At 47.9% G+C, this 288358-nt stretch overlaps 1 protein-coding gene across 1 annotated transcript; it reads right to left on the bottom strand.

Annotated features, from left to right (window-relative positions):
- Positions 1–82736: 82736 nt before the first annotated feature.
- LOC138249320 (uncharacterized) lies at positions 82737–85538 on the bottom strand. The gene has a single exon (XM_069203279.1). The coding sequence runs from the start codon at positions 85536–85538 to the stop codon at positions 84444–84446; it is 1095 nt and encodes a 364-aa protein (XP_069059380.1). The 3' UTR covers positions 82737–84443.
- Positions 85539–288358: the final 202820 nt, after the last annotated feature.

Raw genomic sequence — 288358 nt, 5'->3', positions numbered from 1 at the left:
ATGCATTTTTGGACTGTTGGTGCACGGACATTGTTGTGTACATATCTGCACTACTTCTCGTACTGTATATAATTATGACAGATTTTCATATATATCTGTATATTTTTGTATGACATGTATATTGCCACATTACAAGGTTTGACCGAATTTCGCTTTGTCTTTTCATTCTTCCGGGGGGATTGTAGGTTGTTACTGTAGTTTTTGTGGATGCATTGGTGTGTATGTTGTATAATGCGAGGTTGGGGGTGGGGGTGGGGGTGTTTGGTGGGTGTCCCCCTAACTTTTGCCTCCCCCCACCCCCCTGTCGTAGGTGCAGTACTCACCGTTGTCTTCGGCGCCTACGTAGATGATGGTCGTAGAGGAGCAGAAACACAAGGGCAGGGAGTATTTGGAGTCCCGGGTCCATGGAGTCCTCGTTCCTCGTGGGATGTGTTCAGGTGAGCGTTTTCCCATTGCCAAAGCTGTTTCCGCCGTGTTTTTATCCACGGTGAATCCGCCCCGGAAAAGGTGGCGGATTGGCGGGTTGTGATACTATGGGCGGTACATTGTCTTCCGCCTGTCTGTTGGCAGTGACCGCCGCGCTGCTTGTCTGTACCGCCGTGGCGGGCGGTGTGTTAAAGTGGCTGTCTTTGTTGGCGGCTCCCGCCAAGGTCATAATTCTCTTTTTTTGGCAGCCGGCCTGTTGGCGGTCTTACCGCCGCTTTAACATCGTCCGCCAGTGTTGTAATGACCCCCAAAGTCTTTTTGGGCCTGAGACTTCAGAAAACAGGAGGCAAGCTCAATCCAAGCCCTTGGATAGCACTTTTGGGGAAGGCAGAGTCCTTCTCAGCAAAGTCAGAGACCAGCAGGGCAGCAGGGCAACAGCAGGGCAGTAGTCCTTCTCAGCAAAGCAGTTCACATGAGTCCTTTGGACAGCCTGGCAGTTCCTCTTGTGCAGATGTAGGTCCAGAAGTGTCTGAGTTGGTGAGGTCAGAGACCCAGTTTATGTACCCAAAATGCCTTTGAAGTGGGGAGACTTCAAAGAGTGGTTTGAAAGTGCACAAGTTCCTCTTTCAGTACAGTCCTGTCTGCCAGGGTCCCAGTAGGGGGTTTGGAAGTCCATTGTGTGAGGGCAGGCCACTAGACTTTGAAATATGTCAGGCCCTCTACCCTTCCAGCCCAAGAAGACCCATTCAATATGCAGATGAGTGCAGGTATGACTGAGTGTCCTGTGTTTGTGGTTGTCTGGGTGAAATGCACAAGGAAGCTGTCAACCAGCTCAGCCAAGACATTGATTGGAGACAGACTGTAAGGCACAGATGTTTTTTAAGTGCAGGCAAGTGCTCACTTTCTGAAAGTGCCATTTCTAAAATAGTAATATAAAGTCCAACCTCACCAATAAGCAGGCGTTTCTATTACCATTCTGGCCATACTAAATATGACCTGGTTACCCCTTTCAGATCAGAATCTACCACTCAAAAAGTATATGAGGGAAGACCTAAGACTAGTCTATGAAAGGAGCAGGCCTCACAGTAGTGGAAAACTAATTTAGTAGTTTTTCACTACCAGGACATATAAAATACACAGGTATATGTCCTGCCTTTTACCTACAGAGCACCCTGCCCTATGGGTTACCTAGGGGCTACCTTAGGGGTGACTTAAATGTAGAAAAAGGGGAGTTTAGGGCTTGGCAAATACTTTTAAATTTAAATGCCAAGTCAAAGTGGCAGTGAAACTGCACTCACAGGCCTTACAGTGACAGGCCTGAGACATGGTTAAGGGTCTACTTATGTGGGCGGCACAATCAGTGTTGCAGACCCACTACTAGCATTTAATTTATAGGCCCTGGGCACATGTAGTGCACTCTACTAGGGACTTATAGGTAAACATAATATGCCAATTGGGTATGAACAAATGTTACCATGTTTAAGGGAGAGAGTATATGCACTTTAGCACTGGTTAGCAGTGGTAAAATGCGCAGAGTCCTAAAACCAGCAAAAACAGTGCCAGAAAAGTGGAGGGAGGTGGGCAAAAAGTTGGGGGATAACCACCCTAAGGCTGTCAGGTCTAACAGGATGACTTACCTAATCATTAAAAGTAGGTTTCTTACCTGTCAAAGTTGGTTATTTGACTGGTTTGCCTGCAGGTTTAAAATCAACCAGGCTACACGTGTAGGCCTAAAGTCATGTTTTCCCGTGCAGCCAAGTAAATGTCTCAATATGTTCTGCTGTCCGCAGGTGACATTCAACTTCCATTCCATTTATGTATTTTCTGCACTTTTGGTAAGTTTAATATGCCTGTTGGAAATGGCCCTTTCTGCAGGGTTAGCCCCAAACCTTTTGCTTTTCTCCTATTTTTCTGGCCCTCTTTTTGCTGGCTTTAGGACTATGGGCACTTTACCACTGTTAATCAGTGCTAAAGTACATGTGCTCTCTCCCCTAACACTTGGTGTGATGAGCTTACACCTGTTTGGCATACTTAATTTACCTGGAAGCCTCTTGTAGTGTGGTTTACCATGTACCCAGGGCCTGTAGATTAATTGCTACTTATGGTCCTAAAGCGCTGATTGCACCACCCACAGAAGTAGCCTTTCAAACTTGTCTCAGGCCTGCCACTGCCGTGCCTGCTTGCGCAGTTTACTGCCACATTGACTTGGCATTTCACACTACTTGCCAAGGCCTGAACTCCCCTTTTACTATACCCCTAAGGTAGGCCCTTGATAGCCCTATTGGCAGGGTGCTGTGTATGTAAAAGGAAGGACATGTACTTTTATGCTTTGCATGTCCTAGTATTGACAAACAGTCTATTTCGTTTTTCACTGCAGGTTTGCACTGGGAATTCCCTTATATAATTTTAAGTGGTAGTTTCTGATCTAGAAGGAGTAGTGTCAGAAATGGGATGACTGGTTGGCAGTCAGTTTGCACTCTGTCCAAGCAGGGACCCTCAATCTAGTCAGGGCAATGGAGATACACACTTAGATAACCCCTGCTCACCCCCTTGGTAGCTTGGCACAGTCAGTCAGGCTTATCTTAAAGGCAACGTGTAAAGTATTTGTTCCAACATGCAGTAATACAGTGAAAACACCACAAAATGGACTCCACACCAGTTTAGAAAAAAAGGTAATATTTATCTAAATCAAACAAGACCAAAACTAATCCAACATACACAGGTCGAGATATGAATTTTCAAAAGAATAAGAGTTTTACTCCATAGAAAACATAGAAACAATGGAAACGTTTATTTTACACAAAGTATCTGGTTTGCGTAAAAAATAAAGCCGCACTGGCGAGCGAGCATCGTAAAAGTCAGTGATGCATCAATTCCTTACTCGCAAGTGAGGCCGTGAGTCATTTCTTCTCCGGTCAGGTTGGCGATACGTCGTTTTTCTCCCTCGCAAGAGAACGTTGCATCAATTTCAGGACCAGGCACCTCGGATCCGTGCAGGTTCACGATGACTTTAACGCCCAGCGACAATGTGTGATAAATCCGGTCGCACATGTTTGAAAACTGTGCTGCATGGGGTTTGCATCATTATCAGCAGCCGCAAGCGGGTGTTGCATCGTTTCTCCAGCTGCGATGGGTTGATTTCCCAGCTGCGACGCATGTGGGGCGCTGGTTTTAGCCGCCAAGTTGGTTGCGTGTTGTTTTTTAGCTGTATTGCAGGTGGTGCATCGGAATTTTCCCTGCACGATGCTCTGTGCGTGGATTTTAGTCCTTGTTCTGCCAACTCCACCTTTAAAGGGTCCAGGGACTGGGCGGGGCACCACTTGGCAGAGCAGGAGTCTCAGCAGAGAGTCCAGGTGCTAGCAGAGGAAGTCTTTGATGGCCCTGAGACTTCAAAACAGGAGTCCTTGGATATTCTTCTCAAGCAGGAATGCACAACAAAGTCCAGTCTTTGTCCTCTTTCAGGCAGAAGCAGCTACTGCAGGCCAACCCAGCAAAGCACAGTCACAGGCAAAAGGGCAGTACACCTCCTTCAGTTCTTCAGCTCTTCTCCTTGGCAGAGGTTCCTCTTGATTCCAGAAGTGATCTAAAAATCTAGTGATTGGGTCCACTACTTATACCCCTTTCTGCCTTTGAAGTAGGCAAACCTCAAAGGAAATTCTCTGTTGTTCACAAGATCCTGCCTTGCCCAGGCCTGGCTCCAGACTCACAACAAGGGGGTTGGAGACTGCATTGTGTGAGGGCAGGCACATCCCATTCAGGTGTAAGCAACCACTTCTCCCTTCACTCTAGCTCAGATGGCCCATCAGGATATACAGGCTACATCCCTTTGTGTCACTCTATAGAGGGGATTCACAAAGAGCCCAAATGCCAGTCTGACCCAGACAGGGAATACCCAAGCAGGCAGAGTCACAGAATGGTTTAAGCAAGAAAATGTCCACTTTCTGAAAGTGACATTTTCAAACAAACAATTTCAAAACAAACTTTACCAAAATATGTATTTTTACATTTTAAATTGTGAGTTCAGAGACACCAAACTCCACATTTCCATCTGCTCCCAAAGGGAAACTGCACTTAAAAGTTATTTAAAGGTAGCCCCCATGTTAGCCTATGAGAGAGATAGGCCTTGCAACAGTGAAAAATGAATTTGGCAGTATTTCACTGTTAGGACATGTAGAACGCATCAGTACATGTCCCAACTTTAACATACTGCGCCCTGCTCATGGGGCTAAATAAGGCCTAACTTGGGGGTGCCTTACATAAATAAAAAGTGAAGATTTGGACCTGGCAAGTGGGTACACTTGCCAGGTCGAATCGGCAGTGCAAGATTGCACACACAGACACTGCAGTGGCAGGTCTGAGACATGTTTACAGAGCTACTCATGTGGGTGGTACACCCAGTGCTGTAGGCCCACTAGTAGCATTTGATTTACAGGCCCTGGGCTCCTCTAGTGCACTTTACTAGGGACTTACTAGTAGATCAGATGTGCCAATCATGGAAAAACCAATTACACATACATTTTACACAGGGAGCACTTGCACTTTAGCATTAGTCAGCAGTGGTAAAGTGCCCAGAGTACCAAAAACAGCAAAAACAGAGTCCAGCACACAGTCTAAACATGGGAAGCAGAGGCAAAAAGACAGAGGAGACCACGCCAACGCTGCCAGGTCTTAAAAGTACTGAGGGCATGTTTATTATGTTTGGATTATGTATGGAATGGTAGTGAGAATTCCTACTTACTGATGTAGGTGAGTTTTACACTATATTAGAAATGCCACTTTTGGAAAGTGGGAATTTCACCCTGCTTATGACTAGTGTTTTGCAGCCTGAATGCAGTCCACGTCTGGGGCTGAGTGACAGTTACACGTTGTGCTTACTATCCAGACAGCCATTACCCAGGAGGGGCTGGGTGTAACAAGAGAGGCATCTGCATTCATCTGCATATTGATAGTCTTTCTGGGGGGGAGAGAGGGAGGTGGGGCACACTTACATTTGTATAGGCTGTGCCCTGCCCTCGCACAACGGGTTGATTTACCCCCTACTGATGTCTGGAATTGGGGCTGGGTTGAAAGGGGCTGTGTTACACTCTAAAGGGTTTCTTGTAGTCACCCCCTGAACAAAGACATTTTGGAGTATAAGTACAGTGGCCCTGACCCAATGATTTTTCGACTACTTTTGGAACTGGGACTGAACCTCTGTCAGAAAGACTGCTGAGCTGTACAAAGGACTCCTATGGACTGCTCTTCTGTTGTTGTCTGCTACTGCTGGGTGGCCTACTGGCTTGGTTTTCTGCCAAGGCCCTGGGGTGCTGCCAGGAGCAAACGCCATTGGAGCTACTTGCTTTGTGTGAGCCGGCTTGTCTGCTAGGCTGATGGAGAGACTGACTCCCGCCAACTAGATCTCTTGAGTTGACCTGCCTTCTGCCTCGCTGGTGCCTCCCATCTCAGTGCTCCCCAGGGACTGGTGGTGGTCCCCTCCTCCTTGTTTGTATGGGCACCCCCTGGAAGATGTTCTTCCCTAGCGCATGAGGAGCACTTTCATCATTATTACTGTAGCACATAGTGAGCGCTTCATCAGTGCAAGGAGCAAGTTTATTTTGTGTTCATTAGGGCCACTCTGCAGTCCAGGCAAGTCCCACTGGAAACGTATTGTCCACAGCGCACAGAGCGCACCCTTGAGTCAGCAGCCTTCTTTCACAGCTCATGCTGCATGCGGCGAGCAGGGAGAGGAGCAACATCAGCCATGACGCGTGTTTGTGGGCAGCTGTATCTCAGTATTCTTCCAACTGGAAGGATCTTGGAAACAGCGTTGAACGCAATAGCGTTGCTAGGAAGGCTGCATGAACAACTGAACATATTAAAAAGTGCATCAAACAGACTTCAGTATGGACGATGAGTGTCCTCAATTGAAATTAAAAAAGCTTCAGCCTTCCTATTAAAATTACAATTTTTACTTTTTTATATTTCTTTGCAAATTAAGTAAAATGTTTAATCTTGTTTGTATTTATTTGATAAATGCTTATTTCTGTATCTTTTGTGTATTGGTTTGCGGTTCACATCATCGAAAATACCTAGGCTTGGGTCCTCAGCTTCCAGTAGTGACTCAGTGGAGGTCCCCGGATTCCAATAATGAATAAGTAGGGTCCACACAAGTCAAAAGGTTAAGAACCACTGGTCTAGGGGTCTGAACTCATAGACTAGGGCCTGGGCAGCAGTACTGCAGTGTTCAAAGTCAAACAAACAGCAGTATCACTTCACAGAAAAAGGTTATCACATAGAAAGAAGCACTTCCTAGCACTCTTAAAAAACAGAACTATTGAGGCGTACATGTCCACTGCCACCCACGTAGAATACATTCATGTAGCACACCCACATTATATGTAAATGACCAGTATTGTTTAGAATGAGGTTTACTACATGCATTGACCCTTACGCATATTTCTGTTTTATTCTGCTTTACGTCAGTCACTCTGAACTTTAGAATTAAAGCTCTCATTAGTTACACACAAGAATTGATATAAATGACTTTATGTAGAGGATTATTGGGAGGAGAGATAGATGTGGATAACGGGTCTAGAGAGAGAAGGAGAAAAAGATTGAGAAGTAGGGTGTAGATAGACAGAAAAGCTTCTGTAAAAGGAGAGGGGAGGGAAATAAAGAATTGACAATAAATTGAAGAAGCAAGAGAGGGAGAGACCCAGAGAGACAGGAAGAAAAAGATGGATTCACTAACAAACAGAAACAGTTAGTGGGGAAAATGGTAAGAGAAGTAAGTGAACAGGGAATAGGAGATGGGGAGAAGAGATAATAGCAGAGACCCTACAGGACCAGAATGAGAGCTAGATACTCATGGAGAAATATGATTCAAGGTTTTAAATGTGATTTTTATCTTATCTTTCTTAGCAAGTGATCCTGGTCCAATGTGCTTTCAATGCACAAGTTTACACTTATTTTTTAAAAGAATATTCTAGTGTAAGATCAAAACAATACCTTGCAAAGTGGTCTTTAAAATCCCACGAAGGACTACACATTGTTACACCTACTTTTTGCAGATTGCTTACCAATTGATTCACTCCATATTATTTCTGTCTGTAACTGTAGGCACTTGATGAGAAGTGTAAATATATATATATATATATATATATATATATATATATATATAGTCCTTTTTATACTTACTCTTATGTGTACATTGGAGAAGTGTTGATGCCTTCACTTTAAGTTAATATCAGCCATTTCAAGATTTGCTGCTATGGTCACTGCAAGATACAGCATACTTGTTGAGGCGGAAACATTCTATTATGGGGTTGATTTGGCTCTCTAGTGTACATGTAAACATGACACCTTCTTAACTGCTTCATAGCTTGAAGCCTGACTTTTATTTGCACCTGTAGTAACTCCAAACAAACAGTTTCTGGTTAACATGGAACATGGCAGGCTTTCACCCTTTCTACATTCACCCCTCAGAAACGTACAAGCAGGTCCGAGGAATGTCAGGCACTGAGTTTTTGTCACCTTCAGGATTCTATGCAAGGAATATCCTGCATGTTAAAGAGAGTAGAAGGTCAATAGTTCTGAAAGTTAATAACTTTGCGTCATCCAAATGGGAGGTATCATGCAAGCCACAGGGAAGAGAGACACCATTGCAAAGCAGGATCATAGATCCGTGAACCACTTGGTCAAAACCTTAGAGGCCATGCTCCTCAGCCTGGCTAAACGCCCTCCAAATCGGCCCATTCCAGTCTCACACAGTCTCTTATCTTTTACCTTGACCACCTGTCTTGCTGGTTGATGTATGATGAAGGTCTCCTTTAGCAAACCTGCCTGTCACTAAGAGGGGTGCATCCCAATGTTTCAGACTGCTTAAAGTACATGCAGCTTTGGCTGATGGTAGTTTAGATCAAATATAATTGAACCATCTACTTTTTGTCACAACCTTATAGTGAACTTTATTGTTGGATCTTATTAAGTCCCCCTCTAAAATTGCATTTTAATGCTTGTAGGAACATGCCACTCTTGGCATGGTAACCCCCCCCCTCCCACATTTGGCTAGTGTTGATGCTAACTTTGATTGAAAGTGTGCTGGGACCCTGCAAACCAGGCCCCAGCACCAGTGTTCTTTCCCTAAAACTGTACCTTTGTTCCCACAATTGGCACAGCCCTGGCACCCAGGTAAGTCACTTGTAAAAGGTGCCCATGGTACTAAGAGCCCTGTGGTCAGGGAAGGGCTCTAAGGGCTGCAGTAGGTGTTAAGCCACCCTGGGGACCCCTCACTAATCACATGCACACTGCCTTCCAGCTTGTGTGTGCTGGTTGGGAGAAAAAGGCTAAGTCGACATAGCACCCCTCTCAGGGTGCCATGCCCACAAACCACTGCCTGTGGCATAGGTATGTCACCCCTCTAGCAGGCCTTACAGCCCTAAGGCAGGGTGCACTATACCACAGGTGAGGGCATAGTTGCATGAGCACTATGCCCCTACAATGTCTAAGTCCATTCTTAGACATTGTAAGTGCAGTGTAGCCATACTAAGTATATGGTCTGGGAGTTTATAATTACGAACTCCACAGCACCATAATGGCTTCACTGAATACTGGGAAATTTGGTATCAAACTTCTCAGCACAATAAACGCACACTGATGCCAGTGTGGGATGTATTGAAAAATGCACACAGAGAACATCTTAGAGATGCCCCCTGTATGTTAGCCCAACTGCTAGTGTAAAACTGACCGGTCTGTGCCAGCCTGCCACTTTTAGACGAGTTTCTGACCACGTGGGGTGAGTGCCTTTGTGCACTCTGTGGTCAGAAACAAAGTCTGTCCTGGGTGGAGGTGCTTCACACCTCTCCTTGCAGGAACTGTAACACCTGGCGGTGAGCCTCAAAGGCTCAAGCCTCAGATTGCAGTGCCCCCCGGAGAGTCCAACTAGTGCAGATGCCTGCCCCCCAGACACAGTCCCACTTTTGGAGCAAAGTCCGGCTGGAAAATTAGGAAAACAGGGAGGAGTGACCACCTCAGCCAGGACCACCCCTAAGGTGTCCAGAGCTGAGGTGACTATCTCCCTGCAGAATCCTCCATCTTGGTTTAGAGGACAGGGACCAATAGGGATATGAATGTCCCATCCTCCCCAAAGGGAGTGGGCACAAGGAGGGAGTAGCCATCCTCCGGGACAGTAGCCATTGTCTACTGCACTCTGACCCTAACATGCCCCTAAATTTCGAATTTAAGGGCCTCCCTGAACCCAGCTCACCAGATTCCTGATGTCCTACAAAGACAAAGAGGGACTGCAAAGCTGAAACCCCCACGGAGAAGAAGGAAGACAACAACTGCTTTGGCCCCAGCCTTACTGGACTGTCTCCTGCTTCAAAGACCCTGCGAAAAGAGAAGTGACGCATCCAGCGGGCCCAGCGACCTCTGACAACTCCAGAGGACTGCCTTGCACCCAAAAGGAACAAGAACTCCTGAGCACAGCGGCTCTGTCCCAAAGAAACTTTCTATCAGGGACTCCCACCCCACTCCGATGCGAGCCCGGACCCCTGTGCACCCGACGCCCACGGCCCGTGTCCAGGTGGGCCACCCAGCAAGAATGGGCCTCCAGGTGATTGGGCCCCCTTTTTCTCAGACAATGCATTTTTGTTCACATCCCCACCAGAAGTCTGAGATCTTCCACTTCTCTGCAAGTCTTTATACCACAGTTCAAGAGATCTTGGGGAGGCAATTGTTTTTCGGTTAAAGCTGCCCGTCTCTGGAACTCCCCCCCCCTAGAGCTCCGACCTGAACCATCGGAATGTTTGTTTAGAAAGAAGTTAAAAACTGTCCTCTCCTGCCACTAATCTTCTGTTCTAGTGTTTTCTTTCTCAGGAGCTGTCATGTACCTTTAGCTGCGGGATGCCCTAGGGTAGTTACGCGCTTTATAAAATTGTAAAACTAAACTAATCAAGAGCCCACCCTGGGTTTACCCCTCCAAGGCCCCACAACGACACCTGCAGAGAGAATCCAGAGGACCCCCCTGATCATGAGCTCCAGACAAAGATATCCGTCCCCTAAAGGACACACTGCACCCGCAGCCTCCAGCCCTTGGAGAACCTGACCCCGGTGCAGCATCGACCAGTAGGCGGCCCTCTGCCCTATCCGACCATTGGTGTGCCTGAGACCCCTCCGGGCCTCGCCTGCAGCCTCTGAGTGACCCCCGGGGTCTCCCCATTGATCTGCATTGGAAACTCGACATCCTGTTTGCACCCTACACCCGGCCGCACCTGTGCGGCTGAGGGTGTGTGTTTGGTGCCTACTTGTGGCCCCTCCAGTGCTCTCCTAATCCCTCCTGGTCTCTCCTCTGAGTCGCGTGTACTTACTGGCTGGCTGGCCGAATTCCGAGTACCCCCTATCTCCATAGGGGCCCATGTTAACTGGGCTCTCCTTTGACCTATGCACCCAACTGGCCCAGTGTTGCTGGTGGTGGGTGTTTGGGGTTACCTAGAACCCCAAATGATGGACTACCTAAAACCCGGAGATAAGAACTGTAAGTCGTGTACTTACCTGTTACACTGTTCAATCTTTTTTTCCCCAGGAACTGTTGAAAATTGCAGTGTCCACTTTTAAAATAGCCTTTTGACATTTTAAAGAAAACTGTATACATTGTTGATTTCATTCAAAGTTCTAAGTATAACTATGCAAAGTACCTTACATTTTATGTACTTACCTCCAAACTGAATCTTGTGGTTCTAGAGATAAATTAACAAAATATATTTTTCTATATAAAACCGTATTGGTCTGGAGTTAAGCCACTGAGTGTGTGTTTCTTCTATTGCTTGTATGTGTACAACACATGCTTAACACTACCCTCTGATAAGCCTAACTGCTCGACCGCACTACCACAAAGAGAGCATTAGTATTATCTATGTTTGCCTCTGTCAAGCCTCTGGGGAACCCCTGGACTCTATGCTCAATATATCTCATTTTGATATAGTATATACAGAGCCAGCTTCCTACAATGCTATTTAGTTTCCCCCATTGTTACAGCCCTAAAATGTTTAAAACAGACTGTCCATTGCTAAGTTCCCAAATATTATTGATGAATATGCTTTAAAATATGTGTAAAGTTATTTTAAATTAGTGGTGGGTGAAATTAAATGCTTACTCACAATGTTGAGTGAAATTAGGAAACTTCACTGTTCAAGAAACAGATGATGTTTTCTATATGCCCAGGATGGTGTTGAGTTAAGAAATTGCACCCTTCAAAAAAACAGATTAAGCTTCCTAACCTTCACAAAAACAGATTAAGCTTCCTAACTTTCCCAAAGTAAAGTTTATCCCTACTGGCTTTACAAGAGTGATGATTTCATGATGCAGAATGTGCCAGGTAGGACTTCCCCAGCCTTTTTTAATTTTAAGAACATTTTTGCAAGCTTTGCTTTTTTCAAAGCTTTAACAGTTTAGACATTACATAAAGGTGCAATTCATCCAACGTTACCAGTGTACACCTCCCTACTTTGTATCAAAGCTAATTGATGGCATTTAAAGTTGGGTTGTGAAAAGCTGACTGAGTGTACATATATAGGGGGTCATTACAACCCTGGCGGACGGTGTTAAAGAGGTGGTAAAACCGCCAACAGGCTGGCGGTCTTATTTTTGGAATTATGACCATGGCGGTTACCGCCATGGTCATCCGCCGCTTCTCCGTTCCGCCCGCCAGGGCGGAGACGACTGCTGGGCTGGAGACCTGGGTCTCCAGCCCGGCTGCCGTGACAATACCGGCGGCCGTGACAATACCGCCGCCGGTATTTTGACCCGCCTTACTGCCGTGGATTTCCAGCGGTAGGAACCGCCATGAAATCCATGGCGGTAAGCACTATCAGTGCCAGGGAATTCCTTCACTGGCACTGATAGGGGTCTCCCAACCACCCCGAGTCCCTCCCCTACACCCTCCACCACCCCTGCCACCCCCCAAAGGTAGCAGGACCCCCCTCCCAACCCCGGCCCCCGACATTACCTTACACACACACACCCGACACGCACGCAGGCATCACCAACACACATACACGCACACACACCGACACATGCCAACATCCACACACACAGTCAGACACGTACACCCACATTCACGCACACATCCACACAGACATACCTACAGACATACATGCACTCATTCCCAAAACACGCAACACCCCCGCAAGCATACACGTACTCACACACCCCCCTACATACACAGACGCACACCCCCATGCACCCACACAACACACCCCCCTCCCCTAACGGACGATCAACTTACCTGTTCTGTCGATCTGCCGGAAGGGGACGGGAGCCATGGGGGCATCTCCGCCGACACCACACCGCCAACAGATCACCACCGCGCAGAATCATAGGACGTGATTAGCTGGGCGGTGTTCTGTTGGCGTGGCAGCGGAGGTGGAGCAACCTCCACTTCCCCGCCGGCCGCAAGTACGGCTGTTGGCGGCTCTCCGTCAGAAAAACGACGGAAGGCAGCCAACGGTCATAATACGCCAAGCGGCAAACCTCCACTACTGGCAGTCTTCCGCACGGCGGTCCCTCGGAGGTCTTGTTAAAAGACCGCCTAGGTTGTAATGACCACCATAGTATTTAAAAAAACAAATCCACGTATTCCTTCAAATAGAATCAAACTGCTTCTAGCTACTGGGCTGGTGGTTCCTGCCAAATAACTGTGAATCCCGTGTTGGCAGAGTTGAGCTTCGGGTGGGCGCTGGACATTCAGTTCTGGATGATGATGTGCAAGGCAGTGTTTGAGGCACTGGATATCCGAAGCAGAGGAGACTTGCAAGTAGAGCGGTGAATCATCTGCACACTGATGAATCTTGAAGCTGTTGTCTGTGAGTAGAGCACCAAGTGGCTCCATGTTGGAAATGAGAGGGGACAATATGGACCCCTGTGGGGCTCCGCAGATAATAGGGATTTTTTGGGACCATGAGGTGCCCATGTGAACAAACTGGTACCAGTTGGAATAGGAGAACAAGTGAATGCATTTACCAGTGAATTCCATTTGAGACTTTAGGGTGCCTATGAGGGTGGGAGGGTTGACTGTGTGAAAGCAGCTGATACGTCCAGCCACAGCAAGAGACAGGGGTCATCTTCACCTGTGGTCAGGAGGGAAACACCTACAATGTGCGAGGTAGCAATCTCTGTGCTGCTGCATGATCTCAAGCCAGACTGGAAGTCGTGCAGGAGATAAGCATTAATGTGACCTTGGAGTTGAACATTGACTGGTGTTTCAATGATCTTGCCAGTGTATGGTAGGTGAGTGATGGGTGGTAGAGGGTGAGGTAATCAGGGTCTGATATAGGTTTCTTTAAGAGCGGGAGGATCAGGCCAGTCTTGAGATCTCCTGGAAAGATGTGTTGAGTGAGGGCGGCATTAACAGCGGTGAGTAAGGGTGAGAGAGTGTTCCCAGAGAGAGCTTTAATGAAGGAGGAGCTGGAGACATCATCTTCAAAAAAACAGTGTAACTACAAATGGGATCACTGACAGAATATCAGAATGAAAAATATTGTGTGGACAGAATATTGTGTCAAAAATATTGAGGAACAAAATGTTGAGAAGGAAAGTTCAAATAGGTAAGTATAGATTTACTATTTCTTCACTCTACATCTGCATAGCTTGAAGATATATATATTTCATCAAGGTACATGAGTTATGTACAGTAAAACATTAGTTACCTATAGAAACTTACCTACAGAATACTTTTGCCCTCAATATTCTTGACACAATATTTTGTCTCACAATATTTTTTCTCCTTTATCTGTGTAGAGGCATTATTCACCAGGCGTCTGCCACATCTTTTGGCCTGTATGACCAAATCGAGGCGATTCAATGGTTTCATGTGGTTGCCTCATAATGTCTTCCCACCAGGCCACACTTTCTATCTTGAAGCCACGAGGGAATGATAGGTCCTGGCAGTTCAATATTGCCTTTTTGTGAAGCACGTTAGACCACCGCTGCACACTCTCTTGGTGTGCTGAAAGCCTGTGTACTCTGCCAACATTAACACACTGCTGTGTGCTGCTAGCGTAGTACCGTAAACCAGCAGGCGATGGTCAGAAACAGTGAATTTGGGATGATCTGAGAAAGTGGAGGGCTCCAGAGGACCCGTGGCCCTGCATGCGCCCAGGCATCCTTGTGTTTTTAACCCCACTGTCCTGCAGGGGTCAGGCCTCCTCCACAGGGCATCACAATACGTCACACTGCCCTGCAGGGGCCTTGTTCCCCCCATGGGCAGAGAGAGCTTTGAGCAGGTGGAACCCGAGGACTTTACAAATGCGAACCCTGAACCAATTCCTCACGTCATACAATTAGATTCAGCTACAGGCCGTGTTTACCCCCCTCTTCCCTCTAGTGGGTGTTCAAGCATCCCTCGGTTCTACCGCCTCCTACAGGCCAACAGACGGGGATGCCCTGCCCTATTTGTTTAAAGCCAAACATGGCTTTATTTTGGCCGTCTCTCGGCTGAAATTAAACCTGTTTCAATAGACGTCAATTGTGGAAATACATTCTCACTTCTTCGCATGGCCGTGCATGATACCAATGCTTGTTATGACAAGGAAAGGAGCATTAAAGTATACGTTTCTGCTTTACTAACCACCTTGGTTTACTGAACTCATGTATAAGAGCATCTTTATGAATGGGCGCGTTGGTGTGGAAGATGTGTGAGAAGGCTATGACGAGAAAGCAACAATTGTTAACTCATGTAAGTTTTTTTGTTATTCATAAGCGAAGGCATATGAGATTTTGTACCTTTGTTTCAAATTCACCCTCTGTGAAAATAATTTATGTTACAAGCCTGAACTGCTCTTTGTTTGTGAAAAGCTACATCGACCAGAAGATGCAGAACATGAATTTTGTACAATGTACTGGAAATGTTTCCTTTCAAAATGTAAGAAGGGCGGGTTTTGGAAGCGAGATAACAGCAGCGCAGAGAGGCCCTGATAGCAGACGAGAGAGCGTGAGGCCCTGATAGCAGAACAGGGACGGTGGAGACTTCTGACCTGTGAGGCTGTGAGAGGAAGACAGTGCAGAAAAATAACCATTCTGACTTATTTCAAGAAATATCATTCTCTGACTTTCTTTGGGGCTGGCTAGACTACTCGTCTATTAAAGCCCGTTGCTGTATGCGTTGTGAGCCCTGATAGCTTTACTCACCAGACTGAACTGTTAGAGGGGGGGCCGGTTTCAGGACACGCTTTAGGCAATGTTCTGTAAAACCTATTTTACTAATACAAACAAGATTTCAAAATGTTATACAAAACTTTTTAACTACAAACTAAATTCTCTCCGTTGACTTAAAGATACTAAATTGAATGTATATTAAAAGTTTGTATTTCAGCTATTAACCCTTTATTCACCCCCCAAGGTCCATTCCCTTCGGGGCTCAAGGCCTAAGGTGTGTCTGACTTTAGTATTCGGTGCTGCCCCACAGTAACCAGCCTGCAGTAAGAAGAGGGGTCTCCTTTATTCACAGTACAGGGGGCATTTGAGAACTCGGGGATCCCTTGCAGGGGATGTGTGAGTGTGTCCAGGATGCCCGGGCCGGTGTCACTGTCAGACTAACACTCCAAGGGACACAGCAGCCTCCCACACAGCACCACACTCCTGGAGGTGCAGGGCAGAGGGAACACAGAGAGCAACACTGCGAGCTTGACCTGGTCCAGGAAACATCACTTCTTTCAGGGCTGCTGATTGAACAAGTGGAACAAACGCGCTTCAGCAGCTGGGACCAGTGCTTAATTTGTAAATAAAAACGTGCCGGTGCCCAAAGCCCTCCTCTTAAACACGGGGCTGCTGCATTTAAATGTGCCAGCACGGAATACCGAGGCAGCGTAATTCTGAGGCCATCACAGGCCTCTTTTATCTATTTAAAGCCACTCCCTGCCCCTTCAGCTCACTCTGGCAGCTTTCTGCTTTCTACCACTGTGGCGCTTTTTCGTTTTTCTCTTCCTCCGTCTTTATTTAATTGTCTTTTGCTCGCAGAAAATGCTTGAGGCAGAAGAATAAGCCCCGGCCCGCAAAAATAAGTGCCGGTGCTCAGCACCGGAAACAACAAGCACAAATTAAGCACTGGCTGGGACCTACAGGAACATCTGAAGTGAAACCTCACACATACACCAGGTGGTGGAAAGCAACGAGACTAACATTACTCATGTTCAGCTTGGAAAGCATAACAACTAACAGACCCATGTACATAAGCAGGTCTGTCCTTCAACAGGAAGCGAACTGCAGTTTAAATCAAACACACACATTAGTGAACACACTTCAAAATCCACCCCTGTGTAGACGGCACCTTCCAGGGAACTTCAGTCTCCTATTAAGATTATTCCTGAGGGGGCCCCGGCTGCAGGCTTCGGAAGTGGTCAGAATGTGTGGACTGATCAAGGGTTCATGGATATTCTTTTACCAATCAGAAAGTCTCTGTAGAAGACACACATTGATTTTTATTAATATATTACATGTTTATAGACGTCCAAACTCAATGTGCGGTTTCACCCCGCCAGTGCATGCAGCTATGATGAAATCATTGTCTAAGGCAGAGACTCAATCTGTTCTTTCTCTCGGGGATTCTGTGGCTCTTGGGCAGCAACAGATCCTTGGTTTGATTTGACTACACTGGCTATCTGTAGGGAGCTCAAGGTTAGGAATGAGTGTATATCTTGGTCGAGCCCTGTGCTCCTCTGAAACAGTTACCCTGTGGTGTTTGTAACGTGTTCTGTGATGCAACCAGTTGGACATTTGCTCTTTCTGAAAGGTCACCCCAGATTTTTTGCATTCTTTAGCTGAACGCGATTTTGTTTTCCATAGGACCCTGCGCACTTTACTCCTGGTAACCAGTGATAAAGTGCCTGTGCTCTCCCTGTTAAACATGATAAAACTGACCTACACCTGGTTGCCACATTTAATTTGCTTATAGGTACCAATATATGGTACTATATGTGCCTAGGGACTGTAAATTAAATGATACAATAACATTTTGCCAGGCCTAAACCTTCCTTTTTAGTACTTATACTAACTGACCCCTAAGGAAGGCCCTAAATGCGTCGGGGGCAGGGACCTGGTATTTAAAAAGTACAACATGTATTGCTAAAGTTTTACATTTCCTTGGCGTGAAAAACCTCCAAAGTTGTGTTTCAGTGCGGCCTTCCATAGAGTAACTCTGTGTGACACAATTGATAATGGTTAACTTCAGCTTGGGAGCAGCTAGAAATGTGACTCATTTGAATAGTAATTTAAAACCCAACCTAATGGTAGAGTTGGATTTCATATTACTATTTTGTAAATTACACTTTTAGAAAGTTGTCATTTTTTTGCTTACACCTAAAACTGCGTTACGGCCCTTGCCCAGGTGTTACTCGACCCCTGTCGGATCCCTGGAGTGAGATGTTTATTACTCCCAGGCCATAGACAAAGGACCTGGGTGTGAGGAGTGAGCATCTTCCTGACAGGATGGCTGGGGATGAGCTGCACCACCGTCCTGATTACATTTCAAAGGGGCCTGCCTTGGCCCTCACAGAACACCCTGACACCAGGCCTGCCCCTTTCTTTGTTTCACTAGGCAGGCTAGGGCCAAACCCAGGGGAGAGGGAGGAACAGACCAGAACCAGTTTTAGAGTTAGAAAAGGGGGCACCCCAACCACAGGCTGGCACTGGTCATAAAAGTGCATCCCTGGAACCTGAAATCAGAACATCCCTGGACCTGTGAAGACTCAGAGATGGGACTGCCCTGCTTTCTGAAGCCTGAAGGAAGACTGGCTCTGCTTGCCTTGAATCTAGGACCCCAGAAGTAGCTTCAAGGGTCAGTTTACTGACCTCCTGTGTGAACCACTGGAATACAACAAGTTTCCAGAGGCCCCTGAGGGAGCCTCTCTATCTGACTTTCTGTGCAAGCCTTTCTGTCTGTGCAAGCATCTCTGTCTGTCTATCTGCCTGCGCAAGTGTCTCTGTCTGTCTGTGCAAGCCTCTCTGTCTGTCTATGCAAGCTTGTCAGTCTGTGCAAGCCTCACTGTCTGTATGTCTGTGCGAACCTCTCTGTCTGTCTTTCCATGCAGGCCTCTGTCTGTCTGCTAAGTCTGTTTCTGTCTGCCTTTCTGTGCAAGCCTCTCAGTCTGTCTGTCTGTGTAAGCCTCTCTGTCTGTCTGTGCAAGCCTCACCGTTTGTCTGTCTGTGTAAGCCTCACTGTCTGTCTGTGCACGCCTCTCCGTCTGTCTGTCTGTGTAAGCCTCTCTGTCTGTCTGTGCAAGCCTCACCGTCTGTCTGTCGATGCAAGCCTCTCTATAAGAAATGTGTACAAAATTAGCACAAAAAGGCATTAGCAAAGTCAAGAGGCTGGCAGCCAACACCAAACCAATTGGCATGTTTAGGTCTGGTGTTAACCCAAGACATTTTGATTTTTTTCCTGGTATGTGTATAACACAGTTACTTTTAGTGGTTTTCAGCCAGTCTTCATCCATTAGCCTGTTGTGTCATTCACATTTTTCCAGCCACTCCAGCATGCATCAAGGGAGAATGGGTCAGCACACTTCAGCCAGTGGCTGATTTCACTTCAAATGGATGGAATGCTTGAATTAATCTCAGTCACTGATAATTACTTGGGCCACAATCCAGTCCATCGTTATTCTGCACAACGTGTCACCTCAGTTTGGACCAAGCATATGTAAATCAGTCTTGACCCTGGTCCGATGGGAACAGCCTATCCTGAACTGCCAGGCGAGGTCCTCCATGAAAAGGAACTCCAGCAATCCAGGACCAGTTTCGCCCTGATTTTGCTCATCAGTCAAGTACAGCTTTCGCAAGGAGCACATTCACATACAAAGTAGTCCTCTTTGGCGTCAGGGATTACTATGGTAATGTGTGCTTTTTTTAAACCAAAAAATATTTTGGGTTTTCACCAATGATTTTTTTAGATTGATGGCCTGAATGCTTCCCCAAAAATAAGGTTTTGCACAAACTATAACAAAACAAAACAAGAATTGCCAAAGCCAAAAGGCTGGTGGCAAATGCCGGACCTGTTGGCTTTGCCAATGCTTGTTATACCTGGTGCTCACTTTGAAATAGTAGAAGCTTCTGGAGTTTTCCCCTACAAAGGTGTCTGGAATTTCCTGCCTCCGTCTGTCTGGAGGCACAATAGACCAATTGTGTGTGAGCTGAGCAAGTGCCTTTGAAGTGCAAGAGTGGTAGGTGGACAGATCGGTTCCCCCATCCTGCTAGAGATGGCCCATCCTGCCAACACCCACATCCTGCCAACGCCAACACCAGTGCTATTGTGACACTGTCTGGAAGGAATACGCAAAGGCCAACTGCCAGCTACACCTAGTCATGTGACCATTCTCCATTTAAAATTCTGGAGAAAGTTGTGAGTTGTCTCAAGGCATCTCTTTCTGAATTCTGTCTGGCTCTGGAATGCCATTTTTTTTTTGTCCTCATTTACCTTCCATCATTCCGCTCAAAGCGAGGGGTAGGGTGTTCTTTCAATGCGGATTTTACCGATTTTGCTCACAGCCCATCTGTAGGAGGCTGGACTGGCTTGTAGTGAGTACCTAGGGGTACTTACACCTTGCACCAGGCCCAGTTATCCCTTATTAGTGTATAGGGTGTCTAGCAGCATAGGCTGATAGATAATGGTAGCTTAGCAGAGCAGCTTAGGCTGAACTAGGAGACGAGTGAAGCTCCTACAGTACCACTAGTGTCATATGCACAATATCATAAGAAAACACAATACACAGATATACTAAAAATAAAGGTACTTTATTTTTATGACAATATGCCAAAAGTATCTCAGTGAGTACCCTCAGTATGAGGATAGCAAATATACACAAGATATATGTACACACTACCAAAATATGCAGTAATAGTATTAGAAAACAGTGCAAACAATGTATAGTTACAATAGGATGCAATGGGGACACATAGGGATAGGGGCAACACAAACCATATACTCCAAAAGTGGAATGCGAACCACGAATGGACCCCAAACCTATGTGACCTTGTAGAGGGTCGCTGGGACTATTAGAAAATAGTAAGGGTTAGAAAAATAGCCCACCCCAAGACCCTGAAATGTGAGTGCAAAGTGCACTAAAGTTCCCCCAAGGACATAGAAGTCGTGATAGGGGAATTCTGCAGGAAAGACACAAATCAGCAATGCAACAACGATGGATTTCCAGTCGAGGGTACCTGTGGAACAAGGGGACCAAGTCCAAAAGTCACAAGCAAGTCGGAGATGGGCAGATGCCCAGGAAATGCCAGCTGTGGGTGCAAAGAAGCTGCTACTGGACAGTAGAAGCTGAAGATTCTGCAGGAACGACAAGGGCTAGGAACTTCCCCTTTGAAAGACGGATCCCCCACGCCGTGGAAAGTCGTGCAGAAGTGCTTTCCTGAAGAAAGATTGCCAACAAGCCTTGCTAGCTGCAAATCGTGTAGTTAGGGTTTTTGGGTGCTGCTGTGGCCCAGGAGGGACCAGGATATTGCCAATTGCGTCTGGGGACAGAGGGGGCGTCGATCAAGACAAGGAGTCCTCTCAGACGCAGGCAGCACCCGCAGAAGTGCCGGAACAGGCACTACAAAGTGGAGTGAAACAGTGCTCACCCGAAGTCGCACAAAGGAGTCCCACGTCGCCGGAGGACAACTTAGGAGGTCGTGCAATGCAGGTTAGAGTGCCGTGGACCCAGGCTGGACTGTGCACAAAGGATTTCCGCCGGAAGTGCACGGAGGCCGGAGTAGCTGCAAAAGTCACGGTTCCCAGCAATACAGTCTGGCGTGGGGAGGAAAGGACTTACCTCCACCAAACTTGGACTGAAGAGTCACTGGACTGTGAAAGTCACTTGGACAGAGTTGCTGGATTCAAGGGACCTCACTCGTCGTGCTGAGAGGAGACCCAGGGTACCGGTGATGCAGTTCTTTGGTGCCTGCGGTTGCAGGGGGACGATTCCGTCGACCCACAGGAGATTTCTTCGGAGCTTCTAGTGCAGAGAGGAGGCAGACTACCCCCACAGCATGCACCACCAGGAAAACAGTTGAGAAGGCGGCAGGATCAGCGTTACAGAGTTGCAGTAGTCGTCTTTGCTACTTTGTTGCAGTTTTGCAGGCTTCCAGCGCGGTCAACAGTCGATTCCTTGGCAGAAGGTGAAGAGAGAGATGCAGAGGAACTCGGATGAGCTCTTGCATTCGTTATCTAAGGAAATCCCCAAAGCAGAGACCCTAAATAGCCAGAAAAGAGGGTTTGGCTACTTAGGAGAGAAGATAGGCTAGCAACACCTGAAGGAGCCTATCAGAAGGAGTCTCTGACGTCACCTGATGGCACTGGCCACTCAGAGCAGTCCAGTGTGCCAGCAGCACCTCTGTTTCCAAGATGGCAGAGGTCTGGAGCACACTGGAGGAGCTCTGGGCACCTCCCAGGGGAGGTACAGGTCAGGGGAGTGGTCACTCCCCTTTCCTTTGTCCAGTTTCGCGCCAGAGCAGGGCTAAGGGGTCCCTGAACCGGTGTAGACTGTCTTATGCAGAAATGGGCACCATGTGTGCCCATGAAAGCATTTCCAGAGGCTGGGGGAGGCTACTCCTCCCCTGCCTTCACACCATTTTCCAAAGGGAGAGGATGTAACACCCTCTCTCAGAGGAAGTCCTTTGTTCTGCCATCCTGGGCCAGGCCTGGCTGGACCCCAGGAGGGCAGAAGCCTGTCTGAGGGGCTGGCAGCAGCAGCAGCTGCAGTGAAACCCCGGGAAAGGCAGTTTGGCAGTACCAGGGTCTGTGCTACAGACCACTGGGATCATGGGATTGTGCCAACTATGCCAGGATGGCATAGAGGGGGCAATTCCATGATCATAGACATGTTACATGGCCATATTCGGAGTTACCATTGTGAAGCTACATATAGGTAGTGACCTATATGTAGTGCACGCGTGTAATGGTGTCCCCGCACTCACAAAGTCCGGGGAATTGGCCCTGAACAATGTGGGGGCACCTTGGCTAGTGCCAGGGTGCCCACACACTAAGTAACTTAGCACCCAACCTTTACCAGGTAAAGGTTAGACATATAGGTGACTTATAAGTTACTTAAGTGCAGTGTAAAATGGCTGTGAAATAACGTGGACGTTATTTCACTCAGGCTGCAGTGGCAGGCGTGTGTAAGAATTGTCAGAGCTCCCTATGGGTGGCAAAAGAAATGCTGCAGCCCATAGGGATCTCCTGGAACCCCAATACCCTGGGTACCTCAGTACCATATACTAGGGAATTATAAGGGTGTTCCAGTAAGCTAATGTAAATTGGTAAAATTGGTCACTAGCCTGTTAGTGACAATTTGAAAGAAATGAGAGAGCATAACCACTGAGGTTCTGGTTAGCAGAGCCTCAGTGAGACAGTTAGTCATAACACAGGTAACACATTCAGGCACACTTATGAGCACTGGGGCCCTGGCTGGCAGGGTCCCAGTGACACATACAACTAAAACAACATATATACAGTGAAAAAAGGGGGTAACATGCCAGGCAAGATGGTACTTTCCTACACAACCCACCCCCCCCCAAACGAAGGACAATAAGACTAGCCATGACCTGATGAGTCTTCATTGTCTAAGTGGAAATATCTGGAGAGTCCATCTGCATTGGAGTGGCTACTCCCAGGTCTATGTTCCACTGTATAGTCCATTCCCTGTAGGGATATGGACCACCTCAACAATTTAGGATTTTCACCTTTCATTTGTTTTAGCCAAAGTAGAGGTTTGTGGTCTGTCTGAACAATGAAGTGAGTGCCAAACAGGTATGGCCTCAACTTCTTCAGTGCCCAGACCACAGCAAAGGCCTCCCTCTCAATGGCAGACCAACGCTTTTCTCTAGGGGTCAACCTTCTACTAATAAAAGCAACAGGTTGATCCTGGCCCTCAGAATTAAGTTGTGATAGGACTGCCCCTACTCCTAATTCAGATGCATCAGTTTGGACATAGAATTTTTTAGAGTAACAAGGGCTTTTCAGGACAGGTGCAGAGCATATGGCCTGCTTCAGCTCCTCAAAAGCTTTCTGACAGTTTGCTGTCCACAATACCTTTTTAGGCATTTTCTTGGATGTGAGGTCATTAAGAGGGGCTGCAATGGAGCCATAGTTCTTAATGAACCTCCTGTAATACCCAGTGAGGCCTAGGAAGGCTCTCACCTGAGTCTGAGTAGTAGGGGGAACCCAATGTATAATAGTTTGGATTTTCCCCTGAAGTGGTGCAATCTGTTCCCCACCAACAAGGTGTCCCAGATAAACCACCTTCCCCTGCCCTATCTGGCACTTTGAAGCCTTGATAGTGAGGCCTGCCTTTTGCAGGGCCTCTAAAACTTTCCATAGGTGGACCAGGTGATCATCCCAACTGGAGCTAAAGACAGCTATATCGTCCAGATATGCTGCACTAAAAGCTTCCAGCCCTTGCAGGACTGTGTTCACCAACCTCTGAAAAGTGGCAGGTGCATTTTTCAATCCAAAAGGCATTACTGTGAATTGGTAATGGCCTCCAATGGTTGAAAATGCAGTTTTAGGTTTAGCATCTTCTGATAATTTGATCTGCCAATACCCTGCATTCAAATCAAAAGTGCATAGATAATTGGCAGATGCCAGTGTATCTATGAGCTCATCTGCCCTGGGTATAGGGTGAGCATCAGTTTTGGTTACCTGGTTGAGACCTCTGTAGTCTACACAAAACCGCATTTCTTTCTTTCCATCTTTGGAATGAGGTTTTGGTACAAGTACCACAGGAGAAGCCCATGGACTTTCAGAGTGCTCAACCACTCCCAGTTCTAACATTTTCTGCACCTCTTGCTTTATGCAGTCTCTGACATGGTCAGGCTGCCTATAGATTTTACTTTTGACAGGCAAGCTGTCTCCAGTATCTATAGTGTGCTCACACCAAGAAGTGGTACCTGGCGCAGTAGAGAAGAGTTCAGAAAACTGACCCAGGAGATTTATGCAATGGTCTTTCTGCTCAGCAGTAAGACAATCAGCCAAAACTACACCTTCCACTAGAGCATCTTGTTCTGTGGAAGAGAAGAGATCAGGTAGAGGATCACTGTCTTCTTCCTGTCCCTCATCAGTTGCCATGAGCAGGGTGAGATCAGCCCTGTCATAGTAGGGTTTCAGGCGGTTGACATGGAGCACCCTAAGGGGACTCCTGGCAGTGTCTAAGTCAACTAAGTAGGTGACTTCACCCTTTTTCTCAACAATTGTGTGGGGTCCACTCCATTTATCTTGGAGTGCTCTTGGGGCCACAGGCTCCAAGACCCACACTTTCTGCCCTGGTTGGTACTGAACCAAAACAGCCTTCTGGTCATGCCATTACTTCTGGAGCTCTTGGCTGGCCTGAAGGTTTTTACTGGCCTTTTTCATGTACTCAGCCATCCTTGATCTGAGGCCAAGTACATAATCCACAATATCTTGCTTTGGAGCTTTTAAAGGTTGTTCCCAACCCTCCTTGACAAGTGTTAGTGGACCCCTAACAGGGTTTCCAAAGAGGAGTTCAAAGGGGCTGAAGCCCAGTCCTTTCTGGGGTACCTCCCTGTAGGCAAAAAGGAGGCATGGTAAGAGGATATCCCATCTCCTGCGGAGTTTTTCAGGGAGTCCCATAATCATGCCTTTGAGAGTTTTGTTAAATCTCTCCACCAGTCCATTTGTTTGTGGATGATAGGGTGTAGTGAGCTTGTAAGTCACACCACACTCCTTCCACATGGCCTTTAAGTAAGCAGACATGAAATTGCTTCCCCTGTCTGATACCACCTCTTTTGGGAAGCCCACCCTGGAAAATATTCCCGGGAGGGCCTTTGCCACTGCAGGTGCTGTAGTGGTCCTTAGAGGAATTCCTTCAGGATATCTGATGGCATGGTCCACTACCACCAAGATAAACCTATTGCCTGAAGCAGTAGGAGGGTCAAGGGGGCCAACTATGTCAACCCCTACCCTTTCAAAGGGAACCCCAACCACAGGCAGTGGGATAAGGGGTGCCTTTGGGGTGCCACCTGTCTTGCCACTGGCTTGACAGGTTTCACAGGACTTACAAAATTCCTTTGTGTCCTCTGACATTCTAGGCCAATGAAACAAGGGAACAAGTCTGTCCCAAGTTTTCATTTGTCCCAAATGTCCAGCTAGGGGAATGTCGTGGGCTAGAGTTAGGAGGAACTTTCTGTACTCCTGAGGAATCACTAACCTCCTGGCAGTTCCAGGTTTAGGATCCCTTGCTTCAGTGTACAAGAGGTTGTCCTCCCAGTAAACTCTGTGAGAGTCACTGACATCCCCATTAGCTTGTTTGATAGCTTGCTGTCTTAGACCCTCTAGTGTGGGACAGGTCTGCTGTGCCACACTCAGTTCCTCCCTGGCAGGCCCCCTTCACCCAAAAGCTCAGCAGTGTCTGCTTCCAGCTCCTCTGGTGTAGGTTCTGCACAGGGTGGAAATTCTTCTTCCTCAGAAGTAGAATCCACTGTAGAGGGAGGGATAGTAGGAAGTGCTTAACTTCTACTAGCCCTAGCTTTAGGGAGCACTTGGTCCATTGTTCCAGGATCCAAGTCACCCTGTCCTTTTTGCTTTTTGTCCTGAGCCCTGGTTAAAGCAAAAATATGCCCTGGGATGCCCAGCATTGCTGCATGGGCCTCCAACTCCACATCTGACCAAGCTGATGTCTCCAAATCATTTCCTAGTAGACAGTCTACAGGTAAATCTGAGGCTACCACAACTTTCTTTGGACCAGTAACCCCCCCCCCCCATTTGAGATTTACAACAGCCATGGGGTGGCTAAGTGTGTTGTTGTGAGCATCGGTTACTTGGTACTGGTGACCAAGTAGGTGTTGTTCAGGGTGGACCAGTTTCTCTATCACCATTGTGACACTGGCACCTGTGTCCCTGTAGTCCTGAACCTCAACACCATTTATTAGGGGTAGCTGCTTGTACTTATCCATATTAAGGGGACAAGCAACTAAGGTGGCTAAATCAATAGCCCCCTCAGAGACTAACACAGCCTCTGTGGTCTCCCTAACAAGACCAACCTCAACTAAGTTACCAATAGTGAGCCCAGCTACTCCCTTGGATTGGCTATTAGTAGGTTTGCTCCCACCACCACTGCTATTAGTAGGGACACTAGGTGTAGCAGTAGGGGTTGTAGTGGTAGGAGGCTTGGTGCTTTTCTTTGGACAACTGGGATCTGTTGTCCAATGGCCTTTTATTTTACATAAATAGCACCATGGTTTCTTTTCTTTGTTTTGATTAGAAGAGGATTTGGGCCCACCACCCCCACCAGAGTGTTTTTGTGGGCCTGATGAAGACTCATTTTTAGATTTGTCCCCACCCTTGTCAGAAGACTTACCATCCTTCTTCTTGTTGCCATCTTTGTCACCCCCTGTATGAACTTTTCTGTTCACCCTTGTTCTGACCCATTTGTCTGCCTTCTTTCCCAATTCTTGGGGAGAGGTCAGATCAGAGTCCACCAGGTACTGGTGCAACAAATCAGACACACAATTATTAAGAATATGCTCTCTCAGGATCAAGTTATACAGGCTGTCATAATCAGTAACTTTACTGCCATGTAACCACCCCTCCAAGGCCTTCACTGAATGGTCAATGAAATCAACCCAGTCTTGTGAAGACTCCTTTTTGGTCTCTCTGAACTTTATCCTGTATTGTTCAGTGGTTAAGCCATAACCATCCAGGAGTGCATTCTTAAGAACTGTAAAATTATTGGCATCACTTTCTTTCACAGTAAGGAGCCTATCCCTACCTTTTCCACTAAATGATAGCCATAGGATAGCAGCCCACTGCCTTTGAGGGACATCCTGTACAACACAGGCCCTCTCAAGTGCAGCAAACCACTTGTTAATGTCATCCCCCTCCTTATAAGGGGGAACTATCTTATGCAGATTCCTGGAATCATGCTCTTTTGCAGGATGACTATGGGGAATACTGCTGCTGCCACCATGGGTTTCTAAACCCAACTTCTGTATTTCCTTCTCTAGTTCTAAGGACTGTCTATCCAAATCCAGCTGTTGCTTCTTAAGCTTCAGTCTGGTTAGTTCCACTCTCAACTTATTGAGTTCCCTTTCTAACATTCTGTCATCAGGGTTGGTGGGAGGGACATGTCTTGAAACAGAGGTATGATGAGAATTGACAGAAGGAGACCTATCCCTAACAGAAGGCACCCTAACAGCTTGGTCAACAGAAACATCACTTCTACTGTGGTGAGAAGGAATACTCTTGTTAAGATGTGAGACAACACTATCTGTATGGTGTGACTCAACCTCTGTACCAACTATGCTAGGCTGTCTAGTATTGGGCAGGCTAGGAAGTTTCTTTCCTGAATCTTTTCCTAGGGGAGTCCCTGGATCAGATTGGGAACCATTGGCTACTTTTTCAACAGATGGGGCCCTTCTGGCCTTATCTTGTTCTCTAAGCATGTTAAGCAATAATTCCAAAGAAAGATTCTTCCCTACACTCAAACCTCTCTCTATGCAGAGACTCCTTGCTCCTTTCCAGCTAAGGTGATCATATGCAAGTTTGGACAGATCAACATTTTGGCCTGTGCCAGACATTTTTAGAGAGAGTTTAAGTGATAGAAAAAGAGAAAAAACTTTTCAGAACTTTTAGAAAGACAGAAAAAAAAACTTTTTAAACTTTTAAGAACTTTTTAGAAAGTTTAGAGGTACTTTTCAGCACTTTAGAAAAGAGGTGAGAAAAGAAATGCAAAACTTTTTGGTTAGGTGTACATACACTGAACTTGTTTTGTATATTTTTCTCTTATGAAAAGTACAATGACAAAAGTGGTAAGTAGTCTCAAAGCACTTATCCCACCGCTGCACAACCAATGTAGGAGGCTGGACTGGCTTGTAGTGAGTACCTAGGGGTACTTACACCTTGCACCAGGCCCAGTTATCCCTTATTAGTGTATAGGGTGTCTAGCAGCATAGGCTGATAGATAATGGTAGCTTAGCAGAGCAGCTTAGGCTGAACTAGGAGACGAGTGAAGCTCCTACAGTACCACTAGTGTCATATGCACAATATCATAAGAAAACACAATACACAGATATACTAAAAATAAAGGTACTTTATTTTTATGACAATATGCCAAAAGTATCTCCGTGACTACCCTCAGTATGAGGATAGCAAATATACACAAGATATATGTACGCACTACCAAAATATGCAGTAATAGTATTAGAAAACAGTGCAAACAATGTATAGTTACAATAGGATGCAATGGGGACACATAGGGATAGGGGCAACACAAACCATATACTCCAAAAGTGGAATGCGAACTACGAATGGACCCCAAACCTATGTGACCTTGTAGAGGGTCGCTGGGACTATTAGAAAATAGTAAGGGTTAGAAAAATAGCCCACCCCAAGACCCTGAAAAGTGAGTGCAAAGTGCACTAAAGTTCCCCCAAGGACATAGAAGTCGTGATAGGGGAATTCTGCAGGAAAGACACAAATCAGCAATGCAACAACGATGGATTTCCAGTCGAGGGTACCTGTGGAACAAGGGGACCAAGTCCAAAAGTCACAAGCAAGTCGGAGATGGGCAGATGCCCAGGAAATGCCAGCTGTGGGTGCAAAGAAGCTGCTACTGGACAGTAGAAGCTGAAGATTCTGCAGGAACGACAAGGGCTAGGAACTTCCCCTTTAGAGGACGGATCCCCCACGCCGTGGAAAGTTGTGCAAAAGTGTTTTCCTGAAGAAAGACCACCAACAAGCCTTGCTAGCTGCAAATCTTGCGGTTAGGGTTTTTGGGTGCTGCTGTGGCCCAGGAGGGACCAGGATGTCGCCAATTGCGTCTGCGGACAGAGGGGGCGTCGAGCAAGACAAGGAGTCCTCTCAAAAGCAGGCAGCACCCGCAGAAGTGCCGGAACAGGCACTACGAAGTGGAGTGAAACGGTGCTCACCCGAAGTCGCACAAAGGAGTCCCACGTCGCCGGAGGACAACTTAGGAGGTCGTGCAATGCAGGTTAGAGTGCTGTGGACCCAGGCTGGACTGTGCACAAAGGATTTCCACCGGAAGTGCACGGAGGCCGGAGTAGCTTCAAAAGTCATGGTTCCCAGCAATGCAGTCTGGCGTGGGGAGGCAAGGACTTACCTCCACCAAACTTGGACTGAAGAGTCACTGGACTGTGGGAGTCACTTGGACAGAGTTGCTGGATTCAAGGGACCTCGCTCGTCGTGCTGAGAGGAGACCCAGGGTACCGGTGATGCAGTTCTTTGGTGCCTGCGGTTGCAGGGGGACGATTCCATCGACCCACTGGAGATTTCTTCGGAGCTTCTAGTGCAGAGAGGAGGCAGACTACCCCCACAGCATGCACCACCAGGAAAACAGTCGAGAAGGCGGCAGGATCAGCGTTACAGAGTTGCAGTAGTCGTCTTTGCTACTTTGTTGCAGTTTTGCAGGCTTCCAGCGCGGTCAGAAGTCGATTCCTTGGCAGAAGGTGAAGAGAGAGATGCAGAGGAACTCGGATGAGCTCTTGCATTCGTTATCTAAGGAAATCCCCAAAGCAGAGACCCTAAATAGCCAGAAAAGAGGGTTTGGCTACTTAGGAGAGAAGATAGGCTAGCAACACCTGAAGGAGCCTATCAGAAGGAGTCTCTGACGTCACCTGATGGCACTGGCCACTCAGAGCAGTCCAGTGTGCCAGCAGCACCTCTGCTTCCAAGATGGCAGAGGTCTGGAGCACACTGGAGGAGCTCTGGGCACCTCCCAGGGGAGGTACAGGTCAGGGGAGTGGTCACTCCCCTTTCCTTTGTCCAGTTTCGCGCCAGAGCAGGGCTAAGGGGTCCCTCAACCGGTGTAGACTGTCTTATGCAGAAATGGGCACCATGTGTGCCCATGAAAGCATTTCCAGAGGCTGGGGGAGGCTACTCCTCCCCTGCCTTCACACCATTTTCCAAAGGGAGAGGGTGTAACACCCTCTCTCAGAGGAAGTCCTTTGTTCTGCCGTCCTGGGCCAGGCCTGGCTGGACCCCAGGAGGGCAGAAGCCTGTCTGAGGGGCTGGCAGCAGCAGCAGCTGCAGTGAAACCCCGGGAAAGGCAGTTTGGCAGTACCAGGGTCTGTGCTACAGACCACTGGGATCATGGGGTTGTGCCAACTATGCCAGGATGGCATAGAGGGGGCAATTCCATGATCATAGACATGTTACATGGCTATATTCGGAGTTACCATTGTGAAGCTACATATTGGTAGTGACCTATATGTAGTGCACGCGTGTAATGGTGTCCCCGCACTCACAAAGTCCGGGGAATTGGCCCTGAACAATGTGGGGGCACCTTGGCTAGTGCCAGGGTGCCCACACACTAAGTAACTTAGCACCCAACCTTTACCAGGTAAAGGTTAGACATATAGGTGACTTATAAGTTACTTAAGTGCAGTGTAAAATGGCTGTGAAATAACGTGGACGTTATTTCACTCAGGCTGCAGTGGCAGGCCTGTGTAAGAATTGTCAGAGCTCCCTATGGGTGGCAAAAGAAATGCTGCAGCCCATAGGGATCTCCTGGAACCCCAATACCCTGGGTACCTCAGTACCATATACTAGGGAATTATAAGGGTGTTCCAGTAAGCCAATGTAAATTGGTAAAATTGGTCACTAGCCTGTTAGTGACAATTTGAAAGAAATGAGAGAGCATAAGCACTGAGGTTCTGATTAGCAGACCCTCAGTGAGACAGTTAGTCATAACACAGGTAACACATTCAGGCACACTTATGAGCACTGGGGCCCTGGCTGGCAGGGTCCCAGTGACACATACAACTAAAACAACATATATACAGTGAAAAATGGGGGTAACATGCCAGGCAAGATGGTACTTTTCTACACCATCTCCGCCATACCACGCCTGTCTGGAAATATGACCTTGCCATAAGAATACTCGGAAGTGTATATAATCATAGGACCATATCAAGCTTACTGCACACCCATACCCTCTCCCACACCCAACCATTGTTCCAGTGGGTTCCAAAATCTATTTTTCTTACTGTACTTACTCGTGTCTAACTTCAAATTGTACATTAATGATTCTGTCAAATCTGAAAAAGTCGGAGGAAAAACATTGATCCATGTCTTACAGATTTCCCTTCTCGCCACAAGCATCATATAAAAAAGCAATTTAGAGCCAAACCGGTTAATCGTCGGTGATTCATGCAAACATCCAAAAATCACTAACGGGGTGCTTACCTTCGAACTTTTTGGGGAGTATTTCACTGATTGCTTCACCAACCTCTTCCCAAAACTTACTGAGCTATGGACATTCCACAAACATATGTACATCATCTGCAGCCGCCAACCCACCTTTTTACATCTGACCATGTTGCCCTGGCCCGGTTTGGAGAGCTTTGAGGTGTAAAAAATACTCTATGGATTGAAAACAAATAATTTCTTCTTAACGCAGCAGGTTTAACTGTGTTATATAAAATAGATACTTACCATAGGTCTTTTCGCTGAAGCTCCGTAAGCACTCTTTCCATAACTCTTCCGGAAGAGTAAATTCGCCATCCACAGTATCCATAATCAACCAGTACCATCTAGCCATCTCCTTCTTGAACGGAGTTTCCAAATGCATCTGGTCCTCCAAATTATTAGTACCCCCCATTTCCTCATTCAAATTCCTCACCCAGCTTTTTATCTGGAGGTATTTAAATTTGGACAAATTACCCCCTGCCTCCCCATGAAGGTTTTCATACGACCTGACTTCTCCATTGTAACAAAATTGTCCCCACTGCGAGAACCCTGCTTCTTTCAATGGGGTTGCCAAAGAGTCCTTGGTCCACTCCGGAGAACCTGGGGAGTCCCAAACAGGGGCATGTTCGCTATAGTTTGATAAGTTCGTAGCCCTCCTGACCGCATACCAAAGTTTTGCTAAATCCTGTAACGCCTTAAATCAGGCCTTCTTAAAGAATTTAGGGTTTCCAACTGTATGTAAAAAGCTGTTCTGCAACTCATTTTCCTCCATCATTGCTATCAACGTCTGCCCCAGCTCCGAGCGACCTGGTTGATTAAAAGTTTCCCTCACTCTTTTCAGAAAGAAACCCCATGTGTAATATTACATATCTGGTACTGCCAATCCTCCTTTCTCTTTCTTTCTTCTCAACTTTTCCAAGAAATACGAACTCCTTTAGATGCCCAAATAAAGCTACTAATTTTCACCTGGAGTTTCCTTAAGTAGTCTTTGTTATACAGTAATGGTATTGAGTTAAAAATAAATGTGAATTTAGGTACAATCACCATCTTAACTAAGTTAACCCGTCCTATGATAGTTAAGGGGAGATTTAACCATCTCTTCATTAAGTGGTTTACATCCCTCATCACCTTCATAAAACTTATTTCTGCTAATTTCTTATATCACGCATTATAGTGATCCCGAAGTATTTAACCTCCTCCTTTTTAATTATAGGGCTGCTTATTTCCATTTTCCAAGACATAACCTCTGTCTTTTGATTATTGACTGCATAACCAGAGATTCCACCAAAATCTACCATCAGTTCGTCCAAACTTAACCTGACTTAAATTGGGTGTATAAATCATCAAATCGTCTACATATAAGACCTTCCTAGATAGATTCTTACACACAAATAGCGGAATTCTCGAATGGCCTCTAATTCTACTGGCCAATGGCTCAATATAAAGATCAAACAGTAACGAAGATAGCAGGCACCCCTGTCTCGTTCCCCTTTCTATCTTAAAAGAGGGAGTAAGAGAACTATTAACCAGAATTCTTGCACAAGGGTCATTGTAGATTTTTTGTAATGTCCTAATAAAATGTCCCCCAAGATTATGGGTCTCACATACCATATTTAAGTAGTTCCAATTAACTCTGTCAAACGCCTTTGTTGCTTCAACCAATACAACTGCTAAAGGGGCTTGACATGTGGTAACTAAGTCGATTGACCCTACCAGGACGTGTATCAATTCATGCACATGTCTAAAAGCCCTTTCTGATCTATGTGTATGAGCGTCCCAACAACACCCCCTAATCTATCTGCCAGGATTTTTGCAAAAATGTTATAATCACAGTTTAAAAGAGATATTGGATGATATGACTCACAATTTCTAGGGTCTTTACCTGGTTTTAGAATTATTGTAATAATGGCTTCCCTCCAGGAGGGAGGGAGCCTCCCATCGGCCTCCTAAATGTTATTACACAGTTCTCTCAAAAAATTCATAATACTACTTCCCAATGCTCTATAAACTTCAATAGGTAACCCGTATGGCCCTGGTGCCTTACCTAGTCTGCCAGACTTTATGGCCTGCTCTACTTCTGTCATCTTAATCGGTTTATTAACCTCCTCATTTTCATCCTCACTCAGGGCGGCCAATTCTAGTCCCCCTAGCTATATGGTACTTCTAATTCCTCTGTGTAAAATACCTTAAAGAATTTAAAGAAGCTTCCTTCTACCTCCTTCATACTTTTCCTAACCTCCCCTGAAATTCCATCCTGAGTTTCTGCCACCCTTTTTCTAACTATATCAGTCTTTATTTTCCAGGCCAGCATTTTGCCACTGTTTTCACCATACTCAAAATGTGCCACCCTCTTAACCTCGCATCTCAGTCTAATCCTTTTATCTATAACCACTGCCAGTTCTGAGCGGGCCTCCTGACCTTGTTTATATAACTGGTCTTCTTCCTCCTCAAGGTCCTTACATGCCAATCTCTGCTCGACCTGCTGTATCCGATTTCCTCACCTACTTATCTCTTTATGATATATTTTCCTCCTATATGAGGCTACCCTTATCAGCCGCCCCCTCAAAAAAGCTTTAAAAGTGTCCCATACTAATGCTAACGGGGCTGACCCTTTATTAAACTTTATGAATTCTTCTGTTTCTGCCCGTAACTCCGCGACTACCTCTTCATCTAATAATAGCATTCTATCTAAGGTCCACCTTCTTTCCCCCTTATTCACCGGCCACCTAAGCTTCAAACTAAAAGCCGAATGGTCTGATAAGTGAGCCCCAAGGTGTATTACTTCCTCCACAAACTCTTTTAAGCTGCCATATATTAAAAATTAGTCAATTCTAGACTGATGTCTATATTTTTTATTGTTAGAAGTATTACCTCTCTCAAGTTCCCTCTTTTCTCTCCATACATCATACAGTCCAAATTGGGTCATCATTACTCACACCTGAGCTTGCATTTTCTCATTAACTCTCAACCTGCTACCCATGGACCTGTCCATCTCATAATTCAATACAACATTAAAATCACCCACCCATATTATAGGGTCCCAATATTGCAGTAAAAGGTGTGACAACTCTCTCAATGGGGATATATCATCTCTGTTAGGACCATAATATCCCACCAATCTGAAGGCATGGTCGTACACAAGTAATTTCCCTGCCACCCATCTCCCAGATTTATCTACAGAGCCCTCAATAAAGGTTATATTAGCATGGTTCTTAATTAAGATGGCCACTCCCTTACTATCTCCCATATAACTGGAGCTAACTATCTGCTGTACTGTAGGAGGCTGGCCTGGCTTATAGAGGGTACCTAGTGGTACTTACACCTTGTGCCAGGTCCAGTTATCCCTTATTAGTAGATTAGAGGTGTTATAGCAGCTTAGGCTGATAGAGGTAGCTATAGCAGAGCAGCTTAGGCTGAACTAGGAGACATGCAAAGCTCCTACTATACCACTTATATCATATAGCACTATATCACAAGAAAACACAATGCTCAGAGTTACTAAAAATAAAGGTACTTTATTTTAGTGACAATATGCCAAAAGTATCTCAGAGGATATACTCCCTTAGGAGGTACGTCATATACACAAAATATACACACAAACCAAAATCAGGTAAGTAAAACACTTAGAAAAGTAGTGCAAACACTGTAGAACACAATAGAATGCAATAGGGAAAATAGGCCTAGGGGCAACACCAACCATATACTAAGAAAGTGGAATGTGAACCACGAATGGACCCCAGGCCTAGTGTAGTGTGTAGAGGGTCGCTGGGAGTGTAAGAAAACACTAAGGGTGTCCAAGATACCCCACCCCAAGACCCTGAAAAGTAGGAGTAAAGTTACCCCACTACCCCAGAAAGACAGTAAAGTCGAGATAAGGGATTCTGCAAAGACAACAACTGACTGCAAAGCACTGAAGACGGATTCCTGGACCTGAAGACCTGTAAAGGAAGGGGACCAAGTCCAAGAGTCACTCAAGTGTCCGGGGGGCAGGAGCACACTAAACCCCAGATGAAGGTGCAAAAGGGCTGCCTCTGGGTGGAAGAAGCCAAAGATTCTGCAACAACGAAAGGTGCCAGGAACTTCTCCTTTAGTCAGAAGATGTCCCATGGCGTGCTGGAGGATGCAGAGTTGTTTTCACACAGAAAGACCGCAAACAAACTTTGCTAGCTGCAAGAGTCGCAGTTGAGGGTTTTGAGTGCTGCCAGGGCCCAGGAAGGACCAGGAGGTCGCCCCTTGGAGGAGGAGACAGAGGGGGCGCTCAGCAACACAGAGAGCACACGCAGAAGCAGGCAGCACCCGCAGAAGCACCCGAACAGGCATTCAGAAGATCTGAGTACGGCGGTCGTCTCAGCACAACAAAAGAGGGTCCCATGAAGTTGGAGTCAAACTCAGCGAGTTGGGCAATGCAGGACGGAGTTCTGGGGACCTGGGCTGTGTTGTTCACCAAGGAAGTCTTGCAGAAGTGCATAGAAGCCCTAGCAGCGGCAGTTCACGCAGTACACAGGATTACTGTCTGGCGTGGGGAGGCAAGGACTCACCTCCACCAAATTTTAACAGAAGGGCCACTGGACTGTCGGGGACACTTGGATCCAACTCTTGTGTTCCAGGGACCACACTCGTCAAGATGAGAGGGGACCCAGAGGACAGGTGATGCAGAAGTTTGGTGCCTGTGTTAGCAGGGGGAAGATTCCGTCGACCCACGGAAGAGATTTCTTCTTGGCTTCCAGTGCAGGGTGAAGGCAGAAAGCCCTCAGAGCATGCACCACCAGGAAACAGTCGAGAAAGCTGGCAGGATGAGGCGCTACAATGTTGCTGGTAGTCTTCTTGCTACTTTGTTGCGGTTTTGCAGGCGTCCTGGAGCAGTCAGCGGTCGATCCTTGGCAGAAGTCGAAGAGAGAAGTGCAGAGGAACTCTGGTGGGCTCTTGCATTCGTTATCTGAAGAGAAACCCACAGGAGAGACCCTAAATAGCCCTCAGAGGAGGATTGGCTACAGAGAGAGGTAAGCACCTATCAGGAGGGGCTCTGACGTCACCTGCTGGCACTGGCCACTCAGAGGTCTCCATTGTGCCCTCACACCTCTGCATTCAAGATGGCAGAGGTCTGGGACACACTGGAGGAGCTCTGGACACCTCCCCTGGGGAGGTGCTGGTCATGGGAGTGGTCACTCCCCTTTCCTTTGTGCAGTTTCGCGCCAGAGCAGGGCTGGGGGGGATCCCTGAACCAGTGTAGACTGGTATTGCATGGAGGGCACCATCTGTGCCCTTCAAAGCATTTCCAGAGGCCAGGAGAGGATACTCCTCTCAGGCCCTTAACACCTATTTCCAAAGGGAGAGGGTGTAACACCCTCTCTCAGAGGAAATCCTTTGTTCTGCCTTCCCGGGACCGGGCTGCCCAGGCCCCAGGGGGGCAGAAACCTGTCTTAGGGTTGGCAGCAGCAGTAGCTGCAGAGAAAACCCCAGAGAGCTAGTTTGGCAGTACCCGGGGTCCATGCTGGAGCCCCGGGGATGCATGGAATTGGTGCCCCAATACCAGAATGGATCCTAGACATGTTACATGGCCATGTTCGGAGTTACCATTGTGAAGCTACACATAGGTATTGACCTATATGTAGTTCACACGTGTAATGGTGTCCCCGCACTCACAAAGTCCGGGGAATTTGCCCTGAACAATGTGGGGGCACCTTGGCTAGTGCCAGGGTGCCCTCACACTAAGTAACTTTGCACCTAACCTTCACTAAGTGAGGGTTAGACATATAGGTGACTTATAAGTTACATAAGTGCAGTGTAAAATGGCTGTGAAATAACATGGACATTATTTCACTCAGGCTCCAGTGGCAGTCCTGTGTAAGAATTGTCTGAGCTCCCCATGGGTGGCAAAAGAAATGCTGCAGCCCATAGGGATCTCCTGGAACCCCAATACCCTGGGTACCTAGGTACCATATACTAGGGGATTATGAGGATGTTCCAGTGTGCCAATCATAATTGGTAAAATTAGTCACTAGCCTGCAGTGACAATTTTAAAAGCAGAGAGAGCATAAACCCTGAGGTTCTGGTTAGCAGAGCCTCGGTGATACAGTTAGGCACCACACAGGGAACACATACAGGGCATACTTTGGGAGCACTGGGGTCCTGGCTAGCAGGATCCCAGTGACACAGGGAACAAACATACATACAGGAAAAATGGGGGTAACATGCCAGGCAAGATGGTACTTTCCTACATGTACCCATCTGAATGGCTGAAAAACCTCAAAACATTCTTCCTTCGAGAGATGGGTTTCCTGCAAAATAAATGCATCGAATGGGGCATCCTTCAAATATTGCACCAATCTCTTTTGTCTACTCTTCACCCGCAAGCCATTAACATTCCAAGACAGGAGTTTCAAGTCTTTTACTGTCATCCTCCTGAATAAGACCCAAACCCCCTCCTTGCATTTCTTCTTTCCCCAACTCACTCTCTTTCCACATCGTCAAGGACCTTTTTTTCTTTTCTCCCTTTATGCTCCCCACCCTGTGCTTCCCATCACCACCACCCTCCCCCAAACCGTCCCATCCCTCTGTACCCCAGGAGAACCCACCCTATCTTCTTGAATCCGGCGCTACCACCTAAAGAGGATCACCTTGCCGGCATTGGAGACTACCGTCCCATTGACCTGTTAACCTCGGCTAAAGGGAGGAGTCTTACACAGAGCCGGTACCCTTCTCTAATTTCTTAATCAGATCATCTGCATCATTCCAATCACTGAAATTATACATTTTGTTATTCACCATAACTCTTAAGGATGCAGGGAACCTTAATTGGGCCAGTGCTCCCAACCTTTTTAATGTATCAATTCTTTTCCCCAACTCCCATTGTTTATTTAGGGTGATAGATGCTAAATCTGATGTCAAAAGGGACCCCATCCACCGAAAGTGATTTTTTTTAATGCCACGGCCCAAATGCGCTCTTTAATTGTGTATGTATGGAAATAGACCAAGATTTTAGTTGGCTTATCTCTATTGGGGGGCATTTTCGCTGGGACCCTGTGTACTCTTTGTATATCCTTTGCAATATCAACCTCCATATCCTCAAAGTTTACCTGGTTTTATTAATCGTACCACAAGCCGTTTCAAGTCATCTCCTTCCAATCCCTCGGGGACTCTAAGAAACCTAAGGTTGTTTCTCCTTTGATTATTTTCCAAAGACTCCATCTTGGCCATTACCCCAGCTTCTCCTGATTTCAAATCTTTGATCTGTTCTTTATTTTCCTCCACAGCAGTCCTCAAATCACCAGCCTCCTTCGTCAGGGCAGTTGTCCGCCCGGCAAGTTCATCTATTTTTTTACCGAGATCTTCACAGAGATTTCTGATCTCCACCTGATTAGTCTTGGAAGTCTCAAAGCCATCCCTCAGCTCCATTGATAATGCTTTTAGCATACCTGTGATGGAGTGACTAGACATATTTACATGATTGATCCCTTTCACAGGGTCTGCTTCACCTACAGATTGTGCATCCCCTTGACTATACCCATGTCCTCCTCCTGGTGCACCGGGGGGGAGGGTTGGAGATACTTCAATACCACTTAATTGCGGAATGATGTTTTTTAAAACAAAATGTACTTCTGACACTTCTTCGAAATCCCTGTCCGTTATCAAACTGCAGTTGTAAAAGGAAGCTTCTCTCCCCCTCTTCCTCCTCTTGTGCCAGTGCTTGCTCTGCCACTTTTACCCCGGAAATGCAATTCTTGCCGCTGCCTCCCTCCCACAATGAATGTCCGATGCAGCTCTCAGTAATGGCGCGGCCCGCCTCAGACCCTGGGCGCGCGGCGCCTTCGCAGTGTACGCAACCCAATGCTGCAACCCTTGCCCCTGCCTCACACTACCCCAGCCTCCGGTGAGTCATCTGCATTGAAATATCATTTTATGTCTCCTTGTCCGTGGAGCCCTCCGCGACCGGCACCTTAGCCGGCCGCCATGTTTTCCAAACTGTAATGACTTTTTTTCCTAGAATGCCATTTTGTACAGAATCTTCAAGCAGGTATCATGTGGTTTTAGTCCACTGGTCTTTTGAGTGCTGATGCGTCATTAAAAGGAATCCACTTGCAAACCACATAAACCACCACACAAGCTAACCAAACCACAACCACCACCCTAATCACAACCATTCTTCCCTACCCACCACCATCACCCTACTGTAAGACTGTGGCTTCCTATAAAGTGCACTAAAACTAAATACACTGTGCAGGGAGTCCAAGGAGTCTCCAAAGATGTGCAGAGGCAGAAATAGATCGGTCTACAGCTCTATTTGTAGTGGTGTGGTTGAGCAACTAGGCTTATCAATGATTCGTGTTAAGCATTTGTTGTACTCACAGAGGCAATAAATGAAACAAAAATACAAAGAATAAATCCGAGACCAATTTAGAAAAATAACGATTGCTTTTATATATGCTGACGTGCTGCTCACAGGTAAGTATCAGTGGGGGCAGAGGTCGGTCTCTGGGGGTTAACGTGAGCACTGGTGGGTCCACAAGTTAGCACCAAACTTACAACCTCAGTGGCACAGAGACGGCCGGGTGCAGGGTGCCGACACGGTATCGGGTGGCCAATGCTTTCCAATGGAGACTAGGGGTATCCGCTGCACCGCTGCTCACAAGTGAGTAACGCAAGGTGAGAGGTCGATCTCCTGGTGTTGAGGTATGTACAAGGGGAGGCACAGGGTAGCACCAAACTTACACCCTCAGCGGCTCAGGGGTGGCTGAGTGCAGAGTGCCAACACAGCATTGGGTGCCCTATGTATCTCTATGGCAGAGAAGGCTTCCAGAAACGGACTGCAGGCTGTGGCCAGGTACGTTGAGATGCCAGGGGTCATAGAGACACAGTTGGTTTAGCTCCTCAAGGCCCAGGAGCTGCGGGTTCAGGGTTGTCTTTACACCTCGGGTTCAGCTCACCAGCTAGGTCGCGGTTGGGGGGATCTCTCAGATTCAGACTGCAGGCGTTGCTGGGGAGTCCAGCAGGGGTCAACCAACAATGGACTCTTGGTCCGAAGCGCCGGGGGACCTTCACAGGACAGGTGGGCCACTTAGACTCAGGTGAGGGAAGTCGGGTGCAGTGGTGGTCACTGCTGGCATCGGGTTTCACGGTTCCACAGGCAGTCTTCCTTCTCTTTAAAGATGGTTTATTCTGGACAGGTCCACTGTCCATGGAAGCTCTTGGTCTTGCTCAAAGGCAGGCAGTCTTCCTAAGGCTTTGGAGGTCGCTCGACTGCAGGACGGTCGTCTTCTGGATGCAGGTTTCTTTTGAAGGGTGCAGACAGGCTGGTAGGGCTGGGGCCTCGTCAGTTGTTGTCTTTAGTCCTTTCTGCTGGCGATGGGTCAGGTTCTTCTTAGGTTGCTGGAAACTGATTCTAGGGTTCAGGGGTGCCACCTAAATACTGAATTTAGGGGCGTTTCAAGGAGTGCCAGGTGGTAGCCAATGGGCTACTCACCTTGAGGCTGACTACACCGTTTCTAGGACCCCTTCCTTTGGGAAGTGGCATAACCTTAATCCTATTTGCCTAATTCCTTACACACAAGATGGAGGAATTTTAAAAGTAGTGCCTACTTCAGCTTGTCCACCCTAGGGTGATGTATGGCTATTTGAGTTAGGTTTTAGACACGTTGTTTTAGCTAACTTGGCCTGCTGCTGTGCACTTTAACCCGCTTACATTTTTAAACATCACTGCTTTATTTTTCTAGCAATAGCTACATTCACGGTGCTGTTTTATTTTCTCTATCTCATTGTTCTTTCGCCTAGGACAGAATCACATTCTTAGTAGGACATGTAGTTTGTTTTGTGCTCTGTCCAAGGCTACAGTCAGATAGGGTTGCAGACAAATGTGGTACACTGTGTCTCCTGCATTCATAGAAAACAACACATTCATATGTGGGGACCTTTTCTTAGAATGTCAGCTGTTTTATTATAAAACACCCTTTAACCCAAACCATGTGAAAGGGAGATTCCAGCCAGATGACCATGACTGTATGCTGATTGCTGCCAGCTTTGCTACAGCTACTTGCTTAGACGGACAAGCCCTGAACTGAATGGGGACAGTGTCTCCCTAGACCTCAGGCCTCCTTTCCAGGTATGAGGGACGATGTTCCCCCAGGGGGAAATCCGGAGGGTAGATTAGGTTTAGCATGTTGTGCTCATACTTAGCGTAGGTGAAGGGTTATAGATCCGCTCTCCCTTTTAGACAGCACGGTAGGACGGTTCTTGTGTTTTCCATTTTTAGTCACATGCCTACTCCTATTGTTTTCTATCATTCTCGTTATTGCTATGCACCTGCTTTTATCTAACATGCAGATATTTTAATAAATGCTTATTTAAATATACTCTGCCTTTGTTGTCCTTGCGTGAGTGAGATCTTGGTAACTGAGAGAAAGAGATGCGATATGATATACTACATTCCCTGGGGAGTCTATCTTACCATGAGCTCGGTTGCCACAATCATCTTGGTCAGACATGGGGTGCTGCTAGTTAGCAGAAAACCCGGATTAGGCTGACAGGTGTCACCTGGTGTGGAATTGTACTCAGTACCCACTACCATGTCGATCCTACTGCCCAAATCCAGTAGCCTCATTATCCTAATGAGAACCTACGTGACAAGGGGTGGGTCTGGTATGGAGTGGGCACTCCTCCTAATCTACCTAATTTTCTAGCCTGACCTGTCGCCAAAATTGGGGTCAGGAACTGGGAGTCAGCCTTCTCCACCATCTGGAGATGCCTGGGTTGCATTTAAAAAGCAACAAGGCCTTTGAAGCTCCCCACCCGGGAATGTCCATCCTGCCTCGGAGAGACGGTCATACCTCTGCCCAGAGCAGGCCTGTGTTCTGAGCCCTCGAGAGCACTGGCTCTCACCTCATGTGGTCAGAACTTAGTCTAACTTGGCTGTAGTGGTTCTGACCAGTCACTACCCATGCTGGGGAGTTGATAGGTTTGGCAGGGGGCACCACTACTTTTAAAATTCCTCCATCTTGTGTGTAAGGAATTATGAGTGCATGTATTAATAAATCCATCGCTTGGTTCAGTCAGGGTTTATTAATATTAGATGTTTGATACCAAACATCCCTATCTTCAGGGAATCCATCATGTAGCTGGGAAACTTGTAATGACCAGTGTCCAGCACATGCATTTAAAATGGCTTCACTGTCTACTTGCTATGTCTGAGAATCGTCCGACATAGCAGGAGCGTATCTGCTCATGCAGGTATGCCCTCATATGTAATATAATACACCCTGCCTTCAGGGCGGCAAGGCCTGCCAAAGGGGTGACTTACATATATTACATGCAGTGTAACTCATGTTATGTTTTCAGTTTGGGCCTGCACCAAAACAAGCAGTCTGCAGAGGCAGTACTGAGTGCACTTAGGTGAGAGGATTCCTGAGGGGGGCACAATCTGTGCTGCAGTCCTCAGGGGCCTTCCTTTAGTACCCCATACTCTAGGTACCAGGGGTACAATTTACTTGGGGACTTACAGTGGCAATCTAAAGATTTGACAATTGGGGAAAACACAGCAGTTTTAGGGAAAGAGATCTGGCACTGGGGGACTGTTTAGCAGGGACCCAGGACACTTTCAGTCAAAATTACTCCGGAGATCAGGCAAAAAATGTGGGGGGGGGGGCGGATTTCAAAAGAGGCACTTTCCCCACCTACCCTGTGCATAACCACCCTACACTAAGTACCACCCTTACCACCATCAACACTGTAGGATCACCCCAGATGCTTTGCTCTAGATGTTGTTGATAATGGCTCTTAAAGTGCACTGGAGCCCGCTAACCCAGCCCCAGTGCCAGTGCTCTCTTACTAAATTGGTACATGTGAATTGGCATCAATCAATCAATCAAACAGGATTTATAGAGTGCATCTAATCACCTGCGACGGTATCCAAGCACTGAGAGCACAGATGCTAGGGGGTTCAGATGAACAGCCGGGTCTTGAGTCTTTTCCTGAATTCCAGGTGAGAGGATGAGGTCCATAGGTGAAGGGAGAGGTCGTTCCAGGATTTCACCGCATTCCCAATTAGATTGAAAAGCACTTTAAACCCCCTTACGGCATCCCCACTTGCTAAGCACTTTATCCCCCCCTTATAAGTCCTTAGTATATAGTACCAGTGCTACCCTGGGCATGGGTGTTAAAGGGATCACCAGGGCCTGAAGCACTGTTTGTGCCACCCTGGGTGACCTTGGTAAACTATTGACACCAGGCCTGCCATTGCAGACTGCAGGATCAAGTCATGTGTGCAACAGCCAAAACACTATCTTTCATATATCTCAGTCACCCCTAAGGACGGCCTCCTTAAGCCAGGGAATTATATTAAAGATGCGGACATATAAGTACAAGCAACTGGGAAAACCCAAGGTTGCCAGCTCTGGTGAAATGGGTCATGTTTGATAACAAAAATGTGCCTTCTCACTCCTGACATGACTCTCATGGTGAGGGGTGGCGTAGACCCAGAGAGCAACCTTAAGAGTTGCCCATTGAGTTGCCCCAGTTTTCCTGTGCTCTGGTTGCCAAGACAGGATTCTGACCCCCTGGGAAGAAATGTGAACACTTCGAGGAAGTAGGGCAAAGGCCTGGATGGGAAGGAGGCCACATCTCCTTTCCTTCCAGGAAGGCTAGTGAAGTGGCACATCAAGGTGGTGAGCATCTAAGGGCACACCACCTTTGATATGCAAGCAGGCTGCTCCCCAGTGGAGGACAAAACCATTTCCCTGCCCCTAGGCCGATCTGCACCCGGTCAGGCAGGAAAATAAGTTAGTCAGGGCATACCCCCCCAGAAGGCTAGCCACACCTTTAGGGTGGGCTACCTGGTCTGAACAGCCGAGGACAACTTCTGCCATCTTGAAAAGTGGCACAATGGAAGGATCCAGGTAAAAAAGGTGTCACAACCCACTGGATGTGGTCACCTCAAGGGGGGATTAGCTGCTAAGGCTAGTAGCCCATTGACTACTTGCACCCACACCTTTAATGCCCCTAAATCTAGGATTTAAGGTGCAGCCCTGGAACCAAAACCTCAGATCTGAAACAACTTGTGAAGAAAGGACAGAAGGAGACCCACATCAATGACAACAGAAACCTCCACACACCAAAGGCAAGATATCTTGAACCTGTGGCAAACTTGCTGGAACTGCTTGACTGTGACTCATCCTGGACCAAAAACTGATTCCGCCCGCAAGAGGGAACCCTTTGTGAGCCAAAGGCAAGGCCAGACTCCCTTAGGCTAGTGGCAGTAGACCCCTGCACACCACAGGTAAAATGCACCTACTCGAACTGAAGAAGTGCTGGTCATCGGGCACTTTAAGGGATCCCCCAAAAGCAGGTGCTCCAGTGCATTGTGGGAAGTGTAGTCCAGCTCTCCACCAAGTTACAGCCAGCTACCGTTTTCCTCAGGACCTCCGGAAGAGAAGAAAGCTTCTCCTCCACCTTACCACTGCCAAGGCTTGTTGGTGGCCAGTCTGGTCATCTCCATCTTTACTCGATGTTGCAACCCGAGGGCACACTGCAACACCTGCATCCAACATCACCAGTGGCTCAGCTGTCAAGTTTTTGCATCTGTTTTCTTGCCCGCACTGACACAGTGATAAAGCCAGCAACCACAGTTCTCGTTCAGAACCATGGACTGACAAGCACACCTCTTCATCCAAGACACCCGAGCTAGGTGGAGTTGTTCTGTCTGGTGGCTCCTAGTCTAGTGGTCCATACAAGCTTAACCCCAAGTGGGCTCCCACAAACTCGACCTGCAAGTGGGCGAGTGTCACAAGTACCTTTTTTCAGCTCCCGAGGCTTCTGCATTCAGCAGCACGGAATGCCAGGACACATCTGCATCCGGGCTCCACGAGCCAGGTAAAATTGGTCTTACTGTCACAGTTTGGTCCTAGGACATGTAAAACCTTAACTACAAATGGGTTCCTCTGAACTCACCCCGCAAGCGACCGAATTTTACTAGTGATTTTCCCCATTGACTGCAGTGGTAAACGTTTGACAGCTTGAACTGCATTTAATTATTTTTCACTTGAAAATCCATAACTTCGGTTATACGTATCTGACTTACTTTGTTTTGGTGTCTAAAATAATATAAAAATCAGCTTTATTTTTATAAATTGGTGTTGAATTTCTTTTGAGTCGTGTTAATTACTTATTGTCCATATTGGTGCATTGAAATGCTTAGCACATGTTCTTCTAGTAAAGTCTGACTGCTCTTTGCCACACTACCGGGACTGAGCTAAGGATTTATTATTGTGAATCCAAGGACCATCTTTTACACAGTGAAGCCTAACTAGCGTCACTGCATAATACTCCACTTTCCTACAAACACCAAACTATCAATACCTTCACCATCCTCACCTTACTACCACCACAACTACCTTACAGTGACCACCCTATCCACCACCACCCTAACCATCACTAGTCTAACACCATCCTTTCTTCACCACTACCACCACCACACTGCAACCACTCCTACTCTAACTACCACCACCCTCACCACTGCCACCCTACTACCACCACCACCCTCCCACCAACCCTACTATAACTACCACCCCCACTATCCTAACCACCGCCACCCTACCATCACCTGGCCAAAATCATCCTAACCACCACCAACAACCCACCCACCACCATAACCGCAATCAACCTAACCGCCAAACTGACCACTATCACCACTCCCTATCACCACCATAAACACCACCCTAACCATTGCCACCACCCAAACACCACCTTACCCAGCACCCTATCCATCACAAACACCCTAACCCCAACTATCACTACTCTAACACCACCATGTTAGCTACCACCATCCTAACTACCACCATCCTGCCCACTATAACACTCACCAGCTTATCACTAGTACTCTACCACATACCTATCTGTAACACCACCCTGCAACAAACACCCCCTCCCACAACCACCCCTTGACCACTCTTCCCATCACCCTAATCACCACCACTACTCTATCCACAAGCACCACCCGCCTAACCCCAACACCCAACCCTAACCACAGCCACCTTACCATAAGCAGCACCACCCTATCCTAAGCACACCATCTTATATGACCATTACCACCCTACCCTAACATCCACTATCACCCTCACCATACCAGCACCAACCTAACCACCACCAGTACACCTCTTCTCCCACTCTAACCACTCCTAACAACCACCACCACCCAAACCACCACCTGCTCCACCACTCCCTCACAACCACCAGCCTAACCACTACAATTATCAGAACCACCACCACCACCCACACCAGTCTTACTCTCACTGGCTCACCTCCAGCATGCTAACCATCCACACCACCACTACTCTAAACTCCTTAGCCTAACCACTAATATCCTTTCACTAACCATTGCTCTCAATTCCTGTATAAGTTCTTAGGGGCATATTTACAAGAAAGTGGCACATCAGTCCTGATACGCCACTTTTCTTGTGTGCCCCTTGCCCCACCTAACAACACCATGGTTGCACTGTATTTACAATACAGTGCACCATGGTGGTTGTTAGCACAGTAGCATCAACATTTTTGATGCTATAGTGGCGCTTTGCTGTACTAGCATCAACAATTTTGACGTTAGTGCAGCAAAGCACAGAAAGGCCTATTGATTTCAATGGGTGTGTCATTATAACGCCTGCTCTGAGCAAGCGTTAAAAATGATGGAAAAAATGGTACAGTGAAATATTGTAAATTTCACTGCACCATTTTTTCGTGCCTCCTAACGGGGGAAAGCCCCCTTGCATACATTATGCCTGGCATGGGCATAATGTGGTGCAAGGGATTACAAAGTGGTGCAATGCTTGCATTGCGACCCTTTGTAAATATGTCATGACAAAAATGTCTCCTTAACGCCACATTAGCATTAAAAAATTGCGCAAACGTGGCGGAAGCAAGGGCAAGAGGCTTATAAATATGCCCCTTAATTTTTTAACAACCATTTTCAAGTCATTACTTGTTTGCTGTTTCATGGAAAGTTGTGGCCTAGATGTGTGCTTGTATGCTCTCAAGCAACTTGTTCTTGCCTGAAGCTATGCATTTAATTATCCAGTATATCTAAATCATATCAAAAAGTGAGAAACACACATATTGCCTGTAACTATCTATCGACCTGTCAACCTAGTCTGTCTAAATCAATATGTGAATGTTGAGACGGGACTCTATGGCAGGATGTTGCTGTCAACCCTAGGGAGAGTACTCACTGGGCAGATTCACATTTGCATAAACTTCATATTTGATTGCAAAATACATTTTAATTGCTGTGCAGTGCGAACAAAAAACAATAGTGTTCATTGCATTACATGGTATGCTTTTAATAGAGCAACCTACAAATGCAGTGAATCCTGTTCGAAGACTGATTGTGTGGGTTTTCCTTCCTCTTCTTGTGTATGTCCCTCCCTGGAGCCTGGCTTCGTTACTTGTGTCCTTCCACTGCTTACTTTCCAGACACTCTTTTTTTATGTCTTGCATGACAACAGTGTATGCACTGTCTGCAGGGAGGGGCATTGTTTACTAAAAAGGAATTGGAGCTGCTCATTGTTTACCATTCGTGGCATCATTCAGCACATGCCAAGAGTCACTTTCAGTTTCTTCTGTGGTGCATGGACCAAGTACAGATTGATTCATCTTAAAGGGTGTTCATCCGCAGCTTGGCTGTGATTGAGGTACTATTTCTCCTTCCTCTTCCACCCCCTCCGTCCGAGGTGCTTCTTGCCCCTCCCCGGCCCCCCTTCTCTGTGTTTTCTCAAACACTTAACATAGTTCAGCTGCCCTTCTTAAAATGCCCTCTTAGAGTCAACCATCTTGTCTATCCAAATGCTTGCTGTTATTCTTATGCTCTCTCTATCCTGAAACCGGTATGGGGCAACATTTATATGTTTCCTTAACATCTGCAGGGTGCAACTCCTACCTTGGTACATTACTTTTCATTGCTATAGTTTAGTCTGTGTGCAAACATCCAAATTCTATTTATTTTAATTTTTGATGCTACACTATATTTTGAACTTTGTAAAATCAGAACCCATGTCTTACCAGAAAGCTAAAAAAATGCATTTAAAAAATGTCAACCAATCTGCCTGCCAGCTCTGGTGAAATATGTCAGTGATACTAATATTTAAATGGGGGGAGAGAGAGGCTGACAGAGATTTGCATACATGCCACACAATGGGATTCCACTCCACTCAGTGCCACACAATTCTACTCTACTCAACACAATGCCACACAATTCTACACCACTTAACGCCACACCATATGATGCCGTACAATTTGCTTCAACTGCTCTCCAAGCCACTCAGTTCTATTCCACTTCACGCACTCCACTCCACACAGTTTCACTCGACTACATGCCATACAATGGAACACTATTTCACTCCACTCCATGTCACACAATGCCACACAATCCCACTCCACTTCACACCACAGAGTGCCACCCAATTCCACTCCATATAATGCCACACAATTTCGTTGCATTCCACACAACATACAATTCCATTCCCATCTACTCCATATTGTGCCACACAATTCCACTCCATGTCACACCTCTCCACATCATGCCACACAATGTTACACGATTCCACTCCATCCATGCCATAAAATGTCACAAATTCCATTCCATTTCATGCCACTCCATTCCATTCTGTTCCACTCCACACAATGTCACACAATTCCTCAACTTCACAGCATGCCACACACTGTCACACAATTCCACCCTACTCGACTCCACATCACACAATTTCACTCCACTTCACACCATGGCACGCAATTCCACTTCACTCCACTTTACTCTACACTACACAGTGCAAACACATCCACTCCACTCAACTTTACAACACACAATTCCACTCAACTCCACCACAATGCTAAGTTCCACAGAATTCCACTCCACTTCACTTCACTTCTCACAATGACAAACAATTCCACTCCATGCAACACAGTGCCACACAATTCTACTCTACTCAATTTCACACAATGCCAGACAATTCCAATCCTAGCCATGCAGTGGCACTCAATTCCACCTAAAATCTACTCTACTGCACTTCACTCAACTAAACAAAATTCTACACAATTCCACTCCACGCCACACAATAACATACAATTCCACTTCACACCACACAGTGCACACAATTCCACTCCACATAATGTCAGACAATTCCACTCCACTCCACGCAACATAGTGCCACACAATTCCACTCTATTCAATTCCACACATTACCAGACAATCCCCATGCCATACAATTCCACTCCATACCACACCATGCTACAGTTGCACTCCACTCTACGCCACACAAGTCCAATCCACCAACTCCATGCCACACTTTGCCACACACTTCTACTACTCTCCGCTATCTATAATGCCACACTAATCAACCTCACACCACGCCATGCAATGCCACAGATTCCACCCCACAACTCTCCACACAATGCCACACAATTCTACTCCACTCCACACAATACAGACAATTCCACTCCACTCTATGCCACAAAACTCCACTCCACACCACACAATGCCACACAATTCCAGTCCACTTCATGCCACACAATTCCATTCCACTCTATGCATCACAATGCCATACAATTCCAATCCACTCCACACAATTCCATTCTACAGAAGTCCACTCCTCTCCATGCCACACAATTCCACACCACTTTATTCCACACCACTCCACTCTGTTCTACAACACATGCCACACAATTTCATTCCACTCCACACAGTGTGATACAATGCCACATAATTCCACTCCACACCACACACTGCCACAGAATTCCACTTCACTCACCCAATGCCACACAACACCACTCCACAACACACACTGTTACATAATCCCATTATCCGCCACTCCGTGCAACACAATGTAGATCCACTACACTGCATTCCCATCCATACCACTCCATGTCATATAATGCCACACAACTTCGTCTCCAAGCCACATATTGCCACAGTATTAAACTTGACTCCACAAAATGGCATTCCACTCCACTCAACACAATTACACTCCACTTCACATAATGCCATACAATTCCAGTCCATTTAATATGATGCCACTCCACTCCACTTTACAGCACACATTTGATACATTGCCACTCAACACTACTCCAATACATGCCACACAATGCCACTCCACTCATCATAATTCCACTTCACTCCATGCACTCCACTCTACGCAACTCCACGCTTCTCCACACAATGCCCCATACAATTCCACTATGTGCCACAAAATGCCACTCCACTTCACACCACACAATGCCACTCCACAGAATTTCACTCCATTGCACACCATTCCACACCACACATCTCCATTCCACTCCACACAATACCATGATTCCACTCCATGCCACACAATGCCACACAGTCCTTCCCCTCTACAGGCCACACAATTCCACTCCAATTACAGACTGGCACACAATTTCAATCACTCACAACCCCACTCAACAGCATTACAACACACAATGCTACACAATTCTACTGCACTTTACTCTACTTATTCAGTGTGATACAATTCCACTCATATGCACCACAACGTGCAACATACATCCACTCCATTCAATGTAACACAGTGGCATACGATTCCACTCCATGCAACTCAGTGCCACAGAAGTCCACCCCATTCAGTGCAAACCCGTGCCTCTCAGCTCCACTCCACTCCATTCACATCCACACCACACAACGTCACACAATTTCACTCCATTCCACACACACAATTTCCCTACACCCCATGCCACTCAATGCCACAAATTTAACTCCAGTTCAATCCATGCCACACAATTCCTACCCACCCAACTCCACTCCATGCCACACAATCCACTCAATTCCACACAATGCTACGGATTCTACTCTACATAATGCCAGAAATGTCCACTTTACTCCAAGCTACATAGTCCAATCCACACCATGCCACTCTTCCACTCAACTCCACCACAACCCACAACTCCACTCCACTCCATGCAATGCTGCACAATACTATCCACTTCACTCCACGCCACACAATTCCATTTCATGCCACAAAATGCCACAAAATTCCACTTCACCCACTGAACTCCATTCCACACATTGACACACTATTCCATGCCACACAATTCCACCCACTCCACTCCATGCCACACAATCCACTCCACTCGACACAATGGTACAAATTTTGTCTTCATTCTACACAAAGCCACACAATTCCATTCATCAGCACTGCAACACACACTGCCACACAATTCCACTCTACTTCACTCCACACCCTGCCACAGAATTCCATGCCACATAACACAGTGTCACATAATTCCACTCCATGCAACAGTGTCACACAATTCCAGTCCACAGAATTGCACACAATTCCTCTTCAGTCCACTCCACACAAAACCATACTATTCCATTCAACAGCACTGTAACACACAAGGCCACACAATTCCACTCTACCCACATAATTTCACTCAACTGCACCACAACCAACAACGCCACAAAACTCAACTCCACTCCATGCAACACAGTGTCACACAATTCCACTCCACTTAACTCCATATCACACAATGCTACACAATTCCACACCACACAAGGCCACACATTTCCAGTCCACTCCACATCATATAGTGCCCCTAATTCTACTCCTCTCCACAAATTTCCTCTCCACTCCACACCACACAGTTCACCTCCACTTCACTCAGTGCCTTACAATTCCAATCTACTCCACTCTATGATACACAATGCCCTCATTAGGCTAATTTCCATGCAAAGTCACACACTTTCAACCCACTGCACACCACACAATGCCACAGATTACACTCCACAACACTCCACACAATGCTCTATTCCAAGCCCACACAATTCATTCTATGCCCCTGCACTCCACTCTACACATTGCAATAAAATCTTATGCACCTTCACACCACACAATTCCGTTCCACTCCACACAATGCCATGCAATTCCCCTCTGCTCCACACAGTGCCACAAAATTACACTCCACTGCACTCCACACTACGCCACTCTTCCACTTTGCTTTACTCCACTCCAGTCCACTCCACAAAATGTCACACAATTCCATTCCATTCCACACCACACAATTCAACTTCACTCCATGTCACACAATGCCACACAATTCCAATCCACTCCACTCCACACCACACAATGCCACTTACATCACACAATTTCACATCATGTCACACAAATCCATTCCACTCCAAACCACACAAAGCCACCCAATTGGACTCCACTCCAAGCCTCACAATGCCACATAAATCCACTCCACTCCATTCCACACAATTCCAAAGCACACCATGCCACACAATTTCACTCCACTCCATGCCGCATAATGCCACTCCCCCCTCTCCAAGCCACACAGTGCCACCCCATCCATGCCAGAACATGCCACATGATTCTATTCCAATTCATGCCACAGAATGCCACAGAATTTCAATCCACTCCACAAAATGCCACTCCATAGCACTCTACACAATTTTTGTCCATGCAACACAATGCCACTCCACTCTACACAATGCCCGGCAATGCCTATTCACTCCACAAGTCACTCCACCTCAATCAATGCCATTCCACTCAGTGCTTCTCCACTCCCCTCAAAGCCACTCCACTTCACTCCACTCAGTGAAACTCAACTCCATCTCACTCCACTGCACTGAATGCAACACAATACCACTCCACTCCACAAATTGGCATACCATCCCACTTCACTCCACTCTACCCCACTCAACACAAAGACACACAATTTCACTCCACTCAACTTCATGTCACACAATTGCACATAATTCCAATGACCTCTTCCACAACACACAATTTCACATATTGCAACTCACCTTCACTCCACACAATACCACACAATTTCACTCCACTCCATGCCACACAATGCCACAAAATCTAACTCCAATTCACTCCATGCCACACAATTCCTACCAACTCCACTCCATGCCACACAATGCCACTCAGTCCACTCAATTCCACACAGTGCTACGGATTCTACTCTACACAATGCCACAAATTTCCACTGTACTCCAAGCTACACAGTCCACTACACACCATGCCACTCTTCCACTCAACTCCACCACAACACACAATTCCACTCCAGTCCACGCAATTCTGTACAATACCATCCACTCCACTCCATGCCACACAATTCCATTCCATACCAAAAAATGCCACGAAATTCCACTCCACCCCCTGCACTCCATTCCACACACTGACACACAATTCCACGCCACACCACTTCATGCCACACAATTTCACCCCACTCCATGCCACACAATCCACTGCACTCGACACAATGGTACAAAATTCCTCTTTATTCTACACAAAGCCACACAATTCCATTCAACAGAACTGCAACACACAATGCCACACAAGTCCACTTAACTGCACTCCACTCCACACAGTGCCACAGAATTCCATGCCATGTAACACAGTGTCTCATAATTACACTCCGTGCAACAGTGTCACACAATTCCACTCCACAGAATTACACACAATTCCTCTTCAGTCCACTCCACACAAAGCCATAATATTCCATTCAACAGCACTGTGTAGGAGGCTGGACTGGCTTGTAGTGAGTACCAAGGGGTATTTGCACCTTGCACTAGGCCCAGTTATCCCTTATTAGTGTATAGGGTGTCTAGCAGCTTAGGCTGATAGATAATGGTAGCTTAGCAGAGCAGCTTAGGCTGAACTAGGAGACGTGTGAAGCTACTACAGTACCACTTAGTGTCATATGCACAATATCATAAGAAAACACAATACACAGTTATACTAAAAATAAAGGTACTTTATTTTTATGACAATATGCCAAAGTATCTCAGAGTGTACCCTCAGTGAGAGGATAGGAAATATACACAAGATATATATACACAATAGCAAAAATATGCAGTATAGTCTTAGCAAACAGTGCAAACAATGTATAGTTACAATAGGATGCAATGGGGACACATAAGGATAGGGGCAACACAAACCATATACTCCAAAAGTGGAATGCGAACCACGAATGGACCCCAAACCTATGTGACCTTGTAGAGGGTCGCTGGGACTATTAGAAAATAGTGAGAGTTAGAAAAATAACCCTCCCCAAGACCCTGAAAAGTGAGTGCAAAGTGCACTAAAGTTCCCCTAAGGATAAAGAAGTCGTGTTAGAGGAAAAATGCAGGAAAGACACAAACCAACAATGCAACAACGATGGATTTCCAATCTAGGGTACCTGTGGAACAAGGGGACCAAGTCCAAAAGTCACAAGCAAGTCGGAGATGGGCATATGCCCAGGAAATGCCAGCTGTGGATGCAAAGAAGCTTCTACTGGACAGAAGAAGCTGAGGTTTCTGCAGGAACGAAAAGGGCTAGAGACTTCCCCTTTGGTGGACGGATCCCTCTCGCCGTGGAAAGTTGTACAGAAGTGTTTTCCCGCCAAAAGAGTGCCAACAAGCCTTGCTAGCTGCAAATCATGTGGTTAGCGTTTTTGGACGCTGCTGTGGCCCAGGAGGGACCAGGAGGTCACAAATTGGACCAGGAAGTAGAGGGAACGTCGAGCAAGACAAGAAGCCCTCTTAGCAGCAGGTAGCACCCGGACAAGTGCCAGAAACAGGCACTACGAGGATGCGTGAAACAGTGCTCACCCGGAGTTACACAAAGGAGTCCCACGTCGCCGGAGAACAATTTAGGAGGTCGTGCAATGCAGGTTAGAGTGCCTTGGACCCAGGCTTGGCTGTGCACAAAGGATTTCCGCCGGAAGGGCACAGGGGCCGGAGTAGCTGCAAAAGTCGCGGTTCCCAGCAATGCAGTCTAGCGAGGTGAGGCAAGGACTTACCTCCACCAAACTTGGACTGAAGAGTCACTGGACTGTGGGAGTCACTTGGACAGAGTTGCTGGATTCGAGGGACCTCGCTCGTTGTGCTGAGAGGAGACCCAAGGGACCGGCAATGCAGCTTTTTGGTGCCTGTGGTTGCAGGGGGAAGATTCCGTCGACCCACGGGAGATTTCTTCGGAGCTTCTAGTGCAGAGAGGAGGCAGACTACCCCCACAGCATGCACCACCAGGAAAACAGTCGAGAAGGCGGCAGGATCAGCGTTACAGAGTTGCAGTAGTCGTCTTTGCTACTATGTTGCAGGTTTGCAGGCTTCCAGCGCGGTCAGCAGTCGATTCCTTGGCAGAAGGTGAAGAGAGAGATGCAGAGGAACTCAGATGAGCTCTTGCATTCGTTATCTAAGGAATCCCAAGAGACAGAGACCCTAAATAGCCAGAAAAGAGGGCTTGGCTACCTAGGAGAGAGGATAGGCTAGCAACACCTGAAGGAGCCTATTAGAAGGAGTCTCTGACGTCACCTGGTGGCACTGGCCACTCAGAGCAGTCCAGTGTGCCAGCAGCACCTCTGTTTCCAAGATGGCAGAGGTCTGGAGCACACTGGAGGAGCTCTGGGCACCTCCCAGGGGAGGTACAGGTCAGGGGAGTGGTCACTCCCCTTTCCTTTGTCCAGTTTCGCGCCAGAGCAGGGCTAAGGGGTCCCTGAACTGGTGTAGACTGGCTTATGCAGAAATGGGCACCAAATGTGCCCATGAAAGCATTTCCAGAGGCTGGGGGAGGCTACTCCTCCCCTGCCTTCACACCATTTTCCAAAGGGAGAGGGTGTAACACCCTCTCTCAGAGGAAGTCCTTTGTTCTGCCATCCTGGGCCAGGCCTGGCTGGACCCCAGGAGGGCAGCTGCCTGTCTGAGGGGTTGACAGCAGCTGCAGTGAAACCCCAGGAAAGGCAGTTTGGCAGTACCAGGGTCTGTGCTACAGACCACTGGGATCATGGGATTGTGCCAACTATGCCAGGATGGTATAGAGGGGGCAATTCCATGATCATAGACATATTACATGGCCATATTCGGAGTTACCATGGTGAAGCTACATATAGGTAGTGACCTATATGTAGTGCACGCGTGTAATGGTGTCCCCGCACTCACAAAGTCCGGGGAATTGGCCCTGAACAATGTGGGGGCACCTTGGCTAGTGCCAGGGTGCCCTCACACTAAGTAACTTTGCACCTAACCTTTACCAGGTAAAGGTTAGACATATAGGTGACTTATAAGTTACTTAAGTGCAGTGTAAAATGGCTGTGAAATAACGTGGACGTTATTTCACTCAGGCTGCAGTGGCAGGCCTGTGTAAGAATTGTCAGAGCTCCCTATGGGTGGCAAAAGAAATGCTGCGGCCCATAGGGATCTCCTGGTACCCCAATACCCTGGGTACCTCAGTACCATGTACTAGGGAATTATAAGGGTGTTCCAGTAAGCCAATGTAAATTGGTAAAATTGGTCACTAGCCTGTTAGTGACAATTTGAAAGAAATGAGAGAGCATAACCACTGAGGTTCTGGTTAGCAGAGCCTCAGTGAGACAGTTAGGCACCACACAGGGAACACATACATATAGGCCACAAACTTATGAGCACTGGGGTCCTGACTAGCAGGGTCCCAGTGACACATAACAAACATACTGAAAACATAGGGTTTTCACTATGAACACTGGGCCCTGGCTAGCAGGATCCTAGTGAGACAGTGAAAACACCCTGACATACACTCACAAACAGGCCAAAAGTGGGGGTAACAAGGCTAGAAAGAGGCTACTTTCTCACACACTGTAACACACAAGGCCACACAGTTCCACTCCACCCACACAATGCTACATAATTTCACTCGACTGCACCACAACCAACAACGTCACACAATTCCAAGCCACTCCATGCAACACAGTGTCACACAATTCCACTCCACTCAACTCCATATCACACAATGCTACACAATTCCACACCACACAAGGCCACAAAATTACTGTCCACTCCGTATCACACAGTGCCCCATAATTCCACTCCACTCCACAAATTTCCTCTCCACTCCACACCACACAATTCATCTCCACTTCACTCAGTGCCTTACAATTCCAATCTACTCCACTCTATGACACACAATGCCCTCATTAGGCTAATTTCCACCCAAAGTCACACAATTCCAACCCATTGGACACCACACAATGTCACAGATTCCACTCCACAACACCCCACACACAACGCTCTATTCCAAGCCACACAAGACCACACAATTTACTCTATTCCACTGCACGCCACTCTACACATTGCAATACAATTTCACACCCCTTCACGCCACACGATTCCATACCACTCCACACAATGCCATGCAATTCCCTCTACTCCACACAGTGCCACAAAATTATACTCCACTGCACTCCACACTACACCACTCTTCCACTTTGCTTCACTCTCCAGTGCACTCCACACAATGTCACACAATTCCATTCAGCACCACACAATTCAACTTCACTCCACGTCACACAATGCCACACAATTCCACTCCACACCAGACAATGCTATTCACAGCAAACAATTCCACTTCATGCCACACAGTTTCATTCCAATCCAAACCACACAAAGCCACCCAATTGGACTCCACTCCAAGCCTCACAATGCCACATAATTCCATTCCATTCCACACAATTCCACAACACACCATGCCACACAATTTCACTCCACTCAATGCCACATAATGCCAATCCCCTCCATTCTAAGACACACAATGCCACCCCACCCATGCCAGAACATGCCACATGATTCTATTCCAATTCATGCCACAGAATTTCACTACACTCCAAACAATGCCACTCCACACCACTCCACACAATTTCTATCAATGCCACACAATGTCACTCCACACCACACAATGCCCTGCAATGTGTATTCACTCCACACAGTCACTCCACCCCACTCAATGCCATTTCACTCAGTTCTACTCCACTCCGCTCAAAGCCACTCCACTTCACTCTACTCAATGAAACTCAACTCCATCTCACTTCATTACACTCCATACCACACAATACCACTCCACTCCACAAATTGGCATACCATCCCACTTCGCTCCACTCTACCCCACTCAACACAAAGCCACACAATTTCACTCCACTCAACTCCATGTCACACAATGGCACATAATTCCAATGACCTCTTCTACAACACACAATTTCACACATTGCAACTCAACTCCACTCCACGCAATTTCACTCCACTCCATGCCACGCCACACTCTGCCATACAATTCCACACCACACATTGCCATACAATTCCACTCCACTTCATTTCATGCTACACAATGCGTCACAATTCCACTCCACACAATGCAACACTATTCCACTCCACTCACTCCACTCACTCCACTCCATGTTACACAATTCCACTCCACTCCTCTCCAGTCCATGCCATAAACTTCCAGTCTATTCCAAATCACAGAATGCCGTACAATTCCCCTCCGCTCTATAGTACACAGTATCACACAATTCCACACCACTCCATGCCATACAATTTCACTCCACTCCACATAATAACCACGCAGTTCCACTCCATTCCACACAACTCAACTAATTCCAGTCAATTCCACACCACACAATTCCGCTCCACTCCATACAATGGGACACAATTTCACTCCACACAATACCAAAAATGTACACTCCACAACACAATTCCATTCCACTCCACTTTGTGTCACACAGTGCCACACAAGTCAACTAATCTCCACTCCACACAACTCCACTCCAATCCACTATATGCCACACAATGCAACACTATCCCACTCCATCCACTCCACATAATGGCACACAATTCCACACCACACAAGCATCCCAGTACCACCAAAGTTGAATCCATTTCACACAATGCCACACAATGCATCACAATTCCACTCCACAAAATGCCACACTATTCCACTCCACTCTCTCCACTCCACGCTGCACAATTCTGTTCCACCCCTCTCCACCTCATGCCACAGAAATCCAGTCCATTCCAAGTCACAATGCCACACAATTTTCCTCCACTCTATGGGACACAACATAAAAAAAATCACACCACTCCCAGCCATACAATTCCACTCCAATCCACATAATACCACACAGTTCCACTCCATTCAACTCAACCCAACCAATTCCAGTCCTCTCCGTGCCAGACAGTTCTACTCCACTCCAAACAATGGCACACAATTCCTCTCCACACAATAGAAAACAATTGCACTCCACTCCATGAGACAATTCCATTCAACTCCACTTTGCCTCACACAGTGCCTCACAGTTCAACTAATCTCCACTCCATACAATTCCACTCCAATCCACTATATGCCACACAAAGCAACAATATTCCACTCCATCCACTCCACATAATGCAACACAATTCCACTCCACGCCCCACAAAGTCACACAATTCAAATTCACTACAAGCAACCCAGTGCCCCCCAATTTAACTCCACTTCACACAATGTCACATAATTCCACTTCACCTTAAGCCACACAATTACACTCCACAATGCACACGATTACAATTTCACTCCACTCTACACCTAACAATGCCACTCCTGTCCACTCCACACAATTTCAGTCCATGACACACAATGTCACACAATGCCTCTCCATTCAGCACAATGTCAATGCACCCAACTCATTGTCACTCCACTCAGTGCCACTCCACTCAAAGCCACTGAACTTCACTCCACGCAATGCTCCATGTTACTCAGTGCCGCTCAACTGTACTCCATGCCACTCAATACCACTCCTCTCCACTCAACACAATGGCATACAATTCCCACTCCACTCCATGCCATGCAACACAACACAATTCCACTCATCTACACCACAAGACACAATTGCACACAATTCCACTACACTCCAAACAATGCAACACAACTCCACTCCAAGCAACAGAGTGCCACACAATTCCACTCCACTCCATATAGTGCCACACAATTCCACTCCATGCCACACACTGCCACAAAATTCAACTCCAAGCAATACAATGCCACATAATTACACTTCACCCAACACAATGGCACACAATTCAACTTCACTGCCACCCAGTTCCACTCCACACCACACAATTCAGCTGCACTTCACGGTCAATGCTCCATAGTTCAAATCCACTCCACACAATTTCACCCCACTCCAATTCATGCTGCTCCACACCACAAATTTCCACTCACTCATTCCACACAGTGTCACACAATTCCACTCCATCCACAATACATAATGCCACTCTCCTCCACTCCACACAATAACACACAATTCAACTCCATACCACACAATGCCACCGAATTCCATGTTACTCCGCTCCTCACAATGCCACAAAGTTCCTTTCCACGACACACACTGTTACACAATTCCACTCACACAATTCCACAGTTCCACTCCACGCCACTCCATGCTGCACAAAGCAATGAAACTCCTGTGCATTCCACTCCACACCACTCCATGTCAAACACTGGCACACAACTTCCACTCCATGCCACAGTAGTTCACTCCACTCCTCTTTATGCCACACAGTGCCACTCAACACCACAAGATTCCACTCCACTCAAGTCCGCACAATCCCACTCCACTCCACTTCACCCAAGGCCTCACAGTTCCACTCCACACAATTCCACTCCACTTCACACAATGCCACACAGTTCCTCTTCAATCCACCCCACACAATTCCATTCCTCTTCATGCCACACAATTCCAATCAACTCCACCCCGCAAAATGGAACACAATCTGCTCAAATCCACACAATGCAACACAGTCCCACCCCACGCTATATCACACAATGTCACTGATTGCACTCCACAACACTCCACACAATGTTACACAATTCCAATCCACCAATACCACACAATTCCACGTCATGCCACACAATGCCACATATTTCAACTCCACTCCATGCCATAAAATTCAATTCTACTTACACATTGCCACACAATTCCACACCACGCCACACAATATCACACAATTCCACCCACTCCACTTTCTGCCACACAATTCCACTCCACACAATGGCAAACAATTCCACAAATACCACACAATTCCACTCCACTCTACTCCACACAATTTCACTCTATGCCACACAATTCTAGTCCAAGCCACACGATACCACACAATTCCATTCCACACCATTACAATCCACACACTGCCACAGATTTTCACTCAATTCCACCCCACACAATTACACTCCACTCTGTGCCACAAAATTCTACACATGTACTCTCCATTCCACACAATACCACTCAAATCCAGTTCACTCCCCTCGAGGCTACTCTTCTTAATGCCACACAATTCCATTCCACACCATATAATTCAACTTCATTTCATGCCACACAGTGCCACACAATTACAATCCACTTCACTCCACACAATTTCACTCCATGCCACACCGTACCACACAGTTCCACTCCATGCCATACAATTTCACTCTAAGCCACACAATTTGACTCCATTCCAAGCCTCACAATGCCACCCCGTTCGACTCCACTCCACCCCAACTAATGCCAGAGACCACAACCCATAATTCCTTACAGTTTCACTCCACCCCATACTGCATGCCACCCCCCTCCAATTCACTCCACACAATGCCACTCCACACCCCTCTTCAGAATTCCAGTCCATGCCACACAATGTCACTCCACTCCACACAGTACCTTCACTCCACCCAGGTATTCCACCCCACTCAATGCCACTCCATTCAGTGCCACTGCACCCCATTACAAGCCACTCCACCTCACTCTAAACAATGCCACTCAACTCAATGCTTTTTAGTGCCACTCCATTTCACTCCATGCCACACAAACCCACCCACTCCACACAATGACACTCCATTCCACTTCACTCAGCTCTACTCCACACAGTGCCACACAGTTCATCTCCACTTGACTCCATGCCACACAATTCCCTACAACTCTAGCACAACACAAAATTCTACTCCACATAATGCCATACAATTCCACTCCATGCAACAGTGCCACACAATTCCACTCTACCCCATTTCAGACAATGTCACAAAATTCCATTCCATGACAATTTCAATCCACTTCCACTTCACCCCACACAATGCCATACAGTTCCACTCCATCCACTCAATTCCCCTCCACCACTCCACGCCACACAGTTCAAGACAATCCCACTCCATCCCATACAATGCCACACAAGACACCTCCACACCACACAATACCACACAATTCCACTCCACTCTATTGCACTCTTCACAATGCCACGCAACTCCACCCCACACACTGTCACGCATTTCACTTCACTCCATGACACACAATTACATTACCCTCCTCTCCAGATAGGCCACCCATTTCCTCTTCACTCCACTCCACATAATGCCATCCAATCCCACTCCACCAGTGGCATAATGAAATGTGAGCCCCCCCTGCAAAATACCTGTGGGGGGGCCTACCCCGTGGACCCAGTCAGGGACCTGCCATCATTGCACAGTGTACTGTGCCGAGGGGTCCCACACTGCAGGGGCTATGGGGGGCTTTGTTACACCACTGAACTCCACACCACGCAATTCAGCTCTACACCATGCACTGCAGTGCCACAAAATTGCAACCCTTTCCACACAGTTCCTCTACTCCAACACACCCCAATCCACTCCACACAATTCCATTTCACTCCATATCACAATGCCACACAATTCCACTCTATGACACAGGCCACACAATTTCACTCCACACCACTAAATATCACACAATTCCAATCCAAGCCACACAGTTCTAGTCCAAGCCACATAATGCTACACATTTCCACTCCACTCAGTATAAAACAATACCACACAATTCCACTCCGCACACTACCACTCAGTTTCACTTCACTCCACTCCAGTCCAAACAAAGCCACCCAATTCCACTCTACCCCACACAACACAGTTCAACTCCAGTCCAAGCCACCCAATGCCACCCAATCCCATTGAATTTCAAGCCTCAAGATGCTACTCAATCCAACTCCATTCCACACAGTGCCACATAACTCCACCCCATGCCACACAATTCCATGCCACAACACACAATGTGACACATTATCACTCCACCCCATGCCACATAATGCCACTCTCTTCAGCTACAAGCCAGACAATGCCACTCCACTCTACACCAGACTAGGTCACACAACTCCAATACACACCACAAAATGCCACACAATTTCACTCCACTCCACACAATTCCAGTACATGCCACACAGTGCCTCTTCACTCCACACGGTGTTACTCCATACCACTCAATGCCACTCCATTCAGTGCCACTCCACTCAAAGCTACTCCACTTCACTCCATAGAGTGCCACCCAGCTCCATGCTACTCAGTGCTACTCCACTGCACTCCATGCCACAAAATACCACTCCACCATAAAATGCCATACAATTCTACTCCACTCAACTCCATGCCACACAATGCCACTAAACTCCATCACAACACACCAGTGCATACAATTCAACTCCACGCCACACAATTCCACTCTACTCCACTCTGTGCCACACAGTTCCATTCCTCTCCACAAAATGGCACACAATTCCACTTTGCTCCACACAAAGCCATAGACTTCCACTCAATTGCGCTGCATTAACAAATGCCACACAGTTCCACTCCACCCATGCCACAGAATTTCACTCAACTGTACTGCAACACACAGTGCTGCACAATTTCACTCCACTCCATGCAACACAGTGCCATAAAAATCCACTCCGCTCAACACAGTGCCACACAGTTCCACTTCACTCAACCCCATGCCACACAGTGGCATATAATTTCAATCCACACAATTCCATTCCACTCAATGCCACACAATCAGACTCCATTCCATTCCAAATAGTTCCCCTTAATTCCACTCCCCTCCACTTCACATGACACACAATTAGACTCCACACCACACAATTACACTCCACTCCATGTCACACAGTGCCACACAATTCCACTCACTCCGTGCCACACAGTTGTCTCCACTCCACACAATTATTCTCCACTTCACACCGCGCCACACCACTCCACTCCCCTCCACTCCACACAAGGCCACGCAATTTCACCCTGTTGGAGGCTAGCCCTCTATGTAGTGTACAAAACCAAGTACACTATGCAGAGGGTTCAGGCAACAACAAGTGGGTTTCCAGAGGTAAAAAATCAGACCACCTAATGCTCCAAATTTTTAAGGTAGCTGGTCGAGCAGTTAGGCTAATCCAGGAGATGTGCTAAGTATTTGATGTACTCACAAATTCAATCATTCACCACACACACACTCATTGAATAACCTGAGACCAGAATTTATAAAAATAAAAATACTTCAGGGTTTCTTGGGGTTGGTCCAGTGTTCAGCTCCTCTGCAGTGGCGATTGTTGTGACTGGTGCAGCAAGAAGGGGTCTTTGAGCCTCTTCTGGTGCAGCAGGCCCTCTGTTCTCGTCCTGGCGGGTCCTTTGGTGCTGTCTTCTTTCTTCTTGTTCAGTCTTTTCCAAATCTAAAATCTTGGCCTAGGGGAGCCCACTAAATACTGAATTTAGTGGGCGTTTTAGGGGAACCTGGTAGTTTCCAATGGGACACTTACCCTTGGGTGGCTACACCCACTACAGTGACCACTTCCTGTGGGAAAGGTCACTTCCCTAAACCTCATTGGCTGATTTCCTCCATTCCAAGATGGAGAAAAATGAGATAGAGGGTCTGCTTCGCAGGCAAGCCCTTCGGGGTGGTGCATGCTCAGTGAGGACACTCCTCCTACCCTTTGTCTGGTTTCCTGCCTTTGCTCCCACCAAAGTGGAGGTTTGCAAGGGGGGAAGCCCTCTGCTGCTAGTGGCAGGCCAGGGGGCTCGAGTTTCAGGGACTGTAGCCCTTTGAAGCTCACTGCCAGGGTGTTGCACATTCCTGAGGGAGGGGGAGTTAGCTCCTCCACCCAGGAAGGGCATTGTTTTACAAACCAGAGAGCCATGGCTCTCCCCCTAGGTTTGTATATTGGCCGTCTGGAGTGGCAGCTTGATGGAACCAGCCAGCAACTCTGCCAGTTAGGGTTAGCTTTTGCAGGGGGCACCTCTGAGATAGCCCCTGGGTACATTTAGGGATAAATCCAGTACAGGTACCAATTTGTATTTATCATTCTGAGTTGTTTGATACCAAACAACCCAGGGTGCAGAGTAGCCATCATGTAGCTGGGAAACTCGTATTGACCAGTGTCCAGCACACACATTAAAATGGCTGCTCTGTTCACTCACTATGTCCCAGGTTTGGCAAGGACACAGTGGGGGCAAATTGCTCATGCAGCTATGTCCTCACATGCAGTATGGTGTACCCTGCCTTAGGGCTGGAAGGCCTGCCAGAGGGGTGCCTTACCCATAATATATGCAGTGTAAGATGGACAGGGCACACAGAGAATGTGCCATGTCGAGTTTGTCCTTTTAGGGCTGCCCCAGTACACTCAGCCTGCAGTGGCAATGCTGGGTGCATCTGGGTGCAGAGCCCTTGGGGGTGGCGCAATCAGTGCTGCTGCCCCCACGGCCTAATCTTAATATCCCTTGCCCTGGGTTCTGGGGTACCCATTTACTAGGGACTAATAGGGGTATTGATATTTAAGAGTGTATCTAATTGTGCCAAGCATCACAAGAGATTTAGAGAAAGAGCTCTGGCTCAGGGAACCTGTTTAGCAGGGGTCCTCAGCACTACCAACTTCTAAAAGACATCAAAATCAGGCAAAAAGATGGGGCTCTCCGTGCAAAAAGAGGCCTCCTCTCACACACCCCATACCAAACAATACCACAGAACTGCACTTCATGGAATGCCACACAATTCTACACCACGCCACTCAATGCCACACAATTTCATCCCACTCCATCCGACACAATGCCACAGATTCCACTTCATAACACTCTGCACAATCACTCACAATTTAACTACACACCACAAAACTCAAGTGCACTCAACACCACATAATGCCACACAATACCAATCCACTTCACTAAACTCCACTGCATGACACACAATGCCATCCAATTCAATTCCACTCAACACCACACAATTCCACTCCAAGCCACACTAAGCCAACCAATTTGATTCCACACCACTCCACACAATGCCACATAATTCCACACCACACAATGCCATACAATTCCACTCCATAACACAGAAAGTCACACAATTTCACTGCAATTCAACTTCACTTCAGACCACTTAAGACCACTCCACTCCGCACAATGCCACACAGTGCCTTTTCACTTCATACAATGTCGTTCCACCCCACTCAATGTACTTCATTCCATTCAGTGCCACTCCACTCCACATCACATCAGACAATGCCGCTTAACTCCATGTCACTTATTGCCATTCCACTCCATGCTATACAAAGCCTTTCCACTCCACACCACACACAAATCCACTCCAGGCTGCACCACTTAACTCCAGGCAGCACCACTCAATGCTATTCTGTGCCACTCTACAATACACAATGCCATTTTACTCCACTCCACAGAATACCACCTCACTCCACCAAATGCCACTTAACTCCACTCCACTAAATGCTACTCTATTCCACGTAATTCTAACTGTATTTATAAAGTGCTTACTACCCCTGAAGAGGCTTTGCCGGACTTTGCGGCATGCCACGGCACTACATGCCACTCCACTACATGCTACTCCACTTAATGCCACTCCCCTCCACTTAATGCTACAAAATGCCACCCCAGTCCACACCACACAATCCCACTCCACTCCACACACCTCCCCTCCTCTCCACGCCACTCAGTATCACTCTCATCCCACAATGCCGCTCCACACCAAACAATTTCATTCCAATCCATGCCTCACATGCTACTCTACTCCACACAATGCCACTCCACTCAATATCACACCACATATTGCCACTCCACACCACTGTACTCCATGCCACACAGTGCCACCAAACTCTACACAATTTCACTCCAAACCACACCACACACGTCTACTTCACTCCATTCGACACAATTCCACCCCAGGTAATGCCACACAATTCTACTCCATGCCATTCCATGCCACACAGTGCCATGTAATTCCACCGCACTCCACACCACACAATTCCACTCCACTCCACACAATGGCACACAAGTCCACTTCCCTCCACACAAAGCTACTGAATTCCAATCAATTGCACCAGAAACACAATACCACTCTCTGATCCAAAAAGCTCCACAAAATTCCAATCAGCTGCACCTCAACACACAATGCCATATAATTCCATTCCACTTCATGCAACACATTTCCAGTCCACTTTACACAATACAGTGCCACACAATTCCACTGCACTCAACTCCACACCACAAAAAACCATACAGCCACTCAAATCCCCTCTACGTCACACAATGACACACAATTCCACTCCACAAAACACAATTCCACTCCACTCCATGCCACACAATTCCACTTCACTTCATTCCATGCCATACAATTCCAATCCACTCCTTGCCACACAAACGTCCACACATTTCACTCAATTCCACATGTCATGTCGATTTCACCCGACTCCATACCACACAATGCAACAGATTCCACTTATAACACTTGGCACAAAGTCACACAATTCCACTTCATTGCACACAATGCCATAAAATTCCTCTCCACTCCACAAAATACAATGCTGCACAACACAATGCCTCACAATTCCACTCCATGCCACTGCACTCCACCCCCCACATTGCAACACAATTTCAATCCACTCCACTCAACTCCACACCACACAATGCAACTCCATGCCACTACACTACACTCCATACACTGGCACACAATTTTACTCCACTACACTCTTCTCCACACCCCACAATGCCACACAATTCTGCTCCATGCCACACAATGCCACACAGTTCCACTCCACACCGCAAAATTCAACTCCACTCGATGCCACACAATGCAATGCAATACCAACCTACTACCAATCCACTCCCCACCACACAGTGACACTCCATTCCACACAATGCCACTCTATGCCACACAATTCCACCCCATTGCACACCACACAATGCCACACAATTCCACTCCATTCAATGCCACACAATGCCAAACAATTCCACTCTACACAAAGCCAGAAAATGCCACCCAATTGTGAGAAAGTAGCCTCTTTCTAGCATGGTTACCCCCACTTTTGGCCTGTTTGTGAGTGTTTGTCAGTGTGTTTTTACTGTCTCACTGGGATCCTGCTAGTCAGGACCCCAGTGCTCATAGTTAAAACCCTATTTGCCAGTGTGCTTTGCCTGTCTCACTGGGATCCTGCTAGCCAAGATCCCAGTGCTCATAGACTCTGACCTATGTGTGTGTTGTCAGTATGCTTAACCGTATCACTGAGGCTCTGCTAACCAGAACTCCAGTGCTTATGCTCTCTCTACTTACCAAATTTGTCACTATTGTTTTGTGGCTTCATATTCCAATTCCAATTGGCACACTGGTTCCCCCTTATAAGTCCCTAGTATATGGTACCTAGGTACCCAGGGCATTGGGGTTCCAGGAGATCCTTATGGGCTGCAGCATTTCTTTTGCCACCCATAAGAAGCTGAGATAAATCTTTCTTCAGGGCTGCCAGTGCAGCCTGAGTGAGATAGTGCCCACATTATTTTACAGCCACTTTCACTGCACTTAAGCAAACTTATAAGTCACCTAAATGTCTAACCTTCATTTACTAAAAGCTAGGTGCAAAGTTACTAAGTGTGAGGGCACCCTTGCACTAGCAAAGGTGCCCCACGCTGTCCAAGGCCAATTCCCCGGACTTTGTGAGTGCGGGGATACCATTACACGCGTGCACTACACATATGTCAATACATATATGGAGCTTCACAATGGTAACTCCAAATATGGCCATGTGAGGTGTCTAAGATCATGGAATTGTCCCCCCATTCTAAATCTGGCATTGGGGGGCCAATCCCATGCATCCTGGGGTTCCAGCGTGGACCCCCAGTACTGCCAAACCAGCTCTCGGAGGTTTCCACTGCAGCCCCAGCTGCTGACACCTCACAGATGGGTTTCTGCCCTACTGGGGCCTGAGTAGCTCAGTCCCAGGAAGGCAGAACCATGCATTTCCTTTCAGAGGAGGGTGTTACACCTTCTCCCTTTGGAAATAGGTGTTACAGGCTTGGGAGGGGTAGCCTCCTAGAGCCTCTGGAAATGCTTTGAAGGGCACAGATGGTGCCTTCCTTGCGTAAGCCAGTCTACACCGGTTGAGGGACCCTCAGTCCCTGCTCTGGCGCGAAACTGGACAAAGGAAAGGGGAGTCACCACACCCCTGTCCATCACGACCCTAGGGGTGTTGCCCAGATCTCCTACAGTGTGTCCCTGGCATTAGCCATCTTGGATTCCAAGGTGTGGGGACACTCTGGAGACCTCTGAGTGGCCAGTGCCAGCAGGTGACGTCAGAGACCCCTCCTGATAGGTGCACACCTGGGTAGGTAGCCAATCCCCCTCTCAGGGCTATTTAGGGTTTCTCCTATGGGTGTTTCCTCAGATTCAGCTTGCAAGACTCCTCCAGGAATCCTCTGCATCCTTACCTTCAGCCTCCAGTTCCCAGGAGGGTTGGGGCTGCTGCCTTCCCTCGCTGGCTGACCTTAGGTCAGCCAATGAGGGAAGGCAGCAGTCCCAGCCTCCTCACAGAGTGTGATTGGGTCAGTGAGACTGCTGACCCCACCCCACTCTGTGACGAAGTGTCACTGATTGACACGCGCCCTGGGCGCTTCACGGCTTAAACCTAAAGCGCCCAGGTCGAAGTCAAGGGGTGACGCTTCCCTCGTCACCCGGGGGAGGGCCTTGAGGCACCTTTGCTGAGACGAGGAGTTCACGCCCATAGGAGCTGTGACCTCTTCAGCCCAGCAAAGTTCAGCTCAGGTAGCCAGGAGTCTGCGCAAATCGCGCATGGCTCACTCATGGCTGGCTGAGCTGAAAATGAAGAGTGTCTGTCAGGCTGACCTTTGTTCAGCCTGACAGACACTCTTCATGAGGTGCAAAAGGTGGGGGGGCGTTGCCCCTCCGCCCTAAAAGACGGGCCACCACTGCTCCACTCCACTATACACAAAGCTACTCCACTCAACTCCCGGTCTCTCCATGCCACATAGTATCAATCTCACATGCCACTCAACTCCACACACTGCTACACTCCCCCACTCCTTGCCACACAAAGCCAGTCCACTCCACTCCTTGCTACTCCAACTCACACCATGCAATGCAAGTCCGCTCCATGTCACTCCACTAGACGCCATGCCAATCTTTTCTGGTGAGAACAATAGGTCTTGCCACTGCTTGCTTGTTTTTGGTTACGAAGTTCATGAGAGTGCATGTGTTTTCCAGCTGTCTCCCTCGTGTACTTCTCTTCACCTCTCCAGCACACTCCATTTTGCTCTCGGCCTCTCTGCTTTCTCGCCCGGGTGCTACTGCCTGTTGCACCTTCTCCCACCTGAGTGCTTCCGCTCCCCCACGCCCCACATTTCTCGCCTTGCTGTGTACATCTCCTGCCGCCCTCCACATTGCCTCCGCCCCATCCTCTGTGGCCCTGTCTGGCTTCCACCCCCACTCTCCGTGTTGCTTACCTGCCTGTAGGAGGCTGGACTGGCTTGTAGTGAGTACCAAGGGGTACTTGCACCTTGCACCAGGCCCAGTTATCCCTTATTAGTGTATAGGGTGTCTAGCAGCTTAGGCTGATAGATAATGGTAGCTTAGCAGAGCAGCTTAGGCTGAACTAGGAGACGTGTGAAGCTACTACAGTACCACTTAGTGTCATATGCACAATATCATAAGAAAACACAATACACAGTTATACTAAAAATAAAGGTACTTTATTTTTATGACAATATGCCAAAGTATCTTAGAGTGTACCCTCAGTGAGAGGATAGGAAATATACACAAGATATATATACACAATAGCAAAAATATGCAGTATAGTCTTAGAAAACAGTGCAAACAATGTATAGTTACAATAGGATGCAATGGGGAAACATAGGGATAGGGGTAACACAAACCATATACTCCAAAAGTGGAATGCGAACCACGAATGGACCCCAAACCTATGTGACCTTGTAGAGGGTCGCTGGGACTATTAGAAAATAGTGAGAGTTAGAAAAATAACCCTCCCCAAGACCCTGAAAAGTGAGTGCAAAGTGCACCAAAGTTCCCCTAAGGACAAAATAGTCGTGTTAGAGGGAGAATGCAAGGAAAACACAAATCAGCAATGCAACAACGATGGATTCCTGTCTGAGGGTACCTGTGGAACAAGGGGACCAAGTCCAAAAGTCACAAGCAGCTCGTAGCTGGGCAGATGCCCAAGAAATGCCAACTGTTGGTGCAAAGAAGCTCTTACTAGGCTGAAGAGCTGTGAATACTGCAGGAACGACAAGGGCTAGAGACTTCCCCTTTGGAGGATGGATCCCCCACGCCTTGGAGAGTCGTGCAGAAGTGTTTTCCCGCCGGATGGACGCCAACAAGCCTTGCTACTCGCAAATCGTGCGTTTGGCGTTTTTGGACGCTGCTGGGGCCCAGGAGGGACCAGAAGGTCGCAAATTGGACCTGCAGAGAGAGGGGACGTCGAGCAAGACAAAGAGCCCTCACTGAAGCAGGTAGCACCCGGAGAAGTGCCAGAAACAGGCACTACGAGGATGCGTGAAACGGTGCTCGCCGAAGTTGCACAAAGGAGTCCCACGTCGCCGGAGACCAACTTAGAAAGTCGTGCAATGCAGGTTAGAGTGCCGTGGACCCAGGCTTGGCTGTGCACGAAGGATTTCCGCCGGAAGTGCACAGGGGCCGGAGTAGCTTGCAAAGTCGCGGTTCCCAGCAATGCAGCCCAGCGAGGTGAGGCAAGGACTTACCTCCACCAAACTTGGGCTGAAGAGTCACTGGACTGTGGGGGTCACTTGGACGGTGTCGCTGGATTCGAGGGACCTCGCTCGTCGTGCTGAGAGGAGACCCAAGGGACCGGTAATGCAGCTTTTTGGTGCCTGCGGTTGCAGGGGGAAGATTCCGTCGACCCACGGGAGATTTCTTCGGAGCTTCTGGTGCAGAGAGGAGGCAGACTACCCCCACAGCATGCACAAGCAGGAAAACAGTCGAGAAGGCGGCAGGATCAGCGTTACAGAGTTGCAGTAGTCGTCTTTGCTACTATGTTGCAGGTTTGCAGGCTTCCAGCGCGGTCAGCGGTCGATTCCTTATCAGAAGGTGAAGAGGGAGATGCAGAGGAACTCGGCTGAGCTCATGCATTCGTTATCTGAAGTTTCCCCAGAGACAGAGACCCTAAATAGCCAGAAAAGAGGGTTTGGCTACCTAGGAGAGAGGAAAGGCTACTAACACCTGAAGGAGCCTATCAGCAGGAGTCTCTGACGTCACCTGGTGGCACTGGCCACTCAGAGCAGTCCAGTGTGCCAGCAGCACCTCTGTTTCCAAGATGGCAGAGGTCTGGAGCACACTGGAGGAGCTCTGGACACCTCCCAGGGGAGGTGCAGGTCAGGGGAGTGGTCACTCCCCTTTCCTTTGTCCAGTTTCGCGCCAGAGCAGGGGCTAAGGGGTCCCTGAACCGGTGTAGACTGGCTTATGCAGAATTGGGCACATCTGTGCCCAACAAAGCATTTCCAGAGGCTGAGGGAGGCTACTCCTCCCCTGCCTTCACACCATTTTCCAAAGGGAGAGGGTGTCACACCCTCTCTCAGAGGAAGTTCTTTGTTCTGCCATCCTGGGCCAGGCCTGGCTGGACCCCAGGAGGGCAGCTGCCTGTCTGAGGGGTTGGCAGCAGCAGCAGCTGCAGTGAAACCCCAGGAAGGGCAGTTTGGCAGTACCAGGGTCTGTGCTACAGACCACTGGGATCATGGGATTGTGCCAACTATGCCAGGATGGTATAGAGGGGGCAATCCCATGATCATAGACATGTTACATGGCCATATTCGGAGTTACCATGGTGAAGCCACATATAGGTAGTGACCTATATGTAGTGCACGCGTGTAATGGTGTCCCCGCACTCACAAAGTTCAGTGAATTGGCTCTGAACAATGTGGGGGCACCTTGGCTAGTGCCAGGGTGCCCTCACACTAAGTAACTTTGCACCTAACCTTTACCAGGTAAAGGTTAGACATATAGGTGACTTATAAGTTACTTAAGTGCAGTGTAAAATGGCTGTGAAATAACGTGGACGTTATTTCACTCAGGCTGCAGTGGCAGGCCTGTGTAAGAATTGTCAGAGCTCCCTATGGGTGGCAAAAGAAATGCTGCAGCCCATAGGGATCTCCTGGAACCCCAATACCCTGGGTACCTCAGTACCATATACTAGGGAATTATAAGGGTGTTCCAGTAAGCCAATGTAAATTGGTAAAATTGGTCACTAGCCTGTTAGTGACAATTTGAAAGTAATGAGAGAGCATAACCACTGAGGTTCTGGTTAGCAGAGCCTCAGTGAGACAGTTAGGCACCACACAGGGAACATATACATGCACACCTATGAGCACTGGGGCCCTGTGTGACAGGGTCCCAGTGACACATACATATAGGCCACAAACCTATGAGCACTGGGGTCCTGACTAGCAGGATCCCAGTGACACATAACAACCATACTGAAAACATGGTGTTTTCACTATGAGCACTGAGGCCTGGCCATCAGGATCCCAGTGAGACAGTGAAAACAGTGACAAACACCCTGACATACACTCACAAACAGGCCAAAAGTGGGGGTAATAAGGCTAGAAAGAGGCTACCTTCTCACACAACCCCCCCCCAAACGAAGGACAATAAGGCTAACCTTGGCCAGTTGAGACTTTATTGTCTAAGTGGTGATAAGTAGAGAGTAGCTCTGCAATAGACTGGTTACTCCCTTTATCATCCACTATATGGTTACTTCCCTGTGGGGATGTAAACCACCCTGTTTGAAGTTTTTTAGCTAAGCAACAATGTGAAGATGTATTTTCAGAGTTTCTATCAGTAAGTTTTAGTTTAGAGCAGTGGGAATTGTCCACTGAACCTATTTGTAGTGATGGAAATGCCAGACAGGGATGCTGTCTCAGAAAAGCCATAGCTGGGCAAAAACTTTGTCCATCTGGCTGGAAGAGAGAACAGGGATGCTGTTTCTCTTGAGTTGGAGCAGGGCAGGGATGCTGTCCTATCAGCTCCACACTAGGGCAGGGATGCTGTCCTAAGTGTTGTGAGGCAGTGCAGAGTTTCTGCACTAAAGTTTCTCTGGGAGGGTTGGAGGGATGCTCCATGTTAACTAAAATGGTGCTCTTTTTCTCACCAATGTTAGTTATCCCACAGAGAGGTACTTCCACCTCAGGGAGTCCAGCTTTGCCAGCTGATGATTCCCTTGGAACAGGTGCCACCCCAGGAGAGGTTTCTCCCACCACAGGAATAGTATCCTGAATGGTAGGGTGGTTAGGGGATACTGTGATACCCTTTTTACCTGTTGATGGAGAGGGATCCTGAGTTTTCAGGCCTTCTCTCCTTTGCTTTTTCATTTCACTTGAAATGAGAGGGAACAATTCCTCAGGGATACCCAGCATGGCTGCATGGGCATAAAACTCTACATCAGCCCAACCTGAGGCCTCTAGTTCATTACCTAAGAGACAGTCTACAGGTAAGCTAGGTGATACCACCACCTGCTTAGGGCCAGTAACTCCACCCCAACTAAACTGAATTATAGCTAAGGGAAGAAACTTAGTGGAGTTATGGACATCAATAATCTTATACTGTTGTCCAATGATGTGTTGTTCAGGAGGCACTAGGTTTTCAGTCACCAAAGTGAAACTGGCACCTGTGTCCCTGTAGGCCAAGGCCTCAACACCATTTATTGAAACTGTCTGCCTGTACTTATCCATTGTAAGGGGACAAGCAGCCAGTGTGGCAAGGCCAATGCCACTAGGTGTGACAGAAACTGTCTTGGGACTGATGACATCAGTTTCCACTATGGACCCATAAGTGAACCCAACTACACCCTTTGCTTGACTGTTGCCAGCAGTCCCACCACTAGTACCACTACTGCTAGGGGCACTAGAGCTTGATGTATTAGTGGTGGTAGGCTCAGGGGGTTTACCTGGACAGGACTTATCCCCTGGCCTATGGCCTCTGTTTTTACACACAAAGCACCAAGGCTTTTTAATGTGTGCAGGTTGGGAAGAAGAGGAAGAATTTGTTTTATCCCCACCCTCTGAAGAGTGTTTAAGATTTGAAGTGGGATCTTTGGTTTTACCCTTATCCCCATGCTTATCTTGAGATTTTTCACCATCTTTCTTCTTATTGCCATCTTTGTCACCCCCTGTATGAACTTTTCTGTTCACCCTTGTTCTGACCCATTTGTCTGCCTTCTTTCCCAATTCTTGGGGAGAGGTCAGATCAGAGTCTACCAGGTACTGGTGCAACAAATCAGACACACAATTATTAAGTATATGCTCTCTCAGGATTGTGTTATACAGGCTTTCATAATCAGTAACTTTACTGCCATGTAACCACCCCTCCAAGGCCTTCACTGAATGGTCAATGAAATCAACCCAGTCTTGTGAAGACTCCTTTTTGGTCTCTCTGAACTTTATCCTGTACTGTTCAGTGGTTAAGCCATAACCATCCAGGAGTGCATTCTTAAGAACTGTAAAATTATTGGCATCATTTTCTTTCACAGTAAGGAGCCTATCCCTACCTTTTCCACTAAATGATAGCCATAGGATAGCAGCCCACTGCCTTTGAGGGACATCCTGTACAACACAGGCCCTCTCAAGTGCAGCAAACCACTTGTTAATGTCATCCCCCTCCTTATAAGGGGGAACTATCTTGTGCAGATTCCTGGAATCATGCTCTTTTGCAGGATGACTATGGGGAATACTGCTGCTGCCACCATGGGTATCTAAACCCAACTTCTGTCTTTCCTTCTCTATTTCTAAAGACTGTCTATCCAAATCCAGCTGTTGCTTCTTGAGCTTCAGTCTGGTTTGCTCCACTCTCAATCTATTGAGCTCCCTTTCTAACAATCTGTCATCAGGGTGGGTGGGAGGGACATTTCTAGATACAGAGGTATGATGGGAATGAACAGAAGGAGACCTGTCCCTTACAGAGGGCACCCTAACAGCTTGGCTACCAGTATAATGTGAGAGCACATCATCAGTATGATGTGATTCAACCTCTGTACCAACTATGCTAGACTGTCTAGTAATGGGCAGGCTGAGAAGTTTCTTTCCTGAACCTTTTCCTGGGGGAGTCCCTGGATCGGATTGAGAACCATTAGCTACTTTTTCTACAGATTGGGCACTTATGGCCTTATCCTGTACTCTAAGCATATTAATTAACAGTTCTAAAGAAGGATTCTTCCCTACACTCAAACCTCTCTCTATGCAGAGACTCCTTGCTCCTTTCCAGCTAAGGTGATCATATGCAAGTTTGGACAGTTCAACTTTTTGGCCTGTGCCAGACATTTTTTAGAGAGAGTTAAAGTGATAGACAAAGAGAAAAAAGTTTTCAGAACTTTTTGGAAAGACAGAAAAAACTTTTTAAACTTTTAAGAACTTTTTGAAAGTTTAGAAGTACTTTTCAGCACTTAGAAAAGAGTGAAAAGAGGAAATGCAAAACTTTTTGGCTATGTGTATATACACTGACCTTGTTTTGTATATTTTTCTCTTATGAAAAGTACAATGACAAGAGTGGTAAGTAGTCTCAAAGCACTTATCCCACCGCTGCACAACCAATGTAGGAGGCTGGACTGGCTTGTAGTGAGTACCAAGGGGTACTTGCACCTTGCACCAGGCCCAGTTATCCCTTATTAGTGTATAGGGTGTCTAGCAGCTTAGGCTGATAGATAATGGTAGCTTAGCAGAGCAGCTTAGGCTGAACTAGGAGACGTGTGAAGCTACTACAGTACCACTTAGTGTCATATGCACAATATCATAAGAAAACACAATACACAGTTATACTAAAAATAAAGGTACTTTATTTTTATGACAATATGCCAAAGTATCTTAGAGTGTACCCTCAGTGAGAGGATAGGAAATATACACAAGATATATATACACAATAGCAAAAATATGCAGTATAGTCTTAGAAAACAGTGCAAACAATGTATAGTTACAATAGGATGCAATGGGGAAACATAGGGATAGGGGCAACACAAACCATATACTCCAAAAGTGGAATGCGAACCACGAATGGACCCCAAACCTATGTGACCTTGTAGAGGGTCGCTGGGACTATTAGAAAATAGTGAGAGTTAGAAAAATAACCCTCCCCAAGACCCTGAAAAGTGAGTGCAAAGTGCACCAAAGTTCCCCTAAGGACAAAATAGTCGTGTTAGAGGGAGAATGCAAGGAAAACACAAATCAGCAATGCAACAACGATGGATTCCTGTCTGAGGGTACCTGTGGAACAAGGGGACCAAGTCCAAAAGTCACAAGCAGCTCGTAGCTGGGCAGATGCCCAAGAAATGCCAACTGTTGGTGCAAAGAAGCTCTTACTAGGCTGAAGAGCTGTGAATACTGCAGGAACGACAAGGGCTAGAGACTTCCCCTTTGGAGGATGGATCCCCCACGCCTTGGAGAGTCGTGCAGAAGTGTTTTCCCGCCAGATGGACGCCAACAAGCCTTGCTACTTGCAAATCGTGCGTTTGGCGTTTTTGGACGCTGCTGGGGCCCAGGAGGGACCAGAAGGTCGCAAATTGGACCTGCAGAGAGAGGGGACGTCGAGCAAGACAAAGAGCCCTCACTGAAGCAGGTAGCACCCGGAGAAGTGCCAGAAACAGGCACTACGAGGATGCGTGAAACGGTGCTCGCCGAAGTTGCACAAAGGAGTCCCACGTCGCCGGAGACCAACTTAGAAAGTCGTGCAATGCAGGTTAGAGTGCCGTGGACCCAGGCTTGGCTGTGCACGAAGGATTTCCGCCGGAAGTGCACAGGGGCCGGAGTAGCTTGCAAAGTCGCGGTTCCCAGCAATGCAGCCCAGCGAGGTGAGGCAAGGACTTACCTCCACCAAACTTGGGCTGAAGAGTCACTGGACTGTGGGGGTCACTTGGACGGTGTCGCTGGATTCGAGGGACCTCGCTCGTCGTGCTGAGAGGAGACCCAAGGGACCGGTAATGCAGCTTTTTGGTGCCTGCGGTTGCAGGGGGAAGATTCCGTCGACCCACAGGAGATTTCTTCGGAGCTTCTGGTGCAGAGAGGAGGCAGACTACCCCCACAGCATGCACAAGCAGGAAAACAGTCGAGAAGGCGGCAGGATCAGCGTTACAGAGTTGCAGTAGTCGTCTTTGCTACTATGTTGCAGGTTTGCAGGCTTCCAGCGCGGTCAGCGGTCGATTCCTTATCAGAAGGTGAAGAGGGAGATGCAGAGGAACTCGGCTGAGCTCATGCATTCGTTATCTGAAGTTTCCCCAGAGACAGAGACCCTAAATAGCCAGAAAAGAGGGTTTGGCTACCTAGGAGAGAGGAAAGGCTACTAACACCTGAAGGAGCCTATCAGCAGGAGTCTCTTACGTCACCTGGTGGCACTGGCCACTCAGAGCAGTCCAGTGTGCCAGCAGCACCTCTGTTTCCAAGATGGCAGAGGTCTGGAGCACACTGGAGGAGCTCTGGACACCTCCCAGGGGAGATGCAGGTCAGGGGAGTGGTCACTCCCCTTTCCTTTGTCCAGTTTCGCGCCAGAGCAGGGGCTAAGGGGTCCCTGAACCGGTGTAGACTGGCTTATGCAGAATTGGGCACATCTGTGCCCAACAAAGCATTTCCAGAGGCTGAGGGAGGCTACTCCTCCCCTGCCTTCACACCATTTTCCAAAGGGAGAGGGTGTCACACCCTCTCTCAGAGGAAGTTCTTTGTTCTGCCATCCTGGGCCAGGCCTGGCTGGACCCCAGGAGGGCAGCTGCCTGTCTGAGGGGTTGGCAGCAGCAGCAGCTGCAGTGAAACCCCAGGAAGGGCAGTTTGGCAGTACCAGGGTCTGTGCTACAGACCACTGGGATCATGGGATTGTGCCAACTATGCCAGGATGGTATAGAGGGGGCAATCCCATGATCATAGACATGTTACATGGCCATATTCGGAGTTACCATGGTGAAGCCACATATAGGTAGTGACCTATATGTAGTGCACGCGTGTAATGGTGTCCCCGCACTCACAAAGTTCAGTGAATTGGCTCTGAACAATGTGGGGGCACCTTGGCTAGTGCCAGGGTGCCCTCACACTAAGTAACTTTGCACCTAACCTTTACCAGGTAAAGGTTAGACATATAGGTGACTTATAAGTTACTTAAGTGCAGTGTAAAATGGCTGTGAAATAACGTGGACGTTATTTCACTCAGGCTGCAGTGGCAGGCCTGTGTAAGAATTGTCAGAAGTCCCTATGGGTGGCAAAAGAAATGCTGCAGCCCATAGGGATCTCCTGGAACCCCAATACCCTGGGTACCTCAGTACCATATACTAGGGAATTATAAGGGTGTTCCAGTAAGCCAATGTAAATTGGTAAAATTGGTCACTAGCCTGTTAGTGACAATTTGAAAGTAATGAGAGAGCATAACCACTGAGGTTCTGGTTAGCAGAGCCTCAGTGAGACAGTTAGGCACCACACAGGGAACATATACATGCACACCTATGAGCACTGGGGCCCTGTGTGACAGGGTCCCAGTGACACATACATATAGGCCACAAACCTATGAGCACTGGGGTCCTGACTAGCAGGATCCCAGTGACACATAACAACCATACTGAAAACATGGTGTTTTCACTATGAGCACTGAGGCCTGGCCATCAGGATCCCAGTGAGACAGTGAAAACAGTGACAAACACCCTGACATACACTCACAAACAGGCCAAAAGTGGGGGTAATAAGGCTAGAAAGAGGCTACCTTCTCACACTGCCCCACTTATTTAAAATAATAAACGCCTTGGTGCTGCTTTTTATTTCTATTTACCAATCCAACTCAAATCATTGTAAAAAAAAAAGCCACTCTGCACATTATGTGGGCGCACGCATGCGCGGTGCACACTCCCGCAGATGACACATCCACTACGCTGCGTCACACCAGCTTAGCGTTTGCTTTCCTTGTTAAACACAGTACACACCAACAGGTCCCAAGGCAAGACAGATTAGCATTGCCAATGCTTGTTTTAAATGGCCATAGCTAAAAACTCATCGGTTTCACACGAGGTTCTGCAGACAAACTTGTGAAAAATGTCAATATTTTAGGATTTGAGAAGTAAATTGTGCAAGTGCACATTAGAAAATGTGTGAAGCTTCTTCGGAGCTTCTTTAGAGATTGGGTGGGCTGGGGATCGACCCCTAAAATGACTGTATACAGGCACACACACTGACAAACACACACAGACACACGCACAAGACTGACACACACAGACATAGACACACTAGACCACATACACACACACACACTGACACACACACACTGACACATATAGACCATACACACAATCTCACACACACAGATATACACACAGACTGACACACACAAGCACACACATACAAAGACCACACACATAGGCCACATACACACACACAGTCTCACACACGCACACAAACACACAGGCACATACATAGACACACAGACTGACACACATACATAGACTGAGATGCACACACACTGACTGGTACACATACACAGACTGACACAGACACACACAGACTGAAACACACACAGACTGACACATGCATGCACACACACATAGACCACACACACACACTCGCACACACAGACACTGAGACCCACACACTGACACACAGACTAAAACACACACACAGCCTCAGACACACACACACATATAGACTACACACCCACAGCCTCACACACACACACGCACACACACAGACTGAGACACATACGCGCCCGCACACACACATAGACCACAGTCTCACACACACACAGAAACACACCCACGCACACACACACACGCACCCAGACACACCATGCACACTCACGCGCACACACAACGGAGACACACACACAGATACACCCACACTCACGCACGCACACACAGACACACACCCACGCACAGATACACACACGGGCGCACACAACCGCACACGCACCCAGACACACCATGCACACTCACGCGCACACACAACGGAACACCACACACACGCACACACACAGATACACTCACGCACGCACACACACAGATACACCCACACTCACGCACACAGACACGCAGAGACAAGCACACACACAAACCGTGACTCTCTCCTGATTCCCTCCCCACTCCAGTACCCCCAAACACTACTTTAAGACCTGTCCCCCCAAGCGCCCCTTCTCCATCTTCCTTCCTGTACCCCACAAATGTTCTAAATATGCAGTTTAGGATTAAATGACGAGTGTTTCATGCGGTGGGGTACCGGGGGGCGAGGGAAGTGGCAGGGGCGCAGCTTCATCCGTACATTTTTTGGGAGGAGGGGGTGGTGACCTTCACACTTCCCAACAATCCCGCCGATTAAAATACTTTATATGAGAAGAGGGTATGAGGAGGACTTAAAGAGCGTAGGAAGGGAGGGGCCTGTGGACTACGATGGGTAATTAAAATTCAATATTTAGGAAAATAACCATTTTAAGACCTTTAAATCAGAGACGAAAGTGTGTGCGTTTTATCTGCTTGTGTATGTAAAAATCCCAAGTAAAATCCGTCAAACACCACACTATACCCGGCTTGAAGCACCTGCACGCCACTATTTAACAGAGACACCCCGAACACCCCACCCCACCCCCCCCCAACACCCCAAAGGTAGCCCCCGGAAAGATGGTTGCAAACATGTTCCCAATTTCTCATTTCCCTCCCCCCTCACACACACACGCACTTGCACACCCCACACAGCTACACACGCATCACTCCACACCACACATTCTCAAGGTATTTCAAGTGGGTCATTCCGAGGGGCTGCTCTAACAGGTATAATCGGGCCCAGTCCTGAGGGGTCGGAAAAGCTCTCCCGGTCTGTGTGTGTGTGGAGTGAGCTCTGTGTACTGCTGTCTGTGTGTGCAGTGAGTTGTGTGCACTGTGTGTAGTGCTCTGCACTCCTGCGCTGCCCGTGTCTGCAGTGAGCTTTGTTCACTGCCTGTTCTTCTGTCTGCGTGTACAGTGAGGTCTGTGCACTGTGTGCACTCCCGGTGTGTGTGTTTGCAGTGCGCTATGTGCACTGGCTGTACAGTGAGCGTTGTGCACTATGTGTAATGCTATGCACCCCCGGACTGTGTGCAGTGAGCTCTGTGCTCTGTTTGTAGTGCTGTGCACTCCCGGCCGGTGTGTGCAGTGAGCTGCGTGCACGGGCACCTGTCAGTTCCTGCTTCCTGTATGTAACCGACACAACACACACACTGCACAAAGCGCACAGGCAGGGATGCTGCAATGACGGGACACCCGCACTCACGCGGGAGCAGACACACAACTGATGACGACACCAAGGGATGTGTAGAAACAAAGAGCACTTTATGTCTGACTTCTGCTCAGAGCACACAACTCCGGACTCTCGGGAGACAACGACAGCCAAGGAATAAAGCAATTATTTGTAAGAGAAAGTTCTAGACAAGTACAACATTCTGGGACTGGCTACTCACGGGGCTCTTGGGGGCCGAAAAGGGAATAACAAAGGTTCCTGATAAAGCGACGGGAAATGACGTCGGGCCGTCTCCCGACCCCGCAGCCAAGCACCGGCAGAAGTTGCAGGTTCTACTGTGTCTTGTTTCTGACGTAAGTATACACCAGTCTTTGGAAGTCCTGTTTCCTTGTATTTGCAGCTCCAGCCGTGTTGATCCCGGTGTAGAGGGTGTTCCTAGAGTCCAACCAGCTGGTGACGAGGGTATAAGTGAGTTTTCCTACTGTTGTTTCGGATCTTCTCCAGCATCTTCTGGGTCTGGAAGGATGCAGGGACACCGTTGACTTGTGTGGTTATGTCCATTTTGCTGTTGATTATTCTGAGGTTCCTGCGGTGGGTGCTGGGTATGGATCACATTTGTGTGGTTATGTCCATTTTGCTGTTGATTATTCTGAGGTTCCTGCGGTGGCTGCTGGGTATGGATCACATTTGTGTTGTTATGTCCATTTTGCTGTTGATTATTCTGAGGTTCCTGCGGTGGCTGCTGGGTATGGATCACATTTGTGTTGTTATGTCCATTTTGCTGTTGATTATTCTGAGGTTCCTGCGGTGGCTGCTGGGTATGGATCACATTTGTGTGGTTATGTCCATTTTGCTGTTGATTATTCTGAGGTTCCTGCGGTGGCTGCTGGGTATGGATCACATTTGTGTTGTTATGTCCATTTTGCTGTTGATTATTCTGAGGTTCCTGCGGTGGCTGCTGGGTATGGATCACATTTTGCTGGTCACCAGCCGGAGTCCCATGGCGAGGTGGTCTTGCTGAAGATCACTACTTCTGTCTTGTCGTGCTGAGCTGGAGACTCGTGGCTTTCACACAGTTAGAGAGTTGGTTATGCAGGCAGAGAAGTTATTCCTCGTGCTGGGGTCTTCTCTGATTGGAAGAGTATGATTTGAGTTTCATCAGCGCATCAAAGGATGTTGCTGTTGTGTGCAGGGATGACGCTGGCCAGAGGGATCATACATGTGCTGAAGAGGGTGACGCTGAGCCATGAACCTCGAGGCACTCTGCAGATGTGCTTGGTGGTTTCCCAGGACTAAGGTGCCAGGGTGATAGTTGGTGTTCTATCCTTTAAGGAGCAGATCTGGTCGCAAGCCTGTCCTTGGATGTCAAGCTCATGAAGACACCTGATGAGGATGGTGTGTGAGGCCATGTCACGTGCTGCAGAGAGGTCAGATAGAATGAGGGCTGCCGCGTCTGCTGTCAAGGATCATGCAGATATTGTGAATCCAGACTGCTTGGCATGGAGGAGCTGGTGGCTGCTGAGACGCTGGTTGATTGGTTCCTCAAGGACCGTGGCCGGGCACCATAGGAAGGAGACGGGTCTGTAATTAGAAAGCCTGGCCGGCTCATCTGGTGTTTTCTTGGCATGTTTCCAGGGGTCCAGGAATGTGGCTGAGTGATGGAGGCGCTGAGGGTGGGTGACAGGAGGGAGTAAGGTCAGATGCGGCCCCTGAGTGGATGTCTTCATGGTAGCAGCGATGCCACAGGCTCAGGTGTGGTCTTGGCTGTGATGGGGAGTTGAGTTGCATTGTCACAGCCGCGCCCGCTGCTCCTCGATGAGGCGTTGAGCCTCCCTCTTGGACACATACCTGTCCCGGGGGTGCCTCAGCACGCGGCTGCTGTCCCCCCTCTTCTTGCAGGCCTCCACGTGGTCCAGGAGGTCGCGCCTGCCCAGGTGGAGGCCGCTGCAGCCCGGCAGGTGGAAGGCGAAGGCCGCGTTGTTCCACAGCCAGCGCTCGTAGGTCTGCACGGTCTCCCCGCGGGACTGCGCCAAGCGCTTCTTCTTCAAGGCGCCTCCGGACAGCTGCCAGGTGAAGCGGTCGCTCAGCGACTCGGGGGACCAGGTGATGACCCCGGCGCGCCCGAAGGGCCCCTGGGGGTCCAGGGTGGGCAGGTGGTCGAAGTCTCGGCAGTGCGGGCTGTGGATGAGGACCCAGTGGACCACCTCCAGGGTGTAGGCCTCGGTGCCCAGCACCCGCAGCACCGGCCTCCTCCCTCCACACAGCTGCAGCTGGTAGGCCGTGAGCAGCTCCTTGATGCGGAAGCAGAACCTGAAGTTGCCGTAGGGGGACTCGGGGCTGAGCGCAGGGGAGTTGGCCATCATGTCCTGCAGCTCCCCGTCCTCCTGCGGGCTCAGGCCCCGCATGCTGGCCCGCACCTGAGGGCCGACCACCCAGGCGAACTTCCGCAGGCGCCTCCTCTTCAGGTTGTCCAGGTCCGGGGGCGGCAGGTGCACCGCCCAGCAGGACACCCGCAGGGGCCGGGGCTCCCCGTTCAGCAGGAAGGGCCGGTCCCAGCCGCGGATGCGCCCGTCCTCCAGGATGTCCAGGAACCGGTCCCGGACGGTGACATGTTTCAGCCTCACCACCTGCAGCGGCTTCGTCTCCAGGCGCCGGTACACCTGGATGATGGGGGCCGGCCGGGGGCTGCCCCCGTTGGGCCCCCAGCCGGAGCCCTGCTTCTTAAACTCCTCCAGGACCTGGTCGAGCCGCAGGAACTCCCCCTCGCAGAACAGGGAGCGGCTTCTGGGGAGCTCGGGGTACAGGGGGTCGTCTCCCTCCAGGGGCATCATGGTGGCCTGGTCCCGCGGGCTGCGCGCATCGCTGGCCGTGCGCTCTTGTGCCATGACCCTGCCGGGCGCTCTGTCCTCGTAGACCGGCGTCCCCCCTCTCCTGCTGGCAGTGCCCCCCTCTCCTGCTGGCAGTGCCCCCCTCTCCTGCTGGGAGTCTCCTCTCTCCTGCTGGCAGTGCCCCCCTCTCCTGCTGGCAGTGCCCCCTCTCCTCTCTCCTGCTGGCAGTGGCCCCCTCTCCTCTCTCCTGCTGGCAGTGCCCCCTCTCCTGCTGGGAGTCCCCCCTCTCCTGCTGGCAGTGCCCCCTCTCCTCTCTCTTGCTGGCAGTGCCCCCTCTCCTGCTGGCAGTGCCCCCTCTCCTGCTGGCAGTGCCCCCCTCTCCTGCTGGCAGTGCCCCCCTCTCCTGCTGGGAGTCTCCTCTCTCCTGCTGGCAGTGCCCCCCTCTCCTGCTGGGAGTCTCCTCTCTCTTGCTGGCAGTGTCCCCCTCTCCTGCTGGCAGGGTCTCCCCTCTCCTGCTGGCAGTGCGCCCTCTCCTGCTGGCAGTGCCCCCCTCTCCTGCTGTCGGTGTCCCCCTCTCCTGCTGGCAGTGTCCTCTCTCCTGCTGGCAGTGCCCTCTCTCTTGCTGGCAGTGCCCCCTCTCCTGCTGGCAGTGCCCCCCTCTCCTGCTGGCAGTGCCCCCTCTCCTCTCTCCTGCTGGCAGTGGCCCCTCTCCTGCTGGCAGTGCACCCCTCTCCTGCTGGCAGTGCACCCCTCTCCTGCTGTCAGAGTCTCCCCTCTCCTGCTGGCAGTGCCCCCCTCTCCTGCTGGCAGTGCCCCCCTCTCCTGCTGGGAGTCTCCTCTCTCCTGCTGGCAGTGCCCTCTCTCCTGCTGGGAGTCTCCTCTCTCTTGCTGGCAGTGTCCCCTCTCCTGCTGGCAGTGCCCCCTCTCCTGCTGGCAGTACCCCCTCTCCTGCTGGCAGTGCCCCTCTCTCCTGCTGGCAGGGTCTCCCCTCTCCTGCTGGCAGTGCCCCCCTCTCCTGCTGGCAGTGCCCCCTCTCCTGCTGTCGGTGTCCCCCTCTCCTGCTGGGAGTGTCCTCTCTCCTGCTGTCGGTGTCCCCCTCTCCTGCTGGCAGTGTCCTCTCTCCTGCTGGCAGTGCCCTCTCTCTTGCTGGCAGTGCCCCCTCTCCTGCTGGCAGTGCCCCCTCTCCTGCTGGCAGGGTCTCCCCTCTCCTGCTGGCAGTGCGCCCTCTCCTGCTGGCAGTGCCCCCTCTCCTGCTGGCCTCGCCTGTCACTGACTCTGTAATTACAATAATTCACCGGTCACCCTCGGCCTGTATCCCGACCAGCCGACCTCCGCGGTCCTCTATAGTTCAGTCCTCTCTAGTAAAGTCTCTCCCGGACCTTCGCAGTCCTCTGTACTTCAGTTCTCTGTAGTTCAGTCTCTCCTAGACCTCCGCGGCTCTCTGTAGTTCAGTCTCTCCAGCGGTTCTCTGTAGTTCAGTCTCTCCCGGACCTCCGCGGCTCTCTGTAGTTCAGTCTCTCCAGCGGTTCTCTGTAGTTCAGTCTCTCCAGCGGTTCTCTGTAGTTCAGTCTCTCCCGAGGTTCTCTGTAGTTCAGTCTCTCCCGGACCACCGCGGCTCTCTGTAGTTCAGTCTCTCCCGAGGTCCTCTGTAGTTCAGTCTCTCCCGGACCTCCGCGGCTCTCTGTAGTTTAGTCTCTCCCGAGGTCCTCTGTAGTTCAGTCTCTCCTGGACCTCCGCGGTTCTCTGTAGTTCAGTCTCTCCCGCGGCTCTCTGTAGTTCAGTCTCTCCCGCGGCTCTCTGTAGTTCAGTCTCTCCGCGGCTCTCTGTAGTTCAGTCTCTCCCGAGGTCCTTTCTAGTTCAGTCTCTCCTCTGCATCACTTCTGATGCTCTCCTGGGTTTTTATCTCGTTTCCCTCCCTCTCCTGCGCCCCTTGGCACCATTTGCTGCCAGTGGCCTTGTAACGTTGTCTTGTCTCTGCCCTCCCCAGGCCTAGAAGAGGGGCGCAGAGCCTCGCTAAAGGAAGCATGCACACAACAGAACAGAAGCAATTTCAGGGTCCTGTTGTATTCATTCAGCGCTTCCCTTACTTCTCGGGGGCCTAAAGCACTTTCTTGGTAGTTCAAGTCTATTTATGTAGCGCTGCGAGCCACAGTGGGGTCTGCAGGCGCTCTAGACTGTAGCAGGTTCCGGGGTTCCCTTTGGACTGCACGACTGGCTGATGTTTGTAGTTTGCCTTACATGGGACCTGTTTCTATTTCTTTAGCAACTTTTTTTGACTTTCAGTTCATACGATGGATTCACATGACTGAAGATATCACTACTGGGCACAAAAAGCAGACGTCTAGATCGAGTTACCTTTATCTGCCATTTATAATGTCTAATGTCTAGGAGCAACGTCACTGACCTGGTCAGTGAACAGCTCTGCCTCCTCACTGGCAAGTAGACCCTACCTTCCTCTGAACTCTGACCTCTGTCAGGAGAGGCCCTCCTCCACCGCGGGCTGCCTGCGCCTCATCCCTGGTGTCTAGTGGGAGAGCTCTGCTCTTCTACTGGGCTGCCCTCTGCCTCTCTCCTCCTTTTTTCCCTCTTTTGCCTCTGTTTCACTCTGTGTGTGCTTTTCCTTCCATGTTCTGTCCCTTTTGTGTTCCTTTTGTCTTTCGCTTCTGTGTTTCACTCTCTCCTCCCCGTTTCTTTTTCCTCTCACTCGCTCTCTCTCTCTCACTCTTGCTCTCTCCCCCTCTCTCTCCTCCCCGCCGCTGCTGCCCCCGCGGCCCCGCCCCTCTCCTCTCTCTTGCACTGTATCCCTGCCGCTGCTGCCCCCGCAGTCCCACCCCCTCTTCTCTCTCGCGCTGTATTCCTGCCGCTGCTGCCCCCGCAGCCCCGCCCCTCTCCTCTCTCTTGCACTGTATCCCTGCCGCGGCTGCACCCGCGGCCCGACCCCCTCCTCTGTCTCGCGCTGTATCCCTGCCACTGCTGCTCCCGCGGGCCCGCCCCCTTTTTCACACCGTTTTCCACCCTCACTTCCACCTCCCCCTCCCTACTCAATGGCGGCTGCGCCGCTGGCGTGCCAAAGGCGGGCTTAAGGCAAGCCTGTCTGCACCTGACCGCGACTGGACCACGCCCAGCGCCCGAACCCCTGGTTCTTGCTCCCACCACCCTTGCAAAGCACAACGCCGCTATGACGTCATCACCCTCCACGCACTCAACGCTGGCTGTTCATCCACGTACTACCAGGCCAGCCCGAGGCTCACCCCGGACCCTTCTACTGCCGGACCTGCACCTTCGCCAGCCTCCATGCCAGCGACCCGGCCGCCGTGGCAGGACGCAACCATCTCAGATGCACCCTACTCAACACCCGCTCCATCCACAAACACGCCATCTGTTAGACTTTTCATCCTTGGCGTGGTCTCCCTTAACTTTTTGCCTCTGTTCCCCAGGTTGTTGATGTGTGCTGGACTCTGATTTTGCTGTTTTTGTTACTCTGGGCCCTTTACCACTGCTAACCAGTGCTAAAGTGCAAGTGCTCCTTTACAAAATCTGTATGTAATTGGCTTATCCATGATTAGCATATTTGATTAATTAGTAAGTCCCTAGTAAGGTGCATTAGAGGTGCCAGGGCCTGTAAATCAAATGCTACAAGTGGGCCTGCAGCACTGGTTGTGCCACCCATATAATTAGCTCTGTAATCATGTCTCAGACCTGCCATTGCAGTGTCTGTGTGTGCAGATTTGTAAAGAAATGCCTCCTTGGCATCTTTACCCCCTAACTGTTTGCCTTTTGTTGATGACAGTTATGATTGAAAGTGTGCTGGGACCCTGCTAACCAGGCCCCAATACCAGTGTTCTTTCCCTAAACTGTACCTTTGTTCCCACAATTGGCACAGCCCTGGCACACAGATAAGTCCCTTGTACATGGTACCCCTGGTATCAAGGGCCCTGATGCCAGGGAATGTCTCTATGGGCTGCAGAATATCTTATGCCACCCTGGGGACCCCTCACTCAGCACATGCACACTGCCTCACAGCTTGTGTGTGCTGGTGGGGAGAAAATGACTAAGTCGACATGACTCTCCTCAGAGTGCCATGCCCACCTCACACTGCCTGTGGCATAGGTAAGTCACCCCTCTAGCAGACCTTACAGCCCTAATGCAGGGTGCACTATACCACAGGTGAGGGCATAGGTGCATGGGCACTATGCCCCTACAGTGTCTAAGGAAACCTTAGACATTGTAAGTGCAGGGTAGTCATAAAGAGTAGATGGTCTGGGACTTTGTCAAACATGAACTCCACAGTTCCATAATGGCTACACTGAAATCTGGGAAGTTTGGTATCAAACTTCTCAGCACAATAAATGCACACTGATGCCAGTGTGGAATTTATTGTAAAATGCACCCATAGAGCACCTTAGAGATGCCCCTTGAATACCAGCCCGACTCCTAGTGCTAGGCTGACCAGTTTCTGCCAGCCTGCCACAACCAGACGAGTTTCTGGCCACATGGGGAGAGTGCCTTTGTCACTCTGTGGCCAGGAACAAAGCCTGTACTGGGGGGAGGTGCTTTACACCTCCCCCTGCAGGAACTGTAATACCTGGCGGTGAGCCTCAAAGGCTCATGCCTTTTGTTACAGCACCCCAGGGCATCCCAGCTAGTGGAGATGCCCGTCCCTCCAGCCTCTGACCCCACTTTTGGTGGTAAGGCTGGAGAAGATAATGAGAAAAACAAGGAGGAGTCACCCACCAGTCAGGACAGCCCCTAAGGTGTCCTGAGCTGAGGTGACCCCTGCCTTTAGAAATCCTCCATCTTGAGATTGGAGGGTTCCCCCAATAGGATTAGGGAGGTGCCCCCCTCCCCTCATGGAGGAGGCACAAAGAGGGTGTAGCCACCCTCCAGGACAGTAGCCATTGGCTACTGCCCTCCTGACCTAAACACTCCCCTAAATCTAGTATTTAGGGGCGATCCAGAACCCAGAAAATCAGATTCCTGCAACCTACACAAAGAAGGTCTACTGACCTAAAAGCCCTGCAGAGACGATGGAGACAACAACTGACTTGGCCCCCTACTAGCCTGTCTCCAGACTCAAAGAACCTGCACAGCGACACATCCGACAGGGACCAGCGACCTCTAAAGCCTCAGAGGACTACCATGAACCCGAAGGACCAAGAAACTCCTGAGAACAGCAGCACTGTTCAAAAACAGCAACAACTTTGCAACTTTTAAAGAACTCACTCTTCCTGCAGGAAGCGTGAGACTTCACGCTCTGCTCCCGACACCCCCGGATCGAGCTCCAGAAAACTAACACCGCAGAGAGGACTCCCAGGCGACTGCAACTCCGTGAGTAACCTGAGGCGACCCCCCTGACCGCGACTGCCTGGAACAAAGAACCCGACGCCTGGACCAAGCACTGCACCCGCAACCCCCAGGATCAAAAGGAACCAAACTCCAGTGCAGGAGTGACCATCAGGCGACCCTCTGCCTACCCAGTCGGTGGCTGGCCCAAGAAGCCCCCCTGTGCCCTGCCTGCACCACACGGCCGCCCCTGTGCCGCTGAGGGTGTGTTTTGTGTGCCTACTTGTGTCCCCCCCAGTGCTCTCCAAAACCCCCCTGGTCTGCCCTCTAAAGACGCAGGTACTTACCTGTTGGCAGACTGGAACCGGAGCCACCCCTGTTCTCCATAGGCGCCTATGTGTTTTGGGCCCTCCTTTGACCGCTGCACCTGACCGGCCCTGTGTTGCTGGTGCGGTGACTTTGGGGTTGCCTTGAACCCCCAACGGTGGGCTGCCTATGCCCAGGAAACTGAACTTGTAAGTGCCTTACTTACCTGAAAAACTAATCAATACTTACCTCCCCCAGGATCTTTTGATTTTTGCACTGTGTCCACTTTTAAAATAGCTTATTGCCATTTTAACTAATACTGTGTATGTTACTGCTCTAATTCAAAGTTTCTTACTTACCTATGTGGAGTACCTTGCATTTTATGTCTTTGTCGGAAAGTACCATCTTTCTTGGCATGTTACCCCCAATTTTACATTTATGTCAGTATGTTTTTGCCTGTCTCACTGGGATCCTGCTAGCCAGGACCCCAGTGCTCATAGTTTGTGGCCTAAATGTGTATGCCTGTGTAGTGCCTAACTGTGTCACTGAGGCTCTGCTAATCAGAACCTTTGTGCTCATGCTCTCTCTGCCTTTAAATTTTTCACTATAGGCTAGTGACTACATTTACCAATTTCAATTGGCATACTGGACCCCCCTTATAAGTCCCTAGTATATGGTACCTAGGTACCCAGGGCATTGGGGTTCCAGGAGATCCATATGGGATGCAGCATTTCTTTTGCCACTCATAGGGAGCTCAGACAAATCTTACACAGGGCTGCCATTGCAGCCTGAGTGAAATAATGCACACATTATTTCACAGCCATTTTACACTGCACTTAAGTAACTTATAAGTCACCTATATGTCTAACATTCACTTGGTGAAGGTTAGGTGCAAAGTTACTAAGTGTGAGGGCACCCTTGCACTAGCAAAGGTGCCCCCACATAGTTCAGGGCAATTTCCCCAGACTTTGTGAGTGTGGGGACACCATTACATGTGTGCACTACATATAGGTCAATACCTATATGTAGCTTCACAATGGTAACGCCGAATATGGCCATGTAACATGTCTAAGATCATGGAATTGTCCCCCCATGCCAAATCTGGTATTGGGGTGCCAATTCCATGCATCCTGGGGGTTCCACTATGGCCCCCCAGTACTGCCAAACCAACTCTCTGGGTTTTTCTCTGCAGCTACAGTTGCTGCCACCCCACAGACAGGGTTCTGCCCTCCTGGGGTATAGGCACCCCAGTCCCAGGAAGGCAGAACAAATCATTTCCTCTTAGAGCAGGGTGTTACACCCTCTCTCTTTGGAAATAGCACTGGAAGCCACGAAGAAATCTCCTGTGGGTCAACGGAATCTTCCTCCTGCTTCAGCAGGCACCAAACTTAAGCTTCACCGGTACTATGGGTCCCCTCTCATCCTGACAAGCGTGGTCCCTGGAACACAGGTGGTAGACCCAAGTGACCCAGACTGTCCAGAGGTCCAAATGTCCGAATTTGGAGGAGATAAGTCCTTGCCTCCCTTCCCCAGACAGTAATCCTGTGCACTGTGTGATCTGCAGCTACAAGGGCTTCTGTGCCCATTTCCAAGAAATCCTGCATGCACAGCCGAGCCTAGGTCCCCATCACTCCGTCCTGAGATGCTCAGCTTCCTGAGTTGACCTCCGGTGTCGTGGGACCTCTCTTTGCAGTGTTGAGATGACCGCCGTGTTCAGTCTTCTTGAACCCATGTTCAAGGATTTCTGCTGTTGCTTCCTTCCTGTCTGTGGGTGTAGGAGGCTGGCCTGGTTCATAGTGGGTACCTTGTGGTACTTACACCTTGTGCCAGGTCCAGTTATCCCTTATTAGTAGATTAAAGGTGTTCTAGCAGCTTAGGCTGATAGAGGTAGCTATAGCAGAGCAGCTTAGGCTGAACTAGGAGACATGCAAAGCTCTTACTATACCACTTATATCACTTAGCACTATATCATAAGAAAACACAATACTCAGAGTTACTCAAAATAAAGGTACTTTATTTTAGTGACAATATCTCAGAGGATATACTCCCTTAGGAGGCAAGTAATATACACAAAATATACACACACAAACCAAAATCAGGTAAGTAACAGTTAGAAAAGTAGTGCAAACACTGTAGGACACAATAGAATGCAATAGGGAAAAAATAGGCCTAGGGGCAACACAAACCATATACTCCAAAAGTGGAATGCAAACCACGAATGGACGCCAGGCCTAGTGTAGTGTGTAGAGGGTCGCTGGGAGTGTAAGAAAACACTAAGGGTGTCCAAGATACCCCACCTCAAGACCCTGAAAAGTAGGAGTAAAGTTATCCTACTACCCCGAATGACAGTAAAGTCGAGATAGGGGATTCTACAAGGACAACAACTGACTGCAAAGCACTGAAGACAGATTCCTGGACCTGAGGACCTGTAAAGGAAGGGGACCATGTCCAAGAGTCATGCAAGTGTCCAGGGAGGGCAGGAGCCCACTAAACTCCAGATGAAGGTGCAAAAGGGCTGCCTCTGGGTGGAAGAAGCTGAAGATTCTGCAACGACGTAAGGTGCCAGAAAGTTTTCCTTTAGTCAGAAGATGTCCCACGGCGTGTTGGACGATGCAGAGTTGTTTCCACGCAGAAAGACCGCAAACAAGCCTTGCTAGATGCAAGAGCCGTGGTTGAGGATTTTGGGTGCTGCCAGAGCCCAGGAAGGACCAGGAGGTCTCTCATTGGAGGAGGAGACAGAGGGGGTGCTCAGCAACACAGAGAGCCCACACAGAAGCAGGCAGCACCCGCAGAAGTACCTGAACAGGCACTTAGAAGATTTGTGAACCGGAGCTGGCCCAGAGTCACAAAGGAGGGTCCCACCACACCGGAGGCCAACTCAGAGGGTTGAGCACTGCAGGACAGGGTGTTGGGGACCCAGGCTAGGCTGTGCACAAAGGAAATCCTGGAAGAATGCACAGGAGCCGGAGCAGCTGCAAATCACGCAGTACACAGGTTTGCAGTCTAGCGTGGGGAGGCAAGGACTTACCTCCACCAAACTTGGACTGAAGGATCACTGGACTGTGGGAGTCACTTGGATAGAGTTCCTGTGTTCCAGGGACCATGCTCGTCAGGATGAGAGGGGACCCAGAGGACCGGTGATGCAGTCTTTTGGTGCATGCGTTAGCAGGGGGAAGATTCCGTCGACCCACAGGAGATTTCTTCTTGGCTTCCAGTGCAGGGTGAAGGCAGATGGCCCCCAGAGCATGCACCACCAGGAAACAGTCCAGAAAGCCGGCAGGATGAGGCGCTACAATGTTGCTGGTAGTCGTCTTGCTACTTTGTTGCGGTTTTGCAGGCGTCCTGGAGTAGTCAGCGGTCGATCCTTGGCAGAAGTCAAACAGGGAAGTGCAGAGGAACTCTGGTGAGGTCTTGCATTCGTTATCTGAAGAATACCCCAGAGGAGAGACCCTAAATAGCCAGAAAAGGAGGTTTGGCTACTTAGGAAGGAGGATAGGCTAGTAACACAGGTAAGAGCCTATCAGAAGGAGTCTCTGACGTCACCTGATGGCACTGGCCACTCAGAGCAGTCCAGTGTGCCCCAACACCTCTGTTCCCAAGATGGCAGAGGTCTGGGACACACTGGAGGAGCTCTGGGCACCTCCCCTGGGAGGTGCAGGTCAGGGGAGAGGTCACTCCCCTTTCCTTTGTCCTGTTTTGCGCCAGAGCAGGGCTGGGGGATCCCAAAACCGGTGTAGACTGGCTTATGCAGAGATGGGCACCATCTGTGCCCATCAAAGCATTTCCAGAGGCTGGGGGAGGCTACTCCTCCCCAGCCCTTCACACCTATTTCCAAAGGGAGAGGGTGTAACACCCTCTCTCAGAGTAAATCCTTTGTTCTTCTTCCTGGGCCAGGGCTGGGGTTGGCAGCAGCAGCAGCTGCAGTTGAAACCCCGGAAAGGCAGTTTGGCAGTACCCTGGTTCTGTGCTAGAGACCCAGGGGATCGTGGAATTGAACCCCCAATACCACAATGGTATTGGGGGGACAATTCCATGATCTTAGACATGTTACATGGCCATGTTCGGAGTTACCATTGTGACGCTATACATTGGTAGTGACCTATGTATAGTGCACACGTGCAATGGTGTCCCCGCACTCACAAAGTCCAGGGAATTTGCCCTGAACGATGTGGGGGCACCTTGGCTAGTGCCAGGGTGCCCACACACTAAGTAACTTGGCACCCAACCTTCACCAGGTGAAGGTTAGACATATAGGTGACTTATAAGTTACTTATGTGCAGTGAAAAATGGCTGTGAAATAACGTGGACGTTATTTCACTCAGGCTGCATTTGCAGGCCTGTGTAAGAATTGTCAGAGCTCCCTATGGGTGGCAAAAGAAATGCTGCAGCGCATAGGGATCTCCTGGAACCCCAATGCCCTGGGTACCTAAGTACCATATAGAAGGGAATTATATGGGTGTACCAGTGTGCCAATGAGAATTGGTACATTTAGTCACTAGCCTGCAGTGACAAATTTAGAAAGCAGAGAGAGCGTAAACACTGAGGTTCTGGTTAGCAGAGCCTCAGTGATACAGTTAGGCACCACACAGGGAACACATACAGGGCACATACTATGAGCACTGGGGTCCTGCCTAGCAGGATCCCAGTGACACAGGGGCTAAAACATACATACATACAGTGAAAATGGGGGTAACATGCGAGGCAAAATGGTACTTTCCTACACTGCTTTATTTACAAAAACCAAACAAAGTGCATTTGATAAATATGCTTAATACCCTTCGACATCTGTACTTACCTGCAACAAAGTTCTTCTGGTTCTGGTAATAAAGTAACAAAATGTATTTCTTGCTATATAAAAACAATTGGACAGGAGTTAGTCATTGAGTGTGTGCCTCATTTCTTGTCTGTGTGTGTACAACAAATGCTTTGCACTACCCTCTGATAAGCCTAACTGCTCGACCACACTACCACAAAAGAGAGCATTAGTGTTATCTACTTTAGCCTCAGTGAAGCCTCTGGGGAACCCCTGGACTCGGTGCACACTAAACATGATTTTGGTATAGTATATATTCAGAGCTAGCTTTCTAGAAGGCGGAATTACTAATTAATTCCACTGTTTTGCCAGCAGAATTAAACCAGCACTAAACTTTGTACAATAACATAAAGTTCTTGGCATTAAAAGACAAATATGTGTAGAATACACCTGAAAAAACACAAATTATCCTATACAGAAGGTGATTTAATGGTTGAAAGACACTAAGCAAACTTGACCCTGTGTCATTAAATAATTGACATGCAGATCACCACCGACACTAAGGACTGCATTTGAACAGTGACGATCGGCCAGATGTGGGACCATTTCATTTTGCAAGACACTAATTGCGATTCATTGCGAATCTCAATTAGAGACTCGTAAAATGAAATGTACAAATGTGACTCAGACACATTTAGCGATTCTGAATGGGGTCACAAATGACCTACTTCATTAATATTCATGAGGTAGGTTGCAATTTGAGACCCCTTTGGTTATAGCCAGCACACACAGGGATGATGGCCTGCTGGGGACAGCAGACCACCATATCTGTGACTGCTTTTCAATAAAGCAGCTCTTTCTTTGAAATGCAGCCCATTTTCCTTAAAGGAAAACGGGATACATTTCAAAAAGAAAAACTAAAAGTTTTCTTTTCATTTTTTCAGAGCAGGCAGTGGTCCATGTGACCACTGCCTGCTCTGAAAAAAGATTTTCGCTACCATGGGGACCCCTTCCTGTTTCTGAATGGGTTAACACCAATTTGAAATTGGTATTAACTGCAATTGTTTTGCGACTGCATTCTCGGTCACAAAACAATCATACATACCATTCAGATTCGGTATTAGGAAGAGACGCCCTGAACACGCCCCTTCCTATTACCAGATCTCAAAACACACATTTCGGTAACAAGTTACCGATTTGCAATTTGGGCTTCGTATATCCCAAAAAGCATTTTCCTATTCGCAAACAGGCCAATTCACAGAATTAGCTCGTTTGCGACTAGAGAAATACTTTGTACATGTGGCCCAATGTTTCACAAACATAATGATGTGTGTTAGAAATTGGGTCTCTAGTTGGCAGGGGGATACCATCTGTCCAAGTAGGGACCGCAATCCTAGTCAGGGTAAGTCAGTTACTCTCTCAAAATTAACCTTTATTCACCCCCTGGTAGCTTGGCACAGAGCAGATATGCTTAACTTAGAAGGCAATGTGTAAAGTATGTGTTCAACACTTAATTACAGGAACACGGTGAAAGACACCACAAAAAGACTCAACACCAGCTTCAGAAAAATAGAGATTATTTCTCTGGTTTAAATAAGACCAAAATAACAGCAAGCCAATAAATACTTCTTATGGACTCAAATTCATTCAGCCATCTGCTGCTTGGTTAAGAAGGCGGGTCAGTCAAATATCATGCCTTTGTGACCTTGAGTTAGACGATAACCACTACTCAGGTTAATGGGGTTTGAAAATCCCTGGTGGTGCTGAAGTTATCCCCCGGTGGAAAGAGAGTGTCTCTCTTGTATGAAAATGGTGAACAGACTCATGCGGAGAAATGCCCAGGGAATACGGTAATCTCCTTCAGGGGCATGTCTGTGGCTCGTTCAAATTACCAGGGCTTCCCTGAAGGCAGGGCTGATTTGTGCAGTGGTGAGTGGCCCCTGTGAGTCCAGAGCTCAGAAGTGGCTGTTGGGCATGGGGGAGGGGAGGCAGGGTGCAGCGGTTGCAGATTCTGCTCCGTATTGCAGTGAACGTCAATGTCCAGGAGATGGCTCAACTGCTCCTAAGTGGATGAGGGTGCAGCACTGCGATCTGTGGGCTCCCCAGGCCCCACGCGGGGTTGAATGTGTCTGCCCTCGGTGGACACAGGAGGTAGGTAGGCAGATGGTACCCAGTGGCCTGAGGCAGCAGTAGTTGGGTAAGTTGGCGCTTCATGCTTTTTTTGGCAAATGACACATGGTGGCCCTAGGCAGCGGTCACTGGGCTACTTGGTGGTTCTCCTTGTTCATGCCACAGTGCTTTGTGCCTTTCGTGGTAGTCCTGGGGGAATCAACGTTTGCAGTGGGCAGGGATCGATCCGCCCTTGCTCCTGAGCCAGCAGAGCAAACACACCGGACACATGGCAACAGGTCAGTCCATCCTGGTACATGTGCGGGCCCAGCGAGCCAACACAGCAAAGCAGACGCTAGGTTGCAGTCCCTCCTGGCAGCATAGCTTCTCGCAGTTATAGAGGGCCTGATTTAGATCCTGGGGCCAGGGTTACTCCATCACAAACATGATGGATATCCCTTCCGCCGTATTATGGCCCCATAATATTCTATGGAGATCACAATACGGTGGACGGAATATCCAGGATCTAAATCAGGCCCAGAGTCTTCCCTGGACCCTGAAGTAAACTAGTCTGGTGGGGTTTGGGGTCCAGCTTTTTTACTTTGGTGCCCAGGTTCTGGAAGGTTGGGGAAACTTCCAGAACTTCCTTTGAAGTCCCTAGGGTACTTTTCTTGCCCTCCCTGGCTACAGGCACTAAATAGGGACTATGCAGTCCTTTGTGTGAGAAGAGACACAGCCCTATTCAGGGGCCCTCCCACCTAGTCCAGGAAGACCCACCAGCCTCGTGATCGGCCATCAATATGCTAATGCTACACCCAAGCTCCCTTTGTGTGTGCCTGTCTAGAAGGAATGCACAAAGCCCAGCTGATACCCACCCCAGACATGTATGTAGGGACAGGCAGAGGCACAGGATGGTTAATGTAAGACAATGCCAACTTTCTAAAGGTGGCATTTTCAGACTTACAGTTTAAAATAAGTTGTGATTTTAAATTGTGAGTCCAGGGACACCAAACTCCAGATTTCTGTATCGTCCCAGTTGGAAGTTAGACTTAAAAAGATGTTTTAAGGCAACCCCAATGTTTTCCTATGGGAAAAATAGGACTTGGAATGGTGGAACATAAATTTAGCAGTTTTTCACTTCCCGGACATGTTAAACCCACAAGTACATGTTCATGTTTTAAAATACCCTGCACCTTGCCCTTGAGACTAACTAGGGCCTACCTTAGTGGGGACGTACCTGTAATAAAAAGGAAGGCGTGGGCATGGCAAGTAGGTGCACTTGGCAGGTTGAAAGGGCAGTTAAAAAAGGCACACACAGACTCTGTAGTGGCAGGCATGAGATGTTTGAAAGGCTACTGCTCTGGGTGGCACAATCAGTACTTCAAGCCCACTAGTAGCACTTAATTTACAGGCCCCAGGCACATATAGCGCACTTTACTAGGGACTAACAAATAAATTAAATATGCCAGTTGTGGAGAAGCCAATGTTTTCATATTTTAGAGGCCAAAGCACCTACACTGTAGCACTGGTCAGCAGTGATAAAGTGCACAGGTCCATAAAAGCCAGCAAAAATAGGTCACAAAAAATAGGAGGAGGCAGGCAAAAAGTCTGGGGATGATCATGCAACAAAGGACCATTCGCAACCATGGAGATTGTCTCAAAGGACTTGGGGGCAATACTAGGCCCTCATTGGGTTCAGTGAGGTAAATGTGCAGCGATTGGATGTATCTCCTCTCCAGTACAATTCGGTGTGGAAGGGGCTCCGAAAAGCATGCCTAGTATTGATTGGAGGAGGTATATATCTTCCACAGGGTGGTATGATTGGCTGGACGAGGTGTTGCGTATCCCAACCCACAACACATGCAATGGTGCAGATTGTAGGCAGAGGAAGTGCAGGTGTGACACAGCAGGGCCACGTTACAAGTGAGCAGGGCAGCCAAAGTGCGTTGGATCCCCACAGTGGACAACATCAGCCACGCACCCTTCTCAGGATACCATCCCGGAAAGGTGAGGGGTAGAGTGGAAGTAGGGTGCCTAACACCTGGGGCTGTTGACGACTGCTCTGAAAAACCTCACAGTGGTTGCTTCAGGGCCTGACTCTTGACAATGACAGCCATCAGTGGCCTCTGTTGGTTACTGTCCTTATGGGAAGAATTTTCCTTGGGTTTGGGAAAGAAGTTTGATCCCAGGGGCGGAATGAGCCACATCACATTGCTGGCCATGGTGGTACTGTCTGCCTACTGGGATGCATCACAGTTGGGGTCCACCAGTGAGGAGAAGGGTTCCCCATGGGTCAGTCCAGTGACTCAGGGTAATGCAGGTAGAGGGATCCAACTGGGTTCTGAAGGGTGAAGCACTGACAAGTCCCCAAGAATAATAGGGCCTTCTCCCATATTCTATCTCCTAAGCAGGGAAGCCCATTACAGTATTGATTAGTCTAGCCTGCCTTTTGCCCAGAGGGGGGCTGTGCTAGACCTTGCCCTTTCTGTAGGGCCACCCCCAAACCTTTTGCTTTCACCCTTCTGTTTTCTGAGACTGGTTTTGTTTGCTTTTAGGACTCTGCACAGTCTACCAGTGCTAAAGTGCTTGTGCTCTCTTGATTAAACATGGTGAAAATGGCTTACACCCAATTGGCACATTTAGGCCTATATTTATACTTTTTTAGCACCGTGTTTGTGCCGCTTTTTGACGCAAAAGCAGCACAAACTTACAAAATACAATTGTATTTTGTATGTTTGCTCCACTTTTGCGTCAAAAAGCAGCGCAAATGAGGCGCTAAAAAAGTATAAATATGGGCCTTAATTTACTTGTGGGTCCCTAGTAACGTGTACCCAGGGCATGTAAATTAAATGCTACTAATGGGAGTGCAACACTCATTGTGCTACCCACTTCAGTAGCCTTTTAACATGTCTAAGATCTGCCATTGCGTCCTGCTTGTAGTTTTAAACTGCCATTTCAACCTGACAAAATAAAGCTAAACAGCACATAGGGCAGAGTGCAGTGTATTTGAAAAGTTGGACATATACTTATAACTTTTACAAGTCTTGGTAGTGAAAAAACTCTTACATTTGTTTTATCACTACTGCAAGGCTTACCTCTCCCAAAGGATAACATTGGGTTACTTTACTACATTTAATAAGTGATAACTTTCAGTTGGAAGTGTCAGGCAATTTACCTGGAGAACTTGTCCACAGAGACGATATTGGACCCTACTCTCTCCCAGCACACCGCCGACCAAGGAATGATAACCTCAAATAAGGCGCTGTCCTAGGTGGGAAGGGGGTCGGGACAAAATAATAAAAGAGACAAAGACTTGTACCCTCTGAGTGGTGTCTAGCTCGCTATTCTATTTTGGATTGCCCTGTGTCTTCCTCTTTCAGGGTGTGCAGGAGAGTCAACTAAAGGGAAGGAACACACACACTATATTAGCACTGGCATGCACTAACATAGTTCAAATAAAATTGGAGCAATGAAAGTGCATACACTCAGAGATGCTTATAACAACACAGAAAATTTGTACTCCTTTAGTTCTTGTAGGATAGAAATTCCCACTCCTTTTGTGAGCTTCAGATAACAGTTCATAGTTTTTTCCCTGGCAGCATATTACATCATATGCTCTTGTTATGTGACTGTTCTTTATTATGAATTCTCTTTTTCTCTTTAAAAGTTCACAAATTGTCTCTTGAACTTCCAGCAGATAGCGTGGGTGTCTTGTGCTTGGATTATTCCAAGTCTTAAAGTCTTTTTTTTGTAGCATTATTGCAGACATGAAACAAAGAATAGTACAGCAACCTTGCTTTCTCTCCTTTTGCTTTGTCCTTCCTTTTATTGCGGGTTATGCCCTCATATGTTTGAATGACGAGGCTAATTCCTGAACGGCTGCAACCGCGAAGAGGATTCCCCACTATCATTCAGGGTAGGCCTTTTCTGGAATGCGGGGTTCAGAGAATTCCGATGAGCTGCTCAGAGATGTCTGCGGGGGCACAGATGTCACCTGGGTCATTCTAGAAAGCTTGGATCAGGGAGCAGAGAGTGTGATGATCCAGGAGAGTGGTAGGGAGGATAAGGGTTCTTTATCTGGAAATAAAGCCAAGCACCCGCCTGGAGTTTGACTGTGTATTTATAGGCAGATAGTACTTTCTAGAAGGGCATGTGAATCAATCTGCAAAGTCCCTGTATTGGTGGCAGATAAATCACTCTGGAAAGTACCTTTCTGTAGTCACATTGGAAAGTCCCTGACTGGAAAGTCCCTGTTTGCAGGCACATGGATAATTATGAATCACTCTGGAAAGTACCTGACTGGAGGCCTTTTAGTCAAACCTAGGGATAATTACAAATACATGGAACATTGCAAACATGAAGATAATTTAAAGATTTAGTATAGGGAACAGTGATACCACACTTAGCACAAATACTAAGGTGTGTGAGATTAAGGAGCGGCTACATGATTTATTAAGCAGTGGGTTGCAGAACATAAGGTACATGCTTTGACGTGGGAATTAGTGATCATAACAGTTCACTCCGCAAAGGATGATCCACAGGGCGAGGTTTATGAGGATTGTTTGCATTGAAAGAGCCTTACCAATCGCAGGGCATGGACATTCTCAGCAGGTTCCCATGATCGATCATATAGGCAAACCATAGTTGATCACCCACTTTGTAATCTGGTTGTTGTATGCAGTGTTTGTTTTGTAATACTTATGTTTGTTGAAGTTGTATGTGCACGGCTTGTTGGATTTCAGATAACTAATTCAAAAAGATTTGTAAAGAAGAAAGAGAATTTTTTATTTTGGGCACATTTCCTGTCAACGTACATGGATTGATGCCCGTCATGCAGTAAAAAGGAGACACCTTAGTGGTGGAGCGTTCCGTGTTATTGCATGCAATCTCCACAAAAGGCAACAAGTTTTCCTATTCTGATGAATACAAGGTTAGCAGACATGGTAGGATTTGTTCCAGTGCTTGATTCACTCGTTCCATCTGACCATCTGTTTGTGGATGGTATGGGGACAAGAGACAAGCATCAATATCCAAGGATTTACACAGGTTTTGCCAAAACGTTTATACCAATTGGGGTTTCTATCTGATATAATGATAGAAGGCAGGCCATGTAACCATAGCATGTGATGGGTGAATAGGACTGCAAGTGTTTTGGCAGTAGGTATACCCTTTAATGATATTAAATGTGCCATTTTAGAGAATAAATCTACCACAACCTACATGGTAGTATAACCATTAGAATTTGGCAAATAAGTTACAAAGTCTATATTGATGGTATGCCAGGAGTATGGAGGCACTGGCAAAGGGTGCAACAAACCCACTGGTGGAGTATGAACTGCCTTGTTCTGTGTGCATACCGGACAGGCTCTCATATAACTGTGCGGATCCTTGGATAGATACGGCCACCAAAACCATCTTTTACAATTAGATATCGTTTTTTGAATTCCCAGATGCTCAGCAAGTGGTTTATCATGGCACCAATTTAAAACTTCATGTCTAAGTTCTTCAGTGGTTATATACACATCGTTACCATGATGGGGGAGCTCATATTTCATCAGGTTGTCTTCCTTTTTTAACCATTCATCTAAATTCATCAGTTGTACACCTTGCCTAAACTTATCCAAAAAACTGTTGTTTAGTACAAGTACCTATCACCTGTTCTGCTCCTAATATATTTTGTGGTGGAGTGCACTCAGGTGGATCATTATCCCAACATGATAACATGTCTGCATTGGTCTGTTGTGTTCCTGGACGGTATGTAATTACAAAATTATATTCACTAAAGAATGGGCGGTCGTGAACTGCAGTGCAATTCCTCATTGGTTATAATTGGGCCCTATGGGGTACAGTGGCCAATGGTGATCTACGCCGGCGGTGACGGTATGCACCGTCGCAGACGCGACCGCCATTTTCTATAAGATTCCTCGCTAGTTTCCTGACCTTCCATAGGAGAGGACCTACACTGCATGTGCTGCTGTGACCTGTGTCTGGAACTTACCATGGCCTGTGTGACTGGGGAAAGGGCCCCAGCCTTCACTTCTGAGGAGTTGGAGCAACGGGTGGATGGGGTCCTACCTCAGTACGGACTGCTGTATGGGCCTCCAGACCAACACGTGAGTACACTGTGGGCACGATGCATGTGGCATGAATGCATGGAGTTGTGTGTGTGAAGGCCTCGTGTAAGGGGGGGTGGGTGGATGTCCTCTTTGCGGTGTACAGGCTGTTTACTGGGCTATGTGTGTGCCAATGGTGATGGAAATGGGTATGGTGGGCCATATGTGTAACAGGCAGGACTGTTTGTGTAATTCAATTTTCCTGTGTGTATTGCCTCTGCAGGTCAGCCCCCATCAAAAGAAGGGAATATGGTGTGCCATCGTCAAGGACATGCAGACCCTGGAGGTCTATGGCAGGTGGAGCACCCACTGTCGGAAACAGTGGAAGGACCTGAGACGCTGGGAACGGAAGACTGCGGAGGCCCAGCTGGGGATGGCCTCCCAACGAGGAAGGGGTGCCCGTCGGACCCTGACCCCCCTGACGGCCTGCATACTGGCGGTGGCCTACCCTGAGCTGGATGGGCGCTTGAGGGCATCACAGCAGCCACAAGGGGGTGAGTACAGTGGCTATCATTGAAACTCCCAGCTGCAGGGATGGTATCCGGGTGGTGGTTGTGTGTCAGTGGGTGCTCCTAGGCCAGGCCAGACATAGAAGCATAGGTCCTCTGGTGGCTAAGGGTTTGATTGTGAAATACTGCTTACCTAGCTTGTTAGTATCCACTACTGGTCAGGGCTGCATGGGTCCCAGGTGTGCTGCAGTTGGCGGTTTGTACCCCTCCCCATTCCTTGTTGAGTAGCCATTTCACTGGTATGGCCATGCATAGTGCGTAGGCCTCTTCCCTGTGTGTGAGGGTGCTGTGTATGCCAACAGTGGTGTTGCTGCAGTCACTGACCCAGTTTATCCTTTGCCTCTCTCCCCCCTTTCTTGTTTTGTCATCCTGTCCTCGTGTGCATTAGCATAATCTGGTGGAGGAGCAGAGGCACCAGCGACAGAGGGAGCTGCATCTAACAGGACCCTGGAGGCAAAGTCCACCAACGCTGAGGGCACCAGTGGGACAGAGGTTGAGGGGAGCACCACGGCTGAGACTGGAGGGGACAATACAGTCTCTGATGCCTCCTCCGATGGCAGCTTTCTGGTGGTGGCGGACACCTCTGTGACCACCCCAGCTGCAGGTACAGCTGCCACCACCAGTACCAGCACCGCCCTCACAGTAGCCCCTCAGCGAGTTGCCCATGCCTGCTCACCCATGAGAGTGGGCATCTCCTTTGCCCCAGTCACCTCAGGCCCTGCTGCCCTCAGTGAGGAGGCAAACAACCATTGTTGATGCTATCCAGGGGCTGGCAGTCCAGATGCAGCAATCTAATGCATTCCTGAAGGGCATTCACGGTGGATTGGTGGCCCAAAAGAGATCGATTTAGGCTCTGGCCTTCTCTCTGATGGCAGCCATTGTCCCTATTTCAACCGTCCCCCCTCCAACTTCCACTTCCCAGTCACATTCTCCTCAACCCCAAACCATCCCAAGCACACAGGCAGACGAGAATGCACACAAGACAACACCCAAGAGTGTCACAGGCAAACACAAGCACCACCCTTCATCCCACAGGCACTCACACAAACAACATTCATTTGCAGACACAACATCCACTATTTCCACTGTCTCCCCCTCCTCCTCCTCCTCCTCCTCCTTCACCTCCCACGCAGTTACGTCCACACTCACACCTGCATGCACTACATCCGTATCCACTACCATCATCATCACCACACCAAGCAGAACACACACTTCACTGGCAGACACCTCCACAACGTTCATGCACACGTCCCCTGTGTCCTCTCCCACTGTGTCTGTCCCCCCCCAAATTACACAAATGCAAGTACTCAGACACCCATCAGCCATCCACCTCACAACAGCACACAGCCCATGCACCTGCACCAATATCCAGCAGACAAACACCTCCAACAACCACTCCCTCACCCTCCACTCCCATTACTCCTCCCTCTTCCCGCCCCAACTTTCCTAAAAAGACCCTTGGACCCAACTCTTCAGTACACCTTTGGACCTGTGGAAGACTCGGAAGGACTGCTCTGCAGCTCTGCAAGAAGGACTGCTACTCTGTTGCCCTGCTGCCCTGCTGTCTGAGTGAAAAAGACTGGACCTGCCTCTGTATCTCTGGACCACCAGAGTTACTCAGGTCCTCAGGGACAGAAAAGGCTCCAACCATCTGAAACTCAGGACCTGGACTCTACTTGCTGTGAGCCTTGTCCTCCGAGTGGTGCCACCCCAGTCTTTGACCCTTGGAAATGGACCTGAAGGTGCTCCGTCCTACCTACCTGTGGTCACAGCAGAACTGATGCAGTGCAACGCATCGCAGCCCCGCATCAGAACCAATATGCAACGCATCCCTGACACTGAACGTCCCCAGCTCTTAGGAACCACTGCTACGCAATGCTTCTTAAAGCATTTATTTACCTCTGAACCACTGCTGCATGACGCATCTTGACATAAGTCTTCGGATCGCAGCCCCACAGCTCTTCGGAACTGCTGCTGTGCAATGCATCCTCAATACAGGATCTTTCAGCCTTCCACAAGCCAGGATTTAAGGTACTCTGTTCAGTGGGACTACGTTGGTCCCGGTATCTGCCCCACACTAAATTGTGGTCAGCCTGAACTTGTGACTTTGTCCCAGTACAGCGCAACCAGTTTACTACCGTTGGCACTTTGTGCTTTAGGCACTATTCTCACTTAAATCTTTAAAACTGCATATTTCCAGTTCAAATGATTGTATTTTTGTTGTTGTTTTGATCTGAAGTAAGTTATTGCATTTTACTCTATGTCTGTAAATTAGTGTGGGATTTGTTCTTGTGTTGTGTCTTCACTTGAATGCTGTTTGAGTGCTGCATGAATACTTTACACATTGCCTCTAAATTAAGCCTCACTGTTTGTGCCAAGCTACTAAAGTGTTGAACACAGGTTCATTTTGGGTATGCTTGTGACTTCACCTTAGCAGAGACCGTGGTTGCTGCTTGAGTAGGGTTTCACCCCCTTCAACCAGCAGCCCAGTTTCCAATCATCAGTAGTGCTACTGCTTGAAGTTTAAGTTGGATGCCCAACCTTATGATCTACCAATCTCCCTGACCACTAGCTGCTCTTGGGGTCAGTTCAGAGGAATGGCATCAGGTTGGTGCAAAAATGGTCTTGCTTTTTCTGAAGCTCGCTGCATATGTTCTTATGGTCCCTTGGCAGGAACACTCATTGATACACTTTACAATGGAATAATGTCCATAGAGGGTGAGAGGCATTAAGGCTGGAATACAGCTTTAATATTATTCTTACACAACAGGCCTTGGTTGCTTGCAGGCTCTGTTCAGCTAGCCTCAACCCTCACTATACCTGCTGGAAGTGCAGCCAATATGAGTGTGATCTCTCAGATGCTTTGGTCATATCCTAAGTTGTACTCGTCTCAGATCTGATGACTTCAGAGGGAATCTTGCGGTATGGTTTCAACACATTCACCTCCCTGGCCACACCGCATGACTTCTTGAACATTGCTGGCATGACTAACCATAGGCAAAGGTGGTTCTGGGTGTCTTTGGCAGCTGCCAAAACTTGCATTTTGAATAATTGGAATTGAATGCAGCCAGGGCCGGCTTTAGAGCGGTGCGGTTGCACCGGGTGCTGTCCTCAAGGGGGTGTATTTTTTAGCAATGACTTGAAACTTGGGATTTAAAAGCACCTGCTGAAATGTTCCTCCTGCCTCCAGCCTTCAGGAAACAATTCAAATGTCAAGATACCTTTTATGATTAATGCTAGGGAAAGAGATGGGAGTTTTTTCTAGTGGCAGCTTTGACTCGCCATAAAGTAGCAGAGAGGGTTAATATGCCTGCTGCAAAGAACAGATCTATGGGGTATATTAAAGAACCCCTAGCACCACCAGAGCGTCATTTTTCGTGACCCTCCAGTGGTGCTATGCCCTGTGCCGTATTTACAAGGTGGCGTTAAGCTTAACGCCACCTTATAAATACAGCCCCTTGACACGCAGCACTTTGCGTGGAAGGGGCGTGCAATGGGTGTTTCTGTGGGCGTGCCACAGGAACACCCATTGCAATTTGACGCTGCCTCAGATTTACGAGTTTTCGTAAACCTGAAGCAGTGCCAAAATCTACCGGCACAACGAGGTGAAATGCTTTCATTTCTCCTCGTTTTTTGCTCCTTCTATTTGTGCTGCATTGCAGCACACATAGAGCAAATCACCATTGAAGATTGTTCTTGTGCAGGAAGGTGTTCTTTCCTGCAGAAAATCACTCTCCCCCTCAACGCAGACATCCTTGCACTATGGTGCAACGCTTGCTGCATTGGCGCACAGCAGCAAAATTAGCGCCGGCACAGGGGGAAATACAGTGGTGCGTCGTATTCTAGTAAATACGGTGCATCCCTGCGTTTTGAAAATGACGGAGCGTGACACTGCCAAATTTGGTGCACCGCTGCACACAGTCATTTTCTATTAAATCTGGCCCTATATTTTAGGTGGATAGCTGAGTGGATTAGAAAAGCCAGCCTTTACAAGCGCTTTAAATAAATGAATGAATGTGAAAGTGGGGCTATGGAGAAATGAGGGGCACCTTTGCTGAGTGGTACTGAGTGAATCCGAGGAGGTGGTCATGGGGTGGGGGCCCCAAAAGATACTGTCGCAGGGCGCCACTAGCCCTAAAGCCAGCCCTAAATACAGCAACGGCCCAGGATGTCTTGTTATAGCGAGGACCACAAAATGCCATTTTATAATTTATATTTACACGTGCTTGGACGCACCTTTGCTCGTTCGCCTCGAGCCTGCACGGTCATGTTTGCAGCATCGGAAGCAGGCGGCGTCGGTGAAAGATTTGTTTTTCAACCTCTTTACTCAAAGTTTTTTTTCTCCCAAATTGTGGTTTTCTGGGCAGCGACCCAGACGCAAGATACGGCTACTTCTTCCTGTGATGAGTCAGGCCGAGGCTCGAGAGGGGCAGGGAGGGGGTTTCCAGGGCAGTGGAGCTCTGCCAGCTTCTGCTTTTCAACATCTCAACCGCTCAAGGTTTATTCACATTTCGAAATGTTGCCTTTGGGCGCACTGGCAGCATTAGGACTGATGAAGCGAGGCGTGTATAATATGTACCACTGCGCTGCAAAAGACCCTACTCAGTGGGCACCAAAGGTAGGCACTTTAGGATCAAACTGACGCAGGAATAGTGACAAGCATTGGCAAAGCCAATAGGTCTCACCTTCAGACAATGTTTTTTTACATGCTGTATGGCAACTGTAAAATGGGAAAAAAGAGCCAAGTACCGACAAAGCCAATAGGTCTGGGTTTAATATGCTAAGACATACAACGTTTGCCCATTAGAGCGAGGCGGTCAAGAGGGAGCCAGCCGCAGCTTGCAGAGGACTATACTCGTAAAGCAGTTGTTTTACTGATAAATGTTAGCACTGGCCTGGAGGCAGAAGGACACAGCAAATAGCATTAGGTAAGAAAAGACTATGCCACTGGTCTGGTCTTCGACATGATTGAGCAAGTGTCAGGCCAGTGGCTGAAAGGCTGATCAAAGACCATCAGTGGTTGGAGGGGGCTGATACATTGTAGGCTGTTAGTAGTTGGCAGGATGGCGTGTGCACGTGCACGAGTCAGGCACGCTGCTTCAGCCCAGGGGGGTGAGGTATAACGAGCATGTGTCGTCATGCAGCTGCTATTTTTATTTTTTACATGCCTTTCCAAGATGGCGGACAATACAACATACTTGAAAGTGAGTAGCTCTACAGCAAATTAGTATTTATTTATTTATTATTTTACAAATGCGATGGGAAATGTGTGGGAGCAAGAGAGGACTGGGTGGGTGAAAACGCAAGGAGGGCAACAGGAAGTGATGTCGGGTGAGCAACAAAGAAAGGAAAAAGTGTGGAAAAAGTCAGGTGTGAGGGGTCAGAAAAGCAGCAGGGTGGATGGGAAGGGGATGAAGGGAGCAATGCTGTGTGCATGAGGAGGGGGTCTCTGGGGGGGCAGCACTCAAGAGAGAGCAAGAAAATGCTGTAAGAGAAATGATAAAGCAGTAGCTGAATGTCATCTAGTGGAAAGCATGGTAAAGGTGCTAGGCTCCAGGGGAGGGACTAATACAAGAAGAGGAAGGAAAGCCATTGAATAAGACGCAAGCACATTACATTTCAAGAATCCAACATGGATGGACCCAAAGCCACTGTAAATAACAGTATTGTAGCGCTAAGAGCTGTCTGCAAGGAAGACTTCACAATATGTGTTTTCAGCAATACACAACTAAAAGCTATCAAACCACGAAGCCTGAAAACGTGATAGTAGTTGGTTGGGGTTCTAATTAATATGACTATAGGGGAACTTTAGACATATTTTCATGAAAGGTTAGTTAAGTCTCGGTTGTAACCTGTTTCATTTTGTTGAAGGCAAGAGAGCTCAGGGAAAGCTGGGGGTCGCGTGGTGCAGGGCTGTTCTAGTTGCAGAGTTTGTGTGGAAGACAAAGTTCCTGTAAAACTCCCATATATTAATAATAAAAGTACTCCAGTGCTGCTATCTCCATACTCTGTAAACCATGGATATCTCTATCAGACACTTCTATGGAACTCGATGACAGACCTCGGATTAAAGAAGGCTGCTGTGGCCTTTCTGAGTAGCAAACTTCCCACACACAACAGACAGACTTTAGTTTCAGCTCCGGGTTGTGACAGCTGAGGGACTACTTTACAACTAGAACCATTCCTGTGCATTCCTGCTGGCTGCTGCTTGTGTGTTGTGCTCTAATGTGCTAATGCATCTGTTAGCGCATTAAGCCCAGACCTATTGGCTTTACCACTGTTGGTTATTCTTTGCCACCAAGAATGGTGTGTCCTTATTTATTCCTATTCAAAATTACTTTTGTCGTTTGGTGAGTGATATGAATTTCGATATATTCACAATTTTTCCATGAGTGACTTTTGGATCAATATGTTTCACCATTTGATCAGTTCATTTTGTAAATGGAGAAGAGTGAATAAACCTTGTACCACCTGTGGTCTTCATTGGTAGTTGGGGACCATGCCACCCCGAATGGTGGTGTGCTTGCAGGGCCCACCGAGCGGGGTTGTAATGTCACTCCCCTGACCTGACTGATGTTGCCATCGTGGTCTGCAACGAATGTTCCTGCACGCCTGGTCCAACTGAGCAGTGGCATAGCTGGAAGAGGCGAAAAGGAGGATACGCCCGGGTCACAGTGCCACCAGAGTGAGGCATCATGCTGAGTGGTCCTTCTTCAGGCCCAATCCCAAGACGCACCATCCAAAGTAGCCAGGTGCCCAGCCCGGGGTACCTCAGGGAGTACTTCAGAGTCCCTCCGTCCTCACTGTGGTCCTTCCACAGTTAGACCACAGGAAGCGGTCAGGGTTCCTTAGCACCATAGTGCTTCTCAGCGCTCTACGCAGTGCTGATATCCAGCCACCCTCTGGTTCCGTCCTTGCAGGGGAGTCCCTTCAGGGGTTTCAGGGCTCGTCCTCAGCAGGACGGCGCATGACCTTCCCCGGGTTGCCACAAGCATCTTCAGTTCGCCCCACCTCAGCCCCTTCACAGCCCCTTCTCTCTGCAGCGTCTTCATGTAAGGACACCTCCAAAGCCCTTCATGATCAGCTGCTCTGCTCTCCTGCTTGAAGGAGGGTGAAGGCAGCTCCTCCTCGCAGTACCTGGCAGAGTGAATTACCCCAACCCTGGAGCACAGGGAGGTTTTCAGTCACAACTGTTGTGGCGACCCCAGATTCTGGTAGAGACATTTTGTCCAACTGGATGAAAGCGCAAATCCCATTTTTATACCAAAGTTGCAGAGCCCGTTTGTTCATTCCAAGGAAAGCACCGGCACTTTCAGCCAGGATACCGCAAGCCAGCAGGACAAGAACTGAAACAAGAGAGAAAACAAGCCAGCAGGACATTTCCATGTGTACAGGATGTGAACACTATGTCACAATGCAGTAACACCCCGCAACCCAGACTCCTTTTGTCATATATCTCAGTACCATACACAAGCATACATACCGCCATACCTACATAATTACATACATACATATACAAATGACATACATACATACATAATTACATACATAAATACCTCCATACTTACATACATACATAATTACATGCATACATACATAATTACATACATAAATACCGCCATACCTACACACCTACATAATTACATACATACATATACAAATGCCATACATACATGCATAATTACATACATGAATACCTCCATACTTACATACATACATAATTACATACGTACATACATAATTACATGCATATATACTTGCATACACACATAGATAATTACATAATTACATACATACCTCCAAACATACGTACCTACATAATTACATACATACATATACAAAATTACATACATACATAATTACATACAGATATACATGGATACACACATACATATTTACATAATTACATACATACATACCTCCAAACTTTCATTCGTAATTACATACATACATACATATTTACATACATACATATAGACAATTACATACATACATAATTACATACATACATACCTCTATACTTACATACGTATGTAATTACATACATACATACATACCTCCATACTTACACGCATACATAATTACATACATACATACATACATAATTAAATACATATATACCTCCATACTTACATACATACATAATGACATACATGCACACAAACATAATTACATACATACATACCTCCATACTTACATACCTACATAATTCCATACATATACATAATCACTTACATACATACATAATTACATACACACATAGATAATTACATCATTGCATACATACCTCTATACTTACTTACATACATAATTACATACACGCATACGTGTATACATAATACATACCTTCATACTTACATACATACATACCTACATAATTACATAGATACATACACATAATTATATGCATATATACATATGTATATACATACATACCTCCATATTTACATACATACATAATTACGTACATATATAGCTCCATACTTACATACCTACATAATTCCATAAATATACATAATTACTTCCACATATACATAATTACATACAAACATACGTAATTACATAATTACACACATACATACCTCCATACTTACATAGCTACATAATTACATACATATACATAATTACATACATACATACCTCCATACTTACATACCTACATAATTCCATACATACATACATACCTCCATACTTTCAAACATACATAATTACGTACATCCATGATTACATACATACATACCTCCATACTTACATACCTTCATAATTACATACATACATTTACATAATTACATACATACATACCTCCATACTTACATACATACATAATTACATACATACATACCTCCATACTTACATACATACATAATTACATACATACATACATGCATACAAAAGTCAGCTCTGAGAGCGGTTCTGGGCAGTTTCTACCATGTGGCAGTTCCACTCATACTGAAGCAGTCATGGAGTCTGTGACAGGTCAGCGGGACAGCGGAGCCGGGAGCCTCCTGTCTGCAGCAACCGAAAACAAGGACACAAATGCAAGGGAATGCTGCCCCACTCAACTACCCCTTACCCTGTGCAAGGGGGCGGGGGCAGTAACCCTGACACTGAGCAATGGGCCTAGAAAGGACTGGGGAAACTAAGCTTTATAGGGGCCCTCTCACCCCTCCCCTCCCCCCTCCAAAGTCTGACACACTTCAAGGAGTCTCTGAAAGTCACAGTGGTGTCTAGGGCTCTGTACACCCTTCATGCACCATGCATCCAAGGGCTGTATGAAAACAACATGGTAAAGGTGCCATACACCTAGGTGGCAAAGGAGAAGCAGGAAACACATCCCCTGCCAGGGACAGGTGAAGGCCTGCCTGGCTGCTACACCCTTGTTGCTGGAACCTCTGTACTCACCAGCCCAGCGAGCTGATGGAGGCCATGCTGCATTAGGAGGTACACATTGTGGCCCCTCCAGACCACAAAGCCCGGCTTTGGACCACAGTTTGTGCTACAGAAGGTCTCCAGCACATAAGTGGGGTTGTCGTGTGTGCAGCTGCTGCTACAGAGAGTTCAGATCTGGGCCGCGCGCTCTCCGGGCCCAAGCGGGGGACCGTTCTCTGCCCCGACAGCCCCCAATAACTCCTCTCTTTCTGGGGTCTTCTTTTAAATTCTGCTCTTTTTTCAAACATCCTAAGACTCTTCCAGCGAAGTAAATCATGACCCCAGCCTCTCTTACCTCTCTCTAGGGGAGTGTTATGAAACAATATTAAGGATACATTGAATGTACTTGGTTCAAGCATTAACGTCCCTCATCATTTTGTTTAATCAATGCATCCAGTCCAAGCCCCAAAGTTGATTTAACTTTGAAGGCACTTCAATGGATCAAGGTCTATCAACCTTCTAAACATACGTTTGCTTAAAGGTCACACAGTGGACGTGCGTGACTTAGGGCTCGGTTTAGAGTTTGCGGAAGGGTTACTCCGTTATAAACGTTATTATTCTCACAGGCTATAACAGAATCATGATACAGCGGACGACATATCCGTCGACTGTGTGACAGAGTAACCCATCCGCCAAACTCTAAATCAGGCCCTTAATGTTAGAATTGAAATTAGATGTGTCATAGCCACAGAAACTTGGTTAAAAGTCAAGGATCAGCGGTGGAGCCAAGATGGCGGCTGAGCTTGCTCACTCTCCAGCTACTGCCACTGTAAGACCATGACGCCGCCCTTGGGCTTGGCTCTCGGGGCTCCTGAAGACCACCGCAGCACAAGAGTAGGTGGGTAACAGGGCCTGGGGCATCCAAGGCAGTTCGATTCCCTGCGCTGGACCAGCCGCGAGCCACAAGACAAGATGGTGGCAGCTTTGGTAACTGCAGGAGTCTGCCTCTGCAAGAATCTGTGACCGCAAAGGGGAGCTTGTAATTTGGGCAAGGGAGGGGGAAAGATCAGAATTCCCTGGATGCACCGCATACCTAGTTTCAAAACTGTGCCTGCTGCATCCTGAACCTAGAAGACAAAGTATCCTTAAGGAGGCATGCGTGGCAGGGAGGATGACTGAGCAGCCTAGTCCCTGAGATCCGGAGATCCTTCCAGGAGTGAGATACACCGCTGGAGACACTTGGAACCAAAGTCATGATATGGGGCAGTGGTCAAGACCAAATCTGCCTCCAACCGGTGAAGATTGACGGACTCGGTAAGAAAGTCACAGACTTTCAGACTGCCCAGTAACTAGCTGGAAGTGACGGGGGAGACTAGCCTTGGCCCAGGGCTAAATAGCATATCTTGAGGAACCTGGAAATTCACTGTAGGTCACACTATGTCAATTGTGGCGCAGGCTGGGATTGGCTTTTCGAGGGAGATTATCAGGGGAGCGCCCTTCCACGGCTGTCGAGGAGTGAACACGGAGGGATGGGGTGCCTCCTCTGGGGACCAGAGGTGTCAATAACCAGGTGAGGTAAGTCAGAGGGTAACTCTAGGAGGAAGCTTCTCACTCCACCACGCAAAAGCACCTGAAACACAGATGTCTCCGGCAAAGGGTGAACTGATAATGACTCTTCTCAGGGTGTCACTTTCTGACACTGGGATACAATTCGGCAGCACATTCTGTTTGGAGCAGCAACCTCCAGGCAGTGAGGGAGCTTTCTTATTCTCACTTCCAGCCGTGCCCAAAACAAAGGCCTGATTTCAAGGGCCATCAGTCTTTTTTTGTTCAAGTTTCATATCTGGGTTCTATCTGGAGCCTAACACCTAGATGCCAATACAATGGAAGGAAAGAAAGGTGCACAGCGTATCACTTCACAACTATGACTTGCAGGTAGGTTTTTCACTTGGTTCAACCCCTCTCTGTAAGAGATACGCATGCACTGTAAGACTGACAAGGTCCATATTACCATGAGGGTGCACCTTCCCTGTTTGCGCCTTGGTGCACCTTAAAATAGGTGTGCTGGACTCAAACAGGGAAAATGCGCCCTAATATGGTGATTGTCCTGCGCTTAGGGCATCCGTGAACCCGTGCTACCCTCTTTTAAGGTTGCTCAGCATTCACAGTTCAGGCGACAATCACCTGCACTTTCAGGAGAGATTAGAGATCCCCTTGCAAGCGGGTGCCGCGAGTAGTCACACTGTACCTGCCTGCTAGAGGATGTCTGGGGGTCCATGGGACCTTCTTTCTCCCCTTAGGAGGGCTGCCTTTAGGACGCACACTGAAAGCGTGCCACCTTTTTGGCATGCCTTCCTCTGTGCCCGTGTAATGCTCAGGCACAGAGGCAAAGTGATTCCCTCACTTACATGCTTACATGTGGCACGCCCCATTGCAAATGAGGGAACTCCCTCTCATGATAGCACTGGCACTATCAGCATTACAAAAGGGGCGCACAGTCGTCTGCGGACCCTTCTGTAATACCAAAGTGCCCCGAGGGCACACAAAGCAGGTGTATCTACCTGTTGCGCCCCGGGGCACTTTCTGTAATTTAGCCCCAGATGGACCACTGTGTATGAGCAATTACACAAATAATGATTTAGACGGCACCTACTATTTTTTCATGTAAGTATTTTACAGCTGCTAATCACAGTGTAGGGTGCCTGATTGTTTTACCTGACACACAGAGACACAATACATCATACAAATGTGTAAATCACAAGAACACATGGACCAATAAAAATAGGCTTCGATTAGAGCTCACAATCCAATATATGAGTCTTTGTAGCAGCAGGATAGATTGATCTGCAGCACACTGAATGTAGAGACCTGGGATTTTTTTGTTCCTTCCGTTAGCTTTTCCCTGAGGAAGATGTATGGCTACAGCGGGGACCAAGGGGAGGGGAAGGGTGGGACAAGAAGATCCTCCAGTAGGCACACTCCTCTGCGAAGTGCCATATATTGGAGTGGGTCCCTTCTGGACTAGGCCCAGGGAAAAATGTAATTATGGCAGAGTAATCAGAGTAATTTCAGTAATTATACATTAATCTTGTGCTGCAAAATTGCCAAAATTACCGCAGCCGGACAGCACCACTGCACCTAAGCGTCCTAACCCATTTCAAAGTGGGCCAATGGTGCCAACCTGGTCCACAGCCTCTTTAGCAGCCAAGTCCATTGTGGGTTTCCCCAGGGCTGCCTCCACATCAATGCCTGCAGCCTCTTTGTGCAGGCCTCCCCTCAATAGCGACCACCACCAGTGACAGTAACCCCGATGGTCCACTGTACCTCTGCACTTGGACACCTCGGAACTGAGAAAAGTACCACTGGTGTCACCGCAGCCGCCCTGGCTTGTGAATCTTGAGTCCACTTGTTGGTTCTCCCGGACTAGTCCCCCACTCCACATCTGCAGCTTGTTCTGTGGGCCCTCCTCCACCGCAGCTGCCACCGGTGACGTACACCTGACGGTCCAAGAACCCTCTGCACGTTCACAACCCGGATCAAGGAGAGAAGGACCATTGGTGTCCCTATTTCCCCGAGCAACGTGAGCCCACTCGATGACTCACTCAAACAGGATGCCCCGTCCTAGCCTGCAGCCTAATTTCTCAGAGACCAATCCCCATTGAAATACATTGGGCAACTGACATGTACAGCACCTCTGCACTTGGCCGCCCCAGTGCTGCCCGGAGTGACCTGTTGGTGTGGTCCTTACCCTTGCCCAGTACTTAATGTGAGTCCCATGAGTCATCAGTAAGTCCCTTGAGTCGTCAATAAGTGCTGGTTTGGTGAATGTGTTTTACTTCCTTAGGATAACATTGAAGAACTCTGAAATTGCACTGTGTCAATTTTCACAACTAAAAAGTACTTATGCGTAAAAATGTACTTACCTCATGACGAATTTCTTGGGTTTGAAATATATACAAAAAGAAGTGTTATTTTTCTAATTTGGTCTTGGATTTATTCTTTGAGTGTATGTCTTATTTATTGCCTCAGTGAGTATAACAAATGCTTAGCACTACCTTCTGATAAGCCCAACTGCTCTCCCACACCACCACAAAAGAGAGCGTTAGTCCTATCTACTTTTGCCTCGGCAATACCAATTGGGGATCCACTGGACTCTCTGCACAGTGTACTTCATTTTAGTGTACAGTTTCCTACATTATGCATTACCTGGTCATTGCCAGCGCTTTTTCCAACCAAAGTGCTTTCTTAGCTGTTCCTGTGTGGGTTCTGTAGCTTGCGTGGCTTCTGTAGCCGGCCACCCCTTCATTGTGGTCAGCCTGAACTTTGGATTTACCCCGGTCTAGCTTGACCTAAAGTGATCTTTTAGCACTATTGAGTTCTAAGCACTATTTTTGGTTTGTTCTTTGAAAATTCATACCTCCGCTTCTGCTTATTGGATTTTTGTTGTTTCGGTCTTGTTTTAGTCATTCAAATATAATACATTTTTCTAACCCTGTGTTGAGTACTTTTTGTGGTGTTTTTATTGTGGTACTGGGAGTGTTGCACAAAGAGTTTACACATTGCCTCTTTAGATAAGCCTGCCTGCTCTGAGCCAAGCTACGAGAGGGTGAGCACAGATTATCTTTAAGTGTGTATCTAATTTACCCTGACTAGAAGTGGTGGTTTCTGCTTGTACAGGGTGCATACTCTGACAAGACTGTTGGAGTATCACCATCGCTCCAACAGTTCAAGAACAACCTCAAGACCTAGATGTTCAACAAACAGGAACAGGCAGCGTGATCTCGAAGTACGACCCCGCAATTCCTCAAGACCCTCACGGGTAAAGCAGCCGCACTATACAAATCCTGACTGATTGATTGGCAACCAAAAACCCTGCTTCTAACATTGGGGCTTTGCATAGATCTGGAGAGGATCAGGGCGATGTGGGGCCATGTTGAAGGACCTCAAAACAGCACTCCACATGATGGGCTTGTGGGACTTTTGGTGTGAGCATCATGAAAAGGACTAGGAATGCATGTTTACGTCCTCAGGACATAATCTAGAATATACCATATCCTTGTTAGAGATGCACTCACTATTCTCATAACAGTTCGGATTTAGGCCATATTACAATCTCAGATTTGTTAATCCACCTCACTCTAAGCCATGGAAAAAGAAATATAAATAGATAGTGACCTAATCCTTCTCTACTAAGAAATCCCATTTGTAAATAAGAGGTTACCGAATGTATGGAAAAATATTTCCACTTAATGAAGGAGGAGACGTCCCTGAGAAAAGTGTATGGGATGCCTTCAAAGCAGTATTGAGAGGTAGAATTACCTATATTATGGCCAACCTCTGACATCTTAAACTGTTAGGAACAAAGATTCTTGAGTCAGAGCTTAAAACAATCACAAGGCGAGATGATCAAATCCTGCCCCTGCTGACTCAGAGGCAAATTACAGCCTTAGACTTATAGCTAACTGAGCAGAGTTAACTATGCTACATCTTAAAAGACAGGATTATGAATCTGGCAATAAATTAGGCTCTCAGTTCGCTCGCCTACTTAGGGAGAAACTAGAAAATTTCCAGAGACCTTACAACGACTGATGGGACATTGTTGGAAGGAGAACACGAAAAGCTAGAAGAAATTCAAAGAGTCTACATGGACTTATATAACATCGACACATATTCCAGATCTTCCCTGTAAGAATGCAGTGATTCCGCCAAATTGACAAAGATACCAGCGGAATGTGCCAAGTAGCTGGATGTACCCATAACAAGGGAAGATGTTGATAATGCATTTCTCAGCTCAGAGTGGAGCCCTGGACCGTGATGGGCTCACAGGGAGTTTCTATAAGGCATCCTCCCAAAGGTTTGCCCCCAGAAATGCCTGACGTTTTAATACTTTAGAAACAACAAGCACAAATGCCATTACAATGACTGAAACACTAATAACAGTGATTCTGAAACAAACAGTAAACCACACAGACTCATTGCATTATTAAATAGCAATGTTAAATATACATAAACATTTTGGCCAGAAGGTTGGAGAGATTCTGGGGCTGATTGGCCAGACTTTTTCAGGGAGGGGCGAGACCATGACAGTGATCAGAGAGTGTCTCACTGGTGGAAAAAGTTCCTAAGAAAAACCTCCCTGGAGATCTGGTTTCCCTATATGTAGAATAGGCATTTGACCGGGTTAACTAGCCCTTTATGGCACAGTATTTAGGAACTAAGGGCTGGGGACACAGATATCTATCATGATCTTGCCTATCTACACTAACCCTAGAGCACATATTGCACTTAATAGCCATCTGCCCTGCCTATTTCACTCAGGAAGAGGCAAACAGCAAGGGTGCCCACCCTCATGCCTTCTGTAATTACATTTATGTGGGTAAACTCAATGCCTAGAGTGCCCCTTAAATTACTGTACAGAAATAAACGGCAGAGGGCTGGACCTGCCCTATCGAGCTAACCAGATAAGAATAACAATAGTATGGTTCAAGGAGGAACCGCAAATCGGGTAAACCCATATGAGTTATGGTGAGGTCACTTTGGGATGTTATCTGGCTGAAGAGGGAAGTTCGGCCACTTAGGGCCATATGTACAAACCTTTAGAATTGCAGTTTCCTAATTACAATTCCATGCGAATCGCAATTAGGAAATCACAATTCCAAATGTACGAAACTCCATTGAGTTTCTTTTGCGATTCCCGGTGGGTTGCAAATAGACCTATCTTATTAATATTAATGAGGTAGGTCGCAATTTGAGACCCACTGGGAATCGCAAAAATCAGAGGAATGGTGACCTGCTGGGGTCAAAAGACCACCATGTTTGTGACTGCTTTTAAATAAAACAATCTTTTTTTTCAAACGCAGCCCGTTTTCCTTAAAGCACAACAGGATGCATTTAAAAAGTGAAAAATTTAACGTTTTAGTTTCATTTTTTAAGAGTAGACAGTTGTTCGTGGGACCACTGTCTGCTCTTAAAAATTGTTTTCGCATGCATTCACAAAGGGAAAGGTGTTCCTTCGGGGACATCTTCTCGTTTGCGAATCGGCTAACACCAATTTTAAATTGGTGTTAGCTGCGATTGTTTTGCGACCACATTCACTGTCACAAAACAATCATACATACAACTGGGATTCGCAATTAGGAAGGGATGCCCTTGGCACGCCCCTTCCTAATTGCAACTCGCAAACCTATTTTGCGATTGAGTAAATGGATTACTGAATCGCAAAATAGCATTTATACATACTGCAAATCAGGACCTTTGCGCACAGAGAAAAGCTTTGTACATCTGGCCCTAAATGAGTACATAAGCACCACTACCAAAACTACGTTACTGGCCTGGGGTGGTATCGACATGAGGGAACATCTTACCTCTTTACCCTCCCCAGAATTTACTCCAGCGCTCCATCGGGGACTATTTGATAACTGGTGGAAAGGCGGGTGTCGACTTATCTCAGGTATGTTCCAGAAGAATAAAATTATATTATTCACAGACTGCAAAAACAACTTTCGACTAGATGAAACTGGAAGGCACACTATTTACAGCTGAGACACTGGCGTGTGAATAAAGTACTTAGGGCCAGTTGTACGAAGATTTTTAGCGGTCTAAACCTGCCTGAGTTACAGAATCGGGCTGTTTGCGACCGCTAGGAAGCCTTTTAGTATGTACCAAAGCAAATTTGCGATTCAGTAACCTATTACAGAATCGCAATTTGGCTTTGTGATTTAGTATTAGGAAGGGGCGTGTTTAGGGCGTCCCTTCCTAACACCGTCTCACAGTGGTATGTCAGAATGTTTTGTGACCGAAATGCGGTGGCAGGTTACCACCAATTTCAAACTGCTGGTAACCTATTCACAAATGAGACGGGGTCCTAAAGAACCCCTTACCCATTGTGAATGTCTGTAAAAACATTTTTAAGAGCAGGCAGTGGTCCAATGGAACTATGCCTACTCCTGAAAAATAAAAATAAAACATTTCACTTTTTTTTCGAACGCATTAAAAAAACACAATATTGCTTTATTGAAAAGCAATCACTGACATGGTGGTTTGCTGACCCCAGCAAGCCACCATCCCTATGATATTTGAGATTCCCAGTGGGTCGAAAAGTGAAACCTACCTCAGGAATATTAATGAGGTAGGTCTATGTGCGACCCACTGGGAATCGCAAATGAAACTCAAAAGAGTTTTGTACATTTGAAATTGAGATTTCCTAATTGTGATTTGCATGGAATTACAATTAGGATCTTGCAATTTCTAACATACGTACATGTGACCCCTAGATAGGGCACCACATGGGAGATAAGAGCGTTTGTAAAATTTATTTATTTTCTAACCACTCAGACGTAGAAGGGGCTCATTTCTAAACTATATAAGAAATTGTTAGCAACTACAGTGAACTCTAAGTGGGCTTATCAATCCAAAGGGGACATGGCGTTGGGTATTGGACGGGGTTTGGAAGACCCTCTGAAGGGATATTTACAAAGGCTTGTCCTCTAGGAGGACGAGAGAAGTACAACGTAAGTTGTTGTAAGGGTAACATCACTATCTGACCAATGTACACAGAATGTTCCTGGCCGACAGTCTTAGATGCTGAAAACAATGCCACCTTATGGGTACCATGATACACATTTGGGTTGGATTGGTCCAAATTAGTCCAGTGGTGGAGCGATATTGCACTGGCACTGAAGGAGGGTTTGGGATACCCTCTGCCATGCATACCAGAGATTTTTATAGCAGGGGTATGGCCACTGGGCATGAAGTATCTCACAATGCCATCCAAGATTGTGGTACTGAATACCTCATGGGGACTAAGCTTGTAATAGCTCATTGGTGGAAGAGAGAGAAGACCGCTTCCATCCCCCAGTGGCATAGCAGTTTCTGGTATATAGGGCTAAATGTAAGAAGTTTATTTTTGCATTTCGTAAATAGTGAATCCTAGGAAATCACCATAGGGCATTTGTGCTGTTTACATGTGCACCACTTTTTTTCGGGGTGCATCAAGGGGGGCCCTCTAAGCCCATATGAAGGAATGGGGTAGCATTTCCTAAACAGCAATTTTCTGATAGGAATCGCTATAATGAAATCTCTATTTTTCTACATTCCGTTTTGCATTTCCTAAATCAGTGGTTCCCAAACCACTAATGGTACTATTCTGCATATCACGGAATTAAATAGAATGCAAATCTCTGCCATTCCTTAGCAACAAATATGACACAACCGCTGAGCAGCCAATTTAAACATTTATTTTTTGGGGAACTCTGGCATTAACATCAGCAATCTGAAAAGGGCAGTGTTGGCTACATTTGAAGAAGGACCTTCAATAGGAAAGTCTGTTGCAGATGGCATCCGAACGCCATATGCAGCTGAGCTATAACTGAAATGCAATGGGAGTAACTTCCTATTGGAACTATCTGTGTCAGTGCCAGGACACTAAGAAGATGATTTCCCCTCAGGCATGAACCTGACGCTGGGCAGCAGCAGGCAGGTCACAGCGCAAGCCTCTGAGCACCTTTTAAGATGGCTGCCCAAGCCCTGCGCCCGCTCCCACCCCTTCAGTTCTCACACATGCAAAGCTGTAGCAGTCGAGGCTCTCATCTCTCTGTTGCTGAAATTCAGGTCAGAGCAGGAGCCATTGCTGCAGGTGGGAGGGACTCAGTAGGAGTATCAAGAGTAAGAAGGAGGAAGTAGAATTAAGAGTAGGAGTATGTAGCAGAGTAACAGACAGTGAACAGCAGCGAGAGTAAGAAGGAGTGTCATTAGGACTAAGCAGAAGCTTTGTTGCTAGTAGAGTTAAGTGATGAAAGTAAGAATGACAGAATGAGATGATAAAGATGATGATGGGAGAGCAAATCCTGACTCTGTGCTAGCAATGCTGGATCTGCTTTCGGCTTCATGCACCGATCACATTGAAGTAAGGGCCTTGAAGGAAGCACTATTGCAACCTGCTTCAGTTGGTTAAATATCACATGTACGCAGCAGAAATAGGTACTATTTACACGTTTCATGGCGATCGGACACTGCTGGTGTGCATTACCTGGCATTTATAAGAAAGCTACTGCTGTTTCACTGGCTCGCTAAGGTGCAATCTCTATCTGTACAACAGTTTACAGATGAACCTGCCTCTGTAAAGTATCTTGTGTGGAAGAAGAGTGCAGTGGAAGGTGGGCTGTGGTGCAGTCACTAGGCTGGGTATCCTATGATCTTCGGCTTATAGACAAGTGTTAGCTGTGTAATAAACTGCCTATCTGTGGGGCCCTGCTGACAAGAACAACAAAGTGCACAAGTCAATAAAAGTACCTATGTGGAGACAAAGCATCTTTACTTTTCAAAAGTGTTTGTCTTAGGGTGGCTTATTCCGAGTGAAGGGTTTGTTTTCTCCCATTGAAGGTTGAGTTATTTGCTGAGCAGGACAAATGCCCTTTACAGCGCTATACTGCATATTTCTTTAACGTTAACATTTTATTTTTTTACATTTTATTAACATTTTATTTTTGGAGCTTGTGTATTAAAACAATGGAATTCTCCCCTAATAACCTTTATAACGCAGTCTTCCTTGCTTCTTTACCTCGGTTCAGGATATAAGAATTGATATGCATATTTTAATTATATTGCACAAAAGGTTTTGTTAAATTGAATGTAGGGATTTCTGAAAATCACTGTTAAGCTCAGGACGAGGACCTGTTACATAACTCAGGGTTGAGAGATGGTTTTATGGTGCAGTGGCATCCAATAACACAGCAGATAGGGAGGGCAGGACAAGAAGTGACAGCAGATGTTCATAGCTATCGCTGCAGTGGTTCACAGGCTGTGTGCTTGGTGCAGGGCGCCCCTGGCTAGTTTCAATGGCGCGGCTGGGTGCCGTGGCACACAGATTGCGAACCACTGCCGTAGGGGCATGTGGGTGCTACATGGCACTTTAAAAAAATTCATTTTGGGTAAATTTTTTAAAATTGCACATGGTTACCATTGACTTGGAGTCAATGATGATAGCATATCCTAAATGCCCATTTTGTATTTACATAATGCCTTGTACATGTGCTTAGGAAATTGCAAATAGCAAATCCCTATTTGCAATGCCTTATTTAGGGAATCATAAAATGCGATTTCTACTAGGTAGAAATTGCATTTTGTGATTCCCTATCTGCCTCTGTACATATGGAAAGGCAATTTAGCATTTCTTAAAGGACCGAAATTGCAATTCGGTCTGTTAAGAAATGCTAAATCCTTTTGTACATATGACCCATAGTGGCCATGGAGAAACCAACCAGCAATGTACGTGAGGAGCTTTGGAGGTTTGATTGGACTTGGGGCCCTTTGGTGGGGCACTTGACACTGGTCCTTTGATTCAGCATAGGTGGATGTGGAACATCTCAAGAGCACTGAGGTGTCTATGGCTGATTTCAACCATAGAAGTGGAGAGAACGGTATGAGTCTGAACAGTGATGGAGGCCAATTTAATCTTCCCAGAAAGTAACAAGGACTACTGGGGGGGGGTTGGAGCTGGAGTGGTGGTCTGAGGGAGAGCGATGGGACTAGTTTTTTGGGGTAACCCAGGCTGTTCGCTTCTACATCCCCACTTCTTGCTGGTATCAATGGAAAACTGTTTCCATTTACTCCATGGAGATATTCCTATAATGAAGTAACGTGATGGTTGTTCAAGTGTGACGACAGATAAAATTTTCTTTAAAGAAAGACCATGACGAACCTATTCTTTCAGAGGCCACCTGTTAACGCTTTACAAATATTTTGGTGAATTGCCATTGTAAACAGGGTGACCTAATTTGCATCCTCAACTCTGAAGTGTTGCAACCACTTTTATTCAATGCAGATTGTCTGAGAAGTTAAGCTAACAATCCCTCACCTAAACCATTCACATAGCTCATTTCTTGTTGTCCACTGGCCAACTCTTTATACTCATGGCAGCAACCTGAGGACCCTATCATGAATAGGGCTACCGCTTTTATGGTATTTATTTTATTATTATTTCCGTCTGTATTTATCCAAATTTATTTTTTGGCCATCTTATTGGTATTTATCCATATTTATTTTGTGTTTTGAGAAAAAATGGAGTCGTAAAATGGGATGTTTCTACATTTAACTGATAAACGTGCATATACTTTGATGCCCGTTGTGTTTTACCAAATTAAGCAGCCAAATATGGCAAAACACTACACCCACAGGTAAATGTCACCATTATAATACAAATAATATTTGTTTGTATCTGGGGAAATATCAACCTGTTTTTAACTCTCCTTGCTGTCTACCTGTTCAACTGTTGTGCTTGAATTCGCGAAAGACTGCATAGAGAGTACTGTCAAGAAGCACAATTTTCAGTGTTTTTCCGCTTTTAAAAATAAATACAGACAGGAAACATATTGTTTTCTGCCTGTATCTGTAAAAATCAGTAAAAACTGAAAACTTGTAACCTTAATTATAAGTTTATTTAGAACAGGGATAAAATAAGTTTATTAGGAGACTATAAATTTGCGTTTCAAATACACCTCTTGAGTGGAAACCCAGGATTTCTTAGCGCTTTATGGAGCATGTGGCCTTCAACAACATATTAACTCTCCCACTCATAACATGACAGCCCAGATTTAAGAAGGTCTAGCTCCTCCGTGCGCCACATTAGCATCCTTATTTATGACGTTAATGTGGCTCAACGAGGCCAAATTCGCTGCACCTGATTTACTAAGTGGTGCAGTGCATGCATTGCGCCATTTTGTAACCCCTTGTGCCACATTATGCCTGCGCCAGGCATACTGTATGCAAGGGAGGCGTTCCCCCATTAGGGGGACTGCAAAAATTGGGCAGTGGAATCTCTGAGATTCCACTGCGCCATTTTTAGCGGCTATTTTTAATGCCTGCACAGAGCAGGTGTTAAAAGAGGGCACACCATTATTCTTAATGAGCTCCTATGTACCTTGCATTATTAGCCCCAAATATTTGGTGCTAATCCTACAATGTACTACAATAACGTAAAAAATTATGACACTATTGTCCCTAACCTGCGCTATGGTGCACCGTATTGTAGTGTGGTTAGTTTTACGTATCCTTTGCGCATTAGCTTCAGGCTTTAGGCCTTTGTGCACTTTGCCCTGGATGTATTTTATTCATTTGCTTGCAGCTTAGAGCCTCTGTGCACTTTGCTCTAAATGCTTTTTATTAGGCTTTGTACTGTTATTTTTCAAAATAGCCAGTTCTACGGTCTTGTTTTTTATTCATATCACACTGTTTAGCCTACTTCAGCACTGGAGTTCTCCATAACACATTCCTGTTCACTCTGCTTCAGTCAAGGATACAGTCTGGTACATTGCCGATAGAAGTGGTAGGAGTTTAGTCTTTGGCATTCCTGCGTAGGGACATTTTGTGATCACGCTGACATGTTAGTTATAAAATCACTTCCTTGTCCCAATACATGCAAGAGGGAGATTCCGACGAGGGGACCACAACTAGACGCTGACTGCCTCGTTGCAGATGCTGAACCAAGATCACAGGCCTTTGCTCAGGTATGAGGGCTGATGTCTCCCCAGTGATTCAGGAAGGCAAGTTAGAAGCTTAACATGCTGTGCTCAAAATAGACCAAGCAGAGGGAGAGTAGAAACTATTAGACACCATGATAGCTTTGTTTTTATGTTTTACTCTCCTGGTGACTATTTCAATCCTACTGTGTTGTATGGTTCTGGTTATTGCGGCTCACGCCTTATTATCTAAAATGCAGTCGTTTTATTAAAACATTATATAAAACTTATACTGCCTTTGTCATTTGTATATGAGATCATACTGTAAATGAGAGTTGGTTTGGATCTGAGTGACCACGACTTCCCTGAGAAGTTCCAAAGATGTCATGCGCTCGGCTGCCCAATCATCTCTTCCCCTTGGGAGAAATGAGGCACTGCTAGTTAGCCGGAGCAAAAACCGGATTTAGGGTGACAGAGTTCCTTACACGTGGGTCCGACTCAGTCCCCCACACCGTGATCGATCCTGCTGCCTAGAAATCCAGTAGTCTCATTTAGGATAATGAGAGCCCACGAGACATGGCGCCGCCAACGATTGGTCTGGCTCTAATTTTCGGGTCCGGCTGACTCTCTCGGTCTCATATATATATTGACTCCTCAGTTCCGTTAACGGAGACGTCCGTGGGGCTGAGGATTTCCGCCACCACGGGACAGGTACATCCTATTACTTAGTGGTTGGTTGTTCAAGCTTGAACTTTAAAAGGATAACCCGATATTGGTGTGCCTTCTCTGACCTAGTGCTGTTTTTTTACAAATGGCAAATCCTAATGTAGTGAATATAGCAATCAATATGCGACAACCGCTCACAGGACATCTGGTGGCACATGGCCTGACGGTCCAGGGGGGTCCGGTCACTTTTGTGGTGGACGCCCATGCAGCCTATAGAACAGAACTTTTTTATTCTTGGGTCGTATTTCCAGCAGTTGATGGGGGTACAAACACTTTTCACGAATACACTGTTGCGAATGTCCCTGGACAGTACAGGGCATATGCATACTTAGAAATACCTTTATCTTATCAAGAACACCATAATTGGCTTGATGGCGCCCTCCCACACACAGTAGCACAGGGAAGGTTAGGTCCACTGAGTAATGATGGTCCGACCTGGCCTTTATTGGCTACTTACACACCATATCCTGCGGTTGCTAACTTGGCAGTGGCTGACGTTCGTCGTTTATATATAGACTTGGCAACTACATACAGAAGACTGGTTCAGTTTGTAATGCAGGCATTAAATACTAATGCAGCGCGTGCTGCTCCGGCGCACCCACAGGCGGTGGTTCCGGGTATTAATCCGGCCACTGTACACTCAGTTATGGGTAAGGTACCGGCTAAACGTGAGGAAACTCCATTTTGGCTGGCGCAAAAAATTAATACGCTGGAAGCAGTATTTCCCCATACGGGACCTCAGGATAAACATAGAATATTGACGATGTGTTTGCCGTATTGGATGGTTCCTCCGGTGGACCTTTGTAATACCTGGGGCACGGTGTTTGCCGCGCTCTACACTACGGCACACGGTACACCGACATTAGCTAATTTACCGGAAGTGCTTAAACAGATTCAAGATGAATATGGGGCTGCCCCTGCCTTAGATTTGGGCATGTAGTTAATGGGCAATTTTGCCGCAGTTTCTTCTATTATTTTGAGTAATCTCAAGGGAGAGGCAGTAGCACTAGCAGTGCGAATGCGTCTTCGGGACGTTCCGCAGATTAATCAGGAGCGGGAACTTCCGAGAATAATAGCTGAGAAATATTCCAGTATTGGTCGCGATAGCCTAGGGGCTAGACCGCAAAAACCCCAATTACAGGGTAAAAATAATAAAGATAATGCTAAACAACAGCAACCTGAGGGTACTAAAAAGCGCTGGGAAAAGAAACAGCAAACACCTAAGAAAGATGGGGTACAGTCTCCGCAACCGGAGGCCCCGCAGAATAGGTATAATCTCAGGAATAGGGATAATTTGAAGACGCCTGAAAGATATCAATATACTGATACACGCCAATCTCGTTCCTTTCAGGACTCCTCAGAGAAGAGAAGTGAGAGAGGTGGGCGGTTAGAGCGGAGAACGGAGTACTTGAAACCAAGACAGGATTCACAACGCTCAATGGAGGTTTCTATTCAACAAGAAGAGAAACCGCTGCAACAAAAACAGCAATTTAAAAAGAAGAAAGTGGCAGCAGTCTCAGTTAGACATGCCGCTCAAGAAGAGAGTTCTCTTGCCGAACAAGACATAGGCGTTGGCACTGTTAGACAGCGCGGCAAAGGTCACAATAGTTCACCGGAGTCTTCTAGAGCATCTGGAGGTGAAAGCAACTGATGACTTCATACAAGTTGAAACGGCGGATATGCGAGTCTCTGATCCTGATAGAGTATATCAAGTGACTCTGCGGTTAGAAGGGGACATTGACCGCATTGTACACGCCATCTTTTGGGACCATGTGGTAAAATCATATGATGTTCTGCTGGCCGAACAAGATTGGCCGCCTGGCTTTGTTCGCGACTGTCCGGTGGGGGAAGAGGTTATTACACCTTCCTTCTCACCACTTGTTCCGAGAGAACTAGCGGAGTCCTATAGTAAATTATGGGCTCTTGCACAGGCCCCCGCTCTATATAGAAATAATGTGGGGTGGGATAGACAATCACCTTATCATGTAATTCCAATAAAGGGCGAACCTCAGCCGCAGTCGCAGTATCCTATCAAATTTGAAGCAAGGGCATTGGTTAGGAATATTCTTACACAATTGGAGTACCAGGGTGTGATTGAGCCCTGTGTCTCGCCGATGAATAATCCCTTATTTCCGGTTGCTAAACCGGACCATTCATATAGGATAGTGGTGGATTACAGACATTTAAATGGTCATACACGCACATATGCAATACAGAATTCACATAGCACGGCGCTTATGAATAATATAGTGCGTAAAAAATACAAAACAACGTTAGATATCTCTAATGGATTTTTCTGCCAAAATATAGCGCCCGAAAGTCAGGACTATACCAGTTTCTGTGCGTTTGGCTCTCAGAAAAGTTTTGTCGTTTGCCTCAGCGGTATAAGAATAGCCCAGGACTGTTTTCGGCTCATACAACTGAAATTCTGCACGAGTTGGACCCTGAAGCGTTATCATATGTTGATGACATATATCTGACAGACGATGAGATTCTGCAACATCTAAGGCGTGTATCGCGCATTGTTGTGGGGTTTGCTGAAATTGGCTATAAGCTTAATTTTAGGAAATCGAAGATTGCCTTCCTCAGCGTCATTTTCCTGGGATATGAGTTGTCGAGAGAGGGCAGGAGCTTGGCGCCACATTTTTTTGAGAAATGTGCTCAATTGCAGCCTCCTAATACGGTTCGGAAGCTCCAGTTATTGTTGGGGTTTCTGAATTTTGGCAGAACTTACATTCCTGAATATGCTACGCGTATAAAACCATTATACGAGTTGATTCGTCTGAATTTTTCGAGTAGATTTTGGACGATTGAGCATACACATATCCTACGAGATTTGCAGACGGATCTCTTAGCAGTTAAACACTTACACACACGGGACAATAAGACACATTTAGTCATCAGGGTGACACCTGGGGCTGTTGGGTTTACATATGTCACCTTTAATGAGGGTGAGACAGTCCCGATTGCATACAAGTCCCACTTGTATTCTGCTGCAGAACAACGATTTGCGCAAACTGAGAAAATACTCACTGCCGTACAGATGGCTGTGATTAAAGAAAGACCTCTTGCCCAGGGACAACGCATTATTGTCGTTTCCCCGATTCCGGCCTTAGAGGCTGTTACAAAAGCGAGTGTCCCTAATTCGAAAGCTTTACACCCGCGGTGGATACAATGGGCTACGTCTTTGACAGCCACTGATGTAGATTACATATTTGACCCTAAACTGCAGACTCAAGAATTTCTTCAGTATGAAATGGAGTACCCAGTTCCTGCTGGCACATTGCCTATTGACCAATATCAGGTGGTCATGTATACCGATGGCTCTGCGCAACCAGCGGTTGGGACTAAACAACAGTATTCTGCTGCATGTGCGGTGGTGAGCGGCACTATGGAGGGGGAAGTGTTCTGCCCCCGACATACTTATACTGAAACCTTGGGAGATTGCACGGCACAGCTGGCTGAGCTCAAAGCTCTATTGTTAGCATTGGAGCACGCGGATCCGGCGATTTTAACCTTGCTGGTCTGTGACTCCTACTAACTGTGTTCAGTCTTTCAATGAATATCTACACTATTGGAAGTTGAATGGGTTCAGAGATTCTAAGGGCAACACCATTAAACACAAATTGTTGTGGGGTAAAGTTGCGGATCTGAAAGAGACGCTTCCTAAGGTCCATGTTGTGCATACACTTGGACACCAGCGCGTTGGGATACACGTTGCTGGGAATACTTTGGCTGATGAAGCCGCGAAGTCGGCAGTGGCTGTTGCCGCTGTGGCCGCAGTGACTCGTTCGAGTTCCAAACCAGACACAGAGATTTCGGCTGCCATAAAAGCTACGGCTGATGGCACGCCATTTCCTAAAGGATTTCATTCTAAGTATCGTTACTGCTTGAGTAGTGCATTCAATGCTGTAGTTAATATTCCAGGCATTGGTGTACGTGATTTATCAAATAAAATTGAGAGACCTCGATTAATTTCTGCAGCACATGAGGGGGCGGCATCTGCACATGCTGGTGTGGCTGCCACTATTTCGCTTTTACAGGCTCGTTACTGGTGGCCTGGTCTCTATAAAGAGACAAAGCAATATGTCCTTTGTTGTGATGTTTGTCAACAAGTTAAAGGTTCATCGGCTAGACGCCCGCAGCAGACGCCCCTTCTAATTTCAAACAAACCTTTACGGTGTGTGTACTTGGATCATTGTGGTCCGCTGACACCAGATAGTGCATACAAATATATATTGGTAGCTGTAGATTCGTGCTCCAGATTTATGTGGGTCTGGCCACAGCGCTCGGCTGACGCTCAGACTGTTATTAAAGATTTGCGCATCTTTGTCGATACATTTGCAGTTGCGGCTTTTCATTCGGACCAGGGCCCTGCTTTTGCCTCTAAGGCATTCAGGGACACCATGGCTTCGTTGGGGGTCCAACTCCAATTCTCGTCTCCATTTCATCCAGAGGGAAATTCTGTCGTGGAGCGTTTAAATCGTGATTTAAAGCAATCCTTAAAGGCCAGAGTTATAGGTACGGGTCGTAGTTGGCTAGCCCACCTGTATGGAGTACAGAGAGCACTTAATAACATGCCTAGAAGGTCACTGGGGGGTCGTAGTTCATATGAGTGCCTGTTCGGAACACAAATGTATGTTCCTGATCTAGATGGTCCTGGTGTGGAGGCGGCAGATACGCCCTTTGACATAAATGATCGTGTCACTGTTTTGCAGGATTTACAACAAATCCGTGAAGATAACTCTTCTGCAAGTGCTGCCTCCTCAGGAATTAAGGATGAGCCAGTAACTCCTACTGGTTGGATACCCAGGATTGGGGATCTAGTGCGTGAAAAGGTCGAGGTAAAAAAAGAATTTGGTCCTTCTTATCGAGCACCTGTCCCTGTTTTAGGGGTTAGCGGCACGAGAACTGTGATTTTACCGCCGCTGCAAGGGGCCAAAGGAAATCACTTTGTTTCCATTGATAATGTCAAGTTACAACATGTGGCCGATTCTGCACAGCAGACCAAGAGGGACACCCAGTAGTTCCGGAATCCCTCTCACTACTGGGGAAGAAGTCCCGCTGCAGGTGATTTACACCGACGCTGTTTCCTCTCCGAGCTTGGGGAGGGTGGAAGATGATCTTGCGATTGTTCCACAGACAACGATTAATTTGGAATCTTTTGATCAAGTTGCTGTACGTTCTACTGATGTTTCTGAACATGTGGTTTATAGTGTGCCAAGGCGAGAGCCTCCATCTGCTTCTTTGTTCACAGTTGCACCTTTTGCAAGAACTGCCTCTGGCTGCTTCAACGACACTGATGATGCAGTGTCCGGCTCCTCGTCCTCGATGTCTTCAGTCCGAGGTCCACGTAAGCTGCTGTGTTGGCTTAAACGCAGATATTTTGTTTTTCCTTGGAACTATTTGTGGCTTTTTATGGCTGTTATGACTCTTTTTTTGTGGTTGGGATTTGTGGTTACTTTTTTTCTAGTAATACATGGTCATTTTCTTCCTGAACGATCTGACATTGAGCACGTGGAGACTGTGTTAAAACCACATTTTTCGTCTCATATGGTTCGAAGAGACTGGTCCAATGTAAACATTTCTGCAATACCGATTCCAGATGGGATTGTGTGGGATAAAGTAATGTTTGATATATATGGTCCCACTGAATTGATTCAAATACCGTATGTCCTCAAGTTATCAATGAATGATATTGTTATACCAGGCATTGTTTCTGATGATTGGGATGTGAAGACAGTAGATTCTATGCTGACAGACTTGCAATATTATACTGTCTATGACGATGAAGATGCTTACCTATTTAGAGATAATCATGGTGACATGTTTTGCTACAACTATTATGGACACCACTTTATGATTATGTGCAATGGGAACATTGCCCAACTCCTCCACAGGGGAGTTCAAAAACGTATTATGATAAATTTGCATACTTTTCTGGGAATAATCAGCAAAATGCTAAGTCTTACTATTTTAAAGTTACTCCGTATGCTAATAAGCAAATGTTATTGACCGATACTAAATTACTATATTCAAATTTGTTTGTGTCTAAACATTCGGTTGAGGGGTATGAATATTGGTTTAAGACTGTTGATTTGAAAAGTGTCTGGGGAACGAAAAATTGGCAAATGCAGGGCAGGGACACATTATTTAGAGCATGTATTATCCCTGTGCAGATGATTTTCCTCAATGACACGGTACAACAGACTAGCTGTTTGGGCTTGGCAACGATTAGAGAGTTAAATTTGCCTAGTATACCTGTCCCTTCCAAACTGAACCATTGGCAGCGATATGTTAATGCTACGTTTAGTGAGTTTACACACTGGGTCCAGAATGGTACGCTTAACACTTCATTGGTACATCCGGGCAGGTGGTTATTGTGGCCGGTAGACACTAGTAAGTGTCATCAACGTTTTGTCACCTCTTCTGGGGGGTTCAGGACTAGTAGGGCAGACCCTCGTTACATTTCACCAGAACATGCTGATATCATAACTACATACAGCGTGGGAAAGCTTTGTCAGCAATGGTTGAAGTCGTCCACGCTGGATGCAGTTAAATCACATCTCACGTTACTGTCTAATGATACTGACTTACAAGTTTTTTTTTTTCTCAGGACCTAAGGTACCACGGAAGAAACGATTTTTATACGAGGTATATAATGAGATTTGGAAGCTTTCACAGCAGGAGGCAGCGGCCCGGTTGAGGCAAATTGATCAGGAAAACCTGATGCGGGCTTTGTCTGTTGTAGATAATGGCATGCATACCCTTTCTGACCGTGTTTACACAATTGACAGCATCGTTTCCTCTGCTATAGACATTATTAAATCAGATATGTCTTCTTTATATCATGGGCAGAGTCAGACCCGGTCCATCATGCAGCTGGGTTGGACTCTTCAGACCTTGAAGGCGGTTCGCGTGGCAGCACATTCGTGCCAGAGAGATTTTTGTCTCCTTTAATTTAACTCGTCAACAACAGCTGATGGCTAAAAAGGAAGCGACGTATGTCATGTTGAATATAGAAAAATTGGAAAAACTGCCTTTCACGGTTGCTGAGATTCCGTCAGCTGAGTGGTTGATTCATAGGGTAATTAATCTGCCTATCTCCACTCTGCAATTTACTTCTTGTTTGAAGCACATTCCGGTGGGAAGATATGAACGGTTGGGAGACAGTTACATATACGAGGTGTGGGAGCTTCCCTTTCTATACAGATGTATTAATGGTTTGAGGGAGGTTTTTCTTAGTGGTAGTGAATGCGAAACTTCTGTCAGCCATTCCATGGTTTGTAAACAGTTGTCCTTGCACGGAGCGTGTAACGCTTCGATTGCTAACTTAGCTTGTTATCTGAAGGGAGTTCCTGTCCTGGTTATTAAAAACACTTTCCAGGTGCTTTCTAACGGCAGTTACATTGTTCTTAACAGCGAACGCTGCTGTGGCATGCGTGCCGGAATAGTTTACGTTGTCGTTGTCACCAAGGCCGTTACTTGCTGCGGGAATGTGTTGTTTCCCCCCACTCAAATTAGGGAGGGAGCGGACATCTGGCCTCATATTGCTACTTTCAAGGTTAATTTTGACAAGTTGAGTCGACTGAAGGCTTTATTGTTTCAAAAGCATGTGGCCCTTACATCTGCTAGCGAGACCTACCCACTACAGGTGGCAAGGTCATCAGCGGAAATACAGTCCCTTTTGAATACTAACTTTCCTAGTCACTTTGGTGAACTTGTGGGACGTATATTTAATGCGTCCAGCACTGCTGGAATTGCAAATTTTTTCAAAGCCGTTGGTGTTGGTTTTGCTCACACCTTCTCTTCCATATTCGGTTTGATACCTTTGGCTATACACTCTATTTTCAGAAGCATTTTGGGGGGTTTCCCGATTACTTTGGCTTTACTGGCTGGAGTCTTGCTATTGTTGCTATTTTTTCGTAATGGCCGTCCCGCCACGACGAGATCCTATATTGTTGCTCCCGTCAGCGCAGCTGTGTCGTGAACGCATAATGCAGCATTTTGGAGCGACACTCCTGGGACATTTGGAGTGTGACTGGTCTCTGTCATTCCGACCAGTTTTGGATTGTGTGCAACCCGTGTTTCTGTGCCTTTGGTGCTCGTTTGAACATGCACTGGCTCTCTGTCTCTCACTGCAGCGCCCTCCAGTGGTCGAAACTGATCTGTTGATGTTCCCGATTAGGGCTCATTCCCAGACTTGTGCACTACGGTTGCGTTTGCTTCGTGAGGCAGTTTATGAGATTCCCTTCCTGGAGGAAGATGGTATTGTCTCATTCATAGGCCCTGCACGGGGTGCCGCCCTGAATGGTTTTGGGGCTTTGGAACACACCTGCTCCATGGTACTTTGTGGCGTGGATCTTCCGATATTGACATATATCAAAGTGGAGGAGCTCCTGCTTTCTATTGCTTCTGTCTGACAATTGGATTTTTTTCTTCCCCCTCGAAAATTGACATTATATTGTATTTGGCTTTATCGTCACATGCTTCCCAAATTTATGACTTTGTTGTCCTCTGACCTTGTCGAAATATATATATTTTTAGGTATTGTTTATATCTGGGGCATACTTTTATATTATTGGAACCACTTGCTACCGACAAGGGGAGGGTGTAGTGTGGTTAGTGTTACGTATCCTTTGCGCATTAGCTTCAGGCTTTAGGCCTTTGTGCACTTTGCCCTGGGTGTATTTTATTCATTTGCTTGCAGCTTAGAGCCTCTGTGCACTTTGCTCTAAATGCTTTTTATTAGGCTTTGTACTGTTATTTTTCAAAATAGCCAGTGCTACGGTCCTGTTTTTTATTCATATCACACTGTTTAGCCTACTTCAGCACTGGAGTTCTCCATAACACATTCCTGTTCACTCTGTGCTTCAGTCAAGGATACAGTCTGGTACATTGCCGATAGACGTGGTAGGAGTTTAGTCTTTGGCATTCCTGCGTAGGGACATTTTGTGATCACGCTGACATGTTGGTTATAAAATCACTTCCTTGTCCCAATACACGCAAGAGGGAGATTCCGACCAGGGGACCACAACTAGACGCTGACTGCCTCGTTGCAGATGCTGAACCAAGATCACAGGCCTTTGCTCAGGTATGAGGGCTGATGTCTCCCCAGTGATTCAGGAAAGCAAGTTAGAAGCTTAACATGCTGTGCTCGAAATAGACCAAGCAGAGGGAGAGTAGAAACTATTAGACACCATGATAGCTTTGTTCTTATGTTTTACTCTCCTGGTGACTATTTCAATCCTACTGTGTTGTATGGTTCTGGTTATTGCGGCTCACGCCTTATTATCTAAAATGCAGTTGTTTTATTAAAACATTATATAAAACGTATACTGCCTTTGTCATTTGTATATGAGATCATACTGTAAATGAGAGAGCTGGTTTGGATCTGAGTGACCACGACTTCCCTGAGAAGTTCCAAAGATGTCATGCGCTCGGCTGCCCAATCATCTCTTCCCCTTGGGAGAAATGAGGCACTGCTAGTTAGCCGGAGCAAAAACCGGATTTAGGGTGACAGAGTTCCTTACACGTGGGTCCGACTCAGTCCCCCACACCGTGATCGATCCTGCTGCCTAGAAATCCAGTAGTCTCATTTAGGATAATGAGAGCCCACGCGACAGTATGTTTAATACGGTGCACACATGGTGGCGTTAGGGGGCGCTAGGGGGCACAAGAAAAGTGGTGCTGCAGAGACACTTTTCTTACATTTGAGTTGATATTTTTTAGACATTAAAAACAACCCCAAAAATAGTTTTAGTTCTGTTTCAGTCACTCCCCTAGTTTGGTCTGACCACACTCTAATATTCTTTGAACTCACTGACAAGCAATTGAGTCCACACAGCTGGCAGGTTTTAGCAGAATTAAGATAGTTGAGAACTGTTAACCTAAAGACCTTCATAACCCCTAAAACTAACCTTTTAAATTATTATCCTAATTTAAAATCTGAATACTGGCATTATACATTCTACCACCATTAGTTACCTCCCTGTACAAATAAACTGGCCCATTGTCTTTTAAATTCCTCCTGCTAATGATAAATCAGGTCTCAATACCGATGTTAAGCAACTGAAGACATGAAAAAAGATCAGAATATATATGGGGATTCCCGTGTGGTGATAAAAAATAAAATATCTATTTATGAAGGCTTGCTCTGCTCACAAATCAGCCATTTTTCAATGGAAAAAATAATATTATTCCAACAGAAAAATAAATACTTTATTAAAAATGCTAAAGAACTTTTTAAAATTCATGCTGAGCTTCTAAACAACACTCAAGAACCCCTGAATCATATATTCAAGAGTTTCTGCAACCAGCTTGCTTCCTTTTTTTAAATAAAATTACTTTGAAAAAGCTAACAAAGGAACTAATCACACTTACCTCAGTCCTCTTGAAGGTGATCCTATGTCTGAACCTCTCTGTTATTGGTCAAAATTCAAGATCCCATCACTCAAAACTATAACAAATCTTATTAAAAGTTGTAAATCAGGATCTCCACGGGATCTTGCAGGAGTTAGGATCCTAGCTCAAAATGCTGGTGTACTGGCACCATATATAACAAATTCATCTAGGTGCGATTGCATCAAAATCTAATGGTTACTAATATCCGTGTATTAAAGAAGATTGGATCAGATAGCAGCCACACTACCAACCATCATGTCTCCTTGAGGTAGCAAAGTTTCTAAATCTGTGAAGCTAAAGTACTGTGGGCCTATAATGAAAATAATCACATCCTTGAGGATTTCCAAATATGATTTTGGCTAGGAAGAGGAAAAGAGTTAGCCATACTGTTTGCCTTAGATGTCCTTTGCATAGCTGTCAATAGGCATGGTGTTTGTGCTCTGATTCTCTTGGATTCTATTGGCCACATTTGTCGCCAGTGCCCATAAGAACACACTCAGTCGACTAGCGTCAATTGGTATAAAAAATACTTTACAGCTGATTCTCTTCCTTTCTTCTGAAATTTACTCATAAAGTTAAACTTGGCTTTTTTTGATCTAATCTTTATCTCTTCAATGCGGAGAGCTTCAAGGATTTGCATTGTTTCCTTGATTGTTCAATGCTTATTTTTAGCCATTGGTGAAACTTAGTTAACATTAGTCTATATACATAAGCCGATGGCACACAATTATTGTTTCTGCTTGATGCCGTCAAAAGCGATGCTCTTAAAGCAGGTATGTCAGATAATCACATCTGGAGGAGCAAACACTGTTTACAGATTAATCCAAATAAGACAAAGCCCTGCTGATGGGCACTGCTCATCATTTTTAGGACAACTCTCTTTGAAGTTCCAATTTAGGTAGCTGTTCTTCTCCTGAGAAAGTGGTCAGAAGCCTAGTAGTGAAAATTGATGACAACCTCCAAATGTCACCTCAAGTGGTACGGTTGGTCTTGTTGTGCATTTACCATCTACACTAGCTTTAGGCAAATTGTCCCAATTTCTACAGATTTGCTGATGGATTCTGGCTGTGGGGCCGTGACTGGACCTAGAATAGATTACTGTAACTCAGCATATGTAGGGGCAAAAAAGCCACTCCTTCACCACCTACAACTAATTCAAAATCAAGCACCATGACTTACATTACGATCTTCTTGCAGAAGCCATTTTCTGAGATTAATAAGATCATTGCTTTGGCTTCATGTCATTGGATTTCTTTTAAAATGAGCTGTCTTTTTCATCTATATTTTCATCGCAAGCTAGATGTTTTTATGAGTAATTTAGGGCCTGATTTAGAGTTTGGCAGATGGGGTTACTCTGTCACAAATGTGACGGATAGCCATTCCGCCATATTGTGATCCCATTATATCCTATGGGACTCGTAATGCAGCGGACAGAATATCTGTCACATTTGTGACAGAATAACCCTATCTGCCAAACTCTACATCAGGCCCATAGTTTTAATAAAGCCCCCAGAGTACTCTATCTTTCACAAACCAATTGCTTCTAGTTGTACCATGTTTCAGATGTCTCAGAATTGGAAGTCACACTTTTTCCTATCCTCCCACATTTGCTAAGGAATGCTCTCCCTTCAACTTAGAATCATATCTTCTCATCTCTCTTTCAGGAAGATGCTGAAAACTTACCTTTGTATCTTTTAACCAATCTCTCTCACCTGCTAGTGCCTGTTGAATGGAGCGGAGAGGTCTGGTGGGGGAGTAGAAGGTGATGCGCTGGTTGAGGTAGGTGGGTCGTAGGTTGTGGAGGGCCTTGTATGCGTGGACGAGTAGTTTGAAGTTGACTCTTTTCTTGACAGGAAGCCAATGGAGGTCTCTTAGGTGATTGAAGATATGTTCGCAGCAGGGATGTCCAGGATGAGTCTGGAGGAGGCGTTTTGGATGTGGTGTAATTTCTTCAGGTTTTTCTGGCTGGTACCGGGGTAGAGGGCCTTGCTGTAGTCGAGTCTGCTGGTAACCAGGGCATGGGTTACGGTTCTGCGGCAGTCCTTGGGGATTCATTTGTAGATCTTCCGGAGATGTTATTGTGTGTGAAAACAGGAGGTTGCGACTGAGTTGACTTGGCGGGTCATGGTGAGCGATGAATCAAGGAAGAAACCGAGGTTGCGTGCATGTTTGTTGGGGTGGGGGAGTGCCGGGGGTGGCTGGCTACCCGGAGTCATCCTAGGCTGATGAGGAGGGTCCCAGGATGAGGATCTTGGTCTTGTCAGAGTTAAGCGTGAGGAAGCTGTCCTTCATCCAGGCGGTGACGGCTTCCATCCCATTGTGGAAATTCTTCTTGGCAGTTGTGGGGTTTTCGGTCAGTGAGATGATCAGCTAGGTGTTGTCGGTTTCTACCACTCTAATCTACCACTTTATGCCATAATCTACCACCCCACGCCATATTCTATCACCCCTCACACCACTGCGCAGCACCATGATTTATTCTTTGCATAGCACCATAATCTACCACCCCACGCCATAATCCACCACCACTCACATCCCTGCACAGCACCATAATCTATCACTGCATAACACCATAATCTACCACCCCTTGCCATAATCTACCACCCTCACATCCCTGCAGAGCACCATCAGCTATCATTGCATAACACCATAGTCTACCACCTCATGCCATAATTTATCACCTCTCTCTGTCCTGCCTAGTAACACAATCCACCAACACTCAGAATACCCCTGCATAGCTCCTTAATCTACCTCTATGTCTGACGTTCCCTTGCACATCCCCAGAGTCTACAACCATAATATCATAATCTACCGCCCCTCACACACCCGTAAATCAGATATTCTACAACCCCTCACTCCCAAGCATAACATCATAATCCACCACCCCTCACTCACCTTTTGAGCAAATAATCTATGACCCCTCACTCCCAAGCATAACATCATTATTCACCACCTCTCGGTCACCTGTAGAGCTCATACTGTACCATGCCTCACTCTCCAGCATAGCATTTTAATAATCCACTACACTTTACATTCCCTGTATAACACAATAATTTACCACCCACAATCCTCTATATGGCAGCATAATATACCATCACCACTCTGTATAGCACCATAATCTACCACTGCTCACTCACCTGCGCAGCACAATAATTCACCACCACCTGTCATATTCCCCTTCATAGCCCCATAATCTGCCACCCCATTGCACTCCCAAGCATAATCATCTTCCACTCTAAACTCCTCTGCACAACACCATAATCTATCATTGCATAACATCATAATCTATCACTACCCATCACACTCCTAAACATAACCATCTTCTACCCCAAACTACCCTGCACAGCACCCTAACCTATCATCACATAACTTCATAATCTACCACCCAGCCATAATCTGTCATAATGTACCACCCCATGCCATAATCTACCACCCCTCACATCAATGGACAACACCATAATCTACCAGACCTGAAACCCCTGCACAGCACCATAATCTATCACTTCATGACACCATAATCTACCACCCTACGGCATAATCCACCTCACCTCACATCGCTGCACAGCACCGTAACCTATCATTGCATAACACCATAATCTACCACCCAGCCATAATCTAGCACCCATCACACTCCCAAGCATAACCATCTTCCATCCCAAACACCCCTGTATAGAACCTCAATCTATCATTGCATGACACCATAACCTCCCACCCCACACCATAATCAACCACCTGTCACATTCCTGCACAGCACCATAATCTATCATTGCATGACACCATAATCTACCACCCCAATGCCATAAACCGTTACCCATCACTCTCCTCCCTAGCAACACAACCTACCAACAATTATCACACCCCTGCATAGCTCCATAACCTATCATTGTCTTACATTCCCCTGCACATCCCCATAGTTTACCACTCCTATTTCCCAAGCATCACATCTCAATACACCACCACCCACTTACTTGTAGCACACCATATTCTATGATCCCTTACTCCCAAGCACGGCATTATAATATTCCACCACACCTCACATTCCCACTATATCACCATAAATCACCACTAACATTCACCTGTGTGGCACCATAACATACCACCAACTCTCACATCCCTTCATAGCTCCATAATCTATAATCCTCACTGCCTCCCATAGCAACATATTCTACTACCCCTCACACTCTGCATAGCACTATAATCTACAACCCACCATACAAGTCCATAAAACCATAATCCAAAACTACTTACTCCCAAGCATAGCACCATAATCTTTCACCCCTCATACTCCTACACAGCAGCATAATCTATCACTTCTCACTTCAAGCACACACCATAATCTACTACCCTAAATACTCCTTCATAGTGCCATAATCTGCTGTCCTCTCTTACAAGCATAGCACTAATGCCTACCACCCTTCACATTGTTCCATAGCACCATAATCTCCCATCCCTCACTCCAATTATTGCACTATAATCTACGACACCGCATACCCCTGAAGAACACCACAATCTTGTACCACCACCTCTGCATAGTACTGTTATCTAAACCTCGTACTTCAAGCATAGCACCACAATCTACCACCTTCCATACCCCTGCATAGCAACATAATGTACCTTCATACATCACACCTCTGCATAGTAATAAAATCTACTATCAACCCTCACATTCCTTACATAGCCCTTTAACCTACCACTCCCCATCACACTGCTCTGCACATTACTATAATCTAAAATTCCTCACCCCCAGTCATAGCACAATAATATACCATTCTTCATCCCTCTGCATAGCAGCATAATATATGACCTCTCACTCCCCTGCATAGTACCATATTATATCAGCCCTTCAGGCACCATAATCTACCACCCCTCATACCCTTGCATGGTATCATAATCTACCACCCCTCATACTATATAGCACCATAATCTGCCACCCCCCATACTCCTGCATAGCACCATAATCTACCATCCCTCATACTCCCAAGCATAGAACCATAATCTAACTCCCATCATAGTCCTGTAAAGCACACAGTCTAACACCCCTCACTATCATCCCTCACCCCTATGCATGGCATCATATTCTACCACCCTTCACTTTAACCATAGCACCAATATGTACCGTACTTCATAACCGTGCATAGCACCATAACCTACCACTCTTCCCTCCTCTGCATAACACTATAATCTACAACCCCTCACACTCCTGCCTAGCACCATAATCTACCGCCCCTCATACTCCTGCATGGAACCATAATCTACCACTCTTAACTCCCCTGCATAGCACTATAATCTACAACCCCTCACACTCTCCTGCATAGAACCATAATCTACCACCCTTTACCCTAAATCAGAGCACCATAATCTACCACTCCTCACATCCCTGCATAGCACATAATCTGCTACCACCCTCACATTTCCCTGCCTAGCCCCATTTGCCCCCAGCAGTCCTTCAATTCCCCTGCATAGCACCATAATCCACCACCCCCATACTCCTGCATAGAACCATAATCTACCACTCTTCACTTGCCATGCATAGCACTATAATCTACAACCCCTCACACTCTCCTGCATAGAACCATAATCTACCGCCCCTTACTCTCAGTCATAGCACCATAATCTACCACCCCTCACACCCCTGCATAGCACCATAATCTACCACCCATAATACCACTATCATTCTTCACCCCTCTGCATGGCACCGTAATCTACCGCCCTTCACTTCAACCATAGCACCAATATGTACCATCCTTCATACCCCTGCATAGCACTATAATTTACCACTCTTGATTCCTCTGCATAACACTATAATCTACAACCCCTCACACTCTCCTGCATAGAACCCTAATCTACCACTCTTCACTCACCTGCATAGCACTATAATCTACAATCCCACACGCCCTCCTGCACAGAACCATATTCTACCACCCTTTACTCTAAATCACAGCATCATAATCTACCACTCCTCACAACCCTGCATAGCACATAATCTGCCACCACCCTCACATTTCCCTGCGTAGCACCATTAGCTACCAGCAGCCTTCACACTTCTCTGCATAGCACCATAATCTACCACCCTCATACTCCTCTGCATAGCACCATAATCTACCAATCAAGCAGGATTCATAGAGCGCGGCTAATCACCCTTGAGGGTATCTGGATGCTGAGAACAAAGCTGATAAGGTGTTCACTCCTTCACTACTCTGTATAGCAGCATAACCTACCAACCTCTCACCCACGCACAGCATCATCAACTAACACCCTTAATACTCTTGCATAACTCATAATTTACCACCTTTCAATCTCCTGCATAGCAAAATATTCTGCTACTGCCACTCCTAAGAATAGTACCATAATTGACCACCCTTTACATCGCTGCCTAACACCACAGTCTATAGCCCACACACTCCTGTGACTAGCACCATATTCTACCAACCCTCATACTCCTACATGGCACCATAATCTAGCACCCCTCTAACTCCTGAATAGCACTGTAATTTACCACCCTGTTCACCTGCATAGCACCATAATCTATCACTCCCCATGACCCTGCATAGCACTGTAATCTACTACCCCTCATACTCTTGCATAGCACCATAACCTACCACACGTCATACTCCTGTACCGCACCATTATATACCCCCTCATGACCCTGCATAGCACTGTAATCTACCATCACTCACACCCCTGCATAAAACCATAATCTACCACCCCTCATACTCCTGCATAGCATTGTAATTTACCACCCCGTTCTTCTGCATAGCACCATAATCTACCACCCCTCATTCTCCTTTTGGCACCATAATCTACCACCCCCCAGGACCCTGCATAGCACCATAATCAACTACACCTCATACTCCTGCATAGCACCATAACCTACCACACATCATACTCCTGTACAGCCCCATAAAATCTCCTCATGACCCTGCATAGCACTGTAATCTACCATCACTCACACCCCTGCATAGGACCATAATCTCCCACCCCTCAAACTCCTGCATAGCACTGTAATCTACTACCCCCATTCTCCTGCATGGCACCATAATCTACCCCCCATACTCCTTCTGGCACCATAATCTACCACCCCTCATGACCCTGCATAGCACCATAATCTACCACCCCTTATCCTCCTGCATAGCACCATAATCTACTACCCCTCGTACTCCTGAATAGCACCATAACCTACCACCTGCATAGCACCATAATCTACCACCCATCATTCTCCTGCTGGCACCATAATCTACCACCACTCATGCTCCTGCATAGCACCAAAATCTACCACACTTCATGCCCCTGCATAGCACCATAATCTACCACCCCGCATGTGCCTGCATAGCACCATAATCTACCATCCTTCATACCCCTGCATAGGACCATAATCTACCACCCCTCATACTCTTGCATAGACCCATGATCTGCTAACCCTCACACCCCTGCATAGCACTGTAAACTACGACCTCTCATACACCTACATAGCACCATAATCTACTGCTCGTCATACTCCTACATAGCACCATAATCTACCACCCCTCACGCTCCTGCATATCACCATAATCTAGCCCATTCACTCTCCTCAGCATGGCTCCATAATAAGAAAAACAGGATGGAATTAGCAAATAGGAAAATGACAAAGAAGCAATGGACTGAGTCACTTCCTTGTAGTTGGTTGCAGTAAATACAGATGAGGTGGGGAGCGGGGTTAAGGGATTAATGGGAAAATTCTCAATATCAAAGAGGAGAAGCAGGTCTTGCTCCATATGTCCTTGATAGATCCAAAGAAAGAGGGCCATGTTTGGAAACTCACAATATAGGAACCCCTGAACAAGGATAGAGACCAATTTTGAAAAACAGAAGAAAGGAAGGAATGCAGCAACCAAAAGGTACAGCTTCAATGGGTTTGGAGACACCTTGAGTGGATAGGTCTTGTTCAATCAGGTTTTATTGATGGTGTGCTGTTGTTTAAAACATCAGGCAGTGGTGAACAAATGTGCTCAAAGTCTAATCTGGGCAGGGGAAAAGAGGTTATTTCAGGCAGCAGTTCTACCTTTCAGATAGATGTGACCATCTGGTTTGAGACATCAGTCTGATGATGGGGGAGCTGGTCTTTCACTTGGAGACAGATCTCTGGTAATGTCTTGAGGGAACTCAAAGAAGGTGAGTGCTAAAATACTCATGGTTCAGTCACTAACTCTGCACAGAAAGCAGCCAGGGAAAGACAACAGAAACATTTTTCTAGGCATGCTGCTTTTTTGATGCATTGCCTAACATTTTAGGATTGTGGTATACCAACTGTAGAAAGGAGTCTACACACCTCTCAACCCATGCCATCTCTAATGAGGGTGAATTCCAACCCATGACATCTCCAAGGAGGGTGAAATCTAACCCATGACATCTCTAAAGGGGGTGAAGTCCAACCCATGACATCTCCAAGGAGGGTGAAGTCCAATCATGACATCTCTAGTGAGGGTAAAGTCCAACCCATGGCATCTCCAAGGAGGGTGAGGTCCAACCCATGACATCTCCAAGGAGGGTGAAGTCTAACTCATGACATCTCTACCAATGATGAAGTCCAACCCATGTCACCTCCAAGGAGGGTGGAGACCAACCCATGACATCTCTAAGGAGCGTGAAGTCTAACCCATGACATCTCCGTGGAGGGTGAAGTATAACCCACGACATCTCCAAGGAAGGTCAAGTCTAACCCATGATATCTCCAAGGAGAGTGAAGTCTAATCCATGATATCTCCAAGGAGGGTGAAGTCCAACCCATGACATCTCTAAGGACGGTGAAGTCCAACCCATGACATCTCTAAGGAGTGTGAAGCTCAGCCCTTGATATGTCCAAGGAGAGTGAAGTCAGGTGTCTGTTGCAGGTGATTGTATTGAAGACAATTGTAATTGTAATTGTAATTGTAATCGTATTTATATAGCGCTTACTACCCCTGACGAGGCGTCGAAGCGCTTTTCGATGAGTAGCACGCTACTTCGGTACCCAACAAGAATTAGTGATGGATTAGTATAATTTAATAAGGAGTACAGTTTTAGTATTATTATGAGTTAATTTGAGTTGCGGATATGAGAGTTTGTTAGTTAGATTGACTGGAGTAATGGAGGGGTGGAGGAGGAAAGAAATCCAGAAGTGTTAATTGGGAGTTTATCCTTCATTTGCTCAATCCAAAGGCTTGAGATGAATAAAAGGGGGGCGGAGGGGAAAGAGGATGTGGAAGGGTTAGGGAGAGCATAGTAGCAGGGTGAGATGAATGCAGGAGAATTTAGTAGGGTTGTGTGGGAGGTCACAGAGGTAGAGTGAGGTTTGGTGAGTTAGATGTGGGGGTGGAGGGATGAGCTTAGGCAGAGATATTTAGGAGATGGAAGTGGTTGAAGGGATTTGGGATGAGTCCGAGTGAGAATGGAGGATAGTTCGATAGAGACATGACATAAGAGCGATGAGTAGATAAGTGTGATAAAAAGAGAGCAGAAATTCATAGAAACATGCCAGGCACAGAAACAACATATACACATATATATATATATTTATACACACACACACACACATGACTATACACACACATCTGCACATACAATACATAATTAGAAACATGGGTAAAAAATACTTAGTCGTCCATCCATCATCCTGGTAAAAAGGCGGGAACTCCCCCACCTACCTCGAGGGTGGACGGGGCGTGGCCCAGCGGGCGGAGCCCACAGGTGCTCCACAAAGGGAGAAACCCTCCACTCTGTGTCTCCAGCAGAGGAAGACAGAAACCGCGCGTCCCAGTCAGACACAGACCACGCTCCAGCACATCATCAGCTCACCTCCAGGAAGGATTCCAGATCCCCTCCGCCATGGGATCTCTGAGCGCACAGCCCCGCCCCGCCCCATCCCTGCTAAGGCCAAGAGCCAGGGTGGGCCGTCCTTTCCAGAAGGTGAGCTTCAACCGTGGCATCTGCCGCGTCCACATTGTACACTAGGGTACGTGATGGGCCATGGGGGCAAAACGTCTTCAGCAACCTTGTGTGCCCCCGGCAATGTCATTGCCACTAGTGCGTCCCCGCGGAGATGTCCTCGCGCCCCTGCGCATCAACAACGCGCCACGCGAGTCGGCGGCAAACGCAGTGGGGTCGCCTTGGAAAGCTGTCCATCATTCTGGCAAGAGGCGGGAATTCCCCTACCTACTTCGAGGGTTGACGGGGCGTGGCTCAGCGGGCGGAGCTTACAGGTGCTTCATAAAGGGAGAACCTTCTACTCTGTGTCTCCAGGAGAGGAAGATAGAAACCGCGCGTCACAGTCAGATACAGATTACGCTCCAGTACATCATCAGTTCACCTCCAGGAAGGATTCTGGATCTTCCTCTGCTATGGGATCTCTGAGCGCACAGCCTTGCTTTATCTTTGCCAAGCCCGAGAGTTAGGGTGGCTTGTCCTTTCCAGAAGCTGAGCTTCGACTGTGGCACCTGCTACGTTTATATTGGTAAGTGCTTCCTTTGAGGTTTAGTTTCTGTAAAATGAGCATCGTGGCCTACACAACCGGAGAATTTTCTATGAGTATGTCAGTAAGCGTTACCTAGCATGTTTTATATACCCTGTTTATATTGTACACTAGGGGTACGTGATGGGCCACGGGGTAAACGTCTCCAGCAACCTTGTGTGCCTTTGGCAATGTTATTGTTACTAGTGCGTCTTTGTGGAGGTGTCCTCGTGCTTCTGCGCATCAACAACACACCACCGGAATCGGCGGTAAACGCAGTGGGGTCGTTTTGGAAAGCTGTCCATCATCCTGGCAAGAGGCGGGAATTCCCCTACCTACTTCGAGGGTGGACGGGGCGTGGCTCAGCGGGCGGAGCTTACAGGTGCTTCATAAAGGGAGAACCTTCTACTCTGTGTCTCCAGGAGAGGAAGATAGAACCCGCGCGTCACAGTCAGACACAGACCACGCTCCAGCACACCATCAGTTCATCTCCAGGAAGGACTCCAGATCTTCCTCTGCTATGGGGTCTCTGAGCGCACAGCCGTGCTACATCCTTGCCAAGCCCAAGAGCCAGGGTGGCTTGTCCTTTCCATAATCCATTAACCATCCTCAGCCCAGCTTAATCGCCTCTTTCCTGTTGACTTAACGCGTGTTTTTGACGATGCATAGCAATCCACTCTCTTCTGGCTACGTTTGTTCTTTGGAAATACCAGAATCGAACATATAATTCAAGGGGTCGCCCCTTTCAAAACATGGAAATACAGATTCACAAGTTGAGGTACTACCTTATTTCTCAAAACCAATGTTCTCATTTAACCTTAGGTCACACCCTGCCAGTTCTTGTGATGTGGGAAATCAGATATGATTAAGTGACCGAGTGGTATGTTCTTTAATGTGCAAGAGGTTTTCTGATTATACGTCCAGGTCGCTGGAGTTACACTGAACTGGAAGGATGATTGTGCTGTTGTTTCTTTCTGTTAGCATGCTTCTAACATTCTTCTTATATGGCGGAACTTTGTGTTCTGTGCTGTTGCCCATTTTTGTCATTGAAATATGAGTTGCATCCATGTTTATTCATTCAATGTGTAATTTCCATTATAGAACATTGTGTACTATGCTGCGTTCATAAAATCATGTGTGACACTGGAAGGAGTGTATGGGGGCTTGAGTTACAGTAGTAGTAGTAGTAGTTTAAAAAGTGAATTTCATGTCCTTTGCAGTTTTAGATTCTAAACGCACCTTCCGAGACAGCTGCTTTTTTTTAGCGGAGTTGTTGCCATTATGACCGACGCTCCCATAAACCTCCTGTTTTTATGGAGTAATATTTATTTTTTAGGCCTATAGAGTAATGTAATGTGTATCGGCTTGTGAAGTCTAGGTTTTATTGTTTTGTTAAATAACATTGGAATATGTTTAGTTTTGCAAATACAACTTATGGTGTGTAATTGTTTACAGGAGAGGTACGACTGTTGGATTCACCTGGTTTGTTGGTGTGTTTTTTCGAATGTTCGCAAACATTAGAGTTGTTTTTTTGAACCCCATTAGTGCACTAGCAGGTGTGACGGCTGAGATCACATTTTGGCCAAGCAGACTTTCAGTCTGTGCTTGAAGTGATATTCACGACGGCTGATGTTTTACAAACATTTGTCGTAACTCTTCCGTTAAAAAAAAAAAAAAAAAAAAAAAAAAAATGGCAAAGCCAATAGGTTTCACCTATGTGAAATGCATTGGCTTTGTCGAAGCATTTTATACATGTTACACAGCAGTTGTGCTGGCACAGCACGGCGCACAAGCCAAACCTAAAAAGGGACATTACTATACCATGCCTGAGATTCAAAACTGGGACGCAGCGTTTCACATTTCAGCATTATTCCACTTTTTTGTGCTGTGGGAGGGCAGTCGATATGGGCATGTGGTTGTTGTTATTCGAAAAATAATTCAGGGACGAAATATTATGCTGTAAATGTGATAGATACAAAGCCATATGATTAGGAGGATGTATCACAGTACATTCACAATTCATGTTGGTCGTTTTAGATGTGATTTTTGTTTTCCTTTTTACATTTTATAAGGGTAATTTAAAATGTGTTCTAAGGCCTGCCCATCTTTGCCCATTCTCAACTTTTCGCTCCGTAAAACTGGATGAAAGCGTTAATTATATTTTATTTACTTATTTTTATTATGATTTACCAACTACTTATTCTTACTAGATGTAGCACAAACGTCACCCGTGAATCACTGGATCAAGTTGAAGGAACGTTTTTACTACTGGAGCAAAATCTGAAGCAAATTGTGCTGGACATATATTAGTTGGAGTTTGGGTCCAGTTTAAAGTAGACTACAGAAAACTGTTCAGTGGGCAGAATCAAACAAGACACAGCACAGTATTTTATTTTGTTAGAGATATTTGCACTGTGTATATTTAACATTTCAAGCGTCTCAGCTGCTTTGCACAGAATCCCTAGATGTGCTGGTCAGGTGGGATGCTGGGATTAAATTTATGATCTCAGGGTTGCTGGGTAAGCAATTTAACCATGAGGCACGGATTCCCTCCATATTCCTCAGGGCGTCCATTTTTAGGAAAAGCAAATGGAGTCGGTTTTGGACTCTATAGATGACTCCTTCGTTCATTCATTAATTTATTTATTCATTTACTCACTAAAAATATATTAGGCCCATCACCATCTTTAAATACGTATACTTGAGTTTACTCCTAAATACCGAGTGCCAATTATGGTTTCCCTGTAATCCGGTCCCTCAATTACCTCTTGAACCAGTAATCTATTATTTGTGTTTATGATCTGCTAATTGAACACCAGTACACACTGTAAGCAACGCAGGCAGTTATTCACATGGGGCTGGGCGTCTTTTAGTTGAGATGAGTTTATGATGTGTAAAGTAGCTGGGTCTTCAACTTACCTTTCTTGCTCCCTGGTCACTTCTGTCCGCTAGTTCCTCTGAAGGTATGTGCACTCGCTCCAACCATGGAGGTCAATCATATTTGGGAGGGTGAAGAAGGATTGCAGTGTGGGTGATCTGTGAGAAGCTTCTGGTTTCTTGGGAGAGTGAAAATGATCCCCAGGCGGATGGCAGCTGTGGTTCTATATAATGAAACACATTGACTATTGGACGGAGGCCAATTTTAAATATTTCAGAGTCCTAACTCTTAGGGTAGTCCGAGCATTAACCTGTAAAAGGGTATCAAGGCTGGAGTTCCTTAAATGCCTTCCTTTGTTTTGTTGAGTGTTGTAAAACACGAAGGTTCTGAGTTAGATAAGTGTAGCTGACGGACTGTCGTTGTTTGGTGCACCAATATAGCAGCAATTTGCATGGAAAGTGTTCTACAAGTCAACACAGTTGTTCTGACAAGCAAAGGGCCTTTGTCCCCAGGGGCAGAGAAGGTGGATTTTCTGTCTCAGCTTCCATCAGACAGATGAAGGTAAAGGAAAGTTCTTCTATTCCTTGTGAGAGCCAGCTGATTGGTGCAAGCTCACTGCAGCTCCTGCTGGTACTGGCTGGCTTTGGAAGATGGCAGTCTCTGGGCTATTGAGATTGAAGGGGTGGAGGAGTGTAGTGACAGGAAGCGGACCACAGTTTCAAGAGTTTGCTTTCTGCCTAGTCACCCTTAAGGACTCCAGACTTTCAAAAGAAGAAGACAGCAGCACATTCTCTCAGTCCAGAAGGATCCCCTAAAGTGCCCAAGTTCATTTTATATATTTATTTAGTTTATTATTTAAAGAGTTTTATTTAGCACTGGCAAGATCCGTGGCTATCGGAGCGCTTTACAGACATACTTAAGGCAGTGATTGGAGCACATTAATTACAAAATAAAAGCTTGTTGAAAATCGTATCAGAGCACTTCGTAGAGAGGAACAAACATACAGTAAATAATTTAAGGAGGAGATTTCAGTTGTGTGTTAGGTGTTTTGAGTCCGAAGGGTTCAGGTGCTAATTGAGGAGATCTTTTAATTGTCTTTTGAAACTCAAGAAATGGGGATTCGCCCTGATGTGAACTGGGAGTGGGTTAAAAATTTTGGGGCATTGCCCGAGAAGAAGCACGTAAGGGCTTTATGTTGATGTTTTTGGGTGGGGTGAGAAGCGGAGTGTTGGTGTTTCTTAAATTTCTCATCTGGCCTACCTTTGTGACCTTGTACGCAAGGTAGGCTAGTTTCCTGGTGCAAAGGACTTTGGGGGTCATTCCGACCCCGGCGGTCACCGCCAACAGGCTGGCGGTGCCCCGCAGGGCATTCTGACCGCGGCGGTTTGGCCGCGGTCAGACAAGGAAAACCGGCGGTCTCCCGCCGGTTTTCCGCTGCCCTGGGAATCCCCCATGGCCATGGGGGATTCCGACCCCCTCACCGCCATCCCGTTCCTGGCGGCTCCGACCGCCAGGAACAGGATGGCGGTGAGGGGTGTCGTGGGGCCCCTGGGGGCCCCTGCAGTGCCCATGCCAATGGCATGGGCACTGCAGGGGCCCCCATAAGAGGGCCCCACTTTGTATTTCAGTGTCTGCTTTGCAGACACTGAAATACGCGACGGGTGCTACTGCACCCGTCGCACATACCCACTCCGCCGGCTCCATTCGGAGCCGGCTTCCTCGTGGGGAGGGGTTTCCCGCTGGGCTGGCGGGCGGCCTTCTGGCGGTCGCCCGCCAGCCCAGCGGGAAAGCCAGAATGGCCTCCGCGGTCTTTCGACCGCGGAGCGGCCATTTGGCGGCTCCCTCCAGGCGGGCGGCTCCCGCCGCCCGCGGGGGTCAGAATGACCCCCTTTGTGAGTGAGACAGGCAGTTTTGACATATAAATGAACACAGGTTTCTGTATACCCTTCCATCACCAAGATGACTGCCAACCAGTGATACCAAACACACAAAAAGTGATGGAAGGATGCTTGCAATTAATCTAGCCATGGGCAATCACTTGGGGTAGCATTCCAAACCATTGTTTTTCTGTCCACCATGCCACCTCAGTTTGGACCCAGACATATGCAAATTTGTCTTGACCCTGCTCCATTAGGAACAAGAGTCCAACCCAAACTGCCAAGCAGGTCCTTAAACGAACTGGAACAACAGCAACTCAAGACTGGTTTCACCTTGTTTGGAACTCGTCATTTGGGTGAAGCCTTGTCCTAGTGGCACAGTGAAGAGACAACATTGTCATGTAACATAAGAACCTCAATGATTAGGTGCAGTTAGTTTCTGCTCTTAAATTTAAGGCTTGTTTAAATAGGACTGACAGCATTCCTATTCATCTGGCTGGGATATTCTTTCAATCATTATCTCTCAGTTGCAGACAGCCCCCCTGCAGACTAGAGCCAAACCTCCCAGCTGTGTTTGTTGCCATCAGCCTTGCACAGTAAAGCCGCTACCATTGAGGATATGAAATCCCCATGAGTCACGAACCAGTCCAACAACTACTATCAGAAGGGCTTGAGTCAACATCTCCCCAAGAAGCATTACAGCTTAGCCAGGGTACAACTGTTGGAAGCAGAGGTTATTCCAACAGCTAATCTGAAACACAGTTCTCTTTGTGGTGGGGCCCTGGGTTAAAGTAGCAACAAACAGCTGTCAGAGCACTCACGAAATAAAATTAAAGAGTATGATGATGTAATAGATCCTCTGTATGGAAGGCAATCACGACAAGATCTGGTTCAGGATAGATTTATTTCTTGAAGCGGTTCAATCATAATAGAGAAATATCCTTGAAAATCATATACAATTAGCCACCACAGCCAACACGTGTTTCGTCCAATGAGAGATCCCTCTCACGGACTTCATCAGGGCGCTGGGGGTCGCGTAATTAGTTAGCATGGAGGAGTCTCGTAAACACGGAAAGGATTGACAGATTGATAGCTCTTTCTCGATTCTGTGGGTGGTGGTGCATGGCCGTTCTTAGTTGGTGGAGCGATTTGTCTGGTTAATTCCGATAACGAATTCTCTGTATACTGCCATAGGCGTGTGGTGGTGTGATGTGCTGCACCGATTGGCCACTACTCCTTGCTTGTCCCCCGGGCTGCCAGCTTCACCAGCTCAATGCTGCCAGGTCCTGCTAAGTGCCGCCGCAGATGGCAGACCTTCGAGTACCATCCCAAGGTGGACGCAGGAGTGGACATGGGCACCCTGATAACTGAAGTCACCAAATACAGGAACTAACCCTGCCCAGACCTGGCTTAATCTTCTGGACTTCTCTACCTACCCTACCACTACCCTTCATACCCCTGGCTTTGCTTTTGGCACCCTAGGAACTGCCCTACCTACTCCTGGCACTGCCACTCCTGCACCTAGCACTGCCCTTCCTATCCTGTGCAATGCCCCTCCTGCGCATGACACTGGCCCTCCTATATCTGGCTCTGCCCTTCCTACCCCTGGCACTGCTCCTCCTACCCCTGGCACTGCCCTTACCACCCCGGCCACTGCCATTCCTCCCCCTGGCGCTGAGTCAGGGATGTAGAATCCATAACTCGGAGTGCCTGGAAGACATTCTGTATGTTTCCTTCTTTGCCCGCCCTCTGCCCCTCAGCATCACACAGCTGAGGGCTTAGGGACCAAGGACGGGGGAGGTGGATACCCTATGATGTCATGGGGGTCAAGGGGTGTGTGACATCACTTCGGTTCCCTCTTGCATGTTAGTGAATAAAGTTCCATGGTCTTGCTATGGTTCTAAAATGTGTGTTTGTGTTCTGTAGCAAGCCTGACACTTTGTGTCTTTTTTCACTGAGACATTAAAAAAATATAGGGCCCGATTCACAAAGCTAAACTTACACTTTAGGTCTAAGTTTAGACCAAAAGTGTGAGTTTACTATTGTTTGGCATTCACAAAGGTACGTTAAGGGGAGTATCTTTACGTCCACACTCGGGGCGGAGCATCCGTATTCGGTCTGAGCATCTGCACTTAGGGTGTAGGATCCGCAGTCTGGATGGAACTCAATGATTGGAAATAGGAAATTACACAGATGAAATGCAAGACAGGAAGTCCATTACAGTAAGTTGCAGGCAGCCATTTTGTCATTCTGAGTCCTCCTCACCTGCTGACAGGATCCTCTGCCATCCTGCTGCTCTGTTCACCCTTACTGCCCCCAATATGTCTGAGGGAGCTGATGAGAGAGCACCTCTCCTTCAGTGACCAAGAATTGGACATCTTAGCTGGGGGGCGCTGGACCTTTACCCTCAGCTTTAAGGGGCCCCGGAGGGCCAGCTGAGCAATGCAGCACGCGCCTGGTTCTAGGAGCATATTGCTCAGCCTGTAGTGCAGTCGGCATTTACCACTGGCAGGCCAGGACCTGCCGCAAGTGCTAGGAGGACCAGAAACGTTGGGCCTGACTGAGGGCCCAAGAACTGTTGGGTAAGTCCTCCCAGCCTTATGTACACCGGCCCAGCCTCACACCACTGTACAGTCGGGTCCTTATAACAGCCTGGCAGACCCTCCATGCTCAGCTGGAGGAGTTGGTGCAGCAGAGACCAGGTAAGTGCATGGGCTTGATACTCTGTGTTGTAGCATGATGTGAGTGGTGACTGAGCCGTACCAACATGTATCACATGTCACCATGTACATATTCTGAACAATTGCTGCAGCAGTCATGAGGCCAATGCCCCATTGGAGCACACTGGAAGTACTGAGCAGAGTGCATCCTGGGACTTATAGTGTTCAAAACACTACAGGGGGAATAGCCATATCTCTTGCATGCATGTGAAGGTATGCAATGCCAACACCATGAGTGGTGAAGCAAGGGCCTCATCACTGCTGAGTGCAAAGAGATGGTCCAGTCACTGTCCAGTGCAGGGTCAAGAGGTCACGTTTTGTGTTGCATGCTGTTACTTGCATACCTTTGTTTTGTTTCCCTCATGTCTTGTTTGACATTATCGCAGCAATTGGGGCAGCAGTCTTGAGGCCAGTGCCCCATTGGAGCACATTGGAAGCACTGAGCAGAGTGCATCCTGGTACTTGTAGTGTTCAAAACACTACAGGGGAAATAGCCATACATCTTGCATGCATATGAAGTTATGCAATGCCAACACCATGACTGGTGAAGCAAGGGCCTCATCACTGCTGAGTGCAAAGGCAAAGGGATGGTCCAGTCACTGTCCAGTGTGGGGTCAAGAGGTCATGTTTTGTGTTGCATGCTGTTACTTGTATGCCTTTGTTGTGTCTTTCATGAGTGCAAAATTTAGTGTCAGATATCTTGCAGTAGTGGCTGACTTTGGAATACTTGTCTCATACAAAATAATCCCAACATTTCCAAGGGTAAACAAATGCACATGTCTTCACGACAGTGGCTTGTACGTCTCATGTAACATTTTACACATATGCCAACTTGTGTATAGCAGTACCAGGCAGTCTTAACAGGTCAAATGTGGAACATGCCATGCAGATTGGCTGATATTTTCAGTGATCCACCAATACATGTACCCACAGCTTAGCAAAGGTCGGTACCAAGGCCTGGTTTTTACATGTATGCCAATGCAAACATTTATGTAGATTCAGACCATGCTACACGACAGATAACATGCAATAGTTTGAAACTACCAATTCTGCACTTGACAGGTTTGTCATATTCACACTTCGGGTGAAACACCCCATCCAGATTGTATTCCATCTCCACTTGCAGACATACTTGTAAAAATCACTAGGTAGCGAGGACTGGGAACCCTTGGCCCAAATTAGCATGGAAATATGACCTTCTGGCCAATCTTTCACACATACAGCTTTAAGGCCCCTGAGAATCTGGTCTAGATATTGCAATTTTGTTAAAGGATGGGCTTTTTCAATACAAAAGGGTATACCACCCACAATTGTGACCGATATCGTTGTGTGAGTAATATCTGGGTATCTCAGTGAAAGTACACATATTTTGGGGATTAAGTCACCTGATATTGGTCAGTGAGGTAAATGGTGTACAGAGTCAGCACTTGCTTTTGATACTCATGTACCTTGCCTACATTTGCACGTCAACTACATAATGTTCTCAATTCTATTTCAGTGGACCCGGCTGGCCAGGGAACACCGATAAGAGGACCGGTGACAGAGAACAGCTTCCTGGGGATGTTGGCGGGCATGGCCTTTGTTGTCCACAGAAGAAGAGAAAGAGGAGAAGGGACCAACTACATCAAGAGGCAGGAAGAGTGCACCCACCCGGATGGACTCAGCTGAGAATGACAGGGTGGAGGCTGCAGAAACTGTAGTAGGGGGCCTGAACTGGACACCTCTGGCTAGGGAGGGAGATGTCCCCTCTCTCCTTGAATTCCACCTGTCTGACCTGCCTGAGTTGACCCCACTTCAGGGAGAACCAACACCTCACTCTGACCCCTTCATACCATATGGTTCCCACAGTCTATCAAGGCACCCAGCTTCCACCCCTGCCACCAGTCCCCCTCCAAGTCCCAGGAGGACCTCCCATGTCCCCAACACCCCACATACTTCTTGTGCTACCCAAACCTCTCCCTGTGTTGTCACACCTGTGGCTGCATCCCAGAAAGGGATGGTGGTAGGTGTGGGGGAGCAGGTAATCTGCTCTTGGATCCTACAGCAGATCCAGGAGGAAGTGCGTGGGATCCAACAGGATATTGCCCAGAACTTTGCTGCCCCCAATGCCAGCATCACTTCCTTGTGTGCAGGCATAATGGCCCTGTCCTAATTTCTCTCCCATAGAACCCTCCATGTGTCGTCTTCCCACACTGTTTCCCCAATACCCCTCATACCCCAGTCTCAGTCCCGTGGGGTGTCAGGTCCTCCAACGGCCAGCCAGGAGGAAGCCACCAGCGAGGAGGATCTTATTGTCATTGCAAAGGAGATGACCAGGAGGACATTTGACTGGACTGGATAACTTGACTGTGACTGGACTTTTTATTTGTCCCCTCTACATAGACTGATTACCCTGACGTTTCCTGATGTGTTATTTTTTTTGTCTAACCCCCTTCATGTCTCCTGCCCTTACTCAATGAAGAGCATTATATGATTTAGATTCTCCCTTCCTAATGATCAGTTTTTGTTTTCTTCACATGAATATTCAGATAAAACTAATATTTATCCAAACAGCTTTGGTATGTAGTTCATTGTCTGTGCTGGAACCAGAGTATGGAAGTATCCGTATAGAGTTGTTTAGCTATGCCTTCCACATGACTCAAATTTACACAGATGGTTCTGGTGATGAACATGTCCTACGCATGTTGTTAACACATGTATGGCCTACAGATACAATAAGCATCTGACCTTCACCAGCTATTGCTCAGCTCAACTTAAATGTGGAATATTTATTTTATTCACATGGTGCTGTGCACACATATATCACATTGCTCAAAGGGGATCTCACTTGCGTCTTCTCCGGTGAGGTGGTGAGGATCGTTGTGGCGTAGCGCTTTTCCTTGGTTTCTTAGTTGCAGGTGGGTGTAATTCCTGTACAGGGGGTGGGTCTAAGTTCACATGGGGAGGATGTACCTGCACAGGGGGAAGGTGTACCTGCACTTAGGGAGGGTGTACCTGCATTGGGGATGGTGTACCTGCCCAAGGGAAGGGTCTACCTGCACAGCAGGAGGGTCTACCTGCACAGAGGGAGGGTCTACATGCACAGGGGGAGAGTCTACATGCAAAGGGGGAGGATGCCCCTGCACCGGCGGAGGGTCTACATGCACAGGGGGAGGGTCTACATGTACAGGGAGAAGGTGTACCTCCACAGGGTGGGTCTATGTGCACAGGGGGAGGGTGTACCTACAGGGAGGGAGGGTATACATGTACGGGGAGTGTACCTGCACAGAGGGTGTACCAGCACAGGGCGAGGGTCTACCTGCACAGGGAGTGGGTCTACGTGCAGAGGGGGAGGGTCTTCCTGCACAGGGGCTGGGTTTATGTGCACAGAGGGTGGGTCTACATGCACAGGAGGTGGGGACCCCTGTACGGGGGGTGTTGTACCTAGACAGGGTGTGGTGCTGCCTGGACAGGGTTGGTCAGACCCTGTACAGGGAGAGGACATGACTGTGCAGTGTAGGGCCTGTGCAAGGGGTTTGTTCCTGTTGTGAATTGTTGTGGGCCCGGTGCTAGCTCTCTGACAAGGGGTTGGGGGTAAGATGATGAAGGTAGATGTCTTGACTCCCCTCCATGCATTGACTGTGAAGGATTTGGTATAATTTTAATTATGCCCTCCATCATCTTCATAGCCAATGCATGGTTCCTTTCACTCTCTTCCCTCTGTATGACCATGATGTCATACATCCTCTTCCCCATGCTGTCCCAGGATCTATCCATCCTCTCCAACACCTGGGTCATTCTGTGCACCAACTGTGGGAGTTGACGCATGTACTGTAGTGAGGCAGACATGTCAGCCAGTGTAACCCCAATGGCACAAATATCCTGTCTCATACCTGCCTGCTGATGGAAGAAATCTTCCTATCCACCCTGGACAGCCTTGGAAGCTACCAGCACATCCACCAGCATGTGGTGGTGGCAAGTGGGAGGTTGTGAGGAGGAGAAATGTGCCTAGGATCTAACTGATCCTCACCAGGGCTGGCATGTCCCTCAGATGTTGGAGTGAAGGCCTAGGTGACACTGTCAGGGTAGGAGTGTATAGGGGAACACGTCTGACCTGGATATGAGGGCTGTGAATAGGTGAGGTTTGGGTAGGTGGGGAATGGACAATCCTATGGGGTGTGGGAAGAGGCACAATATCAACCACAGCAGATGTGAATTTAGTAGGTAATCTGCATGGGCCAACATGTGTGATCAGGGAATTGGCAGCCACATCACTTGCAGTCAGCCCTACTTCCTCCTCCTCCTCCTGTGCTGTGCTGCCTGCTGACAAGGCAGCTTGGAAGAGGAGTGGGTTCCACCTTCGGATTGCCTGGCGCCCGTCACTGGTTGATGGTTCTTCTTCCCAACTCATGTCATTGTTTTCACCACCTATGAGACAGAGGTTGCAACAGGCTAGGTAACTAGCTTACAGCATGAGGTGGTGCAACACAGGGATTGAGTCCAAAAATCTTCACATCAACGGATGTGCCACATGTGACCTGGTTTGTGTACCCTTAGATGTGATAGCTCACACTGTGACATTGAGGTGTATAATGCAGATGTACGATGTCAAAGCAAACTCACCAGTTCTCACTAGAGGTCTGCGTGGTGTTGAGATCCCTTAGATGTCAGCTGCTGGACTGGGCTCCTTCAATGTGTTGCAGAAGAATTGGACTGTGATCCAGCTGCTTTCGAAATAAGTGACAACATGATTACTGTTCAGCATGTATAATATGTGATACTGCAGACGTGCAACTTGTTGGGTATCTTTTACACACTAACTACGGGAGAGTGCTAAAATGGCAATATCTGCTCATCCTCTTCCACAAGATTTTGGTTCCCGTTGATGGGTAGGGTATCAATAGATAACACTGTACAGCTCACTTACCTGACGGACAGATGGCAGTGGGTTTGACTGCTGTAGCCAGGATGTCTTCCAAACTCCTGGATGGTGTCATCTGAATCACTGAAGTAGCCCTGGCAGCAGCTGTACTGTAGCATACATATCTATTACTGAGTGCAAAGGATGCTGGTGATGACTCTACATGTACATGTCAGAGGTATGCTCCAGTGATCTATGAATTACAAGTAGCCCTCAGATCACCCAGGCATCACAATTGCAGGCAAACATGTATTTGGAGGTTACTGAGAGCTAAGGGACAGTAATAACTTGGTTATCCTGCACTGGCTACCTTTGGATACACCTACATTTTCAGTGCCATCATGCATCCTATGTATGATGTGGTATCTGCCGATTTGTACAGAAGTCTTCCAGAACATGCAGGATTGTCTGATCTTTGCACATCAGATTTAGTCAGTACATTGACAAGTACATATATGACATTCACAATTATATAACAAGGTATAGCTTACATTTATTTTGATACACCCACCCCAACATTGCTAAGTTTGAACTGGGAGGTCAGCCATTTCTACTGTGCAGTTTTCCTTTGGCCTGTGTTTTCAATGTATGTGTACAACATCATGGTCTATTTTACTTGACACTGTATTCGGTCATGTACAGCACACAACTTGTAGTCCTGTATTCAGGAGTTCACCCATTTGTGATCATAGTGTCAACGTGAAATAAACACAGATCTACGCTCCCACAAATTGGTCAAGTGGAAAAGCTGAGCTGAACCCCACATTTACTGATTTCACATTGTGCAGTTCAACCACTAGATGTCTGGACTTCCCCTCCTCTACACCCAATTTACCAGCCACTACAACACTCCCAGAATGCAAGCCTTCTGGTATCAGGACACCCCTCCTCAACATCATTACATTAGCTGCTGTGTCCTGGGATTTAGTAAGCAAGTATCCATGTCATGAACTCAGAAACAAGTTGTGCCCCCACCTCTACATGATGTACTTGGGGACAAATTTATGAGCCCCACAAGGCACCAGAGGATCACTCTTCATGCAACTCCAGCTGCCCACACCATTAAGTCATGTCTTCGAGGCAAGGCCTCTTGGAATGTGTCATGACTGAACAGGCCATTGTGTTGCCCTACTCTGCACTTGAGTCACATTCTATGAACAAGGGGGAAACGTGTGACACTTCCTCAGTGTGATAAAACCATGTATACCTGTGAGAGCACAAACACCTTACACATTTTGAGGAGAGGCATACAGTTTTGTTACATATTGACTTGCTTCACTACCCAATCAATATCCACCTACACAACGGCCGATATGTACCCTTAGGTAAGTACTGTGTATATGCATTGTTGGTAGACATATCATTAACCAACATGTCAGGTTGTGGTATACTGTTGTGATCCATATAGGAGCATATGGGGATGAGTGACAACAGTGACATTAGACACACTTCACACACTGCTGACATTTACACCACAGTTTAGGAGCATTAGCATGTGTTAAAGTCATTTTTATATTTCCTTACCTGTGTCTGACATCCGCCCAGTGTGTAGTGCCTGACCAGATGTCACACCCATACATGTTACAGAGGTCACTGCAGGCTGTTCTTTTCTGGACAACGTCACAGGGCCTACAATGATATGTGTGTGTTAAGTTGTCATACTAGTTGGCACATATGATACACAACATTACCTAATTCATTTCACAGGTTTACCACAGTTCATGAATCCCGTGTACTGTAACTATGACCTAAATGGTAACAATGTAGGAGATGATGTCCTCCCCTTGCCATATTTATGCACCAGTTTGTGCTGATGGTATGGGTTTTAGTGCTCCATGACATTGCCTCCCTGAGGTGCAGTGACCTATGCTCCTGTGTGTGACTGTCCTCTGGCTGTATGTTGCAACAAAAGGGAAAGGTCATCAGGCACAACCAAGATATTTGCTTATGTTAAACCTGTCACATTATTATACATTTGTATCTACATGCCAACAGCAGTGGTAAATGAATGAGGGACATTATCTATTACCATGCACCAGTGTTCAGTGGATGAGGCAGCAGTGATGGGCCACTGTTTGGGACTGAGGATTTGCAGTTTGCAATTGCCATTACAAAGAATTCTGATACGTGTAGTGTAAGGGACTATCTGAGACACATGAGGGTGAGAGACACCATACAGATTGCACTTACTTGGGGCAACATTCATGGTCACATTTTTTGAGTATCAAAAACATTACTCATTCCGTGTCATTGTTAGAATCATTGCATTTTACCTGGTATCACATTGCGGGCATCAGTCATAGGCAGCCCATGGAGCAGGTGGGGGTCTATGGTGGAAAGGACCTCCTTCTCAAGTGGGATAAGTCAGAAGTGGCCTCCAGTTTGTACACCTGGGAGAGCTCCGGCCACCTCTATCCTGGTGTACATTTCCTTCACCCTCCTCTTCTCATCCTGCCACTTCTTCTTGATCTCAATAAGAGTACGGATGTCCTCCCCCAATGCAGTGAGCGCCGTGGCCAAGGGCTGCCATAAGGCTTACTTCTCGGAGGAACTGCCGCTGCAGGGTGGGAGACCATGCAGCCTCTTGTAGTTCCTCACAACACATTTCAGTATCATGGTGGTATCCTCCTCTGTGTAATTCCTTTTCCTCCTGGTGGGCAGCATGGCAACAGGGTATATAGCAAAGGCACAGTATGGTTGTGGTGAAACCAGTGCTTTGCTTGTGTGCTGCTTTTATCTGACTTCTGGGTTGCCAGTGGGATTAATAATGTACAGGTGCATGTGGTTACAATAATTCGGCCCCTGGGTCAGATACTCCTCGGGACTTACCTTTGTGAATACCAAACAATAGTAAATTTACACTTTTGGTCTAAACTTAGATGAAAAGTGCAAGTTTACTTTTGTGAATCGGGCCTACAATGTATTCGGTCAGGAAACTGGTTTGCAAGTGTGACAGTGTAATGTCCATAGTGGCTTAATCTGACATCTTAAATGAATAAAAATAAACTGGAAATGGAGAATGCCAGAGCATTCTCTGCCCACTTCATGAGATAATTACAGAAAACGTGGGAGAGACAGGAGTTCAGGCAGCTTTAAAGTCAGCCTTTCTTTGAACCCTGGAGACGCCATATCCACTTGTATTAAGTCTGTTTTTAAAACTGAAAAAAAAAGAGGGTTGGGGAGGTAACTATTTTTGGACACTTCCATATTCTAACACTTTTTCACTTCCTGCCGGTCTCTGCAGCTCACACTGCTTAAAGAGACTGTTATGATCTTGTCGCCTCACTCACAAATACTGCATATTGGGCCTATGGCATGAAGAGAGTACTGTGAATGCTGACTTAAGTCACAGGGCTAGATTTAGGGCCAAATGTATGTCCTGGTGTTAGACCAGACAGCCTTAGGGTGGTCACCCCTAACATTTTGCCTGCCTCCTTCCACTTTTTGGACACTGTTTTTGCTGGTTTTAGGACTCTGTGCACTTTACCACTGCTAACCAGTGCTAAAGTGCATATGCTCTCTCCCTTAAAGCATGGTGACATTGGTTTATACCCAATTGGCCTATAGATTAAATGCTACTTGTGGGCCTGCAGCACTGATTGTGCCACCCACCTAAGTAGCCCTCCAACCATGCCTCGGGCCTGCCATTGCAAGGCCTGTATGCGCAGTTTCACTGCCACTTCGACTTGGCATTTAAAAGTACTTGCCAAACCTTAAACTCCCCTTTTTCTATATATAAGTCACCCCTAAGGTAGGCCCTTGGTAACCCATAGGGCAGGGTGCTGTGTAGACAAAAGGCAGGACATGTACCTGTGTAGTGTACATGTCCTGGTAGTGTACACCTCCTAAATTCGTTTTACACTGCTGTGAAGCCTGCTCCTTTCACAGGCTAACATTAGGGCTACCCTCATAGACTGTTTGAGTGGTAGCTCCTGATCTGAAAGGAGTAACAAGGTCATATTTAGTATGGCCAGAATGGTAATACAAAATCCTGCTGACTGGTGAAGTTGGATTTAATATTACTGTTTAAGAAATGCCACTCTTAGAAAGTGAGGATTTCTCTGCACTTAAATCCTTCTCTGCCTTACAATCCACATCTGGCTGGGTTAGTTGACAGCTCCCTTGTGCATTCCACTCACACAAACCCCAAACACAGGATGCTCAGCCTCACTTGCACAAATCTGTATATTGAATGAGTCTTCCTGGGCTGGGAGGGTGGAGGGTCTGACACGTACATGTACAAGGACAGCAGCCTGCCCTCACACAAAGTACTGCCACACCCCCTACTGGGACCCTGGCAGACAGGATGGAACTGAAAGAGGACCTTGTGCACTTCTAAGCCACTCTTTGAAGTCTTTCCCACTTCAAAGGCACATTTGGGTATTTAAGCAGGGTCCCTGACCCTACCAACTCAGACACTTCTGGACAAGATACCACTGGAGAAGAAACCCTGAACCAGAACCTGCAACCTGCCAAGAAGAACTGCCTGGCTGCCCAAAGGACTCACCTGGACTGCTTTTCTGAGAAGGACTGCTGCCTTGCTGTTGCTCTGCTGCCTTACTGCTCTCTGGCTGCGCTGAGAAGTGCTCTCCTAGGGCTTGGATAGAGCTTGTCTCCTGTTCCCTGAAGTGTCAGGACCTAAAAGACTTAATTCCTGCAAAGTACCCCTTGTGCAGAGAAAATCAGCGCACAGCCTGCAAGACACGACGCACAGCCTGCATCACGGTGAAAAATTCACCGTACGCCGAACCGGAACGACAGAGCCCGACTTCGACTTTCTATGTGTTGTGCATCCTGCAGCATACACAGAAAGATTAACGGGGCTCTTTAGATTGTTTTCATGTAGGAAAGTGCTGCTTTCTAGCACAAAAACAACACTGTATGTGACACAGACACCCTTGCAGCAAGGTGCAAGGGAGCCTGCATTGGCGCTAGGCTACTAAAAGGCGGCAGCTCAGGGGGGAAGGACAGGAATACACCATATTGCATAAATACGGTGTATTCCTGCCCTTTCCCTGTAACACGGGGCGGTACAGCAAGGTGAGTTGCCGCTCTGCCCTGCTCCACAATGCCATATAAATGGCACTTAGGGGTAGATTTATACTTTTTGCCACAAAACTGCACTAACGCAGTTTTGTGGCAAAAAGTATAGCGCTGGTTTGCATGATTCCAAAGCGCCAGCTGGGCATCAGATTTATGGAATGCCACAAGCCGGCGCTCAGGTTGGGCTAGCATCAGAAAAAATGATGTTAGCCGGGTGGGGGTGGGGGTGACGGTACAGGTGAAGGGAGTTTGCCTAATAAAATGACGCTAGACTGGTTAGAGGCAAATAAAATGCCGTTAACCAGCCTAGCGTCATTTCCTGATGCAAAACCATCAATACCACATGACTCCTGTCTTATAAAAGATAAGAGTCATGCCCACCACCCCAATTGCCAATACAGGGGACCAGGGTCCCCTGTGCATGGCCATTGCACCCAGTGCCATGCGGGGGAGGGGCACTTATCAGGGCCCCCAATGGCACTTCAATTAAAAAAATAAAATACTTACCTACACTTACCCTACTTACCTGGGATGGGGTCTTCCTTGGGCCTGGGATGGGCACCTGTAAGCCCATTCCATGGTGTTTAACCATGGAAATGGGTCCACAGGTCCCCTAACGCCTGGCCTGACACAGGCATTAAATAATGGTGCAAAGCAAGCTTTGTACCATTATTTAGCCCTTCCTCCCACCCGTGCGTCATTTTAGCATGGAGGGATAAATCTGGGACCATGGGGTTAGCACCATTTTTTAGATGGGAACGCCTACCTTGCATCTCATTGACACAAGGTAGGTGCACGCATCCAAAAAATGCTGCTAACTCCAATATTTTGACGCTAGACCTGTCTAGCGTCAAAATATAAATATCGAGTTAAGTTTGCAGTGAATTTGTGTAAAAAAATGACACAAATTTGACGCAAACATAGTATAAATGATCCCCTTAGAGTTTAGAGAAAGGGTGACTCTTTCACAAACTTTGCCAATATTCCATCATCCATTTCACAAGTGCCATGTGCCATAGGATATAATGCATTTGTGATAAGGTGAACATGATGTATGAGGCTGGCCTGGCTTATAGTGGGTACCAAGGGGTACTTACACCCTGTGCCAGGTCCAGTTATCCCTTATTAGTAGATTAGAGATGTTCTAGCAGCTTAGGCTGTTCAAGGTAGCTATAGCAGAGCAGCTTAGGCTGAACTAGGAGACATGCAACTATTATATCACTTATATCACTTAGCATCACATCATAAGAAACACAATACTCAGAGTTACTAAAAATAAAGGTACTTTATTTTCGTGACAACATGCCAAAAGTATCTCAGAGAATATACTCCCTTAGGAGGTAAGTAAAATACACAAAATATACACACAGACCAAAATCAGGTAAGTAAATAGTTAGAAAATAGAGCAAACACTGTAGAACACAATAGAATGCAATAGGAGACAATAGGCCTAGGGGCAACACAAACCATATACTCCAAAAGTGGAATGCGAACCATGAATGGACCCCAGGCCTAGTGTAGTGTGTAGAGGGTCACTGGGAGTGTAAGAAAACACTAAGGGTGTCCAAGATACCCCACCCCAAGACCCTGAAAAGTAGGAGTAAAGTTACCCTACTACCCCAGAAAGACAGTAAAGTCAAAATAGGGGATTCTGCAAAGACAACAACTGACTGCAACGCACTGAAGACGGATTCCTGGACCTGAGGACCTGTAAAGGAAGGGGACCAAGTCCAAAACTCACAAAAGTGTCCGGGAGGGCAGGAGCCCACTAAACCCCAGATGAAGGTGCAAAAGGGCTGCCTCCGGGTGGAAGAAGCCAAAGATTCTGCAACAACGGAAGGTGCCAGGAACTTCTCCTTTGGTCAGAATATGTCCCACGAAGTGCTGGAGGATGCAGAGATGTTTCTATGCAGAAGGACAGCAAACAAGCCTTGCTAGCTGCAAGAGTCATGGCTGAGGATAAATGATGCTGTCTGGGCCCAGGATGGACCAGGAGGTCGCCACTTGGAAGAGGAGACAGAGGGGGCACCCAGCAACACGGGGAGCCCACGCAGAAGCAGGCAGCACCAGTAGAAGCACTTGAACAGGCATTCAAGAAAACTAAACATGCTGGTCGACTCAGCAACACAAAAGAAGGTCCTACGAAGCCGGAGGTCAACTCAGTGAGTTGGGCAATGCAGGACAGAGTGCTGGGCACCTGGGCTAGGCTGTGCACAAAGGAATCCTTGCAAGAGTGCACAGAAGCCGTAGCAGCTGCCGTTCACACAGTACACAGGATTACTGTCTGACGTGGGGAGGCAAGGACTTACCTCCACCAAACTTGGACAGAAGGACCACTGGACTGTGGGGGTCACTTGGATCCAGCCCCTGTGTTCCAGGGACCACGCTCATCGAGATGAGAGGGTACCCAGAGGACCGGTGATGCAGAAGTTTGGTGCCTGTAGTAGCAGGGGGAAGACTCCATCAACCCACAGGAGATTTCTTTGGGATTTCCAGTGCAGGGTGAAGGCAGACAGCCCTCAGAGCATGCACCACCAGGAAGCAGCCAAGAAAGCCAGCAGGATGAGGTGCTACAATGTCGCCTGTAGTCTTATTGATACTTTGTTGCAGTTATGCAGGCGTCCTGGAGCAGTCAGCGGTTGATCCTTGGCAGAAGTCAAAGAGAAAAGTGCAGAGGAACTCTGGTGAGCTCTTGCATTCGGAATCTGAAGACAAACCCACAGGATAGACCCTAAATAGCCCTCAGAGGAAGATTGGCTACAGAGAGAGGTAAGCACCTATCAGGAGGGGTCTCTGACATCACCTGCTGGCACTGGCCACTCAGAGATGTCCATTGTGCCCTCCCACCTCTGCATTCAAGATGGCAGAGGTCTGGGACACACTGGAGGAGGTCTGGGCACCTCCCCTAGGGAGGTGCAGGTCAGGGGAGTGGTCACTCCCCTTTCCTTTGTCCAGTTTCGCGCCAGAGCAGGGCTGGGGGGATCCCTGAACTGGTGTAGACTGGCTTATGCAAGGAGGGCACCATCTGTGCCCTTCAAAGCATTTCCAGAGGCTGGGGGAGGCTACTCCTCCCCAGCCCTTCACACCTACTTCCAAAGGGAGAGGGTGTAACGCCCTCTCTCAGAGGAAATTCTTTGCTCTGCCTTCCTAGGACCAGGCTGCCCAGGCCCAAGGGGGGCAGAAACCTGTCTGAGGGATTGGCAGCAGCAGCAGCTGCTGTGGAGACCCCGCAAAGCAAGTTTGGCAGTACCCGGGTTCTGTGCTAGAGACCCGAGGATGCATGGAATTGTCCCCCCAAAACCAGAAAGGTATTGGGGTGACAATTCCATGATCCTAGACATGTTACATGGCCATGTTCGGAGTTACCATGGTGATGCTACATATAGGTATTGACCTATATGTAGTGCACGTGTGTAATGGTGTCCCCGCACTCACAAAGTCCGGGAAATTTGCCCTGAACGATTTGGGGGCACCTTGGCTAGTGCCAGGGTGCCCACACACTAAGTAACTTTGCACCTAACCTTCACCAGGAGAGGGTTAGACATATAGGTGACTTATAAGTTACTTAAGTGCAGTGAAAATGGCTGTGAAATAACGTGGACGTTATTTCACGCAGGCTCCAGTAGCAGGCCTGTGTAAAACTTGTCTGAGCTCCTTATGGGTGGCAAAAGAAATGCTGCAGCCCATAGGGATCTCCTGGAACCCCAATTCCCTGGGTACCTCAGTACCATATACTAGGGAATTATATGGGTGTACCAGTATGCCAATGATAATTGGTAAAATTAGTCACTAGCATGCAGTGACAATTTTAAAAGCAGAGAGAGCATAAACACTGAGGTTCTGGTTAGCAGAGCTTCAGTGATACAGTTAGGCACCACACAGGGAACACATACAGGGCATACTTTATGAGCACTGGGGTCCTGGCTAGCAGGATCCCAGTGACACAGGCAAAAACAAACATACACACAAGTAAAAATGGGGGTAACATGCCAGGCAAGATGGTACTTTCCTACACAGGATATCCACCACATTTGTGGCAGAGAAACCTGTCCATCAGCCCTCGGTTTCTGCCACTGGTTTGGGCTGCCTGCTGTCCTAGATAGTTGAAGAGCTGGAGCAGTGCTATTTTACCATGGCAGAGGTACATGGATGCCTGTCACAGGTATTTTGAAGATGTGCTACTTTTGGCTGGAAATCTAGCTGCATTTGTTGACATATCTAAAGTAAACATCAAACATCATGTAATAACATACACAAAGCAATAGAAGTAAACAGTTAAAACATGACAGGGCACACCCAAAGCAAAGGAGAACACACACAACAACCATTGTGTGTAGGAACCTGGCCTGGTTTGTGGTGGGTACATGTGGTACTTACACCTTATACCAGGTCCAGTTATCCCTTATAAGTGTATGTAGTCAGTGTCTAGAAGCCAGGCTCTCTACTGGTGGTGTGGATATGCAGCCAAGGCCTAACTAGGAGACATGCAAAGCTCATGCAATATCACTACAGTCACATAGTACTTACACACATGAAAGAAAATACTCAGTGTTGCAAAAATAAAGGTACTTTATTTTGGTGACACAAATACCAGAATAACTCTAGAGACTATACTCCCTTAGGAGGTAAGTAATATACAACATATATACACTAGTATCCAAAAACAGGTAAGTAAACAGTTAGAAAACAGTGCAAATGGTAAAAATCACAACAGTTAGAAATAGGCCTAGGGGGAACACAAACCATATACTAAGAAAGTGGAATGCGAAAGTTGATTTCCCACCTAGGCAAGTGTAGTGTGTAGAGGGGCACTGGGAGTACTAGAAAACACCAAAGGTAAGTAACAGAACCCTCCCCAGAGCCCAGGAAAGTAGGAGTAAATCACAGAAACTTTCCTAGTACACAGAAAAAAATGAGAAAGAAGATATTGCAAGAACCAGAAGAGACTGCAAGACACCAACAGTCGATTCCTGGACCTGAAGACCTGTGGAAGAAGGGGACCAAGTCTAAAAAGCAAAGAAGAGTCCAGGGAGGAGCCCCTGCTAACCTGGATGAAGGTGCAAAAGTGGAACCATCTGTAACAGTCAGTATTGCACCCAAGAAGACAGATGCAGGTTGCTGGTTGGTGCAGATGATGTCCCACACCGGATGGGTGATTGCAGTATGGTTTGTGTCACTGGATTCTGCCAACAAGCCTTGGCACATCCAACACTCGTAGTTAGCGGAAAATGGAGCTGTCTGGACCCAGGAAGGAATAGGTCGACTCTACCCAGGAGGGGGATTCAGAGGGGGCTCTCAGCAGTCCAGAGAGCCCACAGAAGACCAGACAGCATGAACAGGAGTCCCACAGCACGGGGACAAAGAAGGTGCAAATGGAAGCCCACGCAGCACTATAACAATGGGTCCCACGCCACCGAAGAACAACGCAGGAAGCTGTGCATCACAGAAAGGAGTGCTGGGGACTGGAGCTGTGCTGTACCCAAATAACTTCTTGAAAGGTCGCACACAAGCCTTGGCAACTGCAAATCACGTGGTGCACGGGGGTACTGTCTTGCGGGGGAGGCAAGCTCCTACCTCCACCAAAGTTGGATAGCTTGACGTCAGGACCATCGGGTAACTTCAGTCCACCACCAGTGATGCTGGATCCACGCAATTTGTCAGGAGAGGGGACCCAGGCCACCAGTCGTTGCTGCACAGGGTGCCTGCTGGAGCAGGGGAATGATACCTTCACTCCTAGGGAGATTCCTTCACTTTTCTGGTGCAGGATGAAGTTGTGCTGTCTTCTGAGGACGCACAGCCAGTAAACAGTTGCAGTTGCTAGCAGGAGCTGAAGATGCAATGTTACAGAGGTCATCTTTGCTTCTTTGTAGCAGTTTGTAGAGTTCCTGGATGGTCCAGATACAGTTTCGTCGGTAAGAAGGTGAAGTAAAGGATGCAGAGGATTCCTGCTGGAGTCTTGCAGTCCGAATCTGAAGAACCACCCAAAGGAGAGACCCAAAATAGCCCTGAAAGGGGTATTGGTCACCTACACAGCTAAGCATCTATCAGGGGAGGGCTCTGACATCAACTGATGGCACAGGCCACTCAGATGCTCCCAGAAATCCCAACCCATCTTGAAAACAAGATGGCAGAACCCAGGGACCCTCTGGAGGAGCTCTGAGCACTACCAGTGGGGTGGTGACGGACAGGGGAGTGGTCACTCCCCTTTCCTTTTTCCAGTTTTGTGCCAGCGCAGGGACTTGGGGTCCCTGAACCGGTGTAGACTGGATTATGCAAGGAGGGCACCAAATGTGCCCTTCAAAGCATTTCCAGATGCTTGGAGAGGCTACCCCTCCCAAGCCTGTAACACCCACTTGCAAAGGGAGAGGGTGTAACACACATTTCAAAAAGAAAATCCTTTGTTTCTGCCTTCCTGAGCTTGAGCTTCTCAAGCAGCAGGAGGGCAGAAACCTGTCTGATGGATGGCAACAGCGTGCATGAAATCATACAACCAATGCTTGCAAAAGCCTTGGGGTATGATTCCAACGTCTTTGATACCAAACATGCCTATGTTCGGAGTTACCATTATGTAGCTGGACATAGGTAGTGACCTATGTCCAGTACACACATAAAATGGTGTCCCCACATTCACAAAGTCTGGGAAAATGGGCCTGGAGTTCGAGGGGGCCCCTCTGCTAGTGCAGGGGTGCTCTCACACACGTACTCTGCCCCCTGGCCTCCGGGCTGGAGGGCCTGCAATAGGGGTGACTTATAAGTGACCTGGTGCAGTGCAAATGGCAGTGAAAGGGTGCATGCACCTTTTCACACAGGCTGCAATGGCAGTCCTGTTGAAGCCTTTGCATGGGCTCCCAATGGGTGGCAAAATAAATGCTGCAGCACATAGAGATCCCCTGGAACCCCAATGCCCTGGGTACCTAAGAACCATATACTAAGGACTTATAAGGGGGCACTTGGTTACCAGTATGCAGTGACAAGATTTAGAGGAGAGGGAGCATAATCACTGGGGTCCTGGTTAGCAGGATCCCAGTGAACACAGTCAAGCACACTGACATCAGGCAGAAATTGGGGGTAACCATATGTAGGAAAGTACCATCTTGCCTGGCATGTTACCCCCATTTTTACTTGTATGTATGTTTGTTTTTGCCTGTGTCACTGGGATCCTGCTAGCCAGGAACGCAGTGCTCATAAAGTGTGCCCTGTATGTGTTCCCCGTGTGATGCCTAACTGTATCACTGAGGCTCTGCTAACCAGAACCTTAGTGTTTATGCTCTCTCTGCTTTTAAAATTGCCACTGCAGGCTAGTGACTAATTTTACCAATTCGGATTGGCACACTGGAACACCCTTATAATTCCCTAGTATATGGTACCTAGGTACTCAGGGTATTGGGGTTCCAGGAGATCCCTATGGGCTGCAGCATTTCTTTTGCCACCCTTTAGGGAGCTCAGACAATTCTTACACAGGACTGCCACTGCAGCCTGAGTGAAATAACGTCCACGTTATTTCACAGCCATTTTTCACTGCACTTAAGTACCTTATAAGTCATCTATATGTCTAACCCTCACTAAGTGAAGATTGGGTGCAAAGTTACTTAGTGTGAGGGCACCCTGGCACCAGCCAAGGTGGCCCCACATGGTTCAGGGCAATTTCCCCGTACTTTGTGAGTGCGGGGACACCATTACACGCATGCACTACATATAGGTACATACCTATATGTAGCGTCACCATGGTAACTCCGAACATGGCCATGTAACATGTCTAGGATCATGGAATTGTCAGCCCAATACCATTCTGGTATTGGGGGGACAATTCCATGCATCCCCGGGGCTCCAGCATGGAGCCCAGGTACTGCCAAACTAACTCTCTGGGGTTTTCTCTGCAGCTACCACTGCTGCCAACCCTCAGACAGGTTTCTGCTCCCCTAGGGCCTGGGCAGCCCACTCCCAGGAAGGCAGAACAAAGGATTTCCTCTGAGACAGGGTGTTACACCCTCTCCCTTTGGAAGTAGGTGTTAAGGGCCTGAGAGGAGTAGCCTCTCCTGGCCTCTGGAAATGCTTTGAAGGGCACAGATGGTGCCCTCCTTGCATAAGCCAGTCTACACTGGTTCAGGGATCCCTCCAACCCTGCTCTGGTGCGAAACTGGACAAAGGAAAGGGGAGTGACCACTCCCCTGACCAGCACCTCCCAAGGGGAGGTGCCCAGAGCTCCTCCAGTGTGTCCCAGACCTCTGCCATCTTGGATGCAGAGGTGTGAGAGCACAATGGACACCTCTGAGTGGCCAGTGCCAGCAGGTGATGTCAGAGACCCCTCTTGATAGGTGCTTACCTTTCTCTGTAGGCAATCCTCCTCTGCGGGCTATTTAGGGTCTCTCCTGTGGGTTTCTCTTCAAATAACAAATGCAAGAGCTCACCAGAGTTCCTCTGCACTTCTCTCTTCGACTTCTGCCAAGGATCGAACGCTGACTGCTCCAGGACGCCTGCAAAACTGCAACAAAGTAGCGCCTCATCCTGACGGCTTTCTCAACTGTTTCCTGGTGGTGCATGCTCTGAGGGCTGTCTGCCTTCACCCTGCACTGGAAGCCAAGAAGAAATCTCCTGTGGGTTGACGGAATCTTCCCCCTGCCAACGCAGGCACCAAATGTCTGCATCACCGGTCCGCTGGGTCCCCGCTCATCTTGACGAGCATGGTCCCTGGAACACAGGAGCTGGGCCCAAGTGTCTCGGACAGTCCAGTGGCCCTTCTGTCCAGATTAAGTGGAGGTAAGTCCTTGCCTCCCCACGTCAGGCAGTAATCATGTGTACTGTGTGAACTGCAGCTGCTCAGGCTTCAGTGCACTTTTGCAAGACTTCCTTTGTGCACAGCCTAGCCCAGGTCCCCAGCACTCTGCCCTGCACTGCCCAACTCGCTGAGTTGGACTCCGACTTCGTGGGACTCCCTTTTGTTGTGCTGAGTCAACCGTCATGCTCAGATCTTCTGAACGCCTGTTCAGGTGCTTCTGCGGGTGCTGCCTGCTTCTGCGTGGGCTGTCCTTGTTGGTGAGCGACCCCTCTGTCTCCTCCTCCGAGGGGCGACTTCCTGGTTCTTCCTGGGCCCCGGCAGCACCCACAACCTTCAACTGCAACTCTTGCAGCTAGCAAGGCTTGCTTGCAGTCTTTCTGCGTGGAAACAACTCTGCATCCTCCAGCATGCCATGGGACATCTTCTGACCAAAGGAGAAGTTCCTGGCACCTTCCGTTGTTGCAGCATCTTCGGCTTCTTCCACCCGGAGGCAGCCATTTTGCACCTTCATCCTGGGTTTAGTGTGCTTCTGCCCCCCCTGGACACTTGCGTGACTCCTGGACTTGGTCCCCTCCTTTACAAGTCCTCAGGTCCAGGAATCCCTCTTCAGTGCTTTGCAGTCAGTTGTTTTCTTTGCAGAATCCCCTATCTCGACTTTACTGTCTTTCTGGGGTAGTGGGGTAACTTTACTGCTACTTTTCAGGGTCTTGGGGTGGGGTACCTTGGACACCCTTAGTATTTTCTTACACTCCCAGTGACCCTCTACACACTAAACTAGGCCTGGGGTCCATTTGTGGTTCATATTCCACTTTTGGAGTATATGGTTTGTGTTGCCCCTAGGCCTATTGTCTCCTATTGCATTCTATTGTGTTCTACACTATTTGCACTACTTTTCTAACTGTTTACTTACCTGATTTTGGTTTGTGTATATATTTTGTGTATTTTACTTACTTTCTAAGGGAGTATATCCTCTGAGATACTTTTGGCTCATTGTCACTAAAATAAAGTACCTTTATTTTTAGTAACTCTGAGTATTGTGTTTTATTATGATATAGTGCTAAGTGATATAAGTGGTATAGTAGGAGCTTTGGATGTCTCCTAGTGCAGCCTAAGCTGCTCTGCTATAGCTACCTCTATCAGCCTAAGCTGCTAGAACACCTCTAGTCTACTAATAAGAGATAATTGGACCTGGCACAAGGTGTAAGTACCTCTGGTACCCACTACAAGCCAGGCCAGCCTCCAACACCATACCAGGAAAGAGGGTACTTTCCTACACAGAAAGCAATAATGGAGCACAGAAAACAACAGAACACACCGCCACACACCAAAATGCCACACAAGAAGTGTGCACATTTTCGGGGCACACCTGAACACCCCCAGAATCCTGTTTTCGTAACACGTGGTAGAAGGTGTTTAGAGCGAGAACAGCCTTAAATTTTGAAACAGAGCCAGTCAGAAATGTTTGTGATCCACCCCGAGCTGTTCCTGGTGCAGAGGACTGTGTGTGTGTGGGGGGGGGGGGGGGGGGTGTAGAGTGTTTTCTACAACTTTTCTCAAGGTTGGTTTTCTCTCAGCCTGCAGCTGTCCGGGCGTTGGGCCAGGTAGACGGTTCATCCGGCGTTATCTCGTGCTGAGGAGAGAAGATGCTGAGGCGGGTGGAGGGTGGGGGTGATGGGCTGAGCAGGCTTCCGGTGACTTCAGCAGGGCCTTTGTACCGAGATGATAAATGACCTCATGTCTTGGGCGGTATCTTCTCCCAGTCCTCGTTGATTCCACAGCATTTTTGACCTGCAGGTTTCCTTCCCACATGTGAATGACATGTCCAGAGCTCTCGGGTTGTAAAGTGCTGGGAACCAATGACAGACCTGCCTCGAGCAGGACAGGGGCCACGTCAGAAGGGCATCTGCACAATTAATATTATTTGGGGCTGCCTACAGGTGTTTATTGATACCCGGCTCAGGGGACTCATGGTGATGATCTGAGAAGGGTGAAGGGCTGGATGTAGTCTCCGAGGGGAAGCGAAGAAATCCTTATGAGTAACTTTGTCGTTATTACTGGAACAACATACGTCAGACACTACTGCGAGCTCACTAACTTGCCAAGAACACCCCGTTTCGGCTTTGACCTTCAGTGGTATTGAGGCCAGGCTATGAAGACTCACTCCCGGATGTCCCGCCTTTCTTTTCCTCCCTCTTTCCGATCTGTCTGTTTTCCCGCCTCTTGCTCTAGGTCAATATCTGATGCAGAAAAATGAGTGCCTGTCCCTAAAAAGGAGTGCTGGTGGCCCCCCATCAACCACTAGCTCAAAATAAGCAGTGAGAGTGTTGGTGTGGTAAGTGTTCCCTCATTGCATGCAGACCTGCGTCCACACAAATGTGGGACACCCACTTAGGATCGCTTGGGTGCAGAATGTGCCACCGCGCAACCCCCTTCAGAGAAGGGAGCGCACAGCCCTGGTGTAATGCCTGCGCACTCCAGAAGGGCGAAGACTGGCCTAAGTGCCCACTGTGTCCCCGGGGCACTGTGCACTGCAGGCCTTCAGGCTGAGTACAGCTCAACCTTCTCGTTCTATGGCTTCTACCGGGTCCTCAAGTCCACCCCCAGTTTGTGGTGCAGGCACCAGGTACTGTGGGCCAGATTTAACATTGTTTCACGCGGCGCAATGCGGCAAGACAGCTTGTTGTCCTGCGTGAAACGTAGAGGGCAGGAATGCGCCACATCTATGAAGGTACGGTACATTACTGTCCTCTGCCTGTGCTGGTGCACAATCTGCAGCCTAGCGCCAACAGAGGCACCCTTGCACCATAGAACAAGGATGCCTGCATTCCAGGCAGGATTGTGTTTGTGCAGGAAGGTACACCTTCCTGCAGAAGAGCAATCCTTAGAGGCCTTTGAGCCACCTTGCTGCGCTATGTGAAATGGAAAGGGCACCGTATTTACCATTATACAGCACATTCCTGTCCTTTCCTAGTGTGGGCACATTCATGGTTGCCTAATGCCAACACAGGAACCCTTGCGTCAGGCTGCAAGGGTGTCTGCATTGTAGGCAGGAATGTTTTGTGTCGGAAGGGACACCTTTCTGCACAAAAACAATCCTGAGAGGCATGTTCCGTTCTCTATATGTGCAACACTCATAGAGAGAGTAAAAAACAAGGAGAAAAACCTATTCCTCCACATTATACTTCTCCCGGGAAGGTCTTCCACCAATGGTCAATCTAGCAATGTTCCGAAGTCCATGGGTGGGTGTGTGGGAACACCCAGGCTCCGCCCATGGAACACCTCCATGCCGCAGACTAACGCAAGGCAGCGATTTCCGTTGCATTACTCCAGATTTATCAAGCCATACAGGGCCACGCAAGGTGGCCTGCGTCCCTTGATAGACCTCAGTTAGGTTTTGAGCCACCCTTGCACCCCCTTGCGCGGTGCAGGGGGGATGCACAACCTTGATAAATATGAGCCTGAGTCTTCAATCCCCAGCTGAAGGGGTCAGTATGTTCATTACAGACACTTAATGGAAGGCATATGGAATTAAAGGCAGGGGACCCCCCCCCCCCCCCCCCATGTGTATAGGAGAAGGAAGCGTATTATTGACGTCAGCTGCCAGCACGGGAAGCTTAAGAGAGGCCAAAGGATGTCTGCATGGAGGAGGGTCTCTGCAGCTCCAGAGGAGGGGAGTGACGACGCCGCCGAGCGATTACAGCCCACAGGGAAGCAATGGTGCTCTTTTATCTGAGGCCAAATACATTGTGCAAGAGCTGAGGATGTGGGCGAGGGGAGCCGCATCTGTTCCCTGGACTAGAATTCATGGAAGAAGGGGCTTTGGGCCCAGTAGACTGGTAATGACTCGGCTTTATGTCCTTGAAGGCTGCAGCTCATTCTCGCCTCTGGTTTCATTCTCCGGAAAATCCCACGAGCTCCTGCCAAACATTCACGTCCCTCCATCCCTTGTAAGTCAGGACGGAGCCGGTGCCAGGCTGAGCAAACTCGGGCACATCGGCGTCTCCTCACAGCTCCCAACACATGCTGCACATGGATGTACAGAGTGTGACATGCTTGTAAAACAGCCTGAGCAGGACCTCAACCACAGTGCAAGTGTGTGTTCGTTCTGTCAAGCGCCAACCGGTTGCAGGGGAATGCCCATGTTCACCCATGGAACTGCCCTTCATGCAAAGTACTCCAAAGTAGCACGCAGACAACTTTTCATTACTTTCGCCCAACTAAATAGTAAATGCCACCACAACTTTCTTTTCCGTACCTGCCCGCCCTTCCTGAAGGTACAGAGCCAGGTCACAGCCAGACGCTGGCACGTAAAAGGACAGTCCGAGCTTGCCCGCTTTACAAACTGCTGCACCACTGGTAGCGATGCCCCTGGGCACAGAGAGCTGCCCATGGTAGCCCACCCCTGAGGCTCACCACCTGTTCCCGGGGAGAAGAGGGCCTGTTTGCCAGTGCCTGCTGGAATCCGTCCACACAAGCAGATGTACTCTCGGCAAAGCTGGCACATGGGGGGCAACTGGAGCTCCTGTGTGTGCTGCCCCTATAATGCCTACAGCTGCCCACACGTTAGGATCCAAAGGCCAACAAGCAGGTGGCTTAGGGAAGCCCCGGCTACCAGCTATGGCGAGTCGGGCACAGGGAAAGTTCCAGAGATAGAGGTTTTAGGAAAAACATGAATTCTTCTGTATCTCATTCGAATGGCTCCAACCCACTGAGCTCTCCCTGCTCTGACTCCCAAAGCTGCTCTTCTCTCCATCCACTGAGCAGGCTATGGGTCATTTCTTAACTCATAAAGGCCCTGCAGTTGTTATGTTCTTCATGGGCACAAGAACAAGCCTTCTCCATCCCTCTGATCCTTGGCTGTGCCTGGCTGTGCCCAAGGCTCTATTTCACATATACAGAGAAAACCAGCTTCACTCCTCCCCACTATATTGTGTTCATAATCTCATTTCTATGACTTTATGACCTCTTAGGCCAGTTGCTCCGGATAATGTAAGCTCTGCACCCTGCCAACTTTGTTCCTGTAACATATACAATGCTGCACCTTTAGGCTCTTGGCGAAGACCTCACCCCCCTTCTGTGAGCACTGGTGTGTAATCTTCCCTGTCCTGAGAAACAAGCACTGTCTTATCCAAAATGTTTCCTTGTGTTCTTGAGCAAGCTTGGTGTAGGAAATGAAATGGAGTACACTGTGCAGAGTCCAGTGGATCCCCAAAGGCTCGCAGAGGCAGAAATAGATAGGTCTAGAGCTCTATTGGTGGTAGTGAGGGCGAGCAGCTAGGCTTCTCAAGGAGTCGTGTTAAGCATTTGTTGTACTCACAGAGACAATAAATGACACACACACTCAAATAATAAATCTGAGACCAATTTAGAAAAATAACAGTTGCTTTTATAAATACTTAGAACAAAAGAACTTCGTTATCAGGTAAGCAGTTTTTAAGTCAAATACTTCGCTGTTTGGAAAATCGACACAGTGCAATTTACAGAGTCTTCAATGTTAGCCTATGGAAGGAAAACAAGAATTCAGTTTCTCAGGTAAGTACACAACTTACAACCCCAGTCTTCAGAGTTTCAGGCTAGCACCGGGCAAGGTTCAGATTGGTACCATGTGTGCACCCACAGTGGCACGTGGCGGCTGGGTGCCAGGGTCGAAAACGAAGTCAATGTTAGTCAATGGAAACTGGGGCGGGCTGTAGACGTGCTGCTCCCTGGTAAGAACAGGTGGTGTCAGAGGTTGATCTCCGGGGGTTGAGGCAAGCACCGGGGGGGGCCACAAGGCAGCACCAAACTCACACCCCCAACAGGACAGGGGCGGCTGGGTGAAGAGTGCCAACACAGCATCGGGCTCCTAATGCTATCCAATGAAGACAGGAAGTATCCGCTGTAGTGCTCCTTACAGGTGAGTGAAACAGGGTCAGGGGACCTCCTGAGGTTGAAGCAAGGACAAGGGGTGCCACAAGGAAGCACCAAACTTACAGCCTCAGCGGCACAGGCGCGGCCGGGTGCAGAGTGTCAACACGGCTTTGGGCTCCCAATGTTAGTCAATGCAGGAGATCACTTTCAGAAATGGGCTGCAGGCTCTGGCCAGCGGGGCAGGAGAGGTCAACCCACAGCTGCCCAGATAAGTTAAGATGCCAGGGGTTTTAGGGACACTAACGGTTTTGCTCCCCAAAGCCCGGGGGCTTTGGGTGCAGGGGTGTCTTTTGGCATCAGAAACTGCCTACTGGGCAGGTTGTGGTCAAGGGGAGCTCCTGGGTTTAGGCTGCAGGTGTTGCTGTGGAGTCTGGGAGGGGTCAGCCCGTGATGGACCCTGGGTCAAAAGCGCTGGGGAACCTTCACTGTACTGGTGGGCCACTTGGACTCGGCCAAGGACGTCAGGTGCAGAAGTGGTTCCAGGTGGCGTATTTGCGGTTCCTCAGGCAGACTTCTTTCTTCTTTGGAGATGTTTCTTTTGGACAGGTACGCTGTCCACTGGAGTTCTTGTTCTTTATTGAAGTCAGGCAGCCCTCCCAAGGCTTTGGAGGTCACTGGGCTGCAGGACAATCATCTTCTGGGCACAGGTTTCTTTGAAGGCTGTAGACAGGCCGGTAGGGCTGGGGACAAGTCAGTTGGTGCCTTCAGTCTTCTCTGCTAGGAGACTTCTGTTTTGTCCGGCTCTTCTTAAGTTGACAGGAATCTTCTTCTAGGGTTCACGAATGCCACCTAAATACTGAAGTTAGGGGCATTTCAGGGAGTGCCAGGTGGTAGCCAATAGGCTACACACCTTTTGGGGAGGCCGGTTGCACACCTTTAGGGAAACTACACCCTTCTGATGACCACTTCCTTTGGGAAGTAGGCATAGTCTTCACCCTATTGGCCTAACTCCTTCCATGCAAAATGGAGGAATTTAAAAAGTAGTATCCACTTCAGCTCATCCACCCTAGGGGTTGGACTAACATCAAGTGGGCACTCCTCCTAATTTACCTAATTTTCCTGCAAGTCCTGCTACCAAAAGTGTGGTAAGGAACTGGGGGTCGGCCTCCTCCACCATTTGGAGAGGCCTAGGTCGCATTTCAAAGGTGGCAAGGCCTTTGAAGCACTTCGCCCTGAAACGTCCATCCTGCCTGGGAGATGAGATCACACTTCTGCCCATAGCAGGCCTTTGTTCTGAGCACTCAAGAGCATTAGTTCTCACCTCAAGGGGCCAGAACTCTGTCTTGGTTTTCACCATTCGGTGCCTGCAGGAAAGTAGCCTCTTTCTAGCATGGTTACCCCCACTTTGTGACTGTTTGTTTGTGTGTGTCAGTGTGTTTTGCCTGTCTCACTGGGATCCTGCTAGCCATGACCCCACTGCTCATAGTCTGTGGCCTAATATGTATGCCTGTGTAGTGCCTAACTGTATCACTGAGGCTCTGCTAACCAGAACCTCAGGGCTTATGCTCTCTCTGCTTTTAAATTTGTCTCTGTAGGCCAGTGACTTAATTTACCAATTTCAATTGGCATACTGGACCCCCTTTATAAGGCCCTGGTATATGGTACCTAGGTACTCAGGGCATTGGGGTTCCAGAAGATCCATATGGGCTGCAGCATTTCTTTTGCCATCCATAGGGAGCTCAGACAATCTCTTACACAGGACTGCCACTGCAGCCTGCGCGAAATAGTGCACACACTATTTCACAGCCATTTTCACTGCACTTAAGTAACTTATAAGTCACCTATGTGTCTAACCTTCACTTGCTGAAGGTTAGGTGCAAGGTTACTAAGTGTGAGTGCACCCTTGCACTAGCAAAGGTGCCCCCACATAGTTCAGGGCCATTTCCCCGGACTTTTTGAGTGCGGGGATGGTCAATACCTATATGTAGCTTCACAATGGTAACTCAGAATATGGCCATGTAACATGTCTAAGAGTATGGAATTACCCCCAATTCCAAATCTGGCATTGGGGAGCCAATTCCATGCATCCTGGGGGTCCACCATGGACCCCCAGTACTCCCAAACCAGCTCTCTGAGGCTTGCACTGCAGCTACAGCTGCTGCCACCTCACAGACAGGGTTCTGCCCTCCTGGGGTCTGAGCAGCTCAGTCCCAGGAAGGCAGAACAAAGCATTTCCTTTGTGAGGAGGGTGTTACACCCTCTCCCTTTGGAAATGGGTGTTACAGACTGGGGAGGGGTAGCCTCCCTCAGCCTCTGGAAATGCTTTGAAGGGCACAGATGGTGCCCCCTTGCGTAAACCAATCTACACTGGTCCAGGAACCCTTTCTCCCCTGCTCTGTTGGGAAACTGGACAAAGGAAAGGGGAATGACCACTCCCCTGTCCATCACCACCCCAGGGGTGGTGTCCAGAGCTCCTCCAGTGTGTCCCAGACTTTAGCCATCTTGCTTTGCAAGGTGTGGGGGCACTCTGGAGGGCTCTGACTGGCCAGGTGACATCAGAGATGCCCCCTGATAGGTCCATACCTGATAAGGTAGCCAATCCACCTCTCAGGGATCTTTAGGGTCTCTTCTGTGGGTTCTCTTCAGATTCTGTTTGCAAGTTTCCTTCAGGAATCCTGTGCAACAACTTCAGACTCTTCTGACCTCATATCAATCGCAGCCTGCTCCAAGAACTGCTGTAACTGCAACAAAGTGTCTACAAGAGACACTTTTCTTCAGCAACCTCAGCTCCAAGTCAGCAACTGCAACAGTTTCCATGGTGTGCACACTCTGGGGACTCCCTGTCTTCATCCTGCACCAGAAGAACCGAAGAAATCTCCTGTGGAGTGACGGAATCCCTTCCGTGCTCCAAGCAGGCACCTTCCAAGGCGACAACAGGTACCCTGGGACTCCTCTCACGGTGACGAGCGTTCTGCTAAGGACACATAGGGTGGACTTCATCAACATAGAATGGCCTGAGGTCCTGCTGACGCAATTTGGAGGAGGTAAGACCTTGCTTTCTCCGAGAACGATGGGACCCCTGTGTATTGTGTCTTCTTTGCCTCCTGAGGCCTCTGTGCAATCTTTGCAAAATTCCTTCATGCACAGCCTGGCCAGGTCCCCAGCACTCTACCCTGCGACGCTCAACTTGCTGAGTTGTTCTCCGGCGGCGTGGGACTTTCTTTTGTTGTGCTGCTTTAACTGTATTTTGCACCTCCTTTGAACCCAGATCCTGCGGCTTCTGTGGGTGCTGGCTGGCATCCTGAGGGCTCTCTAAAGTGCTGAGAGCCCCCTCTTCCTCCTCACACAGAGTTGAGGCCTTCAGGTCCCTCCTGCGTCCATCCAGCACCATTTTGATGAAAAATGCACTTTTGTGGTAGCCAAGGCTTGTTGGTGCCTTCCAACACGAAGTCTCATCTGCAACAATCTTTACACCGTGGGACATCTTTTGCATCATGCAGAAACCTGCTGAAATCTTCCTAGGGTGCATTTCTGCAGTTTTCTACTGACTGGGGACTCTTCTTTTGCACCCTCTTCTGGGTTGGCAGGGGCTTCTGTCCTTCCTGAAACTTCTTTCGACTTCTGTACTTGGTCTCCTTCCTTTGCATGTCTTCAGGTCCAATAATCCAGTAGTTGTTCGTTGAAGATTTGGTTGGTTCCTGCAAAATCCCCAAAACGAGGTGTAGTGTGTCCTAAGGAAACTTGCAGAACTTTACTCCTGCTTTTCTGGGCTCTGGGGTGGGGTAATTTACTTACCTTTACTGTATTCTTACTCTCCTAGCGATTCTGCACACACTACACTTGTCTAGGGAGGAATTCGTGATTCACATTCCACTTTTTTAGTGTATGGTTTGCGTTGCCCCTAGACCTATTTTCTCCCATTGCATTCTATAGGATTTCCTTCTCTTTGCATTGTTCTATGACTATTTACTTGTCTAATTTTGGTGTCTAGTGTATATATTGTGTATAATACTTACCTCCAGAAGGATTATTATCTCTAAGATATTTTTAGTACTGTGTCACCCAAATACCTTTATTTTTGGTAACACTGAGTATTGTCTTTACTTGTGTATCAGTACTGTGTAACTATAAGTGGTATTGCATGAGCTTTGCATGTCTCCTAGTTCATCCTAAGCTGCTCTGCTATAGCTACCTCTATCAGCCTAAGCTGCTAGAACACTACTACATTCACTAACAAGGGATAACTGGACCTGGTGTAAGGTGTAAGTACCCAAGGTACTTACTACAAACCAGGCCAGCCTCCTACAGTAACCACACCTCTGAGTGCATGTATTAATAAATCCATCATTGGATTCAGTGAGAGTTTATTAATCTGAGAAGTTTGATACCAAACATCCCTATTGTCAGTTCAGCCATCATGTAGCTGGGGAACTCGTAATGATAAGTGTTCAGCACATGTACTTAAAATGGCTGTACTGTTCACTTACTATGTCTGAGAATTGACAAAGACATAGCAGGGCATACCTGCTCATGCAGGTATTCCCTAACATGTAATACAGTACTTCCTGCCTTTAGGGCTGGAAGACCTGCCAGAAGGGTGACTTACATATATTGCATGCAGTGTGCAGGGGACAGGGCACACAAGCCGTGTGTCATGTTGTGTTTTCATTTTAGGTTTGCAGCAATATACGCAGCTTGCAAAGGCAGCACCATGTGCAGGTAGGTAAGAGGGTCCTTGAGGGTGGCACAATCTGTGCTGCAGTCCTAAGGGGCCTTCCTTTAGTACTCCTTGCCCTAGGTACCAGGGGTACCATTTAGTAGGGACTTACAGTGGCAACTAAAGGACTGCCAATTGGGAAAAGTGACAGTGCGGCTATAGGGAAAGAGATGTGTCACTGGAACCTGTTTAGCAGGGACCTAATGCACTTTCAGTTGAAATTGCACCGGAAACCAGGCACAAAGGTTGGGGGGGAGTGGCCATGAGAAAAGAAGCACTTTCCTACTCCTAGTATGCTTGTGTGTCTTTCCGTCTCTCCTTGGTGTTATTTTCTGCTCTCAAGCAGGAGGGTCCATGCCCATACTGGATGGGCTGGAAGGCTCAAGAGGATGGAAGCTAGTAGACAAGGGACCCCACAAAAGCAGTGAGGGGTTTCTAGCCACTCCAGACAAAATAACCAGTCTTATCTCCGTCATCATGCCAGAAGAAAACACCACCGCCGTTCACTCATGGACCCCATCGGACCACTGTCCCCACCACGCAGAGAACTGCAGCCCATAAGCAGCATGGTCACACCCATTTTAAAAACCTACCCCTCTTCTGGGACCTTTCCAGACATTGTGACACACGCAACTGTCCTCCCATTGCTGAATAAGCTTTCCACTGACGCTTCAGTGCTCGCCAACTACAGACCGATCTACCTGCTGCCATTCCCAGTTAAGGTCTTTGAGAAAATCACCAAGAGATGCTTCACCACTACCTCCATGACCACCAACTCCTCAATACCATTCAGTCAGATTTCAGACCCAAACACAGCTTGGCAACTGCTCTCATAACCACCATGGATGATTTCCGCATGACTCTGTCTGGAGGGTACACGGTTACCCTTATTCTCCTGGGCCTCTCTTCAGAGTTTGACACATTCTTGCACCACATCCTCATCCCACACTTACATATCATCAGAATCCAAGGACATGCGCTGTGATGGATTTGCTCCTTTCTGACTCGAAGGACCCAGTCAGTCAGCTTGGCACTATACTTCTCAGACACCTGACACCTCATCTGCAAATTTCTGCTAGGATCTTCCCTGAGCCTGACAGTCTTCAACACATACATGATCCCTCTAGCTAGCATCATTTCACTCTCACAACATTAATGTTCTCTCTTACTTCTGGTACACACAACTCATTCTCTCCATTGTAGGCAAGACATCCAGTACCCAGATGATGTTCAATGCCTCTATCGCTGAAATCGCCCACTGGATGAAGACAAGTTGTCTGAAGCTGAAAACCGACAAGACCGAAGTTATGATCATTGTGAAGAGCACTTCACCCTGGGACCCCACATAGTGACCCAAAACGCTGAGATTGGCACCTACCCCCACCACCCATGCCAAGAACCTTGGGATCGTCATCAAGAGCAAGCTTGACATGTCCGCCCAAGTCAATGCTGTCACATTGCTTTCATACTCTGAAGGTGCTGAAGAAGATTTTCAATTGACTCAGAAGCAGCACCCGTAATACCATCGCACACACCCTTGTCACAAGGAAGCTGGACTACCTCTGAGATCAACAACAACTCACCCAAAGGCCACACACCATATAGAACTCAGTGGCCAGAACCACTCTCAACCTCCCACACCACACTCACATCACACCACACCTGATGGAGCTTCACTGGCTCCCCATACACAAAAGAGCACAATTTAAACTCCTCATCCACACTTTCATAGCACTACATAACAACTGGCCCAGCATATGTCAAGAGCATCTGCTTTCACTAACCTTCCAGACAACTCCGCTCATCTGGTCTCCAGATCCGTCGGTCGAGCCTTCTTCTAAATCTCTCCTAAACTGTGGATCAACCTACTGTTACACGTGAGAGTCTCCACCTCACTTCTTGAATTTCACAAGCATCTGAACACCTGGCTTTTCAACAATCCCACTAGGCCCTAGGTTTGGTTAGTTTCACACTTACTCAGTGCCAGGATACACTCCCGGGTGATATGCGCTCCACAAAACTGCATAACATAACAACATAACCAGCAAGTACAGATTGCATCTCTGGCAGTGAATGCCTGATCCTTGTGGTCTTGTGGGTGGTGATAAGAATAAGTAGGTATTTAGGTTCTGGGCAGGACATTATGGGTCAAAAACAGAATTTTCACCATACAGAGATCTTATACTTGAAGTTGATGGACCTTGTTTAGTGTTAGTTTCATGTGGTCCTTGGGGTTGGCATTTCAAGTTAGAATAATAGCAGAGGTTTGAGATGTTTGGAGGTTCTTCGTCTTAGACAAGGTGATGCTTTTGACTGCAGCAGATAGCACATTCCTTTGCCCAGGTGAGAGTAAATTGCCATGAATCTGGGAACTTCTGTTGTGTATGTGTTACTTATGGCAAGCCATAGGCAGACCTGCTTCTCCAGCAGGACTGGTGGGGGGGCACAGCCCCTTCTTCTCAACCAAGGAGTTAGTTCATAGGAGCCAGACATACAACAATCTAAGTAACAATGGTTGCTGCAGGGAGAGGGAGTGGAAGGAGCAGTGCAGGGATGTAATGGGAAGGGAGTCTATGGGCCAATGGGAAAAAACTTCCAGTAAGGTCTAGAGCTGCCTCAACGCAATCCAAAACTAGAGGTTTCAAAGACATGAGCACACAGGAACTCCAAGCAAGCAGTACCGCAACTCCTCCTGTACATGCTAAAACACATCACACCCATACATCCATCACTTGGTGGAAAATGAGAGGTGTCAGTCATGACAGAGGGCAGGTGCATACCAGTGAAGGTCAGGTGGTGATGTCGCAACCAGGGATACATATAAAAGGGTCTGTACCCCATGACTGGGGATCCACAGCCAGTCCCGCTAGTCATGTCATGGACCGGTCATGCGAATGGTAGTCATCTGTGTTCAACATAGAGTCAGTTTGGTTGAACCCTCGCCTCCAATACAGCCAAATACTCTGCAAGGGAGCAACCCCTACTTAATGTAGAGCATCCTCCATGGGACATGTGACGCGACTTCCACGTACAGAAAACCATGCAGACTCTGTCATAGGGCAACACTGGACACAGACATTGGGAAATAGAGTGCCTGGTGGTACAGCGTTACATTAAGGGAGCTGGGACATTCTGGCTTTTGTGTATGTCTCTGTTAGAAATTGGGTTGTTGGTTGACTAGGTGTGAGAAAGTAGCCTCTTTCTACCCTTGTTGCCCCCACTTTTGGCCTGTTTGTGAGTGTATGTCAGGGTGTTTTCACTGTCTCACTGATATCCTGCTAGCCAGGGCCCAGTGCTCATAGTGAAAACCCTATGTTTTCAGTATGTTTGTTATGTGTCACTGGGACCCTGCTAGTCAGGACCCCAGTGCTCATACGTTTATGGCCTATAGGTATGTGTTCCCTGTGTGGTGCCTAACTGTCTCCCTGAGGCTCTGCTAAGCAGAACCTCAGTGGTTATGCCCTCTCATTACTTTCAAATTGTCACTAACAGGCTAGTGACCAATTTTACCAATTTATATTGGCTTACTGGAACACCCTTATAATCCCCTAGTATATGGTACTGAGGTTCCCAGGGTATTGGGGTTCCAGGAGATCCCTATGGGCTGCAGCATTTCTTTTGCCACCCCTAGGGAGCTCTGACAAATGTTACACAGGCCTGCCACTGCAGCCTGAGTGAAATAACGTCCACGTTATTTCACAGCCATTTTACACTGCACTTAAGTAACTTATAAGTCACCTATACGTCTAACCTTTACCTGGTAAAGGTTGGGTGCTAAGTTACTTAGTGTGTGGGCACCCTGGCACTAGCCAAGGTGCCCCCACATTCTTCAGGGCCAATTCCCCGCACTTAGTGAGTACGGGGACACCATTACACCTGTGCACTACATATAGGTCACTACCTATATGTAGCTTCACAATGGTAACTCCGAATATGGCCATGTAATATGTCTATGATCATGGAATTGCCCCCTCTATACCATCCTGGCATAGTTGGCACGATCCCATGATCCCAGGGTCTGTAGCACAGACCCTAGTACTGCCAAACTGCCTTTCCCGGGGTTTCACTGCAGCTGCTGCTGCTGCCAACCCCTCAGACAGGCATCTGCCCTCCTGGGGTCCAGACAGGCCTGGCCCAGGATGGCAGAACAAAGGACTTCCTCTGAGAGAGGGTGTTACACCCTCTCCCTTTGGAAAATTGTGTGAAGGCAGGGGAGGAGTAGCCTCCCCCAGCCTCTGGAAATGCTTTCATGGGCACATTTGGTGCCCATTTCTGCATAAGCCAGTCTACACCGGTTCAGGGACCCCTTAGCCGTGCTCTGGCGCGAAACTGGACAAAGGAAAGGGGAGTGACCACTCCCCTGACCTGTACCTCCCCTGGGAGGTGCCCAGAGCTCCTCCAGTGTGCTCCAGACCTCTGCCATCTTGGAAACAGAGGTGCTGCTGGCACACTGGACTGCTCTGAGTGGCCAGTGCCATCAGGTGACGTCAGAGACTCCTTCTGATAGGCTCCTTCATGTGTTGCTAGCCTATCCTCTCTCCTAGGTAGCCAAACCCTCTTTTCTGGCTATTTAGGGTCTCTGTCTCTTGGGATTCCTTAGATAACGAATGCAAGAGCTCATCCGAGTTCCTCTGCATCTCTCTCTTCACCTTCTGCCAAGGAATCGACTGCTGACCGCGCTGGAAGCCTGCAAAACTGCAACATAGTAGCAAAGACGACTACTGCAACTCTGTAACGCTGATCCTGCCGCCTTCTCGACTGTTTTCCTGGTGGTGCATGCTGTGGGGGTAATCTGCCTCCTCTCTGCACTAGAAGCTCCGAAGAAATCTCCCGTGGGTCGACGGAATCTTCCCCCTGCAACCGCAGGCACCAAAAAGCTGCATTACCGGTCCCTTGGGTCTCCTCTCAGCACGATGAGTGAGGTCCCTCGAATCCAGCAACTCTGTCCAAGTGACCCCCACAGTCCAGTGACTCTTCAGTCCAAGTTTGGTGGAGGTAAGTCCTTGCCTCCCCACGCCAGACTGCATTGCTGGGAACCGCGACTTTTGCAGCTACTCTGGCCTCTGTGCACTTCCGGCGGAAATCCTTTGTGCACAGCCAAGCCTCAGTCCACGGCACTCTAACCTGCATTGCACGACTTTCTAAGTTGGTCTCCGGCGACGTGGGACTCCTTTGTGCGACTTCGGGTGAGCACCATTTCACGCATCCTTGTAGTGCCTGTTTCTGGCACTTCTCCGGATGCTACCTGCTGCTGAGAGGGCTCCTGGTCTTGCTCGACATCCCCTCTGTGTCCTGACGCAATTTGCGACATCCTGGTCCCTCCTGGGCCACAGCAGCATCCAAAAACGCTAACCGCACGATTTGCAGCTAGCAAGGCTTGTTGGCGTTCTTTTGGCGGGAACACACTTCTGCACGACTCTCCACGGTGTGAGGGATCCGTCCTCCAAAGGGGAAGTCTCTAGCCCTTGTCGTTCTTGCAGAAACCTACGCTTCTACTGTCCAGTAGCAGCATCTTTGCACCCACAGCTGGCATTTCCTGGGCATCTGCCCATCTCCGACTTGCATGTGACTTTTGTACTTGGTCCCCTTGTTCCACAGGTACCTCCGACTGGAAATCCATCGTTGTTGCATTGTTGGTTTGTGTCTTTCCTGCAGAATTCCCCTATCATGACTTCTATGTCCTTTGGGGAACTTTAGTGCACTTTGCACTCACTTTTCAGGGTCTTGGGGTGGGCTATTTTTCTAACCCTCACTATTTTCTAATAGTCCCAGCCACCCTCTACAAGGTCACATAGGTTTGGGGTCCATTCGTGGTTCGCATTCCACTTTTGGAGTATATGGTTTGTGTTGCCCCTATCCCTATGTGTCTCCATTGCATCCTATTGTAACTATACATTGTTTGCACTGTTTTCTAATACTATTACTGCATATTTTGGTATTGTGTACATATATCTTGTGTATATTTGCTATCCTCATACTGAGGGTACTCACTGAGATACTTTTGGCATATTGTCATTAAAAAAAAAACCTTTATTTTTAGTATATCTGTGTATTGTGTTTTCTTATGATATTGTGCATATGACACTAAGTGGTACTGTAGGAGCTTCACTCGTCTCCTAGTTCAGCCTAAGCTGCTCTGCTAAGCTACCATTATCTATCAGCCTATGCTGCTAAACACCCTATACACTAATAAAGGATAACTGGGCCTGGTGCAAGGTGCAAGTACCCCTAGGTACTCACTACAAGCCAGTCCAGCCTCCTACATTGGTTGTGCAGCGGTGGGATAAGTGCTTTGAGACTACTTACCACTCTTGTCATTGTACTTTTCATAAGAGAAAAATATACAAAACAAGTTCAGTGTATGTACACATAACTAAAAAGTTTTGCATTTCCTCTTTTCACTCTTTTCTAAAGTGCCGAAAAGTACTTCTAAACTTTCTAAAAGTTCTTAAAAGTTTAAAATGTTTTTTTTTCGGTCTTTCTAAAAGCTCTAAAAACTTTTTTATCACTTTTTCTATCACTTAAACTCTTTCTAAAAATGTCTGGCACAGGCCAAAATGTTGATCTGTCCAAATTTGCATATGACCACCTTAGCTGGAAAGGAGCAAGGAGTCTCTGTGTAGAAAGAGGTTTGAGTGTAGGGAAGAATCCTTCCTTGGAATTATTGCTTAACATGCTTAGAGAACAAGATAAGGCCACAAGGGCCCCATCTGTTGAAAAAGTAGCTAATGGTTCCCAATCTGATCCAGGGACTCCCCCAGGAAAAGATTCAGGAAAGAAACTTCCAAGCCTGCCCATTACTAGACAGTCTAGCATAGTTGGTACTGATGTAGAGTCACACCATACAGATAGTGTTGTCTCACATCATAGCAAGAGCATTCATTCTCATCACAGTAGAAATGATAATTCTGTTAGCCAAGCTGTTAGGGTGCCCTCTGTAAGGGACAGGTCTCCTTCTGTTCATTCTCATCATACTTCTGTATCTAGGAATGTCCCTCCCACCCACCCTGATGACAGATTGTTAGAAAGGGAGCTCAATAGATTGAGAGTGGAACAAACCAGACTGAAGCTCAAGAAGCAACAGCTAGATTTGGATAGACAGTCCTTAGAAGTAGAGAAGGAGAGACAGAAACTGGGTGTAGAAACCCATGGTGGCAGCAGCAGTATTCCCAATAGTCATCCTGCAAAAGAGCATGATTCTAGGAATCTGCACAAGATAGTTCCCCCTTATAAGGAGGGGGATGACATTAACAAGTGGTTTGCTGCACTTGAGAGGGCCTGTGTTGTACAGGATGTCCCTCAAAGGCAGTGGGCTGCTATCCTATGGCTATCATTTAGTGGAAAGGGTAGGGATAGGCTCCTTACTGTGAAAGAAAGTGATGCCAATAATTTTACAGTTCTTAAGAATGCACTCCTGGATGGTTATGGCTTAACCACTGAACAATACAGGATAAAGTTCAGAGAGACCAAAAAGGAGTCTTCACAAGACTGGGTTGATTTCATTGACCATTCAGTGAAGGCCTTGGAGGGGTGGTTACATGGCAGTAAAGTTACTGATTATAAAAGCCTGTATAACACAATCCTGAGAGAGCATATACTTAATAATTGTGTGTCTGATTTGCTGCACCAGTACCTGGTAGACTCTGATCTGACCTCTCCCCAAGAATTGGGAAAGAAGGCAGACAAATGGGTCAGAACAAGGGTGAACAGAAAAGTTCATACAGGGGGTGACAAAGATGGCAATAAGAAGAAAGATGGTGAAAAATCTCAAGATAAGCATGGGGATAAGGGTAAAACCAAAGATCCCACTTCAAATCTTAAACACTCTTCAGAGGGTGGGGATAAAACAAATTCTTCCTCTTCTTCCCAACCTGCACACATTAAAAAGCCTTGGTGCTTTGTGTGTAAAAACAGAGGCCATAGGCCAGGGGATAAGTCCTGTCCAGGTAAACCCTCTGAGCCTACCACCACTAATACATCAAGCTCTAGTGCCCCTAGCAGTAGTGGTACTAGTGGTGGGGCTGCTGGCAACAGTCAAGCAAAGGGTGTAGTTGGGTTCACTTATGGGTCCATAGTGGAAACTGATGTAATCAGTCCCAAGACAGTTTCTGTCACACCTAGTGGCATTGGCCTTGCCACACTGGCTGCTTGTCCCCTTACAATGGATAAGTACAGGCAGACAGTTTCAATAAATGGTGTTGAGGCCTTGGCCTACAGGGACACAGGTGCCAGTTTCACTTTGGTGACTGAAAACCTAGTGCCTCCTGAACAACACATCATTGGACAACAGTATAAGATTATTGATGTCCATAACTCCACTAAGTTTCTTCCCTTAGCTATAATTCAGTTTAGTTGGGGTGGAGTTACTGGCCCTAAGCAGGTGGTGGTATCACCTAGCTTACCTGTAGACTGTCTCTTAGGTAATGACCTAGAGGCCTCAGGTTGGGCTGATGTAGAGTTTTATGCCCATGCAGCCATGCTGGGCATCCCTGAGGAATTGTTCCCTCTCATTTCAAGTGAAATGAAAAAGCAAAGGAGAGAAGGCCTGAAAACTCAGGATCCCTCTCCATCAACAGGTAAAAAGGGTATCACAGTATCCCCTAACCACCCTACCATTCAGGATACTATTCCTGTGGTGGGAGAAACCTCTCCTGGGGTGGCACCTGTTCCAAGGGAATCATCAGTTGGCAAAACTGTACTCCCTGAGGTGGAAGTACGTCTCTGTGGGATAACTAACATTGGTGAGAAAAAGAGCACCATTTTAGTTAACATGGAGCATCCCTCCAACCCTCCCAGAGAAACTTTAGTGCAGAAACTCTGCACTGCCTCACAACACTTAGGACAGCATCCCTGCCCTAGTGTGGAGCTGATAGGACAGCATCCCTGCCCTGCTCCAACCCAAGAGAAACAGCATCCCTGTTCTCTCTTCCAGCCATATGGACAAAGTTTTTGCCCAGCTATGGCTTTTCTGAGACAGCATCCCTGTCTGGCATTTCCATCACTACAAATAGGTTCAGTGGACAATTCCCACTGCTCTAAACTAAAACTTACTGATAGAAACTCTGAAAATACATCTTCACATTGTTGCTTAGCTAAAAAACTTCAAACAGGGTGGTTTACATCCCCACAGGGAAGTAACCATATAGTGGATGATAAAGGGAGTAACCAGTCTATTGCAGAGCTACTCTCTACTTATCACCACTTAGACAATAAAGTCTCAACTGGCCAAGGTTAGCCTTATTGTCCTTCGTTTGGGGGGGGGTTGTGTGAGAAGGTAGCCTCTTTCTAGCCTTGTTACCCCCACTTTTGGCCTGTTTGTGAGTGTATGTCAGGGTGTTTGTCACTGTTTTCACTGTCTCACTGGGATCCTGATAGCCAGGCCTCAGTGCTCATAGTGAAAACACTATGGTTTCAGTATGTTTGTTATGTGTCACTGGGATCCTGCTGGTCAGGGCCCCAGTGCTCATAGGTTTGTGGCCTATATGTATGTGTCACTGGGACCCTGTCACACAGGGCCCCAGTGCTCATAGGTGTGCATGTATATGTTCCCTGTGTGGTGCCTAACTGTCTCACTGAGGCTCTGCTAACCAGAACCTCAGTGGTTATGCTCTCTCATTACTTTCAAATTGTCACTAACAGGCTAGTGACCATTTTTACCAATTTACATTGGCTTACTGGAACACCCTTATAATTCCCTAGTATATGGTACTGAGGTACCCAGGGTATTGGGGTTCCAAGAGATCCCTATGGGCTGCAGCATTTCTTTTGCCACCCATAGGGAGCTCTGACAATTCTTACACAGGCCTGCCACTGCAGCCTGAGTGAAATAACGTCCACGTTATTTCACAGCCATTTTACACTGCACTTAAGTAACTTATAAGTCACCTATATGTCTAACCTTTACCTGGTAAAGGTTAGGTGCAAAGCTACTTAGTGTGAGGGCACCCTGGCACTAGCCAAGGTGCCCCCACATTGTTCAGAGCCAATTCCCTGAACTTTGTGAGTGCGGGGACACCATTACACGCGTGCACTACATATAGGTCACTACCTATATGTAGCTTCACCATGGTAACTCCGAATATGGCCATGTAACATGTCTATGATCATGGAATTGCCCCCTCTATGCCATCCTGGCATTGTTGGTACAATTCCATGATCCCAGTGGTCTGTAGCACAGACCCTGGTACTGCCAAACTGCCCTTCCTGGGGTTTCACTGCAGCTGCTGCTGCTGCCAACCCCTCAGACAGGCATCTGCCCTCCTGGGGTCCAGCCAGGCCTGGCCCAGGATGGCAGAACAAAGAACTTCCTCTGAGAGAGGGTGTGACACCCTCTCCCTTTGGAAAATGGTGTGAAGGCAGGGGAGGAGTAGCCTCCCCCAGCCTCTGGAAATGCTTTCTTGGGCACAGATGTGCCCAATTCTGCATAAGCCAGTCTACACCGGTTCAGGGACCCCTTAGCCCCTGCTCTGGCGCGAAACTGGACAAAGGAAAGGGGAGTGACCACTCCCCTGACCTGCACCTCCCCTGGGAGGTGTCCAGAGCTCCTCCAGTGTGCTCCAGACCTCTGCCATCTTGGAAACAGAGGTGCTGCTGGCACACTGGACTGCTCTGAGTGGCCAGTGCCACCAGGTGACGTCAGAGACTCCTGCTGATAGGCTCCTTCAGGTGTTAGTAGCCTTTCCTCTCTCCTAGGTAGCCAAACCCTCTTTTCTGGCTATTTAGGGTCTCTGTCTCTGGGGAAACTTTAGATAACGAATGCAAGAGCTCATCCGAGTTCCTCTGCATCTCCCTCTTCACCTTCTGATAAGGAAACGACCGCTGACCGCGCTGGAAGCCTGCAAACCTGCAACATATTAGCAAAGACGACTACTGCAACTCTGCAACGCTGATCCTGCCGCCTTCTCGACTGTTTTCCTGCTTGTGCATGCTGTGGGGGTAGCCTGCCTCCTCTCTGCACCAGAAGCTCCGAAGAAATCTCCCGTGGGTCGACGGAATCTTCCCCCTGCAACCGCAGGCACCAAAAAGCTGCATTACCGGTCCCTTGGGTCTCCTCTCAGCACGACGAGCGAGGTCCCTCGAATCCAGCAACTCTGTCCAAGTGACCCCCACAGTCCAGTGACTCTTCAGCCCAAGTTTGGTGGAGGTAAGTCCTTGCCTCACCTCGCTGGGCTGCATTGCTGGGAACCGCGACTTTGCAGCTACTCCGGCCCCTGTGCACTTCCGGCGGAAATCCTTTGTGCACCGCCAAGCCTGGGTCCACGGCACTCTAACCTGCATTGCACGACTTTCTAAGTTGGTCTCCGGAGACGTGGGACTCCTTTGTGCAACTTCGGCGAGCACCATTTCACACATCCTCGTAGTGCCTGTTTCTGGCACTTCTCTGGTTGCTACGTGCTTTAGTGAGGGCTCTTTGTCTTGCTCGACGTCCCCTCTCTCTGCAGGTCCAATTTGCGATCTCCTGGTCCCTCCTGGGCCCCAGCAGTGTCCAAAAACGCCAAACGCACGATTTGCGTGTAGCAAGGCTTGTTGGCGTCCTTTTGGCGGGAAAACACTTCTGCACGACTCTCCAAGGCGAGAGGGATCCGTGCACCAAAGGGGAAGTCTCTAGCCCTTTTCGTTCTTGCAGAAACCTCAGCTTCTTCTGTCCAGTTGAAGCTTCTTTGCACCCGCAGCTGGCATTTCCTGGGCATCTGCCCATCTCCGACTTGCTTGTGACTTTTGGACTTGGTCCCCTTGTTCCACAGGTACCCTAGATTGGAAATCCACAGTTGTTGCATTGCTGGTTTGTGTCTTTCCTGCATTATTCCTCTAACACGACTCTTTTGTCCTTAGGGGAACTTTAGTGCACTTTGCACTCACTTTTCAGGGTCTTGGGGAGGGTTATTTTTCTAACTCTCACTATTTTCTAATAGTCCCAGCGACCCTCTACAAGGTCACATAGGTTTGGGGTCCATTCGTGGTTCGCATTCCACTTTTGGAGTATATGGTTTGTGTTGCCCCTATCCCTATGTTTCCCCATTGCATCCTATTGTAATTATACATTGTTTGCACTGTTTTCTAAGACTATACTGCATATTTTTGCTATTGTGTATATATATCTTGTGTATATTTCCTATCCTCTCACTGAGGGTACACTCTAAGATACTTTGGCATATTGTCATAAAAATAAAGTACCTTTATTTTTAGTATAACTGTGTATTGTGTTTTCTTATGATATTGTGCATATGACACTAAGTGGTACTGTAGTAGCTTCACACGTCTCCTAGTTCAGCCTAAGCTGCTCTGCTAAGCTACCATTATCTATCAGCCTAAGCTGCTAGACACCCTATACACTAATAAGGGATAACTGGGCCTGGTGCAAGGTGCAAGTACCCCTTGGTACTCACTACAAGCCAGTCCAGCCTCCTACAGTAGCGCCTCATCCTGACGGCTTTCTCAACTGTTTCCTGGTGGTGCATGCTCTGAGGGCTGTCTGCCTTCACCCTGCACTGGAAGCCAAGAAGAAATCTCCTGTGGGTTGACGGAATCTTCCTCCTGCCAACGCAGGCACCAAATGTCTGCATCACCGGTCCGCTGGGTCCCCGCTCATCTTGACGAGCATGGTCCCTGGAACACTGGAGCTGGGCCCAAGTGTCTCGGACAGTCCAGTGGCCCTTCTGTCCAGATTAAGTGGAGGTAAGTCCTTGCCTCCCCACGTCAGGCAGTAATCATGTGTACTGTGTGAACTGCAGCTGCTCAGGCTTCAGTGCACTTTTGCAAGACTTCCTTTGTGCACAGCCTAGCCCAGGTCCCCAGCACTCTGCCCTGCACTGCCCAACTCGCTGAGTTGGACTCCGACTTCGTGGGACTCCCTTTTGTTGTGCTGAGTCAACCGTCATGCTCAAATCTTCTGAACGCCTGTTCAGTTGCTTCTGCGGGTGCTGCCTGCTTCTGCGTGGGCTGTCCTTGTTGCTGAGCGACCCCTCTGTCTCCTCCTCCAAGGGGCGACTTCCTGGTTCTTCCTGGGCCCCGGCAGCACCCACAACCTTCAACTGCAACTCTTGCAGCTAGCAAGGCTTGCTTGCAGTCTTTCTGCGTGGAAACAACTCTGCATCCTCCAGCATGCCATGGGACATCTTCTGACCAAAGGAGAAGTTCCTGGCACCTTCCGTTGTTGCAGAATCTTTGGCTTCTTCCACCCGGAGGCAGCCATTTTGCACCTTCATCCTGGGTTTAGTGTGCTTCTGCCCCCCCTGGACACTTGCGTGACTCCTGGACTTGGTCCCCTCCTTTACAGGTCCTCAGGTCCAGGAATCCCTCTTCAGTGCTTTGCAGTCAGTTGTTTTCTTTGCAGAATCCCCTATCTCGACTTTACTGTCTTTCTGGGGTAGTGGGGTAACTTTACTGCTACTTTTCAGGGTCTTGGGGTGGGGTACCTTGGACACCCTTAGTATTTTCTTACACTCCCAGTGGCCCTCTACACACTAAACTAGGCCTGGGGTCCATTTGTGGTTCATATTCCACTTTTGGAGTATATGGTTTGTGTTGCCCCTAGGCCTATTGTCTCCTATTGCATTCTATTGTGTTCTACACTATTTGCACTACTTTTCTAACTGTTTACTTACCTGATTTTGGTTTGTGTATATATTTTGTGTATTTTACTTACTTTCTAAGGGAGTATATCCTCTGAGATACTTTTGGCTCATTGTCACTAAAATAAAGTACCTTTATTTTTAGTAACTCTGAGTATTGTGTTTTATTATGATATAGTGCTAAGTGATATAAGTGGTATAGTAGGAGCTTTGGATGTCTCCTAGTTCAGCCTAAGCTGCTCTGCTATAGCTACCTCTATCAGCCTAAGCTGCTAGAACACCTCTAGTCTACTAATAAGAGATAATTGGACCTGGCACAAGGTGTAAGTACCTCTGGTACCCACTACAAGCCAGGCCAGCCTCCAACACCATACCAGGAAAGAGGGTACTTTCCTACACAGAAAGCAATAATGGAGCACAGAAAACAACAGAACACACCGCCACACACCAAAATGCCACACAAGAAGTGTGCACATTTTCGGGGCACACCTGAACACCCCCAGAATCCTGTTTTCGTAACACGTGGTAGAAGGTGTTTAGAGCGAGAACAGCCTTAAATTTTGAAACAGAGCCAGTCAGAAATGTTTGTGATCCACCCCGAGCTGTTCCTGGTGCAGAGGACTGTGTGTGTGTGTGGGGGGGGGGGGGGGGGGGGGGGGTGTAGAGTGTTTTCTACAACTTTTCTCAAGGTTGGTTTTCTCTCAGCCTGCAGCTGTCCGGGCGTTGGGCCAGGTAGACGGTTCATCCGGCGTTATCTCGTGCTGAGGAGAGAAGATGCTGAGGCGGGTGGAGGGTGGGGGTGATGGGCTGAGCAGGCTTCCGGTGACTTCAGCAGGGCCTCTGTACCATTCATCTAATCCGAGATGATAAATGACATCATGTCTTGGGCGGTATCTTCTCCCAGTCCTCGTTGATTCCACAGCATTTTTGACCTGCAGGTTTCCTTCCCACATGTGAATGACATGTCCAGAGCTCTCGGGTTGTAAAGTGCTGGGAACCAATGACAGACCTGCCTCGGGCAGGACAGGGGCCACGTCAGAAGGGCATCTGCACAATTAATATTATTTGGGGCTGCCTACAGGTGTTTATTGATACCCGGCTCAGGGGACTCATGGTGATGATCTGAGAAGGGTGAAGGGCTGGATGTAGTCTCCGAGGGGAAGCGAAGAAATCCTTATGAGTAACTTTGTCGTTATTACTGGAACAACATACGTCAGACACTACTGCGAGCTCACTAACTTGCCAAGAACACCCCGTTTCGGCTTTGACCTTCAGTGGTATTGAGGCCAGGCTATGAAGACTCACTCCCGGATGTCCCGCCTTTCTTTTCCTCCCTCTTTCCGATCTGTCTGTTTTCCCGCCTCTTGCTCTAGGTCAATATCTGATGCAGAAAAATGAGTGCCTGTCCCTAAAAAGGAGTGCTGGTGGCCCCCCATCAACCACTAGCTCAAAATAAGCAGTGAGAGTGTTGGTGTGGTAAGTGTTCCCTCATTGCATGCAGACCTGCGTCCACACAAATGTGGGACACCCACTTAGGATCGCTTGGGTGCAGAATGTGCCACCGCGCAACCCCCTTCAGAGAAGGGAGCGCACAGCCCTGGTGTAATGCCTGCGCACTCCAGAAGGGCGAAGACTGGCCTAAGTGCCCACTGTGTCCCCTGGGCACTGTGCACTGCAGGCCTTCAGGCTGAGTACAGCTCAACCTTCTCGTTCTATGGCTTCTACCGGGTCCTCAAGTCCACCCCCAGTTTGTGGTGCAGGCACCAGGTACTGTGGGCCAGATTTAACATTGTTTCACGCGGCGCAATGCGGCAAGACAGCTTGTTGCCCTGCGTGAAACGTAGAGGGCAGGAATGCGCCACATCTATGAAGGTACGGTACATTACTGTCCTCTGCCTGTGCTGGTGCACAATCTGCAGCCTAGCGCCAACAGAGGCACCCTTGCACCATAGAACAAGGATGCCTGCATTCCAGGCAGGATTGTGTTTGTGCAGGAAGGTACACCTTCCTGCAGAAGAGCAATCCTTAGAGGCCTTTGAGCCACCTTGCTGCGCTATGTGAAATGGAAAGGGCACCGTATTTACCATTATACAGCACATTCCTGTCCTTTCCTAGTGTGGGCACATTCATGGTTGCCTAATGCCAACACAGGAACCCTTGCGTCAGGCTGCAAGGGTGTCTGCATTGTAGGCAGGAATGTTTTGTGTCGGAAGGGACACCTTTCTGCACAAAAACAATCCTGAGAGGCATGTTCCGTTCTCTATATGTGCAACAGTCATAGAGAGAGTAAAAAAAAAAGGAGAAAAACCTATTCCTCCACATTATACTTCTCCCGGGAAGGTCTTCCACCAATGGTCAATCTAGCAATGTTCCGAAGTCCATGGGTGGATGTGTGGGAACACCCAGGCTCCGCCCATGGAACACCTCCATGCCGCAGACTAACGCAAGGCAGCGATTTCCGTTGCATTACTCCAGATTTATCAAGCCATACAGGGCCACGCAAGGTGGCCTGCGTCCCTTGATAGACCTCAGTTAGGTTTTGAGCCACCCTTGCACCCCCTTGCGCGGTGCAGGGGGGATGCACAACCTTGATAAATATGAGCCTGAGTCTTCAATCCCCAGCTGAAGGGGTCAGTATGTTCATTACAGACACTTAATGGAAGGCATATGGAATTAAAAGCAGGGGACCCCCCCACCCCCATGTGTATAGGAGAAGGAAGCGTATTATTGACGTCAGCTGCCAGCACGGGAAGCTTAAGAGAGGCCAAAGGATGTCTGCATGGAGGAGGGTCTCCACAGCACCAGAGGAGGGGAGTGACGACGCCGCCGAGCGATTACAGCCCACAAGGAAGCAATGGAGCTCTTTTATCTGAAGAGCTGAGGATGTGGGCGAGGGGAGCCTCATCTGTTCCCTGGACTAGAATTCATGGAAGAAGGGGCTTTGGACACAGTAGACTGATAATGACTCGGCTTTATGTCCTTGAAGGCTGCAGCTCATTCTCGCCTCTGGTTTCACTCTCCGGAAAATCCCACGAGCTCCTGCCAAACATTCACGTCCCTCCATCCCTTGTAAGTCAGGACGGAGCCGGTGCGAGGCTGAGCAAACTCGGGCACATCGGCGTCTCCTCACAGCTCCCAACACATGCTGCACATGGATGTACAGAGTGTGACATGCTTGTAAAACAGCCTGAGCAGGACCTCAACCACAGTGCAAGTGTGTGTTCGTTCTGTCAAGCGCCAACCGGTTGCAGGGGAATGCCCATGTTCACCCATGGAACTGCCCTTCATGCAAAGTACTCCAAAGTAGCACGCAGACAACTTTTCATTACTTTCGCCCAACTAAATAGTAAATGCCACCACAACTTTCTTTTCCGTACCTGCCCGCCCTTCCTGAAGGTACAGAGCCAGGTCACAGCCAGACGCTGGCACGTAAAAGGACAGTCCGAGCTTGCCCGCTTTACAAACTGCTGCACCACTGGTAGCGATGCCCCTGGGCACAGAGAGCTGCCCATGGTAGCCCACCCCTGAGGCTCACCACCTGTTCCCGGGGAGAAGAGGGCCTGTTTGCCAGTGCCTGCTGGAATCCGTCCACACAAGCAGATGTACTCTCGGCAAAGCTGGCACATGGGGGGCAACTGGAGCTCCTGTGTGTGCTGCCCCTATAATGCCTACAGCTGCCCACACGTTAGGATCCAAAGGCCAACAAGCAGGTGGCTTGGGGAAGCCCCGGCTACCAGCTATGGCGAGTCAGGCACAGGGAAAGTTCCAGAGATAGAGGTTTTAGGAAAAACATGACTTCTTCTGTATCTCATTCGAATGGCTCCAACCCACTGAGCTCTCCCTGCTCTGACTCCCAAAGCTGCTCTTCTCTCCATCCACTGAGCAGGCCATGGGTCATTTCTTAACTCATAAAGGCCCTGCAGTTGTTATGTTCTTCATGGGCACAAGAACAAGCCTTCTCCATCACTCTGATCCTTGGCTATGCCTGGCTGTGCCCAAGGCTCTATTTCACATATACAGAGAAAACCAGCTTCACTCCTCCCCACTATATTGTGTTCATAATCTCATTTCTATGACTTTATAACCTCTTAGGCCAGTTGCTCCGGATAATGTAAGCTCTGCACCCTGCCAACTTTGTTCCTGTAACATATACAATGCTGCACCTTTAGGCTCTTGGCGAAGACCTCACCCCCCTTCTGTGAGCACTGGTGTGTAATCTTCCCTGTCCTGAGAAACAAGCACTGTCTTATCCAAAATGTTTCCTTGTGTTCTTGAGCAAGCTTGGTGTAGGAAATGAAATGGAGTACACTGTGCAGAGTCCAGTGGATCCCCAAAGGCTCGCAGAGGCAGAAATAGATAGGTCTAGAGCTCTATTGGTGGTAGTCTGGGCGAGCAGCTAGGCTTCTCAAGGAGTCGTGTTAAGCATTTGTTGTACTCACAGAGACAATAAATGACACACACACTCAAATAATAAATCTGAGACCAATTTAGAAAAATAACAGTTGCTTTTATAAATACTTAGAACAAAAGAACTTCGTTATCAGGTAAGCAGTTTTTAAGTCAAATACTTCGCTGTTTGGAAAATCGACACAGTGCAATTTACAGAGTCTTCAATGTTAGCCTATGGAAGGAAAACAAGAATTCAGTTTCTCAGGTAAGTACACAACTTACAACCCCAGTCTTCAGAGTTTCAGGCTAGCACCAGGCAAGGTTCAGATTGGTACCAAGTGTGCACCCACAGTGGCACGAGGCGGCTGGGTGCCAGGGTCGAAACCGGAGTCAATGTTAGTCAATGGAAACTGGGGCGGGCTGTAGACGTGCTGCTCCCTGGTAAGAACAGGTGGTGTCTGTAGGAGGCTGGACTGGCTTGTAGTGAGTACCAAGGGGTACTTGCACCTTGCACCAGGCCCAGTTATCCCTTATTAGTGTATAGGGTGTCTAGCAGCTTAGGCTGATAGATAATGGTAGCTTAGCAGAGCAGCTCAGGCTGAACTAGGAGACGTGTGAAGCTACTACAGTACCACTTAGTGTCATATGCACAATATCATAAGAAAACACAATACACAGTTATACTAAAAATAAAGGTACTTTATTTTTATGACAATATGCCAAAGTATCTTAGAGTGTACCCTCAGTGAGAGGATAGGAAATATACACAAGATATATATACACAATAGCAAAAATATGCAGTATAGTCTTAGAAAACAGTGCAAACAATGTATAGTTACAATAGGATGCAATGGGGAAACATAGGGATAGGGGCAACACAAACCATATACTCCAAAAGTGGAATGCGAACCACGAATGGACCCCAAACCTATGTGACCTTGTAGAGGGTCGCTGGGACTATTAGAAAATAGTGAGAGTTAGAAAAATAACCCTCCCCAAGACCCTGAAAAGTGAGTGCAAAGTGCACCAAAGTTCCCCTAAGGACAAAATAGTCGTGTTAGAGGGAAAATGCAAGGAAAACACAAATCAGCAATGCAACAACGATGGATTCCTGACTGAGGGTACCTGTGGAACAAGGGGACCAAGTCCAAAAGTCACAAGCAACTCGGAGATGGGCAGATGCCCAAGAAATGCCAGTGGTTGGTGCAAAGAAGCTCTTACTAGGCTGAAGAACTGTGAATACTGCAGGAACGACAAGGGCTAGAGACTTCCCCTTTGGAGGATGGATCCCCCACGCCTTGGAGAGTCGTGCAGAAGTGTTTTCCCGCCGGATGGACGCCAACAAGCCTTGCTACACGCAAATCGTGCGTTTGGCGTTTTTGGACGCTACTGGGGCCCAGGAGGGACCAGGAGGTCGCAAATTGGACCTGCAGAGAGAGGGGACGTCGAGCAAGACAAAGAGCCCTCACTAAAGCAGGTAGCACCCGGAGAAGTGCCAGAAACAGGCACTACGAGGATGCGTGAAACGGTGCTCGCCGAAGTTGCACAAAGGAGTCCCACGTCACCGGAGACCAACTTAGAAAGTCGTGCAATGCAGGTTAGAGTGCCGTGGACCCAGGCTTGGCTGTGCACGAAGGATTTCCGCCGGAAGTGCACAGGGGCCGGAGTAGCTTGCAAAGTCGCGGTTCCCAGCAATGCAGCCCAGCGAGGTGAGGCAAGGACTTACCTCCACCAAACTTGGGCTGAAGAGTCACTGGACTGTGGGGGTCACTTGGACGGTGTCGCTGGATTCGAGGGACCTCGCTCGTCGTGCTGAGAGGAGACCCAAGGGACCGGTAATGCAGCTTTTTGGTGCCTGCGGTTGCAGGGGGAAGATTCCGTCGACCCACGGGAGATTTCTTCGGAGCTTCTGGTGCAGAGAGGAGGCAGACTACCCCCACAGCATGCACAAGCAGGAAAACAGTCGAGAAGGCGGCAGGATCAGCGTTACAGAGTTGCAGTAGTCGTCTTTGCTACTATGTTGCAGGTTTGCAGGCTTCCAGCGCGGTCAGCGGTCGATTCCTTATCAGAAGGTGAAGAGGGAGATGCAGAGGAACTCGGCTGAGCTCATGCATTCGTTATCTAAAGTTTCCCCAGAGACAGAGACCCTAAATAGCCAGAAAAGAGGGTTTGGCTACCTAGGAGAGAGGAAAGGCTACTAACACCTGAAGGAGCCTATCAGCAGGAGTCTCTGATGTCACCTGGTGGCACTGGCCACTCAGAGCAGTCCAGTGTGCCAGCAGCACCTCTGTTTCCAAGATGGCAGAGGTCTGGAGCACACTGGAGGAGCTCTGGACACCTCCCAGGGGAGGTGCAGGTCAGGGGAGTGGTCACTCCCCTTTCCTTTGTCCAGTTTTGCGCCAGAGCAGGGGCTAAGGGGTCCCTGAACCGGTGTAGACTGGCTTATGCAGAATTGGGCACATCTGTGCCCAACAAAGCATTTCCAGAGGCTGGGGGAGGCTACTCCTCCCCTGCCTTCACACCATTTTCCAAAGGGAGAGGGTGTCACACCCTCTCTCAGAGGAAGTTCTTTGTTCTGCCATCCTGGGCCAGGCCTGGCTGGACCCCAGGAGGGCAGCTGCCTGTCTGAGGGGTTGGCAGCAGCAGCAGCTGCAGTGAAACCCCAGGAAGGGCAGTCTGGCAGTACCAGGGTCTGTGCTACAGACCACTGGGATCATGGAATTGTACCAACAATGCCAGGAGGGCATAGAGGGGGCAATTCCATGATCATAGACATGTTACATGGCCATATTCGGAGTTACCATGGTGAAGCTACATATAGGTAGTGACCTATATGTAGTGCACGCGTGTAATGGTGTCCCCGCACTCACAAAGTTCAGTGAATTGGCTCTGAACAATGTGGGGGCACCTTGGCTAGTGCCAGGGTGCCCTCACACTAAGTAACTTTGCACCTAACCTTTACCAGGTAAAGGTTAGACATATAGGTGACTTATAAGTTACTTAAGTGCAGTGTAAAATGGCTGTGAAATAACGTGGACGTTATTTCACTCAGGCTGCAGTGGCAGGCCTGTGTAAGAATTGTCAGAGCTCCCTATGGGTGGCAAAAGAAATGCTGCAGCCCATAGGGATCTCCTGGAACCCCAATACCCTGGGTACCTCAGTACCATATACTAGGGAATTATAAGGGTGTTCCAGTAAGCCAATGTAAATTGGTAAAAATGGTCACTAGCCTGTCAGTGACAATTTGAAAGTAATGAGAGAGCATAACCACTGAGGTTCTGGTTAGCAGAGCCTCAGTGAGACAGTTAGGCACCACACAGGGAACATACACATGCACACCTATGAGCACTGGGGCCCTGTGTGACAGGGTCCCAGTGACACATACATATAGGCCACAAACCTATGAGCACTGGGGTCCTGACCAGCAGGATCCCAGTGACACATAACAACCATACTGAAAACATGGTGTTTTCACTATGAGCACTGAGGCCTGGCTATCAGGATCCCAGTGAGACAGTGAAAACAGTGACAAACACCCTGACATACACTCACAAACAGGCCAAAAGTGGGGGTAACAAGGCTAGAAAGAGGCTACCTTCTCACACAACCCCCCCCCCAAACGAAGGACAATAAGGCTAACCTTGGCCAGTTGAGACTTTATTGTCTAAGTGGTGATAAGTAGAGAGTAGCTCTGCAATAGACTGGTTACTCCGTTTATCATCCACTATATGGTTACTTCCCTGTGGGGATGTAAACCACCCTGTTTGAAGTTTTTTAGCTAAGCAACAATGTGAAGATGTATTTTCAGAGTTTCTATCAGTAAGTTTTAGGTTAGAGCAGTGGGAATTGTCCACTGAACCTATTTGTAGTGATGGAAATGCCAGACAGGGATGCTGTCTCAGAAAAGCCATAGCTGGGCAAAAACTTTGTCCATCTGGCTGGAAGAGAGAACAGGGATGCTGTTTCTCTTGAGTTGGAGCAGGGCAGGGATGCTGTCCTATGAGCTCCACACTAGGGCAGGGATGCTGTCCTAAGTGTTGTGAGGTAGTGCAGGGTTTCTGCACTAAAGTTTCTCTGGGAGGGTTGGAGGGATGCTCCATGTTAACTAAAATGGTGCTGTTTTTCTCACCAATGTTAGTTATCCCACAGAGAGGTACTTCCACCTCAGGGAGTCCAGCTTTGCCAGCTGATGATTCCCTTGGAACAGGTGCCACCCCAGGAGAGGTTTCTCCCACCACAGGAATAGTATCCTGAATGGTAGGGTGGTTAGGGGATACTGTGATACCCTTTTTACCTGTTGATGGAGAGGGATCCTGAGTTTTCAGGCCTTCTCTCCTTTGCTTTTTCATTTCACTTGAAATGAGAGGGAACAATTCCTCAGGGATGCCCAGCATGGCTGCATGGGCATAAAACTCTACATCAGCCCAACCTGAGGCCTCTAGGTCATTACCTAAGAGACAGTCTACAGGTAAGCTAGGTGATACCACCACCTGCTTAGGGCCAGTAACTCCACCCCAACTAAACTGAATTATAGCTAAGGGAAGAAACTTAGTGGAGTTATGGACATCAATAATCTTATACTGTTGTCCAATGATGTGTTGTTCAGGAGGCACTAGGTTTTCAGTCACCAAAGTGAAACTGGCACCTGTGTCCCTGTAGGCCAAGGCCTCAACACCATTTATTGAAACTGTCTGCCTGTACTTATCCATTGTAAGGGGACAAGCAGCCAGTGTGGCAAGGCCAATGCCACTAGGTGTGACAGAAACTGTCTTGGGACTGATTACATCAGTTTCCACTATGGACCCATAAGTGAACCCAACTACACCCTTTGCTTGACTGTTGCCAGCAGTCCCACCACTAGTACCACTACTGCTAGGGGCACTAGAGCTTGATGTATTAGTGGTGGTAGGCTCAGGGGGTTTACCTGGACAGGACTTATCCCCTGGCCTATGGCCTCTGTTTTTACACACAAAGCACCAAGGCTTTTTAATGTGTGCAGGTTGGGAAGAAGAGGAAGAATTTGTTTTATCCCCACCCTCTGAAGAGTGTTTAAGATTTGAAGTGGGATCTTTGGTTTTACCCTTATCCCCATGCTTATCTTGAGATTTTTCACCATCTTTCTTCTTATTGCCATCTTTGTCACCCCCTGTATGAACTTTTCTGTTCACCCTTGTTCTGACCCATTTGTCTGCCTTCTTTCCCAATTCTTGGGGAGAGGTCAGATCAGAGTCTACCAGGTACTGGTGCAACAAATCAGACACACAATTATTAAGTATATGCTCTCTCAGGATTGTGTTATACAGGCTTTCATAATCAGTAACTTTACTGCCATGTAACCACCCCTCCAAGGCCTTCACTGAATGGTCAATGAAATCAACCCAGTCTTGTGAAGACTCCTTTTTGGTATCTCTGAACTTTATCCTGTACTGTTCAGTGGTTAAGCCATAACCATCCAGGAGTGCATTCTTAAGAACTTGGAAATTGTTAGCATCATTTTCTTTTACAGTAAGGAGCCTATCCCTACCTTTTCCAGTAAATGATAGCCATAGGATAGCAGCCCACTGCTTTTGAGGGACATCCTGTACAGCACAGGCCCTCTCAAGTGCAGCAAACCACTTGTTAATGTCATCCCCCTCCTTGTAAGGGGGAACTATCTTATGCAGATTCCTGGAATCATGCTCTTTTGCAGGATGACTATGGGGAATACTGCTGCTGCCACCATGGGTTTCTAAACCCAACTTCTGTCTTTCCCTCTCTACTTCTAAAGACTGTCTATCCAAATCCAGCTGTTGCTTCTTGAGCTTCAGTCTGGTTTGCTCCACTCTCAATCTATTGAGCTCCCTTTCTAACAATCTGTCATCAGGGTGGGTGGGAGGGACATTTCTAGATACAGAGGTATGATGGGAATGAACAGAAGGAGACCTGTCCCTTACCAAGGGCACCCTAACAGCTTGGCTACCAGCATAATGTGAGAGCACATCATCAGTATGATGTGATTCAACCTCTGTACCAACTATGCTAGACTGTCTAGTAATGGGCAGGCTGAGAAGTTTCTTTCCTGAACCTTTTCCTGGGGGAGTCCCTGGATCAGATTGAGAACCATTAGCTACTTTTTCTACAGATTGGGCACTTATGGCCTTATCCTGTACTCTAAGCATATTAATTAACAGTTCTAAGGAAGGATTCTTCCCTACACTCAAACCTCTCTCTATGCAGAGACTCCTTGCTCCTTTCCAGCTAAGGTGATCATATGCAAGTTTGGACAGTTCAACTTTTTGGCCTGTGCCAGACATTTTTTAGAGAGAGTTAAAGTGATAGACAAAGAGAAAAAAGTTTTCAGAACTTTTTGGAAAGACAGAAAAAACTTTTTAAACTTTTAAGAACTTTTTGAAAGTTTAGAAGTACTTTTCAGCACTTAGAAAAGAGTGAAAAGAGGAAATGCAAAACTTTTTGGCTATGTGTATATACACTGACCTTGTTTTGTATATTTTTCTCTTATGAAAAGTACAATGACAAGAGTGGTAAGTAGTCTCAAAGCACTTATCCCACCGCTGCACAACCAATGTAGGAGGCTGGACTGGCTTGTAGTGAGTACCAAGGGGTACTTGCACCTTGCACCAGGCCCAGTTATCCCTTATTAGTGTATAGGGTGTCTAGCAGCTTAGGCTGATAGATAATGGTAGCTTAGCAGAGCAGCTCAGGCTGAACTAGGAGACGTGTGAAGCTACTACAGTACCACTTAGTGTCATATGCACAATATCATAAGAAAACACAATACACAGTTATACTAAAAATAAAGGTACTTTATTTTTATGACAATATGCCAAAGTATCTTAGAGTGTACCCTCAGTGAGAGGATAGGAAATATACACAAGATATATATACACAATAGCAAAAATATGCAGTATAGTCTTAGAAAACAGTGCAAACAATGTATAGTTACAATAGGATGCAATGGGGAAACATAGGGATAGGGGCAACACAAACCATATACTCCAAAAGTGGAATGCGAACCACGAATGGACCCCAAACCTATGTGACCTTGTAGAGGGTCGCTGGGACTATTAGAAAATAGTGAGAGTTAGAAAAATAACCCTCCCCAAGACCCTGAAAAGTGAGTGCAAAGTGCACCAAAGTTCCCCTAAGGACAAAATAGTCGTGTTAGAGGGAAAATGCAAGGAAAACACAAATCAGCAATGCAACAACGATGGATTCCTGACTGAGGGTACCTGTGGAACAAGGGGACCAAGTCCAAAAGTCACAAGCAACTCGGAGATGGGCAGATGCCCAAGAAATGCCAGCGGTTGGTGCAAAGAAGCTCTTACTAGGCTGAAGAACTGTGAATACTGCAGGAACGACAAGGGCTAGAGACTTCCCCTTTGGAGGATGGATCCCCCACGCCTTGGAGAGTCGTGCAGAAGTGTTTTCCCGCCGGATGGACGCCAACAAGCCTTGCTACACGCAAATCGTGCATTTGGCGTTTTTGGACGCTACTGGGGCCCAGGAGGGACCAGGAGGTCGCAAATTGGACCTGCAGAGAGAGGGGACGTCGAGCAAGACAAAGAGCCCTCACTAAAGCAGGTAGCACCCGGAGAAGTGCCAGAAACAGGCACTACAAGGATGCGTGAAACGGTGCTCGCCGAAGTTGCACAAAGGAGTCCCACGTCGCCGGAGACCAACTTAGAAAGTCGTGCAATGCAGGTTAGAGTGCCGTGGACCCAGGCTTGGCTGTGCACGAAGGATTTCCGCCGGAAGTGCACAGGGGCCGGAGTAGCTTGCAAAGTCGCGGTTCCCAGCAATGCAGCCCAGCGAGGTGAGGCAAGGACTTACCTCCACCAAACTTGGGCTGAAGAGTCACTGGACTGTGGGGGTCACTTGGACGGTGTCGCTGGATTCGAGGGACCTCGCTCGTCGTGCTGAGAGGAGACCCAAGGGACCGGTAATGCAGCTTTTTGGTGCCTGCGGTTGCAGGGGGAAGATTCCGTCGACCCACGGGAGATTTCTTCGGAGCTTCTGGTGCAGAGAGGAGGCAGACTACCCCCACAGCATGCACAAGCAGGAAAACAGTCGAGAAGGCGGCAGGATCAGCGTTACAGAGTTGCAGTAGTCGTCTTTGCTACTATGTTGCAGGTTTGCAGGCTTCCAGCGCGGTCAGCGGTCGATTCCTTATCAGAAGGTGAAGAGGGAGATGCAGAGGAACTCGGCTGAGCTCATGCATTCGTTATCTAAAGTTTCCCCAGAGACAGAGACCCTAAATAGCCAGAAAAGAGGGTTTGGCTACCTAGGAGAAAGGAAAGGCTACTAACACCTGAAGGAGCCTATCAGCAGGAGTCTCTGACGTCACCTGGTGGCACTGGCCACTCAGAGCAGTCCAGTGTGCCAGCAGCACCTCTGTTTCCAAGATGGCAGAGGTCTGGAGCACACTGGAGGAGCTCTGGACACCTCCCAGGGGAGGTGCAGGTCAGGGGAGTGGTCACTCCCCTTTCCTTTGTCCAGTTTTGCGCCAGAGCAGGGGCTAAGGGGTCCCTGAACCGGTGTAGACTGGCTTATGCAGAATTGGGCACATCTGTGCCCAACAAAGCATTTCCAGAGGCTGGGGGAGGCTACTCCTCCCCTGCCTTCACACCATTTTCCAAAGGGAGAGGGTGTCACACCCTCTCTCAGAGGAAGTTCTTTGTTCTGCCATCCTGGGCCAGGCCTGGCTGGACCCCAGGAGGGCAGCTGCCTGTCTGAGGGGTTGGCAGCAGCAGCAGCTGCAGTGAAACCCCAGGAAGGGCAGTCTGGCAGTACCAGGGTCTGTGCTACAGACCACTGGGATCATGGAATTGTACCAACAATGCCAGGATGGCATAGAGGGGGCAATTCCATGATCATAGACATGTTACATGGCCATATTCGGAGTTACCATGGTGAAGCTACATATAGGTAGTGACCTATATGTAGTGCACGCGTGTAATGGTGTCCCCGCACTCACAAAGTTCAGTGAATTGGCTCTGAACAATGTGGGGGCACCTTGGCTAGTGCCAGGGTGCCCTCACACTAAGTAACTTTGCACCTAACCTTTACCAGGTAAAGGTTAGACATATAGGTGACTTATAAGTTACTTAAGTGCAGTGTAAAATGGCTGTGAAATAACGTGGACGTTATTTCACTCAGGCTGCAGTGGCAGGCCTGTGTAAGAATTGTCAGAGCTCCCTATGGGTGGCAAAAGAAATGCTGCAGCCCATAGGGATCTCCTGGAACCCCAATACCCTGGGTACCTCAGTACCATATACTAGGGAATTATAAGGGTGTTCCAGTAAGCCAATGTAAATTGGTAAAAATGGTCACTAGCCTGTCAGTGACAATTTGAAAGTAATGAGAGAGCATAACCACTGAGGTTCTGGTTAGCAGAGCCTCAGTGAGACAGTTAGGCACCACACAGGGAACATACACATGCACACCTATGAGCACTGGGGCCCTGTGTGACAGGGTCCCAGTGACACATACATATAGGCCACAAACCTATGAGCACTGGGGTCCTGACCAGCAGGATCCCAGTGACACATAACAACCATACTGAAAACATGGTGTTTTCACTATGAGCACTGAGGCCTGGCTATCAGGATCCCAGTGAGACAGTGAAAACAGTGACAAACACCCTGACATACACTCACAAACAGGCCAAAAGTGGGGGTAACAAGGCTAGAAAGAGGCTACCTTCTCACAGTGTCAGAGGTTGATCTGTGGGGGTTGAGGCAAGCACCGGGGGGGCCACAAGGCAGCACCAAACTCACACCCCCAACAGGACAGGGGAGGCTGGGTGAAGAGTGCCAACACAGCATCGGGCTCCTAATGCTATCCAATGAAGACAGGAAGTATCTGCTGTAGTGCTCCTTACAGGTGAGTGAAACAGGGTCAGGGGACCTCCTGAGGTTGAAGCAAGGACAAGGGGTGCCACAAGGAAGCACCAAACTTACACCCTCAGCGGCACAGGCGCGGCCGGGTGCAGAGTGTCAACACGGCTTTGGGCTCCCAATGTTAGTCAAAGCAGGAGATCACTTTCAGAAATGGGTTGCAGGCTCTGGCCAGCGGGGCAGGAGAGGTCAACCCACAGCTGCCCAGATAAGTTAAGATGCCAGGGGTTTTAGGGACACTAACGGTTTTGCTCCCCAAAGCCCGGGGGCTTTGGGTGCAGGGGTGTCTTTTGGCATCAGAAACTGCCTACTGGGCAGGTTGTGGTCAAGGGGAGCTCCTGGGTTTAGGCTGCAGGTGTTGCTGTGGAGTCTGGGAGGGGTCAGCCCGTGATGGACCCTGGGTCAAAAGCGCTGGGGAACCTTCACTGTACTGGTGGGCCACTTGGACTCGGCCCGTGGACGTCAGGTGCAGAAGTGGTTCCAGGTGGCGTATTTGCGGTTCCTCAGGCAGACTTCTTTCTTCTTTGGAGATGTTTCTTTTGGACAGGTACGCTGTCCACTGGAGTTCTTGTTCTTTATTGAAGTCAGGCAGTCCTCCCAAGGCTTTGGAGGTCACTGGGCTGCAGGACAATCATCTTCTGGGCACAGGTTTCTTTGAAGGCTGTAGACAGGCCGGTAGGGCTGGGGACAAGTCAGTTGGTGCCTTCAGTCTTCTCTGCTAGGAGACTTCTGTTTTGTCCGGCTCTTCTTAAGTTGACAGGAATCTTCTTCTAGGGTTCACGAATGCCACCTAAATACTGAAGTTAGGGGCATTTCAGGGAGTGCCAGGTGGTAGCCAATAGGCTACACACCTTTTGGGGAGGCCGGGTGCACACCTTTAGGGAAACTACACCCTTCTGATGACCACTTCCTTTGGGAAGTAGGCATAGCCTTCACCCTATTGGCCTAACTCCTTCCATGCAAAATGGAGGAATTTAAAAAGTAGTGTCCACTTCAGCTCATCCACCCTAGGGGTTGGACTAACATCAAGTGGGCACTCCTCCTAATTTACCTAATTTTCCCGCAAGTCCTGCCACCTAAAGTGCGGTAAGGAACTGGGGGTCGGCCTCCTCCACCATTTGGAGAGGCCTAGGTCGCATTTCAAAGGTGGCAAGGCCTTTGAAGCTCTTTGCCCTGAAATGTCCATCCTGCCTGGGAGATGAGATCACACTTCTGCCCATAGCAGGCCTTTGTTCTGAGCCCTCAAGAGCATTAGTTCTCACCTCAAGGGGCCAGAACTCTGTCTTGGTTTTCACCATTCGGTGCCTGCAGGAAAGTAGCCTCTTTCTAGCATGGTTACCCCCACTTTGTGACTGTTTGTTTGTGTGTGTCAGTGTGTTTTGCCTGTCTCACTGGGATCCTGCTAGCCATGACCCCACTGCTCATAGTCTGTGGCCTAATATGTATGCCTGTTGTAAGGAAATGCCTCCTTGGCATGGTTGCCCCCTGACTTTTTGCCTTTGCTGATGCTATGTTTACAATTGAAAGTGTGCTGAGGCCTGCTAACCAGGCCCCAGCACCAGTGTTCTTTCCCTAACCTGTACTTTTGTATCCACAATTGGCAGACCCTGGCATCCAGATAAGTCCCTTGTAACTGGTACTTCTAGTACCAAGGGCCCTGATGCCAAGGAAGGTCTCTAAGGGCTGCAGCATGTCTTATGCCACCCTGGAGACCTCTCACTCAGCACAGACACACTGCTTGCCAGCTTGTGTGTGCTAGTGAGGACAAAACGAGTAAGTCGACATGGCACTCCCCTCAGGGTGCCATGCCAGCCTCTCACTGCCTATGCAGTATAGGTAAGACACCCCTCTAGCAGGCCTTACAGCCCTAAGGCAGGGTGCACTATACCATAGGTGAGGGTACCAGTGCATGAGCATGGTACCCCTACAGTGTCTAAACAAAACCTTAGACATTGTAAGTGCAGGGTAGCCATAAGAGTATATGGTCTGGGAGTCTGTCAAACACGAACTCCACAGCACCATAATGGCTACACTGAAAACTGGGAAGTTTGGTATCAAACTTCTCAGCACAATAAATGCACACTGATGCCAGTGTACATTTTATTGCAAAATACACCCCAGAGGGCACCTTAGAGGTGCCCCCTGAAACTTAACCGACTGTCTGTGTAGGCTGACTAGTTCCAGCAGCCTGCCACACTAGAGACATGTTGCTGGCCCCATGGGGAGAGTGCCTTTGTCACTCTGAGGCCAGTAACAAAGCCTGCACTGGGTGGAGATGCTAACACCTCCCCCAGGCAGGAGCTGTGACACCTGGCGGTGAGCCTCAAAGGCTCACCCCTTTGTCACAGCCCAGCAGGGCACTCCAGCTTAGTGGAGTTGCCCGCCCCCTCCGGCCACGGCCCCCACTTTTGGCGGCAAGGCTGGAGGGAACAAAGAAAGCAACAAGGAGGAGTCACTGGCCAGTCAGGACAGCCCCTAAGGTGTCCTGAGCTGAGGTGACTCTAACTTTTAGAAATCCTCCATCTTGCAGATGGAGGATTCCCCCAATAGGGTTAGGATTGTGACCCCCTCCCCTTGGGAGGAGGCACGAAGAGGGTGTACCCACCCTCAGGGCTAGTAGCCATTGGCTACTAACCCCCCAGACCTAAACACGCCCTTAAATTTAGTATTTAAGGGCTACCCTGAACCCTAGAAAATTAGATTCCTGCAACTACAAGAAGAAGGACTGCCTAGCTGAAAACCCCTGCAGAGGAATACCAGAAGACGACAACTGCCTTGGCTCCAGAAACTCACCGGCCTGTCTCCTGCCTTCCAAAGATCCTGCTCCAGCGACGCCTTCCAAAGGGACCAGCGACCTCGACATCCTCTGAGGACTGCCCCTGCTTCGAAAAGACAAGAAACTCCCGAGGACAGCGGACCTGCTCCAAGAAAGGCTGCAACTTTGTTTCCAGCAGCCTTGAAAGAACCCTGCAAGCTCCCCGCAAGAAGCGTGAGACTTGCAACACTGCACCCGGCGACCCCGACTCGGCTGGTGGAGATCCAACACCTCAGGATGGACCCCAGGACTACTCTGATACTGTGAGTACAAAAACCTGTCCCCCCTGAACCCCCACAGCGCCGCCTGCAGAGGGAATCCCGAGGCTTCCCCTGACCGCGACTCCTTGAATCCAAAACCCAACGCCTGGGAGAGACCATGCACCCGCAGCCCCCAGGACCTGAAGGACCGGACTTTCACTGGAGAAGTGACCCCCAGGAGTCCCTCTCCCTTGCCCAAGTGGAGGTTTCCCCGAGGAACCCCCCCCTTGCCTGCCTGCAGCGCTGAGGAGATCCCTAGATCTCCCATAGACTAACACTACAAACCCGACGCTTGTTTCTACACTGCACCCGGCCGCCCCCGCGCTGCTGAGGGTGAAATTCCTGTGTGGGCTTGTGCCCCCCCCGGTGCCCTACAAAACCCCCCTGGTCTGCCCTCCGAAGACGCGGGTACTTACCTGCTGGCAGACTGGAACCGGGGCACCCCCTTCTCCATTGAAGCCTATGTGTTTTGGGCACCACTTTGAACTCTGCACCTGACCGGCCCTGAGCTGCTGGTGTGGTAACTTTGGGGTTGCTCTGAACCCCCAACGGTGGGCTACTTTGGACCAAGAACTAAGCCCTGTAAGTGTCCTACTTACCTGGTTAACCTAACAAATACTTACCTCCCCTAGGAACTGTGAAAATTGCACTGTGTCCACTTTTAAAACAGCTATTTGTCAATAACTTGAAAAGTATACATGCAATTTTTATGATTTAAAGTTCCTAAAGTACTTACCTGCAATACCTTTCGAATGAGATATTACATGTAGAATTTGAACCTGTGGTTCTTAAAATAAACTAAGAAAAGATATTTTTCTATACAAAAACCTATTGGCTGGATTTGTCTCTGAGTGTGTGTACCTCATTTATTGCCTATGTGTATGTACAACAAATGCTTAACACTACTCCTTGGATAAGCCTACTGCTCAACCACACTACCACAAAATAGAGCATTAGTATTATCTCTTTTTACCACTATTTTACCTCTAAGGGGAACCCTTGGACTCTGTGCATGCTATTCCTTACTTTGAAATAGCACATACAGAGCCAACTTCCTACATTGGTGGATCAGCGGTGGGGTACAAGACTTTGCATTTGCTGGACTACTCAGCCAATACCTGATCACACGACAAATTCCAAAATTGTCATTAGAAATTGATTTTTGCAATTTGAAAAGTTTTCTAAATTCTTAAAAGACCTGCTAGGGCCTTGTGTTAGATCCTGTTTAGCATTTCTTTTAGAGTTTAAAAGTTTGTAAAAGTTTGAATTAGATTCTAGAACCAGTTTTAGATTCCTAAAAAGTATTCCAACTTTTAGAAGCAAAATGTCTAGCACAGATGTGACTGTGGTGGAACTCGACACCACACCTTACCTCCATCTTAAAATGAGGGAGCTAAGGTCACTCTGTAAAATAAAGAAAATAACAATGGGCCCCAAACCTACCAAAATACAGCTCCAGGAGCTTTTGGCAGAGTTTGAAAAGGCCAACCCCTCTGAGGGTGGCAACTCAGAGGAAGAGGATAGTGACTTGGAGGAAAATTCCCCCCTACCAGTCCTATCTAGGGAGAACAGGGTCCCTCAAACCCTGACTCCAAAAATAATAGTCAGAGATGCTGGTTCCCTCACAGGAGAGACCAACACCTCTGAAATCACTGAGGATAACTCCAGTGAAGAGGACATCCAGTTAGCCAGGATGGCCAAAAGATTGGCTTTGGAAAGACAGATCCTAGCCATAGAGAGGGAAAGACAAGAGATGGGCCTAGGACCCATCAATGGTGGCAGCAACATAAATAGGGTCAGAGATTCTCCTGACATGTTGAAAATCCCTAAAGGGATTGTAACTAAATATGAAGATGGTGATGACATCACCAAATGGTTCACAGCTTTTGAGAGGGCTTGTGTAGCCAGAAAAGTGAACAGATCTCACTGGGGTGCTCTCCTTTGGGAAATGTTCACAGGAAAGTGTAGGGATAGACTCCTCACACTCTCTGGACAAGATGCAGAATCTTATGACCTCATGAAGGGTACCCTGATTGAGGGCTTTGGATTCTCCACTGAGGAGTATAGGATTAGATTCAGGGGGGCTCAAAAATCCTCGAGCCAGACCTGGGTTGACTTTGTAGACTACTCAGTAAAAACACTAGATGGTTGGATTCAAGGCAGTGGTGTAAGTAATTATGATGGGCTGTACAATTTATTTGTAAAAGAACACCTGTTAAGTAATTGTTTCAATGATAAACTGCATCAGCATCTGGTAGACCTAGGACCAATTTCTCCCCAAGAATTGGGAAAGAAGGCGGACCATTGGGTCAAGACTAGGGTGTCCAAAACTTCCACAGGGGGTGACCAAAAGAAAGGGGTCACAAAACCTCCCCAGGGGAAAGGTGGTGAGACAGCCAAAAATAAAAATAGTCAAGAGTCTTCTAAAGGCCCCCAAAAACCTGCACAGGAGGGTGGGCCCAGAGCCTCTTCACAAACCAATCCTGGGTACAAGGGTAAAAACTTTGATCCCAAAAAGGCCTGGTGTCGAAACTGTAGTCAGTCTGGACACCAAACTGGAGACAAGGCCTGTCCCAAGAAAAGTTCCACTCCAAACTCCAATCCAGGTAACACTGGAATGGCTAGTCTCCAAGTGGGATCAACAGTGTGCCCAGAGCAAATCAGGGTCCACACTGAAGCTACTCTAGTCTCTGAGGGTGGGGTGGATTTAGCCACACTAGCTGCCTGGCCCCCTAACATGCAAAAATACAGGCAGCAGCTCTTTATTAATGGGACAAGTGTAGAGGGCCTGAGGGATACAGGTGCCAGTGTCACCATGGTGACAGAAAAACTGGTTTCCCCTGGCCAATACCTGACTGGAAAAACTTATACAGTCACCAATGCTGACAATCAAACTAAAGCACATCCCATGGCAATGGTAACTTTAGAATGGGGAGGGGTCAATGGCCTGAAACAGGTGGTGGTCTCCTCAAACATCCCAGTAGACTGTCTGCTTGGAAATGACCTGGAGTCCTCAGCATGGGCTGAGGTAGAGCTAAAAACCCATGCAGCCATGCTGGGTATCCCTGAACTGGTGTGTGTAAAAACAAGAGCACAGTGCAAGGCACAGGGTGAAAAAGTAGAGCTGGAGTCTGGAAAAATGGCCCAGCCTACCAAGAGAAAAGGAAAGTCAGTTGGGAAACCAACTGCAACACAGTCAGAAAAAGGGAACCTCTCTTCTCAGGAAGAAGTTCTGCCCTCTGAGGGAACTGAGCCTTTGGAACTTGAACCTTATCAGGTTGAGCTCTTAGGCCCAGGGGGACCCTCAAAGGAGGAGCTGTGTAAGGGACAAGAAACCTGTCCCTCTCTTGAAGGCCTTAGGCAGCAAGCTGCTGAAGAGTCCAAGGGCAAGAAAAATGGAACACATAGGGTCTATTGGGAAGATGGACTCCTGTACACTGAGGCCAGAGACCCCAAACCTGGTGCCACTAGGAGAGTGGTAGTGCCTCAGTCGTTCAGAGAGTTTATTCTGACCTTAGCCCATGATATTCCCCTTGCCGGGCATTTGGGACAAACCAAGACGTGGGAGAGGTTAGTCAACCACTTCTACTGGCCCAATATGTCCCAGAAGGTTAAGGAGTTTTGCCTCTCCTGCCCCACCTGTCAATCCAGTGGTAAGACAGGTGGGCACCCAAAGGCCCCCCTCATTCCACTTCCAGTGGTGTTGGTCCCCTTTGAAAGAGTGGGTGTGGACATAGTTGGTCCACTGGAACCTCCCACAGCCTCAGGAAATATGTACATCCTAGTAGTAGTGGATCATGCTACTAGGTATCCTGAAGCTATTCCCCTTAGGTCGACTACTGCCCCTGCAGTAGCCAAGGCCCTCATTGGTATCTTTACCAGAGTGGGTTTCCCTAAGGAGGTGGTGTCTGACAGAGGTACCAACTTCATGTCAGCATACCTAAAACACATGTGGAATGAGTGTGGAGTGACTTACAAATTCACTACACCATACCATCCACAAACTAATGGCTTAGTTGAGAGATTCAACAAGACATTAAAAGGCATGATCATGGGGCTCCCAGAAAAGCTCAAAAGGAGATGGGATGTCCTCTTGCCATGTCTGCTTTTCGCTTACAGAGAGGTGCCACAGAAGGGAGTAGGATTCTCACCCTTTGAACTTCTGTTTGGTCATCCTGTAAGGGGACCACTTGCTCTTGTTAAAGAAGGCTGGGAGAGACCTCTTCATGAGCCTAAACAAGACATAGTGGACTATGTACTTGGCCTTCGCTCTAGAATGGCAGAGTACATGGAAAAGGCAACCAAAAACCTTGAGGCCAGCCAACAGCTCCAGAAGTTTTGGTATGACCAAAAGGCTGCACTGGTTGAGTTCCAACCAGGGCAGAAAGTCTGGGTTCTGGAGCCTGTGGCTCCCAGGGCACTCCAGGACAAATGGAGTGGCCCTTACCCAGTGCTAGAAAGGAAGAGTCAGGTCACCTACCTGGTGGACCTGGGCACAAGCAGGAGCCCCAAGAGGGTGATCCATGTGAACCGCCTTAAGCTCTTCCATGACAGGGCTGATGTAAATCTGTTGATGGTAACAGATGAGGATCAGGAGGCAGAGAGTGAACCTCTCCCTGATCTTCTGTCATCAGACCCAAAAGATGGCTCAGTAGATGGAGTGATCTACTCAGACACCCTCTCTGGCCAACAGCAAGCTGATTGTAGGAGAGTCCTACAACAGTTTCCTGAACTCTTCTCCTTAACCCCTGGTCAGACACACCTGTGTACCCATGATGTGGACACAGGAGACAGCATGCCTGTCAAGAACAAAATCTTTAGACAATCTGACCATGTTAAGGAAAGCATCAAGGTGGAAGTCCACAAGATGCTGGAATTGGGAGTAATTGAGCGCTCTGACAGCCCCTGGGCTAGCCCAGTGGTCTTAGTCCCCAAACCTCACACCAAAGATGGAAAGAAAGAGATGAGGTTTTGTGTGGACTACAGGGGGCTCAATTCTGTCACCAAGACAGATGCTCATCCAATTCCTAGAGCTGATGAGCTCATAGATAAATTAGGTGCTGCCAAATTCTTAAGTACCTTTGACTTGACAGCAGGGTACTGGCAAATAAAAATGGCACCTGGAGCAAAAGAGAAAACAGCATTCTCCACACCTGATGGGCATTATCAGTTTACTGTTATGCCCTTTGGTTTAAAGAATGCCCCTGCCACCTTCCAAAGGTTGGTGAATCAAGTCCTTGCTGGCTTGGAGTCCTTTAGCACAGCTTATCTTGATGATATTGCTGTCTTTAGCTCCACCTGGCAGGATCACCTGGTCCACCTGAAGAAGGTTTTGAAGGCTCTGCAATCTGCAGGCCTCTCTATCAAGGCATCCAAATGCCAGATAGGGCAGGGAACTGTGGTTTACTTGGGCCACCTTGTAGGTGGAGGCCAAGTTCAGCCACTCCAACCCAAGATCCAGACTATTCTGGACTGGGTAGCTCCAAAAACCCAGACTCAAGTCAGGGCATTCCTTGGCTTGACGGGGTATTACAGGAGGTTTGTGAAGGGATATGGATCCATTGTGACAGCCCTCACTGAACTCACCTCCAAGAAAATGCCCAAGAAAGTGAACTGGACTGTGGAATGCCAACAGGCCTTTGACACCCTGAAACAAGCAATGTGCTCAGCACCAGTTCTAAAAGCTCCAGATTATTCTAAGCAGTTCATTGTGCAGACAGATGCCTCTGAACATGGGATAGGGGCAGTTTTGTCCCAAACAAATGATGATGGCCTTGACCAGCCTGTTGCTTTCATTAGCAGGAGGTTACTCCCCAGGGAGCAGCGTTGGAGTGCCATTGAGAGGGAGGCCTTTGCTGTGGTTTGGTCCCTGAAGAAGCTGAGACCATACCTCTTTGGGACTCACTTCCTAGTTCAAACTGACCACAGACCTCTCAAATGGCTGATGCAAATGAAAGGTGAAAATCCTAAACTGTTGAGGTGGTCCATCTCCCTACAGGGAATGGACTTTATAGTGGAACACAGACCTGGGACTGCCCATGCCAATGCAGATGGCCTTTCCAGGTTCTTCCACTTAGAAAATGAAGACTCTCTTGGGAAAGGTTAGTCTCATCCTCTTTCGTTTGGGGGGGGGGTTGTGTAAGGAAATGCCTCCTTGGCATGGTTGCCCCCTGACTTTTTGCCTTTGCTGATGCTATGTTTACAATTGAAAGTGTGCTGAGGCCTGCTAACCAGGCCCCAGCACCAGTGTTCTTTCCCTAACCTGTACTTTTGTATCCACAATTGGCAGACCCTGGCATCCAGATAAGTCCCTTGTAACTGGTACTTCTAGTACCAAGGGCCCTGATGCCAAGGAAGGTCTCTAAGGGCTGCAGCATGTCTTATGCCACCCTGGAGACCTCTCACTCAGCACAGACACACTGCTTGCCAGCTTGTGTGTGCTAGTGAGGACAAAACGAGTAAGTCGACATGGCACTCCCCTCAGGGTGCCATGCCAGCCTCTCACTGCCTATGCAGTATAGGTAAGACACCCCTCTAGCAGGCCTTACAGCCCTAAGGCAGGGTGCACTATACCATAGGTGAGGGTACCAGTGCATGAGCATGGTACCCCTACAGTGTCTAAACAAAACCTTAGACATTGTAAGTGCAGGGTAGCCATAAGAGTATATGGTCTGGGAGTCTGTCAAACACGAACTCCACAGCACCATAATGGCTACACTGAAAACTGGGAAGTTTGGTATCAAACTTCTCAGCACAATAAATGCACACTGATGCCAGTGTACATTTTATTGCAAAATACACCCCAGAGGGCACATTAGAGGTGCCCCCTGAAACTTAACCGACTGTCTGTGTAGGCTGACTAGTTCCAGCAGCCTGCCACACTAGAGACATGTTGCTGGCCCCATGGGGAGAGTGCCTTTGTCACTCTGAGGCCAGTAACAAAGCCTGCACTGGGTGGAGATGCTAACACCTCCCCCAGGCAGGAGCTGTGACACCTGGCGGTGAGCCTCAAAGGCTCACCCCTTTGTCACAGCCCAGCAGGGCACTCCAGCTTAGTGGAGTTGCCCGCCCCCTCCGGCCACGGCCCCCACTTTTGGCGGCAAGGCTGGAGGGAACAAAGAAAGCAACAAGGAGGAGTCACTGGCCAGTCAGGACAGCCCCTAAGGTGTCCTGAGCTGAGGTGACTCTAACTTTTAGAAATCCTCCATCTTGCAGATGGAGGATTCCCCCAATAGGGTTAGGATTGTGACCCCCTCCCCTTGGGAGGAGGCACGAAGAGGGTGTACCCATCCTCAGGGCTAGTAGCCATTGGCTACTAACCCCCCAGACCTAAACACGCCCTTAAATTTAGTATTTAAGGGCTACCCTGAACCCTAGAAAATTAGATTCCTGCAACTACAAGAAGAAGGACTGCCTAGCTGAAAACCCCTGCAGAGGAAGACCAGAAGACGACAACTGCCTTGGCTCCAGAAACTCACCGGCCTGTCTCCTGCCTTCCAAAGATCCTGCTCCAGCGACGCCTTCCAAAGGGACCAGCGACCTCGACATCCTCTGAGGACTGCCCCTGCTTCGAAAAGACAAGAAACTCCCGAGGACAGCGGACCTGCTCCAAGAAAGGCTGCAACTTTGTTTCCAGCAGCCTTGAAAGAACCCTGCAAGCTCCCCGCAAGAAGCGTGAGACTTGCAACACTGCACCCGGCGACCCCGACTCGGCTGGTGGAGATCCAACACCTCAGGAGGGACCCCAGGACTACTCTGATACTGTGAGTACAAAAACCTGTCCCCCCTGAGCCCCCACAGCGCCGCCTGCAGAGGGAATCCCGAGGCTTCCCCTGACCGCGACTCCTTGAATCCAAAACCCGACGCCTGGGAGAGACCCTGCACCCGCAGCCCCCAGGACCTGAAGGACCGGACTTTCACTGGAGAAGTGACCCCCAGGAGTCCCTCTCCCTTGTCCAAGTGGAGTTTTCCCCGAGGAACCCCCCCCTTGCCTGCCTGCAGCGCTGAAGAGATCCCTAGATCTCCCATAGACTAACACTACAAACCCGACGCTTGTTTCTACACTGCACCCGGCCGCCCCCGCGCTGCTGAGGGTGAAAGTCCTGTGTGGGCTTGTGCCCCCCCCGGTGCCCTACAAAACCCCCCTGGTCTGCCCTCCGAAGACGCGGGTACTTACCTGCTGGCAGACTGGAACCGGGGCACCCCCTTCTCCATTGAAGCCTATGTGTTTTGGGCACCACTTTGAACTCTGCACCTGACCGGCCCTGAGCTGCTGGTGTGGTAACTTTGGGGTTGCTCTGAACCCCCAACGGTGGGCTACTTTGGACCAAGAACTAAGCCCTGTAAGTGTCCTACTTACCTGGTTAACCTAACAAATACTTACCTCCCCTAGGAACTGTGAAAATTGCACTGTGTCCACTTTTAAAACAGCTATTTGTCAATAACTTGAAAAGTATACATGCAATTTTTATGATTTAAAGTTCCTAAAGTACTTACCTGCAATACCTTTCGAATGAGATATTACATGTAGAATTTGAACCTGTGGTTCTTAAAATAAACTAAGAAAAGATATTTTTCTATACAAAAACCTATTGGCTGGATTTGTCTCTGAGTGTGTGTACCTCATTTATTGCCTATGTGTATGTACAACAAATGCTTAACACTACTCCTTGGATAAGCCTACTGCTCGACCACACTACCACAAAATAGAGCATTAGTATTATCTCTTTTTACCACTATTTTACCTCTAAGGGGAACCCTTGGACTCTGTGCATGCTATTCCTTACTTTGAAATAGCACATACAGAGCCAACTTCCTACACCTGTGTAGTGCCTAACTGTATCACTGAGGCTCTGCTAACCAGAACCTCAGGGCTTATGCTCTCTCTGCTTTTAAATTTGTCGCTGTAGGCCAGTGACTTCATTTACCAATTTCAATTGGCATACTGGACCCCCTTTATAAGGCCCTGGTATATGGTACCTAGGTACTCAGGGCATTGGGGTTCCAGAAGATCCATATGGGCTGCAGCATTTCTTTTGCCATCCATAGGGAGCTCAGACAATCTCTTACACAGGACTGCCACTTCAGCCTGCGCGAAATAGTGCACACACTATTTCACAGCCATTTTCACTGCACTTAAGTAACTTATAAGTCACCTATGTGTCTAACCTTCACTTGCTGAAGGTTAGGTGCAAGGTTACTAAGTGTGAGTGCACCCTTGCCCTAGCAAAGGTGCCCCTACATAGTTCAGGGCCATTTCCCCGAACTTTTTGAGTGCGGGGATGGTCAATACCTATATGTAGCTTCACAATGGTAACTCCGAATATGGCCATGTAACATGTCTAAGATTATGGAATTGTCCCCCATTCCAAATCTGGCATTGGGGAGCCAATTCCATGCATCCTGGGGGTCCACCATGGACCCCCAGTACTCTCAAACCAGCTCTCTGAGGCTTGCACTGCAGCTACAGCTGCTGCCACCTCACAGACAGGGTTCTGCCCTCCTGGGGTCTGAGCAGCTCAGTCCCAGGAAGGCAGAACAAAGCATTTCCTTTGGGAGGAGGGTGTTACACCCTCTCCCTTTGGAAATGGGTGTTACAGACTGGGGAGGGGTAGCCTCCCTCAGCCTCTGGAAATGCTTTGAAGGGCACAGATGGTGCCCCCTTGCGTAAACCAATCTACACTGGTCCAGGAACCCTTTCTCCCCTGCTCTGTTGGGAAACTGGACAAAGGAAAGGGGAATGACCACTCCCCTGTCCATCACCACCCCAGGGGTGGTGTCCAGAGCTCCTCCAGTGTGTCCCAGACTTTAGCCATCTTGCTTTGCAAGGTGTGGGGGCACTCTGGAGGGCTCTGACTGGCCAGGTGACATCAGAGATGCCCCCTGATAGGTCCATACCTGATAAGGTAGCCAATCCACCTCTCAGGGATCTTTAGGGTCTCTCCTGTGGGTTCTCTTCAGATTCTGCTTGCAAGTTTCCTTCAGGAATCCTGTGCAACAACTTCAGACTCTTCTGACCTCATATCAATCGCAGCCTGCTCCAAGAACTGCTGTAACTGCAACAAAGTGTCTACAAGAGACACTTTTCTTCAGCAACCTCAGCTCCAAGTCAGCAACTGCAACAGTTTCCATGGTGTGCATGCTCTGGGGACTCCCTGTCTTCATCCTGCACCAGAAGAACCGAAGAAATCTCCTGTGGAGTGACGGAATCACTTCCGTGCTCCAAGCAGGCACCTTCCAAGGCGACAACAGGTACCCTGGGACTCCTCTCACGGTGACGAGCGTTCTGCTAAGGACACATAGGGTGGACTTCATCAACATTGAATGCCCTGAGGTCCTGCTGACGCAATTTGGAGGAGGTAAGACCTTACTTTCTCCGAGAACGATGGGACCCCTGTGTATTGTGTCTTCTTTGCCTCCTGAGGCCTCTGTGCAATCTTTGCAAAATTCCTTCATGCACAGCCTGGCCCAGGTCCCCAGCACTCTACCCTGCGACGCTCAACTTGCTGAGTTGTTCTTCGGCGGCGTGGGACTTTCTTTTGTTGTACTGCATTAACTGCATTTTGCACCTCCTTTGAACCCAGATCCTGCGGCTTCTGTGGGTGCTGGCTGGCATCCTGAGGGCTCTCTAAAGTGCTGAGAGCCCCCTCTTCCTCCACACACAGAGTTGAGGCCTTCAGGTCCCTCCTGCATCCATCCAGCACCATTTTGATGAAAAATGCACTTTTGTGGTAGCCAAGGCTTGTTGGTGCCTTCCAACACGAAGTCTCATCTGCAACAATCTTTACACCGTGGGACATCTTTTGCATCATGCAGAAACCTGCTGAAATCTTCCTAGGGTGCATTTCTGCAGTTTTCTACTGACTGGGGACTCTTCTTTTGCACCCTCTTCTGGGTTGGCAGGGGCTTCTGTCCTTCCTGAAACTTCTTTCGACTTCTGTACTTGGTCCCCTTCCTTTGCATGTCTTCAGGTCCAATAATCCAGTAGTTGTTTGTTGAAGATTTGGTTGGTTGCTGCAAAATCCCCAAAACGAGGTGTAGTGTGTCCTAAGGAAACTTGCATCACTTTACTCCTGCTTTTCTGGGCTCTGGGGTGGGGTAATTTACTTACCTTTACTGTATTCTTACTCTCCTAGCGATTCTGCACACACTACACTTGTCTAGGGAGGAATTCGTGATTCACATTCCACTTTTTTAGTGTATGGTTTGCGTTGCCCCTAGACCTATTTTCTCCCATTGCATTCTATAGGATTTCCTACTCTTTGCATTGTTCTATGACTATTTACTTGTCTAATTTTGGTGTCTAGTGTATATATTGTGTATAATACTTACCTCCAGAAGGATTATTGTCTCTAAGATATTTTTAGTACTGTGTCACCCAAATAAATACCTTTATTTTTGGTAACACTGAGTATTGTCTTTACTTGTGTATCAGTACTGTGTAACTATAAGTGGTATTGCATGAGCTTTGCATGTCTCCTAGTTCATCCTAAGCTGCTCTGCTATAGCTACCTCTATCAGCCTAAGCTGCTAGAACACTACTACATTCACTAACAAGGGATAACTGGACCTGGTGTAAGGTGTAAGTACCCAAGGTACCTACTACAAACCAGGCCAGCCTCCTACAGTGACCACACCTCTGAGTGCATGTATGAATAAATCCATCATTGGATTCAGTGAGAGTTTATTAATCTGAGAAGTTTGATACCAAACATCCCTATTGTCAGTTCAGCCATCATGTAACTGGGGAACTCGTAATGATAAGTGTCCAGCACATGTACTTAAAATGGCTGTACTGTTCACTTACTATGTCTGAGAATTGACAAAGACATAGCAGGGCATACCTGCTCATGCAGGTATTCCCTAACATGTAATACAGTACTTCCTGCCTTTAGGGCTGGAAGACCTGCCAGAAGGGTGACTTACATATATTGCATGCAGTGTGCAGGGGACAGGGCACACAAGCTGTGTGTCATGTTGTGTTTTCATTTTAGGTTTGCACCAATATACGCAGCTTGCAAAGGCAGCACCATGTGCAGGTAGGTAAGAGGGTCCTTGAGGGTGGCACAATCTGTGCTGCAGTCCTAAGGGGCCTTCCTTTAGTACTCCATGCCCTAGGTACCAGGGGTACCATTTAGTAGGGACTTACAGTGGCAACTAAAGGACTGACAATTGGGAAAAGTGACAGTGCGGCTATAGGGAAAGAGATGTGTCACTGTAGGAAAGTGCACTCACCGAGGATTTCCTTCATGCACAGCCAAGCCTGGGTCCCCGGCACTCTAACCTGCATTGCACGACCTCCTGAGTTGTCCTCCGGCGGCGTGGGACTCTCTTGTGCAACTTCGGGTGAGCACCGATTCACTCCACTTTGTAGTGCCTATTCCGGCACTTCTGCGGGTGCTGCTTGCTTCTAAGTAGGCTCCTTCTCTTGCTGGACGCCCCCTCTGTCCCCTCACGCAATTGGTGACATCCTGGTCCCTCCTGGGCCACAGCAGCATCCAAAAACCCTAACCGTGACACTTGCAGCTAGCAAGGCTTGTTTGCGGTCCTTCTGCGGGAAAGCACTTCTCCACGACTCTTCACGACGTGGGACATCCATCTTCCAAGGGGGAAGTTTCTAGCCCTTGTCGTTCATGCAGAATCCTCAGCTTCTACCATCCGGTGGCAGCTTCTTTGCATCCACAGCTGGCATTTCCTGGGCATCTGCCCACTCCCGACTTGATCGTGACTTTTGGACTTGGTCCCCTTGTTCCATAGGTACTCTCGTCTGGAAATCCATTGTTGTTGCATTGCTGGTGTTGGTCTTTCCTGCAGAATTCCCCTATCACGACTTCTATGCTCTTTGGGGAAGTTAGGTGCACTTTGCACCCACTTTTCAGGGTCTTGGGGTGGGCCATTTTTCTAACCCTCACTGTTTTCTTACAGTCCCAGCGACCCTTTACGAGGTCACATAGGTTTGGGGTCCATTCGTGGTTCACATTCCACTTCTAGAGTATATGGTTTGTGTTGCCCCTATCCCTATGTGCCCCCATTGCATTCTATTGTGACTATACATTGTTTGCACTGTTTTCTATTGCTATTACTGCATATTTTGGTATTGTGTACATATATCTTGTGTATCTTTGCTATCCTCATACTGAGGGTACTCACTGAGATACTTTGGCATATTCTAATAAAAATAAAGTACCTTTATTTTGAGCATATCTGTATATTGTGTATTCTTATGATATTGTGCATATGACACTAGTGGTACTGTAGGAGCTTCACTCGTCTCCTAGTTCAGCCTAAGCTGCTCTGCTAAACTACCTTTTCTATCAGCCTAAGCTGCTAGACACCCCTCTACACTAATAAGGGATACCTGGGCCTGGTGCAAGGTGTAAGTACCCCTTGGTACTCACTACAAGCCAGTCCAGCCTCCTACATTGGTTGTGCAGCGGTGGGATAAGTACTTTGCAACTACTTACCACTTTTTTCATTGTACTTTTCATAAGAGAAAAATATACAAAACAAGTTCAGTGTATGTACACCTAACCAAAAAGTTTTGCTTTTCTTCTCTCACTTCTTTACTAAGTGCTGAAAAGTACCTCTAAACTTTCAAAAAGTTATTTAAAAGTTTAAAAAGTTTTTTTTCCTGTTCTTTAAAAAGTTCTAAAAACTTTTTCTTTCATGTTCTATCCCTTAAACACTTTCTATAATGTCTGGCACAGGCCAAACTGTTGATCTGTCCAAGACTGCTTATGATCACCTTAGCTGGAAGGCAGCAAGGAGTCTCTGTGTAGAAAGAGGTTTAGGGGTAGGGAAGAATCCCTCTAGAGAACTATTAGTTAACATGGTAGTTGAGCAAGACAAGACTTTTGTTGGCACTTCTGGTGAGAAATTAGCTGATGGTTCCCACTCTGATTCTGGGGCACCCCTAGCAAAAGATTTGGGAGGGAATCTTTCCAACCTGCCCCTTAGCAGACCACCTAGCATAACTGGTACTGATGTGAATTCACATCACAGTAAGAGTGTTGCTTCACATCAAAGTAATAGTGTTGTTTCTCATCACAGTAAAAGTGTCACTTCTGTAGGCCAGAATGTTAGTGTGCCATCTGTTAGGGCCAGGTCTCCTTCTGTTCATTCTCACCATTCCTCTGTTTCAAGACATGCCCTACCCACCCACCCTGATGACAGAGTGTTAGAAAGGGAGCTCATAGATTGAGAGTGGAACAATCCAGGCTGAAGCTCAAGAAGCAACAGCTGGATTTAGATAGGCAGTCCTTGGAAATAGAAAGAGAAAGACAGAAATTGGGTTTAGAAACCCATGGTGGCAGCAGCAGTATTCCAAATAGTCATCCTGCAAAAGAGCATGATTCTAGGAATCTGCACAAGATAGTTCCCCCTTACAAGGAGGGGGATGACATTAACAAGTGGTTTGCTGCACTTGAGAGGGCCTGTGTTGTACAGGAGGTCCCTCAAAGGCAGTGGGCTGCTATCCTATGGCTATCTTTCAGTGGAAAGGGTAGGGATAGGCTCCTTACTGTAAAAGAAAGTGAGGCCAATAATTTCAAAGTTCTTAAGAATGCACTCCTAGATGGTTATGGCTTAACCACTGAACAGTACAGGATGAAGTTCAGAGAAACCAAAAAGGAGTCTTCACAAGACTGGGTAGACTTTGTTGACCATTCAGTGAAGGCCTTAGAGGGGTGCTTACATGGCAGTAAAGTTGCTGACTATGAAAGCCTGTATAACGTAATCCTGAGAGAGCATATTCTTAATAATTGTGTGTCTGATTTGTTACACCAGTACCTGGTGGACTCTGATCTGACCTCTCCCCAAGAATTGGGAAAGAAGGCAAACAAATGGGTCAGAACAAGGGTGAACAGAAAAGTTCATACAGGGGGTGACAAAGATGGCAAGAAGAAGGATGGTAAGTCTTCTGACAAGGGTGGGGACAAATCTAAAAATAAGTCTTCATCAGGCCCACAAAAACACTCTGGTGGGGGTGGTGGGCCCAAATCCTCTTCAAATCAAAACAAAGAAAAGAAATAATGGTGCTATTTATGTAAAATAAAAGGCCATTGGACAACAGATCCCAGTTGTCCAAAGAAAAGCACCAAGCCTCCTACCACTACAACCCCTGCTGCTACACCTAGTGCCCCTAGTAATAGCAGTGGTGGTGGGAGCAAACCTACTAATAGCCAATCCAAGGGAGTAGCTGGGCTCACTTTTGGTAATTTAGTTGGGGTTGGTCTTGTTAGGGAGACCACAGAGGCTGTGTTAGTCTCTGAGGGGGCTATTGATTTAGCCACCTTGGTTGCTTGTCCCCTTAACATGGATAAGTACAAGCAACTACCCCTAATAAATGGTGTTGAGGTTCAGGCCTACAGGGACACAGGTGCCAGTGTTACCATGGTAATAGAGAAACTGGTCCACCCTGAACAACACCTACTTGGTCACCAGTACCAAGTAACCGATGCTCATAACAACACACTTAGCCACCCCATGGCTGTTGTAAATCTCAACTGGGGGGCGGGGGGTTACTGGTCCAAAGAAAGTTGTGGTTGCCTCAGATTTACCTGTAGACTGTATACTAGGAAATGATTTAGAGACATCAGCTTGGTCAGATGTGGAGTTGGAGGCTCATGCAGCAATGCTGGGCATTCCATGGCATATTTTTGCTTTAACCAGGGCTCAGGCCAAAAAGCAAAAAGGACAGGGTGACTTGGATCCTGGAAGAATGGACCAAGTGCTCCCTAAAGCTAGGGTTAGTAAAGGTAAATCACTACCTACTATCCCTCCCTCTACAGTGGATTCTACTTCTGAGGAAGAAGAATTTCCACCCTGTGCAGAACCTACACCAGAGGAGCTGGAAGCAGACACTGCTGAGCTTTTGGGTAAAGGGGGGCCTGCCAGGGAGGAGCTGAGTGTGGCACAGCATACCTGTCCCACACTAGAGGGTCTAAGGCAGCAAGCTGTCAAACAAGCAAATGGGGATGTCAGTGACTCTCACAGAGTTTACTGGGAGGACAACCTCTTGTACACTGAAGCAAGGGATCCAAAACCTGGAGCTGCCAGGAGATTGGTGATTTCTCAGGAGTACAGAAAGTTCCTCCTAACTCTAGCCCACAACATTCCCTTAGCTGGACATTTGGGGCAAATGAAAACTTGGGACAGGCTTGTCCCCTTGTTTCATTGGCCTAGAATGTCAGAGGACACAAAGGAATTTTGTAAGTCCTGTGAAACCTGTCAAGCCAGTGGCAAGACAGGTGGCACTCCAAAGGCACCCCTTATCCCACTGCCTGTGGTTGGGGTTCCCTTTGAAAGGGTAGGGGTTGACATAGTTGGCCCCCTTGACCCTCCTACTGCTTCAGGCAATAGGTTTATCTTGGTGGTAGTGGACCATGCCACCAGATATCCTGAAGCAATTCCTCTAAGGACCACTACAGCTCCTGCAGTGGCAAAGGCCCTCTTGGGAATCTTTTCCAGGGTGGGCTTCCCAAAAGAGGTGGTATCAGACAGGGGAAGCAATTTCATGTCTGCTTACTTAAAGGCCATGTGGAAGGAATGTGGTGTGACATACAAGTTCACCACACCCTATCATCCACAAACAAATGGACTGGTGGAGAGATTTAACAAAACTCTCAAAGGCATGATTATGGGACTCCCTGAAAAACTCCGCAGGAGATGGGATATCCTGTTACGTTGCCTCCTTTTTGCTTACAGGGAGGTACCCCAAAAAGGAGTGGGCTTCAGCCCCTTTGAACTCCTATTTGGACACCCTGTGAGAGGTCCTCTAACACTTGTTAAGGAGGGTTGGGAACAACCTTTAAAAGCTCCAAAGCAAGACATAGTGGACTATGTACTTGGCCTAAGATCTAGGATGGCTGAGTACATGAAAAAGGCCAGTAAAAACCTTCAGGCCAGCCAAGAGCTCCAAAAGCAATGGCATGACCAGAAGGCTGTTTTGGTTCAGTACCAACCAGGGCAGAAAGTGTGGGTCTTGGAGCCTGTGGCCCCAAGAGCACTCCAAGACAAATGGAGTGGACCCCACATAATTGTTGAAAAGAAGGGTGAAGTCACCTACTTAGTTGACTTAGGCACTGCCAGGAGTCCCCTTAGGGTGCTCCATGTCAATCGCCTGAAACCCTACTATGACAGGGCTGATCTCACCCTGCTCATGGCAACAGATGAGGGACAGGAAGAAGAGAGTGACCCTCTCCCTGATCTCTTCTTTTCCACAGAACAAGATGCTCTAGTGAAAGGTGTAGTTTTGGCAGATTGTCTTACTGCTGAGCAGAAAGACCACTGCATAAATCTCCTGGGTCAGTTTTCTGAACTCTTCTCTACTGTGCCAGGCACCACTTCTTGGTGTGAGCACACTATAGATACTGGAGACAGCTTGCCTGTCAAAAGTAAGATCTATAGGCAGCCTGACCATGTCAGAGACTGCATAAAGCAAGAAGTACAGAAAATGCTTGAACTGGGAGCGGTTGAGCACTCTGAAAGTCCATGGGCCTCTCCTGTGGTACTTGTACCAAAACCTCATTCCAAGGATGGAAAGAAGGAAATGCGGTTTTGTGTAGACTATAGAGGTCTCAACCAAGTAACCAAAACTGATGCTCACCCTATACCCAGGGCAGATGAGCTAATAGATACACTGGCATCTGCCAAGTATCTAAGCACTTTTGATTTGACTGCAGGGTATTGGCAGATCAAGTTATCAGAAGATGCAAAAGCAAAAACTGCATTTTCAACCATTGGAGGCCATTACCAATTCACAGTAATGCCTTTTGGATTGAAAAATGCACCTGCCACTTTTCAAAGGTTGGTGAACACAGTCCTGCAAGGGCTGGAAGCTTTTAGTGCAGCTTCACTAGATGATATAGTTGTCTTTAGCTCCAGCTGGGATGATCACCTGGTCCACCTATGGAAAGTTTTGGAGGCCCTGCAAAAGGCAGGCCTCACTATCGAGGCTTCAAAGTGCCAGATAGGGCAGGGGAAAGTGGTTTATCTTGGACACCTGGTAGGTGGAGAACAGATTGCACCACTTCAGGGGAAAATCCAAACTATTATAGATTGGGTTACCCCTACAACTCAGACCCAGGTGAGAGCCTTCTTAGGCCTCACTGGGTATTACAGGAGGTTCATAAAGAACTATGGCTCCATTGCAGCCCCTCTTAATGACCTCACATCTAAGAAAATGCCTAAAAAGGTATTGTGGACAGCTAGCTGTCAGAAAGCTTTTGAGGAGCTGAAGCAGGCCATGTGCTCTGCACCTGTCCTGAAAAGCCCCTGTTTCTCCAAAAAATTCACTGTCCAAACTGATGCATCTGAATTAGGGGCAGTCTTATCACAACTTCATTCTGAGGGCCAGGATCAACCTGTTGCTTTTATCAGCAGGAGGTTGACCCCTAGAGAAAAGCGTTGGTCTGCCATAGAGAGGGAGGCCTTTGCTGTGGTCTGGGGCACTGAAGAAGTTGAGGCCATACCTGTTTGGCACTCACTTCATTGTTCAGACAGACCACAAACCTCTACTTAGGCTAAAACAAATGAAAGGTGAAAACCCTAAATTATTGAGGTGGTCCATATCCCTACAGGGAATGGACTATACAGTGGAACATAGACCTGGGAGTACCCACTCCAATGCAGATGGACTCTCCAGATATTTCCACTTAGACAATGAAGACTCATCAGGTCATGGCTAGTATTATTGTCCTTCGTTTGGGGGGGGTTGTGTAGGAAAGTACTATCTTGCCTGGCATGTTACCCCCATATTTCACTGTATATATGTTGTTTTAGTTGTATGTGTCACTGGGACCCTGCCAGCCAGGGCCCCAGTGCTTATAAGTGTGACCTGTATGTGTTACCTGTGTTATGACTAACTGTCTCACTGAGGCTCTGCTAATCAGAACCTCAGTTGTCATGCTCTCTCATTTCTTCCCAAATTGTCACTAACAGGCTAGTGACCAATTTTACCAATTTACATTGGCATACTGGAACACCCTTATAATTCCCTAGTATATGGTACTGAGGTACCCAGTGTATTGGGGTTCCAGGAGATCCCTATGTGCTGCAGCATTTCTTTTGCCACCCATAGGGAGCTCTGACAATTCTTACACAGGCCTGCCACTGCAGCCTGAGTGAAATAACGTCCACGTTATTTCACAGCCATTTTACACTGCACTTAAGTAACTTATAAGTCACCTATATGTCTAACCTTTACCTGGTAAAGGTTGGGTGCTAAGTTACTTAGTGTGTGGGCACCCTGGCACTAGCCAAGGTGCCCCCACATTGTTCAGGGCCAATTCCCCGGACTTTGTGAGTGCGGGGACACCATTACACGCGTGTACTATACATAGGTCACTACCTATGTATAGCTTCACAATGGTAACTCCGAATAAGGCCATGTAACATGTCTAAGATCATGGAATTGCCCCACCAATGCCATCCTGGTATTGGGGAGACAATCCCATGATTCCCCGGGTCTCTAGCACAGACCCGGGTACTGCCAAACTGCCTTTCCCGGGGTTTGACTGCAGCTGCTGCTGCTGCCAACCCCTCAGACAGGTTTCTGCCCTCCTGGGGTCCAGCCAGACTTGGCCCAGGAAGGCAGAACAAAGGACTTTGGAATAAGGTGTCAGGGCTGGGGAGGAGTAGCCTCCCCCAGCCTCTGGAAATGCTTTGATGGGCACAGATGGTGCCCATCTCTGCATAAGCCAGTGTACACCGGTTCAGGGATCCCTCAGCCCTGCTCTGGCGCGAAACTGGACAAAGGAAAGGGGAGTGACCACTCCCCTGACCTGCACCTCCCCTGGGAGGTGCCCAGAGCTCCTCCAGTGTGCTCCAGACCTCTTCCATCTTGGAAACAGAGGTGCTGCTGGCACACTGGACTGCTCTGAGTGGCCAGGGCCAGGGCCAGCAGGTGACGTCAGAGACTCCTTCTTATAGGCTCCTTCAGGTGTTGCTAGCCTATCCTCTCTCCTAGGTAGCCAAACCTCCTTTTCTGGCTATTTAGGGTCTCTGCTTTGGGGAATTCCTTAGATAACGAATGCAAGAGCTCATTAGAGTTCCTCTGCATCTCTCCCTTCACCTTCTGCCAAGGAATCGACTGCTGACCGCGCTGGAAGCCTGCAAAACTGCAACAAAGTAGCAAAGACGACTACTGCAACACTGTAACGCTGATCCTGCCGCCTTCTCGACTGTTTCCCTGGTGGTGCATGCTGTGGGGGTAGTCTGCCTCCTCTCTGCTCTAGAAGCTCCGAAGAAATCTCCCGTGGGTCAACGGAATCTTCCCCCTGCAACCGCAGGCACCAAAGAACTGCATCGCCGGTCTTCTGGGTCTCCTCTCAGCACGACGAGCGAGGTCCTTGAACTCAGCAACTCTGTCCAAGTGACTCCCACAGTCCAGTGACTCTTCAGTCCAAGTTTGGTGGAGGTAAGTCCTTGCCTCCCCACGCCAGACTGCATTGCTGGGAACCGCATGTTTTGCAGCTACTCCGGCTCCTGTGCACTCACCGAGGATTTCCTTCATGCACAGCCAAGCCTGGGTCCCCGGCACTCTAACCTGCATTGCACGACCTCCTGAGTTGTCCTCCGGCGGCGTGGGACTCTCTTGTGCAACTTCGGGTGAGCACCGATTCACTCCACTTTGTAGTGCCTATTCCGGCACTTCTGCGGGTGCTGCTTGCTTCTAAGTAGGCTCCTTCTCTTGCTGGACGCCCCCTCTGTCCCCTCACGCAATTGGTGACATCCTGGTCCCTCCTGGGCCACAGCAGCATCCAAAAACCCTAACCGCGACACTTGCAGCTAGCAAGGCTTGTTTGCAGTCCTTCTGCGGGAAAGCACTTCTCCACGACTCTTCACGACGTGGGACATCCATCTTCCAAGGGGGAAGTTTCTAGCCCTTGTCGTTCATGCAGAATCCTCAGCTTCTACCATCCCGTGGCAGCTTCTTTGCATCCACAGCTGGCATTTCCTGGGCATCTGCCCACTCCCGACTTGATCGTGACTTTTGGACTTGGTCCCCTTGTTCCATAGGTACTCTCGTCTGGAAATCCATTGTTGTTGCATTGCTGGTGTTGGTCTTTCCTGCAGAATTCCCCTATCACGACTTCTATGCTCTTTGGGGAACTTAGGTGCACTTTGCACCCACTTTTCAGGGTCTTGGGGTGGGCCATTTTTCTAACCCTCACTGTTTTCTTACAGTCCCAGCGACCCTTTACGAGGTCACATAGGTTTGGGGTCCATTCGTGGTTCACATTCCACTTCTAGAGTATATGGTTTGTGTTGCCCCTATCCCTATGTGCCCCCATTGCATTCTATTGTGACTATACATTGTTTGCACTGTTTTCTATTGCTATTACTGCATATTTTGGTATTGTGTACATATATCTTGTGTATCTTTGCTATCCTCATACTGAGGGTACTCACTGAGATACTTTGGCATATTCTAATAAAAATAAAGTACCTTTATTTTGAGCATATCTGTATATTGTGTATTCTTATGATATTGTGCATATGACACTAGTGGTACTGTAGGAGCTTCACTCGTCTCCTAGTTCAGCCTAAGCTGCTCTGCTAAACTACCTTTTCTATCAGCCTAAGCTGCTAGACACCCCTCTACACTAATAAGGGATACCTGGGCCTGGTGCAAGGTGTAAGTACCCCTTGGTACTCACTACAAGCCAGTCCAGCCTCCTACATTGGTTGTGCAGCGGTGGGATAAGTACTTTGCAACTACTTACCACTTTTTTCATTGTACTTTTCATAAGAGAAAAATATACAAAACAAGTTCAGTGTATGTACACCTAACCAAAAAGTTTTGCTTTTCTTCTCTCACTTCTTTACTAAGTGCTGAAAAGTACCTCTAAACTTTCAAAAAGTTCTTTAAAAGTTTAAAAAGTTTTTTTTCCTGTTCTTTAAAAAGTTCTAAAAACTTTTTCTTTCATGTTCTATCCCTTAAACACTTTCTATAATGTCTGGCACAGGCCAAACTGTTGATCTGTCCAAGACTGCTTATGATCACCTTAGCTGGAAGGCAGCAAGGAGTCTCTGTGTAGAAAGAGGTTTAGGGGTAGGGAAGAATCCCTCTAGAGAACTATTAGTTAACATGCTAGTTGAGCAAGACAAGACTTTTGTTGGCACTTCTGGTGAGAAATTAGCTGATGGTTCCCACTCTGATTCTGGGGCACCCCTAGCAAAAGATTTGGGAGGGAATCTTTCCAACCTGCCCCTTAGCAGACCACCTAGCATAACTGGTACTGATGTGAATTCACATCACAGTAAGAGTGTTGCTTCACATCAAAGTAATAGTGTTGTTTCTCATCACAGTAAAAGTGTCACTTCTGTAGGCCAGAATGTTAGTGTGCCATCTGTTAGGGCCAGGTCTCCTTCTGTTCATTCTCACCATTCCTCTGTTTCAAGACATGCCCTACCCACCCACCCTGATGACAGAGTGTTAGAAAGGGAGCTCAATAGATTGAGAGTGGAACAATCCAGGCTGAAGCTCAAGAAGCAACAGCTGGATTTAGATAGGCAGTCCTTGGAAATAGAAAGAGAAAGACAGAAATTGGGTTTAGAAACCCATGGTGGCAGCAGCAGTATTCCAAATAGTCATCCTGCAAAAGAGCATGATTCTAGGAATCTGCACAAGATAGTTCCCCCTTACAAGGAGGGGGATGACATTAACAAGTGGTTTGCTGCACTTGAGAGGGCCTGTGTTGTACAGGAGGTCCCTCAAAGGCAGTGGGCTGCTATCCTATGGCTATCTTTCAGTGGAAAGGGTAGGGATAGGCTCCTTACTGTAAAAGAAAGTGAGGCCAATAATTTCAAAGTTCTTAAGAATGCACTCCTAGATGGTTATGGCTTAACCACTGAACAGTACAGGATGAAGTTCAGAGAAACCAAAAAGGAGTCTTCACAAGACTGGGTAGACTTTGTTGACCATTCAGTGAAGGCCTTAGAGGGGTGGTTACATGGCAGTAAAGTTGCTGACTATGAAAGCCTGTATAACGTAATCCTGAGAGAGCATATTCTTAATAATTGTGTGTCTGATTTGTTACACCAGTACCTGGTGGACTCTGATCTGACCTCTCCCCAAGAATTGGGAAAGAAGGCAAACAAATGGGTCAGAACAAGGGTGAACAGAAAAGTTCATACAGGGGGTGACAAAGATGGCAAGAAGAAGGATGGTAAGTCTTCTGACAAGGGTGGGGACAAATCTAAAAATAAGTCTTCATCAGGCCCACAAAAACACTCTGGTGGGGGTGGTGGGCCCAAATCCTCTTCAAATCAAAACAAAGAAAAGAAATAATGGTGCTATTTATGTAAAATAAAAGGCCATTGGACAACAGATCCCAGTTGTCCAAAGAAAAGCACCAAGCCTCCTACCACTACAACCCCTGCTGCTACACCTAGTGCCCCTAGTAATAGCAGTGGTGGTGGGAGCAAACCTACTAATAGCCAATCCAAGGGAGTAGCTGGGCTCACTTTTGGTAATTTAGTTGGGGTTGGTCTTGTTAGGGAGACCACAGAGGCTGTGTTAGTCTCTGAGGGGGCTATTGATTTAGCCACCTTGGTTGCTTGTCCCCTTAACATGGATAAGTACAAGCAACTACCCCTAATAAATGGTGTTGAGGTTCAGGCCTACAGGGACACAGGTGCCAGTGTTACCATGGTAATAGAGAAACTGGTCCACCCTGAACAACACCTACTTGGTCACCAGTACCAAGTAACCGATGCTCATAACAACACACTTAGCCACCCCATGGCTGTTGTAAATCTCAACTGGGGGGCGGGGGGTTACTGGTCCAAAGAAAGTTGTGGTTGCCTCAGATTTACCTGTAGACTGTATACTAGGAAATGATTTAGAGACATCAGCTTGGTCAGATGTGGAGTTGGAGGCTCATGCAGCAATGCTGGGCATTCCAGGGCATATTTTTGCTTTAACCAGGGCTCAGGCCAAAAAGCAAAAAGGACAGGGTGACTTGGATCCTGGAAGAATGGACCAAGTGCTCCCTAAAGCTAGGGTTAGTAAAGGTAAATCACTACCTACTATCCCTCCCTCTACAGTGGATTCTACTTCTGAGGAAGAAGAATTTCCACCCTGTGCAGAACCTACACCAGAGGAGCTGGAAGCAGACACTGCTGAGCTTTTGGGTAAAGGGGGGCCTGCCAGGGAGGAGCTGAGTGTGGCACAGCATACCTGTCCCACACTAGAGGGTCTAAGGCAGCAAGCTGTCAAACAAGCAAATGGGGATGTCAGTGACTCTCACAGAGTTTACTGGGAGGACAACCTCTTGTACACTGAAGCAAGGGATCCAAAACCTGGAGCTGCCAGGAGATTGGTGATTTCTCAGGAGTACAGAAAGTTCCTCCTAACTCTAGCCCACAACATTCCCTTAGCTGGACATTTGGGGCAAATGAAAACTTGGGACAGGCTTGTCCCCTTGTTTCATTGGCCTAGAATGTCAGAGGACACAAAGGAATTTTGTAAGTCCTGTGAAACCTGTCAAGCCAGTGGCAAGACAGGTGGCACTCCAAAGGCACCCCTTATCCCACTGCCTGTGGTTGGGGTTCCCTTTGAAAGGGTAGGGGTTGACATAGTTGGCCCCCTTGACCCTCCTACTGCTTCAGGCAATAGGTTTATCTTGGTGGTAGTGGACCATGCCACCAGATATCCTGAAGCAATTCCTCTAAGGACCACTACAGCTCCTGCAGTGGCAAAGGCCCTCTTGGGAATCTTTTCCAGGGTGGGCTTCCCAAAAGAGGTGGTATCAGACAGGGGAAGCAATTTCATGTCTGCTTACTTAAAGGCCATGTGGAAGGAATGTGGTGTGACAAACAAGTTCACCACACCCTATCATCCACAAACAAATGGACTGGTGGAGAGATTTAACAAAACTCTCAAAGGCATGATTATGGGACTCCCTGAAAAACTCCGCAGGAGATGGGATATCCTGTTACGTTGCCTCCTTTTTGCTTACAGGGAGGTACCCCAAAAAGGAGTGGGCTTCAGCCCCTTTGAACTCCTATTTGGACACCCTGTGAGAGGTCCTCTAACACTTGTTAAGGAGGGTTGGGAACAACCTTTAAAAGCTCCAAAGCAAGACATAGTGGACTATGTACTTGGCCTAAGATCTAGGATGGCTGAGTACATGAAAAAGGCCAGTAAAAACCTTCAGGCCAGCCAAGAGCTCCAAAAGCAATGGCATGACCAGAAGGCTGTATTGGTTCAGTACCAACCAGGGCAGAAAGTGTGGGTCTTGGAGCCTGTGGCCCCAAGAGCACTCCAAGACAAATGGAGTGGACCCCACATAATTGTTGAAAAGAAGGGTGAAGTCACCTACTTAGTTGACTTAGGCACTGCCAGGAGTCCCCTTAGGGTGCTCCATGTCAATCGCCTGAAACCCTACTATGACAGGGCTGATCTCACCCTGCTCATGGCAACAGATGAGGGACAGGAAGAAGAGAGTGACCCTCTCCCTGATCTCTTCTTTTCCACAGAACAAGATGCTCTAGTGAAAGGTGTAGTTTTGGCAGATTGTCTTACTGCTGAGCAGAAAGACCACTGCATAAATCTCCTGGGTCAGTTTTCTGAACTCTTCTCTACTGTGCCAGGCACCACTTCTTGGTGTGAGCACACTATAGATACTGGAGACAGCTTGCCTGTCAAAAGTAAGATCTATAGGCAGCCTGACCATGTCAGAGACTGCATAAAGCAAGAAGTACAGAAAATGCTTGAACTGGGAGCGGTTGAGCACTCTGAAAGTCCATGGGCCTCTCCTGTGGTACTTGTACCAAAACCTCATTCCAAGGATGGAAAGAAGGAAATGCGGTTTTGTGTAGACTATAGAGGTCTCAACCAAGTAACCAAAACTGATGCTCACCCTATACCCAGGGCAGATGAGCTAATAGATACACTGGCATCTGCCAAGTATCTAAGCACTTTTGATTTGACTGCAGGGTATTGGCAGATCAAGTTATCAGAAGATGCAAAAGCAAAAACTGCATTTTCAACCATTGGAGGCCATTACCAATTCACAGTAATGCCTTTTGGATTGAAAAATGCACCTGCCACTTTTCAAAGGTTGGTGAACACAGTCCTGCAAGGGCTGGAAGCTTTTAGTGCAGCTTCACTAGATGATATAGTTGTCTTTAGCTCCAGCTGGGATGATCACCTGGTCCACCTATGGAAAGTTTTGGAGGCCCTGCAAAAGGCAGGCCTCACTATCGAGGCTTCAAAGTGCCAGATAGGGCAGGGGAAAGTGGTTTATCTTGGACACCTGGTAGGTGGAGAACAGATTGCACCACTTCAGGGGAAAATCCAAACTATTATAGATTGGGTTACCCCTACAACTCAGACCCAGGTGAGAGCCTTCTTAGGCCTCACTGGGTATTACAGGAGGTTCATAAAGAACTATGGCTCCATTGCAGCCCCTCTTAATGACCTCACATCTAAGAAAATGCCTAAAAAGGTATTGTGGACAGCTAGCTGTCAGAAAGCTTTTGAGGAGCTGAAGCAGGCCATGTGCTCTGCACCTGTCCTGAAAAGCCCCTGTTTCTCCAAAAAATTCACTGTCCAAACTGATGCATCTGAATTAGGGGCAGTCTTATCACAACTTCATTCTGAGGGCCAGGATCAACCTGTTGCTTTTATCAGCAGGAGGTTGACCCCTAGAGAAAAGCGTTGGTCTGCCATAGAGAGGGAGGCCTTTGCTGTGGTCTGGGGCACTGAAGAAGTTGAGGCCATACCTGTTTGGCACTCACTTCATTGTTCAGACAGACCACAAACCTCTACTTAGGCTAAAACAAATGAAAGGTGAAAACCCTAAATTATTGAGGTGGTCCATATCCCTACAGGGAATGGACTATACAGTGGAACATAGACCTGGGAGTACCCACTCCAATGCAGATGGACTCTCCAGATATTTCCACTTAGACAATGAAGACTCATCAGGTCATGGCTAGTATTATTGTCCTTCGTTTGGGGGGGGTTGTGTAGGAAAGTACTATCTTGCCTGGCATGTTACCCCCATATTTCACTGTATATATGTTGTTTTAGTTGTATGTGTCACTGGGACCCTGCCAGCCAGGGCCCCAGTGCTTATAAGTGTGACCTGTATGTGTTACCTGTGTTATGACTAACTGTCTCACTGAGGCTCTGCTAATCAGAACCTCAGTTGTCATGCTCTCTCATTTCTTCCCAAATTGTCACTAACAGGCTAGTGACCAATTTTACCAATTTACATTGGCATACTGGAACACCCTTATAATTCCCTAGTATATGGTACTGAGGTACCCAGGGTATTGGGGTTCCAGGAGATCCCTATGTGCTGCAGCATTTCTTTTGCCACCCATAGGGAGCTCTGACAATTCTTACACAGGCCTGCCACTGCAGCCTGAGTGAAATAACGTCCACGTTATTTCACAGCCATTTTACACTGCACTTAAGTAACTTATAAGTCACCTATATGTCTAACCTTTACCTGGTAAAGGTTGGGTGCTAAGTTACTTAGTGTGTGGGCACCCTGGCACTAGCCAAGGTGCCCCCACATTGTTCAGGGCCAATTCCCCGGACTTTGTGAGTGCGGGGACACCATTACACGCGTGTACTATACATAGGTCACTACCTATGTATAGCTTCACAATGGTAACTCCGAATAAGGCCATGTAACATGTCTAAGATCATGGAATTGCCCCACCAATGCCATCCTGGTATTGGGGAGACAATCCCATGATTCCCCGGGTCTCTAGCACAGACCCGGGTACTGCCAAACTGCCTTTCCCGGGGTTTGACTGCAGCTGCTGCTGCTGCCAACCCCTCAGACAGGTTTCTGCCCTCCTGGGGTCCAGCCAGACTTGGCCCAGGAAGGCAGAACAAAGGACTTCCTCAGAGAGAGGGTGTTACACCCTCTCCCTTTGGAATAAGGTGTCAGGGCTGGGGAGGAGTAGCCTCCCCAAGCCTCTGGAAATGCTTTGATGGGCACAGATGGTGTCCATCTCTGCATAAGCCAGTGTACACCGGTTCAGGGATCCCTCAGCCCTGCTCTGGCACGAAACTGGACAAAGGAAAGGGGAGTGACCACTCCCCTGACCTGCACCTCCCCTGGGAGGTGCGCAGAGCTCCTCCAGTGTGCTCCAGACCTCTGCCATCTTGGAAACAGAGGTGCTGCTGGCACACTGGACTGCTCTGAGTGGCCAGGGCCAGCAGGTGACGTCAGAGACTCCTTCTGATAGGCTCCTTCAGGTGTTGCTAGCCTATCCTCTCTCCTAGGTAGCCAAACCTCCTTTTCTGGCTATTTAGGGTCTCTGCTTTGGGGAATTCCTTAGATAACGAATGCAAGAGCTCATCAGAGTTCCTCTACATCTCTCTCTTCACCTTCTGCCAAGGAATCGACTGCTGACCGCGCTGGAAGCCTGCAAAACTGCAACAAAGTAGCAAAGACGACTACTGCAACACTGTAACGCTGATCCTGCCGCCTTCTCGTCTGTTTTCCTGGTGGTGCATGCTGTGGGGGTAGTCTGCCTCCTCTCTGCACTAGAAGCTCCGAAGAAATCTCCCGTGGGTCGACGGAATCTTCCCCCTGCAACCGCAGGCACCAAAGAACTGCATCACCGGTCTTCTGGGTCTCCTCTCAGCACGACGAGCGAGGTCCCTTGAACTCAGCAACTCTGTCCAAGTGACTCCCACAGTCCAGTGACTCTTCAGTCCAAGTTTGGTGGAGGTAAGTCCTTGCCTCCCCACGCCAGACTGCATTGCTGGGAACCACATGTTTTGCAGCTACTCCGGCTCCTGTGCTCTCACCGAGGATTTCCTTTGTGCACAGCCAAGCCTGGGTCCCCGGTACTCTAACCTGCATTGCACGACCTCCTGAGTTGTCCTACGGCTTCGTGGGACCCTCTTGTGGAACTTCGGGTGAGCACCGATTCACTCCACTTTGTAGTGCCTGTTCCGGCACTTCTGCGGGTGCTGCTTGCTTCTGAGTGGGCTCTTTCTCTTGCTGGACGCTCCCTCTGCCCCCTCACGCAATTGGTGACATCCTGGTCCCTCCTGGGCCACAGCAGCATCCAAAAACCCTAACCGCGACACTTGCAGCTAGCAAGGTTTGTTTGCGGTCTTTCTGCGGGAAAACACTTCTGCACGACTCTTCACGACGTGGGACATCCATCCTCCAAAGGGGAAGTTTCTAGCCCTTGTCGTTCATGCAGAATCCTCAGCTTCTACCATCCGGGGGCAGCTTCTTTGCATCCACAGCTGGCATTTCCTGGGCATCTGCCCACTCCCGACTTGATTGTGACTTTTGGACTTGGTCCCCTTGTTCCACAGGTACTCTCGTCTGGAAATCCATCGTTGTTGCATTGCTGGTGTTGGTCTTTCCTGCAGAATTCCCCTATCACGACTTCTGTGCTCTTTGGGGAACTTAGGTGCACTTTGCACCCACTTTTCAGGGTCTTGGGGTGGGCCATTTTTCTAACCCTCACTGTTTTCTTACAGTCCCAGCGACCCTCTACGAGGTCACATAGGTTTGGGGTGCATTCGTGGTTCGCATTCCACTTCTAGAGTATATGGTTTGTGTTGTCCCTATCCCTATGTGTCCCCATTGCATTCTATTGTGACTATACATTGTTTGCACAGTTTTCTATTGCTATTACTGCATATTTTGGTATTGTGTACATATATCTTGTGTATATTTGCTATCCTCATACTGAGGGTACTCACTGAGATACTTTGGCATATTGTCATAAAAATAAAGTACCTTTATTTTTAGTATATCTGTGTATTGTGTTTTCTTATGATATTGTGCATATGACACTAGTGGTACTGTAGGAGCTTCACTCGTCTCCTAGTTCAGCCTAAGCTGCTCTGCTAAGCTACCATTATCTATCAGCCTAAGCTGCTAGACACCCTATACACTAATAAGGGATACCTGGGCCTGGTGCAAGGTGTAAGTACCCCTTGGTACTCACTACAAGCCAGTCCAGCCTCCTACAGTCACTGGAACCTGTTTAGCAGGGACCTAATGCACTTTCAGTTGAAATTGCACCAGAAACCAGACACAAAGGTTGGGGGGGAGTGGCCATGAGAAAAGAAGCACTTTCCTACACCTGGTATGCTTGTGTGTCTTTCTGTCTCTCCTTGGTGTTATTTTCTGCTCTCAAGCAGAAGGGTCAATGCCCATACTGGATGGGCTGGAAGGCTCAAGAGGATGGAAGCTAGTAGACAAGGGACCCCACAAAAGCAGTGAGGGGTTTCTAGCCACTCCAGACAAAATAACCAGTCTTATCTCCGTCATCATGCCAGAAGAAAACACCACCGCCGTTCACTCATGGACCCCATCGGACCACTGTCCCCACCACGCAGAGAACTGCAGCCCATAAGCAGCATGGTCACACCCATTTTGAAAACCTACACCTCTTCTGAGACCTTTCCAGACACTTGGACACACGCAACTGTCCTCCCATTGCTGAATAAGCTTTCCACGGACGCGTCAGTGCTCGCCAACTACAGACCGATCTACCTGCTGCCATTCCCAGTTAAGGTCTTTGAGAAAATCACCAAGAGATGCTTCACCAAATACCTCCATGACCACCAACTCCTCAATACCATTCAGTCAGATTTCAGACCCAAACACAGCTTGGCAACTGCTCTCATAACCACCATGGATGATATCCGCATGACTCTGTCTGGAGGGTACACGGTTACCCTTATTCTCCTGGGCCTCTCTTCAGATTTTGACACATTCTTGCACCACATCCTCATCCCACATTTACATATCATCAGAATCCAAGGACATGCGCTGTGATGGATTTGCTCCTTTCTGACTGGAAGGACCCAGTCAGTCAGCTTGGCACTATACTTCTCAGACACCTGACACCTCATCTGCAAATTTCTGCTAGGATCTTCCCTGAGCCTGACAGTCTTCAACACATACATGATCCCTCTAGCTAGCATCATTTCACTCTCACAACATTAATGTTCTCTCTTACTTCTGGTACACACAACTCATTCTCTCCATTGTAGGCAAGACATCCAGTACCCAGATGATGTTCAATGCCTCTATTGCTGAAATCGCCCACTGGATGAAGACAAGTTGTCTGAAGCTGAAAACCGACAAGACCGAAGTTATGATCATTGTGAAGAGCACTTCACCCTGGGACCCCACATAGTGACCCAAAAAGCTGAGATTGGCACCTACCCCCACCACCCATGCCAAGAACCTTGGGATCGTCATCAAGAGCAAGCTTGACATGTCCGCCCAAGTCAATGCTGTCACATTGCTTTCATACTCTGAAGGTGCTGAAGAAGATTTTCAATTGACTCAGAAGCAGCACCCGTAATACCATTGCACACACCCTTGTCACAAGGAAGCTGGACTACCTCTGAGATCAACAACAACTCACCCAAAGGCCACACACCATATAGAACTCAGTGGCCAGAACCACTCTCAACCTCCCACACCACACTCACATCACACCACACCTGATGGAGCTTCACTGGCTCCCCATACACAAAAGAGCACAATTTAAACTCCTCATCCACACTTTCATAGCACTACATAACAACTGGCCCAGCATATTTCAAGTGCACCTGCTTTCACTAACCTTCCAGACAACTCTGCTCATCTGGTCCCCAGATCCGTTGGTCGAGCCTTCTTCTAAATCTCTCCTAAACTGTGGATCAACCTACTGTTACACGTAAGAGTCTCCACCTCACTTCTTGAATTTCACAAGCATCTGAAGACCTGGCTTTTCAACAATCCCACTAGGTCCTAGGTTTGGTTAGTTTCACACTTACTCAGTGCCAGGATACACTCCCGGGTGATATGCGCTCCACAAAACTGCATAACATAACAACATAACCAGCAAGTACAGATTGCATCTCTGGCAATGAATGCCTGATCCTTGTGGTCTTGTGGGCGGTGATAAGAATAGGTAGGTATTTAGGTTCTGGGCAGGACATTATGGGTCAAAAACAGAATTTTCAACATACAGAGATCTTATACTTGAAGTTGATGGTGTAGGAAAGTACCATCTTGCCTGGCATGTTACCCCCATTTTTCACTGTATATATGTTGTTTTAGTTGTATGTGTCACTGGGACCCTGGTAACCCAGGGCCCCAGTGCTCATAAGTGTGCCTGAATGTGTTACCTGTGTAGTGACTAACTGTCTCACTGAGGCTCTGCTAATCAGAACCTCAGTGGTTATGCTCTCTCATTTCTTTCCAAATTGTCACTAACAGGCTAGTGACCATTTTTACCAATTTACATTGGCTTACTGGAACACCCTTATAATTCCCTAGTATATGGTACTAAGGTACCCAGGGTATTGGGGTTCCAGGAGATCCCTATGGGCTGCAGCATTTCTTTTGCCACCCATAGGGAGCTCTGACAATTCTTACACAGGCCTGCCACTGCAGCCTGAGTGAAATAACGTCCACGTTATTTCACAGCCATTTTACACTGCACTTAAGTAACTTATAAGTCACCTATATGTCTAACCTTTACCTGGTAAAGGTTAGGTGCAAAGTTACTTAGTGTGTGGGCACCCTGGCACTAGCCAAGGTGCCCCCACATTGTTCAGAGCCAATTCCCTGAACTTTGTGAGTGCGGGGACACCATTACACGCGTGCACTACATATAGGTCACTACCTATATGTAGCTTCACAATGGTAACTCCGAATATGGCCATGTTGTAGGAGGCTGGACTGGATTGTAGTGAGTACCAAGGGGTACTTGCACCTTGCACCAGGTCCAGTTATCCCTTATTAGTGTATAGGGTGTCTAGCAGCTTAGGCTGATAGATAATGGTAGCTTAGCAGAGCAGCTTAGGCTGAACTAGGAGACGTGTGAAGCTACTACAGTACCACTTAGTGTCATATGCACAATATCATAAGAAAACACAATACACAGTTATACTAAAAATAAAGGTACTTTATTTTTATGACAATATGCCAAAGTATCTTAGAGTGTACCCTCAGTGAGAGGATAGGAAATATACACAAGATATATATACACAATAGCAAAAATATGCAGTATAGTCTTAGAAAACAGTGCAAACAATGTATAGTTACAATAGGATGCAATGGGGAAACATAGGGATAGGGGCAACACAAACCATATACTCCAAAAGTGGAATGCGAACCACGAATGGACCCCAAACCTATGTGACCTTGTAGAGGGTCGCTGGGACTATTAGGAAATAGTGAGAGTTAGAAAAATAACCCTCCCCAAGACCCTGAAAAGTGAGTGCAAAGTGCACTAAAGTTCCCCTAACGACAAAAGAGTCGTGTTAGAGGAATAATGCAGGAAAGACACAAACCAGCAATGCAACAACTGTGGATTTCCAATCTAGGGTACCTGTGGAACAAGGGGACCAAGTCCAAAAGTCACAAGCAAGTCGGAGATGGGCTGATGCCCAGGAAATGCCAGCTGCGGGTGCAAAGAAGCTTCGACTGGACAGAAGAAGCTGAGGTTTCTACAGGAACGAAAAGGGCTAGAGACTTCCCCTTTGGTGGACGGATCCCACTCGCCTTGGAAAGTCGTGCAGAAGTGTTTTCCCGCCGGAACGACGCCAACAAGCCTTGCTACACGCAAATCGTGCGTTTGGCGTTTTTGGACGCTGCTGGGGCCCAGGAGGGACCAGGAGGTCGCAAATTAGACCTGCAGAGAGAGGAGACGTCGAGCAAGACAAAGAGCCCTCACTGAAGCAGGTAGCACCCGGAAAATGGCCAGAAACAGGCACTACAAGGATGCGTGAAACGGTGCTCGCCGAAGTTGCACAAAGGAGTCCCACGTCGCCGGAGACCAACTTAGAAAGTCGTGCACTGCAGGTTAGAGTGCCGTGGACCCAGGCTTGGCTGTGCACGAAGGATTTCCGCCGGAAGTGCACAGGGGCCGGAGAAGCTGCAAAGTCGCGGTTCCCAGCAATGCAGCCCAGCGAGGTGAGGCAAGGACTTACCTCCACCAAACTTGGGCTGAAGAGTCACTGGACTGTGGGGGTCACTTGGACAGCGTCGCTGGATTCGAGGGACCTCGCTCGTCGTGCTGAGAGGAGACCCAAGGGACCGGTAATGCAGCTTTTTGGTGCCTGCGGTTGCAGGGGGAAGATTCCGTCAACCCACGGGAGATTTCTTCGGAGCTTCTGGTGCGGAGAGGAGGCAGGCTACCCCCACAGCATGCATAAGCAGGAAAACAGTCGAGAAGGCGGCAGGATCAGCGTTACAGAGTTGCAGTAGTCGTCTTTGCTACTATGTTGCAGGTTTGCAGGCTTCCAGCGCGGTCAGCGGTCGATTCCTTATCAGAAGGTGAAGAGAGAGATGCAGAGGAACTCGGCTGAGCTCATGCATTCGTTATCTAAAGTTTCCCCAGAGACAGAGACCCTAAATAGCCAGAAAAGAGGGTTTGGCTACCTAGGAGAGAGGAAAGGCTACTAACACCTGAAGGAGCCTATCAGCAGGAGTCTCTGACGTCACCTGGTGGCACTGGCCACTCAGAGCAGTCCAGTGTGCCAGCAGCACCTCTGTTTCCAAGATGGCAGAGGTCTGGAGCACACTGGAGGAGCTCTGGACACCTCCCAGGGGAGGTGCAGGTCAGGGGAGTGGTCACTCCCCTTTCCTTTGTCCAGTTTCGCGCCAGAGCAGGGGCTAAGGGGTCCCTGAACCGGTGTAGACTGGCTTATGCAGAATTGGGCACATCTGTGCCCAACAAAGCATTTCCAGAGGCTGGGGGAGGCTACTCCTCCCCTGCCTTCACACCATTTTCCAAAGGGAGAGGGTGTCACACCCTCTCTCAGAGGAAGTTCTTTGTTCTGCCATCCTGGGCCAGGCCTGGCTGGACCCCAGGAGGGCAGCTGCCTGTCTGAGGGGTTGGCAGCAGCAGCAGCTGCAGTGAAACCCCAGGAAGGGCAGTCTGGCAGTACCAGGGTCTGTGCTACAGACCACTGGGATCATGGAATTGTACCAACAATGCCAGGATGGCATAGAGGGGGCAATTCCATGATCATAGACATGTTACATGGCCATATTCGGAGTTACCATGGTGAAGCTACATATAGGTAGTGACCTATATGTAGTGCACGCGTGTAATGGTGTCCCCGCACTCACAAAGTTCAGTGAATTGGCTCTGAACAATGTGGGGGCACCTTGGCTAGTGCCAGGGTGCCCTCACACTAAGTAACTTTGCACCTAACCTTTACCAGGTAAAGGTTAGACATATAGGTGACTTATAAGTTACTTAAGTGCAGTGTAAAATGGCTGTGAAATAACGTGGACGTTATTTCACTCAGGCTGCAGTGGCAGGCCTGTGTAAGAATTGTCAGAGCTCCCTATGGGTGGCAAAAGAAATGCTGCAGCCCATAGGGATCTCCTGGAACCCCAATACCCTGGGTACCTCAGTACCATATACTAGGGAATTATAAGGGTGTTCCAGTAAGCCAATGTAAATTGGTAAAAATGGTCACTAGCCTGTCAGTGACAATTTGGAAAGAAATGAGAGAGCATAACCACTGAGGTTCTGATTAGCAGAGCCTCAGTGAGACAGTTAGTCACTACACAGGTAACACATTCAGGCACACTTATGAGCACTGGGGCCCTGGGTTACCAGGGTCCCAGTGACACATACAACTAAAACAACATATATACAGTGAAAAATGGGGGTAACATGCCAGGCAAGATGGTACTTTCCTACACAACCCCCCCCCCAAACGAAGGACAATAAGACTAGCCATTACCTGATGAGTCTTCATTGTCTAAGTGGAAATATCTGGAGAGTCCATCTGCATTGGAGTGGCTACTCCCAGGTCTATGTTCCACTGTATAGTCCATTCCCTGTAGGGATATGGACCACCTCAACAATTTAGGATTTTCACCTTTCATTTGTTTTAGCCAAAGTAGAGGTTTGTGGTCTGTCTGAACAATGAAGTGAGTGCCAAACAGGAATGGCCTCAACTTCTTCAGAGCCCAGACCACAGCAAAGGCCTCCCTCTCAATGGCAGACCAACGCTTTTCTCTAGGGGTCAACCTTCTACTAATAAAAGCAACAGGTTGATCCTGGCCCTCAGAATTAAGTTGTGATAGGACTGCCCCTACTCCTAATTCAGATGCATCAGTTTGGACATAGAATTTTTTAGAGTAACAAGGGCTTTTCAGGACAGGTGCAGAGCACATGGCCTGCTTCAGCTCCTCAAAAGCTTTCTGACAGCTTGCTGTCCATAATACCTTTTTAGGCATTTTCTTTGATGTGAGGTCATTAAGAGGGGCTGCAATGGAGCCATAGTTCTTAATGAACCTCCTGTAATACCCAGTGAGGCCTAGGAAGGCTCTCACCTGAGTCTGAGTCGTATGGGGAACCCAATCAATAATAGTCTGGATTTTCCCCTGAAGTGGTGCAATCTGTTCCCCACCAACAAGGTGTCCCAGATAAACCACCTTACCCTGCCCTATCTGGCACTTTGAAGCCTTGATAGTGAGGCCTGCCTTTTGCAGGGCCTCCAAAACTTTCCATAGGTGGACCAGGTGATCATCCCAGCTGGAGCTAAAGACAGCTATATCATCCAAATATGCTGCACTGAAAGCTTCCAGCCCTTGCAGGACTGTGTTCACCAACCTCTGAAAAGTGGCAGGTGCATTTTTCAAACCAAAAGGCATTACAGTAAACTGGTAATGTCCTCCAATGGTAGAAAATGCAGTCTTAGGTTTAGCATCTTCTGACAATTTGATCTGCCAATACCCTGCAGTCAAATCAAAAGTGCTTAGATACTTGGCAGATGCCAGTGTATCTATAAGCTCATCTGCCCTGGGTATAGGGTGAGCATCAGTTTTGGTTACCAAGTTGAGACCTCTATAGTCTACACAAAACCGCATTTCCTTCTTTCCATCTTTAGAATTGGGTTTTGGTACCAGTACCACAGGAGAAGCCCATGGACTGTCAGAGTGCTCAACCACTCCTAGTTCCAGCATTTTCTGAACTTCTTGCTTTATGCAGTCCCTGACATGGTCAGGCTGCCTATAGATCTTACTTTTGACAGGTAAACTGTCTCCAGTATCTATAGTGTGCTCACACCAAGAAGTGGTGCCTGGCACTGTAGAGAAGAGTTCTGAAAATTGTCCTAGGAGATTTATGCAATTATCTTTCTGCTCAGCAGTAAGACAATCAGCCAAAACTACACCTTCCACAAGAGCATCTTGTTCTGTGGAAGAGAAGAGATCAGGTAGAGGATCACTGTCTTCTTCCTGTCCCTAATCTGTTGCCATGAGCAGGGTGAGATCAGCCCTGTCATAGTAGGGTTTCAGGCGGTTGACATGGAGCACCCTAAGGGGACTCCTGGCAGTGCCTAAGTCAACCAAGTAGGTGACTTCACCCTTCTTTTCAACAATTGTGTGGGGTCCACTCCATTTATCTTGGAGTGCTCTTGGGGCCACAGGCTCCAAGACCCACACTTTCTGCCCTGGTTGGTACTGAACCAAAACAGCCATCCTTGATCTGAGGCCAAGTACATAATCCACAATATCCTGCTTAGGAGCTTTTAAAGGTTGTTCCCAACCCTCCTTTACAAGTGTGAGTGGACCCCTAACAGGGTGTCCAAAAAGAAGTTCAAAGGGGCTGAAGCCCACTCCTTTCTGGGGTACCTCCCTGTAGGCAAAAAGGAGGCATGGTAGAAGGATATCCCATCTCCTGCGGAGTTTTTCAGGGAGTCCCATAATCATGCCTTTGAGAGTTTTATTAAATCTCTCCACCAGTCCATTTGTTTGTGGATGATAGGGTGTTGTGAACTTGTAAGTTACACCACACTCCTTCCACATGGCCTTTAAGTATGCAGACATGAAATTGCTTCCTCTGTCTGATACTACTTCCTTTGGGAAGCCCACCCTGGAAAATATTCCCAGGAGGGCCTTTGCCACTGCAGGAGCTGTAGTGGTCCTTAAAGGAATAGCTTCAGGATATCTTGTGGCATGGTCCACTACCACCAAGATAAACCTATTGCCTGAAGCAGTAGGAGGGTCAAGGGGGCCAACTATGTCAACCCCTACCCTTTCAAAGGGAACCCCAACCACAGGCAGTGGGATAAGGGGTGCCTTTGGAGTGCCACCTGTCTTGCCACTGGCTTGACAGGTTTCACAGGACTTACAAAATTCCTTTGTGTCCTCAGACATCCTAGGCCAATGAAACAATGGAACCAATCTGTCCCAAGTTTTCATTTGACCCAGGTGCCCAGCTAGGGGAATGTCATGTGCCAGTGTTAGGAGGAACTTTCTGTACTCCTGAGGAATCACTAATCTCCTGGCAGCTCCAGGTTTAGGATCCCTATGCTCAGTGTACAAGAGGTTGTCCTCCCAGTAAACTCTGTGAGAGTCACTGACATCCCCATTAGCCTGTTTGACAGCTTGCTGTCTGAGACCCTCTAATGTGGGACAGGTTTGCTGTGCCACACTCAGCTCCTCTCTGGCAGGCCCCCCTTCACCCAAAAGCTCAGCAGTGTCTGCTTCCAGCTCCTCTGGTGTAGGTTCTGCACAGGGAGGGAATTCTTCTTCCTCAGAAGTTGAATCCACTGTAGAGGGAGGGATAGTAGGAAGTGGTTTGCTTCTACTAGCCCTAGCTTTAGGGAGCACTTGGTCCATTGTTCCAGGATCCAAGCTTCCCTGTCTTTTTTGCTTTTTGGCCTGAGCCCTTGTCAAAGCAAAAATATGCCCTGGGATGCCCAGCATTGTTGCATGGGCCTCCAACTCCACATCTGACCAAGCTGATGTCTCCAAATCATTCCCTAATAGACAGTCTACAGGTAAATCTGAAGCTACCACAACTTTCTTTGGACCAGTTACCCCCCCCCAGTTGAGATTTACAACAGCCATGGGGTGGCTTTGTGTTATGTTGTGAGCATCGGTTACTTGGTACTGGTGTCCAAGTATGTGTTGTTCAGGGTGCACCAGTTTCTCAATCACCATTGTGACACTGGCAGCTGTGTCCCTGTAGGCCTGGACCTCAACACCATTTATTAGGGTTAGTTGCTTGTACTTCTCCAAGTTATGGGGGCAAGCAACCAAAGTGGCTAAATCAATAGCCCCTTCAGAGACTAAAGTAGCCTCTGTGGTCTCCCTAATGAGACCAACCCCAACTAAATTACCAAAAGTGAGCCCAGCTACTCCCTTGGATTGGCTATTAGTAGGTTTGCTCCCACCACCACTGCTATTAGTAGGGACACTAGGTGTAGCAGTAGGGGTTGTAGTGGTAGGAGCTGTGGTGCCTTTCTTTGGACAACTGGGATCTGTTGTCCAATGGCCTTTTATTTTACATAAATAGCACCATGGTTTCTTTTCCTTGTTCTGATTAAAGGAGGATTTGGACCCACCACCCCCACCAGAGTGTTTTTGTGGGCCTGATGAAGACTCATTTTTAGATTTGTCCCCACCCTTGTCAGAAGACTTACCATCCTTCTTTTTGTTGCCATCTTTGTCACCCCCTGTATGAACTTTTCTGTTCACTCTTGTTCTGACCCATTTGTCTGCCTTCTTTCCCAATTCTTGGGGAGAGGTCAGATCAGAGTCCACCAAGTACTGGTGCAACAAATCAGACACACAATTATTAAGAATATGCTCTCTCAGGATTAAGTTATACAGGCTGTCATAATCAGTAACTTTACTGCCATGTAACCACCCCTCCAAGGCCTTCACTGCCTGGTCAATGAAATCAACCCAGTCTTGTGAAGATTCCTTTTTGGTCTCTCTGAACTTTATCCTGTACTGTTCAGTGGTTAAGCCATAACCATCCAGGAGTGCATTCTTAAGAACTTGGAAATTATTAGCATCATTTTCTTTTACAGTAAGGAGCCTATCCCTACCTTTTCCAGTAAATGATAGCCATAGGATAGCAGCCCACTGCTTTTGAGGGACATCCTGTACAGCACAGGCCCTCTCAAGTGCAGCAAACCACTTGTTAATGTCATCCCCCTCCTTATAAGGGGGAACTATCTTGTGCAGATTCCTGGAATCATGCTCTTTTGCAGGATGACTATGGGGAATACTGCTGCTGCCACCATGGGTTTCTAAACCCAACTTCTGTCTTTCCCTCTCTACTTCTAAAGACTGTCTATCCAAATCCAGCTGTTGCTTCTTGAGCTTCAGTCTGGTTTGTTCCACTCTCAATCTATTGAGCTCCCTTTCTAACAATCTGTCATCAGGGTGGGTGGGAGGGACATTTCTAGATACAGAGGTATGATGGGAATGAACAGAAGGAGACCTGTCCCTTACAGAGGGCACCCTAACAGCTTGGCTACCAGTATAATGTGAGAGCACACCATTAGTATGGTGTGATTCAACCTCTGTACCAACTATGCTAGACTGTCTAGTAATGGGCAGGCTGAGAAGTTTCTTTCCTGAACCTTTTCCTGGGGGAGTCCCTGGATCAGATTGAGAACCATTAGCTACTTTTTCTACAGATTGGGCACTTATGGCCTTATCCTGTACTCTAAGCATGTTAATTAACAGTTCTAAGGAAGGATTCTTCCCTACACTCAAACCTCTCTCTATGCAGAGACTCCTTGCTCCTTTCCAGCTAAGGTGATCATATGCAAGTTTGGACAGTTCAACATTTTTTCCTGTGCCAGACATTTTTTAGAGAGAGTTAAAGTGATAGAAAAAGAGAAAAAAGTTTTCAGAACTTTTTGGAAAGACAGAAAAAACTTTTTAAACTTTTAAGAACTTTTTGAAAGTTTTAGAAGTACTTTTCAGCACTTAGAAAAGAGTGAAAAGAGGAAATGCAAAACTTTTTGGCTATGTGTATATACACTGACCTTGTTTTGTATATTTTTCTCTTATGAAAAGTACAATGACAAGAGTGGTAAGTAGTCTCAAGCACTTATCCCACCGCTGCCACCAATGTAGGAGGCTGGACTGGCTTGTAGTGAGTACCAAGGGGTACTTGCACCTTGCACCAAGCCCAGTTATCCCTTATTAGTGTATAGGGTGTCTAGCAGCTTAGGCTGATAGATAATGGTAGCTTAGCAGAGCAGCTTAGGCTGAACTAGGAGACGTGTGAAGCTACTACAGTACCGCTTAGTGTCATATGCACAATATCATAAGAAAACACAATACACAGTTATACTAAAAATAAAGGTACTTTATTTTTATGACAATATGCCAAAGTATCTTAGAGTGTACCCTCAGTGAGAGGATAGGAAATATACACAAGATATATATACACAATAGCAAAAATATGCAGTATAGTCTTAGAAAACAGTGCAAACAATGTATAGTTACAATAGGATGCAATGGGGAAACATAGGGATAGGGGCAACACAAACCATATACTCCAAAAGTGGAATGCGAACCACGAATGGACCCCAAACCTATGTGACCTTGTAGAGGGTCGCTGGGACTATTAGGAAATAGTGAGAGTTAGAAAAATAACCCTCCTCAAGACCCTGAAAAGTGAGTGCAAAGTGCACTAAAGTTCCCCTAAGGACAAAAGAGTCGTGTTAGAGGAATAATGCAGGAAAGACACAAACCAGCAATGCAACAACTGTGGATTTCCAATCTGGGGTACCTGTGGAACAAGGGGACCAAGTCCAAAAGTCACAAGCAAGTCGGAGATGGGCAGATGCCCAGGAAATGCCAGCTGCGGGTGCAAAGAAGCTTCGACTGGACAGAAGAAGCTGAGGTTTCTGCAGGAACGAAAAGGGCTAGAGACTTCCCCTTTGGTGGACGGATCCCTCTCGCCTTGGAGAGTCGTGCAGAAGTGTTTTCCCGCCTGAAGGACGCCAACAAGCCTTGCTACACGCAAATCGTGCGTTTGGCGTTTTTGGAAGCTGCTGGGGCCCAGGAGGGACCAGGAGGTCGCAAATTGGACCTGCAGAGAGAGGAGACGTCGCGCAAGACAAAGAGCCCTCACTGAAGCAGGTAGCACCTGGAGAAGTGCCAGAAACAGGCACTACGAGGATGCGTGAAACGGTGCTCGCTGAAGTTGCACAAAGGAGTCCCACGTCGCCGGAGACCAACTTAGAAAGTCGTGCAATGCAGGTTAGAGTGCCGTGGACCCAGGCTTGGCTGTGCATGAAGGATTTCCGCCGGAAGTGCACAGGGGCCGGAGTAGCTGCAAAGTCGCGGTTCCCAGCAATGCAGCCCAGCGAGGTGAGGCAAGGACTTACCTCCACCAAACTTGGGCTGAAGAGTCACTGGACTGTGGGGGTCACTTGGACAGCGTCGCTGGATTCGAGGGACCTCGCTCGTCGTGCTGAGAGGAGACCCAAGGGACCGGTAATGCAGCTTTTTGTTGCCTGCGGTTGCAGGGGGAAGATTCCGTCGACCCACGGGAGATTTCTTCGGAGCTTCTGGTGCGGAGAGGAGGCAGGCTACCCCCACAGCATGCACAAGCAGGAAAACAGTCGAGAAGGCGGCAGGATCAGCGTTACAGAGTTGCAGTAGTCGTCTTTGCTACTATGTTGCAGGTTTGCAGGCTTCCAGCGCGGTCAGCGGTCGATTCCTTATCAGAAGGTGAAGAGAGAGATGCAGAGGAACTCGGCTGAGCTCATGCATTCGTTATCTAAAGTTTCCCCAGAGACAGAGACCCTAAATAGCCAGAAAAGAGGGTTTGGCTACCTAGGAGAGAGGAAAGGCTACTAACACCTGAAGGAGCCTATCAGCAGGAGTCTCTGACGTCACCTGGTGGCACTGGCCACTCAGAGCAGTCCAGTGTGCCAGCAGCACCTCTGTTTCCAAGATGGCAGAGGTCTGGAGCACACTGGAGGAGCTCTGGACACCTCCCAGGGGAGGTGCAGGTCAGGGGAGTGGTCACTCCCCTTTCCTTTGTCCAGTTTTGCGCCAGAGCAGGGGCTAAGGGGTCCCTGAACCGGTGTAGACTGGCTTATGCAGAATTGGGCACATCTGTGCCCAACAAAGCATTTCCAGAGGCTGGGGGAGGCTACTCCTCCCCTGCCTTCACACCATTTTCCAAAGGGAGAGGGTGTCACACCCTCTCTCAGAGGAAGTTCTTTGTTCTGCCATCCTGGGCCAGGCCTGGCTGGACCCCAGGAGGGCAGCTGCCTGTCTGAGGGGTTGGCAGCAGCAGCAGCTGCAGTGAAACCCCAGGAAGGGCAGTCTGGCAGTACCAGGGTCTGTGCTACAGACCACTGGGATCATGGAATTGTACCAACAATGCCAGGATGGCATAGAGGGGGCAATTCCATGATCATAGACATGTTACATGGCCATATTCGGAGTTACCATGGTGAAGCTACATATAGGTAGTGACCTATATGTAGTGCACGCGTGTAATGGTGTCCCCGCACTCACAAAGTTCAGTGAATTGGCTCTGAACAATGTGGGGGCACCTTGGCTAGTGCCAGGGTGCCCTCACACTAAGTAACTTTGCACCTAACCTTTACCAGGTAAAGGTTAGACATATAGGTGACTTATAAGTTACTTAAGTGCAGTGTAAAATGGCTGTGAAATAAACGTGGACGTTATTTCACTCAGGCTGCAGTGGCAGGCCTGTGTAAGAATTGTCAGAGCTCCCTATGGGTGGCAAAAGAAATGCTGCAGCCCATAGGGATCTCCTGGAACCCCAATACCCTGGGTACCTCAGTACCATATACTAGGGAATTATAAGGGTGTTCCAGTAAGCCAATGTAAATTGGTAAAAATGGTCACTAGCCTGTCAGTGACAATTTGGAAAGAAATGAGAGAGCATAACCACTGAGGTTCTGATTAGCAGAGCCTCAGTGAGACAGTTAGTCACTACACAGGTAACACATTCAGGCACACTTATGAGCACTGGGGCCCTGGGTTACCAGGGTCCCAGTGACACATACAACTAAAACAACATATATACAGTGAAAAATGGGGGTAACATGCCAGGCAAGATGGTACTTTCCTACACATGTAACATGTCTATGATCATGGAATTGCCCCCTCTATGCCATCCTGGCATAGTTGGCACAATCCCATGATCCCAGTGGTCTGTAGCACAGACCCTGGTACTGCCAAACTGCCCTTCCTGGGGTTTCACTGCAGCTGCTGCTGCTGCCAACCCCACAGACAGGCAGCTGCCCTCCTGGGGTCCAGCCAGGCCTGGCCCAGGATGGCAGAACAAAGAACTTCCTCTGAGAGAGGGTGTGACACCCTCTCCCTTAGGAAAATGGTGTGAAGGCAGGGGAGGAGTAGCCTCCCCCAGCCTCTGGAAATGCTTTGTTGGGCACAGAGGTGCCCAATTCTGCATAAGCCAGTCTACACCGGTTCAGGGACCCCTTAGCCCCTGCTCTGGCGCGAAACTGGACAAAGGAAAGGGGAGTGACCACTCCCCTGACCTGCACCTCCCCTGGGAGGTGTCCAGAGCTCCTCCAGTGTGCTCCAGACCTCTGCCATCTTGGAAACAGAGGTGCTGCTGGCACACTGGACTGCTCTGAGTGGCCAGTGCCACCAGGTGACGTCAGAGACTCCTGCTGATAGGCTCCTTCAGGTGTTAGTAGCCTATCCTCTCTCCTAGGTAGCCAAACCCTCTTTTCTGGCTATTTAGGATCTCTGTCTCTGGGGAAACTTCAGATAACGAATGCATGAGCTCAGCCGAGTTCCTCTGCATCTCTCTCTTCACCTTCTGATAAGGAATCGACTGCTGACCGCGCTGGAAGCCTGCAAACCTGCAACATAGTAGCAAAGACGACTACTGCAACTCTGTAACGCTGATCCTGCCGCCTTCTCGATTGTTTTCCTGCTTGTGCATGCTGTGGGGGTAGCCTGCCTCCTCTCTGCACCAGAAGCTCCGAAGAAATCTCCCGTGGGTCGACGGAATCTTCCCCCTGCAACCGCAGGCACCAAAAAGCTGCATTACCGGTCCCTTGGGTCTCCTCTCAGCACGACGAGCGAGGTCCCTCGAATCCAGCAACTCTGTCCAAGTGACCCCCACAGTCCAGTGACTCTTCAGTCCAAGTTTGGTGGAGGTAAGTCCTTGCCTCGCCTCGCTGGGCTGCATTGCTGGGAACCGCGACTTTGCAGCTACTCCGGCCCCTGTGCACTTCCGGCAGAAATCCTTTGTGCACAGCCAAGCCTGGGTCCACGGCACTCTAACCTGCATTGCACGACTTTCTAAGTTGGTCTCCGGCGACGTGGGACTCCTTTGTGCAACTTCGGCGAGCACTGTTTCACGCATCCTCGTAGTGCCTGTTTCTGGCATTTCTCCGGGTGTTACCTGCTTCAGTGAGGGCTCTTTGTCTTGCTCGACATCCCCTCTCTCTTCAGGTCCAATTTGCGACCTCCTGGTCCCTCCTGGGCCCCAGCAGCGTCCAAAAACGCCAAACGCACGATTTGCAGCTAGCAAGGCTTGTTGGCATTCTTTCGGCGGGAAAGCACTTCTGCACGACTCTCCACGGCATGAGGGATCCGTCCACCAAAGGGGAAGTCTCTAGCCCTTTTCGTTCCTGCAGAAACCTCAGCTTCTTCTGTCCAGTCAAAGCTTCTTTGCACCCGCAGCTGGCATTTCCTGGGCATCTGCCCATCTCCGACTTGCTTGTGACTTTTGGACTTAGTCCCCTTGTTCCACAGGTACCCTAGATTGGAAATCCACAGTTGTTGCATTGCTGGTTTGTGTCTTTCCTGCATTATTCCTCTAACACGACTCTTTTGTCCTTAGGGGAACTTTAGTGCACTTTGCACTCACTTTTCAGGGTCTTGGGGAGGGTTATTTTTCTAACTCTCACTATTTTCTAATAGTCCCAGCGACCCTCTACAAGGTCACATAGGTTTGGGGTCCATTCGTGGTTCGCATTCCACTTTTGGAGTATATGGTTTGTGTTGCCCCTATCCCTATGTTTCCCCATTGCATCCTATTGTAACTATACATTGTTTGCACTGTTTTCTAAGACTATACTGCATATTTTTGCTATTGTGTATATATATCTTGTGTATATTTCCTATCCTCTCACTGAGGGTACACTCTAAGATACTTTGGCATATTGTCATAAAAATAAAGTACCTTTATTTTTAGTATAACTGTGTATTGTGTTTTCTTATGATATTGTGCATATGACACTAAGTGGTACTGTAGTAGCTTCACACGTCTCCTAGTTCAGCCTAAGCTGCTCTGCTAAGCTACCATTATCTATCAGCCTAAGCTGCTAGACACCCTATACACTAATAAGGGATAACTGGGCCTGGTGCAAGGTGCAAGTACCCCTTGGTACTCACTACAAGCCAGTCCAGCCTCCTACATTGGTTGTGCAGTGGTGGGATAAGTGCTTGAGACTACTTACCACTCTTGTCATTGTACTTTTCATAAGAGAAAAATATACAAAACAAGGTCAGTGTATATACACATAGCCAAAAAGTTTTGCATTTCCTCTTTTCACTCTTTTCTAAGTGCTGAAAAGTACTTCTAAACTTCCAAAAAGTTCTTAAAAGTTTAAAAAGTTTTTTTCTGTCTTTCCAAAAAGTTCTGAAAACTTTTTTCTCTTTTTCTATCACTTTAACTCTCTCTAAAAAATGTCTGGCACAGGCCAAAGTGTTGATCTGTCCAAACTTGCATATGACAACCTTAGCTGGAAAAGAGCAAGGAGTCTCTGTATAGAGAGAGGTTTGAGTGTAGGGAAAAATCCTTCCTTGGAACTGTTACTTAACATGCTTAGAGAACAGGATAAGGCCATAGGTGCCCCATCTGTTGAAAAAGTACCTAATAGTTCCCAATCTGATTCAGGGACTCCCCCAGGAAAAGATTCAGGAAAGAAACTTCCTAGCCTGCCCATTACTAGACAATCTAGCATAGATGGTAATGATGATGAGCCACACCAAATAAATAGTGTTGTCTCACATCATAGCAAAAGCATTTATTCTCACCATACTGGTAGTAATGTTTCTGTAAACCAAGCTGTTAGGGTGGCTTCTGTAAGGGACAGGTCTCCTTCTGTTCATTCCCATCATAGCTCTGTTTCTAGAAATGTCCCTCCCACCAACCCTGATGACAGAATGTTAGAGAGGGAACTCAATAAGTTGAGGGTGGAACAAACCAGACTGAATCTTAAAAAGCAACAGCTGGATTTGGATAGACAGTCTTTTGAATTAGAGAAGGAAAGACAGAAGTTGGGTTTAGATACCCATGGTGGCAGCAGCAGTATTCCCCATAGTCATCCTGCAAAAGAGCATGATTCCAGGAATCTGCACAAGATAGTTCCCCCTTATAAGGAGGGGGATGACATTAACAAGTGGTTTGCTGCACTTGAGAGGGCCTGTGTTGTACAGGATGTCCCTCAAAGGCAGTGGGCTGCTATCCTATGGATATCATTTAGTGGAAAAGGTAGGGATAGGCTCCTTACTGTGAAAGAAAATGATGCTAATAATTTCCAACTTCTTAAGAATGCACTCCTGGATGGTTATGGCTTAACCACTGAACAGTACAGGATAAAGTTCAGAGAGAGCAAAAAGGAGTCTTCACAAGACTGGGTTGATTTCATTGACCATTCAGTGAAGGCCTTGCAGGGGTGGTTACATGGCAGTAAAGTTACTGATTATGACAGCCTGTATAACCTAATCCTGAGAGAGCATATTCTTAATAATTGTGTGTCTGATTTGTTGCACCAGTACTTGGTGGACTCTGATCTGACCTCTCCCCAAGAATTGGGAAAGAAGGCAGACAAATGGGTCAGAACAAGAGTGAACAGAAAAGTTCATACAGGGGGTGACAAAGATGGCAACAAAAAGAAGGATGGTAAGTCTTCTGACAAGGGTGGGGACAAATCTAAAAATGAGTCTTCATCAGGCCCACAAAAACACTCTGGTGGGGTGGTGGGTCCAAATCCTCCTTTAATCAGAACAAGGAAAAGAAACCATGGTGCTATTTATGTAAAATAAAAGGCCATTGGACAACAGATCCCAGTTGTCCAAAGAAAGGCACCACTGCTCCTACCACTACAACCCCTACTGCTACACCTAGTGTCCCTACTAATAGCAGTGGTGGTGGGAGCAAACCTACTAATAGCCAATCCAAGGGAGTAGCTGGGCTCACTTTTGGTAATTTAGTTGGGGTTGGTCTGATTAGGGAGACCACAGAGGCTACTTTAGTCTCTGAAGGGGCTATTGATTTAGCCACTTTGGTTGCTTGCCCCCATAACTTGGAGAAGTACAAGCAACTAACCCTAATAAATGGTGTTGAGGTCCAGGCCTACAGGGACACAGGTGCCAGTGTCACAATGGTGATTGAGAAACTGGTGCACCCTGAACAACACATACTTGGACACCAGTACCAAGTAACCGATGCTCACAACATAACACAAAGCCACCCCATGGCTGTTGTAAATCTCAACTGGGGAGGGGTAACTGGTCCAAAGAAAGTTGTGGTAGCTTCAGATTTACCTGTAGACTGTCTATTAGGGAATGATTTGGAGACATCAGCTTGGTCAGATGTGGAGTTGGAGGCCCATGCAGCAATGCTGGGCATCCCAGGGCATATTTCTGCTTTGACAAGGGCTCAGGCCAAAAAGCAAAAAGGACAGGGAAGCTTGGATCCTGGAACAATGGACCAAGTGCTCCCTAAAGCTAGGGCTAGTAGAAGCAAACCACTTCCTACTATCCCTCCCTCTACAGTGGATTCTACTTCTGAGGAAGAAGAATTCCCTCCCTGTGCAGAACCTACACCAGAGGAGCTGGAAGCAGACACTGCTGAGCTTTTGGGTGAAGGGGGGTCTGCCAGAGAGGAGCTGAGTGTGGCACAGCAAACCTGTCCCACATTAGAGGGTCTCAGACAGCAAGCTGTCAAACAGGCTAATGGGGATGTCAGTGACTCTCACAGAGTTTACTGGGAGGACAACCTCTTGTACACTGAGCATAGGGATCCTAAACCTGGAGCTGCCAGGAGATTAGTGATTCCTCAGGAGTACAGAAAGTTCCTCCTAACACTGGCACATGGCATTCCCCTAGCTGGGCACCTGGGTCAAATGAAAACTTGGGACAGATTGGTTCCATTGTTTCATTGGCATAGGATGTCTGAGGACACAAAGGAATTTTGTAAGTCCTGTGAAACCTGTCAAGCCCGTGGCAAGACAGGTGGCACTCCAAAGGCACCCCTTATCCCACTGCCTGTGGTTGGGGTTCCCTTTGAAAGGGTAGGGGTTGACATAGTTGGCCCCCTTGACCCTCCTACTGCTTCAGGCAATAGGTTTATCTTGGTGGTAGTGGACCATGCCACAAGATACCCTGAAGCAATTCCTTTAAGGACCACTACAGCTCCTGCAGTGGCAAAGGCCCTCCTGGGAATATTTTCCAGGGTGGGCTTCCCAAAGGAAGTAGTATCAGACAGAGGAAGCAATTTCATGTCTGCATACTTAAAGGCCATGTGGAAGGAGTGTGGTGTAACTTACAAATTCACAACACCCTATCATCCACAAACAAATGGACTGGTGGAGAGATTTAATAAAACTCTCAAAGGCATGATTATGGGTCTCCCTGAAAAACTCCGCAGGAGATGGGATATCCTTCTACCATGCCTCCTTTTTGCCTACAGGGAGGTACCCCAGAAAGGAGTGGGCTTCAGCCCCTTTGAACTTCTTTTTGGACACCCTGTTAGGGGTCCACTCACACTTGTAAAGGATGGTTGGGAACAACCTTTAAAAGCTCCTAAACAGGATATTGTGGATTATGTACTTGGCCTCAGATCAAGGATGGCTGAGTACATGAAAAAGGCCAGTAAAAACCTTCAGGCCAGCCAAGAGCTCCAGAAGCAATGGCATGACCAGAAGGCTGTTTTGGTTCAGTACCAACCAGGGCAGAAAGTGTGGGTCTTGGAGCCTGTGGCCCCAAGAGCACTCCAAGATAAATGGAGTGGTCCCCACACAATTGTTGAAAAGAAGGGAGAAGTCACCTATTTAGTTGACTTAGGCACTGCCAGGAGTCCCCTTAGGGTGCTCCATGTCAACCGCCTGAAACCCTACTATGACAGGGCTGATCTCATCCTGCTTATGGCAACTGATGAGGGACAGGAAGAAGACAGTGATCCTCTACCTGATCTCTTCTCTTCCACAGAACAAGATGGTCTTGTGGAAGGTGTAGTTTTGGCTGATTGTCTTACTGCTGAGCAGAAAGATAATTGCATAAATCTCCTAGATCAATTCTCTGAACTCTTCTCTACTGTGCCAGGTATCACTTCTTGGTGTGAGCACACTATAGATACTGGAGACAGCTTACCTGTCAAAAGTAAGATCTATAGGCAGCCTGACCATGTCAGGGACTGCATAAAGCAAGAAGTTCAGAAAATGTTGGAACTAGGAGTGGTTGAGCACTCTGACAGTCCATGGGCTTCTCCTGTGGTACTGGTACCAAAACCCAATTCTAAAGATGGAAAGAAGAAAATGCGGTTTTGTGTAGACTATAGAGGTCTCAACTTGGTAACCAAAACTGATGCTCACCCTATACCCAGGGCAGATGAGCTTATAGATACACTGGCATCTGCCAAGTATCTAAGCACTTTTGATTTGACTGCAGGGTATTGGCAGATCAAATTATCAGAAGATGCTAAACCTAAGACTGCATTTTCTACCATTGGAGGACATTACCAGTTTACTGTAATGCCTTTTGGTTTGAAAAATGCACCTGCCACTTTTCAAAGGTTGGTGAACACAGTCCTGCAAGGGCTGGAAGCTTTCAGTGCAGCATATTTGGACGATATAGCTGTCTTTAGCTCCAGCTGGGATGATCACCTGGTCCACCTATGGAAAGTTTTGGAGGCCCTGCAAAAGGCAGGCCTCACTATCAAGGCTTCAAAGTGCCAGATAGGGCAGGGTAAGGTGGTTTATCTGGGACACCTTGTTGGTGGGGAACAGATTGCACCACTCCAGGGGAAAATCCAAACAATTATTGATTGGGTTCCCCCTACCACTCAGACTCAGGTGAGAGCCTTCCTAGGCCTCACTGGGTATTACAGGAGGTTCATTAAGAACTATGGCTCCATTGCAGCCCCTCTTAATGACCTCACATCCAAGAAAATGCCTAAAAAGGTATTATGGACAGCAAACTGTCAGAAAGCTTTTGAGGAGCTGAAGCAGGCCATGTGCTCTGCACCTGTCCTGAAAAGCCCTTGTTACTCTAAAGAATTCTATGTCCAAACTGATGCATCTGAATTAGGAGTAGGGGCAGTCCTATCACAACTTAATTCTGAGGGCCAGGATCAGCCTGTTGCTTTTATTAGTAGGAGGTTGACCCCTAGAGAAAAGCGTTGGTCTGCCATTGAGAGGGAGGCCTTTGCTGTGGTCTGGGCTCTGAAGAAGTTGAGGCCATACCTGTTTGGCACTCACTTAATTGTTCAGACAGACCACAAACCTCTACTTTTGCTAAAACAAATGAAAGGTGAAAATCCTAAATTGTTGAGGTGGTCCATATCCCTACAGGGAATGGACTATACAGTGGAACATAGACCTGGGAGTAGCCACTCCAATGCAGATGGACTCTCCAGATATTTCCACTTAGACAATGAAGACTCATCAGGTCATGGCTAGTCTTATTGTCCTTCGTTTGGGGGGGGGGGTTGTGTAGGAAAGTACCATCTTGCCTGGCATGTTACCCCCATTTTTCACTGTATATATGTTGTTTTAGTTGTATGTGTAACTGGGACCCTGGTAACCCAGGGCCCCAGTGCTCATAAGTGTGCCTGAATGTGTTACCTGTGTAGTGACTAACTGTCTCACTGAGGCTCTGCTAATCAGAACCTCAGTGGTTATGCTCTCTCATTTCTTTCCAAATTGTCACTAACAGGCTAGTGACCATTTTTACCAATTTACATTGGCTTACTGGAACACCCCTATAATTCCCTAGTATATGGTACTGAGGTACCCAGGGTATTGGGGTTCCAGGAGATCCCTATGGGCTGCAGCATTTCTTTTGCCACCCATAGGGAGCTCTGACAATTCTTACACAGGCCTGCCACTGCAGCCTGAGTGAAATAACGTCCACGTTATTTCACAGCCATTTTACACTGCACTTAAGTAACTTATAAGTCACCTATATGTCTAACCTTTACCTGGTAAAGGTTAGGTGCAAAGTTACTTAGTGTGTGGGCACCCTGGCACTAGCCAAGGTGCCCCCACATTGTTCAGAGCCAATTCCCTGAACTTTGTGAGTGCGGGGACACCATTACACGCGTGCACTACATATAGGTCACTACCTATATGTAGCTTCACAATGGTAACTCCGAATATGGCCATGTAACATGTCTATGATCATGGAATTGCCCCCTCTATGCCATCCTGGCATAGTTGGCACAATCAAATGATCCCAGTGGTCTGTAGCACAGACCCTGGTACTGCCAAACTGCCCTTCCTGGGGTTTCACTGCAGCTGCTGCTGCTGCCAACCCCTCAGACAGGCAGCTGCCCTCCTGGGGTCCAGCCAGGCCTGGCCCAGGATGGCAGAACAAAGAACTTCCTCTGAGAGAGGGTGTGACACCCTCTCCCTTTGGACAATGGTGTGAAGGCAGGAGAGGAGTAGCCTCCCCCAGCCTCTGGAAATGCTTTGTTGGGCACAGAGGTGCCCAATTCTGCATAAGCCAGTCTACACCGGTTCAGGGACCCCTTAGCCCCTGCTCTGGCGCGAAACTGGACAAAGGAAAGGGGAGTGACCACTCCCCTGACCTGCACCTCCCCTGGGAGGTGTCCAGAGCTCCTCCAGTGTGCTCCAGACCTCTGCCATCTTGGAAACAGAGGTGCTGCTGGCACACTGGACTGCTCTGAGTGGCCAGTGCCACCAGGTGACGTCAGAGACTCCTGCTGATAGGCTCCTTCAGGTGTTAGTAGCCTATCCTCTCTCCTAGGTAGCCAAACCCTCTTTTCTGGCTATTTAGGGTCTCTGTCTCTGGGGAAACTTCAGATAACGAATGCATGAGCTCAGCCGAGTTCCTCTGCATCTCTCTCTTCACCTTCTGATAAGGAATCGACTGCTGACCGCGCTGGAAGCCTGCAAACCTGCAACATAGTAGCAAAGACGACTACTGCAACTCTGTAACGCTGATCCTGTCGCCTTCTCGACTGTTTTCCTGCTTGTGCATGCTGTGGGGGTAGCCTGTCTCCTCTCTGCACCAGAAGCTCTGAAGAAATCTCCCGTGCGTCGACGGAATCTTCCCCCTGCAACCGCAGGCACCAAAAAGCTGCATTACCGGTCCCTTGGGTCTCCTCTCAGCACGACGAGCGAGGTCCCTCGAATCCAGCGACTCTGTCCAAGTGACCCCCACAGTCCAGTGACTCTTCAGTCCAAGTTTGGTGGAGGTAAGTCCTTGCCTCGCCTCGCTGGGCTGCATTGCTGGGAACCGCGACTTTGCAGCTACTCCGGCCCCTGTGCACTTCCGGCGGAAATCCTTTGTACACAGCCAAGCCTGGATCTACGGCACTCTAACCTGCATTGCACGACTTTCTAAGTTGGTCTCCGGCGACGTGGGACTCCTTTGTGCAACTTCGGCGAGCACCATTTCATGCATCCTTGTAGTGCCTGTTTCTGGCACTTCTCCGGGTGTTACCTGCTTCATTGAGGGCTCTTTGTCTTGCTCGACGTCCCTTCTCTCTTCAGGTCCAATTTGCGACCTCCTGGTCCCTCCTGGGCCCCAGCAGCGTCCAAAAACGCCAAACGCACAATTTGCAGCTAGCAAGGCTTGTTGGCGTTCTTTCGGCGGGAAAACACTTCTGCACGACTCTCCATTGCGAGGGGGTTCAGTCCACCAAAGGGGAAGTCTCTAGCCCTTTTTGTTCCTGCAGAAACCTCAGCTTCTTCTGTCCAGTCGAAGCTTCTTTGCACCCGCAGCTGGCATTTCCTGGGCATCTGCCCATCTCCGACTTGCTTGTGACTTTTGGACTTGGTCCCCTTGTTCCACAGGTACCCTAGATTGGAAATCCACAGTTGTTGCATTGCTGGTTTGTGTCTTTCCTGCATTATTCCTCTAACACGACTCTTTTGTCCTTAGGGGAACTTTAGTGCACTTTGCACTCACTTTTCAGGGTCTTGGGGAGGGTTATTTTTCTAACTCTCACTATTTTCTAATAGTCCCAGCGACCCTCTACAAGGTCACATAGGTTTGGGGTCCATTCGTGGTTCGCATTCCACTTTTGGAGTATATGGTTTGTGTTGCCCCTATCCCTATGTTTCCCCATTGCATCCTATTGTAACTATACATTGTTTGCACTGTTTTCTAAGACTATACTGCATATTTTTGCTATTGTGTATATATATCTTGTGTATATTTCCTATCCTCTCACTGAGGGTACACTCTAAGATACTTTGGCATATTGTCATAAAAATAAAGTACCTTTATTTTTAGTATAACTGTGTATTGTGTTTTCTTATGATATTGTGCATATGACACTAAGTGGTACTGTAGTAGCTTCACACGTCTCCTAGTTCAGCCTAAGCTGCTCTGCTAAGCTACCATTATCTATCAGCCTAAGCTGCTAGACACCCTATACACTAATAAGGGATAACTGGGCCTGGTGCAAGGTGCAAGTACCCCTTGGTACTCACTACAAGCCAGTCCAGCCTCCTACAGATGGGTCTTCTTTAGTGTTAGTTTCATGTGGTCCTTGGGGTTGGCATTTCAAGTTAGAATAATAGCAGAGGTTTGAGAGGTTTGGAGGTTCTTCGTCTTAGACAAGGTGATGCTTTTGACTGCAGCAGATAGCACATTCCTTTGCCCAGGTGAGAGTAAATTGCCATGAATCTGGGAACTTCTGTTGTGTATGTGTTACTTATGGCAAACCATAGGCAGACCTGCTTCTCCAGCAGGACTGGTGGGGGGGCACAGCCCCTTCTTCTCAACCAAGGAGTTAGTTCATAGGAGCCAGACATACAACAATCTAAGTAACAATGGTTGCTGCAGGGAGAGGGAGTGGAAGGAGCAGTTCAGGGATGTAATGGGAAGGGAGTCTATGGGCAAATGGGAAAAAACTTCCAGTAAGGTTTAGAGCTGCCTCAACGCAATCCAAAACTAGAGGTTTCAAAGACATGAGCACACAGGAACTCCAAGCAAGCAGTACCGCAACTCCTCCTGTACATGCTAAAACACATCACACCCATACATCTATCACTTGGTGGAAAATGAGAGGTGTCAGTCATGACAGAGGGCAGGTGCATACCAGTGAAGGTCAGGTGGTGATGTCGCAACCGGGGATACCTATAAAAGGGTCTGTACCCCATGACTGGGGATCCACAGCCAGTCCCGCTAGTCATGTCATGGACCTGTCATGCGAATGGTAGTCATCTGTGTTCAACATAGAGTCAGTTTGGTTGAACCCTCGCCTCCAATACAGCCAAATACTCTGCAAGGGAGCAACCCCTACTTAATGTAGAGCATCCTCCATGGGACATGTGACGCGACTTCCACGTACAGAAAACCATGCAGACTCTGTCATAGGGCAACACTGGACACAGACATTGGGAAATAGAGTGCCTGGTGGTACAGCGTTACATTAAGGGAGCTGGGACATTCTGGCTTTTGTGTATGACTCTGTTAGAAATTGGGTTGTTGGTTGACTGGGTGTGAGAAAGTAGCCTCTTTCTAGCCTTGTTACCCCCACTTTTGGCCTGTTTGTGAGTGTATGTCAGGGTGTTTTCACTGTCTCACTGATATCCTGCTAGCCAGGGCCCAGTGCTCATAGTGAAAACCCTATGTTTTCAGTATGTTTGTTATGTGTCACTGGGACCCTGCTAGTCAGGACCCCAGTGCTCATACGTTTGTGGCCTATAGGTATGTGTTCCCTGTGTGGTGCCTAACTGTCTCACTGAGGCTCTGCTAAGCAGAACCTCAGTGGTTATGCTCTCTCATTACTTTCAAATTGTCACTAACAGGCTAGTGACCAATTTTACCAATTTATATTGGCTTACTGGAACACCCTTATAATCCCCTAGTATATGGTACTGAGGTACCCAGGGTATTGGGGTTCCAGGAGATCCCTATGGGCTGCAGCATTTCTTTTGCCACCCATAGGGAGCTCTGACAAATCTTACACAGGCCTGCCACTGCAGCCTGAGTGAAATAACGTCCACGTTATTTCACAGCCATTTTACACTGCACTTAAGTAACTTATACGTCACCTATATGTCTAACCTTTACCTGGTAAAGGTTGGTTGCTAAGTTACTTAGTGTGTGGGCACCCTGGCATTAGCCAAGGTGCCCCCACATTGTTCAGGGCCAATTCCCCGGACTTTGTGAGTGCGGGGACACCATTACACGCATGCACTACATATAGGTCACTACCTATATGTAGCTTCACAATGGTAACTCCGAATATGGCCATGTAATATGTCTATGATCATCGAATTGCCCCCTCTATACCATCCTGGCATAGTTGGCACAATCCCATGATCCCAGGGTCTGTAGCACAGACCCTAGTACTGCCAAACTGCCTTTCCCGGGGTTTCACTGCAGCTGCTGCTGCTGCCAACCCCTCAGACAGGCATCTGCCCTCCTGGGGTCCAGCCAGGCCTGGCCCAGGATGGCAGAACAAAGGACTTCCTCTGAGAGAGGGTGTTACACCCTCTCCCTTTGGAAAATGGTGTGAAGGCAGGGGAGGAGTAGCCTCCCCCAGCCTCTGGAAATGCTTTCATGGGCACATTTGGTACCCATTTCTGCATAAGCCAGTCTACACCGGTTCAGGGACCCCTTAGCCCTGCTCTGGCGCGAAACTGGACAAAGGAAAGGGGAGTGACCACTCCCCTGACCTGTACCTCCCCTGGGAGGTGCCCAGAGCTCCTCCAGTGTGCTCCAGACCTCTGCCATCTTGGAAACAGAGGTGCTGCTGGCACACTGGACTGCTCTGAGTGGCCAGTGCCATCAGGTGACGTCAGAGACTCCTTCTGATAGGCTCCTTCAGGTGTTGCTACCCTATCCTCTCTCCTAGGTAGCCAAACCCTCTTTTCTGTCTATTTAGGGTCTCTGTCTCTTGGGATTCCTTAGATAACGAATGCAAGAGCTCATCCGAGTTCCTCTGCATCTCTCTCTTCACCTTCTGCCAAGGAATCGACTGCTGACCGCGCTGGAAGCCTGCAAAACTGCAACATAGTAGCAAAGACGACTACTGCAACTCTGTAACGCTGATCCTGCCGCCTTCTCGACTGTTTTCCTGGTGGTGCATGCTGTGGGGGTAGTCTGCCTCCTCTCTGCACTAGAAGCTCCGAAGAAATCTCCCGTGGGTCGACGGAATCTTCCCCCTGCAACCGCAGGCACCAAAAAGCTGCATTACCGGTCCCTTGGGTCTCCTCTCAGCACAACGAGCGAGGTCCCTCGAATCCAGCAACTGTGTTCAAGTGACCCCCACAGTCCAGTGACTCTTCAGTCCAAGTTTGGTGGAGGTAAGTCCTTGCCTCCCCACGCCTGACTGCATTGCTGGGAACCGCGACTTTTGCAGCTACTCCGGCCTCTGTGCACTTCCGGCGGAAATCCTTTGTGCACAGCCAAGCCTGGGTCCACGGCATTCTAACCTGCATTGCACGACTTTCTAAGTTGGTCTCCGGCGACGTGGGACTCCTTTGTGCGACTTCGGGTGAGCACCATTTCATGCATCCTTGTAGTGCCTGTTTCTGGCACTTCTCCGGATGCTACCTGCTGCTGAGAGGGCTCCTTGTCTTGCTTGACGTCCCCTCTGTGTCCTGATGCAATTTGCGACATCCTGGTGCCTCCTGGGCCACAGCAGCATCCAAAAACGCTAACCGCACGATTTGCAGCTAGCAAGGCTTGTTGGCGTTCTTTTGGCGGGAAAACACTTCTGCACGACTCTCCACTATATGAGGGATCCGTCCTCGAAAGGGGAAGTCTCTAGCCCTTGTCGTTCTTGCAGAAACCTACGCTTCTACTGTCCAGTAGCAGCATCTTTGCACCCACAGCTGGCATTTCCTGGGCATCTGCCCATCTCCGAGTTGCTTGTGACTTTTGGACTTGGTCCCCTTGTTCCACAGGTACCCTCGACTGGAAATCCATCGTTGTTGCATTGTTGGTTTGTGTCTTTCCTGCAGAATTCCCCTATCACCACTTCTATGTCCTTTGGGGAACTTTAGTGCACTTTGCACTCACTTTTCAGGGTCTTGGGGTGGGCTATTTTTCTAACCCTCACTATTTTCTAATAGTCCCAGCGACCCTCTACAAGGTCACATAGGTTTGGGGTCCATTCGTGGTTCGCATTCCACTTCTGGAGTATATGGTTTGTGTTGTCCCTATCCCTATGTGTCTCCATTGCATCCTATTGTAACTATACATTGTTTGCACTGTTTTCTAATACTATTACTGCATATTTTGGTATTGTGTACATATATCTTGTGTATATTTGCTATCCTCATACTGAGGGTACTCACTGAGATACTTTTGGCATATTGTCATAAAAAAAAAACTTTATTTTTAGTATATCTGTGTATTGTGTTTTCTTATGATATTGTGCATATGACACTAAGTGGTACTGTAGGAGCTTCACTCGTCTCCTAGTTCAGCCCAAGCTTCTCTGCTAAGCTACCATTATCTATCAGCCTATGCTGCTAGACACCCTATACACTAATAAGGGATAACTGGGCCTGGTGCAAGGTGCAAGTACCCCTAGGTACTCACTACAAGCCAGTCCAGCCTCCTACATTGGTTGTGCAGCGGTGGGATAAGTGCTTTGAGACTACTTACCACTCTTGTCATTGTACTTTTCATAAGAGAAAAATATACAAAACAAGTTCAGTGTATGTACACATAACTAAAAAGTTTAGCATTTCCTCTTTTCTCTCTTTTCTAAAGTGCTGAAAAGTACTTCTAAACTTTCTAAAAGTTCTTAAAAGTTTAAAATGTTTTTTTTTCGGTCTTTCTAAAAGCCCAAAAAACTTTTTTATCACTTTTTCTATCACTTAAACTCTTTCTAAAAATGTCTGGCACAGGCCAAAATGTTGATCTGTCCAAACTTGCATATGACCACCTTAGCTGGGAAGGAGCAAGGAGTCTCTGTGTAGAAAGAGGTTTGAGTGTAGGGAAGAATCCTTCCTTGGAATTATTGCTTAACATGCTTAGAGAACAAGATAAGGCCACAAGGGCCCCATCTGTTGAAAAAGTAGCTAATGGTTCCCAATCTGATCCAGGGACTCCCCCAGGAAAAGATTCAGGAAAGAAACTTCCAAGCCTGCCCATTACTAGACAGTCTAGCATAGTTGGTACTGATGTAGAGTCACACCATACAGATAGTGTTGTCTCACATCATAGCAAGAGCATTCATTCTCACCACAGTAGAAATGATGTTTCTGTTAGCCAAGCTGTTAGGGTGCCTTCTGTAAGGGACAGGTCTCCTTCTGTTCATTCTCATCATACTTCTGTGTCTAGGAATGTCCCTCCCACCCACCCTGATGACAGATTGTTAGAAAGGGAGCTCAATAGATTGAGAGTGGAACAAACCAGACTGAAGCTCAAGAAGCAACAGCTGGATTTGGATAGACAGTCCTTAGAAGTAGAGAAGGAGAGACAGAAACTGGGTTTAGAAACCCATGATGGCAGCAGCAGTATTCCCAATAGTCATCCTGCAAAAGAGCATGATTCTAGGAATCTGCACAAGATAGTTCCCCCTTATAAGGAGGGGGATGACATTAACAAGTGGTTTGCTGCACTTGAGAGGGCCTGTGTTGTACAGGATGTCCCTCAAAGGCAGTGGGCTGCTATCCTATGGCTATCATTTAGTGGAAAGGGTAGGGATAGGCTCCTTACTGTGAAAGAAAGTGATGCCAATAATTTTACAGTTCTTAAGAATGCACTCCTGGATGGTTATGGCTTAACCACTGAACAATACAGGATAAAGTTCAGAGAGACCAAAAAGGAGTCTTCACAAGACTGGGTTGATTTCATTGACCATTCAGTGAAGGCCTTGGAGGGGTGGTTACATGGCAGTAAAGTTACTGATTATGAAAGCCTGTATAACACAATCCTGAGAGAGCATATACTTAATAATTGTGTGTCTGATTTGCTGCACCAGTACCTGGTAGACTCTGATCTGACCTCTCCCCAAGAATTGGGAAAGAAGGCAGACAAATGGGTCAGAACAAGGGTGAACAGAAAAGGTCATACAGGGGGTGACAAAGATGGCAATAAGAAGAAAGATGGTGAAAAATCTCAAGATAAGCATGGGGATAAGGGTAAAACCAAAGATCCCACTTCAAATCTTAAACACTCTTCAGAGGGTGGGGATAAAACAAATTCTTCCTCTTCTTCTCAACCTGCACACATTAAAAAGCCTTGGTGCTTTGTGTGTAAAAATAGAGGCCATAGGCCAGGGGATAAGTCCTGTCCAGGTAAACCCCCTGAGCCTACCACCACTAATACATCAAGCTCTAGTGCCCCTAGCAGTAGTGGTACTAGTGGTGGGGCTGCTGGCAACAGTCAAGCAAAGGGTGTAGTTGGGTTCACTTATGGGTCCATCATAGAAACTGGGGTAGTCAGTCCCAAGACAGTTTCTGTCACACCTAGTGGCATTGGCCTTGCCACACTGGCTGCTTGTCCCCTTACAATGGATAAGTACAGGCAGACAGTTTCAATAAATGGTGTTGAGGCCTTGGCCTACAGGGACACAGGTGCCAGTATCACTTTGGTGACTGAAAACCTAGTGGCTCCTGAAAAAACACATCATTGGACAACAGTATAAAATTATTAATGTCCATAACTCCACTAAGTTTCTTCCCTTAGCTATAATTCAGATTAGTTGGGGTGGAGTTACTGGCCCTAAGCAGGTGGTGGTATCACCTAGCTTACATGTAGACTGTCTCTTAGGTAATGACCTAGAGGCCTCAGGTTGGGCTGATGTTGAGTTTTATGCCCATGCAGCCATGCTGGGCATCCCTGAGGAATTGTTCCCTCTCATTTCTACTGAAATGAAAAAGCAAAGGAGAGAAGGCCTGAAAACTCAGGATCCCTCTCCATCAACAGGTAAAAAGGGTATCACAGTATCCCCTAACCACCCTACCATTCAAGATACCATTCCTGTGGTGGGAGAAACCTCTCCTGGGGTGGCACCTGTTCCAAGGGAATCATCAGCTGGCAAAGCTGGACTCCCTGAGGTAGAAGTACCTCTCTGTGGGATAACTAACATTGGTGAGAAAAAGAGCACCATTTTAGTTAACATGGAGCATCCCTCCAACCCTCCCAGAGAAACTTTAGTGCAGAAACCCTGCACTGCCTCACAACACTTAGGACAGCATCCCTGCCCTAGTGTGGAGCTCATAGGACAGCATCCCTGCCCTGCTCCAACTCAAGAGAAACAGCATCCCTGTTCTCTCTTCCAGCCATATGGACAAAGTTTTTGCCCAGCCATGGCTTTTCTGAGACAGCATCCCTGTCTGGCATTTCCATCACTACAAATAGGTTCAGTGGACAATTCCCACTGCTCTAAACTAAAACTTACTGATAGAAACTCTGAAAATACATCTTCACATTGTTGCTTAGCTAAAAAACTTCAAACAGGGTGGTTTACATCCCCACAGGGAAGTAACCATATAGTGGATGATAAAGGGAGTAACCAGTCTACTGCAGAGCTACTCTCTACTTATCACCACTTAGACAATAAAGTCTCAACTGGCCAAGGTTAGCCTTATTGTCCTTCGTTGGGGGGGGGGGGTTGTGTGAGAAAGTAGCCTCTTTCTAGCCTTGTTACCCCCACTTTTGGCCTGTTTGTGAGTGTATGTAAGGGTGCTTTCACTGTCTCACTGATATCCTGCTAGCCAGGGCCCAGTGCTCATAGTGAAAACCCTATGTTTTCAGTATGTTTGTTATGTGTCACTGGGACCCTGCTAGTCAGGACCCCAGTGCTCATAAGTTTGTGGCCTATAGGTATGTGTTCCCTGTGTGGTGCCTAACTGTCTCACTGAGGCTCTGCTAACCAGAACCTCAGTGGTTATGCTCTCTCATTACTTTCAAATTGTCACTAACAGGCTAGTGACCAATTTTACCAATTTATATTGGCTTACTGGAACACCCTTATAATCCCCTAGTATATGGTACTGAGGTACCCAGGGTATTGGGGTTCCAGGAGATCCCTATGGGCTGCAGCATTTCTTTTGCCACCCATAGGGAGCTCTGACAAATCTTACACAGGCCTGCCACTGCAGCCTGAGTGAAATAACGTCCACGTTATTTCACAGCCATTTTACACTGCACTTAAGTAACTTATAAGTCACCTATATGTCTAACCTTTACCTGGTAAAGGTTGGGTGCTAAGTTACTTAGTGTGTGGGCCCCCTGGCACTAGCCAAGGTGCCCCCACATTGTTCAGGGCCAATTCCCCGGACTTTGTGAGTGCGGGGACACCATTACACGCGTGCACTACATATAGGTCACTACCTATATGTAGCTTTACAATGGTAACTCCGAATATGGCCATGTAATATGTCTATGATCATCGAATTGCCCCCTCTATACCATCCTGGCATAGTTGGCACGATCCCATGATCCCAGGGTCTGTAGCACAGACCCTAGTACTGCCAAACTGTCTTTCCCGGGGTTTCACTGCAGCTGCTGCTGCTGCCAACCCCTCAGACAGGCATCTGCCCTCCTTGGGTCCAGCCAGGCCTGGCCCAGGATGGCAGAACAAAGGACTTCCTCTGAGAGAGGGTGTTACACCCTCTCCCTTTGGAAAATGGTGTGAAGGCAGGGGAGGAGTAGCCTCCCCCAGCCTCTGGAAATGCTTTCATGGGCACATTTGGTGCCCATTTCTGCGTAAGCCAGTCTACACCGGTTCAGGGACCCCTTAGCCCTGCTCTGGCGCGAAACTGGACAAAGGAAAGGGGAGTGACCACTCCCCTGACCTATACCTCCCCTGGGAGGTGCCCAGAGCTCCTCCAGTGTGCTCCAGACCTCTGCCATCTTGGAAACAGAGGTGCTGCTGGCACACTGGACTGCTCTGAGTGGCCAGTGCCATCAGGTGACGTCAGAGACTCCTTCTGATAGGCTCCTTCAGGTGTTGCCAGCCTATCCTCTCTCCTAGGTAGTCAAACCCTCTTTTCTGGCTATTTAGGGTCTCTGTCTCTTGGGATTCCTTAGATAATAAATGCAAGAGCTCATCCGAGTTCCTCTGCATCTCTCTCTTCACCTTCTGCCAAGGAATCGACTGCTGACCGCGCTGGAAGCCTGCAAATCTGCAACATAGTAGCAAAGACGACTACTGCAACTCTGTAACGCTGATCCTGCCGCCTTCTCGACTGTTTTCCTGGTGGTGCATGCTGTGGGGGTAGTCTGCCTCCTCTCTGCACTAGAAGCTCCGAAGAAATCTCCTGTGGGTCGACGGAATCTTCCCCCTGCAACCGCAGGCACCAAAAAGCTGCATTACCGGTCCCTTGGGTCTCGTCTCAGCACGACGAGCGAGGTCCCTCGAATCCAGCAACTGTGTCCAAGTGACCCCAACAGTCCAGTGACTCTTCAGTCCAAGTTTGGTGGAGGTAAGTCCTTGCCTCCCCACGCCAGACTGCATTGCTGGGAACCGCGACTTTTGCAGCTACTCCGGCCTCTGTGCACTTCCGGCGGAAATCCTTTGTGCACAGCCAAGCCTGGGTCAACGGCACTCTAACCTGCATTGCAAGACTTTCTAAGTTGGTCTCCGGCGATGTGGGAATCCTTTGTGCGACTTCGGGTGAGCACCATTTCACGCATCCTCGTAGTGCCTGTTTCTGGCACTTCTCCGGGTGCTACCTGCTGCTGAGAGGGCTCCTTGTCTTGCTCGATGTCCCCTCGGTGTCCTGACGCAATTTGCGACATCCTGGTCCCTCCTGGGCCACAGCAGCATCCAAAAACGCTAACCGCACGATTTGCAGCTAGCAAGGCTTGTTGGCGTTCTTTCGGCGGGAAAACACTTCTGCACGACTTCTATGTCCTTTGGGGAACTTTAGTGCACTTTGCACTCACTTTTCAGGGTCTTGGGGTGGGCTATTTTTCTAACCCTCACTATTTTCTAATAGTCCCAGCGACCCTCTACAAGGTCACATAGGTTTGGGGTCCATTCGGGGTTCGCATTCCACTTTTGGAGTATATGGTTTGTGTTGCCCCTATCCCTATGTGTCTCCATTGCATCCTATTGTAACTATACATTGTTTGCACTGTTTTCTAATACTATTACTGCATATTTTGGTATTGTGTACATATATCTTGTGTATATTTGCTATCCTCATACTGAGGGTACTCACTGAGATACTTTTGGCATATTGTCATAAAAATAAAGTACCTTTATTTTTAGTATATCTGTGTATTGTGTTTTCTTATGATATTGTGCATATGACACTAAGTGGTACTGTAGGAGCTTCACTCGTCTCCTAGTTCAGCCTAAGCTGCTCTGCTAAGCTACCATTATCTATCAGCCTATGCTGCTAGACACCCTATACACTAATAAGGGATAACTGGGCCTGGTGCAAGGTGCAAGTACCCCTAGGTACTCACTACAAGCCAGTCCAGCCTCCTACACTGGGGTATGAGCACCTTCAGTCAGTCTAAGGCACAAGTAATCACTAAATTAACCTGTGCTCGACCTCTGGAAGATCGGAACAGAGCAGTCAGGCTTAACTTACAGGCAATGTGTAAAGAATCTGTGCAATACTGCAAATAATAAAACAGTGAAAACATCACATATAATGATTGAACACCAGATTAGAAAAAATAGAACCGAGTTTATTAAATAAAACAAGACCAGAATGACAAAAACCCAATAAGTAGAACTGGAGATATTGAATTTCTAAGATTTAAGAAAAATAGCACCAAGAAGCACTGTTGGAGATATCTTGTTGTTCCAGGCCAGGACAAAGCCTACAGTTCAGGCCAACTATGATGGAGCGCAGGCCAGCTACAGGGACCCAGTTAGGCCAGCTGTACCAAGGTACCTTAAATCCTGGTTGCGGAGCATTGTGTGGATTCGCATCGAAGATGCGTCATGCAGCCAAGCCGTTGCAACAGTTTTGAGATGCGGCGAGACTGTGGTGTGAGGTCCTGTTGCGTTGACATCGAGGATCCAGTCCATGAGGCTTGGCAAGCAAAAGCTAGTGTCGAGGATGCATTGTGCAGTTGAGATGATGCGTTGGTTCTGATGAGCAGCGACGATGACGAAGAGTTTCGTCATCGTCGCCAAAGCTGATGTTCACGGGAGATACGTGGAGCTTGCGCCGAGAAAAATATGTCATGCAGTGGCGGTTCTGAAGGCAAAGCAACATACCCAAGATGCAAGAGGTGGCAGCGAAGAAAGTATTTTCCAACGGGTCCTATCCACGCAACAGCTGTGATGTGTCAGTTCTGCTCAAGGATGCACTGCTCACCAGAGGAGATGCATTGGTTCTGCTCAGGGATGCATTGCTCTGCAAAAGATGCATTGGTTCCACTGAATAAAACACCTTAGGACCACTTCAAAGGGTCTAGGACTGGGATGGCACCACTTGGCAGGAAGTCTCACAGAGGGTAACGTCCAGGTGCAGAAACAGGGTCGTTGGAAGTCTTTTATGTCCCTGAGACTTCAGATCAGGATGTCAGCCAACTAGCTCTTAGAGTCACTCTGGGTTCTGGTTTCAGGTGATGGAGGTCCAATCCTTCTCACCCAGGCAGAGGGCAGCAGGTCAGCACAGCAAAGCAGGAATACAGTACAGAGAAGACCAGCAGAGTGGCAGTCGTTCAGCAGCACAGCAGTCATTCTTCCTGGCAGAGAATTGACAGGTCCAGAAATGTGCTGAAGTGATGGTGTCAGAAGTCAGGTACTTATACCCAGCTTGGCCTTCGAAGTGGGGGAGACTTCAAAGACAGGCACTTGAAGTGCACAGAGGCCCTGTCCCTCCTGCCCTGTCTCCAGACTCAATACAGTTGCGGTATATAGCTCTTTCAGGTGTAAGTGAGGCTGGGTCCAGCTCCTCCCTCCCATCTTGCCAGGATGGACCATCAAGTCACACCTAAGCTCCCATTGTGTGTGAGTGTCTAGAGAAAATACACAAAGGTCAGCTGTCACCCACCCCAGACACGTGAGCAGATACAGGCAGTAGGCACCAAAAGGCTTAAGTAAGAAAATGATAACTTTCAGAGTTGCAATTTAAAATACAACTTTACCGCAAGTTTTAGATTGATTCTAGAGACACCAAACCTGAAAAATCTATATCTTCACAATTGTGAATTACACTTATAAAATGTAATAAGATAATCAGAGTATTATCCTATGGGCGAGATAGGCCTTACAGCAGTGAAAAAAGACTTTGGGAGTTTTCTCTACCAGAACATGTAAAACTTAAAAGTACATGTCCTGCCTTTTAAATACATTGCACCCTGCACTTTGAGTTGTCCAGGGCCTACCTTAGGGGTGACAAATATGTAAAAAAGGGACGGTTTGGGGCTGGAAAAAGGGTTATTTTGCCAGGTCGACATGGGAGTGTAAAACTGCACACACAGGCTCTGCAATGGCAAGCCTGAGCCATGGTTAGAGGGCTACTTAAGTGGGTGGCACAATTAGTGCTGCAGGCCCACCAGTAGCATTCAATGTACAGATAGGCTGTGGATACTAGCAGAACCACTTTACTAGGGACTTATAAGTTAATTAAATATGTCCACAAGCACTTTAGCACTGGTTAGCAGTGGTAACATGCACTGAGTCATAATACCAGCAACAACAAATTCAACAAAAAGGGAGGAGGAAGGCAACATGTTTGGCAGTGACCCTGCAGAAAAGGCCAGGTCCAATAGTCTCCATTTTACTTGATCTATTTTTCCAAAGATAAAGTAGAGACTGGGCTTGGATAATACTAGTGTCATTTACTGGGCCAAATAGTACCTGAGTTTCTATTGTCCCCCACTTCCTGGAGCAGCACTGTTGTTTTGTACCACAAGTCAACAAATTGCCTGCGTTTACATTTTGTTTCCAAATCAACCATTTGTTGTTGGAGCCGCATTATAACCTCCGCCCTCGTCTTTTTCAGCTGTGAGGAGCCTCTAAGGACAGCTTCAAGGGTATCCCAGAAGCTGGCTATTTTCTACAACATTCCTATCATTCTCAAACATAAACTTTCCAATTCATCCATTATTTTCCTATGAGTGCGGCATCATGAAGCTGAAAATTGTTAAGCCTCTACCTGCCATTGTTTATATCAGTGACATGGTGTGGGAAGCTGGCTCTCTATATACTATATCAAAATGAGATATAGGCCCTCATTACGACCCTGGCGGTTGGTGTTAAAGTGGTGGTAATACCGCCAACAGGCCGGCGGTAACTACCGCAAAATTATGACCATGGCGGAAAGATCTCCGAAAGACAGCCAATGCACCACACCGAATATGCAGGGGACAGGCCGCACAGCAGCCCATGGAGGCAGGATTACATACTGTCCGCCGATGGTGACGGCTGCTCAGTGGTGGTGGTGCTGCTGGGGGTGGGAGGCTCATGCCCATCCCCTGCAACCTCGGACGGCTACTCAGTGGTGGTGCTGCTGCTGGGGAGGGGAAGCTCCTGCCCATCCCCTGCAACCTCAGACGGCTGCTCAGTGGTGGTGCTGCTGCTGGGGGGAGGAGGCTCCTGCCCATCCCCTCCAACCTCAGACGGCTGCTCAGTGGTGGTGGTGGTGCTGCTTGGGGGGTAGGCTCCTGCCTATCCCCTGCAACCTCGGATGGCTGCTCAGTGGTGGTGCTGCTGCTGGGGGGGTGGGGAGGCTCCTGCCTATCCCCTGCAACCTAGGACGGCTGCTCAGTGGTGGTGGTGGTGCTGGGGTGTAGGAGGCTGGACTGGCTTGTAGTGAGTACCTAGGGGTACTTGCACCTTGCACCAGGCCCAGTTATCCCTTATTAGTGTATAGGGTGTCTAGCAGCATAGGCTGATAGATAATGGTAGCTTAGCAGAGCAGCTTAGGCTGAACTAGGAGATGAGTGAAGCTCCTACAGTACCACTTAGTGTCTCATATGCACAATATCATAAGAAAACACAATACACAGATATACTAAAAATAAAGGTACTTTATTTTTATGACAATATGCCAAAAGTATCTCAGTGAGTACCCTCAGTATGAGGATAGCAAATATACACAAGATATATGTACACAATACCAAAATATGCAGTAATAGTATTAGAAAACAGTGCAAACAGTGTATAGTTACAATAGGATGCAATGGAGACACATAGGGATAGGGGCAACACTAACCATATACTCCAAAAGTGGAATGTGAATCACGAATGGACCCCAAACCTATGTGACCTTGTAGAGGGTCGCTGGGACTATTAGAAAATAGTGAGGGTTAGGAAAATAGCCCACCCCAAGACCCTGAAAAGTGAGTGCAAAGTGCACTAAAGTTCCCCAAAGGACATAGAAGTCGTGATAGGGGAATTCTGCAGGAAAGACTCAAACCAGCAATGCAACAACGATGGATTTCCAGTCGAGGGTACCTGTGGAACAAGGGGACCAAGTCCAAAAGTCACAAGCAAGTCGGAGGTGGGCAAATGCCCAGGAAATGCCAGCTGTGGGTGCAAAGATGCTGCTACTGGACAGTAGAAGCATAGGTTTCTGCAAGAACGACAAGGGCTAGAGACTTTCCCTTTAGAGGACGGATCCCTCACGCCGTGGAGAGTCGTACAGAAGTGTTTTCCCGCCGAAAGACCACCAACAAGCCTTGCTAGCTGCAAATCGTGCGGTTAGTGTTTTTGGATGCTGCTGTGGCCCAGGAGGGACCAGGATGTCACCAATTGCGTCAGGGGACAGAGGGGGCGTCGAGCAAGACAAGTAGTACTTTCAGCAGCAGTCAGCACCCGCAGAAAGGCCAGAAACAGGCACTACAAGGATGCGTGAAACAGTGCTCACCCGAAATCGCACAAAGGAGTCCCACGTCGCCGGAGAACAACTTAGGAGGTCGTGCAATGCAGGTTAGAGTGCCGTGGACCTAGGCTGGACTGTGCACAAAGGATTTCCGCCGGAAGTGCACGGAGGCCGGAGTAGCTGCAAAAGTCACGGTTTCCAGCAATGCAGTCTGGCGTGGGGAGGCAAGGACTTGCCTCCACCAAACTTGAACTGAAGAGTCACTGGACTGTGGGAGTCACTTGGACAGAGTTGCTGGATTCAAGGGACCTCGCTCGTCGTGCTGAGAGGAGACCCAAGGTACCGGTGATGCAGTTCTTTGGTGCCTGCGGTTGCAGGGGGACGATTCCGTCGACCCACGGGAGATTTCTTCGGAGCTTCTAGTGCAGAGAGGAGGCAGACTACCCCCACAGCATGCACCACCAGGAAAACAGTCGAGAAGGCGGCAGGATCAGCGTTACAGAGTTGCAGTAGTCGTCTTCGCTACTATGTTGCAGTTTTGCAGGCTTCCAGCGCGGTCAGCAGTCGATTCCTTGGCAGAAGGTGAAGAGAGAGATGCAGAGGAACTCGGATGAGCTCTTGCATTCGTTATCTAAGGAATCCCAAGAGACAGAGACCCTAAATAGCCAGAAAAGAGGGTTTGGCTACCTAGGAGAGAGGATAGGCTAGCAACACCTGAAGGAGCCTATCAGAAGGAGTCTCTGACGTCACCTGATGGCACTGGCCACTCAGAGCAGTCCAGTGTGCCAGCAGCACCTCTGTTTCCAAGATGGCAGAGGTCTGGAGCACACTGGAGAAGCTCTGGACACCTCCCAGGGGAGGTGCAGGTCAGGGGAGTGGTCACTCCCCTTTCCTTTGTCCAGTTTCGTGCCAGAGCAGGGCTAAGGGGTCCCTGAACCGGTGTAAACTGGCTTATGCAGAAATGGGCACCATGTGTGCCCATGAAAGCATTTCCAGAGGCTGGGGGAGGCTACTCCTCCCCTGCCTTCACACCATTTTCCAAAGGGAGAGGGTGTAACACCCTCTCTCAGAGGAAGTCCTTTGTTCTGCCATCCTGGGCCAGGCCTGGCTGGACCCCAGGAGGGCAGATGCCTGTCTGAGGGGTTGGCAGCAGCAGCAGCTGCAGTGAAACCTCGGGAAAGGCAGTTTGGCAGTACCAGGGTCTGTGCTACAGACCACTGGGATCATGGGATTGTGCCAACTATGCCAGGATGGTATAGAGGGGGCAATTCCATGATCATAGACATGTTACATGGCCATATTCGGAGTTACCATTGTGAAGCTACCTATAGGTAGTGACCTATATGTAGTGCACGCATGTAATGGTGTCCCCGCACTCACAAAGTCCGGGGAATTGGCCCTGAACAATGTGGGGGCACCTTGGCTAGTGCCAGGGTGCCCACACACTACGTAACTTAGCACCCAACCTTTACCAGGTAAAGGTTAGACATATAGGTGACTTATAAGTTACTTAAGTGCAGTGTAAAATGGCTGTGAAATAACGTGGACGTTATTTCACTCAGGCTGCAGTGGCAGGCCTGTGTAAGAATTGTCAGAGCTCCCTATGGGTGGCAAAAGAAATGCTGCAGCCCATAGGGATCTCCTGGAACCCCAATACCCTGGGTACCTCAGTACCATATACTAGGGAATTATAAGGGTGTTCCAGTAAGCCAATGTAAATTGGTAAAATTGGTCACTAGCCTGTTAGTGACCATTTGAAAGAAATGAGAGAGCATAACCACTGAGGTTCTGATTAGCAGAGCCTCAGTGAGACAGTTAGTCATAACACAGGTAACACCTTCAGGCACACTTATGAGCACTGGGGCCCTGACTAGCAGGGTCCCAGTGACACATACAACTAAAACAACATATATACAGTGAAAAATGGGGGTAACATGCCAGGCAAGATGGTACTTTCCTACACAACCCCCCCCCAAACAAAGGACAATAAGACTAGCCATGACCGATGAATCATAATTGTCTAAGTGGAAATATCTGGAGAGTCCATCTGCATTGAAGTGGTTACTCCCAGGTCTATGTTCCACTGTATAGTCCATTCCCTGTAGGGATATGGACCACCTCAACAATTTAGGATTTTCACCTTTCATTTGTTTTAGCCAAAGTAGAGGTTTGTGGTCTGTCTGAACAATGAAGTGAGTGCCAAACAGGTATGGCCTCAACTTCTTCAGTGCCCAGACCACAGCAAAGGCCTCCCTCTCAATGGCAGACCAACACTTTTCTCTAGGGGTCAACCTCCTACTAATAAAAGCAACAGGTTGATCCTGGCCCTCAGAATTAAGTTGTGATAGGACTGCCCCTACTCCTAATTCAGATGCATCAGTTTTGACATAGAATTTTTTAGAGTAACAAGGGCTTTTCAGGACAGGTGCAGAGCACATGGCCTGCTTCAGCTCCTCAAAAGCTTTCTGACAGCTAGCTGTCCACAATACCTTTTTAGGCATCTTTTTGGATGTGAGGTCATTAAGAGGGGCTGCAATGGAGCCATAGTTCTTAATGAACCTCCTGTAATACCCAGTGAGGCCTAGGAAGGCTCTCACCTGAGTCTGAGTAGTAGGGGGAACCCAATCTACAATAGTTTGGATTTTCCCCTGAAGTGGTGCAATCTGTTCCCCACCAACAAGGTGTCCCAGATAAACCACCTTCCCCTGCCCTATCTGGCACTTTGAAGCCTTGATAGTGAGGCCTGCCTTTTGCAGGGCCTCTAAAACTTTCCATAGGTGGACCAGGTGATCATCCCAACTGGAGCTAAAGACAGCTATATCGTTCAAATATGCTGCACTAAAAGCTTCCAGCCCTTGCAGGACTGTGTTCACCAACCTCTGAAAAGTGGCAGGTGCATTTTTCAATCCAAAAGGCATTACTGTGAATTGGTAATGGCCTCCAATGGTTGAAAATGCAGTTTTAGGTTTAGCATCTTCTGATAATTTGATCTGCCAATACCCTGCAGTCAACTCAAAAGTGCTTAGATACTT

This window comes from Pleurodeles waltl, chromosome 8 (genome assembly GCF_031143425.1).
Source record: "Pleurodeles waltl isolate 20211129_DDA chromosome 8, aPleWal1.hap1.20221129, whole genome shotgun sequence".
NCBI classification, from domain to species: Eukaryota; Metazoa; Chordata; class Amphibia; order Caudata; family Salamandridae; genus Pleurodeles; species Pleurodeles waltl.
The sequence above is the reverse complement of the archived record's forward strand: the minus strand, read 5'-3'. Positions and strand labels throughout refer to the sequence as shown.

What these genes read in the sequence shown, in the direction of transcription:
- LOC138249320 (XM_069203279.1), bottom strand. Translation starts at nt 85,538, where the DNA reads ATGGCACAAGAGCGCACGGCCAGCGATGCGCGCAGCCCGCGGGACCAG.